Genomic DNA, 265,244 nt, shown 5'->3' on the forward strand with positions numbered 1-265,244 from the left:
GGTGTGAGCCCTCTGAAACTGTGAGCCAAATTAAACCCTTCCACTTTTAAGTCATTTTCATCAGGTAGTTTGGTTACAGCTACACAATGGTGCACAAACAATAATGGTTAAAGCTTCATGCTAGCAAAGAGACACACACTGGAAATAGTCAAGGGTAGAGGCATAAAGTGCCATGTCTAAGGTGGCCAAAGTTTGTAGTCTCCTTTGCCTTTATCAATGTATGCTGGACCCCAGGCCCAAGCTAATCCCCTGCTTCAATTTGGGATGACGGAGAACACTCACCTTCAATGTTCAGAGTTGACCCTGGGGTTTCACCATGTAGGTGTCATGGGCTGGATTCTTGACCACGTGACTAAGTATCCAATCCCAATCTCTTCTTCCCCAGAGCTCAGGCTTGTGTCATGTAATTCAAAACTCCAAAGCCTAGTGACATGCTTTGCTTTTTTGTCTAGGAAAGTTCTCATCTTTGTCATTTCATTAGCATAAACTACCCCGCCATGAGTCACCTTGTGAACAACACTATAAGGTATGGTCTGAAGCATCCACTGAGATTAACAAAAATGTCCCTGCCTCTAAACCCAAGAGTTTACTGGTATTAGAGTACTAGAGATATAAAGGCCAGCCTATTTAATCATCACTCAATGACACATAGTGTGTTCAATTAGTGGTTGTTAAGTAAATAACCCACTGGAGAGTTTAATTGGATTAAATCAGAAAGTTCTATGACAATGTCAAACAAAATGGCACAAGAAAGCATGTGATTGGGTCTGGGTGACTATTTAGAGTGGTTTCAGATATTGGCTTATTGAAGAATATAGTAGAATATAGACTTGAAGCTTAGGGGCTACTCTCTTAAGATGCTTGTTGTTGACTAGGAGGTAGACGATGTAAGATTCAGAGGTACAAATAGTGGGAAAGAAAGAACCAGAGACTGAAGAGGCTAAGGAGAAGAAGAACTGATGGATGAAGGTCAGGGTGATCAAATACAAATCTCAGAGAAAAGGTTAGAATCGACTTCTGAAAAACATTCATGATTCAACTCTGTGGAAATACTATTTTTCAAAAACGTTTGTTGCTTTGGGTAACTTCTTTTTGAAATTTCTTTTTTTTTGGGGGGGGGGCGGAGGAGCAGGTTATGTGTATGAGGGTTTTGCCAGCTTGTGTGTAGTAGTAACTAATAACACATGCTTTTCTGGTGCCCTTGGAGGTAAGAAGATAGTGTCTGATCCTCTGGAACAATATCTGAAACTACTCTAAATAATCACCCAGACTCACTCTGGGACTGCAGTTACAGATGGTTGTGAGCCGCCATCAAGGTGCTGGGAATGGAACCCAGATGCTCTGCTAGAGCAATGAGTGCTTTTTAAGGTGTGAGTCAATTCTCTAGTGCTAGGAAACTGGCTCTTAAATAAGAAGACATTTAGCTGTATCTGGGCACATGGCTGTTTATGAAAATGCTGATTACATTCTTCAAAAAAGTAAATAGATAATGACCTAGCAATTTCACTTCTGTGTATATACACCCAAAAGAATGTAAAACAGAAACTCCAATGCCTACCTATGTTCACAGCAATGTTATCCACACCAGCCGATGAAATCAGCTCAAATGTCTAATGACATATCAATAGATATATATTAAATAGTATGCATACATTCAATGAACTATCATCAGCCGAAAAAAATCAAGTTAATCTTAACATAGTCTGCAACACAAAGGGAGCTTGAAAGACATCATGATAAGTGAAATAAGCCAAGTACGGAAAGATGAATATCACATGATTTCCTACGTATCTGCTTATATAAGATAGCTAGAGGACTCAAATTCATAGAGATGACAAATGGTAGTTACCAGGGGGTGGCTGTAGAAGGAAATGAGAAGCTACAGTTTCATGAGTATAGAGAATGGATTCTCAACCTATGAGTCATGACCCCTTTGGGGCCAAATGACCCTTTTACAGACATCCCGCACATCAGATATTTACATTATGATTCACAACAGTAGCAGAATTACAGTTAGGAAGTAGCAATGAAAATAATTTTGTGATTGGGGATCACCACACCATAGGCAACTGGATTAACAGATCCCACAGCACTGGGCAGGTTGAGAACCACCGGAACAGAGTTTCATGACATCGTTGAGAGCCTGACAACAGCAAAGGTTGTAATGTGGATGCCCCCACTGAGACTGAATCGTGCTCTTAAAATTACTGAGCAAAATTTAACACTATATATTTTGGTTTTTTTCCTTTAAGAATTTTATATGTGCATGGCTGTGCTGTGATCATATATACTTCCCACTTATCCCTCCAACTGTTCCTGGATCCCTCCTAAATCTCCCTTCCAATTTCATGATTTTGGTCCTCCTCCCACTCCCCAGAGTCCAATTAGAGGCGTCCTTAAAGGAGCCTATGTGTGAGGGAAGCCACTAGAACACCAGTTTGCTTCCCCATTGCTGTGATAAAACATGGACAACAAATGCAACTGTGAAGGAAAGGTCTTACAGGTTACAGTTCATCACTGAAGGAAGCCAGAACTCAAGATGGAAGCTTGACGCAGAAGCCATGGAGGACTGCTGCTTGCTAGTTTGCTCTCTTTGTGACTCATAGTGTCTTACACAACCCAGGCCCCCTACTTAGGGATGGTACTGGGAACAGTAAGCTAGACTCACTTACGTGGAGAAGCAATCAAGAAAAGGGCCCACAGATATGCCCACTAGCCAGTCTGATGAAAGAAATTCCTCAACTGAAGCAATCGTCTTCTCAGGTGTATTAAATTGACAACCAAGATTAGCTGTAACAATGGTCAATCAAGTAAGTCATCAGCCACCACACACCAAGGAAAACAGACTCCCCTCCCCCAGCAGCCCTCAAGTGCTGATAACTCCTCAGTTAGGGGTGGGGGCTCTTGTGCTCCTCCTGCTCCAGGTTGGAATGTGGACTGACTTGATTTTGTGTAGATCAGATCTTGTGCAGGCAACTGTAAGGGTTGTGAGTTCATGAGTACAAAGGTCCAGTCATAAACACACACATGGTTTTACTTCAGTCCTTCTCAATCTCTGGCTCTTATTATCATTCTGCCCCCCCCCCCTTTTGTGATGTGCCATGAGCCTTGTGGGGAATGATGTGTGGTATAGATGTCCCTTAATGGCTGAGCACCGTGCAGACACTTATTCTCCACAGTCTGACCAGTTGTCTCTGTAATAAACACTATCCCCTGCACAAAAACACTTCTCTGATGAGGTCTGAGGCATCTCATGTACTTACTTATTACAACGTAATAAAAAGACTGAGACTGCTGTGCACACGCACCAAGGTTGGTTTTGGCTTGATTTTCCTTTCGTCATCAGCAAAGCCTAGAGCTATGTTAGAAACAGTCTTGTCTCTAACATGAATTTTTCATGTTTCTTATGTTTTTTAATTCTATCGCATACATATTTGAGGAACGGATAATGAACTTTCTAAGCAACAATATAATGTTTCAGTATGTTCTCAGTTTAAATATATAATACGATTTAATATGGTTCAAATTTCTTGAAAATTATGAACTTTTTTTTTAACAGTTATCTTCTCCATGGAAAAGAGAGTGTCCTGAATATGCAAGCTTCTATACTTATGTCCCACCATGCTAAAAGCTGAGTGAGACACTATGGTGTTTCTGAAAGATGTAAAGAAAGAACTGGTAAAAAAAAAAAAAAAAAAAAAAAAAAAAAAAAAAAAAAAAAAGACATTCTGCTGACACTCTAGCTGTCCCCAGCAGCAGCAGCAGCAGCAGCAGCAGCAGCAGCAGCAGCATGGGCTCTTTTCCTAAGGCCTTTATCTCTCTTGTTTAATAGTGCAGAGAAGTCTCAATGATAAAGAACCACTTCCTTACAGCGTGCAGGATTGTCAAATATAGGACAATATTTACTGTTAAATGACCACAGCAAATAAAAACTTGAATGAGCACTGGCAATAAGGACAAACAATGCTTGGCGCTTGCTGTCCATAGGGCCAGTGGATCAATGGCCATTTGACTCAGTCAGATAAACTTCTGATCCATATCAGAAGCCTGTGACTAATACTATTTTCAAGAACTAGAGCATATTCTTTGATAAAACAATTCAAGAAGTTGTATATATAGTGCCACAGAATTTGATGTAGGGTAAGCAAAAGTAATAAAGACTCTTTTTGAGAAACAATGGCTCAAAGGAAGAGGGTAGGGCATAGGAGCCTAATAGTTCTTAAGATTCAATACATTTTGAAGGCTATTTGAATAACTTACTAACATCAGCAGCAGGCAAGGCATATGTTTTACTTGCATTCTGTTTTCAAAAAATATGATAAATATGGAAATCATAAACACAAATGTCACCTGAATAGACTCTTAATACCTCCCTGCCACAGCTATAATTTTTGTCCTTATTGTACAGGCTTGATAGAGCTGGGAAACCCAGGAATTAGAAATACCTTCTGACTGGAGATTCTCCAGAGCTACTGTTGTTGTTGTTGCTGCTGCTGCTGCTGCTGCTGCGTCAGTGATGGTGGCCGTGACATGTCTTTCTATGCATATCTCAGAATGCCATAGAGGTTCAGCAGGGATTATGAACTTCTCCTCTACTCGCTTTTTTAGCACGGTGGGCTTGCATGTCCAGCACCTAGTCAAGAAAGACTTGGATAAGTAGGAAGCAGAAGAGTGTGGCCCCTGCAATCATTACATAGTTTCTCTATCACAGTGATTAATAAGTGACCAGATTCTTAAATAGCAGTTCAAGAATAAAATGATCCTTGCTCTAAGAGTGGTAAGCATAGAAATCCTTTCTCCTTCCTTGAGCTGAAGACTTGGGAATGCTAAGCCTGTGCAGTTTCACTGAGCTACTTATCTAGCTTATCTAGCTACTTATCCTGAACTATTAACTGATCTACCATAAAAGTGATCGTTGGTCAAGAAGAAAGAACACAGATCAGGCCCCATCAGTGGAATGTACTCAGGATCACACTGGAAAAAAGAACATGGGAGGTAAGCTATATATGGGTAAAATCATTTTGGAGAAATGTAATACTTTACTTTAATCCTTCTCGATTGATACCGTACTGTTACTTTCTGTAAACTCCTTGCTGCTGACCTTAGTCAGGGTCAGATTCTATTATTTGAAAACTAAAGGATCCCAATGTAATAAAAAAAAAAGCCTACTTTATTAATCCCTTAACAATTAAATGCCACTTCAGTGGTGGATATTTAATTAATAACACCATCAAGAGGTTGGTACTTATTCATTCATTAATTTCTAAGCACACCTGCCTGGCTCAGAAAGCTAACCTTCTGCAGCAAACAACTATAGCCACTTTATCAGGTTTCACTCCATTGCTGCAAAATAGGCATGATCACAAGAAAGCAGCTGAGGCGGAGAAAGGCAACTTGGTTGGTCACAGATGACCATGGGAGTGCAAAGCTTCTAGAAACATACCCAGAAGTTTTTATTCCCTGGACCAGCCTGGAACTATTAAATCTCATAGAAATACCAGGAAAGATAAGCTACATGAACCAGTGATTGCTAAGCTAAGCAAGCGCTCGGGTGAGTTCAAAAAGCCCTTAGGGCCTGCTGTTTATTTGAAAAACCCAGGGTTGGGACTGGGGTTGGTGGTGAGTGAATGTCAGAAATAGAAGCCTAGCTACACATTAGTTGATGATAGTATCTTAACCAGTCATGCTTGAAGAATTTACATATTAAGGGTGCATAAGTGCATGTGTGTGTGTGTGTGTGTGTGTGTGTGTGCAAGCACATGTATGTTTTTTCTCACTCTTTAGTCCTTTAAAGAAAACCTTCAGGATAAATGTGTGCATGTATACTTGTACACGTCTTAAGTAAAACTTACTTCCTAAACTGTATTGTCAGTAAACCATTGTAATATCCCACATAAAAAGAATTTTGAGATAAAAAGCACATGAAAGCAACTATACAAGTTGAAAAAAAAACCAAATAGTACAGTGCATTGAGCATATTGTTGCTTTATCAAAAATGAAAATATTGAATAATGGAATGAGAATGTGGATTTGTCATTTCTAGTAGTCATCATTCCCTTTTCTGGAACTTATTAGTCAATTTCTCTAAAAGGCTAGAAGGTTCCGAGAAGATATTTTTAATGTAATTGACTGATTATCTTCCACAATCTTCTATTAATGAAGCCCTTAGAAATTTAAAAAAAGAAAAAAAGAAGAAGCGAAGAAAGAAAATATACGTCAGTGATTCTAGCCACTGATATTTTTCAGGATATAATTTTGACCTTGTAGTGTTTTATTACAAAAATTCACATTTTTTTTTAATCTCTCTGTAGGTCTGGTTTCTTAGCCCCTTCTCAGTTTGGTTCTCTCACAGAAGCCAGCATCCTTGATGACAGACATGCCCCTGACTGTTTTTCACAACCACTGGCTGTGTTGTGAGAACTCTTTGGCCTTGCTTTCCTTCATATCTGTCAAAGTGCACGGAGTGTCAAAGGCTGAGAACACAGCCTGTGTCAGGGTGCCCCCAGAGACCCTTCCTAGCATCTCAATAAAACTTCCAGGGAGATCTAGTTTGCACAAAGGATTTCAATAAAAGGATATGCACTTCTTCACCCGTAAGCTGTTCTATTAAATAGCACCTTTAAAAGACCCAGCTAAATACAGAAAACACAGATAATTAGACCTCCGCATTAGTTTTTATCATCCATCGTAACTAAAACTACAAAAACCCAAGCACAAAAAACCATGCTAACTCTTTTCAAAAAATCTCAAACATCATAAAACCTTAGACTTGAAACCCTCTGGTGGCCAAACTCCTTGAGGCCTTTAAGTACTTTAAGCTTTTGCACAGAAAATTTTGTGTGAAGATTCTTCCAGGAATGAGTCTCCCCACTCTCCCCAGCCAAGAAACTATGAGGAACACTATCAAATCTCTTCTCCATGGACTAATTTAGGAGTTGTCTGCTCCTCGCTGTTTGCTGTTTGCTTTTATTTACAATGTTCTGCTGGATTCTAATGTATTCATTCTTTGCCACAGTCAAGTTTTTTTTTGTTTTGTTTTTGTTTTGTTTGTTTGTTTTTAATGTTCTGTTCTGCTATGAGAGCCCTCTGAAGATGCTACATTGTCACCTCTCAGTCCGGTGCTGCTGTTGAACGGAGCAACGCACGTAACTGAGCAAGACACATAGCTCCGTCTTTCCTCGTGTTCCCTGTGCTTTAGGTCTCTCACTGGCATGAAAATCAGGGACCCAGCTCCAATTTTTCCAGCTGTCTCTGCTGCCCTGTGATCTTTCGGTACACATTTTCTAGCCTGTTTAAAAAGGCAAGCTCCTATCCCCCTTCTCTGATTGTGTTTAGGCAGTTTGCCAGTCCAAGACGTGGATTACTATGAACAGAACCACAGACTTTTCTGAAGGAGACTCATTTATGTGCAGTTAGTAGCATAAACCAGGCAAGAAAAAAGGCAGCCGGTCCCTGACTTTGTCCAGCGTCTGGGTAGGTTTTGATTTTACTTAGAGTAAGAACAAAGCAACCACTGACTTTCCCCAAACTCAGACCTTACAGAGTGACTTTTAATGACTTCATGAACCACTAGTCTTCAGACAACTGGAGTTTTTTTTTTTTTTTTTAAATTTTATTTTAGTTCCTCTCCTTCCGTGACATTTTATGATTATACATTATGGTACAGTTCTATTTTTGTTCTTCATGTTTTTCTGAGTTCTTGAAGTCGAGAGGGCATTTTTTTTTCAATAATTTGCCCACCATCAAATGTGTTTTACGGTTTGGGGATAATGTGGAGAGAAGCTTTAAGCTCTGTGCCAATCCCAAACATGGCATTCCCTATGGAGTGAGCCAATTCCATCTCCTGAGTCTGAATAACTTAGAGGAGACGTGATGTCATTGTCTACTTAGAGATAAATGGAAAGGAGTCTGAGTGTAGAATTTTGGAGTGGTCTTTGTAATAATAGTAATTAAAAGGAACATTACCTCATGTATTTAAACTTTTTTTCTGCAAGCCATGTGCTTTTCTCATTTTTGTTCAGTTTTACTCGGAGAGGGTTAGTATTTCTGTTTCATTATTTTTGAAGCGCTGTTTAATGACACTGGTTTAACACTTTCTCACAGTTCACTGCTTCAGTTTTCATCGAATTATAGTTCTTGTTACACTAGACATTTTCATCACCAATTTCCATATGCCTCAAAGCCATGCAAGGACCAGTTTGCCAACAGTGGATTCAGATACCAGATCATAAGAGCACAATTTTTCTCCTTAGATTTTCCTTTCCTTTCTTTCCTTTCTTTTTTCTTTTCTTTCCTTTCAGTTTCTTTAAAAATATGTATTAATTGTCCACTTTCTTTGTGATATTTCCATACATTCATATCGTACTCAGAACGCATTCATTCCCTTAGTCGTCTTTTCTTATCTTTAATCCCTTAACCTTTTCCAGAACAAAACGTTTAGAAATCACAGACTTCCCAAAGCCTTGGTGCCACAGCATCAGATATTTGTTCAAGTAGATTGATTAGTCTGTGTCTTTGGTGAAGGTTTAGCTTACTGCAGACTGGAATTCTGATCCACAAAGATTATGATAAGTTAAGCCTTGGCCATCTATGCTTTCATATTCTTCATATCCCAGCTGTGAAAAAGCAACAGCCATACAATTTACCAAACAAAGTTGCCAGCATCTAAAAAATGTTTCCTAAATTCTGTAGCTTTCCGTGCCGTTGCCTTTGCCAATGAAGTTCTTGCTTTCACGGGAACGACACAGACTAGGGGTGATTGCAGCTCTGAGTTTGCAGATCAGGGTTATAACACCAATTAGTGATACAAATTTATAATAAGTTTGTTGACACCTTCCAACAAATGAACTTCTCTTTTCTTTGAATTGGGATATAACAACAATGGTGATCCAATGGTAAGTAGCAAAATATTAATTCTTTAATTTGTCTTTTCAAATATCACCTATATATCAAGAACAAAGAAACAATAAAAAAAAAAAAAAACAGGGAATCAGTATAATTTGTGCTAACCTGACAACTAAATGCAAATGTTTAGTCTTTCAAATATCAATTCCAGAAACTTAATTATCAGAAGACTACTGAATTCTGGAGAAAGAATATCATAAGAAAATCTCTTTGGCTATCATGTATGTAGTGTCCCAGAATGGAATACAATTCTTGAGTATCTGAACTTAGACCATGCATTGTACTGTCTTTATTTTATTTTTTATTTTATCTTTTGTCTATTAAGATGCTTAATGACATGGGGAAATGCATACAGTATTAACCCAGTGGGAAGAGAAGCTATATAGGGGATGAGATTAATTCATTGTTTTACTTGATATACTTCCATATCAAGTCATATATAATACCTTCATATTAATTTTGTGTGAAAGATTTTCAAGTGGGCTATACAACTATAATTGTCGGGTGTTTCAGGCATTATATAAGCCTTTTTTTTTTAACAGTATTACTTCATTTAACCCTCATAATAACTTTATGGAGCAGGGTCTTTCCACAAAGAAGAAAACAAGGCACAAAGGACTTTGTGGGACTTACCTGAGTTATAGAGGCAGCGCTGGGGTAGACGAGCTAAAATCCTGCTCTGCCCTCAAAATTCCCAACTGTCTTCTGAGTTTGGAAAATACACTTGGCTGGAAATCTATTTAACTAAATGTTCACAGAAGATATATCTGAGTGATGGGATTAATTTTAATCCAGTCCTCTATTGTGTAATCTGTATGTTCTAGTCTTTCTCAGGGTAATTAAGTACTTTAAAAAGGAAAACTAAAGTTGTGTTGTTGTTTTAAGTTCCTTCTGTACTAAGTGCAGAATGTGGATTTTAACGTTGTACTGTGTTGTTACCTAAAACCAAACCAACACAAAACAAAAGCTACTTTCTAGTAAATGTTCCCTTAATTTGATGCAGCTGGTAAAGCCACATGCCTGAGATCTTGGCTTTTCAAGCATTGTCTTAAGGAGAAATCTCACTTTGTTTATCCAGCACTGTGGGGAATCTGGAGGACAAAAGAAATACAAATGGATGTTTCAAAACACACAAATACCAAGAAAGAAGTAAAGTTGGAAAATATAGTTGTCATTGCCTTGGTCCTAAATGTCTCTATTAATTTCCATTTATTTCCTCTTCGAAGTCTGAGCTGCTGAGGAGGAGTGCAGCGACTTAGCTTGAAGCAAGGAGCCCAGCCACTGGATGATTGTTCTTACAATAGATTTTTTAAGACTAACAAGGTTCACATGGAACCACCCCATTATCAAGAGACTGATGTTATTTGTTGCCACTCTGTCTATATTTCAGCCTCTCTGAAAATATATCTGTTTCTTTGAAGACTTCTTTGTGAGTGTGTGTGTGTGTGTGTGTGTGTGTGTGTGTGTAAGCATGTGTGCATGCACACCCACCATACATGTGCAGGTATCTACAGTTTCTAGTCCAGAAGAGGGCACAGGATCCTCTGGAGTTGGAACTATATATAGGTGGTTGGAATCCACCTGACATGGTTAATGAGAACTGAACCTCAGATCCTCTGGAAGAGCAGTATGTACTCTTAGCTGATGAGCCATCTGTGCAGCTCTTTGAAGATTTCAATTAAAAAAAAACCAAGAATCATTTGTTAATAACCCCTTTAGAATTTTTTGTGTAATACTAAACATAAGTGAATTAGTTCTGATAAAATCAGATGTGGGACTCTTATCTATAAAAGTTTTGAAAGGAAAACAGAACTATATTTGCCTCCTGCATTTGTACTTCATAGGTAAAGAGAATAAGTCCAGAAAATCAGTCAAAAATGAATGTACGCCACTGAATGCTTTCAGCTGTGTAAGCTTCAACCAAGGTAGACTTCCAGCATTTTATGCAACTGTTGCATTTAGTGCTGGGGTTCTTCTTAAAATATGGGATTCCGAAAGACATGTATATAATGTAGGGAGGATGGTTAGAATACTCAGGAAGGCTGGGATGAGACTGAATTAGGGAATTAAGGGTAGTAGAAATCTGCCTCTGTGGATGGGGGCCACATGTCTGCAACCTGATTGTCAAGATTCTGGTAAAAGTTTTAAAAATATATTTTTTAAAATGTATTCAAATTTATTGAATGCGTTCCTGCCATCCCATGTCTCATCTTCATAATAATCCTTATGAAAATTGGCATCCCCCTCAAAACAATGGTTGCAGAATCTCTCTGTTGGCCTCAGTGTGCTCACTCTAGCCTCCTGAAATCCACTCTCCACAATGGGAAAAAATGACCTTTACAGAACACTAATGTCATCATGTTCCATTTTTTTTTTCTATTTAAGATCTTTAAACAGTTTCTGGTTGCCCTCAGGATAAAGTCAAACATCTTGAACAAGGGCTCAGCTATGACCTTCAATCGTCTTTAGCTTAGCCCTGCAGTTCTGGCCACCAGCTCTATCAGTTCCAAATCCCTCTCCCAGTGGAAAAAAAAAAAAAAAAAAAAAAAAAAAAAAAAAAAAAAAAAAAAATCACTCTCAGTACCTGGCCACCCCGGCTTCTCTTCTCTGTGATATCTTTATGCTCCACATATGCTTTGAGCTTTGTAAGCTTCAACCAAGGCAAAGCTCAGAAGCATTCCACAGGAAGCCTTCATTTAACCCCCATGAGACCACAGAGAGTTGGTCCCAGGTACACATGGGTTCTGCCCTCGATCAACTGTAGATATAAATATTCAAAAAGCAATTGCATCTACATTGTAGTGCTTTGCTTTTGTCATTGTTCCCCAACAGTATTAACAACAATTTGCATAGTATTTGCATTGTATTAGTTATTTTAAGTAATCTAGAGATAAATATGCTGGAGGATGAGCATGTAATACAGATAATACTTTATATAAAATATACATTTTTTATGAAGGTCTTTGGCATGTTCAGATTATGGGATTCAAGAGGCAAAGAGGTCTGGGAGCCATTATTTGTAGATATTGAGGGACTAGTGTATTTCATAATGTGAGGAAAAGATCCCTACTTTGGGCACAAGTGGATCATCAGCATAGTGTAAGGACTATGTCTAGGACTGGAGAGATGGCTCAGTGGTTAAGAGCACTCGTTGTTCTTGCAAAGAACCTGAGTTTGATTCCCAGTACCCACATGGCAGTTCACAACTGTCTGACTCTAGTTCCGAGGGATCTGATCACTATCCCATCCTCCTTGTGTATTCCATGCATGAGACTTACAGACAGACATGCAGACAAAACACCCGTATGCATTCATATGGTGAATAAGTAAATCATTAAAATGTTTAGAAAAAGAACTGTGTTGGACCCAGAACAAAGCCTCCAAACTATTAGTTGATGGTCCAGCACAATGGTTTGCTGGAGAAAGATGCTGTCACCAAACCTAACCACCTGAATTCAATCCTCTGGCCTCAGCAAGTTATCCCCTGATCACACATGTGTCATGGCATTACACACTCACCTACATACTCATATACCTACTAAGTAAATAAATGTAATAAAAACTTGAAAAATGTAGCAGTTGTGTAACTGAATTATTATGGTAGTGGGGGAAAATTTTAGTTTCTGCTGCTCTCTGAACTTCTTTAGAAGTTGTATCTTCCCTTTTTGTTTTTTTTTTTTGTTTTTTTTTTTTTTGCTGAGAAGGAAAATTATGCTACCTTGTTAAATTGAATTATCCCTTTTGAAAAAACACAAATTGTTATTGTTTGCAGATTACATGGCTTTTCCACATTATTCATCTTTTAAGATTATTTTAGCTCTACTTCTGTGAGAATGTACTCTTCTCCCTGACAAGCCTTTCCCAAGTAGCTCCAAATTCTATAGTCTTTCCAAAATTGGGAACATGGCATGTCATATTGTATATAAAAACTGATAGCAAAAATCATGCAAATCTCTTAGAATGGATATTAAAATTGAAAACATATTAACCCATGTTCAGCATCTTTTAAATTTTCCCGATTGTAGCATTTAGATACAGCTGGGTTGTAGCCTCATATGCACAAGGCTATAGGTTCAATCCTTAGCAACACAAAATAATTATTGCACAGATATTTGTCTAGCTCATTATATGCTCATATAAGCTCATTATAATATTATCAAATTATATTAATAATAAATATATTCACCATTTGTAATAGTAAATGCAGTATGTCTGGTCCATGCTAGACATCACTTACTAAAATGGTAAAAATTAACATTTTGTAAATTGCTAAGATTTTCACATCTTCCTTGCTTGTCATTGTTTCTGCTACCAGCAAAGCTAAGTCAACTTTACCTCTTCTGGTGTACTAATTATAAAACTTTCCAAGAGCTAAAATTTCATCTATTATAATTTGCCTCAAATCTTTCGAAGTCACGTATATTTTTGTTAACCAAAGAGAAGTTTTAAATATAATGAACGCCCAAATTATTCTTACATTTATTTGGAATGTGTCACAAAAAGACATATTCAAGGATAAGATTAATCACATGAGTCCCTTTTGAGACCGAGTCTTGACAAACTGTCTTTGTAAATATTTAGGTATCAACTTTACTCAGGTTTCTTGTCTTTTGGAGTCCTACTGTATTCAAAGAGAAAAGCCTTCAAATGGGACAGACACAGTATAGTCAGTGTTCAGTTTCTCCCTGAGAAAATAATTTTGTAAAACAGTCTAGAGACACTAACAAAAATCCCTTTAAACTGAACTATTTTACCTACATGGAAAGTTCTGATTTGCTCAACGCCAGCTGTATGACGTCACTTCCTTTCTTGCAGCCCTGGCGTGAATTTTTCTTCATTGTTCATTTGACTTTCTCACTGATGTGCTTCTTCATCTATTGATTCATGTGGACATTTAGCAACCATTTCCAAGTGTCTGCGTGTGTACTGTACATATGTGTGGAGGGTAGAGAGAAATATAAGGCATAGTTTGACAACTCTGAGCAGGAGCTACAATAAACACACCCGAAAGTATTTTAAAAAGTGAGACACATGGGAATTCAGGAGTTTAAAAAGGACTTTGTTGGTGAGTATTTATTTTTATTATATCTTAATGGTAGTGCTACAAGCCACTCTCATTTCTAGTAGTGATTCCTCAGATATTGATGGAAAATAATTATAAAAAACTTGAACAGGTTAAAGACAAAAAGAACACAGCTATATTTTTTTTAGTGAGATGTATATAATTTCATTGAAATTATCCAAAGAAATTTAATGATTTTATTTTTTAAGGGGCCATAGGACTAACCTCAGTTTCAGTGTGTTCTGTCCAAGCACCCTTTCTCACAAGAGGCTGAGCACGAGTTCCAGCAAAGCACTGAACTATTAGGGGAAGCATCATTTGTTTCTAAGCTTCTACTCAAAGTTCTGCCAGGGCCCCTCATTTTCTTTCCTAAATGCATTCTGAAGAGATATTTTGCAGGGATTTACAATGGGTATCAGGAAATGGATGTGGTCTGCATCCAATCATTTTAAAAGTAAGCTTTTAGTGTACGTACCTATATTTGTGGATAATATCTCAAAGTGCAAAGTCAAATCCACATACTGAGAATTATTTGAAAAGTGACTTCCTCTTCTTCCTGACTTACTGTTTAAATTCATTTACATTTCTCCGGCTTTTTTGTTTGTTTGTTTGTTTGTTTGGCTTTAACAGACCAATGGAGATAAAAATTACCAACCCACATACAAGTTGGTCATTGCTGGATTATTCATTCAGAAATAATTAACCCAGTATGGTTGATTTCTTCTTGTATTAAAATTTTGTTTTAAATATTATTTTCCTCAGTTTCCCCTACTAAATAAAATGATACAAATTCCCACCAACTTTGTAAAGAACCACACACTTGATTTTTAATCACATATAAATTATCCTTTAAAATGTGCCAGTAAAATAGAACATATTATTATTTACAGTATGTGTGCCTTATTTAGACATATTTAGATCTCAAACCATGTTCAAACTAGTTTAACTGTTTCAACTGACAATTCAATGTAAGGAGGGTAGTGCATAGTGATATTACTTGGATTGATCAAATCGGTCTAATCAGTCTTAAAATTCAAACTATTTACAAAAGAGGAATGTAATGTTAACACTTCTGGGAGACAAAAACAAGTATCTTAAAAGAACATGTTTCTAGTCAGTGTTCATGGTTGGTCTGAAAACCAAAAGATAGCAAAATATGGAATTGCCCCTTCAACTCATCTTTGGCATCCTTTAATGTCAGTGTCACTTGCTGTGATTTGTGCTGGGCAAGGGAAGGCACTGTCCTTTTCCCTCAGCACATCAGGCAAACTCTGACACTCTGGGCATGCTGTACAATGAAAGTACATCAGCAAGCCCATTTCCCCTTCATTTCTGCCTGAGCAGAAGAGATGGGCTACTTAAAATTCAAGTGTCAGGAAAGTCCATTGTAAAAGGGAAATATTTTCAAGCGAATTCCGTTTGATCTTTTTTTTTTTTTTTTCTTTTAAATAAGGGGCTCCTTCAGCCTTTCTCTTCCTTCCTTTCCAGACCTTGGAAACCAATTAGTCTCAGCACAGAGGCCACAGACCAGGTTGAAATGGCTCCTTTTTAATTTTAGGGGATATAATTTCAGCCAGGATGTCTAGTCAGTTGTCACATAGTATACAAAGCGCACGTTTCTCTCTCATGCACATACACTGGTGTTCCCTTCGGAGAATGCAGATTTTTTTTTTTTTTTTTTTTTTTTGAGTCTGACTCCTAGAAAGGAATTAGATCTGGTCGCCATCCAAATCCTCCAGCTCTGACAGTGGCATAACATCACAGGGCCACCTCATCTTTCAGACAGCCGTGCCAACCAAGTTTTCTAAAAAGCCTTCTGTCCCACCATTTCAGTGGCTTTCCGATCCTTACCCCGCCCCCTTTTGCATACAATTCCTAGTGTTCCGCCCCCCTTCCCCGCCAGGTTTCCAAAGTAGTAGAGAAAATTGGAGTAACTTCGATTAAAAAAAAATTTTTTTTTTTTTGAAGAGCACGTCTTTGGGAAAGGGACAATGTGATTCAAAGGGCCGCGGGGTGGAGGTGTGTGTGCGGAAACAATTAAAGCTTTTGCCTGACTTCACCTTCTTATCCTGAACCTGTCTTAATTCTTGAAGGTGAAAAAACACCAGCTGGGTTGGCCTTTTCTTTCTCAGGAACAACATTGCAGAGCCAAAGAAGGGTGTGTGCGCGTCTGGCGCTTTGAGGGGGTTGAGGAGAGGGGAGCCTTGATACCCCATAGGAAAGCCTCAGTTCAGCAGAGTGGAGGGACCCTGGGGTCGCCCCTCTTGGTGAGCTCTTAGTGCCCCAGCCGCTCCTCCTGCCCCTGCAGCGAGTTCTGCGCTTTGGAGCTGTGCCAGGACCTCTGACAGAGCCTGGCAGGTTCATGAGTGGGGGGCGGGGGCTTGGTGTTCTCTTTGCAGAAGACGCCCATCTGGGGGGCTCCCCTATTTTCCTGGCGCTCAGTGGCCCGCCCCCATCTCCCCGACCCCTATCATTTTAACGCTGATCACACACGATGGTGAACTTGCAGCTCAGCTTCCTGCCGCCTGCTTGACCCAGGGAGCACCAGCAGCCTGCGGGCCTCGCCCTCCGCTCTCCCTCCTCTCCTGGAAACCCCGCGGCCTCGGGGCGCGGGTGGGGGGTTCGAGTGGGCCGGAACTACGGCAGGGGCGTGCAGGGCGCGGGGTCCCGGCGGGGAGCTCACAGCGAGCGGCGCCTGGGCGGCCCAGCTTCCTGGAGCTGTGCTCCTTTGACCCCAGTGGCAGTCCCTGTCACTGCACCGCTCGCGCTCCCTTCGCTCGCCGCGCCCTCGCTGCCTCTCCTCGCCCCCTCGCTCGTTCTCTCCCCAGATCGAGGCTGCTCCGGTCCTCTCCACCTCCCCCCGCAGCGACCCCGCGTCCCGCTCGCACCGCGCCCCTGTGCCGCCCTCCCAGGCCCTGGATCGGCGGCGGGGACCTCCGGGGTCGAAGGTTCTGGCCCGCCCGCGCCCCTCGCCCCTGCCGCCCCCAGCGCTGTTCCGAGCCGGCTCTGGTGGCTTGGCGATGGCTCGCCCGCACACCGGGCGCTGAAGGCATCCCGGGGATCCGGAGCGCAGCCCGGGAAAGGTAATCCGCCCGGGGAAGGGAGGCGGAGGGCGGGGGAGGGGGGAGGAGGCGGCCGGTGCCGGGCGCGAGAGGAAGGGAAAAAAAAATGCACACACAAAGCGGAGCCCGGGTGAGAGGTGCCTTGTCAGAGGCGCGTGCGAGGGCGCGGGGGCTGCGGAGCGCGGCGGCCCCGCCGACCCTGAGGTTGGCCGACTGAACACTCGAGGACCCGGGGAGAGCAGATTTGTTTCCCCCCCGAACCCCTCGCAAGCGAGAGCGAATTTCTTTGCGTAGCTGCCCTTCTTCCCACTCCCCATCTCGCCCCCTGTTCTCCCTTCCCCCCCAGCCCTCGGCCACCGACCTCTCGGGGTCCCCACCTCCCTGCCCCCTCCTCCGCCGGGTTTCCCGGGAAGGTGGCGGCGGGGGGTGGGGAGGTTGTCCGCGAAAGCCCGCGGCCAAAGCCCCGGGGCAAAGGATGGGGGTGGGGCCCGGGAGTCTGAGACGTGTTTACTAGAAAGTCCCAGGGTCGTGCGCCGCAGCTGCCCCGGCCTAGGCCCGGGTGCATTGTGTTGGCCCGAGCTCCGTGCGCCCGCGGCGGCCCCGGGCCAGGTGCAGTGGCCGGACGGCTCGCTGCAGCTTTGTGCTCCGGCCGCCCGCGCGCGCAGCGCTCCAGCGCGGAGCTCTCCGCCGGCCCCCGCGCCCGGACCTTACTCTCGGGTCTCGGCGATCACTGCCTGCCGAGCGAGAGGGCTGGGAGGCGGGGTACGGCGGCGTGGAAAAGTAACCGTGGCCGCCCAGTTTCTTTTCTACCTAAGCAGTAGTTGTGTGGGTTCCCTTCTCCCCCCCCCCACCTCCCCTATTTACATTTACATGTGGTAGGATTGTCTTTTAAAATCTTTTGAATTTCGGGCTTTTGCGGCCTAGGATGTGAAGGGAGCATTTTTTTACCTAGAGGTTCGAGAGGGCATTGAAATCCCCCAGCAAGCAAAGAGCACGGAAAGATGAGCAGTGGGGTTTGATTTATAGCGCACCCCCCAACACACCCGGAATTAAGAGTGAATGCGGGTCATGAAAATTGTGTAATTGATTTGTGATGGTAAAGACACTAACAGGTCAGGGTGGGGGAAACAAACACAACTTTAACTGGAAGGGAAAGACTTCCAAAGAGAGGGCAAGGCGGTGGCCTCCACATCCCCCTCCAGCCCGATCGCTGGCTGAATCCCTTCCTTTCCCAGCCGTTCCCGGGGAGGCGCCTGGCAGCTCTGGGACTCAGAGCGAGGAGGAGGCTGCTCAGGGTGCGGACTTGGGCTCCTGTCTGTATGCTCGGAGATGCCAGTGCGCTTCGGAGGCTTTCGTCCCAGACCAGGGGTTAAGATGCCCCACCGAGGATGGCAGCGACGTCAGAGCCCGTTTTCTACGGCGGTCTTCAGTCGGTGCCCCGCTGGGAGAGAGGAAGGTGGGGGGCAATGCTTAGCTGACCCTGGGGGAGCAAGTCTAGTGTCCTTAGTGCTGCTTTTATTGCCGGCGGTGGCGGTGCCCACCGGGTACTCAGCGCCTACGGAATGAAGAGGGGAGTTGTGGCCAGGACCAGGCAATGAGAGCTGTTGACAGAGCAGGGCATGTGTGCGTGTGCGTGCGTATTTGTGTGTGTGTGTGTGTGTGTGTGTAGTAGCTGCAGCCCCCCACCCCATCTGCCCACCCAACATTTAAAACAAACAAACCAATCCAAAGTAGAGAATTCTGCGCCCCCCCTCGCCCCACCATATATAGACCCCACGCTTTGTCAGAGGCTCAGGAGAAAAGTCGTGCCCTCCCTCTCCGAAAGAATGTGCCAGCTGGGTGTCAGCAGTACTGGAGACAAGTTCAGGTGTAAGTGTGAAGGGAAGGGAGGGAGCTTAGTGGATAGAGGCACGTGGAACTTTGTTAGCATCTCCAGAAAAATAAAGAAGCGGTGCAACCACGGGGAAAGCATGTGGGCATCGCATCCCGTACGGGGATGAGTAACTGGAAATGGGCATAAAAGAGTAGGGGCGTGAGTTAAGAAGGTTCTCCATTCGCGAGGCAGAGGGAAGAGAGAATGAAATTTGGCGGGGTTGGACCGGGAGCCAGCTCCAAAGTCCTTCCACCCAATAAGTGAGGCGGCTATCTCCCTGACTCAAGGAAAGCGAAATCCGGGGCTCATTTCTCCCGGGTTTGACTTAGGCAGCCGCGAATACAGAGGTCAGAAACTGTTGCTTTGAAAGTTTAGGTAAATCGGACTCCTGGTGTCTTGGAGGTGGAGACAGTTATTTAAGCCTTCAGTTTTTAATCCTCTCCTTGCCAGCAGACTTTAAGAGGTTTTCCAAGTGGGTTCCTGGAAAAGAATATTTCCAGTCCTGCAGCTTAAGGGACAGAAGTGACTGCTGTCTAGGAAATGCTCAATGTGCTCACGTGGGTTTTTTTTTTTTTTTTTTTTTTTTTTAAACAGAAACTCTAACACCAGCGTGAATGCTTGCTTGGCAGTGATAGTCCTGTTTAGATTTTTCTTTAGGCATTTTGGCATCTTGTACTGGGTGCCTTTGTTTGTGGATAAAATGCATTGAAGTATAAAATTAAAAGAAGAAAGCTGCTCCCTTTAACTGTTGTGAGAGAGGATGTGTTTTTTTTGGGGGGGGGGAGGTGTTACAGCTTGACTATTTGAAACAGGGTGATGCAGCTTCTTCGAAGGTTAAAGTGGGGTCCTTGCATCTTTCAAGCTTTCCCCCAGATCTCATGTAAAGTGATGTGGCTTAGCTTATGGTTTTGTCACAGAACGCCTTCCTCCATCCCCCAGTCCTCCCAATCACACACACACACACACACACACACACACACACACACACACCAATTATGTTCATTTTGAGGCATGGATGGAATTGAACATAGAATTTTTAAAAATAAGCCTTTTCTTGACTTGTCTGTAAAGGTGCTGTGAAAGTTTTGAAGCTCTCTGCCTCAGTCTGACATTTCCTTCAAAGGACTCCAGATTAAAGAAGATAGCCCCGGCAGGTGCACTGTTTCGATAAAACGTTTGAAAGGGAACAAGGCAAAGATGAATTCAAATGAGGTGCCAGCCACCCATTTAGCCCTTCAGAATCACAGGGCTCTGGGTTTGCTGATGGAGGGAGATTGTTTGCCTTGCTTGGGGCAGAGGGGCAAAGAGGCATAGGTGTTTCCTGACAGAAAATGAAAATCTGTAGGGTGACTTTAGGATAGTCTGGACTATTTAGAAGTGGGAATCCAGCATCTAAGTCTACCTCTTTTTGGCTTCTGTCAGGACAGCTTGAGAGGGTCTCCCTCCAGCCACTTCAAATCACTTTAAATACTCTACGCCTATTTTATTTCTGGCCCACACTCTTAGTTTAATTAGTAAGTTTTCTCCCCAAACATTAAATTCTTTCTGGCAAGGGGTATGGATACTTACTCTGAGGTCACTGGGGTCTAGACCTGAATTTGATTTTCTGTTGCTTCTGAAATATTCTGTATCTCACACAATAGACATTGATGGAAGGAAAATAAGAATCGCCAAGTAATTTTTTATACCACTCTCTAATTTATGCAAACACTAAGTCCTCGTATTCTGAAAATGCGTATTTCCCTTCTCTGTGCTTTGATGGCTAACATTCTTTTTAATGACAGTCATTTCTGTAACAGGAAGATGTCTTCATTTGTGTTTACTTTTCAGTACCACGCAATTACGAAGCTCCGTGCTCCAGTTGTGTCTCGGTACTTTGTGTCTCAAAAGAGAATTACAGCACTCAGAACAGGACTGCAATTTGAAGCAGGTGTTGTGTTTTACTGTTATGCAAAATAACAGTAAAATATAATTGTGTAGGAAATTAAAGAAACAGCTGCAAACTTAGTATGAAAACTGCTACATTATGATTCGTAAGCAGTTCTTTACAGATAGCTTATATCAGAGGAGCAGGGCAAGATTTGACTTAACTAAGCCTACTAGCCTGATTGCCTATCAGCTAGTGCTTGAGGGAGCCATACCTCCCATGAGGGCAGGGAGAAGCACAAGGGAACCCAAGGCAATGTTGTGTTAAAAGTGTCAGGACACCAGGGGCTCCTCTCTTGGCTATAGGGATGTTCTAGGAACCAAGACCAGGTGAGTGTAACCTAGTTTGCTTGACTGATGTGAAGAAAGCAATCCTTGGAGTAAAACATTGTTGAATTTCTTAGCCCAGCTAGCATGTGGAGGGCTACAGGAGCCCTGGGTCACAAAATAATAAAGCCAATAGCCGATTATGGCAGGCCATCTATCTGTCTTTTGTTCTGATATTTTAAAGTGTTTCATGCCAAATTTCAATCTAATCTTATTATTCTAAATATTTCTTTTTCTTTTTTTTCTTTTTTTTTTTGAGATAACAGCTAAGATATCTGGAGCTTAATGGTATACATGGCAAATGAATTCTGATTCAGGGTTTTGAGAAAAATGCAGGTTAGCCAAGGGTTAGCCAAGGAGTGTGTGATGCCTCCTGCTTCTTTCAGTTGATCACCATTTGCAGCAGCTTCCATGCAAGGGCTTGCATCCCTCTGAATATCTGCCATAAAAAAAAATAAAAGACATTTTCATTTCTGTACTCCGCATGACGACCAATACATTGACACTTATAAAAAGAACGAGAATTGCTGAAATTTCTTAAGAAAAGGTGACTATCTAGTAAGAATGACAGCACCAAGAATGGGGGCCAAGATGTGATGCCTGCCCTCCCTAAATGCATCCTTAAGTGGGGAAGAGGAGCGCCAGGGTTAGAAAGTAACTAACCGATCCTATGTTCATCTGGCTTTCTGTTGAGTCTCTAGAGTATTGAGAGAAAGTGCACCATAGTTAGCAAGAAGTTTTTGCTTTCCCGTCAAGTTCTTGGCCAGAGGGAAGTTTGTGTGTATGTATACAAGGCATAGTGTATTAGGAAAGTGTCTGCAAGACAAACAAACTCACATGTAACATGTGAGTCCTGTGCATTTTATATTATACTTGGTTATCTGTTAATAAGCACAGACCCTTGAGCTTGCATTTGTCATGGTGCCCTGGTGTTCTGTGGGTCATCCAAGCATCAAGATTGCAAGAGATTGTATAATGTGATACCAATTTTGTACAAACCAAATATTTCAATTAGCAGGGAGGGCTTGGAAGAGTCTTCAAGCACAAACCATTTATAGCTAGACACCATGGCAACTGTGGATTCGGTCCTTCTGCAATTCACGTTAAGTGCCATAATTACAATTAGAGAGGAATTCTTAGTTTGAACTCCACTGAGACATTTCACTAGCATCTAGTGATACCATAGAGAGTGTAACGTCCACTCTGGAGGACATGCAAGAAAGAGTAGGCAACAGTTATGTTCACGAGGAAATAATAGCCATTCAGATTTTTTTTCTGAGCCAATTTTATATATAGGTTCCAAATTCAATGTGTTTTAGAACCGTCTTCATTGTTCTTATTTTTTAAAATTTATATACACACATACACATATGTATGTTTTTTTTTTCTTCTAGAACGCACAGTGGTATTGATGAGTAGATCCTTGGATTCAGAGGTTGGCTGAAACACATCATGCCTGCTTCCAGCTTTTGCTCCGGAGAGTTGTGAATTGCTAATGCCTATAGGGAGGAAGGATGGCACATGGGATTCCTTCTCAAGGCAAAGTTACCATAACGGTGGATGAGTATAGCTCAAACCCCACCCAGGCATTCACACACTACAACATCAACCAGAGCAGATTCCAGCCGCCACATGTACATATGTAAGTATTTCTCATGAATGTACAAAAGAAAAAAAATTAGCAATCAAGAAAAGCAAACTGAAAGAAAACTTATTCCTTCAACATTCTGCTAGGGAGAGTGGAAGTCAATGATTTCCAAAACAGATGGGTATTTGCGGTTTCACATACAGGCCAGGAGAAACCCCTTGCTTGCATCTGCATAACTAGTCACAGTTTTTACAGCACAGCCAATCTCAAAAGGACATTAGGTCTTCAGAGCCTCTGATGGGTTATGATAAGTTGCCCACATTTTGTAGCTAAGAATAGAGAGTTAAGGTATTTTCCTGATGGCATACAGTGAATTTTGGCAGTGAAATTTCACCCTTAGTTCAGTTTGCTTTACCATGTATTGTTTACTTCCGTGATAAAATATCTCTTTAAATTTTCTCTAATGGTTTCTTTCACTTCATTCCACTAAGGCTTATATTCAGCTGGGTAAATAGGTCTCATTGGAACTAATTGTCCAGCTACTGCTAAATCCATTGCTTTGCCTGTTGCTAGTGAAACTCGGACTGCATTATGCAAGACTTGAACAATACGGTGAACAAAGGGTTAAGGGTTAAGGGAGAGAGTGGAACAGTGGGTCTCCAGAACTTTACTTCTCTTTCACTCTTTGATACTGAGTGGTACAAGTCAGGCCTTAAGCTATTTAAGGCGATAAACATATAGGAGAAACTCAGAAGCAAGCAGCACCTGGTTACACACAGCAACTTTTGATTGGTCCTCTGCAGCAGAAGTGCCAGGCTGTCAATGGGAGGGGACAGAAGGTCGGCATGTCTCTTGTTTATTCAAGGCCTGGTGCCCGTTCTTTATGAGCCCCCTTCTGATGTCTAACACATCTTTCATGGCAGGACTGAATTTCTGTGAACACCATTGTGTAGTCAAGAGGGAAACGGTGGTTAAGATTGTGTTGGCTGCTTTTACTCCTGGTGGAATTGAACTCAGGGCACGCACAAGTCGCAAGTCTTTCTTCCAGTAATTGTTTTATGTGGTCATTAAAAAAATAGTAGCCCCCACCACCTAAACACACACACACACACACACACACAGAGAGAGAGATAGACACACAGACACACAAATACACAGACACACAGAAACACACACAGAGTCAGACAGACACATACACACAGACACACAGGCACACAGATACACAGACACACACAGAAACACACACAGAGAGTCAGACAGACAGACAGACACCCCCCCCCCACACACACACACACTTACACACTCTTATTCAGAAACCTTAACCAAACATAATTTCCTCGATTGTTTGGCTATTAGTGTGAATAGCAGGGTAGTGTTTTGTAGGTTATGGGAAGCCTCTTAAAGGCACTGTGATGAGATTTATGCAGAGTGGGAAAACCAAAACAGTAGGCTTGAGGGAAAGAAAAAACAAACAAACAAAACAAACACCACCACCACCATCACCAAAATACCACCACCACCAACAACAAAAAACCAAAAAGAAAAAGAACAAAAACATCTTTGCAAATGGTTGGTTTCTAAGAACTTCGTGCTGGCTGTGTAGGAGAATGTGCTGGTGATTATGAGGGACTTCTGACAGAGTAAGACAGAGGTTTGTAGGTGATGTGTTCGCTCTTTGTTAAGATGGTAGTTTTTCTGAACAATAAACACATACTTGTTTTAAATAGTCCTTTTATTGTTTCCAGTTATTCCCTTTTCTTCAGGTATGTTATAAATTTGTTATGGCACAGTTTAGGATCCCTTTGGCTTGCTTTGGAAGGCTGATATTTGTATTAAAGAATCTCAGAGAACTCTGTGGATCCTGTTTTGTGTGAGGCGGAGTGAATGATGCTCTCTCCAGATTCCTTGGGACATGACTGGAGGGCTCAGCCATTGCTCAGCTCTGAAGACATCCTCTTATTTGGTCTTGACCACAGGAGTCCACTGGTGAACTTTGACTGCTTAGATACAGCTTTTAAATCAGCTTAGAGCTGATCTTAGATCTACCCATGAAAACTTTGAAGGGTAAATCTCAGTATCTCTCTGTCTCTGTCTCTGTCTCTGTCTCTGTCTCTCTCTCTCTCTCTCTCTCTCTCTCTCTCTCTCTCTCTCTGAGGAGGGGGACAAAAACCAAACCTCCCAACAACAACCAAAAAGAGGTTTGTCATGGCAAGCTGGACAGCTGTGGATCCTGTCACTGGATTCCAGCCTGGGAACGCAGGCTCCTCCCCAGTGGCTCTGGTGTGGCCTTTTCTTTTATTACCCTTGGCTTCCTCTCACCTGAGAGCACCTTGGGCCCTCCTGTCTCTTCCTTTGAGTTAGCTGGTTTCTGCAACAGTGACACCTTGCTACTCTGATTAGCATTTGCTCTGAGCTAGTTTAGTTTTCTGCACTCACAGGAAGCCTCTTGTCCTCTGCCTTGTGACTCCTTTCCCAGTATGGGACAGTTGCATCCATTCCACATGACACCCTAGGTACTTGTCTTTTATTTCTAACCTCTATTATTATTTGTCTGTCTGTCTGTCTGTCTGTCTGTCTTCCATTTATTATCTTTTGCTCTCTGTGTCTGGCATCAGTGATTCATCTTTACTTCCCTATCATCTTCCTACCCAACTATCATCTATTATATTTTATCTATTTATTTTTATTATTTAATTAATTTTGTTATTCATTATTAAGAAATATCTACTTATATATCTATATATTTATATAAAATTGTAATAAGTTTATTCATCAGTATCTATCACTTACCTATCATGTTAGTATTTTCTATCTATATTATTTTTCTTTCTATATTAACTATTACTACTTTTTCTGTCAATCATCTTATCACCATCTGTCTATCTTCTGTCTACCTACCTACCTGTCTTCCTGTCTGTCTGATGTAGTGATTGATTCAAAATATTTAATTATGTCTTGGTAGGAGAAACCAGGGTCATTCTGGGAGTGTGAAGGTATGCTTGCTTTGATGGGGATGTGACTCCCCGTGGCCTCATCCTTACCTGCTTATCTAAGGGCCTGCTGTTGCTTTGTGACTTGATGGCCTACCTCATGACAGACCTGGTAGGCTGTAGGCACTTGGGCATCTTCCTTGACTACAATCATGTTCTATTTTGGGTGCATTAAAAACATGACCCTTTGTCTAGACACTGAAAGTGACTGGAAAGTATTGGTGAGATATTGAACCTAAAAGTTCTCCTGATTTTGGAAAAATTCCAACATGTTGTGGCAGAGTTTTGGTTTATTTCTAGAGCTAGCTTGCCTTTCCCACTTGAAGCATTTACATATTTATTTGGCTCTGGATCCTTCAAGCATTCACTTTCCTTTCTCACTCCCATCCAAGGTCTGTGAAGACCCCTGGTAGATAAGAGTGCCCTTGGGTTTCCTTTGTAGGACCCAGTGGTAGCAGTGGCCACTGTCTCACCTTAATTAAGGATTTTTCATTTCCCACATAATGTGGTTAGTCTCAGCTCAACTTTGTGCCCCTGTCCAGGTCCCCCTTCTGATTAACTTCCCTTCCCCGGGTATCAGTTTATTCACAGGCAAATAATTGCACCAAACGACTGGTATTGTTTTTAACTGTGACTTATGAAGACTGCAATTAAAATAGAGCTTTTTTGCAAGGTGCCACCACGAGGGACAAAAAAATCAGCAACAGTGAGCCGCCATCATTACGAAGCATCCCTCCTTTAGAACTGGGTCCTCACCCAGTTTAAAGAGGTTTGAGTTTAGTCCGTATCTATAAACTTTAACAAGATTGCTACCAGACTTTGTAAGAACCATCGCTTTGAATTTCCTTCTGACGTAGGATTTTCTTTTTTATTTTTTTAAAAGTAATCCTATCTGACTTTAGAAAAGAAAATCAAAGCACAGCTGGAGTTAGGAGACCAAACTGTAGCCTAGAATATGAGTCCTTTCTTTCTCTCTCACTCTTGATTATTCTGATAGACAGGATGGCTGGAACCTCACAATGAACAGGTCTTCATCTGCCCATAAGCCCTTCATCTCTCTTGAACAGAACGTTCACAAAGTTATTTAGTATTTTTAATGATGATTAAAGAAGGCATTCAAAGAACCATTTTAGGTCTGAAAATGCCATAAAGGCATTGTGTGTTTTTAATGATGGGAGGCCTAATCGCTCACTCTAAAACTGTGTTGATAAGGCCTCCAGCTCTGATGGTTTTAGCACTGGAAGTTTTACTTTATGGGAAGCCCTTCTACTTCTTGCAAGTCAGTTTGGCTGGTCACACTACTGAAGTTAATTTACCTTATATTTTGTTTTGTTTTGTTTTGAGGGTTGCCTATAGGAATTTCGATTTCAGCTCTTGTCTCTGGTTCTGATACTTTTTCTTGCCCATACCTTCAGTTACTATGGCTCCAGGATTTTTTTTTCCCCCTTGGCTTTTTACCAGGCTTTAAGAAAATGTCGTCACCAATAGAATCTCATTTCTCCTTTTCATCTGTAAGATAAGGTTGGTAAAATGTTGTTGTGAAATTAAAAAGGTTCAGGAGAGTTCTGAGCAGCAGCCATTGTATATCCAGTGCCAACAGTTACCGTGAGTGTGTGTCTCATTGATTCCAAGTTTCTTATTCCCAAACCTCCATTATCCGTCACTGACCAGTTTGTCTTGTCTTCTTTAAGGAGTTACTGGAGGCCTCCATGGAAGTTTTTCTGCGTGGAATTTGGGGTAGAATTTTCCTACCCCAAAGTCAGCAGGTGGTTTAGTGCCTGTCATCATCACGAACAGCCAGGAAGGTCCCTATACCTCCAGTTACACCATGGAAGTAGCAGTCCCAAATGGGTAGAAACCCTATGCCACATGGCTGTTCAGTGATGACCACCAAGCTCTTGGGTTGGGCCTGACTTCTGTGCCTCTGTCACTGCCTCTGATTCCCCTACTTTAAAACAGACGTGTTTAGCAGGATTGTCACAGGCTTCTTCAGCAAAAGGAGGATACGACATCTGAGAATGTGCCTGTCCCTGGCTTGTTGGAAAAAATTTGGGGTCTCAGTATTATTATCTATGAAGTGGGCTTAACATCATAATGCTTGTTAACCCTCAATAAACCCCTTTCATTGTCCATGCCTATGATTACCACCAGCACCCTTGGGATCATACAAGACCAAAAGGCAGTGCTTGATACACAGGTATGACAGCAACTGTGGCTTTGTGTACTGATGGTGACCACAGGGCTAAAATGCTTCTAAACTTCTTGACCATATAAAATGGGACAGGTCCAACATTGTTCTTGTGGCACTGTTGCCTTGGGTAGCATTTATCTGTGTTGCTTAGGCACTGAAAAATCCAAGAGTGGTTTTCTGAGGTGCCTGAATAAGCATCACATGACAGATCTGTACAGTTTCTATAGGTGTTCCATTTGATCTGAGGTTTTATTTCTTCCCTGGAGAGTGTGGTAGGAAACACATTAATTTCAGGATTGTGTTAGGTATGCGTAGTTCAGAAAGGAAGGCAGGTGAGGTGTGAATATGTCGTGCCCCTCACGTGCACCTGTGTGAAGACTTGGCTGCAGCACATGGCTCTCCTTCGGTGTTGTGGAGCTCATGGGATGTGGGGCCTCATGGGATGTGGGGCCTCATGGCCGCAAGTTCATCACTGGAGGATGGACCTTGAGGTTCGTCGCTCAGCCCAGTTTGTACTTTCTTTGCTTCTGGATCCCTGAAGGGTGGAAATGTGATCAGGCTCCCACTGCCAAGCCTTCCCTGTCCGAATCTCATCAAGCCATCACCCAGAACAAGTCTTGACTCTTTTAAGTTGCTTCTTGTCTAGTATTTGGTTGTGAGAACAAAACCAAGTAGCTAATACACTTATATAAAAATGATATCTGCTTATGTATCTGTAAAAGTGTAGGAAGGACAAACACCGGTTTTACTGATGATCACTTAGTTAACCACTTGGTGTCATTTATTAGGTGATGATCTTTATGTTTTATATGCTTCTATATAGTTGGAATTAATTTTGTAAAAGCATTGTGGTACTTTCATGCTAATTTTTCAAAAGAATGGTAAGTCATCTCTAAGTCTTGTGTTTTCTCCAAGGTTTGTGTTAAAGGCTTGCTTCTATCTATACCATCTCCTTTCTTTGGGTCTCAGCTTCCTGGGGTGACACTCTCTTCTAGTTTATGGCGCAGTCAAGGAGAAAGCCAAAGGCTGTTCAGCTTGCTCCTGTATGGGAGGATGAAAATGAGGTCAGTCATACTGTCTTCTTGCTGCTCCTATCCACGAAGGGACTTTTAAAATGTTATTTTATTGGTGTGTGTATGTGTGTGTGTGTGTGTGTGTGGTGTGTGTATAGTGCATGAGTGCACACACGTTCTTGTGCACCATGGTGCATGTGAATGTGAGGTCAGAGGTTAACCTTGGAGAGTTCGTGTGCTTTTTCTACCTTATTGCAACAAGGTCTCTCTTGTTCCACTCAGTACTCCAGGCTTCATGGGCCGTGAGCTTCCGAGAAATGTTCCAGTCTTCTGGGCTTACACATCCTCCTTTTTGTAGGTTTTGGAGATTGGGCTGCTGTTGTTGGGGTTGTGTGATGAGGCAGACATTACCTTCCTTCAGTGAGCCATCTCACTCATTCAGTGAGGAAAATTTTTAAGTAGTGTCTTAAACCCATTTTGAGAAGGTAGCAAGGACTACCGTATCAATCAACAGCTGGCTGTCAGATACACAGGCAGTGTTTCGAGGAACTTGGATTCAGGTCCTACTGGGGTCACTAACTCTAGGATCTTCAGGGAGCAAGGGATCTTTGACCTTTTGGCCACTCATCAGCTACCAGGCTACATGGCCTGGAACGTCTTCCTTTTTTTCTAGATTTTTTGTTTCTTACTTCATATCCCCTCACCCCTCCCCCCTTTTTCTTTGGTCTATTTGAAATTAAGAACATAAATCCTACCTTGTTAGTGAATTTCTGTGAGGAAAGAATATTAGTGGGACATTGTGGAGATGCTGTGTGGGAAAAGAGAAATGATTCTGAACTCTCACATAAGGGAAATGTAGTATCAGTGAATAAATTCATGTCTGGGGTTCAGCAAAATCTCTAACAAGGATAGGTATTTATTTTTTACTGCAAAGCTGGACTGTGTTAACTGTGCAAAATCTCAACATACCCTTCCCTCAGAAAAGCACATTCTCTCTCTCTCTCTCTCTCTCTCTCTCTCTCTCTCTCTCTCTCTCTCTCTCTCTCTCTCTCTCTGTGTTTTTTTTTTTTTTTTTTTTTTTTTTTTTTTTGGTTTTTCAAGACAGGGTTTCTCTGTGTAGTCCTGGCTGTCCTGGAACTCACTTTGTAGACCAGGCTGGCCTCGAACTCAGAAATCCGCCTGCCTCTGCCTCCCAAGTGCTGGGATTAAAGGCGTGTGCCACCACCGCCCGGCACATTCTCTAATTCTTAATACAGGTTTATTACTGGCCTGCATGTTAGCATGACCATCACTTACAAAAGTGACTTCAGTCTGAAGTTTGCCTTGCAGATACTGAATGGTCCTTTTTAGTTTACACACACACACACACACACACACACACACAGTGGCTTTTTTTCCCTTTCCCTCTCTCTTTTTAAAACATAAGTTGTTTTTCTACACATACCCCCAGGGTACCATCTTGTGATCGGTGACAGTTGGACTGCTTTTTTTGAGCTAACTTTCTCTGTTTTGCAGATCTCTTTATTTGCATTCAAGTGATAAAGACACAATCTAAGATTGGGTGTTTTGTCCACAAGGGTTTATTCTTCAGAACCTCCTGTGCGCGATTGTATAACTGGGTAGAAATGTTTTTGCTTTTCTATAGCTACTGGGTTATCAAGGATGGAAAATAATTTAAAAAATAAAAACAGATCATATCTGAGGTTAGATCTGGAGGGTTTTTTTTTATTTGTGTTTGTGTGTATATATCTGAGAGAGACAGAGAGAGAGAGAGAGAGAGAGAGAGAGAGAGAGAGAGAGAGAGAGAGAGAGAGGCAGGTAGACAGAATGCATAGGCCAGAAAGAACTGTGGTTCCTTCTCAGAAACAGTGTCTGTCTCCTTTGACAGAGGCCTCCCTCTTATTGACCTGCTGTTCAGCAATTAGCTCACCTGGTTGGCCATAGCCCTAAGAATCCTGCAGTCTCTGCCTCCCCAGTGCTGGGATTACAAGCATGAATTCCCATGTCTGTCATTTTTACATGGACTCTAGGGACCATGCTAGTGAGGCAAGTCTCAGTCTCTGAGCCATCTCCTAAGCCCTGAATTTGTTAGTCTGTCTTTATTTTGTGAGAGGCTTGCCATGTATCTTAGACTGGCTGACAGACGGGTTCTGATACCTGGATGCTCAAGACTAGCCCCTTCACAGATTATCTCTCTCCCCTGCTTTACATAAAGGCTTTCTTTCATGTTCTTTGCCTGAGATCTTGTGATAGAATGGCAGGATGAAGTAAATACGTAGGAGATGAATTCAGCTTTAATTCTGAGATTTTTACAGCTTATGAAGGTGAGATTTTAAGATGTAAAAGCAGAGCTAATACTGCCCAACCTACCATATCTTAATACACTATGGTCAGGCCACTGTGAATGGAAAGGATCGAAGTTTGCTGCGCTCTGGAAGGTCTGTGTGTGAGCGTGTTTCCTCCCGTCTCAGGGTTTCCTTAGCTCCTCTTCCCATGCTGTTCTACCTTTGTGACTTTCCTAGCATCCTGCTATGGCTAGGCTATATCATAGACACTTGGCAGATCACTCTGTCAGTCTGTCTGCCTCTCTTGTTGAATGTACAAAGAACACTTTCAGTCTGTTCGACAGCACTGCTTAGAGACAATGGCTAGATTTTTGAGTCCTTGCAGTATTTGGGTTCACATGTTTTTATTGTTTGGCTTTGGAGTTTTAACCCCTTCAGTTTCTGTCTTTGACAATGAAGAGGTGAGATCCATGTGCATATAAGAACACACGGTTTTGCCATGTTTTTGTTTTTTTTTTTCTTTCTTACTGTGAATCAGAAATATGAGCTAGTCTATTTTATGTTTAATGTTTTGACCCATTTAGTGTTACATGCTTTAAAAAAGGAAAATGACGACTGAGGCGGCTAAGATGGCTTGGAGGATAAGGGTGCTTGTGGCCAAATCTGACCACTTGAGCTTGATCCACAACACACATGTGTTGAGAGGAGAGAGCTGACTCCTCAAGCTGTCCTCTGACTTCCATAAACCCTCTGTGGCATGGGTGCACCACACCCCCATTAAAGAAATTAATGAACTATAAAAGATGTATTAAAATGGAGAAGCAAGTTAGTGTGTGCATTCAAGAAAGTAAGCAGAGTTTTGCTTAGAAACCTCAGCAAGAGCAAGTGTTATCAATGTTCGTGGTATAGCTTCCTTAAAAGAAAGCAGGACTCTAGTTCATAACATGGACTCTGCTCAAATCCATTTATTTTTTATACAGACAGTATACAAAACTCTCCAGCTCAAAGATTTGGTAATTCTTGAATGACGGGGATGCCTTTTCCCATCTTGCTGTGGGCTATTTTGGCAGTGACACTGATTGACTTAGAGAGTGCTTTACTCTTACTTGGTTTTAGGGATCTGTGTCATAGTCCCAGGATTCAAACCTTTTAGATGCTGTGCGCATAGTTTCAAAATGTATTTTGAACACAGACATAAAACTGAAATCAAGAAAACTTAGCTTCACTAGCTAGCATGTGCAGCCTTAGCGTGCTTTGGTAATTCCCTGAAAGATAGTGCCTTTGGCTGGGAACAAGGGCATTTTACAGCTCTGTATAAGTCTTGAGTTGTGAAAAAAAAAAAAACAAAAAACAAAAAACATTTTGTTTCAGTTGGGTTTGCTCTAACATTTAGAGAAAATATGAACCCATCAAACCATATTGTATTTGTGTGTGTGTTTATTTGTGTATAATTAGGAGTATAAGTAAACATCTTCATTTATGTAAAGACTCCAGCTCATCTCTACCATATTTATTTATTTATTTATTTATTTATTTATTTATTTATGCAAAATTCCTTCCTTTACCTGGAGTGTGCTGAGTGGCTACTATCTGGCCATTTGCACTTCCAAGGATCTGCCTTCATGCCTCAGTGCTCGGGTTACAAACATGTGCTCAGCTTTTACTGTGGCTCAGAACTCAGATCCACATCCTTGAAAGGCCGCAGGCACTTTATCTCCTGGACTATCTTCCCACCCTGTATTTTATTTTATAATTACAAACATCCCCGCTGCACTCCCCGCCTTGTGTTTGACACATTCTACTTTCAAAACTGACTCAAGTGTTTGTATATTGGTCCTGCTTGGATCGGTGTTGTGTATGATGTTTAAATATTTGTGTTTCTTCAAGATCTGCATAGTGAAATTCTAACTTCCAAAGCATAACATTAAGGAGTGGGACCCTTGGAAGATGATTTGTTCCTGAGGAAAGAATTCCTGAAATTGGGATTTAAGAGAGAACCTTGCTCTTCTATCACATGAGGTTGTAGCAGAAAGATGGCTGTCTCTGAGGAAGTGTCCCTTCATCAGACACGAAGTCTGCCTTGACCTCGGCCTTCCTCTAACATAAAAAAATGTAGTCAAAGATCAGAGCTCTTCTTGGCTACTGTGATGTCCTGGCCTTGGCTTTCACACTAGGAGAGGGTCAGCATCCATGAACTTTTTGGTCAGCAAGGGTATGAGACAAAACGATGCCTGGGCTTTCCTGAGTTCACAGCATGACTCAACATACCAGTGAGTCTATAAATGGCGGGACAGCAATTTTCAGTGTGTTGACCTATTTTGATCTATAAGATGGAATGACTTTTTAAAGGCCATTTTAGATAATTCAAAACTTAACGTTTGGATTTCATTTTCTTTTCTAAGTTCATTTGACATGTGGTGAGCTAGGACTGGCTTTAGAGAAACATAAGAAGATGTGATGCCGTGGTGTCCCACGTTCACCATCTGTTAGGACCCAGGAGATGTAGCATCTGCTGGGCCCCAGCTGTGACTCCTGCAGGTTAACTTGTTCTCATGTTGTACTTAACTTCACATTCTGAGCTTGGCTGGTGGCACTGAAACCCATCCTGAGCTAACAAACCCAGAAAAGGGAAGGATGGGGAAAGTGAGATTGCACAAGGGAGAGCTAGCTCCTTATCAGTCTTAATTTCCAATTCTTCTGAACCACAAATCGTAGTCTGTCTTCCCATCCTGAGATATCCTATCCTGTGCTAAGATAGGAAGGCATGGATGTTTTGCTCCGTGTCACATAGAGACCCCATTTTTTCCTGAACTCCAACAGCACCCCTGAATATCCAGAAAGAGAAATAATAACCCCTGGGGGATATCTACTCCCCACCCTCACCCCACCCCCCTCAACCCCCCATCTCACTTCACCCCATCCCCCTCAACCCCCACCCCATCCTTTCTTCACTCCCCCCACCCCACCCTAGATGATTGGTCATGGATGGCTCCTCTCCCCGTCTCCACCCCACCAGGATGTTAATGGCCATGGCACGCTTCACTGTTTATCTTGGAATTTGATACCATCATCTTGGCAACCAAACTAGGACCTTTATTGCTTGGATTGTTTGTCATTTGCTGTTAATTATCTGTTTCCATAAATTCTTCACTTTGAGAAAAAAGAGAATGTTTTGAAATATTTCCTCCAACATGTAAGCAGGGTTTCATTTTCTGTGGACAAAAGAGAAAGAAAGAACAGAGTTCTCTGGTAACTCAGAGCAATCAAATGCCGTTTCTTTCTTTCTTTCTTTTTTTTCCCTACAGGTTCAGCTAGACTCTGTTAATTCAACCAGGATTTGCGCTGAAAGAGCTTTTGGTGGCGGGGTGGGGGTCGGGGGGAACAAAACTAAAAAGAACAGTTTAACTTTACACAAGAGCTTTGCTTTGGTTCCAAGCTTTTTATGCCAGAACTCTGCTTTTGTGTGTGCTGGGGTCACTTCCCTTCAGCTGTTCCCCGTTTCTGAAGGTTAAAACTGAACAGCTCAGGGTGAGAGGGGCTTCTTCTGCCTACCTGCCTTTATGAGGTGTTTATTTTGTCAAGTGTGGAATGAGAATGAGTTTTCTGGCCATTAGTACACATTAGTTGTGAGCTCATGCTGTACAGGAAGGGCTTGCCACGTTATAAACACGCAGCCTGCTTTCTGAGGTGCTGGACCCCAGGCTGCTGGAGCCATGCTGGACTCCTTATCTTAATATAAAGGGTGAAGCAGTGGGGATGAGGAAAGGTGAGCTTGAGCGCTTGTGCTTTAAACTGGGGAGTTTGGGGATGATGTGATTGTTGCAAAGGAGAAATATGGTCACAGTTAAATGTATTTGTTGGAGAAGTTATTAGGACAAAGTATAGACAGACTTTAGCTTACCCCTTCTTGTCCCCTCTCCATGTATTCATTATGCTTACTCTGCTATTAAAGACACATCTTTATGGACAAGGTCTTTTACAAATTCTTAAGAGACTGAGAGATGGAAAGAGCGTGTGTATTTATGGGCACATCCCACTGTGTGTGTGTGTGTGGTGTGTGTGTGTGTTTGGTGTGGTGTGTGTGTATGTGTGTGTGTGTATGGTGTGGTGTCTGTATGTGTGTGTGTATGGTGTGGTGTGTATGTGTGTGTGTGTGTGTGTGGTGTGGTGTATATGTGTTTGTGTGGTGTGTGTGTGTGTGAATGGTGGTGTGTGTGTGTTTGGTGTGTGTGGTATGTGTGTGTATGGTGTGGTGTGTGTATGTGTGTATGGTGTGGTGTCTGTATGTGTGTGTGTATGGTGTGGTATGTATGTGTGTGTGTGTGGTGTGGTGTATATGTGTTTGTGTATGGTGTGTGGTATGTGTGCGTGTGTGTTTATGTATGGTGTGTGTGGTGTATGTGTAGGTCTGAGAACAACTTGTGGGAGTCATTTCTCTCCTATTTTGTGGATCCTGGGGGCTTGAAATCAGGTTATCAGGCTTGGCAGTAAGTGGCTAGGGAGTCATGGAGTCATCAAAGCTGCTGGTGACAATCTTAGCATCTCCCCCCCAAATAACTAGTAACAGGGAGAACAGAATGAGTAAGAACATTTTTGACCAAGCCTGAGGACCTGAGTTTGATCTCAGAATACTTATGTGTGTGCATGCATGTATGCATATGTGTGTATTTATGCATACGCTCATATCCACAAATAAATGTAAGGCTGGGCAGGTGTGGTGACATGTACCTTTAACCCCAGCTCTCAGGAGGCAAAGGCAGCTGGATCTCTGAGTTCAAGGCCAGCCAGGGCTACACAGTAAGACCCTGTATTTAAAAGAAATCTAGCATTGGGAGGTAGAGACAAATAGATCCTCAGAGGGAGCTCACTGGCCAGATGGCCTGGCTGAATTCAAGTTCAGTTCAGTGAAAGATCCTATTTCAATGCAGTGAGGTGGCCTGCACATGTGTGCTCATGGCCACTAATTCCCTTTGTATTCATGTTTATGTAACACACACACATACATACACACACTATACACACACACACATATATGTATATATATAAAGCAATACATATAAAAGTATAGTATACATACCTTTTTTACTCTTAGAATTTAGTAAAACTTTATTAAAAGTTTTATTTTTATTTATTATTCATTAAATACTTATTAAAATGATGAGGTCCTATTGTAGTATATGTGTAACGTGTATGCAGTTACCATCATTAATAATGTTATTATGATCGCTTCTGTAGCACCAGCACTTCAGCCTCAGCAGCCTCGGTGGCGATAGTTCACGTCTGCCATCGCTGTGGCTTTCTTCCTGCTCTTATATTTGATGTGTTGGGACATTTTTAGGGTTGTGCTGTCTGAACTGGGATAGAGGAAGTGAGTCTTGGTGAACTTACTAACAGGACCCGGACACAGTCAATACCATCTCTGCTGGTGCAGTACCTTGTTGGGGGCGGGAGTGGGGCAGGGGATGGGAGGATGTAACTTTCACTGTGTGCCTGTCACTGGGTCTGTGCAAAGATGTGCTAGGGCAAAGATGCTCTCCCCAAACTCCTAAGCAAAGACCAAGTCTTGCCCCTGATGTCAAGCGGTGTCTCTAAGCATTTTACTTTCATTATCCTTATACATGCTCTAAGTGAGTTTTTAAAGGTGTCACATACGAAAAACTTTAGGATTGCCTACACATTCAATATAATAGTAAACTTAACAACTGTTTATTAGAATAGCAGATTGGGGGAATAGTGGGAATTGGGGAACAAACACCTTCTGATTGCTCTGGGGGAGGCTGGGAAAAGGATTTAACACTTCAGTTTTTGAGAAGCCATTAAAACTCTGACGGGATCAGATTACTTGACTGCACATCTGAAACATGAGACTCTTGCCCTAAACCATGCAATTGAGTTAAGCTCAGAATCCAAGGCCTCCCTGTAAGCTTGGCCTCTGGGTGAGCCACATTCTTGATCACAAAATTATTTCCTTTGAGAAGAGCAAGAGTACAGAGAGGTTTTCATGGCCAATTTAGTCTGTATGTTGGTGCCAGCCAGACATTTGGCAACAGTTACTGCCAGCTTTGGTGAGATGTCCACCGACATTTCCCAAGGTCTTCAAAGCTGTCTGGAGTCAGTGCTGACATTGAAGGAAAGCTGCATTTGAATTCCTAGATAATCTTCCTGCATTTCTAGTTTTTTAAACGAAGATGTACCATGGGTGCCCGAGACCAGTAGGCTGGTCCTCTGTCCTCAATTCTAAGGCTTTAAGGGAGTCTGGGGTGCTGCTACCACTTTTTATCACCTTGGTTTTTTTCCCCTGGAGGTTGGAGGGTGCTAATGATGGTGGGGGTTCTCATGTAGCCCAGGCTGGTCTTGCAGTAGCTGTGTAGCCAAAGATGAGATTGGAATTCTGATCCTCCTTCCCTCTACTTCCCAAATACTTGGAATAAATCTTGACCCTGCCCCCACCCCCCATACCTTGCTTTTGTGGTACTGAGGATCAAACCCAGGGCTTCATCTGTGCTAAACAAGAGGTCTGCCAACTGAACTACAGAGCCAGCCTCTGTCATCACTTTAAGGCAAACCCTTTACTCCTCCTTGCTTGAACTCAGGAGTGTTGACAAGTGAGGCTCCCCACAGTAGTTTTTTCTTCTTAAAGATTTATTTTTGTTTTTATTGTGTGCAAATGTCTGAGTGATACACAAGAGTATATCAGATTTCTTGGAGCTGGAGTACAGGAAGTTGTGAGCTCCCTGATGTGGGTACTTACATCCAAGCTTGAATCCTCCAGAAGAGTAGGGAACTTATGTTCTCTTAATCACTGAACCAAATTTCTAGTCCTCAAAGTGTATCTTTCCAACCATGAAATGCCTATCTCCCACTAGGTTGTCATCTCTGAAGACATCAACTCTGTTGCTGTTCATTTTCCCTTTTTTGACATTTGTATACCATGGTGGTCTTAGCTGAATCTAGGCAGTCTTTGGATACCTGTCAAATGGAGTTGGGTTTTTAGGGATTCAAAGGATACTGGTATGTGCTTCTCCAAGAAGTCAGTGTTACCTTATAATATCCCTTCACTTTGAGACTTGACAGTGTACTTTGGCTATAAAAGATAATATAGGACATTCTTTTATGTGCCTTTCAGGGATGCAGCTGAAAGATACCCAGTATTTGTGGAGATCCTACACTAAGGGTACAATCTATTCTGCCTCCGGTTGACTCTGATTGTCATCAATGTATTTCTAACAGGAAAAGAATAGTGAAGATTCACTTTCAACTAGACCAGTGGTTCTCAGCTAAAGCTATGGCTCTTTAATACAGTTCCACATGTTTTGGTGGCCCCTAACCATAAAATTGCCTTGCTGCTGCTTCCAAGATAATTTTGCTACTGTTGTGAGTCAATGTAAGAATCAGGTTGAGAACCACTGAATTAGATCCTAATGATTTGAGGTTCCTATGTTGTTTTGTAACTTTAAAGGTGAGGCTTTAGAAAGCACATTGTTTGAACTCAGTTATTGCTCATGTATTGATCCTTTTAGAAGTCAGTGACTGTCGGCTGAGGGTTTGAAGTGTAAGGTTGATTTTGATCTATTTCAGCCTACTTACTAGGAGTCTGAGTAGCAACTCCCCACTATGTGGAGTATGTTTGCAATAAAGACTGGACAAGCAAATGAGTTAACTAGCATAACAGGAGTCATGAGTTTTGTGTAAGGCAAACCACTTTTATTCAGTGATTTTACAGATTTTCTGTAGTTTTTGAAATAGTACACTCATTCTTTTGTCTCAAAACTTTCTCTTAGTAAGTTAGTAAACAAGGTAGTGTTTACTATTACCTTGTAATAGGGATTTATAATATATGCAATTATATTTTGTTCTTCTACAAGACCCCTACCTTCCTGCCTTGTTGGTTCCTGTCTACATTCTTAAGGATCTCATAGGTGGGTGTGGTGGTGCACACCTTCAATCCTAGCATTGAGGAGACACGTGGGTTTCTGCGAGTTCAAGGCTAGCCTGGTCCTCATAGAAAGAAAATCAAACCAAACCAAACAACAAAAGCTCTTACAGAGCCTTTTTTGACAGTCTAGGTTAAATATGGATAAAACTCTAATTACAACTTTGATGTTACAGAAACTTGAAAGCATTTTTAAAATGGACTTAAAGGGAAACCAAATAAAAGTCAGACTACAACTGTGGTAGAATTCTAAGTGTGAACAGCTAAACTATAGACTCTTCTAGTACCAGATGATTAGAAGAAGAAAATCCCCTGGGGGGGTGGGGGGCTGGGGAGGAAACCCTTCTATAAATTTCCAGGCTTAAGAAAGAATTTTACATAGGATAAAGACACCCGAGGAGGAGACAGAAGAGAGTGCTGTTGATGTTGCATTGTAAGCCCTTTGTGGGTAGAAAGTTTTTAATTTAGGTGACTGACTCTAGGTTTTCTCCCCAGCTTTTTCTGTGGCTGTGGCTGCCCCAGATGGGTTATGTAATTAGCCTTTCTGGGGTTGCCCTTTGGCTGAAGACCTAATTGAGTCTCTGGACTTACAATCAGGGTTAGAGTTGGGGCAGCTTTCTGCCCTGCAGGTAGAAGCCCTTTGATAGACCTGCCTCTTTGAAAAGTATCTATACCAACTGGCAGTGACATTATTTGGGCAAAGCAGGTTTTAGTAATTGAGGAGTCAATCCATTTTAGTATATGACAATCTCTAAAATAGAGAAGACACCAAAAGCCACACGTACCGTTTAAATGAGCCTGTATTGTGCATTATAAATATGCACCGGATGCCTAGTAGAAAACACCGGAACACTCTCTCAGGATGCTGTTAGGGCCAAGCGGAATCTCATTAGGGACAGCTTCAAAGATCAGTTCCTCGTGTCCATAAAAACAAGTGTAAATTATCTGGTGCGCGCCTGCTGTTAGTGGCTGTGGTGTTGCATTATGCATGATTCGAGATTGCACAGAGGAGGTGGGGCTGCGTGGAGTTCCACAATAGATGCGGGATTTCTCCACACTTTTTTTTTTTATTGCTGAGTCTACATTTTGGAAATTTATTGGTGCATTTCAGCTAATGGATGATGCCATATATAACTGGTACCACATTTTTGATGAATTGGCGTCAGTTCAGAGAGGCATGATAAGGTCGGAATTGTTTGTATGAACCACCAATTTACTCAGATTTATGTATCTTGTTTACTCACATGTGGAACTGAGAGAGGGCACAGGAAGGTGGTCCTTGTATGTAGAATTCAGTGACTTTGTTTCAATCATGTGCCCTTTCTCTGTCTCTCCTTCTCTGTCTCTGTCTACCTTTTTAAAAGTGTGAGTGTTTGGGATTTAAGAGAGTCTAGTTAAGCTTGACATAAAAGGTATAATAAATTGTTTTGAAATAGATTGTGAGGTCTAGAAATATATTCTTAACCTTTATTGCTGGTGGTCAAGAATCAGTAGAATGTAGTGTTTGGGAACATGGACTGTAGGAAGTTTGGATCTGGACTGTCAGAATAAGAATGTGGCAGAGCTCTAAGTATGGACAGCTAAACTGTAATACTGGAGCATCAGAAAAAGAAGAAGGAGAAGGAGAGGGAGAAGAAGAGGAAGAGGGCGGAAGAAGAAGAAAAAGAAAAAGGAGAGAGGAAGAGGGAGGAAGAGGAAGAAGAGGAGGAAAAATCCCCAGGAAATAAAAGGAAAATATTAAGTGTCTAAATGCTCCCTAGAAAATGGAGTGACAGGATTATTTTTTTTAACTCAGTTATTATTTATGTTTTGATTTGTTGTGTGTGATTTGGTAAAGTTAACTTTTCAGTTTTTTACTTGTACGTGGGGGACAATTGTTACATATCTCCAAAGGCAAGGGACAAGTCAAAGGAGCTGGTTTATGTATTATACCTACATTTCCGGGGCTGTAATAAGGCTCAGAGAAGTATTTATTCATTTGGATGATACTACTGTTAGCTTGTTAGGAGGTACCAGGCTTTCCAGTGTGGCCAGGGATGATGCATAGGTATGCAGCAGCACCCCGAGCCTGCCTTTACAAGTCTGTGTGGTTGGAGTGTTTATGTACTCCTTCACACAGAGGGTGAACAACCTTGGGGACAAACAGGGGAAACCACAGACATATAAAACATTTTTTTGTGGCCCATGTGATACAGAGAGAGAACTATGAGATTCTGGGGAATGGTAAAGAAATATGGCAAGAGGCTGCTTTCCTTTCTCTTGGTCAGAGACAATGTCTGTACTCACAGCAGAAACAAAACAAAGGGAAAACGATCCCCCTAAAGCCCTATGTGATAGAAAGAGCAAGAGAGCCCTGAGCACTCTGCTCAGTGTCACATGACTTAGTCCAACAATCATTTTAGCACCAGTTACTTTGGGTTTTGAATTCAAGGCTTGGCAAAATTCTGCATTGATAGTCCTAGGTATCAACAATTCCCTTCCTAGGGTAGAAGATCTTGAAGGACAGGATAAAGGTTGGTTCTTTTTGAATCCTGCTGTGCCTCTGAACCCATCATTACTAAGTGCATCCCCCATTCCTCACTGAAGTCTTCAGTTGCTCGTTCCTCCTCTGAATCGCCTATGCTGAGAGATGCCACCCACATGGACATGCTCACTTATGCACTTCGTTCTTACCTTGCTTGCCTCAGATTTCCTCCTAATAGTTTTCCCTCCCACTTCCCATCACTTGCTCCTCAAAGTGTTAAGGACGGCTTATTGGCATCTCTCATATGGCGCATGAAGTAATGATTGGGTACTCTGGGATTCTACAGTCCTTTGCTATAACTTTTTTTTTTTTGAACATGAGAAAGAGAAATAGTTTGGCTCCATATAGGAGTGATAATGAAAGTGTCACAGTTGGTCAATTGATAAGTACTTATTGAAGGTAGCGTTCAGAGCAAAGACTGTGGCTATTTTGTTTATCTATCCCCTGCACATAAGACAGCACCTAGTACATTAATAAACTGTTATTGATACATGAGTGGGTATAGCAGGCAAAATAATGTAGACTACCTAGTTCTTGTCATGTATGTCATAATTAAATAATGTGCTAGAGTCATCATACATTATTAATAATATAATATTAAGGTTAGGATGAACATATATACACTACACACATACACATATATGCTCACTGTGAGGGAAGCATGAGCAGAGAACCTCACCTGTAGCTTATTAACAGCTCAGAGAAGTGGAGGAAACCACAGAGGTTTGCTGGTTTTGAGTATAGTATGCTCCTTTATGACTCTTAATGGGCTTCTGATCCCTGGGGAACCCACACTTAGAGGCAGACAATATCTGCTGACTGAGTCAGAGAATCAAGGGAGAGTTTCTTTAAGAACATATCTAAAATAAGCCGTTTTAAGGGGATTGGACTTGACTCTCCTAAATGGCTTTTCAATGTTATTTCCAAAGTTTTCCCTGCAGACATGTACCAGGACAATTAAGAGGGTCTCAAGTCTGATTCTTCTCCTAAACCTGAAGGAAGGTAGGCTCCCTGCAAGAGGCACCATACATTGGAAATCTACTTTTTTAAAAAAAGTAGCCATTTTGTACACTGGCAGAGCATGCTTTGCTTTCTTTTCTGAACATTTTCCCCTCTTCCTGCCACTTTGTGCCCCATTCTTCCTCTCAAATCTGGCAGAATCTTCTGGCTCAGTGGGTTCTATAAACCACTGCCATTACTTACACGGAGCTTGTCCACACTTGGACGGCAGTTGCATTTTTGCTAGGATGTGGGAGTTTTGACGTTTACAGCCATATGCCATGGGCTTGGATGATGGCTTCCATTCCAAACAAGTCAGATGCTTTCTGGCCCACTGCTTGTACTTTGTGGAAATGAGCAAACCTTTGCATGTCTAGGTCTTTCTATTTGGAGATATGAAGATAGAAGGTTCACTATGTCAACCCAGTATATTTTATAAAGTTTATAGTTTTGAGACCTGTGTAGGGTGGTATGGTCAAGATCCAGAGAAACTTGAAAAAAACTCCTCTGTTGAGACATTCCCAGAGGTTATTGTTTGAAGTAATGTCTCTAGCCAGAAAGAACTGGTATTGTTAGGAAAATGACTTCTGTCCATAGCTGGTGTTGGCATCCCTTTTAGGCCAAAGTGTGTCATCCTTATTAGGGTTTGAAAAACCCTGTGGCTACAAGTCATTCCCTTCTCTGGGGAGCAGTGTTTTGTTTTGGGTTTTTTTTTGGGGGGGAAGCATTTTTTAGACCCATGTAATTTTCTTCTTGGAAAATGCACTGTGGCAGGTGGGAAGCATCACACGAAACTTTTTCTTCTTACAACTGCAGCTGGTCCCAAGTTGGCTTGGCAACAGTCCTCTTTGCCTAGGATGTTGCAAGTCTAGCTGTCAGTCAGGCCTGAGCCAGATACCTAGGATGTAGGTGTTGTAGCTAGTAGCTGGACATCCGTTTGCTGGCTGGGGGTAGAGTGAATGTGTGTGTGTGTGTGTGTGTGTGTGTGTGTGTGTAAGTGTAATCCAATAGTATCTGTTCTGTCTTTAAGAGTTGAGCATCACAGGAAATGGGAGATTTCTGCCAGCTCTCAGGCTCTTCTGGGAAGGTCAGAGATGGTGTGTGGTGGTGACATCCACATGTAGTTGAAATAGTTAAACATCACATTCAGTTTGCTGAATTTTTTTATTGGATATTTTATTTATTTACAATACAGATGCTATCCCCTTTCCCCATTTTCCCCTCCCTAGAACCCCCACCCCATCCCCCCTCCTCCTTTATGCTTTTATATCATTTTGATTACATGCATGTATTAAGGTCAGTTCTAGGTTGAGGGTCTAGCAATACAATAGATGCAAGTTTGTTGACTTTTATGATAGAAAAATTATCAAAGCTCTCAGTTTGGGGTGATGGTTGAAATAATATCCCTGGTGTGCTCAAGACCCAACTTAGTAGACAGAATTCTTAAAATATTCCCTGTGAGGTGGGAGTGAATATATATACACACACACACACACACACATATATGTATATATACATATATATATGTGTGTGTGTGTATGTATATTATATATTATATATTATATATTATATATTATATATTATATATTATATAAATATATATTAATATATATCAGTGACTATATATTTGTCACAGCTGTCTTTACTTCAGTGTAGAAATTAAACATTATATTGTCTCTATACAAATATTTGGGTGTGTACACATACACACCCACCCAGTGAAATGAAGGTTTCATGTTGAATACACGTGTAAGTGCTTACTGAACAATGTGTTTGACCACCTAAAGAACAAAATAAGCATAGGCCAGCGTCTGCATTTGGCCTGAGCATCTCAGCCAGCGATCACTCACATAGTTGACCTTGGTTTTTATTGAGGGCACTGGGGAGCCACATTATGAAGCACATTGAGCCAACCCCGATTCACCTTACCATCATTTTTCTTTCTGCACAGATGAAAAGGTCCTCAGCCAGATTGTTTTCTTTTTGTTCTGCACTGGGTGGTAGTGGTGGGGGAAAACATGATTTTTGCATGACTATGGGTCTGCTCTATAAATACGCAAATTCGGGCCTTTGTTTTAAATGTAATCAGCAAGATTGCATTTGCATTGCTTGTAAGTGAATCACATAAGTGAAATTACTTTGCCTGCATCTCATTTGGTATCATAAAATGTTATGGGATACAGGCTGTTTTTCTCCAGCTAAAGTGTCTCGAGCTAGTATTAGGGTGCTGGCTCTCATTTTCCTTTGTGACCACGTTTGTTGTGTTCTTCAGAGCCACGGTTGTATTTTCATTTATGTTGGTTAGGAGGGAAATTCTCATTGGAGTCCTCTAGAATGAGCTAAGATATTGGTTCAGTAGGGGGTAAATGGGAGTTTTAAGACTATCTCATGTCGCGTAGCCTGTGATTGCTAATCACTTTCTGTCGCTAGTGACAACTGCTTACTAAGAGTAAATGCCAGTCACTGTTGGTTGGGACTATAAAGCAATTTGAAGCTCTTCAGGCAGTTGGCTACAGAAAGTAGTTTACATGATTAAAAAAAAAAAATCCAGCTTAAGTCAATTACCATGTTTTTAGTGAACACTTTGAAATCCGTGTCTTCATGGTAGTTTAAAAGATATCCTTAAGGCATGTGACTCAGATGGCATTGTGAGATTTCCTAACATTTCTCCTTAAAAAAAAATTGACACAACAATGAATAGTTATTAACCTTAAAAGTTGCAGTAAGAAATGAGCTGTCTTCTTCGCTTTCTCTTTCCCAACCCGTCACTTTTAAGATGCAGTTTATTATATAAACACTCCAGGTTGGCTTTGAACTTATGATTCTCTTGTCTCAGTTCCCCAAGTGCTGACATCACTGGCTTGTTCCCCCACATTCTTTGAAGGTCTTGTAATTCATCTAGTTTTAAGGTGGGAGTCAATTGAAAGCAAGGTGTGAGGTTATTTAGGTAATCTGTTTGGGTGTGGTTACCCACAGAACGTCTTTATTAGCAACATCACTGATAAAACCAGCGATGCTCCCCAGATGAGCCTGGGGACAGTTCAAAGCTAAGGCAGTTACAGAGAAAGCCCAACAGAGTACAGACCCTCAGGCAAGGACCAGAATTACCTTTGGGAGAAGTGTTGAAAACATACTTCATGTGGGCCAAACAGTAGAAAGAACTAGAAAGAGGTGGATGTGGTGAATGAAAACTACATCTTTAGGGTAAGGTGTTTTTTATTTAGTTGGCTATTTTTCCTGTCAGAAGGGAAGACTTGATATGATGTGAAGAGAAAAGTGAGCTTTCACCTTCAGTTATGCTCAACAAGACTTAGAAGGGGATTCAGTTTCACACTATTAAGTCATTAAAAAAAAAATCTATCCATAAGAAATACAAGGAAGACTGAGAGTATGGCGTTTTTTTTTTTTTAATTAGTAAACTCTTAATTGAAACATGCAAATAGGGAAGTGTTCAAGCTAAATGTGTTCTAGGCAATAAATTCCTACAAAGCAAAAATACTTGTGTGACCAGTATTGGGTGTAGTTTTGAGGACTGTTTTGTTTGTTCTTGTTAGTAAAATAATATTATAAAGTCACAAGATTTTAAATGTTGTTGCTCTCTACTTTTTAAAAGTTTGTATTCACAAAAATTGTAAAGACTTTTGTTCTGATTGCCGTGTCTTTCATACAGAAGAGAGCTACATGTATGAATTGAGGTCTCAGTGTTTCCCCATAGCGTCCCCGTCCCCGCAGATGGATCTTCTGGGGTGTAGAGTTACCTGTCTGACTACTGTGACTTTTGTTTCAACCTGTCTCCAAGGTGTACTGTTTCATGTGTAGTTACTTCCTGAGTCTTGCTCCCTCTGATTTGAAAAAAATTTTTTTTCTCTGGATAGTGTTTCCAAATTGATGGCCTTCTTGAGTTAAGACATTACTTTTTAGTCTAACTTTACAGATATCTTTATTTTATATTACATTCATCACTATTTTCTCATTGAAAAAAATTAACCATGCTTATTCTGATTCAAACGAGCAGCTGTGCTTTGAAACCAAACCCGTCTCCGGACTATAATTGGCCCAGTGAAGAAGACCAGGTTTGCTCACTCTGCAAAGAATTGCGTCTGACTGTGAAACATTCTTATGCTTTCTTCTTTTTTTCTTCTTATTCCTCTTTTTTTCCCCAAAAAATTTGGAGTCTTTCCAAGCCATGAAATTAAAAAAAAAAAAGAAAAAAAAAAAAAAGAAAGGAAGGAGGGAAGGAAAGAAAGCGAGAGGTTATTAAAGAAAAGAAAAGACAAAGAGAGGGGCCCACAGCAGTTTTTGAATACCTGGAGCAAAGCACCCACTTCTTGTGACTTCAGAGTTGATGGTTTGAGACTGAGGCAGGGTGGAGAATCAGGGAGAAGAAAGTGGTGCCCCTCATCCCAGGGATCTAGGTGAAGCCTCAAAGAAACCAACAAAACTGCAAGAACTTCAGTGCAGTCAACAATTGTTTCAGGTCCTGGTTTCTTTCCAGCCTTAAACCTGCAATTTTCTAGGATCTCACCAGAAACCCTGCTTACAGGAAGAAGGCATGTACTAACCCCCTTGTGTAGCCCTACTGACTGCTGGTCTCACCATATCAGATGATAATTCTATCCAAAGCCTCCCCAGAGCCACTTCACTGGTCAAATGAGAGGGATAAGAAGGAGAGGAAAGAGCTCTGACCTGTAACTTGAGAGCCACCAGTATGTTGTATGTGACTGATGCTCAACAGTTATTTTCCACTGGCCCTCGGGGAGCCAGTACCCACTCTTGAGTATGTCTTAGTTTTCCCCTACGTTTTCCTTTAAGAAGCCTTCATTCAACTCTGCTGTCTCATTACTTGGCTGGCACTGAAATTATGGCTTGAATTGAGCTCCCTAAATGCATAGGGGTAGTGCTCCAGCTGTGCAGTTGTGTCTCTGTCACATCACAGCTGACAAGGTGACTCCGATAAGCCTGGATAGTCAGGCTCTTTGTCACAGAGCCGGGTTCTTCTCCTTTTAAAAGTAAATTTACCAGAATAAGTAAAGGAGTTAGCAAAGTACGTCCGCACATGCCCATGCTTGTGTGTGAGTCTGTGCGTTTGTGTCTGTTCTGTTGGCTGTGTGCTTCCTGCAGTACTCTGGCAGCCGAGAGAGCAGAAACCAATGCTGTGAGAGAACTGGGTATTAAGAACAGGTTTGTGGGCACGTAGATAGTCTGTCTCCACGTATCTCAGCCCCAGAGAGCATCTTCCTACATATCCATCAAAGCGCTCTGGTCCTGACAAAGTCCACAGAGCTCCAGCTCAAGGTGCCTGACAAATAAGTCTCATGAGTGAGTTTTCACACATTCCTTCCCCCCCCCCCCCCCCCCCCCCCCGGGCACAAGGGTCTTTAGACTCACCAGGCTAAATGTCTTGGATTGGCTCCATCCAGGAAAGTTTTCATGTGCATACTGCCATAGTAACTTTCCAGTTGCTCACAAAGATATTGGACTGACAAAGGTATTGGACTGACGACTGGAAAGCTGATCTAAAAGTTGACCTCAATGATCCTTTATAAATGCTAAGTAGGGTCTATTAACAAAGAGATAGAGATAATTGCATATTTTGCTGTTAAGAGCACCAAGCAAATGATTTGAAATGCTCACTGATAGGTTATTTAATGAGTACTAATTTCTTTAAACAAAACCAAACCAAAAAACCAACAACAACAATAGCAACAACAAAAGCAGCCAGGAAACTAACCACCAAAGTATACCATCTGACTATGTACATTTTACCCCATAATAACTAGAAAACAGCATTTCCAAATGAACATGAATTATTACACTGTTTCTAATATAGCACTGATAATAATTTATCTTGACTTAGTAGCTGCTTTGGGGCTATCAGCAGGCATGAATAAAAATGCCCATGCTCTTCTAAATGAATATTTGATTTTTATATTATACAAATTTCGTGTTGTCTCTAAGAAAAACATTGGAATTGATACCACTAGATAAGATAGACAAGTTCAGAAAACTTACCTTAGCCTTGTAAGCAGAATGTTCAGTGTAACAATGTAACTAATCCAGTTTTGATAGGCATTTGCGGGTTTGCTATGGTGCTTCTTTTGTTCATTCACTCACTGAAATATATACTGAATTCCTGATATGTTTGTAGGCAAACAGAATTGCAAGTCTGGAACTTTTTAACACAGCGGAATGAGAATCTCCTAAATTCACGTGGGCAGAGTCCTTCAGTTCACTGCCCATAGATGGTTTGTGTGAGTCTTCTTACAGTTCAGTGTGGCCGAGAGTCTAGAACTAAAGCCTACTATTCTAGTTGTGTTTTGTTCTCGTATTGTTATTTTATGCTAGTTAAACATGGCCTCTTCTCCCGATCACTCGGGATATACTAAACTTTTTGAACTACAGGGGATACACACAGTCTAAGTTAGACCAAGGAAACAGCTAAAAAAGAGGGTGACCAATTGAGAGAAAGTAAACCTCGCAGAGGTTGTGTTGGGGTGATCCTGATGACGCTGAAATGTCCACCCCTTTTTGTGCTTAACCATGTGCTAGTTATCCTAATAAAATCATACATTATCTTAATTTTCCCAACTTAGCTGGTAGTTCCTTTTTGCAGACAAGAAAACAAAGCAAAAGGGGCCTGTCAAGACTGACCTGGATTGCATAGTTTTTCAGTTTGTTGGAAGTTTGTTGACTCTGTGGATTATGGGTCCTACTAGTCTCTCAAGGAGTCCCTTCCATAGATTAATGATGTGCATTTTGACAATTTTCTTTTCCAAAGCCAGGCTCATGGTAAACCATGTGGAACTGAGGTCACAAAGAATTACGAAAGAAATGTAATCCAGACTCAAAAGCAGAATTTTGGAATGACTCCACTTATTGAGGCTCTAGAGTCTTAGAGCATGACCTAGGATGACTTCTCTATGAAGCACAAATATGGAGGGACTCCGTGTAAGGAGGCGTGGAGAAAAGCATATTGAATGTAGATTCAAGTAGCTTAGGCCTCAATTCCCTTACCTGTAAATGAGGCCAGCCTTGGCTAAAGCTAATGGTCTCCAAGTCTCCTTGCAATTTCTAGCATTCTAAGCTAGCAGGACTAAGTTACTTAGATTTCCATCCATGAGTTGCTGGACTCCAGGGAGCTGCAGGTTTGGAAGAGAATGTAGTACATACAGAAGCTCCCATGCACACACCACACTCCTAGGTCATGGGTTATAGAGGGGCCACTTAAACTGTCTGTCTAGTCACCTAAACTCCCAAACAGTAGGGGAAAAAAATCAAAAGAATAAGTTCTTTTCCAACCTTAAAATATTATAGGGGACCCATAAAAGGAATTTCTCAAGGGTCACACTGATTCAGAGGCATTAAGACATGAAGACCAGCCTGGCCGTCAGCAGGATGGAATAAGGAAGTTGAGATTCTGCAATAGCACGTCGGATATTTTTGCTTTGATTCATAGATATGTATCTGTCACAAAACTATGAATACTGGCCCAAGCAACTGTCTGGGAGCTTTGAGTATCAGTATTTCTTTTGACTCACTTCTAATTCCAACGTCTGTCTCCTCTCCTATTTTGTTCACTGTAAAAGGTGGAGTGGGTCCCTCAAACCTGCTTCCTGGTTCTAGAACTCTGAATTGGTTTGTTTGACTTTTATACCTTGCATTGGGTTTGGAATAGTTGGTTTCTCACAGGGTATAGGTCATGGGTGTAACTGGTTTGAGAAATAATTTCTATGGGGAAAATGAAGAAAAGCCCACCACGTACGAAACAGCTCACATGTGAGTTGGAACTTCGTGTGGATTGTGGACTGGGTGATGATGACTCTGCTATCATAGAATTGGCATCCTGGAAATGGCAGGAGAGGCAGGTCAGTGCAGAATGGTCTTGTAGAATCCTGGAGACTTTTTGCCTTGGGAGCTGACATCTTGAAAGGAGAAGAGGTCACATGGATCTGTGGAGCTCGGTGCTAGTAACTGAGGTCAGAGAGGCTAGCAAATGCAGAGACTCTTCAAGCCTCAGGAAGCTGAGTATATGTATCCAGGTTCCCTAAAGAAACAGAAGTGATAGAATGAATATTTACTGCAAAGAAGTATTAGATTGGCTTACGTGATGTGGGGTGGGGAGCCCAAAAATGGCTGTCTGTACATTGGAAAATGCAAAAACCCTGGAGCTTCTCAGTCAATGAGAATGGATGGCTCAGCAGTCCCAGAATGCACTGGGAGGCCTGCAGGGCCTGTTCTGCAGTCCACATTGGAAGTCTGAAGAAGCTGGGGTCTGATGTCAGCAGAGGCTGTTAGAACAGCAGTAGGGTAAATGTGCTGTTCACCAGCAAAAGATGAAATTGGACAAGGATGCACCTCTGCTTGTTCCTTGCTCATCTTCTAGTTGCCTCTTTAGTTGCTTGCTTCTCTAGTTGCTGTCAGAAGATGGAAAGAGACTTCTTCAGTTAATCCTTCCTGGACATACCTTCATAGACCATGCCAGAGGTCTGTGTCTCAGCTGATTACAGATACAGCCAAGTGACAGTGTTAACCAGAATGCTGTACAGTAGGTAGCAGGACTCATGAGGACATTCTGGGGCTATAGGGCAGAAGCTTTAAAATCTGAGCCTTTTCTTAAAGGAACAAGACAAGAAGAACCTGACTGTGGTCTCTGGATTTGAGACTGCCGTCTTACAGCTTAGTAACCAACACTGAAACCCCTTTTCTAAACTGAAATGAGGCAAACCGGGAGAGAGGTTGGAGTGGTTTATCATGTCTCTGTTTGAGGCTCAGAGTAGGTCTTTTTGAATGAACTACTGTCCAGTTCAATTCAGGAGCCTGGCCTTGACCTGAGCTTGCCACAGTTTTCGATAGAGGATCGGCACAGGGTTGGAAATGAAGGCTCTGCAGTTGGGATGCTCACAGGCTGCAGAGAAGGTTCTAAATTGGGTGTTCTAAATTGAGGCCATCTCAGGATAATTTGGGAAGGGTGTGCCTTCTCCGTCCTTCTTCATTACCTTTATAAAATAGAAAAGAAGCTCTAGTCTTAATTATTTAATTTCTAGGCCCTCGATGCTCTGTTTAGGGTCATCTGCTTTCCTAGATTTCTTGCAGTTTGATGTGCTGACAGCTTCCTTGTTGTATAAGGTTTTTCTTATTGTCTCCACTGATACTGAAAAAGCCTTGTTCTTTGTGATGTACCTGTCTGACGTTCCACATGGGGCTTGGCATTCTAGATGTCATATTTAAGACCTGAGGAACTTTTCAAAGTGGCCGTTTAAGCCTCTGGTCATGTTGCTTGAATCAGAATTGTCTCTGGTCTTCTTGTGACCCGGCCTAATCTTTTCCATTAGATCGTTCTTTGAACTTGACCCATTTAGTTCGGGATTCTCACTCTGCTGTCCTCAAGAACAATAAAGATCTTTTGCAATTTCAGGTGCTGTTCCTGGAAATTTAAAACTGCTGTCTTGTCTTTGCTTAACCTGTAATTACTCAAAGCAGGAATCCATGAGCATTTGCTTGTTTTAACTGTGGGAAATACCAATGGAGCTTACTATTCATTCTGTTCTCAATAATGGTGAGTGGAAAGCTTTGGCCTTGGTGCTCGTGCCTGACAACACCAGTACTGAGTGAGCCCTGATGTTGGTGTTTGCTGTCATCAGCCTTGTATACTATAAGATAAACAATTTCACTATCCTTTCTCTACCAAACTCTTACCCTTCTGCTGTCTTTTAACCCATGAAAGAAAATAAAAGGGATGTGATACATTACATAAAACATAGAATTTTAATGGTGCACTTGGTGGCCAGTGGTGTTGAGTGGTGACGGAACAATGACTTCAGAAATAAACTGAGCAAAGAAAGAGGAGAAAGGAAGCCATTCACATCTGGACTCCAGTTTGCACTGAATTTGGGCTGCAAAGATGGGAGGTGTTTATGCTTCTCCCTGTTCCCACTGTGGGTGGCCAGAGCTGCCAAGAGCATGGGTTTTTATTTATCTTGGAGGAGTTGCTATGGTTGTTGACCAGAACTACTGGCATTTGGAGCTCACGTATCAATGAATGCAAGGTCTGTTGGCATTTCAATAATATGGCTATGGTAGTTCTCACCCCAGGACAGAAGTTACATATCTGGTTCCCCCAGTGGCCTGGCTCAGGTCCATGGGCATCTCCTATCATTAGGGCTCTTCATAGAGAATTGTATCTGGGCTTGACAGCTTAAATGCCTTAGGGGGAATTTAGAAGAGAGGAATGGTTAAGAATTTTTTGACAAAACCAATATATATAATATTCTGCAGTCAGTGCCAATGCTTACAAGGAGCTTTTGGATCATTCAGCATGCTGATGTTATAATGATTGGAGTGGGATGGGAAAAGACATACACACAAAAAGAAGAAAACCTAGAATATAACATTTTGAGTACATAATGATCCCAATTATGTTTTTAAAAAAATCACAGAAGAAAGAGGAAATGGAAAGATACCAAAATGTTCCTAGTAGCTATTTCTAGGAGAAAGAATTATAAGTCCTTCATATATATATATATATATATATATATATATATATATATATATATCCATCCTTAATTTTACAAAGTTTCTCCCTAACTTTAGTAAGACTGCATTTTTATTTTATTTAGAGAAGCAAAGCTTAAAAAAATAGTAAAACATAATTTCTCATATTTTTAGGAAAACTCTTCTTTGGGGAAACACTAACTCATCCCTGGCCTTTCTGCTTTCTCAGGTGACTCCTGATTGACTGGATTAACACCTCTCTCTCTCTCTCTCTCTCTCTCTCTCTCTCTCTCTCTCTCTCTCTCTCTGTGTGTGTGTGTGTGTGTGTGTGTATGTGCGTTTGCATATGTGTATGTAATAATACCTATTTGACAGGAGCATGAGGAAGCTCTGGAAGACATGACAGTTGTAGTAGTACTGGCTGAATAAGGAGTGTCAGGGTCACAGGGTGAATAAGGATGGGTCTGACTGAAGGAATTTGATGTCCCCCAGTGAGGGCATGGGTGCATTGTTCTCTGTTTATATCCAGACTGTATGTGGAGCAATTCATCAAGGAGAGTGTTCAGGTTCCATCACCCTGCTTAATTTAGGTCAATCGGAGGCAGAAATAGCAGAGAAACAACAATAGTATAATTAGTGGTCCTCTGCCTTGTGCCTGGTGGCTTTCCACCACTTCTGGTCAGTAGCGTGAGGAAGCCAGTATTTTTACTTAAATGCAAATTCAACACTGGAGTAGGCTTAGTTCTTGCCTGCATCTCAGAGGTTGTCAGTTTGTGCCTTTGGAATTTAAATCTTGCCTGTTTGTCTCCAGAACCTACTGTGCTCATGAAGTTTTCTCAGGAGTCTAGTAAAATTCACACAGGAATTTATATTAAGCCATTTGCTTTTCTTTCAAATGAAATAAGAGATGAAGGCCAAGAACGTTTCGACCAGTGAAAACACCTGACAGAGGACAGAAATTTTTAGTTTTTAAAGTATTTTCTGTTTGGCATTATCAAAGTTGTTAAAATGAGAATTTCAGAAGTTTATTAGGCACTTACAAGTAATTTATTTGAAATCTGAAGAAAACTTGTTTTTCTCCCACCAAGCATTGGATTGCTTAGTGAATGGGATCTGCCAGAGAGTCAGTCAGTGTAACAGTGAATAATCCCAGGAGGCAGACAGACTCCTTGTAGTTGAGGCTTTGTGCTTTATGGTGGTTCTGACCTTGGGGAAATTATTTAACTTCATAGCCTGGTATCTCTCATCTGTAAAATGGGATTAATAATACCTACCCCACAGGATTCTTGCAATGAATAGATGAGGTAATGCTTATAAGGCATTTGACACAGAGCCCAACCCCTGCTTCCAGGGCTCATTGATGGCAGCTTTTATTTTTATTACTGGGGGTTGAGAAGCTTGGAGCCTGTACTCAATTCTGCTGTTGACTTTGGCTTTAAGAAAGCCACTCAGCCCTCTGGGCCTTACCCTCCCTGTGGAATAGTAACAATGTTCTAGAAGGTAAAGATGGGACTGAATTATGCCTGAGGAAGTGTTTTCAAAGGGTGTGGGGCTCTACTGATACTTGTGGTAAACACTGAGCGGCAGACAGCACTGGGGTGAATCATTAGCTCTTCTTGGGTTGAAGTCATTATTCTGGCTCTTCTCTGGGAGTGCAGTCTGCATAGAACAAGTCAAGTGAGTTAGACCAAGTCCCTCGGGGTAGAAAAGCTTTCATCCAGAAGCACTAGGATGCTATTCACCCATCTGCCTGATTTGTTGCTTTCTCAACAAGGAAGAGCCCAGCTAGGCTGAGCTTGGTAGGAAATCTTAATGCATCTTTCACCAGGCTGTGCCTTCTGGCTAATAAGGAGTCTCCTGACAGGGCTGCTGCTGTTTGTACTTTCTCTCTGGAGTGAGGGGAGGGTGGAAAGAGATTGTTGCTTTCCGCCCTGCAAGCATGAGGCAGGGTGGTGAGGCACCAGACAGAGACAGTGACTGACTGTGTGTCAGTGTATAAGCTTGTCTGTACCCCTCAGACCAAGTGACTACCCATCTTGGCTGCATCCTGAGTTGCCACTGATGCCCAGCAAAGCTTTACCCTGGAAAGTTCTCATTGAAATTCCTGCCTCTTTCTGCAATTCCAGTAGTGTGAGTATTGACTGGCCCCAGTCCTGAGGTAAGCATTTAAGAGTCAGAGCAAACAGAGAGAAATTATATTTTATCCCCACTGCACTTGTGGCCAAGGTGTGCTTCTGGTGTAGTAATGCAAGGACGAGAAAAAGGCAGTAAGTTCTTTAGGACCTAAGGCCGATGCTTGTTGGGGCAGAGCAATATTTTCAGAGACTGGTCCTTGGTTCTCTCCAAATCTTAGACTCCTATGAGATTCCACTGTTTCCACAAAGGTGCCCCAGATCCAACACTAACGGAATTCAGGAATTTACTCTCAGCAGAGCCTGTTTCCCTACCGTGGACATTTGGCAGGACGTCACCTGCTACAGGGACTTCCTTTTCATCTTGGGAAGTCTTCTGAGTCTTGGTAGGGGAGCCACCATATTTTATATGACTGTGACTATACTAGCAGAAAGGATGCAGACTCAAACAACATGTCCCCATAACCACCCCTCCCCAAAAGACGATCCACAGCAAGCAGTGAGCCACAGAATTTGCAAGGCTAACTTTCTCATGTGGAAGAGAAAAATTATTGCAGTGCCCTTTAGCTAAGTACACTCACTTCAGCCTTTATGGATGGTGGCGGTCACGTGCTCATCCCTTCACAAGGAAGAGAGCTTGAAACTATTACAAGGCAGAGCCCAGAGATGCGGCTCTGATAATATCTGATACTGAAGCACAGGCAGTACCTGGTAAAAGCAGGCTTTTTTTTTTTTCTTTTCAAAAAAAAAAAAAAAAAAAAAAAAAAAAAAAAGGAAAGGAAAGTACATTCCTGCAAAAAGGGCAGAATGAACTGAGCCCTCTTTCATGTTACACACGGTGCTTTAGCCGGCATTCCTGAGTCTTAGCAGGGCCATAGAGACAACAATAAACTGTTTGTCAGAATGCACATGTGAGGAGTGTGCAGCTTAGCATGCACACAAGAGCAGAAAGAATCGAGGATGGAAGCACAGCCGGAGTTAGGCAAACAGGGTGGATGAAGGTTTTCTAGTAAGTCTTCAGCAAATGTTGACACAGAACGGAGGATTAGCTGCAGTTTGTTTCGCTAGCCAAAGTATCCCAAGAAATGACTGATTTGGAGTAGAACAGGAAAGGTTTGGATGCGAGCTATGAGGCCCATAAAGTGTAGAAATGACAATATGTCCAGGCACAGGAAGAAAGCAGATCTCCCCGAGAGTAAAACCGACGGTCTTTTAGGACTTGTGTACTGTTTTAACGTGTATACATATATGTATGTGTGCACATGTAAGCTAGATGTTGAATTCTATTGTTTGTATAAAATTTGATCTCTATGCTTGGTTCTATAAGTCTTCACTTGTGTGTTTCTGTTGTTTATAAAGTTTTGAAATAAAAAGAAAAACCACTTTATTCCTTAAAGACACTGTACTGAGTGATCAAACTTAACTGAAGTAATGATTAGTGCTGACATTTTGTACAAATTGATACTTAGATAATAGTTCTTACTGAGCTCATGTCATCTCAATACAATTGTGAAGGAGAGATACAAGCTTTAACAAATTTAGGAAAAGTCACCTTGCAAATGTGACCACTGGAAAACTCTTCCTTCTGAACTTGAATTTCAGACTTCCCTGTCCCTGCCCTTCCAATTCTCCCCTTCTGAATTTAAATTCTGTTTGTTTTATGTCAAAAAAAAAAATCACTGTGGTTCTCCAATGCTAAACTATGATTTTTCAGGGAGTAGGTCAAAAAGAAAAAGAAAAAAAAAAAAAAAAAAAAAAAGAAAAAGCCTTTTGTAGTATAGACCTCTTCATCTCCAAGTCACCTGCTTCATTCATAGTTCTCATGGAGGAAAAGAACTTTAGCAATGATAGACCAAACAAAGGCCTGTGACAGTGTATGACACAAGTCATTTCCTGTTCTCAGTCCTGTTCATTGGCAAATCTGGGATCAAGGTGTTAGCATCTGGTGAGGGCCTTTTTGCTTGCATTGTCCCAGAAAGCAAGAGGGTGGGAGACAGAGTGAACAAGAGATAGCCGAACTTGCTTTTGGAGTAAATTCATTCTTCAGATTAAGAATCACTATAAGGTCAACAGTGTTGTTGATCCATCAGTAGGCAGGGCGCCGTCTCTAACACTGTTGTGTTGGGGTTTCATTTTCAATGTAGGTAGGTTGAGTGGAGCACATGGGCACTATACCAGTGCAGTAGTGTCTTGGTTCAGCCTTAGAGGCAAGCCTTATCATCACCCCAGTTTACAGATGAAAGATCTGAGGCTTTCACAAGATTAGTCACTTGTTCAAGGTCTCATAGTAGGGAAGGGTAGAGCCATGCTGCATTGATGGTCTTGATCCCTCTATGGGACCTGAGTGTCACCTGTAGAGAACTCTTAATTGTTTTGCTCTTTCTCTGCTCCTTATACATGTATGCATGTATGTAAGTGTGTGTGTGTGTGTGTGTGTGTGTGTGTGTGTGTGTGTGTGTGATTTCTAGCATGCTGATTATATTTTGTTATGCATATAATCCTAAATGAAAAGTTAAGATTCAAGATGATAGATTACTTTCTCTATATAGTACTCTCTTTATATAGACGTGGTGAAATGGGGAGAGAACAGAAAGTTATACAGTCTCCTGTGGAATAAAGATTAAACTAGTTTACAAGAACACAGAAAATTAGAGCAGGAGTCAATTGACCTTCTCCTGATTGCAGCTTATTTGCATTTACAGATAAAAATTGTTTTCATTGCTTTCAGTGGTCTGTCAATTGCACAGGTTTAGCGTAGCTCGAAGAATAAGGCAGGTCAGATAACTACTAGGTCAGATAACTCCCAGAAGCTTGAGCATTGACTTCAATGGATGTCCTCTTCAAGACTTTACATCTTCTTCCACCCCACCAAAGGACACTACTGTAGCAGAAACACAGAGATTTAGACAGGCCAGGATCTCAATGCAAACCTCCAAGATTAGTGACTGACCACCACTGAAGTTTGGAGGACACAAAAAAATGCACAAGTACATGGTGTTCCTGAAGTTTTCAGAAGGTTCAAGGTTATAATGCACAAGTGCCCTGGACACAGAAGAGAGGCTACACTGATAATTAGGCCTCATTATCACCAAACAGGGAAGCTATCTCTCTCACTTTAATTTGTTATTTAGTAGATGTCTGCTTGGCTGGAGATAACGACTCAGTGGTTAAAAGCGCTTGCTGTTCTTCTAGAGAACCTGGATCAGTTCCCAGCATCCATATGGTGGTTTACAACCATCTATAACTCCATATGCAGGGAACTTGAACTCACATAGACATATCCTACACCAAACACATATGAAAGTAAAACTAAAATATTAAAATAATATAGGCAAAGGTCTGTTGAGTGATGGAATCCAGAGACAACAAACCTTGCCCTGGAAGCTTTGTCTGTGCCACTCTAAAATATAATATCCTGGTTATTTTCTGCTGAGTCGCTTGGGAAATAACAAATGCTTGAGACGTTTTCTCCAAACCTGCTTATCTGCCTAAAGACAGTTCCTTCAAGAGATTCAGTTGTCATCCCTGTCCTTCCTAGAGGTTTCATCAACCAAAGACATTTGAATGCTGTCACAGGAGAGAAGATTTCAGGTGAACTTTGCCACAAGGATTCTACCTCCCTTTTCTCTTCAAGAGCGTGGCCTCTTTCTTCAAAATCACCCTTGCCTAAGCTCTCTGACCCTGCTTCTTTTCCCTTCCTTTCCCATCCTTTCCCGTAGGAAGGCAGCACATTCATGACCAGCTCTCTCTGCTTTTTTGAGTGTTTGCTTTTCTGTGGGTGCATGTGTGCATGTTTGTAACCTATCTTCTAAAGGTCCAGATAGTAAATATTTTAGGCTTTACAAGCCATGTGGTAATTGTTGCAACTATAAAACTCCACCGTGGTATATTGAAAGCAGCCATAGACAATATTTAAACAAATGAATGTGGTTGTTTGCCAGTTAAATGTTACAAAACCAGGCACTAGGCTGGGTTTTTGCCTTTGGGCTAAGGTTTATCACCACTAGACCAAGAGAGGCTAATCGGAAAGGGTAGGGAAGACTGATTGCCCAGCGTTCTTACTGGTAGGCCTTGTCAGTGTCCTGCAACAGGAAAACCCAGGCAAAGCTGGGGTAATGTGATAGATGGCGTTGCCTGTGGAATTGCTAGAAGTAAATTGTGTGGCTTGTTTTTTGCTACTTTGTGTGTTCTTCTTTCTCCCTTCCTTGTCTACCTTTCTCCCCTACCCTTTCAGCCCCCTAACACTACATAAGAGAGAAAAAAGGATAGAGAAGAAAGGAAAGAGATCCTTAGGGGGTGACATTATCATTAGACTACTTTCTGCTGAGTAGAGGTGTATAGTTTCTTGGAGCAATTGTGATATTTGCCATCAAGGTATCTAATTTCTTCTTGTTGTTTTTTCTTTGTACACAACTACTAAACAAACCATAACTAACAATGACCAACAATAGCCAACAACCCACCAACAACTCACCATGCCTCTCAGGACCCTAGTAGTTTTATATCCTCTGAAAAGACCCCAGACATCACACACCTGCAGAAACTATATGAAGCCAGCAAAAAAAAAAAAAAAAAATCACACCCTTGCTAGAGCATGAGGTAAATCATGAAGCAGCCGCATAGTGCCACACCTGGGATTAAAACAAAAACAGATTTGTATAATATATCTGTGTTTCTTAAAGAAACCAAAATTCCAAAAACCTGGTTATGAAATTGATCACTGGGGTTCCAGGCAGGCCTACAATGGATTCTCTTCTCAGCAGAATAGCTAGTCACTGGCCACAGCCCTCCTCCTTTATAACTTGGATACAGCAACTCATAACACTCATGAGAAAGTATACACTTGCTAGAACTCTAGCTTGGCAGCCTCCCCTCCCCCTAAGTGGGGAGAAGGTAATCTTCCATGGGTTATGTGGATAGATGTAAGCATTGCCACTAATCAGTGAGTTAGCCATTTCAGCAAAGGGGTAAAAATAGAGGATTAAAGTCTTTATCATCTCAAAACAGCTTCCAGAGACAGAACTATTAAGTGTAAAAATCATTATGTTGGATTAATTTTGAAAAGTAATTAAATGTTAGAACCTTGCTAAAGGTCTTCAAACTGCTCACTTATCTTGAAACATACTTATATGATTTCCTATATTTGGGTAAAAATTGTGGGTTGTTTTTTTTTTTGTGTGTGTGTGTGTGCCTTATGCATGACTAGTTTTGTGACTCTATTAAGTAATCAGAGTTAGAAACCAACAATGAGTATTACAACCTATTTGAGATGGCCCTGCTGTTTGGTGTGGGTTTTTGTTGTTGTTTGTTTGTTTGTTTTTTCCATAAGTGCATTGCACACCAGTGCCTGGCATGTAAATAAATACTGCTGCTACCATTCCTTAACATTGTTGTGGTGATATTGTATCAGTGTTTTGTATTCAGATGATGCTAAAAGGTTTGTGAGACAGAGCTTCAGGAGATTGCCTGGCTGGCTGGCTGAATATACAGACTCCTTGACGGTGTGTGTGAGCATGATGCTGCTGGTGTATGATGTTCTCAGCCCTGTGTTCCCTTTGACCCAGCTTGGCTGTACCACCATATGTCTGTGGCTTTTGTAGTCACTTCTGCGCTGACCTTTCCTTTCCTCTTCTCTTCCCCTGTGTGGAGCCATGTCAGCTTTCCGAAAATTAAGAGCTCTTTGAAGCTATGAGGCTACTCCAGCTTCATAGTCGGGCTCTCTCTGGCTCCTGCAATCTTACATGGGCTTCAAAACTTCTGCTTCTCAGTGTCATGGGTTCACTCTTCCAGCTACATCTTCCTATTCACAAGTCCCCAACAGGCTAGGGAGTTCCACACTACTCTTGCTCTTTGGATAAACCCTTATTTCTTCCAGACTTTTAGAGTTCTATGTTTGTTTTCATCTGAAGTCAAATTCTAACTATGGGGCATTTAGGGGTTCTGTCTTTCTGATGGAAGGAGGGAACTTCTCCCCCACACCATCCCTACCCCACCCACCCCCAACTGCTGTGCACCTGACATTGGCACACTCACTGCCCCACGTTCTGAGTCCACTAAAATGCCCTCTCTCCACACACAGGCAATGCCCCGTGTTCTACCTTACCCCACACAATACAAAAGCCCTCCACTTTAATGTTTGCATGTGTTTTCCCAAATCCTATACTCACAAGCCACAGGGGCTATCTCACTGCTTCTTGTAACTACCTCCACAACACCTAGTATAATCCATGGGCTACAGGGGGTGCTCAGTAAGTTCTTGTGAGGTAACCAAATGACCAGGATACTTGCCAATACTATACTTTTTTTAAATTGAGAATTTGTAAACTATGGCAGAATCCTTAAAGATTCTTTGCTCTCCTAAGCACCCTGCATGATTCTGCCCTCTTAAGCACCTTGCATGGTTCCTGGCACACATAAATAAGTGGTTATGAAAGATTGTTGACTGACTTATCTGACCAGCTGACTGACTGGAAGAATGACCTCTCAGGAAAATGTCATGTGTCACTCTTTCACAAATGTAGGACTATTGTCTAGAATTTTAAGTATGGCTGTCACATAAGAGGCTGACATTTAGCCCCAAACAATGTGCTTCCAGCAGGTTACTGATACCTAATGCTGTTGCCAACCGAGAGACTGTATCTGAGGCCGATACAGTAGCCAGGCTGATGGGCCACTAGCACCTTGAATGTCACCACACTTGTAGGACCGTGAATTCGCATTGTGAGCAGCGCTCTCTGATTTAAATTGTTGCCACTTAATATTCACTGAATGTCGGCACTGCACTTTTGTCCTCAGGGGAAAAAAAAACAGAGGGGGCATGTGCCCTCGCAGTGGGCTTTGTTCGATGTAATTAGTTGGTGATAGAACAGTGTTGATACAGTGGTTCAGCAGTTCCAGGGAAGCAGCGCCCTCCATGCAGGCGGGGATGTATTTATACACTTGGAGTGTTCTGGTCTGCACACTCCTTCAACTCTTTCACAGTTCTGGGGTGTGGTGGCCTAATCAGGAAAGCTTCATCTGCTCATAGTTTCAGGAAAAAGAGAACAGATTCATTCTGGAGGCACCTTAGTTAGCTTAGACATCCTCTCCTTTGGTTTTCTGTGATATCTAGTACCCTGGTTCCTTTGTTCCTCTTTGGAACAGATCCTCCTGCAGGCTCTGCCTGGAGATTGGTAGTTACCAGTTTACTGCTCTTCTCCAGAGTCTTACTAATTCTGGCTGTATTTCGGTGGTTAACATTTCAGGGAAGCAGAAATGTGAAGCTGAAACAAGAAAGATGCTCTAAGAGACCTTAGTACCCAAGCATGATGGCACTTGCCCACAGTCCTAGCACTAGGGCAGAAGAGGAAGGAGATTCAAGATTCTACACTAACCTTGCTTACATAACAAATTCAAGGTCGGCCTAGGTTACATTAGACCCTGTTTGACAGACAGAGACAGAGAGACAGAGACAGAGAAGGGCAGAGGGAGGGAGGGGGGAGAAAGGGAGAAAGAGGGGAAGAAGAGGCTAAATTGCTTTTCTGGAACTCTGTGACTGTTGGAGCTGGCCCACTTGCTTTTTATACACAAAAAAAGGAGGACGAGCCTTGCCCAAGTTCTCGAAGAAGACATGTAGTAAGAACACACTTCCCTGGACTCCGTGGTCAGGGCTTACTTTAAGGCGTAAGATAACAGTGGAATTAACTCCTCTTCCGAGACCTGCATTTAAAATCACAAGTTTGTGCTTGTGACTTAAAATCTTTTAGGAGTGAAGGCCACTGTTTCCAGTGGCATTTAAAAAAAAATCAGACTTTTATTTTGTTTCTTTCCTTGGTGCACTGTAATATGCATGTTAAGATTTTGAGAGATTTAATTTGCTGGTAACTTGTATAAGAATTGAGGGACTCTTTAAATATTATTGGCTGACAGTTTAGGGGACTAGCATTTTATCAAGATTTTATTACATTTTATTTATCTATTGTGTGCACCACCACATTTTATTTATTTATTTGTGTGTGTGTGTGTGTGTGTGTCTGTGTGTGTGTGTCTGTGTATGTGGTGTGTGGTATGTGTGTATAGGTCAGAGGACAGCTTTTAGGAGTTAGTTCTCTCCTCTGTCATGTAGGTCCCATGGATTGAGTTCAAGCCATCAGGCCTGCCAGCAAGCACCTTTAACTGAGCTATCTTGCAGGCTTATATTTTATCATTTTGAAATCACTATATTTTCTTCAGGTTTAGAAAACTTCCAAAACTAAGTGGCTGGACAGAGAAGGGGATTGCAAGCCCGGAACGCAGGATATTAGCTGCGGTTCTGGGTCCTCAGGGGAGCTCGAGTCACTTTACACCAATCAGTGTTTTCCACAGTGTGAGATGCATTGTTATTGGTGTTGGACGAGATGTGTTAGAGTGAATAAACCTTTGATTAAAAATTTAATTTATTTTAATGTATAATTGGAAAGTATGGCAAACATGATATCATAGTTAATACTTTTTAGGTACAAACTAAAAAGTAAGTTTCTGTGAGGAGGGAAAGACCTTTAAAAAATTAACAGTAAAGTGAAGAAGGCAAGTGAAGGCAACGCTCACAGAAGATACAGGCTTAGTCGAATGGAGCTTTTCTCCAGTATAAAAGCTCTGTAATTCTTAGCCTAGCCCTTATTTATTATTTCATTTTATTTTAAATTGTTTTTATGTTTATGGGTGCTTTGCTGTATGCATATCTGGGCACCGTGTACATGCCTGGTGTCTAAGGAGGCCAGAAGAGGATATCTGGTTCCCCTGGAAACTACAGTTACAGGCAGCTGTGAGCTGCTATGCCGGTCCTGGTAATTGAAGCCCAGGTTCTCTAGAAGAGCAGTCAGTGCTCTTAACTGCTGAGCACTGTCTAATTCTGGTGCTATAAGAGCACACATACAATTTTAGCTTTTATGCTATGTGAAATATTTTATGTTAAAAACAAAAACTTTAAGGTCACATTAGAAGGCTTTTGCAGATAAAATCAGAGCATTTCATACGCATGGCATGATGGGTTTAGAGTAAAACAGGCGATGATAAATGCATTGATAGCCTGTTAAAGGTACTTGATAAGGGCCACTCTCCAGGATCACACTGATGAGAGGCTAATTGTGTACACAACACAAAGGTCTCATTGTGCTCATGGTGTAAAGAATAAATCCAAACCACATGGTAAGCTCTTTAATTCTATATAATTACTTATTAGGAGAAAAAAAAAAAACCACATGGCTAGATGACTCTATAGCAGAAGCAGTGTATGGTATTTGGGGGAAGGCTACTAAAAACACCAAGTGTCAGTAGTAAGTAATGGAACACTTCATTTGTTTGAATGTACAGCATTGGGTTAAGCTTCAGAAATAATATTTGAGATTGGCCAAAAAAAAAAAAAAAATGGTTTAGAGACTGGGGAGATTCTTAGTGGTAACCACTAAGAGCATTTGCTGCTCTTGCAGAAGACTGAGGTTCTGTTCCCAGCACCCACATAGTGGTTCACAACCTCTTGTAACTCCCAGCTCCTGGGGATTTGACTCCTTTTTCTGGCTTCAGTGGTCACCAGGCGGACATGCAGTTTAAAAACATATACAAGCACAAAACGTACATATATAGCAATGCAAAAAACAAAATGGATAATTAATTGAAAGTGAGTTTGAGATGATCAGTTGGTCTAGATAAGTACTTGTCTTTCATGAATGGCTCATTGCTCCATCAACTCACATAGGCCATGAATTCTGACACTATAAACGGAGAGGTTCCAACTACCAATGTCTTCATACCTAGGCTAGGCTCCAGGGGTTCTCAGGTCACTAGGTTCCCTTGCACACACAGGAAAACTGGATAAACTGGCCATTCGACCAGAGTAAAGATGACAGAAGATCACAGAAGACTTTTTCAAATATTTGGATAGCTGCTGTGTGGAAAAGGGACTGGATTCTCACTCTCTTACGGTTTCAGAATGCAGAATGAGGACCATGAAAGTGATGGCGGGCGATAAGCTTTCAGAGTGTAGATTCTCTGTTCATTATTGTGCTATCTATTGTGTGTGAGCGCTCTCCTTTTCATTTTCATGTGTATGTATGTACTGTGTGCATATGTATATATGTGTGGTAAGAGGCACTATCATATCCCCCTCTTTTGTCTAGATGAAGGAGCCAGGCAAAGGGTTAAGCCACATAATGTGATTTTACACCATGCATGGTTTGAATCTGAAATGTGCCAGAAGCCTTACCATTTCGGTTGCTGGTCTATGGTCTATGCTGTTGGGAAGTGGTACAATCTGTAGGAGATGCAGCTCAGTGGAAGGAAGGAAGGAAGGCCACGGGAGGCATAGCCTTGAAGTAGTGGTGCCTTGGCCTCTTCTCTCTGTCATTATTAGCCACAATGATGAGAACAGTTTTGAACCAACACATACTCCCTGCCATGATATTTGACCTTAACACAAGCCAAAGCAACAGAACCTAGTGACTATGAATGGAAACCCCCGCGGTTGTGAGTCAAAGGAAACCTTTCCTTCTTTTAAGTTATTCACCTCAGGTACCTTGACACTAAGACGGTCGCTTGACACACACTTTCGTACCTGTGAAGTGGGATTCTGAGCTGTGATTGTGGCCTGCCTCTGTGACCACATTCACTTTCCATTGTTAGAGCATGTGCTTTGTGCAGACCCTGTACTTGACAGTTTATATTTTCACAGCAGCATAGCAAATTAGACATTGGTTATTCTCATATTTATAGATGGAAAGAAACACAGGAATTAAGAAACTTAAGCCCAAAGCAAATGACTCAAAATTGCAAATTCAGTAGGATTTCTGGACCCTGTTTACTTTCCTTAGAGATACAGAATCTGGGGCTAAAATCTTTTGTGGGGGGAAATTAAATATTGTTTTATTCTTTGAACATTCCAAACATTTATACCATGCATATTGTTCATATCTGTACAACACTACTTTCCTCGTGCCTTCTCCCCCTCCCATCTCGGCTTGCTAGCTTCCTTTTCTTTTTCTTTCGTGAATAACCTTCCCCACCCAATTGGTGCTACCTGTATGCACATAGGCATATGGTCATTCGCTGAGGCACAGGAAACCTACCAGTGGCTACATCTTCAAAGGAGGGTGCCCTTTCCTCCTTTAGCTGCCATTAATTGCCAGAAGCTCCTTCAGTAGGTGTGGCCTCTACCATCCATGCTAGAATTTTACCTGGTTTGATCTTAGGCACGTCTTTTGGGGGTTAACTGAAGCTGCTATGAGGTGCTGTGGGACAGCCATATTATGTCCAGAATCCAGCTTTCCACAGCTCTCCTCACCATCTTAAAGTCTAAATTCTTCAAGCTCTCTCTACCACGAAGTTCCCTGAGCCTTGGATGGTAAGGGCTTGACAGAAATGGCCCATCTGTCATTGGGTTTTCTGTATTCAGCACATTGACCAGTTATGAGTCTCTGCATTAACCACTGCAAAAGAAGCTTCTACGGCCAATGCTGAGAGCTACCCACAAATCTATGGGTAGACCTAGTGCTACTTGGTTGGATGGAAACAAGACTATCTAGTTAGCAGAACTTCGGCACCTGCAATGGCCGGGAGAAGTGAAAGAGCGTGAAATCTCCCTTTCTTTGCAAACTCTTCGAGGGAAATTTATATTAGCTAGGTTGGGAAAGGGTAGAGAGGATTTAAGCATCCTGTAAAGTACTGAACCTGAGACGTTGCCCTGCTTTGGGACTTTATGATGCTGTGTTTTCTTCTCATCTCTCCATGTCATCTTGTTTCCCTCCTGGGAGTACTTAGAAGTATGTGCAGATCATAGTCTCATGTTTAAATCTGGCCCCAGGGCTTCAGTGGCCATGGTAAAATACTCACATCCTAGGATACTTGACATGATGCTCTAGGGAGAATGTTGGGTCATCCTAGAAGTCAGTAGCATGAGCCGTAAGTGGCACTGTTACTGAGTTCAGAGGAAAATGCAATGTTAGTCTTCCCGCAGGTGAACAGGTAGATCTGCCTCCAGCAGCGTTCCCCTTGGATGTTCTTTGTAGCAAAAGCGTCCGGCTGTCTTGACTTGCCTTCAGAAGGTATTTATCAGACGCCCTGTTTGGAACGACTGGGTTCCCTCAGGGTTACTTCAACTTTAATTATTTCCACTGAAACTTACCTACTGACCCAGACATCTTACTGTCGATTTTGGAGTCTGTGTGTCGAGATACCTTCCTTCTGTGGATTCCCAAGTGATAGTTATCAAGATGTCCTAGGGTGTGGCTCTGGGGTGCCCTGTCTTATCTTCTGCAGCCATCTCCTGCTTTGAACTTTATGTTGTAAGAAAAGGTCCTCACTGTCTCAAGATCAGAGTGTGTGTATTCAGTTTGCATTTTTTTATCCTCCCCATTGCCCCCAACTCCTGTCTTCAATCATTCTTTTATGTATCTCCCAAATGTGCCATTTCTCTTTGATAATATCATGCTGGTAGAGTCCATGGGTGACGCATGTCTCTGCATGTCTTGCTGTCTGATTTGGCCTCTTCAACTCACTCTGGCTCAAAGCAAAGGTAAGGCAGTTTCTCTTTTTTTTTCTTGCCTCCACTCCCACTTCTATTACATTGGACTTCACGCAGTGATTCTGAGCGTGAACATGTTTCTCTGGAGCATAGGGGAAGCTGCATGCAGAAGGAAGCTGAAGTGACTCAAAAACTGAGCGGCATTTCCCACTCAGTTTCACAAAGTTCACTGTCCAGTTTGTAGTCAAGAGACGGAAATGTTCTGTATAGTGTAATGACTGGCTCCTATCGTGCTTGTGGAATTATAGACCAAAGGGGTCTGTTTCAATGGCCTGTGCTACTTTCTGTCTACCTAATTCAAAATGATGGCTTTGACAACCCTATGATATATTGCAGTAGACTTCCAAGTATTTTGCTGCAGTAGCCTCTCGAGTGTATCTTGGCAGAATTACAGAGTAGGACCTTGTCTATGTGCTGTATCAGTTTGATAAACACTGGAAAATGCACACACACACACACACACACACACACACACACCTGTACACACTCACAGCATTTAACTTGCTCTCATTTTTAATGATCCAATAATAAAAGTCTCCTTCAAATGTCTGTCAGTTGGGTCTGAATGCCGTAGTCCCATTGGAGTGAGCAGCTGAACTTTCTAAGAGCCATACCTGTGGCTTTTAGAGGGTGACAGTCAGCTGCAGAGGGGAACATTCACCCATTCTCTGGGGAAATTGCTTTCAGAAGAGAGGAGATGTTGGAAGGTGGGAGCCACTGAGGCTGAGCGTAAGAGTTTCTTTCCAGGAATCAAAAGAAAGACCGAATAATTTCCTATGTTAAAGAAAAAGCATTGTTGAATATAATAAAAGGGGCTCATCGGCTACTGATGAGATCAGGGGGTTAGGAAACTTTCTCCATGGTAACAGCATATTCATTCATAGTCTTTACTGGAAAAATCCATGGATGTGTTTTGAACAAGTCAAACGTTATTTGGGGTTTTCTAATGAGATTGACTTCAATAACTTCATCCCAGCTCCAGGCTCTACCACTCCTCTCTCTCTTCATTCCCCTCTCTTCCTCTTTACTTTGCTTCTTGGGCAAAGATGAAGAGATTAAGCTCACCTGGAAGAAATTCAAGGACTAGCTAGGCTGCATAAGAATGTCTTTATTTTGTTCCTGCAATTACCTTGTTAAAGAGATTGTTTCTCTAAAAAGACACAGAGAGAAAGAAATTAAATAAACCCTGCAGAGACATTCTGCACCAGAAGTTTGCATGTGTTTCCCTGTGTTCTCGGATGCTTGCCAACTATCAAGGGTGAAGCTGCAACAGAAAATACCATTCCTTATTTAATGTTTTACACTCCAACCTCCACACTGCCTAGTTGCTTCTCTGGTGACCTCGCTGTGTTTATGGCTGCTGCTTCTCCTCTGTCATCCAACAAGAAGTGCACATGCCTACAGAGACATTAAAGGAAACTGTTGGTGGAGAGTTGATACAGTTAAACTGCCCTTAACTCGGGGACAAACCTCTTAAATAATTAAAACTGTATGCTCCAAGAGTCAGATTTGCATTTCTTTACCAAGTTTATTTAGCACACTTTGTTACACTCAATTAAACAAAAATGTTCCCTTTCATTTTCTTGGCTTTGGGTTGATCACTTTGCCTTTTGGTTCTTATGGCCCTCATGTAATTTCACAGTGCTTAGGTCTCTGAAACTATACATGTATTAATGCACATACAGGTATAAACAGATCCATTTGAAAACATCCTACTTAGATAAGAGAGAATCTTTGTCCAAGGTATCTGATCATCCTCTCCAACCTAAGGTGTAACCTAGACTACAAGTAATTCCTGGGGGTAAAGATGAACTTGACAAAGTTCTTCTTGTATGCATCTTTTTTTTTTTTTAAATGTTATGTGTTATTCCTTTGCCTCCCCAAAACTTGATCAGTAAACTTCATAGCAAAAATCTGAAGACATAGGTGTTGACTGAGTGTGAAAAGAAAACTGAATGTAAATGCTGTCTCTGCATCTCAGCTGGCTGAGCATGCGCAGGTTGCTCTCTGTAAATTAGCTCTTTGCTTAAGCTATGCATGTTTAAGAAGGAATTAATGAGATATCCGCTTCCTAATGAGTGGCGGGATCCGTGGAAACATGATGAGAGAGAAAGGGCATAATTTTGCTTCCTTAGTTGGGGCTCAATATCCCAGCACTTCAGTATTAATCATTATCAGTTCCTTGGGCTTTTTCTGACTCTTGCCTTTTAATTTTTCTACCAGGTAAGTAACACATTTTGAATTTTCCTAGTGAGACTGTAGATGAAGGATGCTCTCTTCTTCATACCCCCCCAGGTGTTCCTTTCTACCTTGGGCTCTTCTGTCCTTGCGTTAGATTGTTTGGGTGTGTGCATGATGACAGTCGATGTGTCTGTGTGATGACTATTACGAGGGTTCTAACATGTTTAACTGTTACGGGATCTGTTATGTCTACTTTAGGGTCGACCCCATCCCATATGACACTCCAAAACCAGCGGGCCACACGCGGTTTGTCTGCATCTCAGACACACACTCCAGAACAGATGGTATCCAGATGCCTTATGGGGACATCCTTCTCCACACAGGCGATTTCACCGAGCTGGGACTGCCCTCAGAGGTTAAGAAGTTTAATGACTGGTTAGGTAAGGAATGATTGCGTTCTGGCGGCCCCAATTAACCTTCCCCGGTCTGAGTGTCACTCACTGCGTCCTAATTGAATTAGAGCACTTGGAAGCCAGCTCAGCCATTTCTTGTATGATATGCTGTGGTGTCTAGCTTTAATCCAATTTTGTTAATTAAAGATGAATTTTTAGATATTTAATTTTACTGTGCATCCTTTCAGTGCCTGGCCTCAGCGGCTCTGGGGCAAAGAGCTCGGAAGCTTTGAAACTAATCTCATCTCCCTCCTCCTTTTTTAATGAGGACATTCATTGGCGCACACAAGGCCTAGAATCATATTTTTAATTCATTGGCTCTAGTCTTTCCAAGGTACCATTAGCAAAGGTGTACAAAACACCTAGAGGTAAGAGAATGCTTCTAAGTAGCAGAGAGGGTGTGAAAGTCCCTCTGGGAAGCACAACTCCTCTTTAGCTCTGTACTACCTAGAAGCAACTTTCCCCAGGGTCCTGCATCACGCCCAGGACTCCTCAGACTTCAGCTGTCTGACATAAAACTCATCAGGTTTACCTGAACATGGGGTCAAGGGAGTAGGGCGGAACAAGGGGGCATGGCAGGACAGACACAACTACCCAATCAATGGTCTTGTAATTCAGCAAAGCACTGGGTCCTGGGAGGACAGCTGCCAGATGCCAGCATTGCAAGGCCATCCTGGCATTATTCACACCTGTTTGAGCTGAGAGCATTAGGGCAGAGGTGCAGCTCAGTGCCAGAGTACGTGCCTACCACACATTCATCTGCAAGCTGCTGAGGTCTGTCCTGACAGCATTAAGGAAATAAAAACTATAAAGAAAAAACAACAACAAAAAAAAGGGTAAAGCATTTCTGAAGACACTAAAGAATTTTATAGTACAAGCAAAACATCATTCTGGAAGAATGAAGTCATAAATATTATGTGAGCCAATGAAAATTACTCAGGAGATTTAGGCAGAAATTTTGTTTTGTTTTATTTTGTTGTTATTGGTTTTTTTTTTTAAATCAAACTAAAGCAAGGTACTGGAAAGTTTTAAGTTATTGATTAGAGATGATAGAAGATGTGTGTCAATTGACAATAGTGTTCATTAAAATGTTTAAGATATGTTAAGAATAAACAGTAAGTTTTACTATGAACAATTTTGCTTTTTCATGTGTTATGTTCATGCATGCGTATCAACTTGTACATAATTGTCATCAGAATACCAATCTCCGTCATTCTTGGCTATTTTTATTTGATTATTATCAGTAAGACTAAACATTTTTCTGTAATTTCCATATTTATCCCTTCTAATGATAACATAACATATTGGCTGTACTTTTATTTGGTAAGACATTTATTTAAAAACCAAACATTTAAATAGGTAACAGTATGCCATTTGGCAGCAAGAATCAAAATGTGTATTTTCTGATGTTTATGTCTTTTGTTTCTGCTGACTTATGTCTCAGGGTAAAAGACTACTTATGAGTTAGTCTCAAGCCAGAGCTATACCATTCTGATGCTTACTGGCAGGCATCATGCTTTCTAGTGGTAGCTGGGCTTCATTAGTGGTGAATGATGCACCAATCTATCGTGATCTTGGCACTGATGTGGGAGCTTTTAAGTCTTCTGCCCTTTCAGTAGATGCTCAGTCTTATTTAAAGCAGACATATATTTTAGAAGTAATTTAGCAGAGTTATCTCATTTTTATAGATGACAGAGACGCAAAGAACTTAAGAGACGATTTTAGTCTCCTTGTGGCAGAATTGGGTGTAATCAAATTTTTTTTTCACTTTTTTTTCTACCTTGCCAAACTTCACTTTGAAGTATTATCTCTTCGTTTTAATCAGTCTGTAATGTCAAAGGCAATTGTGTGTGTGTGTGTGTGAGAGAGAGAAAGAGAGAGAGAGAGAGAGAGAGAGAGAGAGAGAGAGAGAGAGAGAGAGAGAAGTGGCCAAGAAGGCCAGAGGTGTTAAATTCACTGAAGGGGATTTACAGGCTTTTAGCCCTCATTTTAGTCACTTTTTCTCAATGACCTCTTTGCAGCTAAAGTTATTTGGGGATAAGAACTGAGTCTGCATAGGCATTAAGGAGCTGTATAGAACATATTTTGTTTTGTTTTGTTTTGTTTTGTTTTCTCCAGGAAGGGCAGAGCTTTGGGGAGGTGTTCTGAGGAACACAGACAGGTTAGATCCTGGTTCTAATCTTGTGGAGCGACTGACCTTGGGTGCCTGAGTTCACTTCTTTTCCCCTTGGTTTCCCTCTGCAGAACTAAGGATTAATACTACCTGTCTTTCTGGATTGCTGTGCAGATTAATCAGTAAATGATTGCTGGTCGTGAGTTTTGTGGGCCATTAATAATGGAATGGGGAATGTGGTGAGTGAACCATCAACAGATATTTAAAGGGTGAAAACAAGAAGAGGTCAGAGGAATTATTTAGTAGATTAGAAATAAACACTTGGAGATTTTATAAGGGAAAGCATGCCATAAATGGAAATGTACCATAACTAAGGAAATAAAATGATAAGGAAATAAAAAGCTAAAGCCCAGCTGCACATTGGGTCTTTTTCCCTCTCGTCCCCCCAGCCCCCACCTCATCTAGTGAGGCAGAAGGGAGAGGTCTCAGTAAGGGGTGTAGAACAAGAGACCAATGGGAGCCCTTGGGAAATGGGTAGAGAAGCTGGGTTCCCATAGAGAAGGCTGAGAATAGCTCATGGTTACCAGGGCAACTCAGGGTGCTCAGAGGGTGAGAGATGGTGTGTAATTACTGTACCACTTGGCTCCAGCAGGAACCTCTTCCCTGGAAAAGTTGCTTCCAGCCCTTTCTGCCAGGTAGGAGTCAGGATCAGACTAGGGCCTCTGCCACAATAGTTTGTTCTAGCGGCTTGGGTCATACAAGTCCAGTCACCTCTGACTGATCTTTGTCTTTCCACTCAGCTGTCCTCTTCTTTGAAAGCACCATTGCCTCCTCTCGTGTTCTATTTCTCTAAATTGGGTTAATCTGGTTCAAATATATTTTATAGATAGCTTTCTCCAAGGCCATTTAGTACGTAAGAAAATTCAAAGGAGCTAGTGAGATGATTTAGCAGGTGAGGCCACCTTACCACCAAGTGTGGTGACCTCAGTTCTATTTCTAGGTCCCATGTGGTAAAGGGAGAGAGCTGACATCCACAAGTTGTCACCTGGTTGCCACACATGTGCCCTGACACATGGATGTACATACATATTAAATAAATAAATAAATAAATAAATAAATAATAAATAAATAAAGGCTCCAGAGGAGCTAACTGGTCTACCCAAGTCTACTCATTGGGTAAATGTGGAGCTATGTGACTATAAAGTATGACCTAAGATTTGCTCCTGAGCTATGAGCATGGGAGAACTTCAACAGTGGCTTCACTTGGAAGTTGAGTAGCTGTTTGGCCAGGTGCTAATACTGCACATATTTGAAAGATGGTTTTCAGTCCTGCTCATCTTCACTCTCACCCTGACCCATCAGCTACAAGGCCTGAGGATCCCTAATGAGCTCACTGTTGAATTGGAGGTGGCAGGCCCTCATTAGTGTGTCCATATGCCACAGGGCAGGTGTAATGCAGAATGTTATTAATATGGGATAATTGATGAGATGGGCTACTGTAGTCCACAAGATTGAGCTGAAGCTAGTAATAGTCCTGGGATAGCATGTTGATGTTATAATGCAGTGGAAGACATCTGCTTTTATATTTTCTGACACACACACACACACACACACACACACACACACATATATATTAACCTTTTGACTGACTCTTGGAATCTCTATTTGGTAAAATGGGCAATAATAAAAATATAACTTCATGGTTGTTGTGAGGTGTCCTAGTTTGGGTTTCTACTGCTCTGATGAAACACCAGGACTAAAAGCAAGCTGGGGAGGGAAAGTTTTATTTGGCTTTCACCTCCATATCTTTGTTCATCACCGAAGGAAGTCAGGACAGGAACTCAAACAGGACACTCTGGTAGCAGGAGGTGATCCAGAGGCCATGAAGTGGTGCTGCTTACTGAGTTATTCAGCCTGCTTTCTTATAGAACTGAGGATCACCAGTCCAGTATAGCACTGCCCACAATGGGGTAGGGTAGGCTCTCCACCATCAATCATTAAGAAAATACTCTCCAGAAAGATCTTACGAAGGCATTTTCTCAAGAGTGTTTCTCTAGTTTGTATATCCCGTTGACATAAGTAGCCAGCACAGGAGAGTATTCTCTGTGATCCAGAGTAACTGTCCTGCTATGTAACAGTGTGATAGTGTTCTCAATCATCTACAATCCAGAGTCACCTGGGAGCCATATCTCTGGGCATGCCTCTATGGGTTATCTTGATTGCCTTAATTGATGAGGGACATAAAAAAGAAAAAGAAAACAGTGGGCATCCATTGCTTGTTGTATTCTGCTTCCTGATTGTGGGTGCAATGGGACTAACAGCTCCAAGCTCCTGCTGCCCTCACTTTGCCTCTGTGATGGACTGTATCTCTCTTTTGTAAGACAGAAGAAACCCTTCTCCCTTAGGTTGCCTTTGCCAGAGTTATTTTAGTACAACAGAAAAAGACTAAGACAGCTGTCCATAATCACTGCAGAGAAAGGCAGCGGAAGCTACAGGAGTCTTGAGTCTAGCTAGGTAGGCTTCAAGATGCAGCAAGTCAAAGTGACTGAATCAAGGGAGTAAGACAGAGTTTTAAATGAGGCCTCCCTCTCTCCAGAGAAGTCACAGGAAGAGCCCGTAAATGCTCCCTATTTAATATAACTAGAACATGGAGAAACCAAATGAATTGCTGTGGGTCTTTCTCAGTAAATGGCCAAGTGGCAGGGCAGAGTGTGTGCTCTCAACACATCTTCTCCATGAGGGGAAAGCCCCAATTTCACACACCATTCCATGCAATCCTCTAGATAACTTGTTAGTAATAACTAAGGTATCATTAACCAGTTAAGTGCATACAGCTAGGAAGTGACTTCAGTTCTGATTGGAGATCCATCAGACTCCAATGTCTAGTCTGCTGATCAACCCTTCATCCCAATCTGCTGTCTTTACAGAAAAATAATCTGCCTCTACTCTACCTAACTGCTGTCTTCTAGGGAACTAGTCCAGGCTTAGAAAGACAAGTGGTTTCTAGAGCCAGGAACTGAATGTAGGATTGTGGGAAAGAGACACACATATATCTTTATCCCCAAGTTTAAAACAGAGTGATAGTGAAATAATATAGTCCCATCTATATTTTATCCCACAGGTACTGAGGGGATGTCAGGAGCAGGCAGATACTGCTTAGCTGAGCCAGGGCCCTGCCCCCCAAAATGCGACATTTCCTTTTCCACTGTGGCAAAAAATGGGTCTCAGTCACAGCTTTAGATTAAACTTGTTAAGGACAAAGTAGCTGTCAGTTAAAATGTGATTATTTTTATTGCTTTTTCTTAAATTCTGAACATCAGTGGCTTCTAATACCAGCTTCCCTGGAGGCACATTTTATGAGGTGCCTTTTCATGTTGCCATCGGCCATGTCTCCCCCCCACCCCAGTGCCTGTTTACTGACACTCATCTCATCGCTGTTTACTGGGTTTCATCTGTGCTGGTTTCTTGTTTTCAGAATATATCTAGCAGGCCTCTTCTTGGTTATTGTATACACATGGTGACAGATGCTATACTTGTGGTCTTTAGGGGTTCTTACTCAATTGTTAATGCTTATCCTCACAGCCAGCTTTCTTCTTTTTTTTAATCTTTAAATGCATTATTTTATTTTATTTTATTTTATTTTATTTTATTTTATTTATATGATGAGCACAGTGTAGCTGTCTTCAGACAAACCAGAAGAGGGCATCAGATCCCATTACAGATGGTTGTGAGCCACCATGTGGTTGCTGGGAGTTGAACTCAGGACCTCTGGAAGAGCAGTCAGTGCTCTTAACCACTGAGCCATCTCTCCAGCCCCACAGCCAGCTTTCAATGACCCGAACCATGAGCTTCTTCCCACTTCTCACATGTATCAGGCCCCTTCTTATCTCTTTCCATTTGTAAACCCTGTCCTGGCTTATTCATAGAATGACCATTTTTAAAACGCTCATTAGGTGTGATGATCACCTGGTTGCTTTCCTTAACACAGTGGCCAGACCTCTGCACAGCCCATCCTGGGCTGGAAACAAAATCGTTAGCCCATATTTCACTCTACTGGACAATGGTGTGCGCCTAATGAGGGCTCTTCAAACACCTGATGTACACAGACATTGGTTGAATTAATGAACATAAAGTATGAGACATTTTTCATTTTGTATTTTAGCCCAGGCATTAAAATTGTGCAATAAACAGTGCTTTTAGCCTTTCTCTTCCCTTCTTCCTCTGTTCCTTTTCTCCTAAAACCTTTTCTAGCAACCAGATCCCTATTGCTAGCACCTGGCATGCTGCGCAGAAGTCCTTAGGAAGCATTTGCTTCTGCTGTTGTCTGCCTTCCGACACAATGCATTGGGAATACAAAGGGTGTGCGGTCTATGCCTACAGCTGAAGGTTCATGCATAATAATTGAGTCAGTCAGAATGTTTCTTTATTATAGCTAATACCGTGAACTCCTAAACATGGCTTTTCTTTGGTTTGGATTTTCACTGAGGACCTCTGAGCTTCAGTTTCTTTGGGGCCAAGAGGCAGAATGCACATGCTTCCAGGACAATCTTGGGAATGATCTCTTTTTTAGGAGCATCATGTGAGGGCTGATTTTAATTGTGTGGCTGTAACCAGCATCTCATATGTACACATTAATTCATTTTGCTCCATTCTGAAAACAATGTTCCCTTTGCCATGATCTTGCTGTTGGTACAACAGGAAAGTCCTTCACAGCCTCAACAGTTAACCTTATATATACATCTCGTGTCTGTTCATACTTGTAGTTTAGAAAACAGATTGTGGTAGGAAGGAAGCAAAATACCTGTGGAGAGATAGAAGTAACCACATGAATTTTAATATGCATCCTTCTGGAATGTTTCCTGTTTTCTTCCTAACACACACACACACACACACACACACACACACACACCTACCTTTCACAGAAAGCAGCAATACTGTTTCATAGCTGTTTCTTAACAACATATCATGAACAACTTAAACATCAATCAAGAGCCCCTAAATATTTCCCCCAAAGAATACTTCAATTGTAAGATGCATGCATGACAATTATAGAAGTCCAAATATGTGAACATGCACAAAGTTGAAAATACACGTCTCTGCAATCCCATCTCCAGAGGAATAAATATTTGGCAGACACCATCTTGAAAATGTCTCTACTTTCATTTTTGTGTTGAAAATACAAAATGACAAGTAACAAGACATCTACACTCTCAGGACTTTAATGACGATTAAGAAAAATAACACTTAATAGAGCTGTACATGTTAATTTGTAACTTTAAAAATGTAGCCTGCCATGCTTTGTTTGTGTCAGTGTGGCCCTCTGCCATACGAGTGTCTCATTTATTAGTCCCATCTCTACCACTGGACACCTCAAGTGCTCCCATCTTTCATTATCAGGGCACTGTCCTGGTCCTTCTTGCTCTGTCTTTGTAAACATCGTTAATTACATTTGTAGAGTTTATTCCTAAAGGAAGCGTTTCTTTAAATGACATATACTGCTAAGAAGAATGTATTATATGTTACCAAATGTCTCCTGTAAGACTACTATGTCTTTTTAATACTCTTAGTATTAAATACTTAGTATTAAATAGTATTTAGTATTAAATAGTATTTTAATATCTTAGTATTTTTGAATGTTCTTATTGGAAAAATATTTCACTCTTTAAGTGCTTTTAGAAAGTGACTACACACTTTGTTTGGTTTGAATTCTGAAAGCTTAGGTGGTCCTTGTTGTTAAAAGGAAAAAAAATGATAAAGAAAATATTGAGATTGGTAGTGCACCCCATAACCTGCAAGTAATTGCTCTGAACGGTGGCTGTACATACTGAGCTGTGTCATGTGTGCATATATGTCTCCTCATATAAAGTGTATTCTGCCCTATTTAAAGTCTGCTTTAACCTTGTTAATCATGTGATCTTCAATCCATTCATCTGTTAAAGGAGAAATATTAGTAGTTAGCAAAGTTGAGCCCAAGGGTTGTTATGAGATTAAATATGATAAAGCATACCCAACACATTGAGGTAAGTGTCTTAGTTCACTTTCTGTGTCTATGATAAAACACTGACCAAGTGCAACTTGAGGACAGGGTTTATTTGGGTTATACTTCCGTGTCACAGTCCATTGCTTAGAGAGGTCAGGGCAAGAACGTAGAGGCAGGAACTGATACAGAGGCCACGGAGGAACACTACTTAATGTCTGTGCTCTACCAACTCTTTTGTACAACCTACAACCACCTTTATACAGGATGGTAGCACCCACAGTGGGCTGGGCCCTCCAACATCCTAGACTCACCTATAGGCCAATCCAATGGAGGCGTTTTCTCAGTTGAAGTTCCCTCTTCCCAGATGTCTCAGCTCTGTCAAGCTGACATCCAAACTAACCAGCACAAATAGACTACGGTGAAGAAGGTAATCTGCCACTGTGATGTGTGCAAAATGTGCCACATAGCCGTCCTACCCAATTGCTACATCTTTCTTGTCCCTTGGGAAGGTGTAGGAGGAAGGGAATTGAGGCCAACAGGACGTCTGGGGAAGGGACGTTCTATTTCTTTGTGCCACAGTGGCCACTGGCCCATTCCCCCTCTGCAGAACAGAGAGACCGTGAGTACTCTGGCTCTGTCTTTCCATCACACAGCTGACACTGCCACTTTGTAAGCATGTCAGACCTAACACCCATGCCAGCTCAGGTTCTGGTTGGCCTCAGACCTCCCTCTCCATCTCCCATCAGCTCTCTGCCGTTCCCCCTCCTTACGATTAGCACATGCTCTCCTCTCCAGTGTCCCCGTTCCTCCTTCTGGAATGATCTTTGCAACTCCAGCACACCAGACTTCAGCCAGGCTGTCAGGAACAGGGAGTCGTCATACAATACATTTGAGGCATGACTTGATTGTTTAAGGCTTTGGGTTATTTTTAAATAGCTAAAAAAAAATTTGGAAGTGGAATTGGTGAGCTGAGCAGGTTGGAATCTGCCATTTTGAACAAAAAGCTGTGCAGTAAAGTCTGTTTACAAGGGGAAAACTTGGCACATCCCAAAGAGGAGAGCCTTGAATGAATGGATGGCCAAATTCAGTCACGTTATGACCAAGAACTAGTTAGTCTTAGTAGAGAAGTAAAGGGACACAGTTGTAAGATGGGACACAGGTGATTTTCCCTGTGATTTCCAGAGGAACCTGTGCCAGAGTTCCAAAGTCTAGATTCCCTAGTCCTTACATGGGAAGTCTAAAACCCACATTTCTTACTGTTTGCTCACAAATGCAGTATCTGCCATGCTAGCCTTTTCAGTGTTTGAGTCATATTTGGTTTTACTAGTTACCCTCTTAGAATTATAATTTGTTTAATAGACTATTTCAAGCAATTTCGGGTTTCAATCCCTCCTCACCCTTGTGTGTCTTTGTGTGTGTGTTGGAGTATGTGGCTGCATGTTTGTTTGTATGTGTGTGTGCACATGCTTGTAGAGGTCTGACACGGAGTGCCTTATCACTGTTCACTGAGGCAGTGTGTCGCTGAACCTTTGTTTCATTATTCCAGGGTATAGCCTATCACTGTGGAAGAGTCAGAGTGTCAGGAACTTGAAGCAGCTAGATATATCTCATCCACAGTTAACAGTAGAGAGCAATGAATTACTGAGTGCATGCTTTCAATTGGCTTTTCACACTCTTATCCAGTCCAGAATCATCTGCTCAAGGAATGGTACCACCAGTTGTAGGCTAGGTCTTTCCACTAATCAAGACAACCCTCCACAGCCTTACACACAGGCACTAATCTACACAACTCCTCACTGGGACTCCCTTCTCAAGTGATTCTAAATTATATCAAACTGACTATGAATACTAACATATGTTGCAAGTAATTTATCGACTGAGTTATCTTTCAGTCTGGGTTTTTTTTTTTTCAAAATCTGTAAATCTAGTATTTCATCAGGTTCTCATGAGTTGCCTACATAGTCTATCCAGTGGCAATCATGCGTCTTGTATTCCTGTCTGTAATAATGTCAGATATGACTGCTTAATCCAAACAACAGTTGGTTCGTGCTTATTATCTACTTGTCTTTAAGCTACAGAGTCTTTGTTCTAGAAATTAATTATTTATGATTGGTCTAATTCATATCTAGGTACATTTTCTCAGTAAAGACAGAAATTAAAGCGTGGTTCAGATTGGGTATAGAATTAAGTTAGATTCCTTGGAAAGAAACAGAAGCCAAACATGTTATCAAATGAAGAGGCAGCATTGAGTTTCATCCCATTAGACAGGTCCTTGACCCAAGAGTATGCTAACAGGTCTTCTGTGATCTGTGCGAACCTGTCCCTCTGTGTTATGGGTAGCCATTTTCTTACATTACATTAATTATAATTCCTGTAATTTATATGACAGCTTTTATACAAAAGACTCAAAGTACCTTTGAATGTATTAGCTCATTAATGCACTATAATGGTCCAGGGAGGTTGATGTGAGCAGACAATATTAGCTCTTTCTTATTGATAGATGGATAGAGATCCAGAGAAGTGAGAGGACTGCCTGGGGTCACATGGCAGCCAGTGCAAGGGCTGGGCAACAGCCAAAGTTAATGTCCTTCTCTATGCTTCCAACTCTGGATTCTAAAGCTAAAATTCTAAATGTGTTTTCCCTTTCTGAGAGTGCTGTACTCTGCAGGGCAAGAGACATACTCCTCACTGTATCAACCTAAGAGTAAAAGTTAGATCAAGATTTTCCTTGAAGATCTCTATTTATTAAAGGATTTTACTGCTTTTTAAAAATCGTGTTATTAAAATAAAAATAAAAAGCCCTCTTTACAACCAGAAACTTTTCCAAAATCCAGTCAAACTTTTAAAAGCAACTTTTTCAAATCATGTAATCCAAAAGAGAAAATTGAATGAAGAACCCAAGTCTCAAACTTAGAGTGAGGGCCGTAGGATCTGGATTGTGTAGGGATAGGCCAGGCATGGTGGCATATGAATGTAATTCCAGTGCTGAGGAGATGGAGCTAGGGAGATTGTGAACTTGAGGCCACCCTGGGCTGCAACGTAAGCCCTGTTGAGAAAAGGATGGAGGAGAGAAGGAAAGAAGGAATACAGAAAGAGATTGTTGGGTGTGGTGGCCCAAGGCCTTTAGACATTCAGACAGGAGGATCATCATGAGTTCTGGGTGCTGTTCAAAGCAGGCAAACACACACACACACAGAGAGAGAGAGAGAGAGAGAGAGAGAGAGAGAGAGAGAGAGAGAGAGAGAGAGAGAGAGAGAGAGAGAGAGAGAGAAGAGGGAAGAGGGAAGAGAGAAGGAGAAAACGAGACAAAAGAACCCACAAAGATATTTAATTGTCTGAAAATTATTTGCAGTCAGACTACAGGAAGGGGTGGGTCTGGGAGGAGTTGAGGGAGGGATAAATGAATATTGTACAAAATTCTCGAAGAACTAAGAAAAAGATTTGAAAGAGGATGGTTTTCCATCTGTCTTTTCCTGTGGCTTCTGTCCTTAGGCTGAATGAGTACTGAGTAAACTGAATAATAAATACTTGTTCGGTTGCTCCCGCTCCCTGGATGTCTTCACAACCCACCTTTCTGAGAGCTTTTGCTCATTCTTTAAAGCCCAGTTCAAAAGTTCCCTGTGCTACAAAACTCCCTGTGGCCCGTCCAGTTGTCCTTCCTCCTGCATCCTGTGTTCAGGATGCAGAACTTTGGGGGCTTCTGGGCTCCTCACTACTGGCTCACTGGTGAAGCCTTTAGGAATTAATACCTTTCCACAAATGTCTACTTTCTTTCACATCCTTCATATGCTTCTCTGTGTGTGGCTTGCCTCCGCCACCTCTCTCTGGATGAAGAAGGAATCACAGAATTGGATGAACTTTAAAGAGCATCCTTGAGAGCTGCCCAGTGCCATGCGCATGCAAATGTTAGAGATGACTGTCATTTACTTGTGAGCATCCCGTCCTCTCAATGTCCTACACCAGAGACAGACATCCAGATGCATTTCCAGAATGCGATGAAGTTCTTGCATGAGGACTGCAATCTTATATCCTGTGGTTTGGCTTGGAACTTGCTGATGCTGCATAGATTACTTCCATTTTATCCCCCGCTGCCTTCCCCAGTCTGTCTGCCTATTGTTTCCAGGAATCTTGATTCCAGCTGTCCCCTGGGTTTTTGAATGACATTTCCCTGGCCTTTCTAGCTCTGTAGAGACTCGGTTCTGCTTCTAGTATATCACTCAACTCACTGATTCTTGTCATTTCCCCTCCCCACCTTTGACTGATAAATTTTCATTATTGGTTTTACGCGAACCTCTTCAGGGTTCCACGATGCCTGACCCCTGTGGTCACTTAGTGATTACATGCGCCAGCTGAGGTAATTCATTCACTTTGTTTTGGTGTGAACATGTCCCATGGGGCTTGTAACTGTTGTAATCACTTGACCCCGGTGACTGTTAAATGCTTTAAACACAGTTATTTTAAATTTATAATTGTTTTCATTAAAAATCCCTTCTAGTAACGTAACTGACCTTGCTGTCAGTGTGGCATTGTGCTCAGGAAGAAGAAATGAAAATATTATGATGCACATAATGCAGTGGTCATCAGAGATGCGTGGCAAATCATCAGCTTATCCTACACACTCTCATCTGGAGTCCTGCAAGGCAAATGAAAGGGGAGGACATAATTACACCACCCTCCCTGGAATTCAATATGGCCATTCCCACATGCAGGCCCAGCTAGCAGCCTGGGGACTGGAAAGTGGTGTGGAGTCTGAGGTGAACTGCCAGGAGGGGCTTGTGGGGTCAGGCTCATTGCCTGTGTAAACAGTACCAGCATGCAGGCCTGATGAGTGATTTTTTTTATCCACATTGTTTTTTTTTTTTTAGTATTATTATTTTTCAATTTGTAAATATCTTCAAGTCTCATCAAAGTTGCAAGAATACTACAGTGAACCCCCATGCATGCTCTATATGGGGCCCCCAATGTTTTGCTTCATTTGCTTTGCTCCTTTCTTACCCTCTCTTGCTCTCAGTTTCTCGATCTTTCTGCTACATGCAGACATGAGCACACATAATTCAATGAGTCATAGAACTGTTAATTTGCATAAACCCACTGCATTGATCAAAGTCAAGAAATATGAATGGATGGATATGGCAATTCCAATATCTTGTTTGCATACCTCTCTCAAATATTTACAACTGTGTGTGTGTGTGTGTGTGTGTGTGTGTGTGAGAGAGAGAGAGAGAGAGAGAGAGAGAGAGAGAGAGAGAGAACATCTCTGCCATAGCACATGTGTGGAAGTCAGAAGACAATGGTCTTCATCTTTCATATGGAAACAGGATCTCTTGTTCAGTGCCATGTCCTCCAGGTGAGCTGACCACGAGTTTTAGGAACTTCTGCGTCCATCTCATCTCAGAATACTGAGGTTAAAGATGAGTTCTGCCATGCCTTACTTTTCTTTGGTTCTAAGGATTTGAACTTGGGTCCCCAGTCTGTTTTACCTACTGTGCCATCTCCCCAGCTCCAATACTGTTCTTTGTAGTAACTTCGGTTTTGTTTTGTCAGGATCCAATTGTGAACCATGGTGTTGCAGTTGGCTCTCAAGGTCCAACTCAATCAAACCACAGTATATCACCTTCATTTTTGTTGTTGTTTTTGTAAGGAAAAGGCTGCTATAATGGAAACCTAATCCTATTAAATTGGTATTTTTACTTAGTGTATACATAGTAGATTTCCATATTTCTGGATAGTAATTTCGGGTGCTAGGTGGTTATTTTAAATATACTTGCTTCATTTGATCCTCCTAAAAACTAAGAAGTCATTCTTGTCTGCAGTTACAGAGGGCAACAGCTAGAGTTGACTGTGTTCTGGGTCACATAATTCTAATGGCGGTGTCTCAACTCCCAGCTCTGCTCTGTGGCACACAGGAAGGGTGAAAGTGGGACTCAAGGCTCTCAAGACCAGAGGCCAGTAGAGTGGAAACATGCTATGTTTGTCTTATTTCTAGTGTTTGCCTTACAAGGCAAAGATTAGAAAGTACAGAGATATTTTGGTTACCTGCATTTCTTGCCTCCTAAGAATTCTACCTGTTATCTCACTTATAAAACTTGTGAATATTAGTTTAAAAAAAATGTGAAGGAAGGCTGCCAGACTTTTTGGCCAGCACCCACTAGACTTTGAAAATTATAGGTCCTTGATAATGGGTCTGGTGGTCCTGAAAATCTGAACACTCGGGTTCAGTGTATATTCCTGGCCTAGCTAAGTCAGTCCTTGTGGAAAACTGAAGATATTTTCTAGAGTTCTGAATTAAATTGCAAAGAAAGTCTATTTTTTAAAATTTTACGTTTTATTGTAAAGAACTTGAACACAAAATATCATAGCAGTATTCGCCAGAGCCCAAGTCTAGTGAACTTCTGTCTAATTAGAATCGTGGGGGACACTGGGAAGCTTCACTGGCTCTTACAGGTTCACTGAGAATCACTGACAGACTTTCAGAGTTACACTCAAATAGGGGAAGTTTTGGTTCAGAGCACACATTACATCCTTATGTTTGCTTTGACTTGTTTTTATTTGTCTTTCCTTTTTTTGTTCTATGACTAAGTGAAGGGAGTGGGGTGATTTTTCAGTTTGGTTTGGAATGCTCTACTCTTTTTCTAATATGTTATTTCTGGTCAGGGATGCTGTTTGTCCAGAAATTGCTTTTGTACAGCAGTGTGAAGGGTCATCCCCAGGGCCCCGTGGAGTCAAGCTTAGTGCACGGCAGATGGTACCATTACTGCCACAAAGCAGCAGGAACCCTAGTCTCTGCTAATAGACGTGTCCTCCAATGAACTTGCATTTTGTTTGTTGGTCACGCCACCACATTTTTGTTGCCTGTGTTTGCTAAATGTTCTTATGCTGGCATTTGCTTTTCTGAGCTCACCACCTTCTGTGTGTCATTTTCATATAGAGTATTTTGAAACAAGGGATATTTAAAGCTCTTGGGTTTTAGTGTCTTAGTAGCCTGTAAAACATGCGTACTTATAAATATATAAATTTCTTCAACCAAAATATTTCTAACTTTAGATATTTGAAAGAAATACTTTTTAATGATTCTCCGGGGAAGGGGAGAGCATCATTTTGGGGGGAAATAACTGTTGATCTTGGCCATACGCCATGCATGTCTCAACTTTGTTTACATTTGCAGTTTGTATTAGAACCACATTTGCTACATCCGGAGTAAATAATTAAGAAGCTATCACATGCATTATTGATCTACCAGATTTAGGTGTTATTGTGACAAATTTCATATGCATTATGAAATTGAAGCAAACTTTTTCCCCCCGCAGGGTTTTTAAAACTCAGCCCAAATTTCAGAAATAGGGAATTAAACCAACCAACCACACAGCAAACAAACTTGTGTTCCCCGCCATTAATTTCCAAATGCTCTTGTATAAGTAGACTGTGCTGTTTTTCTCCTCCTGCTTGGATGCATGAGTCTCATTTTGTTTTTGTGCTTCTCTGAGTAGCATGGAAATAGGATAGGCAAGTACTCTTTCTAGTTTTGAGGTGACTGTAAAGCAGAGAGCCTCTGAGCTTGGATTCCTCTGTAAGATGTCCAGAATGAGGAAGCCTTTGTTCTGTTTTCTAACTCTGTTGGCCATATTGTTCAGTCGTTTGGGATTCGAGGCTCACTGAGCTCTACCTACGCATCTCCTCCTGTCACTTGAATGTGGAGCTCACAGCCAGCCAACAGCTCAAAGTAGTCATCATGGTGGTCATAATGGCAGTTCACTTTCAGGAACCAAAGAGTTTAACCCATCAACACTTTAGACAAAACAAAAAGCCTTGCAAATAATAACCACATAAATAACAGAATCTCTACCTGAAACCGAAAGGTGTGTGCTTGGTCATACGAGCCACTCCTATGAATTTGGATAATAAGATTAAAGTTCAGCCCTGTCTTGTCAGGGCACATCATGTATGCCATTTTTGCTATTTGGGTTTGTTTGTTGGTTAGTGGGACTGCTAAGATGCCTGTGAAATGATCTGGCCATAGAATTCTCTATTTTTAGGACTTTTAAGTCATTACAACCAACCATTACATTATTATAAAAATGAGTACAGCTAGTATGAACCAGTTTGGAAAGAATTGTAAGTGGTCTGGGGCAACTGATCAAGGAATGGTCATGCACAGGTGGCTACTAGGGATGGGGCTGATTCTCAATAGTTTGGAGGTTATTATTAAACACCAGGAAGCAGGCAGAGTGTGTCTCAGAGCATCTTCTGATTCTCATCTAATAGTATATAGTAGAAGGAGAAAGGTCTATTGTATGGGTCTTTGTAGTTTTTCTTTAGGCAGCTCCTCACTGTTGGCCATTATTGCCTTAGTTTACAGATGTTAGCTTTAGCTCCTCCTTACCTGGGGTAACATGGCTCGGAGTGTAGATCTATACTTATTTCCAAGCCTGATGACCTGAGTTCCATCCCTGGAAAGCACACGCCAGAAGAAAAGAATTGACTCTTAAAACGTTGTTCAGTTGTCCTCTGACATGCACGTGGGCTCACACACATACATACACAACACACACACACACACACACACACACACACACACACACTTTTCTATTCCCACAAATAAATAAGAAGAGAGAGAAGGAGAAGGAGAGGAGGATGCTGTTAAGGGTCCTGCCTTTCAGTAAGCTCAGACATAGTTGTCCTTGGGAACACATCCTCTCCTGTGACAGGAAGAGGAAGAAATAAGAAACTTGTCTGACATGTCCTTGCCTTCCTTTCTTATTTCTTAGTTTTATCAAAGATGGAGATTCAAGACAGAGATTGTCCCTGCTCTTAGACAAAGGTCTTTCTGTTCTCATTAATAATCTTTCCATCTCCCATAGAGTATGAAAACCCTGCCCACTGGGCAAGGGCACACCCCAGATGCTCAGGCTCATCCTGCAGCGGGGTTCCTGTCACTCTTAGTCTTGGAAAATCTGTGATTTCTGCTACAGCTGCTTCACTGAACATCGAACATGCAGTGTATGGTATCCATCTTTAAAACTGAGCGTCACTCAGTTTTGAGCTGCCGGCTTTGAAATCTCTTTAGCAGTGTGTATATTTGATTCTATCCTTTTAGAAAAATTGTGCTTATGGTGTTAGAAAAATATGCCTGGTATTTGTAATACTGTTTTCTTATGCCCTGGTGTGAAATATAGATACACACAACTTAACAATAGCTATAAAAATGAAATCTGGCACAGAATCATACCCTCCCTGTCCAGTCAGCAGGAATAATGTTTTTGGGGTTGAAGATGAGCTATCTTAATGAAGAGGTAGGAGGGTGGGCGGTAAAGAGTGGGGTCATAGCAGCTCGGGAAGCGAGGAGGGCGCATTGCAAATTTTAGTATAATGCATAATGTTGGAAGACATTTTATCCCATCATAAAGATTAGCAGGCTGTGTAATTTAATTTAAACTTGGTTGGCGTGTCCTGACTATTATAAAGCTCTTCTTTTTGGTCTTATCACCATTGCATTGTTTTATGTTTCACCCCAGTGTAGAGAGGAGCATACAGGGAAATCACACAGGATCTCTTTCCGTGGTCCCCACCTCTTGGAGAAATTGTTGATGAATGGAAGAGATTACCTTAAAATGAATTAAGAGAAGGCTCACTCAATTGAATGCTCTCTCTCTCTGTCTCTGTCTCTGTCTCTGTCTCTCTCTTTCTCTCTCTCTCATCTCTTAAATGTAAAATGAATTTCTTCTGAGCAAGCAACCATTGAGAATGAAATTCTTTTAAAAGCATTTGCTGGACACGGGGCTTGGTTCTCAGAATTCCAGCATTAGCTCTTATCTCCAGGATCGTCGGCATTACTGGGCTATTGAAAACCCAAGACGAAGTAGCTTATGTTAATGCAAGACTGACAGATCCATGTCTGATGACAATTACCCATACTGGGGGGGGGATTAGTAAATGTGCTTAGGATTGCTGTCTGGATTTTCTTTATTACAAAGAAAACGGTTGCTTCGGAAGCCATGCCTATTGGTTCTTGCTAGCAGCCTCGATGAAGCCAACCACTTCGCTCTATTGCTTCCTGAGCTCTCCTCAGTGAAGCATTCTTGTCAGAAAGATGCCAAACCTGTGTGTGCCCTCTCTCGTGCTCCTCGTGCTCGTACTCGATCCCATGCACCTCCCCACATTCCGATTAAATGAAATTCGGCAAACATTTATCCAGGTTCTCTGTTATGTAGAGCACCTGACACAGTAGTAATGGGACTGACTGTAGCAGAAAAGGACTTGGAAAATGAGTAGACACTACTTTCTCTTCGCATCCTCCTGATTTTCTAGTAGGAAAAGATCTGAACTCCCTTTTTCATGTTCAGAGATGGCTTCGGATAAATACCGCAGGGAGTTCATCTCATCGGCTAGCTCTGACTCACTTGGTTGAGAAATATCCTCATGTCCGTCCAGACTCACTGGAAGATATGCTGTAATTGATTAGCAATATGTGCAGTGCGGTAGAGCAGGGCCACAGTTGCTTACATACCGTGTCTTTACCAAAAGGTAAACTGTTTTAGTGGCACTCCTCCTAGGTCATGTAATGTCCATTATCTCTGACTGTGTCAGAGAGTTAACGAGTTGAGCAAGTATGTCTGATTGATTGATTATTTATTTATTCATTTATTTATTCATTTATTTATGGGGAATCTACATTTTCAAAGTTTCTATCAGAAGGTTCATAAAATAGCTGCAGATTTGTCTTGGTGAGATTGTTAAGTCTCCTTGACGTCATAGGTTGTTCTGTGCATGTTGTACCCCATGTCTGTTGTTGGTGGTCCTGGGAATCGCTGTGAGGTAAATCAAGGCTAGTACATAAGTAAGGCTGTCAAGAAGGTGAGAAAAATGCACAGCTTCTCTGATAGAATGTAGAAAGCAAATAACTTTTGGTTTATGATTCTAAATATTTAAGTAATTAAGGCTGTCATCAGTCCGATGGGAATTGACTTGGAAGTGCTTTGAATCCCTGTTTAGTTAGGCAGGCGGAGGGCTGAGGAAGCTCATCAGTTTAATTTACCCTGTTAGATTTTTAAAATCCTGGGCAGCTCCGTTTCCTGTACTCCTAGCTCCAGTGCTTGAAACTATTGCTCACAGTCCTGGACAGGTGGTTCAACCTGTCTTCTCGATTCTAGGTTAAATGTGCTGAATCACACTGTATCCTAAACACTGGAGCTTTATGGGATTTCCTCAGCCAGTTCACTCCCTTGATCATGACCTTATTACCCCCTCAAGTTAGGGATGCATTCAGCATACTGTCATTGCCATTACTCAGACTCGCTCTGCCCTACTCTTCATCCTAACCTCTGTGGACTTCACTTGTCTGTAAAGACAGTTACTTTAAAGGGTTATATATAATTTACATTTCAGATGCCATCCCCTTTCCCCATTTCCCCTCCCTAGAAAACCCCTATCCCATGCCCCCTTTTCCTTTTTGCTTTTATACATTTTTTAAATGTTAATCAAAGGCTTTATAAGTTTGGTAATGCTCAATCAGAAGTGTAACCCAATACCCAACCTAGATATATCAACTATCTTTGACTTGGTGGAGACATGTGAACATCTGCCTCTATGCCCCCCTCTTTCTCTCTCTTCCTCTCTCTCATCACCTAGCTTCACCCTTCCTGTTAGAATAAAAATTTTCTCTCAAAATGCAATTAGAGCATAATTATTCCTAATTGTACCAGTGAGGTACAAGGTAGTCCTAATACCCAGTCCATCATTTTGTTGACTAACCAGAACCTCTGTCATCTCTCCTAACTAAAACACTTAGTTTTGAACCTGGCTTTTTTCTTGGCTTTAGAATGAATGTGAGCTGAAAACCATCCACTCAGATCTTTTCTCTCAGAGTAAATAGCCAGGATTGGCAAAAAAAAAAAAAAAAAAAAAAAAAAAAAAAGAGGGGGGGTTATTATTAAGATTAATCAGGTTGGTGGGTAAAGGGTGGTGTCTGGCGGAGGCTAGGTGGTGTGTGTTTTGGCTCTTAACCTCATAATGGCCATATCATTCGACCCTTGATGTTTTCTTGCCAGAGGCAGAAAATCCAATTAGAATACTAACTTTTTTTGCAGCAAAGATATGCAAGGAACTGTTTGATTGAAATACTCTTAATTTAGCATATGGAGGTATAAACATGAGTTAGGTGGGAGGCTTCTGACTTAAGCAGAAAGATTGGTCTCACATAACAAATCTGCAAAGAAGCATTTTTGGGGAGCTGGCAAATCAGGATTTCAGTACAAAAGGGAAACGGGTTATTTCTCTCAGTTATTCTCTCACCTGTCCTCATGTGTTGACCTTGTCCCAAAGGATGAAGAGTGACTGACAAACCTCTACATGTAGCATGACAACAGGACAAGTGGTTGGTAGAAGAGCTGTTCCCATTTATAGGCTTTGTTGTGTAGGTGATGAGTGTCCCCAGCCCTTCCATAGACTTCCCCTATGTCTCCTTGGATGACTCCTTAAACAGCCACTGGTGAAGGAAGTAGACTAATGGCTGTCCACCAACCAGGATCTGAACTCTACCTTTCCTGAGTATTTGGCTTCCCAGAGAAGGATGCAAACATGGTCCAAACTGGGAGGGTTGTGTTGTGAAGGAAGGCTATGATCAATATGTTGCATTTGTCTAGAAATGCCTTTGCATAGCATCTCCAAGCCTACTATTTTTCTAAAATGGAGTAGATTTGGTATGACTTCCTGTAGTTTATTATTGTGGCATGGCATAACTTGGCCATTGCAGCCTTCGGTGACGTTTTAAAATACCATCCCTGATCACCTTGTTTTCTGTACTAATTTTTTTTAACATTTATTTATTTGGTGTATGCATGCTTGTGTGTGTGTGTGTGTGTGTGTGTGTGTGTGTGTACACTCACGTACACACACACATTCCATGGTATATACAAGAAAATTAGATGAATTTTTTTTTCTTTTGCTTTTTTGAGACAGAGTTTCTCTGTGTAGCCCTGGCTATTCTGGAACTCACATTGTGGACCAGGCTGGTCTCAGACTCACAGAGATCCACCTACCTCTGCCTTGCGAGTACTGGGCTTAAAGGCATGTACTACCGCTGCCCTGCCAAGGGGACATCTTTTGAGAGCTGATTTTCTCCTTTCACCAAATGGATTACCAAGATAGAACTTAGGTTGTCAGACTTAGCAGGAAGAGTCTTTAACCAGCTGAGTCATATTGCCAGCCCTTCGTATCTTATTCCTGATTTTTTTAACTTCCCCTTTCCTTTCTATCTTTTCTACCTTTCTTCTGTTTCATCTCTTGTTGTACCATACACAATCTATAGGCTCTTCCTAATGGACAGTGGGTAAGGTGTTTCAAGTATAAATGAGTCAGGATTAAAAGAGTATGTTGAGATTTCAAACTCCAAAGATCTGAGAGGCAGAGCCCATCTTTGAGTATGATCAGATGGCTTTCTTGTTGTACATGCTTGACTTTCATCTTTTTTGCCAATCTGTAATTGGCATGTTGAGATTCCCAAATAAGTTAATCTATTTGTTGGCATCAGTGGTCATCAAATGACAGAAAGACAGGTTTGTTTGGAACTGGAACCCACTGGTACAGAGTGGTAAGCATCCACTGCTACGTCTACTAAGAGAGAGAGACCTGCCCTGCTCACTGCTCCCGTCTGGCTGTTTGAGCCCATTCCCTCTGGAGATGCACTGTGCAGCACTGTGACTGGACTGACTCTGCTCATGGGTTAGAATAAAAATCGAGCAAGAGGCTCTCTTCCAGCTCTTTGCCAGTGTGCTTTTAGTCACAGAGATCTTATCTAATTGCTAGAAGAAAGGGAAAGTGCAGATAGAAAATGTTTTCCCTTAAGGTCGTGGCCTACACAGGCCTGGAAAGTCAGAATCTCCTCAGCTGGAGACTGGAATCTGACCTCAAAGGGAAAGAAAATTGAAAAAAATAAAGAAAGAAAGAAAAATAATGAAGATTCCTCACATAATTCTCAGATCAGCAGATTTCAGAGAAACTGGCTGAAGAGTCTGTGGGTCTCAGGCCCTATGATAACTAGAAGGTATATACAGTTCAACTCCTAGGATGGTACGTTTCCAACCATGTCCAAAGGACTCAGATGGTAAGCACCTCAGGCCAGAATCCCCCACATTTTCCCATCTACAATCTGTCTTCAACCACAGCAGACTATTTTTTTTATATTTTTTTCTTTAGGTTTCCTAGTGAATTTCACTTCCAATAAAAATTTCCCAGAATCCTTTCTATGCTCCATCATGCTAACAGAAGTGATCTGTCTATGGGAAAGATGGAAGCTTGAGTAACTTCTGAGTTCTATTGTCATGATGTCTTTGGAGAACTAAGGGAAGACCTCCATCAAGGTCCCTAAGATCTGAGTTTGGGAACTGGCTGTGGAAAGTCTGTGATGGACATGTGGAATGACTGTAGATGTGAATCCTGAACTAAAGGGTAGCCCCATGAGCTTCTGGGGACCCAATGTCAGTGAGCGCTCACCTCACAAGGCCCGGCAGGGTTGTAGGCCAGACATCCTCTTTCTTCAGCCATTGTATTATGACAACCTCAAAGATAGAACCTGAGAAACTGTCATTAATGTGCTTCAGGCCATCCCTGAACAACTGACTTTCAGGCATGCATCTGCTTCCTCATAGTTGTCTCCGTAGTAGAGCCTCACTGTGCTAGCCTCACTAAGGCAGGAAGCTGAATAAACACATTTTTAAGAAAGATGTTTGAATACAAGGGCAGGCTTTTAAAGTCCCAGCCAGTGAACCGTAGAAGAGTGCTGTGTCTGGGTGTTTCTATGAAAACAGATTTTAAAGAAACTAAATGCTTGAGACACCATTTTAACATCTCTTCTGTGTGTGGCTGGGTGTGCTTCCTGCCCCCTTACGCTACATGGGACTATGGATGTCAGTCCTTTGTGAATCTTTACTGATCATTGCTCAAAAGGTGAGCAGACAAGAGAGAAAATATGTTGGTTGATTTTCTTCAAAGGAATCTTCCTTGATTGCCAATTTCAGTAATTTCCCATTACTCTAGTTCATACAACCTAATATTTTTTTTTCTGAGCATGGACATAAACCTCTCAGATGTAATAGGATCTATTTACTTCTCTTTGTGTCCGTTGGTCCCACCTGAGCTTAAGTCCAATGTGGGCAGATAGACTTTAGTGTGTTTTGACAATGAGGTAGACTGAAGGAAGACAGACACTTTTTGTAGGTTGTAACTTGGGATTTAGATACTTCTCTCCAAAGCCATCCAAAACTCCTACTATGGCTGGAGTATAGTACTTTGAGTTAAACTTTTTACTTTTTAATTCTGTTGTGTAAATTTTCATTATTAGCTCTAATCCTCAAATTCATGCACTGTGATTTAAGTCTCTTTTTTTCTACTTTTTTGTTGATCTGTCTGTGTCCCTGGGTGCGGACATGCTCACCTGGGTGTCATGTGTATGTGGAGGACACATGATAATATTGCTTTGTTCTATGACACTCCACATCTTGTTTGAAGCAGAGTCTCTCACTCTGGGAAGACTGCTGTGAAATTCAATTTTTAAAAAAAGTTTGTGATCAAAACACATTGTATAAAGCTTGAAACTTCCAAAGAACTAATGAAAATGAATAAATAAATATAGCTTATTTTCAAAGAAACTTCTGACCTTTATCTTCAACATTAAAGAGCCAAGTAATCTTGACTATTGTTCAAAGAGGAAATGCAGTTTTCTATGAGGAGAATAATCCCCATTTTAAACAATAAAGGCTGGCACTTCTGAACCATGTAGAGATAAAGCTGTCGGTTTAGTAAGCCTGCATATTATAACAACTTAGGAAAATTTACCCTGAGAATCTTTGATAAACCACTGAAGTGGGGATGCCTTATTTGTTGAGGATAATGAATATTGGCCCTTTATCTATTGACACATGAAAGAAAATTTGAGATATTGGTATCCAAATGTTGGTATTCTGGGTATTATTAAAAATATTTCATGAATTATTTTGGGGAACAAAGTAAGGTTTGGAAAACCTGTGGCTGGATCTGGGAGGTTGCTTCCATGGCTTTACCTGCTCTCTGATCTAAAGTCACAATTTAAATAGCCAAACAGATGAATGCAATGAAGGAGCCAGGCTGTGAACTATCACAGAAAGGGCTGATGGAGAACAGAGGAGTGTGTTAGTCAAACTCTCATCATGGTGACAAACCCGAGAGCAAACTTAAGAGAAACAGATTGGAGGAGGGAAGATTTATTTAGTTTCCTCATCTCAGGGGTTTCAGTCCATCGTCTTAGGGCTCCTTTACTTTGGGTGTGAGCCAGGTGAAATGTCACAGCAGTAATGGAGTGTGTAGGAGGAAGACTGTCAATTCATGCTGGCCTGGGAGCAGAAGGAAACAGTGGAAGAGGTAGGGACAAGATGTATCTTTCCAGGACAAATCCCAGGGAGCCAATTCTCCCAACTATGTGCTGCCTCCCAATAACAGCAGCTTATTGTGAATTCATTAAGAGATTAATCCAGCGATCAGGCCAGTGCCTACAGGAGCCAGTCACTTACCAAAGGCCCATCAGATGACAAGCAAGTCTCTAATGTATGAGTCTTTAAGAGATATATTAGTTTCAAATAAAAATGGATAGAGTATCCTGAGAATGAAATGTGGGCTGCCATCAGTATCTGAGATAAGAAATTTGTTCTGTATGCCTTGTATGTTATTCTTGTTACCTGCAGATAGCCATGGGTTTTAATTTTAGGTATTCACCCTCGTGATTATTGAATGATCAATGTTCTTCAAAAAAAAAAAAAAAGCCTCTCAGTCCCCTATACTGAAATCTTCTAATCTGTAAAGTAAGCTTTAAGAATGATCTAGTATTCAAAAACTGACCCCACCCCTGTGTGACAGAGTGGAGGAGGAGAGGATTGGTCTGCAGAAGCAGGCATCCCATGCTGTCGCTAAGTCAGCGGGTGAACTTAGTGTACTCATGTAGTATTGTAAGGTTTCAGTTTTCCATTCCATTGGAGGAAGGGCTCTGATCGCCTAGGTCTCTGTCTGTTTGGAATTCAGTTAGCTTGGCCTCAGAGGAGAGGAGGTCAGCAGCACCCTGCTGCCCCTTGATTTTCCTGTAGGAAGCAAAGGAGGGAGCTAGGCCTGCACATACATTATTAGCACAGATTCTTTCATCTGACCCAGTGGCTTGGGGGCCTGAGAAGATGCATACGCACGTCCTGGATGGGCCCAGGCCATGGCTCGTTTATAAAGAGTGGCCTCTACAAAGCCAGCTGTCAAAATAGCAGTGAGTTGCCTGAGAGGCCTAGGGGTGAAAACGTTCAGATGAAGAGATGCAATGAAGAAAAAATACAGAAACCTCTCTCAGATAATAAATGGCCACACTATTAGCTCTATCTATTGATTCCAAATCTCAGGCTCAAAGGATGGAAACTTTTCTGAACGGGTAATATTGAATAGCAGAAACAATTGCCTTCTCTTTCAAACTGACAGTGAGTGCGTTGTTTGGGGGATGTGTTCTCCCCTTCATTGAACCACCTGCTCACCTCTTCACTCATTCAATAGACTTGAGTTCTTACTACATTGACCATCTTTGCTTCACTTTTACCACCAAAAAGATCCACCTTATAACACATTTTCAAAATCAGATTTAGCTGGGAGGCTGACAAGGTACACGTTGGTAAAGAGCTTCCTGCTGTTCAAGCACGGGGACCTGGGTTCAGATCCACAGCACCCACGTAAAAGCTGTGGCAGCTTGTGGTACCCTTGTAATCCTTTCATTGAGTGGGATCGCAGAAATGGAGGAAGGATACTAGGGGCTTTCTGGTCAGCCATCCCATCACCCCATCCAACTACTGATCTTTGAATTGAATGAGAGACAACTATCCAAAAAAACAAAAAAAGGTGGTGAGAGATGGAGGCAGACAGTAGTTGTTGACTTCTGACGCCCCCACTTGTGCATACACGTACTATGGGTATGCATACATACAAACATATATACTTAGTCTCCCCGCTACACACACAGATTTAACTGGGTATGGTAGTGTATGTATAATCCCAGCACCTGCCAGGCTGAAGCAGGAGGGTGTGTTAAAGGCCAGCCTGGGTTGCATGTTGAGACCCTGATCCAAGAAAAAGAAAAAAATTGGATTTAGTTTCTTAATCAGAAATTAATCATACATCTCAGGAGGAATATATACATATGTATGTAATTGGTGGCATTCTAGAGTAAAATATGTTAAGATTTTTAAACCCTTAAGGCCACGTTGAATACAAAATTAAGATATAAACCTGTTATATCCAGATGATTCCGAGTCAAGGTAGAATTATTCTTTACTTACTCATTCATTTGATGGATAATTATTGAGACCTTCTGGAAATGCAAATACCTCAAGGTGCAGAGTAAGATGGAGAAAGTGAGCTTTGGTAGAGAAATTGTATTCTGTGAACTGAAAGCCCTCGAGTTCAAAGTTCAAGAGATGAGTGGAGAAGCAGCTGGTCTGGGCCAGATCCCAGAGAGCCTGCCCACTACTTCAGGGAGTTTAGCTTTTGTCTGGAACTTACCCTCAAGAACCTTAAAGTAAAGGGGGTGAGTGTAATGTGTGTGGGGGAGTATACATGTTCAGATTTGCATGCCGATAGTTCACCAGAGTAGAACACACTAAGCAATGCAGAGCCCTCATACGAAGCTGGCTTCAGTTTTGCTAAGGATATCATCACAAGATACTAGACTGGCGGACTAAGCAACAGATTTCTCAGAGTTCTGGAGGCTACAAACCCAATTTCATGCAGTTTGGCTTCTCCTGAAGGTTCTCTCCTTGCCTTGCAGATGGCTGTTACTTGTTGTGTCCCCAGCCTCCCATGTCTGTGATTTTACCCCTAGCTTCTACATCCAGTCCTTTTAAGGATGAAGGCTCACTGTGATGTCCTCTTTAAAGTCCTTGTAATCTGTTGAGGTACTCATGGCGAAAGCCTCTTCATGTGAGTTTAGGAGGGACAGTTTAGCCCATCACAAAAATGAGCTGAAATCTGAGACTTTCCTACTGTCTAAAGAGGGTGTGGAGCAAGAGGGTAATAGGGATGCAGAGGATGAAGGACAGAAAGTGAAATGTGAGAAACAATTCAAGGCAATGTATTCACCTCATTTTAAATGTCCAGGAGCAGGGGCCCTGGCAGAACTAGGAACGTGTTTTCATTGCACTAAGTCACCAAGAGACTCAGAAAACAATGAGAACAAAAGAAGATAGGGAGGGACCTGACAGAGACTTACAAACTTTACTTACAGAAATGCTGGGCCTAAGAAGACATGGCAGACTTTTCTAGAAGTACTCTAGTGCTGAAGAACACGCCTTGTGTAATTTCAGAAGGGAACTGTAGCATCAGAACACAGATTTGTGTCTAAGGAGGCCCTAGGAATAGTATGCCTACAGAACCAACGTTCATCTGTGGAAATCTCCTTAGTAACTCAGATTGTGTGCAGTTCCTGCTTATAAGAAATTGGTGCCGGTTGACAGCTGAGGCAGAGAAACACTGGAAATGGAAATAAACGCCGTCTCTGTCTTCCATATCTTGTCACTGTAGGTATTGATTAAAATAACCTCTCCCGGGGGTTTTCTTGTGAGTTTATCCTTGCATTGCTTCATTACAATTTTGAGTTATAAAAGAGGAAAAGTCAATTTTATCGCATCCTAAATTTGACTCAAAGCCACTTCCTGTCCAGGGTGCAAAATTATTAAAATTGACGTAGGATGTGTGTGCGAGGTAATATTCCCCTTCGTAGGCCTCTCTCTAAATTCCAAGATACTCTGCAGAGTGGATTCGATTTACAGGGCGTGGAGCCTCTGAAAAGAAAATAGAATTGTGTATTGATGCCTTCAGAAATATTATTTGATGGCAATAAAATATTCCCCGAAATTCCCTCCAGAGGGGAGAAAATGGAGTTTGTTTTCCGTAATTGCATTTGCTAGCATTTGCTCTCACACTTTCCAATATAAGCCAATTGCAACCTGTGATTTGGTTTTGCTTATTGGCAAAAGTACCATGTAAATTGATCTGCGATGCATTTAGAGAAGATGCTTTGAAAGTTTGGAAATTGAGATGGCTTTTTCTTATTAGATTTCGAGAGTATTAGGGTTCATTTCTATATTTTAGTCTAACGTAATATTAGCCAAATATGTTCTTTTTCAATTTAGTTTTAATCAAGTTCTAGAAGAGCATTTTCATCTAGCCCCAGCGGTGCTGTTAGGCAGAGACTGCATTTCTACTGTCAGCCCTCTGCTCTGGCGTCTGCAGCCCCACCCTTCTGAAGCCTTGTGTGATGAAGCCCCACATTCACAGGGCCAGTTCTATTTAAGCAACAAGAACAGCAGTGATTTTAAAAGGTTCTTTTTTTTTTTTCCCTATTTGCAAGGTTAAGGAGGAGGGAATTTTAAAAGCTTCTAAAATAGTTATTTCTCTTAAAAGATATGGCCTTTATGCCTTGTGTTATTTTGTGTTATTTTTATTTAATTTGGTCTTCGCCATGCTTAATGATATAAAATGCAAACACACGGGATTTGCATTTATTCCCCTAATTATTCAGGAGAATAATTGCCACTTATTTTATAATCATCACTGGAAGGAACACCTTCCTCTCAGTTGCTTCTGAAAGCCTTTGCAGGGGGAAAAGATCCAATACATTCATCAGCTCATCAGAAAGCCTTGTCATAGGCACTTCTGGGTTAATAAAGACATTTACAGAGCATCGTCTTACGGGGCAGGGAAGGAAGTAGGAGGTTGGCTGCTTATCCCAAATGAAGTTACAGTGCACGCGGAAACAAAGCACAGAATCACAAGTGTAGTCATTATCTTTCGTGTATTGTATTGTCTTCAGGTATTGTCTGCAGTCTTTGATGGTTTGGTTCACATCTTTCTCTTCATGATGGGTGATAACTCACATGCTTTCTGTCTGAGTTTTAAAGGAGACATGTAATGGCACTGGGCACTTGATCTGGGGTGTGTGTGATTCCAAAGCCAGCTCTCTTTCCTCCATGCCTAGCCTTCATGTTCTCCCACCCTCTGCAGGGATAGAAACCTACACACTGATAAGACACTTAACAATGTCTTTACCAATATGTCTTGGTGCTGTCTCACAAAACCCTGATTTGGATCCATCTTTCTGTCATGGAAGGAGATAGTTTGAAGTGTTTTTAGAAGATAGTCCATTCAGATCCACTTTGGCGCATGTTGTTCCAAATTGTTCTAAACAAGCCAAAGCCCCTGTCTGTAAGGAAAAGGCTGGAGAAAATTAACAATGGGATACACTGCCATTGACTGCTGTTGTTCAGACAGACGGTGCCCATATGACTGAGTGATCTTCAATCAGACAAATAGCACCACAGACAGATACTACAATAGCCTCACGTGGAACACACAGCATGTTGGTCTGGGTGGCAACTTAGAGATATTACTCACTTGAGAACAAGGAGGCATCAGTCATTATGTATATTATCTAATGGTGTCTGTATATACATATGAGTGTGGATAGTGTGTTTGTGTGTATGCACACACATGTGCGCATAAACAGGCTTATGTACGTGTGCATGCTCGCTGTAAGTTATATTGTAGCACCGTTATGGTTGATATGGGAATGTATATAAACAAGAAATTGCTGGGGGATGACAACATCTCTGAGATGTCTTCATGGTGTCTAAAGATAGAGAGCACTAATGGCTGCACTCTCATAGTTTTACACTTCTGTTACGTCACTCATTGTTGGTGAATTGGTGACTGTTCAGGTCAAGAGGGCATCTTGGGACAGTAGGGTGATGGAGTAGACTTTTGTCTCCTTTTTGTGAAACAGTGCTTGTGCCATCTCTGGAACCTTAGCAGTCTCATTATGAAGGAGGCTGGAGAAGGTGAAGGGCTTTCTCTGCTGCCTTTGTACTCTCCCCATCAATCCTGCAGTGGACTGTCAGGCCTGCACTCTGCATTCCTCCATTCTCCTGGGATTCTGGCTCGGCCCTGACATTATTGTAATCTAGTTTTCTGTGTTTAATATTTCTTAGACTTGGTTTCCCATTGCAAGCATGGAAGAAACCCTAATGCATGAGTTTCAGAGGAGAAGGTAGCAGTCTGAACCCGCTGTGTGGCTCCATCAGCAAGTGAGTATTAATGTGAGAGCTGTCAGGACTTGTGGAAATTAATGGAGCCTGACGGGGGACAGACTGAGGTCAGAGACAGAGCTTGCCCTGACTGAATGTTTCTGGTGGTTTTGCAGCTGAGGCTACTGAGTGCAAATGTGGAGCCAAGAGGGATTCCTGGAGGTCTGTGCATTCACTTAATGTGTAGGCAGTGGGTACCATGTGCCCCAATCTTTCCTAGGCACAAGAGGTGTCACAGCAAATGGTGGCCTCGGCCTTTTTATAGCTAAGAGTGCTGTCTTCTCTCTCCAGGCTGGACCAAGCCTTCTTTGAAATCTTCACCCAGTGATCACCAAGTGAGAAACTGAGAAGAAAGGTCTCCTCAGGCAGTCCCTGATCCTCATTTCTTCTATTCTCCTAGCCTCTCAGGTTATTTTTTTCCCACCTTTCATCTTCCTGCAGAATGTTCTGCTTGGTCAGTTTTCTGGCTTCAGTTTTTCTTACTCATTCCTCAGCAGAATTGTCTTCAGGACTTTGAATATTTTCTGCGGTTCCCCCTGGAATCACCGTATTAAAAATATAATAATACTTTTAAGCAGGGAAAAGGTCCTTTTATCTGTCTTCTGGGTATCACAGGGTTCCCTTACACTGCTGGTGTGTTGGACTGGTGTTCTAAAACATCTGCCTCTGCTCCAGGAGGACCAAAGGTTTCAGGAGTGCGAATTCCTGAATTGCAGTCAATCTATGTCTCTTCTTTTGTTTAGAAATGAATCAGTGATCATCGTAGTGTACTTAATATTAACTCATTGTGGTCCTACAAAGTGAGGTTGCTATCCAGCACATTAGAGCAGAAGGTGAGTCGGAAGGCTGTGCTTGTGACTCGGATTTTCCTGAGCACCTGGGAGCCAGAGCATAGTCTCCTGTTCTGATTCTGCCTCTGTTTCTTCTCTTCTTGCTACTGAGTGAGTGTTGTGTACTACCAGTCTTATGAGGACAATAGCCTTGGTTCCTTTACACATTTTCAGAATCTCTAACTCAGGAGAATGGAGGGGAGCGAACATAGGAACTGGAGGCCTTAAAATCTGCTTCTGAACTAGACTTTCTTTTACCGATGAAAGCGAGAGACGTGGCTACGTTGGCTTTGGATGCGTTCTTCCTGTGCTGTGTGCTAGGGTTTTCCTGTAGCTTTAGCTGATGAAAATAAGATATCACAATCGATTAGCCTTATTTACCAGTTCCTCGATTTAAAATATAGGCCATGGGGAAGGTAGTTTTGTCATTAGCCACAAACTAATGAGCCATTTTGGTTGCCCCCATTTCCCATAATTTTTACTCAGGAGGAATGAAAAGTGTCAGGCAATCCCATGTGGAAGGCAGATGCCCTGGAAAAGTGAATTGTTGGAATACCTTCCATAATGATTTATAGCAGAAAAATGGGCTGCAGCTATATGATACTTAATTTTGAGGCACATTAATTTTTATTGAAGGAGTGGAGCAAGCTATCCCAGGAATCTTATTTATCCAGAACAGCTCCTGTATGTGATCATTTAACAAGGACGCACCAGTGCCCCACGTCTGACTACTCTCTGTTAATTTTCTAGCTACCTCAGATCACAGGATTGTCCCATCCCTCTCTGGCCCCTAGAGGTGTTTGAGTTTATTACCTTAGACTTCCTGTCTCTTGTCCAAGCTTTGATCTACTTCTTATACAGCCAATGAATTTCTAAATTCTGGGGCCTTACATTAAGTTGAGCTTCCTTTCCTAAAGGAGGCTCCCATACTCTCCTGCAAAGTAGTGGGCAAAAAATAATGACACCAGCAGCTGCAGTTGAATTTAGGGAATGTCTTAAGTGAGCCAAGATATGTGTTGTCATAGCATAAGGCTGATGTTGCCCCTCATGTCTCATTCAGGAGAAGCCCATGATGTAGCTGGAGAAGCATCTAGAATGGAGAATTCTGTCTCGTGGTACAAATGAAAAGGGACATAAGGATTGGAACTAGCAAATAGATCACCATATGTAGACAAGTGGCACAGGAATTCTCTTGACAGAGGAACCTTAGCCAGGCATTGTCAGGGTCTAAGAAAGTGGGCTTTGTCTGATAAAATTTTAGAATCTAGATTCTAATCCCACTTGGGTTACCAATGGGGGTGGGACCCGCATGGCAAAGAGCGACATCTCTCTAGTACTGGGTTTCTATATCCATAGGATGGACTTGGGTGAATTTTGTTCTTGGTTTTTACATTTTAAATCATTTTTAATTAGCCTTTTTTCCCAAATGTTATTTTAATTCATATAGCAAATTCAAAGAGCACAGAGCTGTTCTGGTGAACCTGGGAGCAAGTTCCTCCCCTCAGCCCTGTGCTCTTCTCCAGCATCTTGCTGCAGCTCTCGGGAGACCTTAGACCAGTATGCCAGCCTACCCTGGAACACTCTCCTGCCTCTGTGCTGTAAATAGTTGGAGCCACTTGCGTCTGGGATGCTGTGAGCAGGGGCAGGTTCCTTTGTTTACTTTACAGTGAGGACTTAGACCTGTGGTACACATAGTTGAAGATATTCACCTGTACTGATGCTGCTGTTACTTTGTTCTTTGCTATGTACCCACAGAAAGAGCACCCACTCAGCAGGCTCTAGAAGGAAATCAGAGACATTTCAAGGGAGTAAAAGCTGATAAGAGGAGTGGAATCTGGATATCCTCTATTTTACTTCTTTGTGAATGAAAGCCTAAGAGATGGGCTTCTAGACAAGAGAAGCAGAGAAGTGGCGTGTTAGCGCAGGGTTAGGATGACCTCAGGGATGGGACGGTCTGCCTTACCACTGGGCACTAGCTAAAGGCTTCCTGAGCTTCCTCTCTTTATCCTGAGACGCAATGGCCTTATTGGTTCTAATAACACTCATACTACTTACAGGTATATTGGATCATTTCCAGATTCTGCAATAGTTTTCAGAGGTTTCGTTTCCATTTTCTGTTGAGATTCTTCGAGAGTAACGGTTATGTGTGGCATCAGGGAGGGATCTGATCTATGGATGAGTAATGGCTTTTTGGATGGCAGTTGGGAGGGGTAGCTTCCAGTAGTGGCGGCAGCAGCAGCAGCACAGCACAGCACAGCACAGCACAGCACAGCACAGCACAGCACAGCACAGCATAGCTAACAGGCATTAGAATGAATGGAGCATCCAAAATTGTTCAGGATCCTGTTTAGTCTCACTGAAACTTACGAGTCATATTATTTATATTACTTATAGGTTATATTACTTTTTCCTACTTATGTTTAATGAAAGTATAGTTTGAAAGGCATGGGCTGGAACTTAGCTGGCCAGGACAGATGCCACACAATAGGGCACTTTATAAAAACTTAAACCTGGATGAAAATATGACAGAGAGTTACATTTTTTTTCATAGCCTAGTATGCCAAACCCAGTTTCTGGAGTCTCAGAAACTTCTGGAAACCCTTGGAGAAGCTCATCAATTGTATCATTAAGCAAATATAAATTGTGTATTTATCATTGGGAAGTATTGGACTGAGTTCTTTGAGTCAAACGAGGACCCGTGGGCACGATACATGTCTTTAGTCAATAGGGAGATGAGTCACAGAGAGAAAGCAACACTAAACACTGGAACAGCAGGCGTAACCATGTTTTCACTGACATGCATATGCTTCTAAAGCTGTCCTTCATGTGGCTGTTGCCATCATCAGCCTGAGAGCAGAGGACCTCTGTTCAAAGTCATACAGCTAGTGCACAGTGGGGCCTGCGGGAGTCCCCACTCTTACCCCCATGCTCCTCTGCAGTTCATGTAGTACTGGCTTAAAACTGAGCCTTAAGAATAGAAATTTGAAAAGCATGGCAAGACAGCACTACATAATATCTGAAGATGGGAGGAGGGCAAAGAGGGTGTCATAAGTTAGGGTACAAAGACATCTGAGGAAGAGAGGGGGTGATGCTTAACATGAGAGAAGGGAGTCTAGAGAGCACAGCATCAACAACCAAAAGGGTGGGTATTTGCAGAGACAGCATAGTCGCTGTAGTCAGACCAGCTCAGGAGAGAATTGAGAAGAAGCTTTGCTTTGTCCCTCAGTCAGCTATTAGTGATATCCCGGAAAAGCTTTTGGAGGATAATAAAAACAGAAACCAGAATTCCTTGGGTTGTGTGTTACTCAGTATAAAACTATAGTGGCCCGTCAGGCAGAGCCAATGTGGGGCAAGCAGACGCAGCAGTGAGAGCAAGAAGCTTGGCAGAATTTCTGAGCATTGCTGGATTTTCTGATTTTCCAGGAGAGGGTAGGAAGCCCTGAAATCGTGTGTGTGTGCGTATACATGTGCGTGTGTGTGATATCTTCTGCTTTCTACATGTTAGTTCATCTTTTAAAAGTAAAATTCAGTTAAGAACTAAACTTAACATATCTGTAGGTTGAATTTATCATATCTGGACTCCTTCCAGAAGTTTCAAAGCAAAATGCTGAAGCATCTTGATCCACTTAGGATCATGTTTGCAGCAGGCATACCTGCTTATGTGCCAATGGTCTCCTATTCTTACTTAATTGGGATGGGTAAATATAAACTCACAACAAAAGAAGATTCCATAAATAAAGAACGGATGCCCAAGAGAGAGGACCAAAGCAACATGTTCGTAGATACAGGAGGAGTTTAATTAAGAGTCCAGTTGTTGCCGGGCGGTGGTGGTACGTGACTTTAATCCCAACACTTGGGAGGCAGAGGCACTTGGATGTCTGAGTTCGAGGCCAGCGTGGTCTACAGACTGAGTTCCAGAATAGCAATGTCTACACAGAGAAGACCTGTCTGCAAAAACAACAAAAACAAAGCAAACAAATGAGAAAAAGTCCAGTTGTTAGAAATATAAGTTGTAACCAAGATAGAATAATGGGAAAGTGAAGACTGGGGAGCAAAGAGGCCCTTTCTTTCTCCTCCTTTGTCCATGTAGTTGACCATCCTGAGAACTGAAGAGAAACAGACAAATTTCACAGTGTCTGCTTTGGAGGATAGCAGTGTAGCAGCCAGGCGGGGCAGTCAGCCTTCCTGTCATCACTCTCTGGGTTTTTTTTGGAGGACAGAGTTACACTCTGTAGCTTAGGTTGGCCCAGTACTGTGTCCTGGATGCTGACATTGCAGGCCTGAGCTAACACACTCAGCCTTGGATCTCAATAATGGGACACAACATGCTGTCTCTGCTTGCTTATCAATCCACTATTGATTATCTGAAGCTATACTCCCAACTGATGGCTGAGATCCCATATTTCACTCATACATTCATTCATTCATTCACTACTTATGTAGCAGTGTTGCTATACGTCTAATTGACCTCTGCTGTTGTTTATTCAAATGTGTTCTGACCATAACATATATATTTTATTACATGTGTATGTACAGTTACACATATATGAACATATTGCGTGCTTGTGTATATTACATATATTTTATTAATATATACATGAAAATGCTACAGACCATATTAACATTAACTTTTCAACTGTGCATTTAAGACAATATACACACTACTTAACATTTTATCAAAAATCCCTCTTCATTGCACCTAGAATAATCCTGTCTGTCGTTCCCAGGACACGCTGTCTAATTTCACTAGTTAGCTCTTCGGGTCCCACAGAACAAGGATTTCTTCCGCGTTAGGAAAGCAGAATATGGCCTCGCTTTTTATTCAAGTGGGTCGGCCTAGATGGCCTGATCTGAATAAAATGGATAAAGGCAGGCACCTCTTTGTCTGACAATTTGAAAGTGATGCTATTTGAATACCAAGAAGCTTGAAGCTTGACTGTGGAGCCTTCCAAATTAATCTAGTCTTGTGGAAAAAAAAAAGAAAGAAAGAAAGAAAATGCCATCAAGTAACAGGAGATTTGTCAGCCGACCTGCTTACACTTTTCATATAAAACAGAAAGGTTGGCAGATTATAGATGAAAGGTCAGCTCAGCAAAAAAGAAAATCTGTCAGACAATCTCATAACATAGGTAACCCAGGGCGGAACTTGGAAACTGCTATTGGATTCTCAGAGAGAGATGAGTCTGTTGGCGGCGTGTAAATATCATCACCGCTCCTGTGGCTGTTCATTTTGGTGGCTCCGTCTCTAGCGGAGTCCCTGAAATCTGATTTAAAAGACACAGAGGATGCTTGTTTTCCTGAGGAGGCTTTACTTCGCAGAAGTTTTCACCTTTTATTTCTTGTTTGTTTGTTTTGAAGAGCTAAAGGGGGTAGGGGGGAGTACTTCGATTGCCCAGTGTCTCAGACTCAACCCTTCTGAACCAAAAATCTAAAAGGAGGAAATAGTGAGAAATAGTGCAACAGCAGCAGCGTCTACTGAATGAGTTTCCAATGCATTCAGCATCACCAACAGAGGAGATCGATGGCCACAGTGTGATGTGAACCAGTAGCCAAAGCCCACTCTGGCAGGACCTGCCTCAGGACACATTGCTGCTCAGGAAAGCCTTTTTAGCCTGTTCTTACTTGAGGAACCCAGACGAGTCTGTGGATGCATAATCTAACCACAGTCTGCAACAGCCTCACTATATCAGCAGGAACAGTGCAGGGAATTTGAGGCCTTGTTAATTCATCTTTCATCTGTGCTTCAAGTGCAGGAGTCCTGCAAAATAGCAGCACCATTCTAAGGCATTTGCAACACACATCACGCTCCTAATTGCCCAACTTGCATAAGCGTGCCTTTGAGAATGGCTTTCTGCTTCTACTGCACTCTTCCTCACAGCCCTGCAAATAACTGAGGCCAGAGGCATGTCACACACAGGTGTGTGCAGGCCATCAGGTATCTCTTGACTTTTGGCCTCAGTGTTTCTGATTCCCTTACTCCACAGAACCATTTTTTACCGTTGCTTTCGCCTTCTCTAGAGCCTTCCCGTTACAGCACACGCTATATATGTGATTTTATTACCCTTAGAAACTGAAAATCAAGAGCTGAGGAAATATTACAATGTTATAAAACCCCACCACTGTCTCAGAAAAACACTTGTGCTAGCAGCTGCATGTGCTTCAGGCTGCTGGCATGGTGGAAACTCTCCAGTGCAGTCTTTATAGATTGCTCTGCTGAAATCCAAGTGCCAATGGCAGAAGTTACTACCATTCTCAATAAAAAGTCTCTTCCCACTAAAGCTTCCTTAATTAAATCATCAGCTCTGGCTTGCTAGTAAGGATCAATTCTTACAAGAGTATTCTCTTTCCTGCTCAGGATAACCTTAATTCTTCCCAGATTGGCAGGCAACATTAATTTTGCACTGGACCCAGGAGTCTCAACAAGGTGGAATTATACGTGCCTCCATCCCACCCTTATTTTTGCCCCAAAATAAAATAAAATGAGCAATAGCCCATCGGCGAGGTTTGAGGGATGGGTTGCAACGACAGAGCAGGGAAGGGATTAATCTTGAGGATGGGGATGGCTGCCCGGCTTCGGCTTCGTCTCCCCTTGGAAATTTGGTTGTTATAGCATCACAGTGAGTTATTAATATGTATGACCTGTACTTTATTCAAAGAATATAAATCTATGCAGAAGTCTGGTGTTTGGGTTTTCCTTTCTAGCTTTCATTCTTCTTCCCAGAATTATCTCATTTCGATCGGGAAACTTTTGCATACCAAGCACACCGAGAAGTCACATTTCCATAGCATCAATATTAAAGGGGGGTTAAGCTTTACAGTTTCTTCTCCCATCTTAATGGGAGGAAAGTTGGCCTTCCAATCACCGGCCCTTAATAATGTTCTGTTTACTCAGAAGCCAGAGTTAAATGTAAAGCTAGAGGTGCAGCCTGGCATTGTAGCTTCCTTATCTGGATTTAGGATGCACTGCTGAATGCTTTGTTGAAGGGTGTACTAAAAATCTAGCATGTATGCATGCTGTTAAAAATAGTTGGTTGTCTTAATTTATTGAGAACCAGACTGAATCCAAGCTTTCTCTTTAGGATCATGGTCAATCTTTACACAAAACAAAAACTGGATAATTGTGTATAGAGTCATCACGGTGGATCTGTAAAGTCTAGAAAGAAATGTAGCTGGAAAGCTTAAGGCCTTCTCAGCAGCTGTTTAGTTTCGTATAGCTTCCTACTTCCGGGTTATTTCCCTTTTTGGTGGTAGCATAAAAGAGTAGCCATGAATTTTGGTTTACGTGGAAATAGAAGAAAATGTGTGAGTATTTCATTCGAGTGAGCTGTCTGCTAATCACAGTCTTGGCGGTTGTATCTTGTGATGGGAAATGAATGTGCTAATTGGTACTTTTTTTTTTCTCTCCTTCTTGTTATTACAGGAAACCTGCCATATGAATATAAAATTGTGATTGCCGGGAATCATGAACTGACATTTGATAAGGAATTCATGGCAGACCTCGTTAAACAGGACTACTACCGTTTCCCTTCTGTGTCCAAATTGAAACCAGAGGACTTTGACAATGTTCAGTCCCTCCTGACAAACAGTATTTACTTGCAAGATTCAGAGGTAACCGTGAAGGGATTCAGGATATACGGTGCACCCTGGTAAGTGCTCATTCAACAGGTTTTCTCTGTTTTCAAGTTGGGACTTAGCTGCTTTCCATGAGAATGACTGGGGTGGAAGGAAAGGCTGTTGGTTCATAGCCAACCAAGCACATCATCTGGTCCACTGTAAATCACAATGTTGGTGATTTTCATCATCAAACAGACTCCTTTAGGTGACAAGAATGAAACTCAAGCTTTAGTAGACATGTAGGTAGTTATATGACTGGGGCTCTCCATGGGTCTGTGCAAACATAGGAAGACTAGTGAAAGATTGATCTGTTACTCTTGCCAGATTTAGCTACTCTGAACATTCCAAGAGAGTATTTCCCCTTTCGGTGGTATGGAAGCAGTCGTGAAATGCCTCACATAGAGCTCAAGCTTTCTCAAGTCTCTAACACATCAGACTGACTGGTTCTCAAAGACATCCCTGATTTGACTGTCTCAGAGAAACCCCAGAAATCTGTGTTTTTATAAAGGCTTTCCAGGTGAGACAGATGGTCAAGCAAGTGGAGGGTGTTGATTGACAGCCCAGTAGTAGAAGTCTAGAACTGTGCTCTGGAATACATCCTAGGGGCTTCACAGTGGGACTCTGGATCTTGGTTCTCATGGCCAGGTTTTAAAGAAGTTACTCCGTGTTCCCGAACCTTAGATTTTGTACCTTTCAAATGGTGAAAATAAATAGTACCTTTTATCTGGTCGTTGAAGGATTATGTAGGTGGCACATGGAATGGATTTAGAAGAGGGCCTGGTAGTTGGCTTACAATAACATTTATCATTTTCGTACTCTTGGCTTTACCACCTGCCATTGTGCCCAACTCGAGGGAAAATAGTGTGGCCAAGGGGTTGAGTAGAGATGGAAGTGCTGCTGGTGGTAGTGTGATAATTAGTGGGTGGACTTGAGCAAGTCACTTAGCCCAGACCAATGTTTTCATCTCTGAAATGAGAATGTTTGACTGGAGATTATCTGTATCAGACAATTCCAAGACTATCTGTGAGCCTTGAGTAGACCAACTAAATCCTCCCCATCCCTCCTGGAAAAAAAAAACCCAAGACCTTTGCTACAAGCTAGGCCAGAGCTGCAAGAGTGGCAGAGCAGACTCCCATTGTCTATCAAATCTTTTTCCCCTGACTCATTGGAATTCATAACTTACAGGGGGTGTGAGAAGTACATTTTGTTGCACTTCAGCCTGACAATGACTGTGAGCTCCTTATTAACTACCATAAATAGGCACTGTTCTAAGTCCGATTTTGGATCAGTTGTCTAATTTAGTCTTTAATCTGCCTGAAGGATTTAGGTACTAGTGTAATTTTCATTTAGCAAGTAAGCAAACTGAGGCATGGAAGTTTAAAGACTGCTTAGGAAACCATAGGCAAGGAGTGGTAGTCTTACTACCTGTCATTGTGCCCAACTCCAGGGAAAATAGTGTGGCCAAGGGGCTGAGCAGAGATGGAAGTGCTGGTGGTAATGTGATAATTAGTGGTTGTAATTTGCAGGTCCAGTTTAAATTTGACTCTATTAAAATTCATACATTTATTTTTATGCATGGGAAGGTAATAAGATAAATAGCTGACATGACTCCTGCTTAGCTGTGATCAGAAAAAAAAATGATCTCAGTGTGAAACAGGGTGTTCTTATCAGTAGTTCTGGATATGGAGCAGAATGTGAGCTTTTCCCACTTCCTGGTCCAATTCTTAATAAAATTTAATATTGAAGAATGACCTCTGATTGTCAGAGAAACTTGATGTGCTGGTTAAAATCATTTCTTCAACCATGTCTAGTATTTTTGAACAATCTACAAAAGGCACAGGACATTGGGTTGTTTACAAATAATCAGTGCTTTCAAAGATCCCAGATTGCTAATCTCTGAAACAATGACAGAGAAATAGAAAAAGTATCCCCCATGAATCTGCTTAGGGTAGAACAAGCTAAATAAAATTATAGCTGTGATGTGTGAGGTAATGGTTAGGATCTCAAGCCAGACCTTAAAGTACCTCAAGATATGAAAACAAATTGGTAAATGAAGTATGGGATATGGTGGGATATGACCCGGTCAAGGTGGTTGGTTCATGTTGCATACAAAGTTTATATGAGAACTAGATTACTATCATTTACAATTTTTAAAAATCATTTAAAAATTTTTAATAATTCAGTATTAGAGAAGGTAATTGTAAGTCAGAAACGAAGCAAAATTATTGTGCCTTGAAATGTTGTCCTGAGATAGTTCCTTGTAGTGTGTATTGAGATTTAAAAAAAAAAAAAAATTGACCCCTTGTTCCTGCTGAAAACTTCTTTACAAAGAAGAGAATCTGTAGGTAGAATTTGGGACATGTGAAAGAGGGATTTGTCCCACTCTCTGAGGTTATTGGTACTTTGGTTTTTGATCAAGAATCGGATACTGGCGAAAGGGAGATTTTCATTTCACCCTATTCTCCTGAGAAATCAATTGTTTGAATGTCACTAATGAAAATGTTCTGTTTAAATGGGTATTTCCAGGGCTATTGAACAATCTCGGAGATTTCTGCCTGAGCTTTTCTGTGTGGTGAGGACCATGTGTCCATTTCTACCACACCGTCCCTGGGACTTCAGATGAGTTCATTTGTCTTTGTTTTGTTTGGTTTTAACCTCCTCATTCCTCTGGGGTTTTTTTTGTTTTTTGTTTTTTGTTTTTTTTCATCTTTACAGTATCACGTTCCTCATAACATGAACTTTATATACTCAGAGCATAGCAAAGACCCCCCAACCCAAGACTTAGTATTTGAGAAGTGTAGCTGTCACCATGAGCAATGGAGTATTGGTCCTTTCTGTCAACTCTACTGGAGACTACACCAGGAGTCAGAGGGGTGTGTTCTGACCTTGGTTCAGCCTCTGCTGATTGGATGATACTAGATGAGGCCTGTGTCTTCTCAGTTTAGTATATGAAACAGAAGAAAAGATGTCTGATCTAGCGCTTTCATACTTTAACCATATAAATGTGCACCAAAGCTAGAATCTTGAAAGATAATACATATTAGTAGACATGGTTATTTTAATGCTTTACACATTTTTTAACCTCTTTTACTATTAAAATTTTGCATAAGAACAAAATTTGAGGGAAATTACATCATAGCTAGTTCTTTTCTCATTTCAGGAGTTAAGGTTTTATCATTGTTACTGTATCTCTGAGATTTTCCCACAGGTAAAAGCCTCCTCAGTAGCTCAATAGATATTCCAAAATAGTAGAAACTACTTAATTTGGACTTCCAAAATTTCCAGCAAATTTTCTAGAGGAAACGTTCAGCTATGAATTGATAATACTGTTAGTGGTTTTCGTTTGAAAGTAAAAATCAAAACAAGAACTTTTATCCTAGCTGTTTCTGTCCTGCCATCTATGGGTTTCAGAAAAGCGGATGCCATCAGACCAAGGAAATTGCTCTAACTCTTGAATTTTAAAAGTATAAAGATGGAGTGTAGATGATTTTTTTGAAGATGTACTTAGTGTGCACAAGGCCCTCGCATCTTGTTCTGCGGCATCACCTTCCCCATAAGATAAAATAAAGTGATTGTTAGATAATTCAACTTCAGAAAAAGAGTATTCATCTGCCTTCATTGTGTGCTTATAACTGTGACACAGCTGAAAGCTCCCCAGAGACTAGAGAGAATATTGTTTCTTCCTGGTTTACAGCCTACCAGGAATTTATATACAGAAAATAGCTTGCAACACATCTCAGCATTCCTGTATATTTCCAACTGCAATGTGCCATGCCACTTACTACATCTCCAACGAAGAATCTTAGGATGGGATTGGATGGGTCTGAGAAAATTTAGTGTTCCAAACAGCAGAGGTTGTAAAGCCGATGATAGTCTGGAAGGAGCAGGACTCCTTGAAAGGATGGCAAGTGTAGATGAGTTTTTCAGGGCTCTTTTGGCCTCAGGGGGAACTTGACAAGAACAGTTTTCTGCATTCTATCTAAATTTCTTCACCAACTCCTTCCATCAACCTAAAGGAAAGCAATCAGACATGTGCTTTAGATAATTCTCTCGTAGGATTTTCTTAACTTCTGCCATCATTTCCTTTTGTCCCATTTGGGAGACAGAAGAGAAGGATTGTGTCATCAGGCAGCTGGACCAGCTTTGAAAGATCACAGGCTCCCCATGCCTAGTGTTCACGCTTGGCCTCCAAGATGAACCTCTATTTCCTCTTTCTGGTTGCCCTCTGCAGCATCTTTCCCAAAGACAAAGAAGAAAGAGAGAAGAAAAAAATTCTAATCTGTCAAATATGAGCCCCTGGAGTAACTAATTGCTTGTCAGTTTGATACTAAAGGGGAGGCGGACTTTGAGGTCGTCTTCACTGACATTCTTGGTTACTGAACGTGCTCCCAGTCTTTTAATGCAAGCGGGCTTCAGCTGAACTTTCCCACAGAACATTCTGTGAAAATCAGCTGGATCTTCTTTTAGCAATCTCATGATAGCAAGATGCTGTGGCAAAAGAAAGAAGGAGAGAGAGAGAGAGCGAGAGAGAGAGAGAGAGAGAGAGAGAGAGAGAGAGAGAGAGAGAGAGAGAACGAACCCACACTTACAGGAATAAGCAAGCCTTGTTGCAAAAAGTAGACAGACCCTGGCCATAGCCTGGAATGCTCAGACTAGAGCTGTTGTCTTGTTCCTTGCTAGCCTGCACCTTACTTCTCCTGCACAAAACCAGCCTCCCCTGGTGTTTAATGAACATGAGTGGGGCTTTCCTATGTCTGGGAATTTGATCTCTCAAATCAAAGGGGTCAGGAACAAAGAGCTCCTTTTTCACGTTAGAATGGACACAGGTGTAATTTGTCAGATTTAGTAACTGTGGAGGAAGTGCCTTAACTTCTACAGCAGGAAAATTAGATCAGGCTCAGGCCTGGTAGTTCTAAAATGGCCAAAAGAGGAAAAGAGTGCCCACTGCCCTTCATTTTCAAAGGAAGCATGAGCCTGGATCCCCTCCCTCCTCTGTTCCTTTTATTTGGCATCGTAAACACATTGAGTTCACTCATTCATTTAGATGTAATTTCCTCTGCTATTCTCAAAGCCAGAGTTAAGTATCGACTCCACTCCTCGGCAACGATAATTGTGTCTGCACACAAATCGCTACAAGGTTGCGTGTGTTGTCTTGTTCTGATCAGGGCGACAGGGCTTTATGGTTAGGCTGTCAGAAAAGCTTCAGATGTTTTTATTTCCAATTATAAGTTCCGTAATGCATCATGTATTTTGCTGACAGTCTCCAAGTTCTTGAAATAGCGAACAAATTAACAGCAGATATTGCTGAGAGGATTAGAAAGCCAATTGGCAACTCATGATAGAACTCAGATACAGGAACTGGATGCAATGGGCTCGTTTATTTTCAAAGTCATACTTTGTAATTAACTTAGGCAAAGAAAGAAGGAAGGAAGGAAGGAAGGAAGGAAGGAAGGAAGGAAGGAAGGAAGGAAGGAAAAGAGAAATCTCACGTCTTCATGTTCAGCAGGAAAGTCTGTTTGCAGATTGTAATCACGGTTGGTTCCGAGAAGTGTTTGCAGGGATCCCCCAGCTTTTAGTTAAGAGAATTCCAAAAGATATTGGCACAGAAAAACGGTGTGTGTGTGTGTGCGTGTGCGTGTGTGTGTGTGCATGTGCGCGTGTGTATGTGTGTGTATGTGTGTGTGTGTGTGTGTGCGTGTGCGTGTGCGTGTGTGTGTGTGTGTGTATGTATGTATGTTAAACAAATATGCACTCTGCTTTTACATGATTCTCTTTAAAGGCCCAGGCTAACATTTCATTTTGCTTGGCTCCAGGCCCACAGGCGCAAACCTATGGCCCTTCTGCCCTGGTGTAGAGTTACAGGGCTCTGTTTACTTTATTGCTTGCTTCAGAATGCAGCTGACTGCTCTTTAAAGCCACACAGGATCAGGTTCACTTCTGGTTTTAACAACTGCCTTGTTTATTTGAAAAAAAAAAAAAAAAAAAAAGGACAAAGCAAAACGGATTGGCTTTGCTTTGCTTCCTACCTCCCGTAGATAGCCAGATCAGCACAGTAACCACCACCTCCAAGGCCAGTTTGTGCAGTTGTTATGTTGGATCCCACTCAGACCTTTCTGCCAGCAGCCCTAACCATCTTGTCTCTGTATCCTCTCCTGGTTGGAACCTTTATGGGAAGGGGGCTAAAGAATGATCTGTAGCACTCTGATAGGCTTCAACTCTGTTGCAGTCACCTTTTAAATCTTTGCTTGGACATGGCTGCACCAGTAACTCAGCAAACAGCACGGAGACTCACATTTAGAAGGTAGTATTTCACTCAGAGTTCATACAAATGATGTCTCATTTGGGCCACCTAGACGTTCTCAAAATCACATCGTCACTCACAAGAGTTACTAACACCCAAGATTTCCGTGCACTGATGTGCTGGGTGTTGTTCAGCACTGTTGCTTTTGGTCAGAGTCCAAGTTAGGGCAGAAGGTGACTTGCCCAGAGTCCCAGAGCCAGTATGAGAAATAGAACCTGTACCCAGAATTCCTTTGCCAAACCCTTTCCATTGGGACAGTCCAGCAAGGACATCCATCCACCCCTCAGGCTGAATGAACAGGCAGTGACCATTCCTGCTTATCTTTGAGGACACGGCTGCTTCCATTTAGTCATAAAAAGGCTGGACATTAAGCAGGGCCACATTACTCTTCAGGGACTCTCAAGGGACTAAGTGTGTTCATGGAGAAGGGCAATAGAAGAGTCGAGAACAGAGGCATGATCTGGTATCTTCTGCATGCTGTGCTTCAGAGAATGAGGGGTTTTGAAAAAGAAAAATCTTCATCCCAGCATGTTGCATGACATTCTGGTCTTTCAGCTTTGTGGATGCTCTGCATATACTAGAGATCAGGAGCCAAAAGCCCATCTCGTGTAGCTTCCCTTCTCTCTCTAACTTGAGCCTCTGTAGCAAGAAGGGTAGGGGTGGCTGGGGATATGTCTTAAGTGCTGGCCTGGTGGCATGCATTACAGTGGAGACCAGGTTGACATGGACTACTGGAAAGACCTGAACCATATCATTGAGGTCTGGCTGAGCTGGTGGGCAGCTGGGTGTCCTTCCAGTCTTCATGTTACAGTCATAGGCTCCTCCTCCTAATCCAGAGTTGCAACTGGCAGACAGAAGGGAATTCTAATGTGGCTTCAAGCTCCACAAATATAACAGTGACCAATCAGCTTTGTTCTCTGTGCTTACTCCAGGCTAGCTCAGTGCAGACCTATTGAATACTCAGTCCATATTGAATGAATAAATGAATGAGTGAGCAAACAATTCAGTGGAAGCAGAGAGATGAGACAAAGGGTTACACCAATGAGAGAGCAGTTGTAAGCAAAAGTGCTTCCAATGAAAGGTGGAATTGTGAATGTATAGAACAGAAGACCAGAGATGGAATAGAAAAGTGGAACCAAACAGAGCTCTAAGCTGTGCCCCAAGCCTTCAAGAACAGGTCTGGACCTTCCGGGACCATGGGGAGTGTGGAGAGCTCAGTATGTCCCTAGGTGAGCATGGTGTCACAAAAGCAAGGGAAGGGAACAGACAGACTTGACTTTAAGGCCCTACGGATTTCACAGAACAACATCTTCATGGGCCGTATTATTCTTCCTTGCCTTAGATACCCCATTCCATGCTATGAGTAGTAAGAGAACGTGCTAGTAGTACCCTTGGAGAAAGTTTCTTCAGGGTTGCATTCCAGAAGGGCAGTGAAAGTTGATATTGTTGGAAAGCTAGACCAAGTGGACTCAGAACATCCTCTGGATATTGCAAAGGAGTCACAGATGCCTGCTTGGTGGCTGGATTCTTTATGGTAGAGCATGGAGATCTTTAACATTTATTTTTGAGGTATTTGATAGGTGGAGAGTTCTTAGTCTGTGCTCTGAACTATAAATGTAGGGTGGCTTTTTCCAGATTGTACCCCTTCATAAGCTATTCAGGTCCCATAACAAACTCAGTCCACGCCAGACTTCCTATCACTCTATGCTCTCCTCTGTAGTTCAGATGCGTTCAAAGATCAGTCCAGGCAACTGTGCTGGTTGCTTTAATGTTTCCAATGGTAATGAAGGTGAGGTGGACCCTCCTTTCAGGCATCAAAGTTGTCAGCCCTTTCAGCCCTGTCAGCTTCACACCACTGCACTGCCTCTGCATAAGATCACCACAGGACTCCTTTTCTCCCTCTTCTGGCACTTATAGTCTCAAGGGTTTGTGTGTAAGCCCTTGAGAAGTTTGGTAGAACACAAGTTCAACTGTGTCATATTCAAGGACATATCCCTGCCATTTGAAGACCTTGTTGAAACTGAGCTAAGCCCTACTTGTTGGTTCTCTCTTCACTTAAACCATTTGTTCCCCAGGCTAACATTTCTGGAAAGAACTTAACAGGAGGACACCATACCCTGAAAACTTAGCTACCTATGTCAGTCATAAGCAGGTAATGCCCAGTCTACTTGCCAAACAAGGGAGGGAGACAGTTCTGTAACTTGTGCATGCTCTGGCTTTCAAAGGAGCCTGTCCTAGGAAGCATGCTTCTGGGTTTTATCAGTTAGACCTTGATAAACATATCATCTAATCTCTGAGCCGTAAACTGAATTTGTCAAATTGGCATGCAAACAATAACTGTCAGGTGTGGAGCATCACTTACATGAACGTACTTTGAATAGCACGTGTTCAAACTTGGCCATGTCTCTATAGATGTGCCATTATCACTCCACCTTGACAAACTAGAAGACTGAGCATTAGAGACGTTAAATAACTCACCTAGTGATCCCCACTTCACAAAGGACAGGAAATTCTGAAAGTCAGACTCCAGTCTTTGTGGTCCCATAGCCTTTTCTTCTTTGTCAGTCCTGGAGTCTTCATGGGATGAATAAGAAATTGTGTTTGTCAACCTCCTGGTACTCATTAAATGATAAAGTATAGTTTTGTTCCCTCAGCAGTGAGTTCTTAGTTCTCTAGTGGCTGGTGTTATTTTGAGTGTGTGTGTGTGTGTGTGTGTGTGTGTGTGTATGGTCAAAGGAGATAAATAAGAAATTTAATTCAACAAAATGTTTACCCCTGTGTAAGTATAACAGACAGACAGACAGTTTACCCCTGTGTAAGTATAACAGACAGACAGACAGACAGACACACACACACACACACACACACACACACACACGGGAGGGGGAAGAGGGTTTTAAATAAATATTGTCTACTTCCTCTGGCATGACAAGTTGCTTATGGTCTGGGTAAGTGGTAAGTGGAAGCCATTTAGGAAAGGAACCCTGTATATTGGCTGCATTTGGTTCAAAAGCATGGAAGAGTGACTAGATGGCTGTTAGATGAAGACAAATGGGACAGTTTTAAGGTCACGGAAATGGAGTATCATTTTCAATGTATGAGTAACACTTAGCAGTGTGTCCTCACCCAGGAAAGATAAAAGTAATGTTGGATAGTGACTGTAAATTCAGTGCGGACTATACCGTGAGGGCTGTTCCCGCCCAAGGCTAGTAGCAGATTTGCAAGCCTCTGGGATAGCAGAATGTGCGTGGATTCTGCACTGATGAGGCAAGATGAGCCGAAAAACCTGCGTTAACTTGAGACAGGATGGAAGACTGCTCAAATGTTAGAAAAGATTATCTGTTCAAATACAAATACAGTTACTGTGACTAACAATAGCCATGAATGCCAGCTGCAACAAAAAGAGGAACAGGCCATTAGAAGAGAAGCATCTGGTACATATAAGAGCAGATTACAGGAAATGAATCTAAGTTAGGATCTAAGTTAGATTATCCCCAGGTGGAAAAAAATCTGAGACAATGTCTGAGGAATAGGTGATATTAACTGGTTAATTTAGATACTGTAGGCATGATGGGTTTACCAGGCGGATCACAGATGGAAAAGGTAGAGCTAACATTTCATAGGAACGTACAGTAAATCAACATTGAAGACCAAGCAAGACTAGTGTGCTTGTAAAGGATAAGTCAGGCAGAGACCCACCCACTGATTCTTCATGCCTTCCTAATTCTGGTTACCCATATCCTGAATATTTATGTGCAAAGTGTGCACATAAAACTGAGGCAGCCAGCTGCTGCCTGGCTAAAGAACTGCTAACTACTGTTTCCTCCCTGACTTTGAAATATTATTTGTATTCAAATTCTGGGATTTACCTATCTTAAAGGCAACTTCCTACAGTATTCTGATTTTCCCTCCTTGGCTCTCAATGCTTCAGGGGTGATGGTAGTTAGCCGGGAGCACCATGGTTCTAGAAGGAGAATCACAGCAGACTAAGCAGTAGGGGGAAAAGGATATTATTTTTTAATTAAAAATTCTACTCCTAACTTATTGGCTATAGGTAGGGTTTCTGAGTTCTTGCACTTGTGTGTGTGTACGTGTGTATATGTGTGCATGTGTGTGCACGTAGGCATGTGTATTGGTGCATGTCTGTACATGTTTTGCATGTGTAAGAGTTCACACATCTTCCTTGGTGGGCATACTAATGGGTCCCACAGCAGAGACTGGGCATCTTCCTCGATCTCTATTTATTGCTGAACCTCGAGCTCACTAAATCACTAGTCTCAGCTTCCTGAGTACAGAAGCCACCAAACCTCCTCGCTTTTATGTGGGATCTGGAGATGCAAAATCAGACTTCATACTTGCACAGCAACTGCTTTGTCCGCTGAGCCTATGCCAGCCCCTGGCCCCTGTCTTTATTGGGAATCAGGAATCAGTAGAAAAACTCTTCTTGCTTCTATCTTTTCCGTACAAAAAAAAAAATAGTTAACTAAAAGGTGACCAGAAAGTGTTGATGGCAAAACCATCTGGGCCTGAGTCTTATGGTTTGTAAGTCACCTCTTGTTCTTGCTTTCTCCTTGATTAGAATTCTCTTTTGTTACCATTTAAGAAGAAACAAGTTTGTTTTGCAACACTTAAGTACATTTGTAGTTTTGTTTGTAAAATCATTTAAACAGCTGGTACATAGATAGCTTCAGAGAATGAGGGTGGCAGGCTCAGCAGGTGCTGCCTGTAATGAAACAAACTTGTGGCGTCTTCTCCCCTCAAGCTGGAACTGCAGACTCTGTTCTTCTTGCTCGAGTACAGCCTTTCCTAAAATGAGATGAAAGAGGAGGTACTTACTGTTGGGTTAACAATGAAAGTGAAAAGAGAAAGCCCACGAGTGTCTGCTTCATGTCCAATCTGAACTCTACTCATTGACACAGGGTTACCAGAGGAGAATTCTGTGTGGCAGCCTGCTTGTCGGGCAGCCTCAGAGGAGCCTGGGAATGGTGAAGGGATATGCCTCACCCCGTTCATCCCATAGTCTTATTGCCTGTGCTGCCCATGACTCAAGGGACAATCTGGGCCAGTGCTTTTTAAGGTTACTTGTTGTAGGAATTGCCTTCTGCAGAGATGGGACTTCTATTGTGAAAAGTCTGAGACACCGGTGGCCTCTTGTGGGTGTGTAGAGGTGTGGCTAGTTTGTAAACCACACAGACTTACCAGTTCTGAAGGCAGTTCTGTGACTATTGATACTTACTAGTTTCTCTTTGAATTGGTTTTCCCTGTTGTCAGGATAATTGAGTCATAGATAAGGCAGAATAAAGATCACCAGAGAATTTTCATTCCCTGTCTCTCATTCAAAACATTGCACCAAATACTCTTGAAAATGGCATCAGAAAAAATCTTTGTTTTACACAGTAGAAAAAACAGTGGGGTGAAGAAAAAAGTAATCATCCAGAATGCTGTGTGGTGACTGTGCTTCTACGGAGCTGTTTCCAGCGCTTCTACGTTCCTGTATTCCTTTATTTTGTGTGTAGGGGAGGACTTGCGTGAAGGTCAGAGAACTTGTGGGAGTCCATTCTTTTTTCCTACCCTGTGAGTCCAGGAATGGCGCTCACATCCTCAGGCCCTTGACCTGCTGAGCCATCTCACAAGCCCCAGGCTGCTTTCAATGATGCTCCTCTAGACCATTTTCTTTCCAGATGGTGAATGAGTACTATTACTTATTATTAATAATTATGATGATGACAATAAAAATAAATAAATAAACAGTAAATGGTGCCAAGTGTCACCATAGGAACAAACCTTTGTGGTTTCCCAGAATTTTGCTCTTTGCTTTTTCTTTAACTGGAATGTGCTGGATGTCTGTACAAATGTGTTCAGATAATTGTAGAACCTGAGAAAGCTATTGCTGTTACTGAGGCTTTTATATAAATATATACATATGTAATTTGATTTTCTGGAAAATATCCCAGTTTACTGTGTTAACATGACATCATTCTATAGAAATTAATGGCCATATTTGGTGTAGAAATAAATGTTATGCTCATTTCTTTTTTTTTTCCATTTTCCCAGAGATTTTGCCAGGTGTTAAACATGTAAAAGCTTATCAAGGGTTTGATTGCAGAAACTAAAAGTCTCTGAATAATGAAGAAAAATTTAGAAAGTCATTGAGAATAGAAATTGTGAAGTCTGTAGGCATCTTGGTGTTCAGTGACACTTTTTTTTCTCAATGTTACTGTTCACAATTCCAATAAAACAAACCACAGAGCCATCTTGAATGCTGTTTGGATATTAAGGAACCGATATCACTTATCAAGAAACCAAATTAAGTCTGTCTTCTTTTAATTAGCAATGAGTGTTTTTGAAGCCACACACCTACCCAAATGTACAGAAGGATTCTAACTATATAAAAATGGCATATATCAACAGAGAAGTCAAAAGCACAGAGGCACCATCCCTCAAGAACAGCAGGGAGTTTGTCATGAACAGTTTTCCTTTTTCCTCTACTTTGCCCAACATTTTGTGTGTTCTTACAGAGTGGGGGCAGGGTGGGAAGCCATATTCTGTATGTGTAAAGTGTGTGTCGCTGGGTAATTCGGAGATGAACTGTTATTTGGACTTTTGCTCTGCTTGCTCATAGAGTGTGGGGCATTTGCTGGCCTGTGCTCAGGCACACACCTCACAAATCACCTGTGGGACAGCTCATTACAAAGGCTGGGGGAGTTGGAAGTGTTTGTGCTAATCAACAAGTGCTGGGCTTTGCCCTGCTGAAATGGAAGCCTTCCCTTTAAAGCACCTAGAGCTATGCATCATTCTGCTGCAAAATTGTGCTTCCCTTTTAAATCAGAGTCTCGGGAAGGAGGAACCTAGGTGCTTCACAGGCTGACTAATAAAAGCCAGACGTCTTTGGGGGCTTGCCTTTCAATTCATTCCTAAATGTGATACCCTGGGAAGGGGGACCCTGAGTCTGGCTTTGCAGGATGTGACTTCACTGGAGGAGAGCCTGGTGTGCCTACCTTTGCTTATTTGTATTCTGGTGCCATAATGTCCCCTCCTCTCATATGTCTTTGTTCTATTAATCTGTGAAACAGGGCTCAACTTGTGATTAGTCCTTGGAGCTTGTTTCTATTAATCAGTCTGCAAAACAGGTCGACTGGGAGACTCAGATGCTTTTGTTCAGAGCTTAATGTGTTCTCCTTGTCAAGCCCTGGTTCAGGCTGCAAGCTCTGCCGTAAACAGAACCAGGCAGTGAGATTTTGGTTTTTGTATGTTGATTGCATTGTAAAGGAAGAAAACAGTTTGAAAACGCAACAGAAAAATCCTCCTGTAGAACTGCAGGATTCTTTTTAGGAAGGGGACATGTTTGTGGGAGATATAACTGATGTGACCTAACTCTGATCCACAATAAACTGCATTGTAGAGTTGACCAGAACAGAAAATAAGACATTGTGCTTATACCCCCAGAAATACTTTGTCAGGCAGGAATTACCTATTAATGATACTTTTTTGTGTATTTGAAGTGTAATTCTCTTTGGATACTTCAACCAAACATATCGTCCTTTGACCACAGCATTAGGTAATTTATAAGAGGACTCAATGCTGTTTGTAAATTTTTTTTTTTTTTTTTTTTTTTACTTTCCTCTCTCCACCCTCCCTTGTGCCAAAGGACACTGCCATGGCATAAAATTATTTTACCTGTTACACAGGGGAAATTCTGTCTCTCAATTTTCTTCATTATCAAGGGACAAGGACTGACCTACCTGTGGAGACCGGGTAGGTTAACCGGAATGATGGTTATAAATTGCTTCGTAAAATGCTCATTATCCCGGTTGTAAAAATTCTCCTAATGTGGATGAGGCTGGCACTGCTGCGAAAGAATTCTGCTGTGCAGCTTTTCCCAGTGTCCCAAGCTCTAGGAAAGAGACTTTTCCAGTAAAAATCGCAAGTATATTTAGCATTCATTACTTGGGAAATAACTGCACCCCCTCATCAAGTGTATGCAAGGAGCAGATTCTGATTCTCAAATTAAATTTGTCACCAGTGATAAATTTAGTCCCGTAAGATACTTTAATAAGTGCTTCAGTGTGATTTATTGGTTGTGTTAGTTAACATGCTACATTATGTCTTGTACAGAATTTTAGCAGAAGCAATTTCTGACTAGACCTTTTCCTTGATTAAAATTTAAAAATGAAAGCCTCATTTTTGTCACGCCGGTAATTATTTTAGGGCTAAATTGGAAGGTAAGCACACTGTAGTCCTGTCATCATTTTAAAAATAAAGACAGAAAGGGGGAAGAGAGATGTCAAAATGTGCCTGGGAACACATTGAAAAGATTCTACTTCTTTATGTTTGGACATCCTGTATTCCTTTGTGTGTACGCAGAATGTCTAGGCTGTTTTATTGGCTGGGGCTTAAGATGCAACCCTTGCATATATAATCGCTAATGAGTGTCAGGATTCAGCTGCTAATTTGAAAGGCTTTGTGGCTCTTTCACCCCAGACACTAGCAGCTTCATTAGGTACTGCTTTGTCCAGCCTGACCTTTCCTGGCCTGTGGATCTCAGCTAAATACCAACATTGCACCAGCACACCCCCCCCCACACACACACACACACACTCGCTCAAAACAGTCCAGACTAGCTCCTTCAATGCGGCACTTATCAGAACCTGCTACTGACATCAACTTGGATGCCCTGTGGCTTGCCATATAATTAGGATTACCTTCCCCCAGAGAGCTCCTATTTACTTAAACCCATGGGGGTGTTCGGCTGGTTGGAGATTTGAATTTTAGAGCAGTTAACAAATTTCTCGATCCTCTTTTTTTTAATGCATTATTATAAAGCATAGCTTTCAAAATGTGTGTTCGTGTCTGATTCTGTGGAAGCAACAGCCAGCCACCTATTTCCTGGACAGAAAATTTATTAACATCATAGATAAGAAAACTAAGAGGAAAGGCTAATTGTATCTTTTTTCTTTGGAGTTTTGTCTTCTGGAAATCATTCTCAGAATCAAAGCGTGTGGGATGCAGGTGGAAAGAAGTCAGTGTTTGTTTTTGCTTGTATAAATAGCCTGAGAAATAGAATAAGGGCCATGACTTGTCACACTTTGGTTTGCTCTTATTGTCTTTTTCAGTAATAGTCTTCTCTATTCTTCCCTTATTGTTTCCATTTTGGGGGGGGGAGTCTTCCTTTTGCTTAAACCTTTACCCATAGTTAGTTAGAGGGGGTCTTTTGACATTTTGTATAAATAATCCAAACACACAAACAAAAAAGTGTCAATAAGCTTTCTGCTCATCAGCTTCAGTCTTCTGAGCCAGATCTTGTTTTGAAAGGGTTTGAATTCTCTTTCCTTTTTAGAGAGTCATAAAATTAGGGATGGGAAAGAACTCTCTGATGACCTCACTTTTTCCAGCCCCCCGGGCCAGTACATCTCCTTCTGGCATAGTCTCTAGTGTTCCATGCAGCTTCCTATGAGATAATAACGTTTCGGAGGACACTTGTCTAGTCCCCTCAGGGAACAGGTCCCACAGTCCTTGACATGGGACATGCATGTCAGCAGGCACAGTAGGCACAGTAGCCATTTCTTCTGTTCTACAAGAGCCTGTGCATTCTTAGGTTTACTCTCTTTTCTTGACCTTTTTTGTTGTTGTTGCTTGTTTGTTTGTTATTTTGTGAAATGGGGTTTTTCTCTCTATCCCTGGCTGTCCTGGAACTCACTCAGTCTGATGGTAGACAGGTTGGCCTTGAACTCAAAGTGCTGGGATTAAAGGCATGTGGTACTATTATCACCCTTCCTTACTTCTCAGACCTCCAGGATATTTCTTTTCTTTTTTTTGAACAGCTGGTCTGTGTTGTAAACAAAAAAGACACAAAGCACACATGCATGGTTTTATCTCTGTTTTTGCATTCAAAATGACAACACTGTTGAAGAGTTTCCTCATTATTAGATATGTGTCTATGACCTGCACAAATGCTGATGGTGCATGAATTTCACCTATATATGGGTTTCATAAATCCTTAGCCATTTCTTAGAGCCTATATTTGGTTTTAGATAAATAGAATTAAAATGATCCAAGTTCCTAGTTGGACAAACTATCATGGTTTGTATCAGCCTAGCCATTATCAGTTCCATGATATTTGTCCATTTATGAATAAATATCATGAATATTCATTAACCCATGCACTGCCAAAGAGCCAGAACAGTGACATAATAATTTTATTTATTGACATTTTCCTGGAGATGCTCTTGTCCCTCTGCCTTTGATCCCCAAGTGTACATTAATCTGTTTTTGTGGTTTTTTTCCTTAGCTGTTTCTTACAAGAAGGCACACATGTGTTTGTGTGTATGTGTGTGTGTGCACGCACGCACGCACGTGCATGCCTATATAAACAACTTATCGTTATGGGTTTTGAAATCTTCAAAAATTATATTGTTGTGGTTTCTTTCAGTTGCGGAAATCTAAGCTTGTAACAGATTGAGCCTTCCACAAATAACTATGGAAAATTCTGGGAAAACAGAAGCTAAATACTTGGGGGACTGTGGCTCTAATTCAGTAGTGGAACACTTGCCCAGCATGTGCAAAGCCCTGGACTCATTCATAGTAGTTTGATAATAATAACCATAAATAACTGTCTCAGACCTTTGCAGAGATTGAAAGTGGGTGGACCTTACAGGAAGCTGCTGTTGCCATGGCGCCCTCCATTTCTGTACTCTGGGCCCTGGCAGTAGCCACAGTTACTGGAGTTGTGGTATGGCTAAAATTCCAAGAGTTTATTCATTTTGGCAAGAAGAGCTATTTGGAAGAGTTTAGAGTAACCAGAACCACCAGAAAGTAAGGAAGAATTCCAAGGGAAGAAGATAAAAGAAAGACACAAATAAGAGGATCACCAATTCTGAGAGTAACTGTGACGTTGACAACTATGGGCTTTCCTGTATGGACAGACTGACAGCATCCAAATGCAGATTATGAGCTAATACCACTTCAGATGTAACAGAGTTGGGAGTTTGGTTCTAACCAAGTTAGTTTTCTGCCAAAATAAATTATCAGTCTGGCTCCTCGGGTGATACTTAAAATATCCACTAGTGTTTGACATATGAAGAGTCAGGTAATTTGACTCCCTTTTAGGGGAAGAAACACCAACCTTAAGATGAAACAGATTATAAGACAACATTTTAAAGCATATATTATACTAAGTAAGAGCAGGGGAAATATGTATGTAGTGTACAAAAATCCAGCAATAATAGAAGTAAAATAGGAAATTTAAAACCAACCAGAAACTTTGGAATGGAAAAAATGTAATATTTGAAAATATTCACTGTTGGAGTCAATAGCCTGTCAGCTAACAGAGAAAAAGACAAAGAGAACCTGAAGCTAGGTTAACACAACTATCTAATTTGACAAGAGAATTATTGAAATGATAACCAGCTTCAAAGATATGGGATGATAACTAGAAGTCTACTGGAATGATTTGAGGCCTCTAGTAAAGGAAAGAATCTGAAAACTAATGCTCCATTGAGTCCTCTGACTTAATGAAACATATAACTTTACATATAAAAAGGTACAGCTAACTACAAACCTGAAAATTATAAAGAAACTATGTTTAGGCATAATGTAGTTGAATTATGTAGCACCTAAGGGGGAAAAATACGAAATATGTAAGATTAAAACAAATGACATATGGAAGAAATTATTAAAATGGCAGAGTTTTTAAATAAGAGTTTTAGGTATTGCATGAATTAGTGTGGACTAGCTTTAGATACATTATAAAATGCTGCTAAGGATGTACTGTGTGACCTTTAGAACAAACACTAAAGAAGTAATTCAAAGAGTTATAGTAAAAAAGACAATTGATTATCTAAGATTATTAGAAAACAATTGTTAGCTTAAACACACATTTAAAAAAACACTTTAAATATAAAGATGCTCTTCAAATAGAATACACAAGTGCATTGATGTAAATGGATGGGACTGCACAGGTAAGAACAAGTGCTGAGCATAAGAAGGCTGGAGTTGCTTTGTTATTATCACACAGAGTAGATTAAAAAGTAAGAACGTTACCAAAGGTAAAGAGGGGCGTTCATAATGGAAGAACAGGAGTCAGCTTTTCAGAAAGACATGGCAGTCATAAACTCATATGTGCTTAACTTAACTTGGACCTTAAAAATATATAAAATAAACAGTTACAGCATTGAAAGAAAAATAGTCTTACAATCATAATAAATTGTAACATTCTTCTCTCCTTAATTAATTTTAAAATTAGACATATTTCCCCCAAATAAATAAATAAAGAAAGAAAATAAAAATAAGGCAGATAGATAGAGGCTCTGAACAACAGGACCAAATACCTTGAACCAATCAGTATTTGGAGAACACTTAACAACTACAGAAGGTACGTTCTTTTGAAATGTCTATGATGCTTTCCCCAGTTTGTACCGTGCTGGTCCATGAAATAAATCCCAGTAAGCCTTAAGACTGAAATCATGCCAAGACCTTTCATCGGGTATAGGGAATCTTAGTTAGAAATCAATAGCAGTAAGATCTAATTACTACCCAACCACAGCTCTAGGAAATTAAATGGCATTTTCCTAAATCAAAGAAAAATCTTTAGACCCTTTCTGAAATTGGATGATACAAAAGTACAGCACATTACAATCTATGGGATACACATAGAGCGTGACTTGCAAGGGGACTTTTTAATGTTCCCTGTTTTAAAGAATTGTCATGTGTTAGTTGCATATAGTGCTGAGGTTGAAAGAGCTTTCCATTCAAGTGTATAATGTACTTGAAGCACTGTTTAGTTATTCTTCTACTGCTATGACAAAACACCATGACCAAGGCAATGGATAAAAAAAGCATTTAATTGGGCTCACAGTTTCAATGGGCCCCATTCCATGATGGCAGAGCAACAGCATGGCAGAAGGAACAGCTGAGAGCTCACATCTTAATCCATAAGCAGGAGGCAGAGAGCACACTGGGAATGGCTTGGACTTTTGAAACCTCAAAGTCCACCCACAGTGACACCTCCTTCAACAAGGCCACATCTCTTGATACTTTCCAAACAGTTCTGTCAACTGCGGACTAAGTATTCAAACATAGGGGCCTTTGGGGTCCATTCTCATTCAAACTACCGAAAGCATATTTCCCCATATACCTCTCAGTCTCTCTTCTTCTTCCCCCTTTCATTTGCCCTCTTTCTTCCTCTGAGTAGGTTCGTATTTACTTTCTCTTTAAATTTGAATGTGTTTGTATTGTAATTATTCATATTGGAGTGTGGGTACATAATGGCATAATGTATGTAGGGGGTACATGTGGCATAGACAATATGTGGAGATCAGAGACACTCTGTGGGGTGTGTTCTCTCCTTCAGTCTTACATGGGTTCTAGGGATTAAACTCATGTCACCAATACAAAAGTACCACCTTTACCTGCTGAACCATCCTGCTAGCCCTTGTTTCTATGTTCATGATTATATATTTGATTTTTATGCATCTATATAAAATCTAAAAGCCACAAATGAGAGGAAAAGGCAATGTTTATCTTCCTGAGACCAACTTAATTCACTAAATATGATAATCTTTATTTGCATCCACTTTTCACTCAAACAATATAATTCTATTATTTTTAATGACTGAATTATATCTTATGCATATATTTTTCATGTTTCACTGTTGATGGGCACCTAAGTTGGTTTCATATGTTAGCTGTTATGAATAATACTTCACGAAGCATTGATGTGTAATTATCTCTGTGATACATTGACTAGGAATTCTTAAACTAAATACCTAGGAGTGATGTAACCCAGTCATATGGAAGAGCTACTTTTAATTTGTTGAGCAACCACCAGCTTGATCTCAGTACTGGTTTGGCTGGTTTACACTTCTACTAGCAATCTGTAAGGGTTTCCTTTTCCCTTTTCTCCATGTTGAAGTGTTTAATCTCTGAAGTTTTAAACACAGGCTCAAACCAATTACTTAAGGTTGCTCTCCCCCCCAACAGCAAAAGCAAGCAAGATCCAGAATGAAGATATGGAAGAAACTGAGATGAATAAAATAAAGAGAAGACAATGAAACAGAATATAACAGAATTAAAACTTGTTATTTGAGAAAATCAGTCAAACTGATGAGCCCTTAGTGATCAAGAATACGAGCCATTAGTATCAGGAGTGAAAGGAGTTCTCACTGCAGAGCTTCGGAACTCTAAGACGATAAGAGGTTCATGAGCAACTTTATGTTGACAAAATTTGAAATTTACATTAAATGCACAACTTTCTTTTTAAAAAATACTAAAAAGGGAAGGGGGCACACAAAATGAAATATAAAATTTGAGTGTCTCAATATAATAATTAAACTGATTTCACTTCAAAAACCTTTAACATGGAAACGTAAGTCACAGTGTCTTTAATGATGAATTTCATCAAATATTTAGAGAAGAGAGACCATTTTTCATCTTATTTTATGGTTAGTATACCATCTAAGAAAGAGAACAAAACTTATAGGAAACTGTGTTATACCATCAGCAGACACTAAGATACTATATAAAAAGCTCACAGATCAAATCTAAGAACTTGCAAAACAAAACAAACAAACACCCTAAGATACTAGTCTAGTTTTAATTTATCCCAGGAATAGAGTCTGGGTGTACCATTAGAAGAGAGGAGGGAAGAAAGAAGAGAAGAGTTTGGGAGAGAGGTAGCAATGAAAGACAGAGAAGGAAGAATACATCAGTAAATCTGTTAGCTTCCATTAGCAGTAAAGAACTAGAGAGATGGCTCAGAGATTAAGAACATGAGCTGCTCTTCCAGAGGACCCAGGTTCAATTCCCAGCATCCACATGGCAGCTCACAGCTATCTCCAACTCTAGTTCCTGGTGATCTAACACCCTCACACAAACACACATGCAGGCAAAACACCAGTACACATAAAATAAAAGTAAACAATAAAGGAGGAAACTCATCTGTTAAGAAAAACTTTTAAATTCAACCTTATTCGTAATTAAAAACTCTTAGAAACAAGAGTGGAAAGAACAGTTACTACCATAGCTAATTCTAATTATTAATTGCATTCACATTAAGATTAGGTGCACATTCAGGGATGGGACTGTTCACAGTTCTGTTTGCTACTGTTACGAACATTTTCAAGTGTCAGGGAGCTCAAATAAATAGATGAACATTGTAATTGAAGAAAACTAAAAAGAATTGAGATTGGGATTAGAAGAAGGATAGAAGACTAGCAGGAATATATAACTATATACTGCTATTTTAGTTTTGCTGAGGACCAAACCCAGGGCCTTTGAGAACAGCACCAAGTGTATAAAAGGCTTAGGAACAAGTATCACAAAACCTATGAAAATTTTCTTTACTGAAAACTGAACAACTTGGCTGAAAAAAAAAAGTTTAAAACTTAATCAGATGAAGATATGTTATGCAGTGGGTTGCTTGGTTTCCAGTCTTACCTGTGGATTCAAATTCAAATTTGATATCTATTCTAGATTCTAGACTCAGGTTCTAGGTCCCATACCTATTGGTTTTTCAAGAATTGCAGACCTGCCTCTCAAGAACCATTTCTTGAGACTCTAGAGATGACTCTGCCATTAAGAGCAGTTGCTGTTCTGGCAGAGAAGCCAGATCTAGTTATTTCCCATCATCTATGTGGTGGCTTACAACTGCCTGTAACTCAAGTTCCAGAGGATCCAACACTCGCTCCTGGCCTTTGTGGGCACTGGGTGTACATGTATAATGTATGTAAGCACTCACAGAAGAGAAACAAGCTAAACGTATTATGCAGACATGTATGCCAACTGCAGTTTAAAGGATGGTTGAGAAGATTCATACTGTGGCCCTATGAACCTTGAAAGGAAAAAGAAAAAATTTGTTGGTTGCATGTACTTTTAAACAGATTATTTGGACTAGGTCTTATAAATGGGTTTGTTATCCTTGGGAATGCTTTGGCTGGTGAGTTTAGGAGAAAAAGAGAGCCAGTGAGAAAAGTAAACAGCCTAAAGACAGCCTTCTGAAGCTGTCTCAGTGCTAGGCATGTATCCTTACACTGTTTGCAGTTTTATTCAGGGGTTAATTTAGCTGTTAGCTATTGAGAGCCTGCTCCATGCAGTGTCATTTACACACAAAGCTAGATGCTGGAGACATGAGCATGAACTAAGCAAGTCACTAATCCTAGGGGCACTTGGGGGGGAGAGGGAGAGGGAGAGGGAGAGGGAGAGGGAGAGGGAGAGGGAGAGGGAGAGGGAGAGGGAGGAGAGGGAGAGGGAGGAGAGGGAGAGGGAGAGGGAGGAGAGGGAGAGGGAGGAGAGGGAGAGGGACAGGGAGAGGGAGAGGGAGAGGGAGAGAGAGAAGCAAACGAGTTAACAGCTAATTTCTCAAGATCACTCAGAGACAGACATACTGTGAGCAGCTGGTCTGGTTTGTGTGGGGAAGGAGATGCTTCAGAAAAATTGAGAATCTGGAAGAGAATATTCCAGGCATAAGGAGATGGGACCCACATACAGGAATAGTGCTAAAAGGAGCTAAGAGTTTAGAATGTGCAGGCAATTGCCTTGCCCTGGAATTCAGTGTGTGGTGGGCTAGAAGAGCAGGCTGTCAGGGTCAGAGTACTTTGTGAAATTGTCTGGATTGCATCCTGTGGTTCTGGGGAAACTTGGTTTTGTTTTTCTTTTGGAGAATGCACGGTGTGGTGCACACTAACATGAAGGTGCATACTAACTGAAGATAGCGAGGAAGCAAAGGAGGCCAGGAGATCAAGTGGGAGTATCGCAGTGATCTGCAGTAGGATGACTGAGGTTCGTACTTGAGATATGCTGAGGCATTAACAGTGAGAGATTTAGGACTTGTGGGCTAAAAGCAGGTGAGAACGTGAGATTAGACTTCTGTCCTGCTGACTTGCATGAAGTGACTCTTGTAGTTTGATAATGCACCAGTAATTGTTTTCTAAAGACGCCTGTTGCGAAAGGTGTTTATTTACTCAGGCTGCAACTGGACAGGAGATGAGCAGCGCATCTTCAAGTTCCTCTCCATCATTATCTTAGAGCCTTATGGAGAATCTTAGAGACTGGAAACATAGATATGGACGATGAAAGAAGAGAAGGCAGAAGAGGTGGAGAAGCCAGAGAGAGGCGCCCATTGTCCTAGGCAGCAGGGCACATGAGTAACTAATGAGGAGCAAGGGAGCCTGCAGTATAAAAAAGACATTAGGCTCTCGGGTGGGAGGAAAGGGGGTGGTGGTTGGTGTGGCTCCAAAGAGCACAGGGATCAGGGAGTTAAGTCTGTGGGTGACAGGAAGACATTGAATATCTACTTTCCAGATAATATTTAGTGCTTATTATAGAGGTTTGCTTGCTTGACAGACCATTCTGGACTGGTGGACTTTCAGATAATGTGAAGGAAGAAGTTTCTCAGGGTTACAGTGATAGAATGTTCACTTGCACACAAGCCCTGGGTTTGGTCCAGAGCCCTGCAGATTAATAATAGGGAAAAATAAAAGACAAAGAGAAAAGCATTCCATGGCCTCTAGTTTATAATCATGAAATGTTTACATGGCTGTCCGCTGTCACGGTGGACCATCCTTTCATATTTTAAGTGTGAAACGATAACTTAAAAAAGCATAAGAGAATATGCTAAACTAAAAGTGGATGGGATGGTGACAAGAGATGGATAAAAGAATTCAGGTGCCAAGCCCAAGTCCATCCTCACACGAGCAGGCAAACCTCTGAGCTGACGTAGCTGCAAACCATGCATTTGATGTTACTTTATGGACGTGGTTCAAGGTAGGCTGAAAGTGTTGTCCATAGGCTTCTCTGGGCACTTTCCCAGACACTTAAGGAAATCCTGGGGTTAGACCATACTCTTTTCTTAGACATTTGTCTGTTTAATACTGTCAGGTTCATGGGTTCAGAGAGGAAAGTGGAATGGTCTACCGATCAACGGGGAGTGTGGAAGGAGGAGCCATTGTGGTGATAATGGCATCTGTGCTGGGAAAACCTTGTACTTGGAAGCTTACAGTGCTGCAAGCCCAAGCCCTGGGAAGGAGTAGACCTGCCTTTCCATCCTGGTAGCCGCCCCTTCTTAGGCACCTCTAGAGCTGCAGTTGGAGGCTATGTTCAAAGAAATTAATTAACCCCCATGATATTAACCCTATTTGGAGAGGCAGAATTAACTTGTACCTATCTATTGTATGGAAGTTACATCTCTAATTCTGACTTGCTTCTTTATTTAAAAACAAAAGGAGGAGGAGAAGGAGGCTAGTATCCATGTACCCCCCCCCCCCCATTCGATTATTGGCTCTGGACATCAGATGAGTTAGTACATACAAACTTCCAAGTTCCTTACCTGTCAGTCAGTGTTCAGTGAATATTTATCATCATTTTATATCATTATCATTAGTTTATATTTTTTACATATCTATTTCATGTGTATGAATGGTTTGCTCACATGTACATGCACATTACAGGGTGTGTTTAGTGACCACAGAGGTCAGAAGAAGGCATCAGATCCCCTGGAACCAGAGTTAGAGATGATCGTGTGACCCACCACATGGGTGCTTGGAATCAAACTTAGGTCATTTGCAAAAACAAGTTATCTTAACCACTGAACCATCTCTCCAGCTCATTACTGTATTTTTAATTAAAAAAATAGTTGGGGGGGTCTTCTCTTAGGAAAAAGGCACACAGGACATAGGAAACCAATGCACGCATGTGTGGTCACTAAAACCTACTCTTCTTTTGTCCTACCAAAGGCTGTTCATGTGTAGGAGCTGCTATTGTATATTTATTCAGACATCAATCCTAATCAGTTCCTTTGCTGCTTTGGCGCTAAGGGCATTGTAATTCTATTTTTATCGGCTCCTTCCTGTGACCCAGACATTCAAAATAGCATGAGTAAGGATCAAAAATATCTTAATGGGTTTGGTTCCCAGAGATATCACTGACCAAAGGAAGAGTTTTGAAGGAATTTCTTCCTGAGATGACAAGGAGGGTAGTAAGTAGGGAAAAAGAGGGGGGGTCCCCCATGAGAGGGAGGGTCCATGAGTGTCTAGGGCTGCATGTCTACAGGGGCCAAAGGCAACACTCGAGTATCAGTGAGATGCAAAGAGCCCATGCTTCCTATTTTCAGATGAGTGCTACCATTGTGTAATAGCTGAAGGTGATGCCGCTGTTCTGGAGGTAACCATCCTTTTGATAAGCAGACTTTCTGACGTAATTACACTGTTCAACACATGCCCAAGCACAGTGTTCTCTCTGCCATTAGCATTTCTGTTTGGATATTTTGCCCGGGCATCTTTTCCTTTTCATTATTTTCTCCTCTGTTCTTTTTGTGGCGTTATTTCTTCACTCTTTTTTTTGCTCTTGCTTAGCTTTCCCCTTCTTTGAATACTGTTTATATGGTAAGTAGTCACAGTTTGGAAGCCAGGAGAAAAGGAAAAAGAAAATGGAATCAGAAGAACATCTAGTGCCACGGGGTGTATACGGGGTTTCCCAAACTGTTGGAAGGGTGTCAGTAGTAAGCATGACATAATCTTAGGCAGTGCCTATCTGCACACTTCTTTCAGTAATTTGACATTTTTACAAGCCTACTGAAAAGTGAATGGGTGTGCACAACATACCACACTTGTAATTCCATGGTTATTGCTGTTAAGGGTGAGGATACGTTTATTTAAGTAATAAAACCAAGTCTGGATGTAGAGAAATATTTAGTAAACATAGTCCAGGTGTTATGCAGATGTGGCAATCGAGTCATGGCTCTAGCACTTCAGTGCACAAGAGACACTGTGGGAGCTCGGGCATCTTTCTTACTTCAATCAGGGTTCGATAGGGAACTCTGGAGAATGCAGGTTGTTGGTCAGTTCCAATTCACCTCTAAAGAGCATCTGCACCATCTCGCCTCAGTTCTGTCATAGCTCCATTGAGTCTATCTCAGAGGTAAGGGATGGGAATGTATCTAACCTCCTTTCATGTACCCTGTCCAAAAATTTGCCACAGCTGCATGGCTTGACGGAAGCCCAAGGCGTGAGCAATAATTCTGCAGCAGCAACTTGCATTTTTAAACATTTAAACATGGATAGCAGGTGTGGGTATTATTCTAGTGTGACTCACAGATGCAAGTAATTGCACACTAGGGTGTTTGCTTGTTTTTAGAGTTGAACCATATCTCAGTCTGAACCCTTGACCCTCCACTTGAGAAGTAATAGATCTCTGCTCCTGATTCAAGATCTCTGTGCAGGTTCCGGGTCAGGGACTTATACGAAGTCTGTTTGGAACATACTGCGGTGGGAATCAGTCCAAAACTGGCCACTGATGGTGGGACCTTGGTTTGCAATTCAGGCCCTTGATAGCAGGACATGCCTGTTTTCTCTGACCTTGCCTTAGGGTCCCTGAGAGCATGATTTGGCTTCCCTGTCAGATGTTCCACAGCTGCTTCTGCTAAGAGCTTGTTACTGCTCACTAAGCTGCCCCTTGCTGGGATTCTGTGTGGACCCTTGCTTCTCCACAGCCCTGTTAGTTTCTGCAGAGAGACCTCTCATCTCTTGTCTTGAGGTTGTAGACATCCTTCACTTCCATCCAGTCCACTGAGGTGCTCTCCAGGCTCCCTGGCCCAACATCCACCAAGCTTTTTGCTTCGAGCGAAAGCAAAGCCTAGGAATGGTAAAGGTGACAGTGTTTCTAGAAACTTCTGTTTAAACATTGTGGATAAACACTCCTGAGGCAGACGAACACAAAGACTTTCCTAGAATAAAGGAGAAGAAAACACAGACTGGTGTTCCTAGTAACTGTTTTGCGAAGTATAAAGTAAAACTGTTGAAGCTTATACATATACCTAAAGTATATGCTATACTGTTATGCACATTCTCAGTGTCTCTGTGCTCAAATGAGCATAGTGTTAAACATGGCCGTCTAATCTTAGCCAACCCAGTTTGTTCAGAATTACAGACTCTAAATGTCTTGCTTGTCCGGGTTTTAATGCTTTTTTTTTTTTTTCAAATACTTTTTAATCCAGCAACACATTAGGTATTGGGGACTGAAAGGCACTGTTTCAGTTGAATTTGAAAAGGCATTTCAAAGCAAGAAGCATGTCTTAAGATATTTGCCCTCATACACTTCTCCCTGAAACTGAACCTGGGGCTTGGACAGTCAGTCTAGCCAAACAAACCTAGTAGAGAGAGAAGGGGATGGAGAGGGAGATCTCGAGCCCATGCAGGAGGGTGCACACGCCCACACTTTAGTACTAGTAAGTACCATGGCAAAGTGAAAAAATCAAAATAAAAGGCTACCTACGGTTTAGAGGAGCAGCTCCAGGCTCAGATGAGAGGTCAGCTCACAGAAGCTAAGCGATGACTGCATATATAGTCTATATATATGTCAATGTAATTGATCCAATTTTGTTGAATTTTGCTATATTCCAATCTGCAGTGTCATAGATTAAACAATTCTCTTTGCTTTGTTTGTTTAGATACTGGATGAGCAAATTTCAACTCAGTCATTTCTGAGCTACATTTTCTAAAACTTTACTGCTGCGGGATCCAGATAATGTTTTCTCCTCCTCTTCCTCCTCTTCCTCCTCTTCCTCCTCTTCCTCCTCTTCCTCCTCTTCCTCCTCTTCCTCCTCTTCCTCCTCTTCCTTCTCCTCCTCTTCCTCCTCCTCTTCCTCCTCCTCTTCCTCCTCCTCCTCTTCTTCCTCCTCCTCCTCTTCCTCTTCCTCTTCCTCCTCTTTCTCCTCTTCCTCCTCCTCTTCCTCCTCCTCTTCCTCCTCCTCTTCCTCTTCCTCCTCCTCCTCTTCTTCCTCCTCCTCCTCTTCCTCTTCCTCTTCCTCCTCTTTCTCCTCTTCCTCATCCTCTTCCTCCTCCTCCTCTTCTTCCTCTTCCTCTTCCTCCTCCTCCTCCTCTTCCTCCTCCTCTTCCTCCTCCTCTTCTTCCTCTTCATCCTCCTCCTCTTTCTCCTCTTCCTCCTCCTCCTCTTCCTCCTCCTCCTCTTCTTCCTCTTCCTCCTCTTCCTCCTCTCCTCCTTTTCCTCCTCTCCTCCTTTTCCTGTGCCTCCTCCTCCATCTGTACCTCCTCCATCCCCTACTCCTCTATCACCTCTTCCTTCACCTCCCTGCTCCCTCTTCTGTCTCTTCCTTTCTTCCTCTGCCAGTTTAGGGGTAATTGTATAATGGTCAGGATTTCTGTGCTCCAAGTAGTAGACACCTTTTCATAAACTGTCTTGAAGAGATGGACTAGAATGTGTTGCGGATTTGAAACAATTCCAAGGTGCATATGGCTTTAGAGGAGGCCTGGGCATGGACGGAAATGACCATTACACTGTCTTCCTTTCTGTTTCAGAGCTTTGTTTCTTAGGCTTACTACAGTCTGCTAAGACTTTCAGAGTGCTGCTAGTGGTGGGAGGAAAGGTTGAGGAAAACTTAACAGAATCTGGAGGTGGCTCTTTTAGCTGATGTGAGTCCTTGAGCTCCCCCTGCTCAGACTGCGCAAAGCTAGGGAGATAAAATACACTAATGAGTGTAGCTTTAGCTTAAACGGAGACATTGCTATGCTGGGCCTAAAGTATAAGTCATCCAAGTCCCAGGGAAACAGGCTGTTGGAGAGAGGAGATGGAGGCACGAGTCTGGCAAACAGCAAACACGTGACCACCATGAGCTGTTTACTGAGCATCCATGAAAAATGGATGCTTCTTTTTGAAGGTTCTTTTTCTTTGTTTGATTTTTGAGATAGGTCTCTCCCTCTGTGATCAAAGCCAGCCTAGAACTTGTTGTGTAACCCAGACTGATTGCAAACCTCCACCAATCTTGTCATGTCTTCTCAAGTATTGGGATGACAGTGAAGCTCATGTTTGAGAACATAGTCAAAATGGTCTGTGGCTTGTTTCATGATGACTGATAATACCGAGTTACCCCAGTAGATGATACAGAGGCCTTTCTCAGCAACTTCAGTCTACACACACACACACACAAAAAAAAAACTGGTTGAGATTTCTAACCTCCTTCCCCTGTTTTACAAATTTACCATTTGAATAAAAAAGATCAGATTCAATCCAGAGTCCCCCAACTATTTCTGACTGTCCTTATTTCCTCCCCCACCCCATCTCAGTTTCTTTAGAAAAGCCAATTGTTCCTTTCTCCCCTGAGCAGGCTTTCCCCCTGCCCAGCCTCTTTCTGTAGGATTCTTTTCTTTCCAGGTTTAAAAGCTCTTGTATGAGCCCCCTTAGACCTTTTATTAAACTTTTCATTTATCACATGAATTCTAAATGAGAGAATGGTCTTTCCATTCTCTCTGCCATGTGGTTGTAAGCGCATCTGTTTACTTCAGTTTCCATCCATTACAAATTCTACAGTGGCTTTTTATTACATCGCCATGGATGTTGGGGGTTGGGGAGTGAGACTTCTTTTCAAGTATTTGGACTTAAGTAAACTTTTCTTGGGGATCTAGTCTAGAAAAATAGATTGCTGGCTAGAAATAGAAGCAGATTTTTTTTCCTAAATGAAGGAAGTCATTGTTTAAAATAATACTTAAATGTCTTTAAAGAGACTAATTGTTCCCTTCCTTTTTAGAAGTATTTGAGTTGGTACCCTCCTGCTATTTTTAACTCATCATGCAGTGATTTTATGTAGCATTACTAATAGTGAAGTCTTAACTAATCCTTCATGTCTGGGTTGAGTTTACAGACTGGTGGTGGTGTTTGGTGTCATAAAATGAGATGGATGAGTTTATACTTGTGATGGGGCTTATAGTGTTTGGGGATTCCCCCCCCCCCCTTTTCTTCTTTTTAGTTAATTGTTATTCTAAAAGAATGCTCTGTCTTTGGTTGCTTTTTGGTGACAGGAACTATCTAGAAGGCAGTAATTCGGAAGAAGCATTCAGTAATTCTGCTTTATTTTCCTGATATACACAAGGACCTAAGTAACATCCACAAGCACCTTAATACAGATCTTCCCTGCTCTCCCTCCAGCACAGGCTTCTCAGAGCTTTTACTCTGACAGCACTCAAAGGGGAGAGGGGGGGGGGGCATAACTAGTTGCTGGCTCACAAGTGATGGTTTGATCAAATGAATTTACACAGGATACTGCGTTCTCAGTATCAACACCTGGATGTCCACACAGGATAATCTCCCAGAACATAGCAGAGTTTCCAGTTGTGATAGAAAATACATGCTGTTTACCTTCAGAATCTGAAATAAGGGCAGGGGTAGGAATTATAGAGATTAAATTGTCCTGACGAATTTTGCTTAAATGTATGGGGTCAGGGGAATATTCACTTTGAATGAAGAATATTTAGCCACTACAATCAGCTTCCAGGGTATCTGGAAAATATCTTTATTTCTTCAGGCTCTTTTTCATTAGATGCCAGCCTTGGAGCGCTGGCCTCTGAACTTCGAAGTGTCTTTCTTTACCCACTAATGGCTCGACAGTCATGGTACCCATGGTGCAGTGTGAGTTCTAGAAACAAGAGCCTCTTTTCCATACCAACAGGGATAGCCATCTGATCTCAGTTTCACTATGGCACAAAGAAGTACTCACTGAGACCTGTTCTCTGCTACCCATGTTATAGCGCCGTTGCTTACCAGGTTTCTCTTGTAATTCATTCTGTCTTTCTGTCTCTGTCTCTGTCTCTGTCTCTGTCTCTCTGTCTCTGTCTCTGTCTCTGTCTCTCTCTCTCTCTCTCTCTCTCTCTCTTTATCAAAATATACATAACATTCAGTTTACTATCTTGCCTATTTATAAGTGGACATCAGTTTTACTGACTACAGTCATATTACGGTATGACACTGGACAGTTTCCATCTCCAGAGCTCAAACTGAAATTCCATGTCCACCAAGCAATAACTGCTATTTCCTCTTCAAGTCAACCCCTGGCACGCTTATCCTACTGACTGCTCTGTGAGTTTGGTGGAACTAGACAACTCTTACAAACTTAGATTGTTAAAGAAAACCCTATCGGATTCAAATATAAGAAGTTTACATAGGCAAGGAAAAGGCTGCAGAACCAGGCAATACTCTTCCCCCACCTACCCATCCCCCTCACAACTGTGGCCATCCATTTTTCTAGCTTGACAAGCAGGAAAGGGCAAACGTAGAGCACGTGATCGGTGCGGCTGGGCATTTGCCTCACTTGGATTGGTTGGGCAGCCCAGAGCCTGGGATTGGCTAAGGGGTCATCTGCTGTGATTGGCTGAGGCTTAGCCTCTGAGTTGCAGGAGTTTACTCTATGATTGCCTTACAAATTTGCTCGACCCACATGTTAGCTAGCCACTCCACTATTGGGCTTTTGGACTACTTTAGATGAGCTGGCAGAAATTAATAGCAGTTATTCTTTAGAATTTTTTTTTCTGTTGAGAGATGAGCTAGCTGGAGATCACTAAAGAGTAAACACAACTCTTCAAGAATTTTTTTAAAAACAGAATTTCTGATTTTAGTCAGAAAGTCCATAGAAAATGAACACAGCTCTTTTAGATTTTTTTCTAACAAGATTTCTCAAATCCTAGTAATTACTTAGAGACCTGACATAGCTCTTTTAGAATGTTTTTTAGCAGCTATCCAGAGAAGGCTATCTTAAGAGTGAACACAGCTTTTAGAATTTTTTTTCCTGGCTTTCTGATTTTGATTGGAAAACCCAAGAATCACTTAGAATTTTTCTAATGGGATTTTTGACTTTGTCAGAAGATCCAAGAATTTTTTTTAATAGCAGCTTTTCTGATTTTGGTCAGAAAACCCATAAGCTAGTCAGAGAGCGTTTAGGATTTTTACTAGCAGAGAGAGTTGCTTCAACCAGAGACAGCTGTCTTGAGCAGGGTGTTTTTAGAATAGCAAGAAAAGGCTGTCTTAAGCAGAACATACACACATACACACAGAGAGGTGGGGAGAGAGAAATAGAGAGAGAAAACACTCAATCTGGAAAGCTGTCTTGAACAGAATATAGACTGCCAGCTTGTAATCCAAGATTTGTCTTCGGATCATGTTTTTTTTTTTTTCTGCTCCCTGATCCCTGATACCCCTTCTCTCAGGAACCCAGACCTGAGGCTGGTCCTTGGCAGGTTTTGGCATATTTCACTTAACAAGATTCCTTCAAGGATTCTGATGCAGTATGTCTCAGAATTTCCTTTCTTTTGAGTACTGAATACTATTCCACTGTGAGTCTCTCTCTCTCTCTCTCTCTCTCTCTCTCTCTCTCTCTCTCTCTCCTCTGTGTGTGTGTGTGTATAAATACATACATGCATGCTTACATACACACACACACACACACACTGTTAGGGTCCAAGAATTGCTGTACACACCCCACAACCACCATTCTCAGTCAGACAGTGATAGTTTATTGAACCTATAACCCAGGACTGATAGACCAGGGCCATGACCAGATTTGGAAACTGAATAATGATCCAGAGTTAAGACCTAAGGGTTCTGAAGCCCAAAATCCACAAACATCTGTGCCACATTATTTCATCAATCAGGATTTAGGGATAGAGGATTTCCTTAAGAGCATGTTTTTGTTGTACATTTGTCCTGTTTCCATTGGTTGGGGTATTCAACTGTGGCAAGGAACGTGCCTTGTCTAACAGTCATGTCTTAACTTTTCTACCAGGATGCCAGGTACACGTCTCTTTCTGTCAAGTAGAATGTCAGTTCTCAGGAGGGTCTTAGGAACTTAAAGTTTACTTGACCCCTACTCAAAATGGAAGTCTTATTCTAAATAGTCTCTTAGATTGGTGCAGGCATGTCTTATGTTTGGGTCCATCCCAGGGACAGCTTACACCATTAAAGCTTTAAAAGGTGCAGGAAGTGTTGTTTTGTGGTTGCTTATTGTGAGTAACTATGCAAAACCATTCTACTGACTTCTATTGTGATTGATTTCCAAGGCCATAAGACAACAGATAATCAACTTGGTATTAGAACGTTTCCTAGTAACTGAAGGACAGGCAACCACTATAGAAAATGATAAGGTCATTCAGAAACATATGAGAAAGTTTCCTTATAATGGCAAGCTGGCCAGGTAACTGTTACCTAGGCCTTAACATTCCATCAAGGCCTTAATAATTTATGCAGGTCCTAACATATACTGCATATGTTTACCTACTCCATTGTATTTATATACCATGTTTTGTTTATTTATTCATCTGCTGATGGGTGCCGGGTTATTACCATATAATATGGATTCTAAATACTGCTGCAATGAGTAGCTGCATACAAGACCCTGCTCTTAGTTCTTGCTGTAGTATATGCTAATTCTACAGTTAACTTGCTAGAAAGTGACACTATCATTTTCTATAATGGCTGCCTGTCCTACAGTCCTACAAGCACGCTCTCAGGTTGTTTTCTGCAGAAATCATTGCCACCTCACACTGCTCCCAAGAACACAACTCTGGCACTCTTGATTCTTGTCACCAGAGGTCTTTTTTTCATTAAGGATTAAGGAGAGGACCAGACCCTACACTTTACACTGTAGTAGTCAGGGGATATAGAAATGCGCAAGAAGAGAATAGTCTGACTGAACAGAGGAAGGCGATAGTCAAAGAAGGTACTGCACCATCTGAAGTTAAACAAAATGCACTCCAAGAGGAGTGTAGACCTCCCATCTGCCCAGCACTACTTCAGGGTGCACCTGGTTGGATGTGTGTCATTGTAACTGTTATATTCATGGTATCTGTAGACTGCAACAGATGCCAGACAGACTCTCAGACAAAGCCTCCTTGTTGCTGTTTGCCTCCAGATAGTTCAATCCAGCTCTTTTTTGTTTCTGGGAAAATGAATTAATGTTTGGATTTCCTTCAACACTTCCTACCTCTGAGCAAAACTAATTATGATACTTCATATATACTGTGCAGAACTTCCAAAAAGAAAGAAGCATGTCCCTGTCACCCAACCCCGACTTACACATGGAGAGTCTGGGGAAGCAGAAGAGGAGTCAGGAGGTATGGTGGTTTGATTATGGGTTGAAAGAGCAAGGGGTGTGGCCTTGTTGGAGGAAGTGTGCTGGGGCTGGACTTTGGGATTTCAAAAATGCAAGCCAGGCCCAGGGTCTCTCCATTCCTGCTTCCTGTGGATTCTACATCTTCAGCTACATCTTCAGCACCATGCCTGCCTGTGTGCTACCATGTGCCCTCCCCATGACAATAATGGACTAAGAGTTTTGGTTATGGTATCTATTCACAGCAATAGAACACCAACTAAGACAGGAAGACATACTTTCTGATTTCTGGTTAACTTGGCTAACTTGAGCCAGCCTTAGAATGCTTCAGTGTGAAACACTGTGGATTTGAAAACTGCTTTACTGAGTACTTTATGATCTTCCTGGCAAAGCCCCTTTGTATACTGGGACCTAGAAATCCTGCCGTGGCTACTTCTTTAGGAAGACCAGAACATCCACAGTTGCTACAAAACCTCAGGACATCCCACATTCCAGAAGCCCCACTTTAGGCTTTATTTTCTCTGCTAGATGTTTGTGGGTTTTTCTTATTGTAAAATTAGGGTTGTCATAGAGACATCTGTTTCAAACTTGATATGTTATGGTCCCGGAAAGGTCTTACTTTGTTAGCTTACATGTTAGCACTACTCACAGAAAGTAACACTGCTCAGACGGAGGATGCATCTATAATAGATGGCTTGTGGGTAAGTTTAAATCTCTGAGGATTAAACCAAAATTATTTTACTTTCCTAGTTGTTTAAAATCATCCCTAAGAATTTCAAGCCTGGGTTTTCCAGTGTCTCCCAGTAACCAGAGTCAGCCGTGTTTTATTTGCGCTCTTTGCTTAGCTTTTGGGCGTGTGGTTCCAAGCACAAGTGTCTCAGTCTTGACTCAAGTGCTTGTTATCCTTTCCTGGACCCTTCTGTAAACCCTGATTTCTGGCCGTGTAGCAGGAAAGCCTTCCTTTATCACCCAGGTGACTTTTATGCTCAATCATGGCTTTGAAGCTACAGGTATGTGGTTTGGCTGTGAACTTATTCCTAGAATGGCCAGTGTAAGTTGGTACCTGGTTGGGGGGAGGGGGGACGGGGAGGAGAACATCTTCCTGCCTCTTTCCTGTAAAACTAAATTTATATCCAATTAGTTTAGAAGCTAGGCTGGGTAGGACATGGCTAATTGTAATTTTTTAAATTTTATTTTTAAGATACTTTTTAATTACTTGTTTCCTTTCAAGCTCATTCTGCTGTGTTGTAAGAGGGTGGGCGTGAAACTTAGGAATGACAATTATACTTTCTGTTTGCACTAGTAATGTGATTTTGGATGGCATCCTTTCTCTTGGTCCTCACTTTCTTCATTTATAAAATGAGACTGTTGCATTAAAATTTTATAATCTAATTTTTTTTCCTCTCTTACACTCAAACCGTTTTTAAATGCCTGGAACCAGAAAAAAAATAAAACCCTTAAATTATCTAACCTTTCAAAAAAAATCACTTAAGACAATAAAAACATGGAGTGGAAGCAGACTGGGTGTGCTACCTTGGAACAGCCTTTAGGGGAATCTGCAGGAGCCCAAGGTTCTGGGCTTTTCCCTATGTGCTATGAAGTACATTACACAGGGACTTTGCTTCTTCTGTTCCAGTGATACCCCATAAGCATTAACCTGTGCTGCAGAGGTCGCACTGAGCCTTGGGAAATTAAGAGTTTGATGTACATAGGTGTAGACTGGCTCAGCTGTGACATCAAAGTGTTTCTTCACTCAGAGATGGGAGGGCACGGGATACCTGACATGGCTGTGGCTCTCTGCAAGTGCACACTGTGTGACTGTTGGAAATGCCGAAGGAAGCCAAGGCAGCGTGTGTTGTAGGTCTCGTTGTGACCTCTGCCGTGTTAAAAAGAAAACATTCCTTTTTCCTCCTGTGTGTTTGTTCTTAGAACTACATATTTTCAGAATGGTGGTCTCCCTCTATGTTTATCTCAACATGTGACATATGCAGTTCTTTTACCCAAACACACACGTACAAGAGGGTACATGCATGTACACATATGCACATACTGTAGGGGAGAGGTAAGTGCTGATATATATATGAATTCGTCTACTCTGTTAAACTGCCCAGATTCCATGTGCAGTGTGACCAGGACACCTGTTACCCTGAGATGATCAGACAGCTTTTGCTGTCTGAGTTCCAGTGCCCTTCCTCTGACACTGTCACGTGTTTGTTCTTCTTAACTGAGAGTCTTTTAGCAGGAAGGACACAAGCTCTGTTCACAGCTTCTCCAGCTGAACCCACCTGTCCGTGTCTTCAGCCACATGTCAGATAGCTCCTCCATCCGTGGAAGGAGCTTGGGGGTTTCCATAACCATGACTTTCTCCGGTAACTTTTCTCTAGATCTTTTCTCCATTCTTTCCTTGTGACTGTAGACAAGTGAAGGAATTCCTCTGTTTCTTCCATTCATACTAAGACAGGTTTTCTGCAAAGAAACAAAATAAAGAACAGCTAAAGTTTAGAATTCTTGAAAGCCAAGACACAGAGGCTTCAGGATGTAATGCGGCGATCTGAGTCCAATGTCCTGCTTAGCTTAGGCCGCACTGAGTCACAGGCCCTCCTGTCTGGGACATCAGCAGGCCAGTCTTGCAAAGCCAAATGCCCAGTGAGTGAAGGAGGGTGCTGGATATCCCCAGGGGCAGTTCCAAGCTTGGCAGACCTGTCCAGGTGAAGAACCTGCCTCTGTGTGGAGGTGCTCCCGTATCTCATCATGTTAAGCCAGGCTTAGCAGCAGAGGGATGGCTTCCTTGGGGAATAGCTGTGCTTAATTGATTTATGTTGTTGACGAAGTGCACAGGCCTAACTTGTGACTGCTTCCCATCTAACAACCCGTGCGGAGGAAGGCGTGGGTTGTTGAAACAGCACCCCCCTGGCATTCAAAATACCAACAATAAGACAAGCTGCCGGAGTCACTTAAGGACTTCTATGTAGCATTTAAAGCATGAATGGAAAACAAGTTTGATATTTAAAATATATACTTTAATAGTGAAAACAAAATTCTGACCAGAACTTACTCCAGGAAGCAGCCCTAACCAACCTCTTGAAAGGATGTCTGCTGAGTTCCTGGACCCCTTTTGGCTCTTGGCAGACTGACCATGGATCAGCATCACACTCACCTTTGGTAATTGGAGGTGGGCATAAGGCTGGACCCCTGACCTGTTTGCTGTGACACCACCAATCACAGCAGATTTGGCTTTGGCTTACCTGCCACTGCCACACTAAGTAATGACATGTCAAACAACTAGCATGGAAACAAGGCACAAACTGCTTGGGACTACTGGGAAATGTCATTTATACAGAATGTCAGGCCATAGCCTCTAGTGTAAATAGGAGAGGCTTTGTCCTGTCCTGTTATGCAATAGCACTTGGTGTGAAATTAAATCAGAGCCTGGTGGAAATCTAGATAGGATTTAGATGTGTGAGTAATAGTCACGCTCTCCCCCCGCCCCCCCCCATTTAGGAAAGTGTGGACTTCTACTTTTGACACCGCTAGTAACCAGAAGAGGTTCCAGTTTGTTGAATTGAAGTGTGCCATTCTGTTCCCTCTCTCTCATAAAAGCTTTTGTTTTGTTTGCTTATTGGTTTGAGACAGGGTTTTGTAAGTAGTGCAGGCTGGCCTTGGTCTTGTGATTCCTCATATCTCAGCCTCCCAAGTGATTGCCAACCTTTTTGTTGTTGTTTTTCAGAGATCAAATTAAGAAATTTTAACACCGCTCCCATTTTCTGATTGTGGTCCTGAGCTTCCAAGACTTTTGTTATTCTCAGCAAAACATGGAGCTTGTAAAACAAAACAAAACTGTATAATCTTCCCTTCCTCCAGTCAGAGCTCTGCCCCCATACAAACTGCTGGGGAAAAGCATTTGCCTTCAGTTCCTGCTCTCCAGCCCTGTGCATTGTTAAACAGATGCAGTGTTTATACACATCCGTGGTTATGGCTGTAGCCCTGCTATTGTTGAAGAATGTTAGACAGCCATTTATCACCCTGAGCCAGTAAAGCCATTGTAAAAATGTCCGGCTAGTTAAATGAAGCTTCGATTTAATGAAGCTGTAAGAATGAAGCAGGGTTTGTCGTATTGTAAATAAGGTTCCTGTAGCAGTGTCTTGGGGAAGAACATGCAGATTCCTTTTGTTTTCAAGCAACAATGGTCTGCTTGCCAAGGTAAAAAGAAGCCCCCCTGCTTTAAATACATCTTTTGAAGTTGTTGCTAACTCAGTGAAACACTTGAAACATAAAGGTATGTGACACAGAGGTGATAAGATTGGGGTGAACTCTTTGTTAATCCATTTGTATAGCCCTGGAGTATGAGAGTGCCAGAAGCCCCTCTTGTGGATGGAGTCCAGGGGAGGACCACACCAGCCTCAGCTTGCAGTGAAGTTCAGCTGGCAGGTGGAAAGTGAGACAAACATCTCCTCAGCTTGTACTTAGCAGTGTCCATTGAATCTGTGGTGTTGAGACCACAGAGAAAACTGCAGGAAATGACCTAAAATTTGGTGCATTCAACTTCCCAATCAGGAAGAAAAACTCAGTCATTTATTTTCCTAATGCCTAAGGAAACAAATTCCGTGAAAATTCCACCTCTACATGGCCAGCAGTGGGGAGCTGGGGTTTGGTGGTTCAGTTACAGCACACAATTTTCAAAAATAGGCACTCTTCAAATTGCCCTATTGGAAAAAAATTTGATTGTCTCAGAAATAAGATAAAGTGGTCCCCATCCTTATTTTGCTAGAACCCCCACAAAGCCTCAATTCAACAAGATCTTTCAGGGTCAGGGGTGAGACTAAATTAAAGGATTTCTTGAGAGCCAATGGTAGCAGAGAGGCTGCTGGCTGGCTCAGTTGCCTCTGCAGTTTCTCTAGTGTCTAGACCTGGTGTGGTAGTCTCTCCACCTCAGCTTAGACCCTAAGCTCTCTTCCTGATGAAAAGCCCCCAGTGAAGTTGGTAGAGTTCTTACCTAGTCCTCAAAGCCTGTTGGGAGGTGAATTCAGAGGCAAGAGGATCAGGAGTTCAAGGTCAGTCTCAGCTACAGAACCAGTCTGAGGCCATCCTGAGCTTCTATTTCAATTGTATACTTACAAGAGACTTCATTTTAGCTTTTGACAGATTAACCATTTGCATTTATCTGATGATATGAATAGAAAAAAAATGGCTCTCTGTATTTTCCACCAATGCTAACAGCACATTACTCTGTCATACTTTTTTTTGCAGGGAATGCTTTCTGACTTCTTTACATTTAGACAAAGGTGTCATGCGTACCAGGCATCCTCAGGCATCGTGTTCGTTTTCAGTCTCTGAGTTCAGTCGTCTACATCCCTGCCACCCATGCCCACCCCCAGCACACACACACCAGGTTCCTCTCTCCCACACTCATAGAGTGTACTTGTCTTCTCCTTTTTTGCAGTCACATGGAACGATTCTGGCACCACAACTTAGCAGTATTCCCTTAGCTCTTCAATCCTGACAGCAGTTTAAACAGCCCCACCTTGCTAGACAGATGTGTTTCCAGAGACATCCTAAAGTGCTTCATTAGGCAGAGGGTTTGGTCCTGAGGACATAGCAGTCAATCAGACATAATTTCTGCCCCTTGATAAACTATGATCCTCAAGCTTTAGTATGCACAAGGTGCACCACTAGGCACGTGACTACAGAGTTTGAATGTGGGCTATATATCTTCTTTTCTTATGCAAGAACCCTAAGAGAAATACTGATCTACAGCACATGGGAGTTCCGGCAACATTGCAACTGCTCTTTCTACTGGAACTGCCAGGATTAGTCACAGAGTGTTGTAGGAAATAACAAAAATGTTTGCATAAGAAAAATGGGCTAGTAAGGGGGCCACACATAGAGCCAAGCATAAGGCAGACCTTGAAGGATGACTCGACCACAGTTAAAGCTAAGCAGTTATAGAGGCAAGACCTTAATGAGCTGGAAAGCGGTCAAGGGCAGAGTCAGTAAAGGTGTAGTGTGGCTTCAGATCCCGTGTTCACCCTCCGGAAAATGTAGCTTATTTATTGGTAGTGAAAAGTCTTTGACTATTTTAAAGGAGAGAAATTTAACAATCATACTTCTGTTTTCTCCCCTTGCTGATGAGTAAATCTGGGTTCCATGGTATTTTGTGAGCGATACAACAAAAAAAATGAGAAGAGGCGGGCAATGGAATTGTCTTCTGGCTTCTTTTGACTCCTAATGTTGCTGTGAGACAGGCTCTAATAGGTGTGTTTCCATTCTCATTTAAGAAATCAAGGTTAAAGGTTTGCTAACAGTTGCATGGAGGGACTGGAACCAGGTCTGCCTCTTCCAGATCTACAATTGGATTTCCCACTGCAGGATATCAAATCAGGCACTTAAAAATACCCCCTACCTTTAAATTATGAGAGTCCCTGTACATCCCACAAATAAATCACTTGTGGAGAAGCATTTCTTATTTATTGAAACATATATGAAATAGTGATGGTATATAAACATGTATAGTCCAAATTTCTAACATAAAAATAGAATTTTTTTTTAAATAGAATCTTAAGAGTGTTGGTAGTCATGATAAAATTCTAAGTAAAATAAATTTCTGATGCTAACGCTTAATATTCCCTAGCAGCAAAATCCCTCAATCAACCAGTCTGGGACAATAAACGAACACTGATCATATAGTCTTGGTCCTCTCTAGAAAAGCCCACTTCCTCGTTCTAAGCTTCTACCTCAAACCACACATGGGACTGGTTATCGGTGAGAATCCTGGGGCCTGATAGCCAAGGTCCCTAGATATGAAAGGTCTAAGTTTTGTCACAGCCAATCCACTTATCATCAGACATCATAAAAGTAGCTAAAAGGTAAAGAAATTCTCAAATGGAGAAAGGAAGAATGAGATGTGCCTTCCCATTGAATTTCAGAGCCGGAAAATAACTGATAATGTTGTCAGAGTTGCCCTCTCTTCATCTCCTTCCTGCCGCTTTTGTGTATGTGTGTAGTGGGGGCAGAGTGCAGGGGTGTATGTGTTTATTAGTGTGCATGAACCTGAAATTCATCAGTTTAGTTAAGCTGGCTAGCAGATGAACTTCCTGTCTATCTGTCTCTGTCCCATAGCAGGGGAGTTACAGGCTCCTAATCATGAGTTCAACCTTTTTTTGTGGATTCTGAGGACTCAACCCTAGGTCCTTACGTGGCAGGCACTTTACTAGCTAACCTATCTTCCCAGCACCTTCTTCACAAAGGAAGAGTAGGAGGCCCAGAGAAGGGATGCTATTTGACCAGGTCCCATGGCAATCCGTTTAACAAACATACTGGGATGGAAAACCTACCCGAGTGGCTCTTCTCACCACACCAAATGGCTGCTGCTCTCCTGTCTTGTAGTACTGCCCATTCACTGAGATAACTCAAATTGACTCTGAGAAGCCAAAGAGTATAGGGGACCAGGTTCAGTTCTTCCTTGTTAGGTTTACCAGCTGCATGGTCCTGAACTCAGCCTTCTTTTGCTTATTGTATCTTCAGAAAAAAATGTGGCAAGTGTTCAAGGTCTTCCCTTCTGTGGAGTTTCTCTGAGGATGAAATATAGCGTTTTATGTGAAACTTTGGCAAGTCACAAAGCTGATTAAAACTTTTGCTGCTGAAGCTGGGTATAAAAGCTGGGTATAAAAGCTGGGTGAAGAGCAGATTCCAAAGTAGTTCATACCTTTAGCTGGCGTTTTCTGTGTGTCTGTTTATTGGGTGTCTTAGAAATGCCTTATCCATCATTCTGTGGATGTAGGATTGGGACCCAGAGTTATCCATTGCCAAATCTCAGCTTCTCTCTTCATGCAGAATTCCCATTTTTATCTGTCTAATAATATACTTAGAGAATATGTATGTCTTATTTCACACCCTTCCTGAACCACAAAAATGACTTGCACATAATAGCTCTTGTAATACTGCTTCACTCCTCACAGTTGTTTACCTGGTTTAGTAGGGTCCCTGAGGACGAGGCCAGTGCTGCTCTGTTACCCTCTGCAACAACTTCAGATGTGTTGTCCAAACAGAAAGAGATGTTCCCTTTGTACTTTAGAATCAGGTAACTACTATATCATAAGTGAAGAAAAAAATGTTTCCTTTGCTTCTAAAGCTTCTAGATTGGAACTCATGAATAAAACTGGCAGTAGGCAGCAAGGGGGAAAGCATAGAAGTATAGTTTTTAGTATTTTTGACTCAATGTACATAACGACTCCATAGGAAGAAGTGACAACCCTAAGAAGTAGTTAGTCTCTGCGATGTTGCATACCATCTTCTTTTTTTAAATATATATTTTTCTAAAGTTTTTATTTTTATGTATGTGAATACACTGTTGCTCTCTTAAGACACACTAGAAGAGTGAACTGGATCCCATTACAGATAGTTGTGAGCCACCATGTAGTTGCTAGGAATTGAATTCAGGACCTCTGGAAGAGCAGTCAGTGCTCTTAACTACTGAGCCATCTCTCTAGCCCCCTACATAGCATCTTAATGATGTGCAGTTGAATAACTAGAAAAGAACCTAGAGGGTCAGAGAGGATGTGCACACCCTGGACCCATACGTCATGGGACTACATCTAGGAAAGCCATAGAGAATCTAAAGGCAGAAAGAGTTATTTTAGTAAGGATGGGGTGTGAGACTTATCTCCAAGCTGTCTCCATATCTCTGGGGGCAAGAGTTGTTCTCTTCATCATGGTGTGAGAGGGGTAGATTTATACCACCTGTATTAGGTGCCGAGAGAGTAGAGGAGAGCACTTTCCTTGTGCATGTTACATCTCAGTTGCCCTCAGCAGTAAATCTCACACCACAGCCATACATTTGGGAATAGAATGTTCTAGGCTTTTTCACTACACACATACAGCAGACCCATGAGAGTCTTGAGGCTCTGATTCATGCAACTTAGGGCTTCTCTGATACATGTTCAGCATTGACTCATTCCAATCACATTCACCGAGCCCCTACTATGTGCCCCACACTCTACTTCTTAATTAAGAAATAAAATAAACAAGTGTATGTGGTTACCTTCAGACCTAGTCGAAGAGGCTGACACAGGTGGTTAAAAACAAAATAGAAGTGTGGTTTGCAGCATGTAATCGGAATAACAGGTTATGCTCTTCTGAGTTATTGAGAAAAGTTAGCCATTTTATCTTTAAGAATGTTGCCTAAAACATCTATTTGATTATAGGTCAAAGTGTACCTTACCCTCGTTAAGGCTGTTCTAATAATAGATGTGATAACAGTGTGAAGCTAGTATACAACATGATATTCTGGGGATGCCATGCAGCATTGAGAAACTTAGGCTCAACCCAGAGATGAAGCATGAATACCCTGGCATCTGTGTTTGCTTGACCCTTAGCTATTCCTACTTTTAGCTCAAGTTTGAGATCCTGGATCACTCTGGGAGTTGTTATTCCCCTACTAGACAACTTTTTTGGGCATCATGGCTCCATAGCAATAGGGTCATTCCCTTAGAAAGGGTGAGATGACTCAAAAAGTTCTACAGTCTTTCATGGAAATCTCCACCCCCTTGGAAAAAAGATGCCCTTGTGATTTGACTCATTCTGTTTCCACAAATTGATGCTCACTCACTTCTGAAACCAGCCCTGCTAAGTAAGTGTTAACAACCGACAGGCTCACCTCATCCTAGCTCAGGGCCTCCCTTGAAAAAAATGTCTGTGCTGGGCTTCAGTTCTGTGAACACATCAACGTTGTATATAAAGTTTGTAACTTTGATGTGAACGTGTGATTCTCGCTTTCCATTTTCTTATGGCAGTGTACTCCAAACAGTCAGAAGCATTTAGGTAGGGGTAGTCTCAGGATTCCTTCTTCCCCATACCCAACACAGGGACTAGTAGCAAATACCAGCTTGTGAGGAAGCACTTCACAAGTCAAGACGCATTTTGGAGCAACCCCCCATCAGCTGTCAGCACTGGACAGAGCCAAGCTCTCCCTTGTTGCCTTGCTCCTTTCTGCCTCACTGCCCAACCCCTCCTGGCTGTGGCACCCTCCTTTACGTGCCCTCCACGCTTGCCTACCTTATCAGCTATCAATATCCCTCAGGGGCTGCCTCTTGTCAGTCTAATTTCTGCTTGCTGCTGCCTCTTGACACTCCACACTTTGTCAACCACACACTGCTTGGCTCCTATTACCAGTGATCTCAGCATCACTAATAAACAGCAGCATCAAGGCCATATTTCCCAGTCCCTGTCAGCCTGCCGCTTTCCTGGGTGAAATAAAAGTCCTATTAACATGCTCCTCTTCATTGCCTCCGACAGATTGATTAATTAGGCTTCCTCTTTAGATGACCTCCTCACTGACACAACAAGGAGGTGAATATAAAATGAACAGTTTGCCCACATAATGGGCTCCTCTGAGTTCGGGATTTTTTATCATATAGAACTGTCAGAACTCTCAGAGCTCTATCATATGTACAGCAGCAGCAGTAGCTTCATAGGAGGACAACTTTTGGTCCAGTGCACAGTCCCATCCAGACAAGCACACCCAGGCAAAGGGTGCCCGCCTGGCAGTGACTCCTGCCTTGCCCAGGATGACCCTTAGTTTATATATACTACCCAGTTCATACAGCACAAATCTAATGCTCTTTGATCATTATCAAATCAAATGACCTTTTGTTTTCAACAGCTTTTGTCTCCTCCTCCCCTCCCTGCCTACTAGAAAACGGCGGTATGTTGACTTTGTGGCGCTGCCTCCCCGAAGGCTAACACAAACCATTACAGAAGAGATGCATGTTAAATTTCCACGTTTTCATTATGAGTCGTGTTTTCAGGAAATCAGTACATTGAACACAAGCAGTTGTTTCAGACTGGGGCTCAGCATCTGGGGGCGGGGGTGGGGCAGGGTGGGGATGCTGGTGGTCTTGGTAGCAAATGGGTTTCTTGCTTTCCATTATGGGAGCGTGGAGCTTGTGAGGGGGAGGGTGCTCACTGGCTGCCTTTCCTGGTCGGCTCTTCTCTAGCAAAGGAAAGGCTTGGAAAGCCATTAGCCAGATTGAAATATCTAAGGGGCTCTCTAATTGCTCTGTGGAGCAGGCTTCATAGATGTTTAAAATCCTGTCTGTGAGGAAGAAGGCAACAGCCAGACAGAGCATGCGGACAGCAGTAATCAGGCAAAAGTGCCAGAAGGTCTGGGAGGCTGGTCTGCCAGCTTGTGTTGCTTTCCTTCTTGTTTTGCAGAGCTAACTTCTTAAGCATGCCATTCCATCAGTGTTAGCCCAAAAGGAGGGTTCTAGTGATCAGAGATGAGCTAGTCAGTACCTAGCCCAGCGCTTGGTGCTCACTGCACAGGATGAGTTCCCAGTGGGTCAGCTGCTGAGAGAAAAGTTGTAGAAACAGAATTCATCAATGTCGTTTAACACATGCCATTATTATTATTATTATTATTATTATTATTATTATTATTATTATTATAGGGGTATGCATATGTATGTGTGTATGTATGTGTGTTATGTATGGATGTGCATGTGTGTATATGTGTGTATGAGTGTGTGTGTGTGTTACGTGTCTGTGTGTGTGCTCATGCTCGTGCGTATGTATGTGCTCATGAATGTGAAGGCCACAGGTTGATGTTACTATTTTCTGTGTCTCCTTTCATTTACTTTTTGAGACAGTGTCTCTTACTGCAAGTAGAGGATTAGAAAAACCTGGGTGGCCTGCAAGCCCCAGGGGTCCTGTCTTCACCACCCCAGAGCTGTGATTATAGGCTTACACCACCATGGCTGGCTTTTTACATGGGTGCTGTGGATCAAATTCAGGTCCTTCTGTTCACACAGCCAGTAGTTTACCGACGGACCCATCTCTCTGAGGCCCATCTCCCAATTGAACATAACTAAAATCCCCGTAGCCAGGATGAAACCCATAGGCTTTGACTCAACTTCAAAGCTACTCATCTTGGATTAGTCTAAACTTAAGCTTGGTTTGCAACTGACTGCAACCATTGAAAGGAAATATTAGGTAGCCCACAGAGAACAAACAAAACAGTTTAAAAACAGGCATCTTCAAAAGGTATATATTCACATGCTATCGTTTTAAAGGTGATGTTAGAAATGCTGGGAAGTGAGCAGTTGGTTAGCTAAAGGTCATACAAAGGACCTTGAACAGGTCTTTGTTCATTCTTACAGCTTCTAATAATAGAAGGTGGAGCAATCTATGTGCCATCAACAGATGAGTGACTGAACCAAATGTATGTACCCACAATGGAATAGCGAGCTGCTGGGGAAAAAAAAACAAAAAAAAAGGAAGTGCTCGCGTGCAAGGCAGAGGTGAACTTTGAAGACATATTAAGTGGAATCAAAATAAGTCAGAACAAATACCAGCATCTATGCTCTGTGACACGCTGGAGAGATGTAATTCGTAAGGAGAGCAAGCAGCATGATGGCTGCTATTGGCTGGAAGACAGGCAAAATGGTTGACAGGTGTGACACGTTAGTTTGAGAAGATGAAAACTTTGTGGGCTTTAGTGATGACAGTCTGCACAACAATATGAGTGAGATCCACCTACTTTTATTACATCTCTTTCTTGGTGGGGACACGTGAGCACCATAGCGTGCGTGACACAGTTTTCCTGTGAAGGTAAAAGGGGGGCTGGAGGGAATTGGTTCCTGTCTCCATGTGGGTCCCTGTGATGGAACTCAGGTGATCAGATCTAGTGGCAGGTGTCCCTTACCCACTGAGCCATCTTGCAGACCCTATGAAAGTGTGTTAATGCCAGTGAACTGTCCACTTGACAGTGACCTGGTGGTGATTTAGTGTTTTAAATCATATCTTATATGATTAAAAAGCAATCACTAATCAGTGATACCAGAACTGAAACTCAGGTTTCCTGAGTTCAGAGTGCGAGTGGAAGCCCTTGAGTGTGAGTCAGCATGGGATCCAGTGAAGATCTCAGGCCTTTAAAAAATCTTGCCAACCCTTTTTGCCTTCCCTCCTCTCTTTACTGAGAGGTCTGAACAGCGGCACACTGGTCCAGCCTTGGGCACACACTGGTCTAGCCTTTTGCACAGTCCTCAGAGAGAGCTTGCCCTGGGCACTGCAATGATGCCTGCCTGACTTTTGCTTTCAGTTTTGTCCTTATCAGGGGTCATTCAGGCAGGGACTGAGTAGCTAGACCAGGTGCTGTCAGCGGGAAAGAGTTAAAGAAAAGGAAGAAGCTGAAAGGGATTGTTTAGCTCCTCCAAATTTAATTTCACAATTCCCAAAGAGGAAAATAAATTAATGGAGTTGCTATTAAGAAATTGTCCTGTGTCTTGTTCTGTCGTCCCAGAGTGGCTGATCACTGACTCACAGAAACCTCTGACAAGGAAGCCAGAGGACAGGCAGGAACCCATCGGCAACCATTGCTGGAGCCATCTCTCACACACAATTGTAGTAATTTAAGAATACGGTGCTCTGTATGGGAGTGAAGGCCAGAGTCAGCCTAGGTGGCCTTCTACAGGAGCCAGGCACCAGACCCACCCTCCCTCCCTCCCTTCTTCCCTCCCTCCTCCCCTCCCTCCCTCCCTCTCTCCCTCCCTCTTCTTCCTTCCTTCCCTTTCATTCTTTTCTTTCCTTTCCCTTCCTTTCCCTTGTCTTCCCTCTCTCCCTCCTCCCTCCCCTCCCTCCCTCCCTCTCTCCCTCCCTCTTCTTCCTTCCTTCCCTTTCATTCTTTTCTTTCCTTTCCCTTCCTTTCCCTTGTCTTCCCTCTCTCCCTCCTCCCTCCCCTTCCTCCCTTCCCTTTTCTAAGCAGGCTAGACTGGCAGGTCAGCGGGAGATCTCCCTAATACTGACATTACACAAGCTCACGTCAGCAAGGCTTTCCCCATTTGTTCTTCAGATGAACCCAGCCCTCTTGCGCACTGGAAACATTTTACTAGTTGAACTGTCTCTCTAGCCCTAGCAGAAATAAGCTTAAATCAGAATAAATTAAGCAAGGGAAAAACTTTACCTCCAAACAGCACAGCCCCCAAATACACATCAAACAACTGAAATAAAAGCAGGGTGAGGCGAAAGCATCAAAAATGTCCTCTGTTCAATGAGTATTTGTTCCTGTTCAAACATAAACTGTTATTTAGGAAGCCTATGAGTGCACGTTTTCTCTCTTGTTGAAGCCGTGGATAACTTCACTTGGAATGCCCATTTAAAATGGATTTAGTTGTGACAGAGTTCCTTAAAAACAAACAAAAAAAGTGTCCTTTCCAAAAAAAGAAAGAGAGAGAGAGAGAGAGAGAGAGAGAGAGAGAGAGAGAGAGAGAGAGAATAAAGGGAGAGAGAGAGAAAAAAAAAACAAAACAACAAAAACTAAACAAGGTTGGTATTATGCTGGAAGTAACTAGAAAGCATTGCTAAGTTGGAGTTTTAGACGCATTCAGAAAGGCAAATGTGTTTGATATGTCGTGTTGGAAGCACTTTGTGAGACCGGGTATCAAGTGGAGAATCAAAAGTGACAGCCCTGCCAGGTCCATGGCTCAGGGCTGTTTCATCACTCTGGATGTAGGTGGAATACAGGGAGCTTTTGTTCTGTCTCTTGTTTGCTCTCTCTCTCTCTCTCTCTCTCTCTCTCTCTCTCTCTCTCTCTCTCTCTCTCTCCCTCTCTCTCTCTCTCCTTAAAGAGCTAATGTTTACCAACTCAGCAGTTTAGTCCTGTGTGCTTGCTGTTTCACTTTTCTCATGGAGAACCATTTACTTTCTTTACCTGGTTTGGAACTTAAAATTTTTGGTCATATTTCTTTGAAAATAATTTTCTCTCCTTTAACACACACACACACACAGACACACACACACAGACACACACACACACACACACACAGAGAAGTTTCTTCTGTTTCAAAGATAGTGCATTTCGCAGAAGCCCTCATGCACTCCTGAGTTTGAGTCATCCATTCAATAAGTGTACACTGAGAGCAGTGCACTTGGGAGCATCCAATCCCATGGCACACCCACCCCTGTTACAGATACTTGGTTGTGTAGTTAAGCCATTCAAACTTCAGAGAGACAGAGAATTGGTCGAAATAGATACTAATCATTCTCTGAGATAAATGGGGACACTGCCCCCAACTGTATTCAGAGTGTCCTGTGTTCCTTAACTTCATTTTGTAGCATTGGGACCTTAACTGAGGTCTATCTGGCCACAGGGGCCATTTGCATCGCCCCCACTTCTCTCTCTCTTGTCTTTCCCATGTTTTGCCCTTTCTTTTCTTTCTTATAATGGGAATTAGTTTCTAAGGAGCACAGGACATTGATCTAGGGTCAGACAAGCCCTGTGCTGGATGGCGTCAGTTCCTCAGTGGTGACAGTGACCTCCAGCATGGAACACCATGCCTGGTGCCTGAGAGGAAGGCGGCGGCAGCAAGCAGTCACAAGATGCCCTATGGGCTTAGTTTACTGTTTTCTCGTAAATACTCTTCACCTTAATGATTTTCTAGTTCAACACTTTCCACAAAGCATGGCAGATGAAGAGATGAAAGAGAGGCGCTGAGATGGACCAGTACCTATGTGTTTGTGAACAGGGACCAGATGTATTAATATTGCATCTGAGAAACCGTTCCAATGATTTAGTCCATACTGTCAAAGTCAAAGCTAACAGCAATACTTATGTTAAGAATAATAATAACCAAATGTCCCACCCAATATGGTATTTACTGAGATGTTCCCAGCTGAAGCTGGTCGTTTGCCTTGGTCTAACAGAGTGATGTGTGTGTGTGGTGTGGCTGAGTGGATGTGAGGGAACCGGAGAACACACTCAAGGTGCACATGCTTTCATGAGTGTGATCTTCTGGAACACAGGAGCTCTGGGATCCTCCCTTGGCTACCCTGGCACATGGCTTCCTACAGAGTGAGCTCTAGCTGCGTGTTTCTCTGTTGTCTTTGTGGCCTCTATCAGGAGCAGTCTTTCTGTGTGGGTTCTATTTGGTGCCTCACACTGTGGCTCTTAATCACTAGGACCTCAGTTCAGTTTTCTGTGAAGCAGCCAGTAAGAATTTGTGGTCTGAAGTTTTTCATTCCATAGTTTTTCATTCCTAAGGGTCTCAGAATTTTTATTTCCTTTAATTTATGGGGTGGGTATGTATATATGTATGTATGTATTTTGAGACACTGCCTCATGTAGTCGAAACTGGCTTCAAACTCATTATGTATCCATAGATAACGTTGAACATACGACACAGGCATGCACCACCACACCTGGCTTCAGAATGTCTCCTTAAATTACCACCATTGAGGAATCTTCTCTGTTCTTGTAAAGATTCTTTCCACTTCCTTTCACAACTTCCAAATAATTCTTACATCTCTACTCAAGCCGTGTGATTTGCTGTACTGAAATGCTCTCCTGTGCTCTGAGCCAGTTTTCCAGGGATCTAGGGCTTGTCAAACACAACTGTTTATTTCACATCTCCTCCGTGCCAGACACTAAGTTAGCCTGCAAGGATAAGCGGGATGCAAGATGGGGATTCTGCTATGTGCAACTTTAGTGCTGATCTGAGAGGAGCAACTCTGGGTTGATTGACAGTTTCATGGGGTTTGTAGGGATCGAGGGAGATCCAGGGGCTGAGCTTGGAGGACTGACTTGGCCTTGGGAATGGAGAAGCATACATACGAAAGAAAAAGAAGAAAGAGAATGTATGTTCTGCTGGGAAAGTATCTGAGGACCCCAGCTTGAAAAACAGACCCTGCTTTTATAATTGGTATTGAATTCAAGGGCACAGTGGGAGGGAAATCCAGGACTGAACTACAGAATCACAGATCTGCTGCCAGGCTCCAGGGGTAGGGGGCATCGTTGGGAGGCACAATTAAGGCATGACCACACGATTGTAGCCAATTGTAAGTATTTTATGTGTTACAGATGCTTCTGAGAGTGGTTAGCTTGGTGGAAGGGGATTGTGGCGAGCACAGTATAAAGACATGCTCCCCCCTGCCCCCCACTTGCCCTTTCTGTGTCTCCACGTGGAACAGATGATCTTCATTGTCCCACGTTAGTCCAGAATAATGGAAGTCGAGGGAGATTAGAAGAATAAATTGCTACTTCAGAGTCTCCGCAGCACTGGCAAGCATGTGTTGCCAGTAATAACTCCTGGGAACTCTTTGGTCAGTAAATGCTTCAGCTATAATTAAAAGGGCATTTTCTTGGTTTTAATTTCTTTTAATTAATTAAAAATAAACATGTCATCTGGGTATGGGGAGGTATAGTCCCTTTCTAGAAATAAGAAAATAACGATTCCTGAGATCAAAACTCAGTATTTTCCAAGGCACTCTGAACCCTCTCCGCCCCCCCCCCCCCCAGAATCCCTGGGGTAGATTGATGAGACAATGCCCCTCACTATGTCCCCATGGAGATCCTCAAATGTGGTAATGCACTCAAGGCTCTGAAAAGTCCTGCAGCAAAGAGACATGTTGAACTAAGTTGTTCACCCACATATTTGACTATGGCACCCTGTTAATACAGGAAGTAGTACTATTCCACTGAATGCCTGAATGCCGCTTTGGGCAACATGGGAGATTTTTATTGTTGTTATTGTTGTTGTTGTTGAGACAGGTTCTCACTCTGTAGCCCATGATGACCTGGAAGCCACTATGTATCCCATGCTGACCTCAAGCTTGAGGTTGTCTTCCTGCCTCAGCCTCCTGAGTGCTGGGATCATTGGCTGGTACGTGCATTGCTGTGGTGACTCTGAGCTGAAAGGTCTACACACTGGTACACCTCACCCTGAGGATAAGGAAACAAGAGCTCCATCAGTGATTGGTAGGCAGTCTCTACTCAGTGGACTCATTTGAGGTAAATCATTTACCAGCAGACCCAGGGATGGTACATTGTAGCTATATATAGTCTTGTAGACCTAGCAGCACTGGCCTTGCAGTCAGAGGGTCAGGACTTGAGTTGACTCCATCAACCTTGTCACCTTGAATAGGGGTTAATTCTATGCATCACTTTCATTTGAAAAGTAGTGACTGCAATACCTGTCCTAGTACGGCCCCAGTAATGATCAGCCATGCAGTGCTTACAGCCTAGGAACCCAGCTCTGTTGGGTATTGCGTCCTGTCCCATCTTTTGTCTGTCCATCCCCCGCCCCACCCCCTGACGCAGCAGAGAGCCAGGCCCTTTATAGCTTTGTCTTTGCAGATCTAGTGGGCTCTGCTATCTATGTCCCCCTCTGCTACTGTAGCATGGAAGCAGCAACTACAGACAGAGTATAAAGGGACAATTCTGTTGTATCCCAATAAAGCATACAAAAGCACTCAGCAAAGCTGATCTGACCAGTGGGACGCACAGTGTGCTGACTTCCTCTCTAGGTATTGTCTAACTCTATAATTCCATTTGTATCCAAGGAAACTGAGGCACAGAGCTGTTATGTCACCTGCTTAAGTTGCTTAAGGAGTAAGAACTGTGTGCTTTTACCTACTGACCTGAGCTCCCTGCTCCTGTGACATCAAAAGGCATAGGCCAGCAAAGTGCACTACTGTGTAAAGAAATACCCTCTCTGGCTACCAGAGGCAAGTGAAGAAGCATGGCTTGTGGAAGTTGAGCATCCCCTCGCTGTCACCACCCCCACCTCTGTCCTGCTTTACTGTCGCTACACTCAATAGTAAGTGGGATTTCTGGGGCACTGTAATACAAAGGAGTCACCTTTGTTTTTCTGGGAATCACCAAAATATACCCATACTCTATTATAGTGACACTGAAAATGTGTAAGCCTTAAGCTTCAAGCAGTGGAGTGTAGAGTTGGCTACAGATGGGCTTAATCAGAAACATGTCTGCCTAGTTCTAACGCATGCAGCCTATTTCTTAATAAAAAATAACCCCATGCACACTTACCTATGCCTTTTTTCTTCCTAAGTGGAGTAAAAGTAGCCCTGGAGTCAAGTTTGAAATTATTTTCATAATTTTGGGTAATTAAGACACTTCCCAGATCTCATTAGTGAAAGCCCAAAATAGAATAATTGCCATATAATTAGTGATTGGCAAACCTTTAGAGGTTTAAAGGGCTGTTCTTTCCAGAGTGGAAGTTCAGGGGCCTTACCCCGGTTTAACTGAACCCAGGACCTTTATGATCCAGATAGTAGCTCCTTCCCACTCTGTGTGCCTTAGTGCCACTTGTCTTGGGCCCTCATTGTCATGGTTTTGTACTGTCTCACCCTTGTATTCCTCCCTGGTGGGAATCTTATTCTCTGACAATGTTTATGCTTGTACTTGGCGTCTCCAGTCTGCTGCAGGAATACACAACAGGGAGAAGGCGCCTCTGTGCCCTCTAAGTATGTCCAGTCTATGTAGGGAGACTGTGCTGCACGGAAGTACCTCATGGGAGAGGGAAGACAGATCACTCTGTCAGCGTTAGGATATCCTGCTTTCCGGGGGATTTGAAGTGCTTTGGGAGGAGGAGAAGTTTTCTTTGCTGTTCTCAGAATAATTCTAAGAGACCATATAAGGAGCACAGCAATGGGCGCTGTCTGTCAGCTAAAGTGACTGTAGGGAACTGAGGGTAGAGAAGTCAGTAAACTGCTGCAATTCACTGGCTGAGTGAAGCATCATCCCCAGCTGATGCAGAAAGCTAGGCATGGTGGTCCATGCTTATAATCCGAGTGCTGCGGGTCGGGGTTGGTGAAAACAGATTCCCACACTAAGAATACCTTCTGACCACTGACCTCCACACACATGCACATACATACACAGAAACATTTTACACACACACACACTCAGCATTATCACCATCGTAGCATCCTCCTCCTCCTCATCATCAATAGCATCACCAGAAAAAACATGAAGCTTGTGCAGCTGCCAACTTCTCTAAGGTTACACTGTTATATTTGGGTTCGAAGCAACAAAACCATGTCTCCTGCCCTCTGTCTTCACTTGTCCCTTGGGATCCCAGGAGACCATGGAACACTGTTTCCTAAATGTCTCATTTTATTTCAAGAGAAAAAGAGGAGGAATCACGATGTGGTGGTGCACACCTTTATTCCCAGCACTTGGGAGGTAGGGATAGGCAAATCTGTGACTTCAAGGCCAGCCAGGGCTGCATAGAGATCCTGTCTCAAAATGGGGCGTGGGGTTGGGGGGGTACTTTGAATCCGGGTGTCTCAGAAGTGAAAGCTTGGCCAACTGGTTTTTAAGGCCAATAACAACATTTTTAGCTGCCTCTTCACAGGTTGCGGGAGACTATTGTCCTATCTTGCGAGATTTGTATAGGCATTAAAGCAAAGAGGTGTGGAAGTAAGCAGCAGGGTAAGGGAAGGGCAACAGAAGCCATTATAGCCTCTAGAATGTGCTGGGATTGTGTCAGGAAGCCGGGGATGGGGGATGTGAGTTGGGGTTCCCAGTTAATGGGATGATGCTCCCCACATTCAGATGACTCTTCTCTCCTCAGTTAAGTAGCTCTCTAGAAACACCTGCTCAGACACTGCTAGAGGTGTGTCTCCTATGTGACAAAATCTCAGCTGACAGCCCAGATGAACCATCACAGTTGCTCTTCACTTACCCATTAAATCCTGAAACAAATCCCTGGCAACCTGCTGTAGAGTTTGTGTTCTTGTCCACTGCCATGGGCTACCACCATTTGGAATGAGTTGGGTGGACCAGGCTCCCCTCAGAGCAGGTTCTTATTTCTCACAGGACTCTACTCCTAGGCTCCAGGAGGACCCTTCCCCCAGTCAGAGTTCTTCCATCTGCCATGTCCTTTGTCCCCCACCCCCACACCCCTTGCACCTTGTACTAGTCTCAACTGTTCTGAGGTAGCAAGTCAAGAAGGCAACTGAACCCTGTCCTAAGTTTCAGAACAGAGTCTGGAAGTGTATTAAATGAAGGGACCAGGCTACATTCCAGTCAGTCTGCATAGAAAGCTCCGTGTAAGTGTTGGATGAAAGCAACTCCAGCTGTTATCAGGACAATGCAGGTCCTTACTCTCCTGCAAGGAAGGCTGGCTTGGAAGCAGACTGTCACCTTCCTGGTTGCTCTCTAGGGTTGGAAGTTGACTGGGAAAAGAGAAGCTTTAAGACCTCACTTGAAAGTCAGGAACAAACCAAGGCACTGCGTATCCCAGTGAGGTAGTTTGAAACACTTGCAAAAATGTGTCTTGAATTTAATGGAATCATAGGAAAGCTTGAACAAACGCGGAAAGGAACATCTTAAAGCAGACAGAAGGCAGTAAAAAGAAAATGCATTCTGAGTTGTGGGTGGGTAACTAAGGCCTAGGTTTTTACTGCATACCGACACTTGTGAGCCCAGCCAGTCTGAGGTAGGCCTAGGGATGACAATATCCATTAAAGTTAATTTCCTGGTAAAGGACACTTGAATCTGATTTTTTTAAAATTTGCTTCACTGTGTAAGTAGAAGATGCTCTCTGCTCCTCCTGCAGCCAACCCAGGCAATTTCAGAGAGGTAGATGGTGCCTGTTAGAGTGCTGACAAAGCCAGGGTGACCATCAAGCCACACCCCCAGTGCAGTTGATGATGTTTCTCTGGGGTACCTAGATGGTGCCTGCTTCAGATATGTAGGTGGCCATCTTTAAAGTCTAGAGCTACCATGACTTACTTAAGCAATTCATCTGCTATCACCTAAGGCCCACACGCGTAAGCCTTCCTGGAAAAACAAAACAAACATGAGATCCCCTACACAGTGTCCATAGTAACTATTAGTGTGAAGTAAGTCTGGGCTTCCCAAAATACATGTGCTCATTTTCTTGTTTGGAGAATTGAGGCATACAGGCCAAAACATCACAGCAGGAGACAGCATCCCCACAACTCATCTGAATACTTAGACGTTTCTGTAAACTTGCCATATGTTTTCCATGACAAACTTTGTAAGGTAGGTGTTGTTGTTATCCACATTTTTATAAACAGGAAGCTAATCCTCAGAAGTGTGAAGAAGGCTAACAGCCAGTCTTTGAATAAAGGAAGGAGGCTCACATGCCGCTTCTCACCCTTCAGAGCAGTGGTTCTCAGGTTGGTTCCCAGGACCTGCAGCCTTCTGCCAGCTGAGCTATATCCCTAGCCCCTAAATGCACCTAATACTTAGTTAACATGGTGGGGGGGTGGAATCCCAGGGTTCAACTGTCATCTTGTCTTGATACTTCAGAGCACCACAAGGAGGTACCTAGCATCACCTTAGACTGGGTTAAAGTGCAGCATCTCAGACCTCTGAACCCGAGAGTGGGCCTTTCAAGTGACTATTGCAGCATATAGGTTTTACCCAGAATTTCTTCTGACCTTATATAACAACTACCAAGTGTTCAGCATGCATCAGGCACTACTGGAGACAGAGCAGACAGAGTTAGAGCTGCAAGTTTAAAGAGTAAAACATGCCGGGGAAAAGGCAACGATTTAGATGCTGGGTTCTGTTACTGGAGGTCAGCAAATTATGCTATCATTAATAGAAACAACTTTCTAACCCGAAGCACTTAGTCCATGATGAAGTAGATGAAGGAACAGCCACACGGAGGAGTTTAGTGGGAACAGCTGAGGTGGAAACTCCTGCCTGGTGCTGCATTGTGAACGTGTTCCTGGTTTCCTCTTGGAAGTGGAATCAGAAGACTCCATCGGCATTTCTTGTGGCTTGCACACTCCAGAATGCACTCTTGGGATGCGATGGGAATGAAGGATGCTCAGATTCTGTTAGCCTGATCTCTGTCACCCTCATGCTCATGGGCTCACAGCTTCCTGTTCTTCACTTTTGTGGTGTTTCACAAAACATGTTCTCCCTCTCCCTCTCCCTCTCCCTCTCCCTCTCCCTCTCCCTCTCCCTCTCCCTCTCCCTCTCCCTCTCCCTCTCCCTCTCCCTCTCCCTCTCCCTCTCCCTCTCCCTCTCCCTCTCCCTCTCCCTCTCCCTCTCCCTCTCCCTCTCCCTCTCCCTCTCCCTCTCCCTCTCCCTCCCCCTCCCCCTCCCCCTCCCCCTCCCCCTCCCCCTCCCCCTCCCCTTCCCTCCCCCTCCCCCTCCCCCTCCCCCTCCCCCTTCCTCCAGGGCACTGAGACAGAGTAACCCAGAAATCAGAGAACAAACTTCTGTTCCCCTCACCAAAACCACTGTACCAACCACAGAACCAGTAGAAATTTATTCTCTGTAAAATCAGTAATTTCAGAAGCCCACAGATAAGCCCTCCTGAGGAGTTTGCTCAAAAATCATCCTAACTCTGACTCACCTCCTGATTCTGACCTACCCTGGTGGCCTGCAAGGTTCCATGGTAGCACAGTTAGCAGAGAAGTAGCAAGCTGATTCTGGGCTCTAAACACAAATGCAAGTGTGGACCCAGCTTTGCCAGTCAAATAAATGTTTCCCAACAAGACCCATAAACATTCCATATCTCAGAACAACAGCTCAGATGTTCAAAGCACCCTGGAGGTGACTGGAATGGCCATGAGTGACAATAGGATAGAGGAGTGATGGCACTGAGATTGGTCTGTATTCTAGATGCTGGTCTGAGTAGGTAGTCTGTAGTTACTTGATAGGTATGTGACATATTACTGTTAGAGCTAGGTTGTATTATCTCTGTACACTCTGAGAACCAAAGTGATTTAAGGAATTTTGTTTTCAAACAAAACTTGCTCACATTAATATAGGTGTGATATATCTTAAATTCCCCACTGTCTTCAAGGAAAAAAATCATTAGTTCCAGTGATAAATCATAGTGGTAATGAGCTTGGGTGTTGTTCCCAGCATGGAATTATAGCCCCAGTGGTAAGCACAGCACAGCTGGAGAAGGATAACCTGCCCCCTTTTCTACCTCACACCTGCCATTCACTGCCATGGCAGCTGATCTGTGACAAAATAGGGACAGGGAAGATAGGGACAACCCCAGCTCTGGAAGCTGGAGACAGGCAGGCCATCTTGGATTATTTGGACGAGCCTGTGTGATCACAAGATCCTGGTAGGAGGGAGGCAAGAGGGTCAAAGTGAACACAAGGTTAGAGGGAGGTTGGACTGGGAGTCCCCAGTTCTTTCTCTGGAAGTAGGGGAGAAGGTGATTTCCCCCCTCAAGCCCCCAGAAACAGGTTGCTCTGGGAGTATCTCTGTGTGACTGAGTTGAGCTTCTGCCTTCAAGAACTGTCAGATAAACAAGCTGTATTATTTCAAGTCCCTCCACTCATGCTATGTGGTTATAACCACAACAGAAAACATATTCCCCAGGACAAATGGACTTGCATCTCCTGCAAAGCCCTTTCAATTTGTCACTCTCTGGTGCAAAAGGAGAAAACTTGGAAATCCTCCAGGTTTAGCTTGGGACAGGAGAAGGAGGGAGCACCTGAAGCAGGTGGAGCTACTCTGGACTATACCTCCTAAACTAGGGCTGAAAATTATTCCTGACTAGGGTTTGATTTGGCAAGGAAGGTAAGAGTTGACCTGGGTTTGACCTTGGGAACCTTTCATCTCTTGTTGTCCCAGTTTTCTCCTCTGTAAAATGAGACTTCGTTTCTTCTGTAGATATTCTGTATCAAATGGGTTCCTGTGCATAACCGTGCTTGAAACAGGACTTGGCACACTGGCAGCTTTACATAAATGCCATGGAATAAGAACAGACATTATTTTAAGTGCAGAGCGGGGCTTATGGAGTCCTAATTGCTTGGACCATGTTCAGATAGATCAGGTTGAGCAGGTTTCATCCTGCGGAAGCTTCCCTGTGATAGTTTTCCCTTTCTGCATACAGCCTGGCGCTGAAAGCCATTGACCTAGCCTCTCAGACTTACTTAACCATAGAGTCCTTTAAGATCCAGAACAGTCTCAGGAGATCAGACATAACGTGTCACGTACTGCCATGTGACAGTGCACCAAGAAACCTCTTACCTCTCACCCTACCATGTGTTCATACCACTGATTTACATACACTCTGGGAACATGTGTGTCACCGGAGCAAGGAGGCACCCAGCCTAGTTTCTAGACCTAAAAAATCCAAGGCCATTTTCCACCTTTGCTTTGCTGTAGCAAAATCTTTGTCATGGCATGTGGGTTCATGTAAGCCAAGCTACTCCTTGGAGCTGGACTGAGAGCCTGGAGTTGTTGCTGAATAATGACATTTACCCTGCAACCCCACCACCTAACAATAACTTCATATAGTTCCCAACATGGGGCAGGAACAGTGGGTTCCTCTTCAATATAATGCTGTCAGTTCATGAGCAAATAGCTGAGGGTTTATATATCAGAATTATTAATGTATTTTTCGTAGTAATTTTCAGGGGGAAAAATGTATCTTTCAGTAAAGGGACAGCTGAGCTCAGTTGCATTCATTCTGAGGGCCCCAAGAAACAAAGCCAACACCATGGTGTTCTTACTTCACATAAGAAAGTCTATGTGAAGTCTAATTTCTGCAGAAGTGCATTTCAAGAACTTAAACCTTGCTCACATAAAGATACCTTCCAAAACTTAAATACAGCATATTCAGTTAGGCACTGGTGTTTTAGTTTGTTTTGGTTTTGAAAGCTATAAAGAAATAAACTGGAGCCCTGTTTATTTTTAGCAGACACCTCTAGAAAGCCCTGAAAAATATTCTATTTATAAAGCAGAGAACCGTTTTCATGCCAACTGGCTTAGAAATCAGAATGAATAGGCCTGAGTATCAGAAAAAGCAAACGTTTGTGTTTGCAAGATTCCATCAATCCATCAGCAGTTCTGAACACCTCAAAGCAATTGACCTGGTTTTGCTTTTGACTAATGAAAGGCTACCTAGAAATTGATAAGTTGTGCTTAATTTTCTGAATAGATTGGAACTGAATGAGTGACACAATGGGATTTAAAAAAAAAAGTGAATTTTAAAATGAGAGTGTCTTTCATGAGTTATGCTTCACAGTGAAAAGATAGTGAATTTAAATAATTTTCTGGTTAAATTATTTCACTATGACATTATATAGAACATTTATAATTTCATCATCCTTTAAGGCATTAAAAATGAAAATGAAACCTTGGTTGAGTAAATTCAATGGCTATAAAACACTCTAGAAACTGAATGTAAGTGACCCCATGCCAGTCGGGGGCAGAGTGGGGGGCAGGCAGGCCGCACCCTGCCACTTAATCTTTCTGATCAGCGATGTGCCACTGCTTTTATAAACATTGTAGTAACAGCAATAACAATGAAACACCTCTTACTGTGTGTCAAACATTCTATCAAAAAAATTAAGTGGGTTATTTGTTTTAATTTTGCAATAATATATCGACGAGGTAGACACTGCACCCATCTTGCAGATGGGGAAACTGGGGTTTTTTAGAGGCATAGCAACTTGTCAAAGCTCACACATCTGAAAGTATTGAAGGTGGTTCAGACTCCAGTTCATAGCTCCAGCCTAGAGTTCCCTGATTGCCTCTGAACGAGCACTGAGCCAACAATGAAGAGCTCAGTGCGAGAGGCTCAAGGAGACTGAAGGTTGTGACAGTCTGTGTTCTGATGATAACCTAAGAGAGTTTGGGAGTCTAAGGCAAACCTTCTATCCTTATCCTCAAAAGAATGGCTTCTTACTTCTTTATGTAATCTCCATCCATTGATTAGCCCAGGAGAGCCTAGGCCTGATCTCTCTCGGGTGTCCGTCATACATAAGTGATTTCAGTTTTACTCACAGCTGTCTGTTTTTCTGGATGGCTCTCCATTCTCTTTTCAGCTCTAATTCAGATCTCTCTTAATACATGACCTGGGATGCAGCAGTCATTCAGGAGATGTATGAGAAGCCAGGGAAAACAAGTGCCTGCATCCATGTAGACTGTATGTAGATTTGGACACTCTGTTCAGTGTATGGAGGGGCTGGTAGTTCAATCCACATTTCATCCTAAGAATTTCTTGTGTTATTACTTCACTATACTTTATCTTTGTGTAAAACATCTTATTGCATATTTCAATAATGGTAACTTTCTCCACCATTTTTAATGCAGTCCTAAGAATTTCTTGTGTTATTACTTCACTATAATTTATCTTTGTGTAAACTATCTTATTGCATATTTCAATAATGGTAATTTTCTCCACCATTTTTAATGCAATCTAAAGGACATAATTGTTTCCATTTATTTTGCTCTTATAAATAATATTCATATTGAACAGCCTTATGCATAGCATTTTTATTTGATCTTATATTATTTCATTAGCATATAATTTCTGAGTAGTGATTAGTGGGTCGTAGTATAAGCCATGTGTAAGACCTGTGATGCACTGTCCAGTCTTTTTCCCTTTTCCTATGATTTATCTTATTTTGATGTGTTGCAAGTGTACTACATTTCTGTGGGTGCCTGTGGTTTCCAGAAGAGGCCTTTGGATCTGGAACCCCTGGAGCTAGACTTACAGAAAAGCTTCATGACGTGGGTGCTAGGAACCAAACTCAGGTCCCTCCGAGGAGCAGCGAGCCCTCAACCACTGAGTCATGTCTCCAGCTCCCATTGTCCAATTTAAATAAAACAGGAACCACATAATATAAAAGTATTTGAGATATCTATCTTAAAAAGAAAAACATAAAATTCATTTTAATAGTTTCATTTAACCAAGTTATCCCCAATATTATTATTTTTGTATGTGTTTACTACAAAGGTTTAGAAAGAAAGAAAAGAATAAAATTCATTTTAATAGGTTTCAGTTAACCAAGTCACCCCCAGTATTATTATTTTTATATGTATTTACTACAAAGGATTTTAGAGATTTTCAACACTTTTTTTCTATGAAGATCCAAAAATGTGGTGTATGTTTCCTCAGTTGAGGCTAACTAACCTCATGCCTAAGTAGTGGCTAGCATATTAGGCAGCATTGGCCTGTGATTGAGATATGTATGTATATATATGCACATGTGCATTACGTACATATATATTATAGTATAGTTTAAATTTATCTATGAGGTTATTTACATTTATTTATTTATTTATTTATTTATAAATTTATTATCTAGTCTATTAAAACAGCTCATTTTTGAACAGCCAGCCTTTCTGCATCTTGCCCTGTCCTGCTGCCAACCAAGAGTATTACCTGGATCACTCCCTTTAGCATTTATTCTAAATATCCTGGTAATTTTTTTTTTCATTATTGGAAATATTTTCTTGATATCTGTTTCACATGACTCATTTTACCAGATCTTAGGGTACACCAAGATGAATCAAAAAAAAAAAGGCTTATAATCTTTCGGAGAAGGGACACTTAGGCAAACTTTGACTAAAATGCCTTTAAGAGTAAAGGCTAGCACACGTACACACCTCAGAGAGAAGGTGAAGTGTGATAAAGTTCACGAATGAGGATTAGACAAAATGCTGAGGGGATTAGAGAAAGCTTCTTGAGGAAAATATAATTATGACCCGAGCCTTGAGGGCACAGTAAAAATTTAATGGGCAGAGAGAGAGAGGGGACGGTTTGGCCTGTAACTATCTTGTTATCCCAACCAGATGGCAGGGTGGTGACGGCTGGGACGTTGCCTCTCTTTGTGCTTAGCTCTCCCCAGAGCGCCTTGCCAGAGTTTCACAGTGGAAGGTGCTTGTAATGTTTGTTGAGCCCAATTAATAATACATGGTTGGATGGCACTGGCTGAGGGACACCCGGCCTGTGTGCCTGCCTTCGCCTCTGCACTGAAGGGGCCCCGTCAGCTTTTCAGTCATTCCTCGGACTGCACAGGCACGACCTCCCCACTTCACTAAATCACTCTGGACTGAAACTAGTTCTTTAGAGCCAAAATGGTAGATAAATGGGCACCGGCGCTTTAACTTCCAGCTGACCTATTTGTCACTTACTCCAATTCCTCTGAGCCTCGAAGCTGCAGAAATAGGGCTCAAGGACAAACGGCGACCTGGGAGCGGGAAGGCACGTCGTCTTTTGTTTTATTTGTGACTCCCTTATACTGACTGGCATTTGCTTGGCAACCTGGCAAGTTTCACAGGAATTGCGACCCTTGTTTCGTGATTCAGAAAAAGGGAATTCAGAGAGGTTACTTGCTCAAGTGGCTTTGAAGAGTCAAAACTAGAAATCTCATCTTCTAATGCCCATGCCTTTGTCTTTGTGTGTATTCTAAAGTTGGCCTGCCTGTGTAAAAGGCTGACTCCAGTGCTTTTGGGGTATGTCTGCTCAACATTTCCCAAGTCTGGGAAGGAGGGAAGAGATAAGCTTCCTGGTGACATGAAGAATGTATAGTACCAAACAAAGCTAAGGAAGCGGTGACACTAACAGTTAAATGATGCTAACAGACATTATAGCAGATGCTACCCTCAAGTTCTTAATTATAGGGAAGATTGTTCTAAGTGAGTTCCACATACCTGTGGGCTGTGTGTTATCATACCCATTTTACAGACTGAAAAATAGATCCACTAGGTGAATTTACCCAGAGTCATTAGAAAGCAATACAATCACCTATTATGTTCTTACCCTAAGACAACTATTTGGCATGGTGGATTTTTTTTTTTTTTACAAGATATTTTGAGTTTATACTGATATATTAAAAGGTGATACTTTGGGTTTCCACTGACCATCAAGTAATACACATTTTTCTCATGAAGTCAGAAACTCTTCAGAAGACTCATTCTTCATTCAAGTGAATCACTGTGGGCTAGGGGCTGGGATCACAGTGGTGAGCTGACTGAAGCTTCAGGTCTCCCTCCTCAGCTCCAGGCTGCACTGGACTTTCACCACCACCAGCCAGTCACTCCTCTGTGGTTTCCTTTCCAGGTGATGGGCTCTCTGCTAGTGAATCCCTCCCCAGCTCTAGCCCCTTTGTGCCCCAGGACATTAGATAGAATGTTAAAGAAAGCATCGTTAGCAACATAAATGTCGGACACATACACACTCTGAACTAAAGCAAGCAAAGTAGTTATTCTGTCCTCCAACGTGCCATCCTCTGCCATACCAGCCTCTACTCACACCCTGTGTCACAGAATTCTCTGCCATACCAGCCCCTCCTGTATTGCCCTCCGTCACATTCTCCCCGTGATGCCAGCCTCTAACGTACTACACATTGTCACAGCATCCTGTGTCATACAGCCCGTAATTGGTCCATTCTCTATCGCAGTACCCATTACATTCTCCTCTCTGGTACCACCCTCCCTCTACTACCCTGATGGTACTATGCTCTATTGCTTCTCTCCTCTACTGTACAATGATGTCTTCTGTTTGGGGCAGAGACTTCATCCATCTCTTCCTGTATCCATTACAATCGATCCCTGAGGGTTTGCTCTGTAACAAGACAAAATCCAGCTGACCCTGAGCTCACCTCTCCTTCCTTCTCACTCTTTAAAACTTGAGTAAAGCAGGCTCTGCTTGCTTGGTTCTCGAATGTCTGCAGGTAAGCATGGGGGGAGGTGAAATGCAGGTGTTCTCTGCCCTGTGCCCAAGTACTGGCAGTCTTCCCAACTCTTTTCTCTGTCCTGTTCGTTCTGTGCCTCAGCACCAGCCATGCATGTAACACACAGTGCCCCCTGGCTTGATCTCTTTGGGGAGATGGCTTTTGTGTTTCCTGGTGCTATATCCACCAGCATGTTAGGAGTATTTGAAGGGAAAGGTAACTTCCCTGCAGTCCCAACAAGCATTCCCTGGGTCACTTCTCATTTGGGAACTCATCCATTTTGAGAACTGCTAGCTTATTTTTCTGGTCATTTGGGGTTTTCTGGAGACTCTCTGAAATTACGTTGCCTAGAAAAGACAGCCAGAGTTTAGAGAATTCTTCCCCTTGCACCTTTACATCTGAAATAACTGTTTGTCGTTTGCTTTAGGAACACTATAGTGGATTCTCTTTGTCTAGCACCTGTCCTGCTAGAACATGGCTCACAACAGGCATCCAAACCAAAATGTACCCAATGGATGAGTGAATGCCCTGGGGGCTCACCAAGCCATCCTCACTGGGCTTCCAAGCCACTAGGTGTGCACTACACAAAGAGAATAACTGGAATTTACTTTCCAAGCCTCTGTGTGGCCAGGCTGAGTACTGGGCATTCTGAAACCTTAGGCAAACAATGAATACTGCTTTCTGAAGCAATGGGATCTCAGTCAACCACAAAAGGAGTGGATTTCTGACACCTGGTACATTATAAAAAACATTATACTAAGAGAAATAAGTCAGACACAAACAGATAGTCGTCTGTTTTCACTTACATGAGGCTTCCAGATTATACCTGACTGTGTAGACAAGAAGTGTAAGAGTGTTTACCAAGGGCTGGAGGAATAAACCAGTAGGGAACTGTCATTTGATGATGAGTTCAGAGTCTGAGGATGAATAACAATGACAGTGGCATTGTGAATATACTTAATAGAAAGGATCCAATTATACCTGACACAATTAAGGTAAATTTTGTATTGTATACATTTTATCCTAATAATATATTGTCCATTTTCCTCCTTATAAGATAAAATGCTACCTTTCTTTCATTCTTTGTACCAATTTAGCTGCCCTTTTTATGATGAGTTTGTATTAGATGCCCTTGCTGAAGAGTCCTTCCTGCTTGAGGGGGTGGGGAGTAAAGGCTTGGGGCTTGGGGGTTATAAATGCAGTTCTCATCGTGGCTGCTCAGTGTAAGACACTGTTTGTGATAGTGAGGTCTGAGCAGGGGACAGACATTCTATTCTAACTAAAGACACCATTGATTTTCTTGGCTGCAAAGCAACACTTCTGTAAGCAACAGGTTATGCCCAACTTCTTTCCTGCCCACAAAAAATACTGTCTGTCATGCTATGATCTGTCCCATGCCTTGCCGGACTCTCGTGGTATGATGGGTGGATTCATCTTCTCAGTCATATATAGGGGGTGCAGAAAACATGAAGACACTGAAATTACTTTTTTTCTCTGCTATGCTGACGATTTTGTGTGTGTGTGTGTGTTTTATGTGGACGTGTGAATTAGGAGTAGGAGTCATTGTATGTGCATGTTACAGGGTGGAGATGTTTATGGCAGGGTCACATAACTGGGTGTGGAAGCTGGAAATGGATATTAGGTGTCCTCCTCCATCACTCTTTGACCAGCGAGCCCCAGGGATCTTCCTATCTCTATCCCCAGCCCACTCAGCTTTGTGGTTACAGGAACACACAACCACACCTGGCTTTAATGTGGGTGCAAGGGCACTGCACTCAGGTCCTTTTTAACCCACTGAACCATCTCCTCAGTTTACTCTTCCTGCTCAGAACTTGTTTATAAGATTAAAGGCCAGGATGCTTGGGGTAGGCTGTGCAGATACTGTAACATTATTTTTAATAATTCATAGGGAGCCATGTTTGAAAACGGGTCATAATGTCTTTTCTGGATTCCTAAAGCAAGCTCTGTGCACGCTGCCTCCTTCCCAATAGGGGAAGGGAATGGTAGCAGAGACTTGCTTCTGACCTGACGCTTGCTCCTTGTTCGTTACAAGACAGGAGCATAGTTAGCATGTTGGAAAGGATGGCAGTGTCTGATCCTTTGGCTCAAGGAGCCCCACCTGTAGGTCATGGGGCTCATGGGACAACCTGGTACCATTTCATCCTTCTGCATACATGGGAAACAGACCACATTAGTCACCAGGACTGCCCTTTATCAAAAGAGTATCTTTTCATCCCAAGCACCTTATGACTGAAGGCGATACTACAAAGCCCCAGTGAAGAGCTGGGACAAGACAGCTGTCAGAAGAAAAGCCTGCAGTGCCCTTTGGAGGCAGCTGAGCCAGTGTTCTGGTGAGGCAGGCTGTCCAAGCAGGGTACAAAGATTGAAGTTTTCCCTCTCTTTGCTAACAGTGGTGGTGGTGGTGGTGGTGGGGTGTGTGTGTGTGTGTGTGTGTGTGTGTGTGTGTGTGTCCTTGATTCAAGTCAGTCTGTGGGCCAAAGCAAGACATCTTTTTAATTGCACATGAAAGTAACTTGCAGGCTAGCCAACAGAAGGATCTAGGTAGGAGATGGGAAAGTTTCTCAAAACCCAGAGCTTAGAGGGAAAAGCAAGGCAGGGAAGGAGGGAGCATGGGTGGAGGAGAAGGGGACAGGTGGCTGCCTTTCATCTGGATACTCAGGATGACACATCTGGTGTCAGGGAAACTGCTCTTTCTAACTGACAGGGAAGCTTTGCAAGCAGGGGAGGGCTCAGCCATCGGGTGAGCTGGAGATCACGAATTACCATGACAGCTTCATGGCATGTGGAGTACGGGGTGATTTTCACCAGCAGTGCTTAAATTAGCTTCTCTTGGACCTGGTATGATGTGCAGTCGGAGAGGGAGTGCGAGGCCTGAGGAAGGAGGATGGTGATTCCGAAGGGCCACAGTCTAGGAAAGAAAGTACATGTGAAAAGTGGCCCCTACTTTCTGAGTTTGATTTAATGGAGGTGCCAGGCAGCACTGGTACCATTAATTAGTGGCTTGTCAGTTCCTCCAGTAAAACGTCTCTGAGTCCTCTATTATAAATATTCCAAGGACCCTGAATACCCAGACTCTGAACTTCCTCAATTGAAGATCTTGCCAAAAATCTAATCACCTGTGCCACCCAGCTAAGCAGCCTTGACGAGCTGTTTTGCCCTGTGCACTTGCGTTTCAGGGATTTGACTGAGCAAGACTGCGTGAACAAGTGAGTGAGCAAGTGCTTTCCTGAAAAATCTTCCACTCAAACAACGTGAGCTGAGGAAGTGCCTTTTAATAAGTAATCAGCTGGAAGAGATCAGGCTGTCTGGCCATCTAATAATGCTTGCTGGATCACTGGGGACCTTTAAAACATTCTGGAGCAGGGCGCTCTGTGATTTGTTGAGTACTTGGCTGAAAATTCTAGAAAGAAGAAGAGCTTGAGTAATTCTCTGCATGTACACATATTTACACATGCAGATATATAGAAACAGATATATTGTTAATATATCATATATAAATATAAATTACAAATTAGCACTCCTGGGCCATGTCCTGCCAAAGGTTTTACATATAGTTATTTTATCTACATTGGAAGATAAATTTTTATTACAAAGATGAGAAATCTGAAACTCAGAGAAGGCGAGGAAGTGATTGGCAGGTGTGGGACTTGAACGTGGATCTGTTTGACTCCATAATCCACGCTCTTAACCTCTGCCTCTCAAATAAGTATGGCTGGCTTTTATAGAGCTTGTGGGTGCTCACAACTGTAAGAAGGCCAGCCTGCCAGGTCCTGCAGCAGGGTGTTACAGGAACTGTTGACCTCTCCTTCAGAGCGACCGAGCGACCGAGGAAATGAAAGAGAGACACCGCAGGGCTTCTAAGCCTTGCAGAAGTACTCAGCAGACTTGGACACACAAGAACCCCAGTTCTTTTTTTGTGGTATAGCCAGCCCAGTTTTTGTCTGCCCATGGAAGGTGAACAGTGACCCAAACCAGGACTGGGAACCAGAGCAGCGCACCTGACCTCTAGTTCTGCTGTCTGTAAATCCTGTTTTGCCAGGACAGGCCCTGCCCCCTCTGAAGTTTGTAGAGGGAGTAAACACCATTCTCTGTCCAAGCCTCCTAGGATTTATGGGCAGCAGCTCCTTCTGCCTGCACTGATGCACTGTGTACAGCAAACACAGATGACCTTTGCAGCGATTTCATCTCAGCCTGCTTCCGTCTAGAAGACCTGTTTTTTTTTTTTTCTTATTGACGTTGTTTCCAACTAGTTCTAGCTATTAACTCTCTTGACTCCTGCCGCTCTAGGAAGCCCATCCACAGAGGCTAACAGCTGGTAATTCAAGAGCCAAGGTCTGATTGGTGCCTTGAAAGCATCCCCAGTTCCTGTCCATCTGAGTCTTAGGTCCAGTGCTTTCAGGCAAATGGAATTGCTCCCCTTCCTTCCAGACCTTTCTAATCCCTCCTCAGGAGGGGCCGGGTTGCAGGCACAGATTGGCCTACTAGTATGAAGGTGCTTTGTGAGTCCTTTTCTTACAAGTTGGTTCCCATGTGGTATTTGTTAGTCACAGCTAATTATGAAGTCCTTGGCCAAGGCACTAGACATTGTTCCTTGGGTTCCTCCCCCCTCATTCCCCCCTTACCCCCTGTTGCTGCAGAACAAAACCTATTGTGACTCTCAGGAGGTTGGCTATGCACATATTTTCCAGTGAAACTCTGATGGGCTCACTGCTGGGGTCTCATGTTTCAAATTCAAACTGAACTGGATAGAGCATTATTCACTGACATTGACAGAGCCCGCCCGCCTTTGGTCTGTGCAGACATTTCTCCCACACTGCACTGGGTCCCTCACCGGCAATTTAGACAATTCACTGAAAATAATTCCCAGCATTACTCAGAACCTGGGTAATCTGTACAGAATAGTATAATGTTAAGAGCGTTAGATCATAGGAAGCTCAAGTGCCAGGTGTCGCCAGCTGCCCTGGATGGCAAGGTTGCAGAGTCTCTTTCCTGTTCCCTGGGCAGACTGCCTCAGTGCTCACCTGTGCTGTGTACTGGGCTTCTGCAGAAAACTTCCACATCCTAAAAGCAAGCTTGAAATGTGTAACTGAGCCCCCTCATTTGTTCATTCCTTGGATGAAGAGACTGGCCACTGCGGGTCCTTCCCTTACCTCAGGTCTATATGAGCAAGTGTATTTGAGGACAGAATGAGAGTTGGAACCCAGATCTCCCAACATCCAGGGGCCCCATTTCTTTTCCTGTGCTGAGCTCGTTCTGGAAAACATCATCAGGCTGCCTTTCTCCCTCGATTATTGCCCCTACCTTATGTGAAGACCTTCCTTATGTGCAGGAGACAGGAACTGTAGACGAATGGAAAATAGCAGCGACATCATACTGTTTTCCCTAAACCACCTGGCAACCCCGTGCCATCTTCTGGACTCATCCAGGATTCAGAGTGCAAGGCTGATGCAACTGCCATTAATTTTCCATTACATTCATGAGACCCCCACATTGAAATCACGTGAGAAGGTTTTTATCACTGTTGTTTAACAGAAGACCCTAGACTGGAGTTGCCCATTTGGGGTTACATGGCAGCTACAAATACTAGGGCTGGGGATGTTGATGAATTGCTATCACGGATGGCATGCTTCTACCTAAATATAGACTGAGACTACATGGTTAAGGAGCGCTGTGAGGAATTAAAGCCAATAATCTAGATAAAGGCTCTGTGTAAAATATATCAGGCCCTGATAAATGTTCCTGTCACTGTAATGTAACCGCTCACTGTCATACACACGGGGGCTTGAGTTCATATAAAAGCCAGACACATTAAAACTTTGTCCTTAACTTCGACCCTTCTGCATTCTGTCACAAGCTTAACATTAACCAAACAGAGCTTGGGTTATCTATAGACCATGAGTTCAGCCTAGTCTTTCCCTGGAAGCTTATAAAACTGAGCACTTCCTGAAAAGGGGAGGGTATGACTACGGGCTTTTAAGAGAAGAAGCTACAAGAGAAACATCGGAGAGACTGAAAAAATGAACTCCTCTTCCTTTGACTACGAAAAGTCCCTAGGGTGTCCTGGGGCTCAAAGCTGCCTGTCTCCAGCAAATGAAGCCCCCTGCTGCCCCTACAACTTGGGTGTGCTTGGGACTCTTTCAAACTCTTCTTTATTTTCCAGCCAAACAAGAACCAAAAGTCCAGAAGCTTGTTTTCAAAATTTAGGAAAACAGATGTTTTTGCTTATTTTTTTTCTTTAGTCTGTCTTCTGCCAAAATGCAGACTTTTCACTGGGTTCTATAGTTGTTTTTCTGTTTTGTTTTGTTTTTACTTTTAAGACAAATCTTGGACAAGGGTCACTGTAAAAGGAAGAAGGGTGGGCATTTTCAAACCGGGGAGCTCTCTTTTTTAAGACCTGAATGAAAATATGCAAGAACCCAATGATAGGTCTGCTAGAGGCCATGAGAGAACAAGACTGATGGATTCCTTTCTAGAAGAGTCTCAGGCTTTCTTCCCAGACCTGATGCCTGGGGCTGCCTAGTTAATCAGGAATAGGACAGTGAACATTGCTTTCTTACAGAATTCTGGTGGAACACATGCTGCATACCAAGTAAGGCCCAGTACTATTCATGGGCCCTATAGCTCCCAGCCTGCTAAACATGGCAGATACTGATTAGCTTCTATGGCTTCTTTAACCAATCAACAGGAATTAGCATCAACACGCAACACAAATACGTCATCATATTTGTCACTGTTAGTCAGAAGTCTGACTCTAGTCCTGCTGAACTAAAATGTAGGAGTGACAGGGTTACATCGTTTCTTTAGACAGTCTCAGGGAGTTGTTTTGTTTTGTTTTTTACAGAAAGGATCTTATAGGATAGCCCTGGCTATCCTGGAACTGGCTATGTAGATCAGAGTGGCCACTAAGTCAGAGATCTGCCTGCCAAGTACTGGGATTACAGGGATATGCCACCATGCTCCATCAACAATTCACTTTTTGAGTTTACATTATCTAGATTTCCAAGGCAACCATCATCCCTAGCCTCCTAGACTTCATCCTCCATCTTCAAAGGTAGCAACATCAGGTTGAGTTGTCTCTCATTGTTCCACTCAGGTCAACCGTACTGCCCTTCAGAGGCCACTATCAGAGGCCTTGGTAGGTCACACTAAACCCACCTGTATAATCCAATACTATGTCCCTGTTTTAAGGTTAGTGACATTTGCTACTGGAAATATATTCACAGGTTCTAGGTAAGAACAATATGGACCTTTTAGCAGGGAGCACTATTGCCCAGAACAGATAACACAGCTCATTTTTTATACAAGTACAATGGTTGTATTTAGTAGAGCTTTCAGTTATAAGAAGTGGAACCTAACAGAAGCTAATAAAAAGAAAGGATCTTGTTGGTTCATATACTAGGAAGGAGGACTTCAGGTCAAGTGAGACACAGCTGAATCCACTGTCTAAAGCCATTACTGAAGCCCTCACTTTCCTATGCTGGGTTTCCTTGGTGGATGGTTCATTCTCAAGAAACGAAGGATAGCTAAAGCATCTCACAGTCAATTCTCGAGACCAGGAGGAACCTGAGCTCATTGTCAGTGCTAACAAACTCTCAGGGATGACACTCAACTGCCCAGCTTGTACACTTGTAAGTGAATCACAGGCAGATTATGTACAGACAAATATGACATTGTCACCAGAGGAAGGAGAGAGCTGGCTGTGCCAAAGCAGCAGGTGTCTACTCCATCATATTACAGCTTGATTTCAGAACCATGAAATGGAGATAGCATTTGTCTTCAAGCCACAGACAAACTTGAAAGAGTCCAGAAGTGGTTCATCTAAGGCAGGTAAGTTATTGAGTTAGTACACAGGAAGAGGGGCTGGCATGGTAGTTAAATCTGGTTGGAACCAGATTGCCTTATTTTATGTCCAAGTTATGTTTACTTAGTTTCATTATTTGTAAAATGAATGGTAATGCTCTCCATCTCAGGGGCACTAAACATTGTGAAGTTGAAGTATGCAATGAGATGCTTAAACTAGAACCTTGTCAATGTAAATACCTAATGAACAACAGCTGTCTTTGAGATTGTTACCATTTTATTATCACATTGTTTGGCACAGATGGCGTGGGGACTTGGAAAGAGGGTACAAATTAAATTGGGTACTTTATTGGGTTCTGCTTTCTAGCTGGAGCCAGTCTCTTCTTTCATGAACTTTTTTTAATTTATTTTTTATTGGCTATTTTATTACATTTCAGATGCCATCCTCTTTTTCCATTTCCCCTCCCTAGAAAACCCCTATTCCATCCCCCCTTCTCCTTTTTGCTCTTATACAATTTTTTAAAATGTTAATCAAAGGCTTTATAAGTTTGGTAATGCTCAATAACAAGATGCCCATACAATGAGAAGTGTAACCCAATACGCAACATAGATATATCAACTATCTTTGACTGGCAGAGACACAAGAGAATATCCGCCTCCCTGTTCCCCCCGACTCTCGTCTCCTAGCTCCTTCTCTTCTCCTCCTCTCCTTACTCCTCCTCTTCCTCTTCTTACTTCTCCCACCTTAGCTCCCACTACATATCACCCTTTCTGTTAAAATAAAACTTTTCTCTCAAAATACAATTAGAGCATAACTATACCAATTTGTGTCAGTAAGGTACAAGATAGACCTAATACCCAGTCCATCATTTTGTTACTAACCAGAACCTCTGTCATCTCTCCTAACTAAAAACTTAGTTCTGGACCTGGCTTTTTTCTTGGCTTTAGAATGAATGTCAGCTGAAAACCATCCTCTCAAATCTTTTCTCTCAATGTAAATAGCCGGGATTGGCTATGAGACTATAAATCTTCAACCCCATCAGAAATCCAGAATGACTGAATTAACTGAAACTATGAAAAACACAAAGCATAGCTTCTAAAACTTAGCCAATTTATAGAGACTGCTAAATACCTGGACAGTCCCTATACTACAAAACGTTGGAGCATCCAATCTTTAGCCTTCTGGCCCAGGATCATCTATCTGACAGACCAAGTGATGCAGAATTATTAAGGGCTAATTACTCTGTCTTGGCAGATATAATCAGTTGACTATTCTGCAAGCGTGTCCTTTTCTGGACAATAATTTGTCTGTAGATGACAAGAGGCAATTCTTGCCTAGTGGCTGTCGCACCACAACTGGAGTAACTCCAAAGATGTTCAATTTCTTAGAATCCAAGACAGGGAAGCTGTCAGGAGCAGACAGGTCTCTAATCAAAATGAACATTAATACAGAAATGTTTGTAACGTCAATTCTGTGGACTTCTGAAGTTTTGAAAACCAACTATCCATATAAGGCAATCTGGACTGTTGTCTGTTAACTCCTCTCAGCTATTTCTAAATAAAATATAGAAAACACCTTAATAATAAACTCAGAGCCATGAATTTGCTATAGGCCCTTAACTCACAGGGCCTTAACCATCTCAAATCAGTTAAAAAAATTAAAGAAGGACTTGGTCTAAGCCTTGTATTCCTAAATGTGTCATATATGCACAATGACTATGAGAGTAACAATATTAATCTCACTTTTATATCAATAAGAAACTTAAACCAATGAAAACCTTAAATTTGAAATCAAAGTAAATTTTGTACCATTTAAGAAATTATAACTTCAGCTTAAAAGCAATTATACAGACTTCTACCAATAGGTTATGGCTACGCAATAAATTCTAGCTATCCTCCCCCCACCCCCCGTTTCAACAAAATCACTACTTTTCCCTAGAAAGACAGCCCAATATTAACCACCTCAGTCCCCAAGGCCAGGGAATAGGGGCACCGACTCTTCATTAACTTCTTCAAGCTGATTATGGGCGTCGTCAAGATATTAGAAGAGGGGTGGGGGAAAGAGTAAATTGATAAGCCTTTGATGTCTGTATCTTCACTGCATCCAGCTGAAATTCCAGGACGTCAGAGGTTTCGAGCAGGTCTGCTCAGCTTGCCTGATGAGTAGATACACCAAGGCTCTGTATTCTGCAATATACAATTCTCAAAACAAATTTTAGTATCAAGATAATTTTTTTTGTTTAAATTCTGGAAACTAGTCTTGTGGCGGCCTGCCTTTGTTATGTCTAATCCATATAGTTCTGGGAGTTTCTATGAGGGTGTGTTCCCACCATCCTCCCATTCCCGCCTCCCTGCTCTCAATTTCCCCAACATTAGGGAATCCAAACTTTCAGGCACTGAGGCCCTCCACTTCCACTGATGCCTGGCAAGGCCACCCTCAACTACCTATACAGGTGGAGCCATTTCATGAACTTTTTATCTTCACCATGGAGAAAAGGTTGCTACTGTCACCTCATATGTGGGTTTTGATATGATTACAATGACCATCTTTCTGCCCGTGACATTGACTGTGCGTGTCCACCACCAAATGAATGTTCTGTCAGTGTCTCTGAGTTTGGGTTCTTGAGGGAATCCTGTTAGTTTGCTCAGTGATTGTCTTCAAATAAGAATGCAGAGTCCATTTGATCAGCTGTGACTGGCAGTGGGGGCAGGTTAAGCTGGAAAGTAAAGTGGAGTACTAACAGGAAATTGACCATCTTGTTTTTTGCAAGAGTGCAGAGCAAAACACAATTTCCCTAAGGAACAAAGCAGCCATTTTCAGAGAATACTGGTCAACTTGAATGTTTTAGATGAGGACGATTGAAAATGCCTCGTAGAAGCATGCAAGATTTCTAAAGAAAAACTGTTCTCTCTCTCTCTCTCTCTCTCTCTCTCTCTCTCTCTCTCTCTCTCTCTCTCTCTCTCTCTCTCGACATTTGTAAATGAGGAACTGTCAGGGCCAGTTAGACAGACAGACACCCCCCACTCTTTTGCTCATATAGTCTCCATTTCAGAAACTCACTCCTGAAGCAGCTCTGGGAAGATGCTCAAAGATGCTGTTGGAAGCAAATTCCAGAAAGATCAGGGATATCCCCCAGAATCCTCCCTTTGGTGGTGGGAAGGGTTTTCTGTGACCCCCTTCACTTTTCAGAACCCTGAGGCTGTTCTCAGCAGCCTCCAACCAGACTGTTCAGGACACTTCAGTGGACAGTGGAAAGCCAAGTGTCCTTGTCTTTTAACAAGGACCTATGCACCAAACCTCTGTCGTAATGGGGGGAGTGGGATCAGAAAGTACTGCTGGTGTTTCTTATCTCTGCAGCACTAAGGGAGATTGGAAATACTTTGGATCAGGGCTGGATATCTTGGGATATCCACTGAGCACTGAGATTTAGGAGGAGACAAAGCTTTGTCACAGTTTTGATAGAAGCCTGCTGGGAAAGTCTCCACTGTAGTGGCCCCCATGCCCCTTTCTAGTTGAACAATTCATAGGCCCCATGCCTGCTTTCAAATGGATTGGTTTTGAAGCAGTCAACAGAAAAGCAGCCCGCTGCCAGGGCCAACCATCAAAAGAGAAAAGAGAGCATCGCAAACTGTGGGTGAATACTCGTGAGAAATATGACAGTCCAGAGGCTCATTCTGCTGGCCTGACCCGAGTGTGTTATCTTCCCAAAGGACCCCGTGGTTTAATGGATGGGGCTTTAACCTACCCAGAGGCCAGTCTCTGCTGGACAAATGGAACCTCATCCCTGAAGGCATCGACATACTCATGACACACGGACCTCCTCTAGGTAAGTAGTGCAAAGGTTGGGCTTTCGTCATACAAAATGCTCCCCTCCCGCAGCATCATAAATAATATTTTGGGAGCATAATAATGTTTCTCCAGAAAAAAAAAAGAATGAGTACAAAAAAGGAAAGTCAATGTCTTTAAAGAAACTCAATGTGGAAATTAAACTCAGCAGTTCTGCTAGGTGTTCATGAAAATAATTTTCTTTTCATTTATTCAAGTCAAGGGGGAAAAGTTAAATGAACATGGAAAACCAGAGTCTTTTAAGCTTGGTAATTTATTTTAAGAACTGTATTCTCTTCACGGTAAAGGGATAGGGTGGGACACGGAAGAAGACAGAGACTACCAATCATAGGCGTTTGAATGGCAGGGAAATGAAAGAAACTTTTGTTCAAAGGGGTTCATCTTCCTTTCACACATAGCACTGGGCCTGAGGTATCTTTAAAGGTTAACATTTGAGATGATTATATGAGAAAAAAAAAGTTTTCTAAAGATGAAATATTTTCAGTAAGGACTTGTCCTGAAAATGACTTACAGATAGGTATTTTTCAGGCATGTTATAGCAGCATTCTGATTTATATAGTCTCTGGGTGTCAAAGCTACCGCCCTAGTGACCCAGATTATTGGTCAGAAGATGGTTATTTGATTTAAATAATTCTATCCTAATTATCGACGAGCCCGTTAACTGGTCTGGCTTGCTACAGGACATTTTGAGCCAGGACTCACCAGCCCGATCTCACCATCTACTTTGTACAGACACTTTCTGCTAAGCATGTTCCGAAGAAAAATGCAAACATTTCTATTTGAATGCACATGCTGATCTTTCTTTGTTTCTTTTGTGTGGGGGAACACATTTTTTTCTATATTATTTCAGTGCATGGTATTAATAGAGTTTTCTTAGTCATACTGGGTTGAAGGTGACTTTCATGATTTCTGTTGCTGTTCCCTGTTAAGTTTGAACCTCCACTCTGCCAGCCTGCAGAAGAAAACATTTTATAACTCACTCCCAATGCATATTTAATCTTTGTAGATACCCCTGTTAAGAGCCACTTGGAGCTACTTCCCTTCTCTTACAAAGGGAGGGCTCCTGAACAAATGAAAAGAAGAGTGTAGGCTGAGGCCATGGAGCCACATGGTAGTGATGGTGAAGTGGGAAGAAAGGCTAATTCTGTTGTAGTCAGTGTGGTACACTTGGGCCTCCACGGCCACGCCTCTCTCTGAAGCGCTTCACCTCATCCTGCATCCCCTAAGACTGTATTTGCCAAAGAGCCTACTCAAATCATTATCAATTTACTTCCTTATTTAGACTAATTTTATCAGTAAATTGCCAACCAAATATTTTGGCTAGCATGTCTTACTCGGCAAGACTACACTGCAGGTACATTCCAGCCAGCTTGATTCCTCTACCCGTGCAGCCTGACTGGGTGCAGCTCATAGTGGGGGTCCTGGATAGTCACAGCCTGGCTGGGTACAGATCATGGTGAGGGCCTGGATAGCTGCAGCCTGGCTGGGTGCAGTTCATGGTGGGGGTCCTGGATAGTCACAGCCTGGCTAGGTGCAGTTCATGGTGGTGTTCCTGGACAGTCACAGCCTGACTAGGTGCAGTTCATGGTGGGGGTCCTGGATAGCTGCAGCCTGGCTGGGTGCAGTTCATGGTGGGGGTCCTGGATAGTCACAGCCTGGCTGGGTGCAGTTCATGGTTGGGGTCCTGGACAGTTATAGCACTGAAGCATTCCTGTCACTAGAGCATTCCTTCAAACATGACTTCAAACAGCACAAGCAATTCGCAATGAAGTCATTGACTTTGGCATGAGGCAAGTGTTAGTAATAGCTGAGTCTCAACACTATAGTCTACACAATCTCCATATCCTGGCAACGCTGACAACAGAGGCTGCTGCCCCTCTTTTCATAGTAAAAGTGAGATAAACTGGGGTGTACCTATATCAGAGGGAGGTCCACACCCAGAAGCTTCATAAGAAGTCAGACAAAGCTTTCACAGTATAAAGAGCTTTAAGTGTGGGATTGTTTGGAAAATGTGGTGTTCTGGGCGTGAGGCTGGAGAGTTTGAATTCTTGAATTCTCAGTGTGAAGGGAGCTATATGTGCTATTTACTCTACTATTAATAGTCTCAGCAAGATGTTATCTGAGGTGCTCATAGACACAGTGAAGTGTTTTTCCTTCTTCAAGAAAACACACCTACAAGGTAATAACGCCAATCACTGTGGATTCAGAATGCTCCCTTTTCTCGATACTTTTCTATACCCTAGTTTGGTTGTTGCTAGGCACTCAGTCTCCACCTGATAGTCTTCCCATTCTCTCCAGCCACTCCCCTACACCCCAGCTACCCTGTCTTTACAGAGACTAAATATTCATGCCTCCTGCCTGGCCAAGTAGAACAGAAATCTGTCTTCCTGCCCAGCCATTTCTAACAGTAAAAAGTACCTAATGGAGCTCTGAGATGGATTCCCACAGATTGTGATGCAGCCTCTCATCCCACCTGGCTTCTTTATGCCCTGTCCTGCTGAGGTGTATGGATTTCATTTTACACCATAATCATCTAAATAGCTGACTTTTGCTATAATTGATGTCAGTGTTTTATAGATTTTCTGCATTAAGCAGAGGACTAAGTGGCTTTTACTTTAAAACTAGTCAATTAGCCCATGCTTGCTGGATGCCACCAAGGGGTCACGTTGTCTGTTGCTAAAGGGGAATGGAGAAGCAACTGGGTATTCCAAATCTTTGGTTGTCAGGAACCAGCAAGGGTTAAGAGTGATGTCCCTAAGCAGAGCAAGGCATCCTGTGGCCAGTTCCCAGGGAGCTCTTCCGGATCCCCTTTCTATGAACTGCCAAGAGAGTAAACTGGTATGTCTACGCACAAGAAAGAATTCTGAAGAGGAGAAAGCAGCAGAATTGAGTTGGGAAAGAGCTGTTATGGGGCTGCCGGGAACGAGTGCCATTGATCTCACGGAGAAGATTCGAAACCTGTGGTTGAATAAATCAAACTTCTTGCAGAAAAAGAATGTTAATTAACTGGAAAGGGGGGAAAATGGAAACCAAAAAAAAAAAAATTAATCAAAATCCAAAGAAGACAAAACGATGAGTGAATGCTCCTTAAAAGCCATTCTGAGCTTTAATGGGGAGGCTGGGATTACAGATAACATAATAAACCTCTGTGAGTTACGGCTTCCGGAAAGTGGGCGTGAAACCTTACCTGAGGAAGGAAAATTAAGAGTATTGATTGCATTCTGCCCTTAGGTTTTCGAGACTGGGTTCCAAAGGAGCTTCAAAGGGTGGGCTGCGTGGAGCTCTTAAACACAGTCCAGAGGCGCGTCCGGCCCAAGCTCCATGTGTTCGGTGGGATTCACGAAGGTAAGAACACAGGATGGACAATGTGTCGTTCTCCATGACCTCGCACTCTCTAGCAGGCAGCCTCTGCCAGACATGGCATGCTGAGAACGCAGTGATCCCCAAGCTCTATCAAAAAGGAACTGTTTTTATGAGATGAAACCTTATGAGAAAAGCTCACGTCTATGAAGCTGATAAGTATTTTTATATTGTTGTCTTTTAAGTAGAAAAGCAAGTAGGAGCCCTTTACCACAGGCCCCACCCCACGCTCCCCCAAGCAGCCCTGGAGTCTAGGCTCCGTTGCTGCAGCACCAGTAAGGCCAGAGTTTTTTCTTTAATGGCGTTAGACAAGTTGCCCTGGAGGTAGACACAGCCCAAAACATCGATAGTCCCTGCCTGTATCCAGAGTGTCTTACATACCAAACACAGAAAGCCAGGAACGCAAGCTGATCTCTGCAGGGTTACTCTGTAAGTGCGACGAAAGCTTCCTAACATATATGGAAAGAAACACTCTCTGCAAATCAAAAACGTTTCCTTACTGTGCCAAGAATTGTCAGAAATTGTTAGCACTGTTGGCTGAGGTTAATTGGAACAATGAAATCTCTAACTGAAAATGTCCACCTGTTGGTTTCTGTCTTTCAAGGTAAGTTGAGTCAAAGTCCCAGAATCCAAAAGCTTCCAGGAACCTTCAAGGTTCTGGGTTTTGTCTGCTGTGCCTTTTCAAACTGGGATGTCACTGGGCTTTTGTAGACAAGTGAAGTCTTTCCGTCAGCTGATCGGAGGGGGCGGGGGGGGGCGGGGAGGCTCAGAAACTACAAGACTGTCTGGGGCATGTGCATTTGTGTGAGGCAGAGCTGCAGCTGCCATGATTCCCAAACCCTGCTCGCTGGGGTTCTCTGGACCTTATAAATGTCAGAGTCAAGTTGAGGTGTGTGGGGCTGTGTGCTTGGTGAAACAGAATGCCGAGTTTACTCCATGGAGTTCGAAAGCACAGTGGCTTCCTAGTTAGTCGGGTAATAAAGAGCATATTGAAAAGTCGTCCTACAGAGGCCAGAGAAAAATCAGCTTGTTCCAAATACAGGCACAAGCTGACTCTGGAAAGCAGGGGTACAGCTCTGTCAGGAGGCAGAGAAGAGACAGTGGAGCAAGTGGGTGGAGCTGAGACTCCTCTGCTTCCTAAGCAGGAGTATTCTTTAGCAGACAGAGAACAGAGAAATGGGACCACCTATCTAAACTGTATTTCCTGGACGACAGGGTGGCGGTGGGGCTGTTTTCTTGAAAACTAGTTTGAATTCCTGTAGGATTCCTTTGGGTTTGAATTTCACCCTTAAAAAAAAAAAAAGGAGTTTAAGTCATTAATTTACCTTAAACTGGCCAGACAATTGGAGAATTCCACTGAAGTCCCACAATAATAAACTTGCTTTAAAGGGAAGTGATCATATTCAAATAAACGTGACTTGCTTTTATTCACTTAAGACAGCTAAAGAGGGCAGAGAGAGGGCAAATACCAGCCTCTTGATGGAGAGAGATAACAAGACTTTATGACCCCGGAACCAAACAGTGCACATTTTAAATGCTGCTTTTCTTTTCTTAAGAGATTTTTCCATTGACCCTCATTAAGCTCTCCACAGGCTTACTTGGAAAAATTTTAGCAAATGGAGCAGGAGGAGGGTGGAGGGATAAGAACCTTATCAGTTAATTTCTGTTAAGTCCTGGTCATTTTATTTCTCCTTTGCTATTTTTTATATACCGTGGAGTCCAGTGTGAACATAGAATTATGGACTCATTGAAGAAGCTGTAAGGTGTCCCTGGAAATGTGCAAACTCCCTAGGAGCCTAAAAATGTCACCATGTTAAAAATTATAAAGGAAGTTTACATGCCAGGGATGGCATGACATTTTCTCAGCTTTCATGTAGTGGTGCTTTCCCTCCATGCTCTGACTGGGTATAGTCAGGAGACAGGGTCCTGTGGCGATGTCTCTCTACCTACCACAATCGAAGAGGCAATGTTTCTGAGTGAAGTGGAACTTAGCATTAAAGTCACATAACTCAAGGTGGAATCAGTGACTTGTGGTTAGTTGTCACGAAGACAGATCACTGTAGGGGTGAAGAAGAACCTCAGCTCTCTTGCCTCCCTTCCTCTGGAGCCAGGATGTGCTCTTAAGCTGCCCACTTCCTTCCTGCAACTAAATAGTTAATGCAGGATTTTGAAATGAAGATGATACTTTAAAAGTAGGGGGAATACATTTCTTTATTCTCAGCGATACAGGTATCATGTCTTTTGCCTGACCAGTTCAGTGTTTAAGCAAAGGGGACACAGGGAAGAATAGCTCTGTGTTGCAAAGGAGAATTCTCCCCTTTTAAAGAAAACAGCAAAATTGGCCAGAAGCTCCTGAAATCTGTGGTATCTGGAAATGTCCACTGAGTTTCATCTCCCTGCCCTCTGACAAAGATGTTGTTGTTCTCCCTGCCTATGTCCCTGTGCTCAACCACTGTCATTTGTATATACTGCAGTAACTGTGACTCTGTCTTCCTGCAGGGTATGGCATCATGACCGACGGTTACACCACCTACATCAATGCCTCAACCTGTACAGTCAGCTTTCAACCGACCAACCCTCCAATCATATTCGACCTTCCAAACCCACAGGGCTCCTAAAGTGCTCAACATCCCATTGGAATGTGAGGGACAGTCTACAAACTGCCATTGGAATGTGAGGGACTGTCTACAAACTGCCACTTTTCTAATTATAAACTCACATTCTCTGACTTGTTTATTTCCAAATCCTGTGAGTTCTTTTTGTAAATTGTCGGAACAGGAGGGAAAAAAAAAAGATGCTTGAGTTGTGCCGCCTCTTTTTGCTTTTTTGAGTGGGGCATCCATTTGAAATCAAAGGAGCATTGTGAATTTGTAAAATGACTTCTGTTTGCTCAAAGGCCACGCCATTGTAAATTGTTAGTGTTTGCCAAAGGACAGCCAAGCTTTCTTTTAAAAAAAAAATGATGATTTAAAAAAGTCTTATTTGAATATGCTTTAAGCTGAAAGGAAAAGATTTTTAAAGAGAGAGAGAGAAGAGAGAAAGAAACACAAAGGCAGTGTTTTGAAAATCACCCAGATTTGCACAACCCCGAGTATTGTTTGATAAATTTTAATTTTCAGTGTTTTGTTGTTGTTTTCTTGGTATTGCCTCATTTTTATTTTACAGATGTGGCCCCAATTTAGAGCAATCCCTACAGAAGTAGGTTTGGAAAAACCCTAGCTTCACTCTGGCTATAAAGAAGACTGTGTCCGAGGTGGTGGAAGAACAGCCCTCATGCAGAGGCTTAGCCAGAGAGAGCCGTATCATGATGCTACCAACTCTCACACTGTTTGTTTCTTTTAAATTATTTGAGCTTTAAAAATAAGGAAACAAGAATCTGTCAAGAGGTAGTCATGCAAGGAAAAAAGGAAGTGTGCAGACTCCTTTTCAATATGAATTTATATATATATAACTATTTTTTGTGCGTTACGACTCAGTTGGGAGTTTAATCTTGCCAAGGACAGTACAACTGCAAAGCAACATTGGCAGCAGCACATCAGACGTCCGAAGGAACTGACCCATACTTTCTGCGAACTCAAGGTCTTAAAGAGCTTGAGTTCAGTCTAGGTACAGTAACCAGTGTGTATAGACTTCATCGGATGCATCGGAAGCGAACTCAATAAGGCTTAGTTGTCCTTTCTATTTAAATGCCCTGCATCGTCTTCTCACTCCCCCTCCCCCTCCCATTTTGCACTGTGTGTTGATGCAATCTTCGCTAGCACAAAATATTGTTGCTAATAATCTTTTCTGGTCTCCCATTGTCGACGCCGTTGAGCGCTATTCTATTTTATGTTACCTTCAAATTTAGGAAAAGCAGTTGTTTTCTTTAAATTTATTGTGATATTCTATATCTAGCGGCCTTTATATGCAAATAAAATTGCAAGATTTTTAAATCGGTGCTGCGTGGTTGGGCTGCCTGGGGGGTGGAGGGGTAGACTTGTCCTGGGGCCAGGATGATTTATTTATGCGAGATTTGAGTAATCCCCTTCTGAATAATTAGAATAGTGGGCTTGTTTTTTCTTATTTTTTTAATAAATGTTTATGGCCTACCAATCACAGGCCAGCAGGTACATAAGGCACTGACAGCAGTAGGCTCTTCCTGCAGCACACTGCCGTTTGTCTTGTCTTAGGCTGTAGAAGGTGCAGCTTCCATCTTTGGCCACTGTAATGTCTAGAGGCCAGAGAAACTGTCAAGGCCGTGACTGCTGTTCGGGGGTGTGTCAGTGGTAGGGAATAGAGGGCGCCACAGAAGACAGGCACCCACTTACTAAACACCCCTCAAGACATGGGGTGGTCACCCCTACCCCACTGTTTTGTTTTTTTGTTTCAATGATTCCATTAACATGTTCTTTCAGTGAGAAGACAGGGCCATTTGGTGGGCTGGGGAAATTGTATATACCTCTTTTATTTTGTCTAGAACAGTGGTTCTCAACCTTCCTAATGCTGCAACCCTTTAATATAGTTCCTCATGTTGTAATAACTCTAACTATACGATTATTTTGTTGTTACTTCATAACTATTATTTTACCACTGTCATGAATCATAATGTAAATATATGATATTCAATATGTCTAATATTCAACCCTTTATAGTGGCCGTGCTCCTCAGGTTGAAAATGACTGGTCTAAAAGAGCCATTGAGGAAAAGCAATAGGATCTTGCTAGTGTTGTTTGTAGGGGTTTTGCTTGTCTGTAGAAGGTTATTTTATTTTTTCTTTTATTCTTGTTTCAATTTTCTGAAATAGTGTCTCATATAACCCAGGCTGACCTAGAACTCTATGTAACAGAGGATGACCTTGAACTCTCGATCCTCCTGTCTCTACTCTTTAACTTCTAGGTTTACAAGTGCATACTCCCACACCCCAAATTGCAATAAGATGTCTATGGACTACTTTGCAGTCACTTCATTGTGCTTCCATCCGGTCTACACACTGTGGTTCCTTTGATGCTATTCCAGGAAGGAATTCTTGATTTCAGCACCAGCTGGAACAGTCTTCTTCGAATGACAGCACGAATTCTCATAATCATCTCCATCCATTTTAGTTGTATCTCTTAGGCTTGTCGGTTTCTGATCTGACACTGTATGACAGGTGTGTGGGCTTCCCAACAAGAAGAGTCTATGACTGGGGTAGCTGAGATGGTTGAGGTCCTGAGAGAAGCTGACAATCCTCCCTTAATCTGCTGACCTGGTGTGAAGATTGTTGCCTTGCTGCCCTTTCCTAGGGGATGGACAGAGATGCAGAGTACTGAACAGACATTTCACGGGGCAGTTAACCAAAACATGGCTCAGACATCTCTAAAAGGCAAAGGAAGATCTCCAGGGATGGATGGATGACCCTGAGGACATGTATAGGTGGCACAGCCCCTGAAACCTCATTTGAACACAAGCTAATTAAGTGAAACCCTTGCTAAACTTGCCTTGCAGTGTGTACTCTCAGGAAATGGCCCACTCTCCTATATCTAGAGCATTGGACTGACCATCCACAGAAATTTCTGCAACCAGGCCACACTATACATGCATGATCTGTTTCCAGGGTTTCCATAAGGACTGTCTGAAAAAGCCTTTCCTGGTAGCATAATATAACAAGACATCATTCAAAAATGGTGGCTATAAATCTAGCACTTTCTATTTCATTACCAGGCAATCTGATGAACAGGTTTCATATTTTATCTTGGTCTCAGATTCTAAGCTCTCATAAGCCCCAGTTTATAGAAAAGTAATGCCAGTGGCAACAGAGTAGGTTTTCTTAGGAAAATGGAAGGTTCTAAGCCAGCTCTATCTGAGTCCATCACGATGTCCTTACTATTAACTCTATGAGCCAGAAAAATTAATGCCTACAAGCTAACAGAAAATTGGGGGTCCTGAGACATCGGAGGGCCTCGTGTAAGAGCCTACGGAAGCACCTTTCAATGTGGCTTAGTGGCAACATCAAGATGGAGGCCCAGGACACCACAATGGCCATAGAAGCTCCCGAGCCAGCCCAAATCCTGGCTTCCTCTTGGACAAGAATGTCTTCAGGAAGAAGCATGTTATGTGAACTCCGACATGGCGATATCTGCCTGGTATCTGGTAAATAGTGTGTGTGTGTTCTCAGTTTGGTCACCCTGCCCTGTCTTCAGATTCTCAGGCAGGATTCTGTCTGTTGACCCTTTTCCCCTTGTGCCTGAGGAGCCGTGTTTGTGTTCATGCTTTGTGAACTGAAACCAACTCCCTTTTTTACGAAATAAGGGCATTTATGAGAAGCAGACCAGAGAGCCTTAGTTTCTAGCTTGCAAAAGCTCTTTTAATTCCTGATTAGAGAGAGGTTTTGAGTACCAGATTGCTAACATGGTACATACTGGTTTCACCACCGTCTCTTGCAGTGTCTCTCTCCCTGAATCTCACCGTTTCCTTCTAGCTCTGTTTGTGCACGATTCGCCCTTGCACTAGTACATTATTTTGTCTTACAAAGATGATAGGAGATTGCTGAAATCCCTTTCAGGGACAGGTCAGTATTACTCTGACAGATGGCTAGCATTAGATCTGCCTTCATCTACATTGCATAAGTAAATAAGACTGTGACCCAGGTCAGCTGAGAGGATTGGGGGTTTGTCAATTGCAGATCAAGCTCTTGTGTGCCCAAGAATGATGTCACCCCTGCCAAGTCCCCTGAAAATGCCTGTCTCTGGTAAACCTGGAATATCCCTCTGTTTACTTCCCTGTTTCTTCTCCTGTCCTGTCCCCATTTATTTAATTGCTAAGCTACAGTGAACTGAGGTATCCGTTGTCTTTGGATTGAGGCATCTTTGAACACTGCCGTCTGCACCTGGGTAGGGAGGTCTCGGTTCAGAAGTCTTTGTCTATGCTTTCATAGAAAGTTCCCAGTTTCTTGCTAGAAATCGGCCTAAAGACAGAATGTTTTTCTCCTACTTTGTAACCATTAACAGAATTGCTGAGCGTGTGCCTCACTTCTCCATAGAGGATGGGACGCACCATTACCTAAGGTCCACGAGAATCCCCCGCTCTTACTTGGTTCCTATATATAGTTCACCTCTACAGATCGTATAAGGTTCACAGAGGACCACTGGCCCTCACCATGGTCACAAAGCTAACCAAAGATAGAACCTCACACTGATATTGGACTCTGACTGTTGAACTTGAACAGTTTTCAACTTGGCTTTCAGGAATAATCAGGATTGTTAGTTCAGCTCTGGCCAGAAAGAGCAAGATTGTATTGTGGACTATCACTAGCCCGTGAGGGTCAAACTGGGTAGTTCCAACGAAACCTCAGAGTGTAGGGCCTCTGGATGTTCCTCAAAGGGTGAGCTTTCCCTCTGTCAAACAGCCTGCTTGTGGCAACTCTGCAAATACCCAATTCCTCCTGGTCAAGAGAGAGAAGACTGCATGGGTACCATCCTGTCTGCATCAGAACACAGTTAGCTCTCTCATTTGTTTGACATACACATGCATGTGTGTGCAAGTTCTGGAAACTGCCAGGTTCTGGGAAGATATCCACCTCTGATACACACCTATGGCCTTGGCTACAAGCTTTTCTTCCTCCAGCCCCAGATCCACCTTGTAGAATGGGTAAAATTCATCCCTCACCACGCATATCTCAGAAGGTAATAAATACCATTGAGGTCCTGCAAGGAGGATTTAATTATTCTGCTCATCATAATTTTTTAAAGCAAAATTGTTTCCTTTTAAGGAAATTAAAAACCCACCATCTATCTTAACTTCCTGTTAGTCACAACCCTTCAGACGAGAAAGGTAATTCTTGAGACTGCATGGCATGTCAGGGAAATAAAACCCACACTGGCGACCCAAAATGAGCTTTTAAAATTCCTGTCTGTCTTTGAACTCTCTGACAAAACATTGTGGTGGGTTCCCTTAACTCCTCCTGTTTCCTTCTGGTAAAAAAAAAAAAAAAAAAAAAAAGCCTTACAAGAGAAAAATCTTGAGGTAAAGGCTCATTCCTATCCAAGCACATCTGTGTCTGCGTGATGGTGAGCGAGGAATGCATTTCCATTAGGAGGCACAGCCACAGCGGCACTGAAAGAGGGAACAGACTAAGCAGACAAACACAGAGCATCTCCCCCTCATCCATCAGCCCTGGTTTTTGTGAAGCCACAGTTAACCATGAGGTGCATCTAAGCACTCAGCACCTTCTCACCAGGAGAAAGGGTGTGTGATTTCATGGCCCATCTCTACATTGATGTTAGTGAATGACCCTGGAGATAGGCTGAGCTTTTCAGTAGAAGCTCCTGAAATAGCAAGTGACTTGGAACACAAAGACTCCTCCCATGCTTGAGCTCACAGACATGCACCTGCTGCAGCCCTGCCATGCTCACATGACGGCCATGCTGTTTTTTCAGGAACTCATGTTTTCTGGTTTCCCTCAGCTTCCTCAGTCCCTGTGATGCTGCAGTAGCTACCCACACATTCATCCATCTGTGTCACTTTCTGAGTGTTGCTTGTGTACTTGTGAGCTGAGTCCGGTGTCCATTACTTTTACGTGTGTGTTTCCAGCTCCTCCAGTCAAGGAGATGATTTCTTAGTGAATCCATCAGTTTGGCAAACAATAGCTTGGCCTGGGAGGAAAATGAGCAAAGTTAATGGCAGATGAAATCAACAAATAATGTTCTGAGTGCTATAAACCAGTTGTAGGCTAATAAAATTTATTTGTACAACCCAGTACTTCCTTCAGAAGAATCTTACAATTGGATGGAGAGAATAAGCTACTGACATATGAAGGAACAGCAAGAACAGGGTTAAGTCACAGTTTAAGACATTGAAGGAAAATCAGGGTTGGTCAGAGGCTTCCCAGTTGCACAAATGCCCATAGTTATAGAGAAGTACCAGGTGAAGGTCCAAGTCTCAGACAGAGACAGAGCTACATAGGTAGCTAACCCAAAGAAGGGATTCAGTGACAGTGCTGACATCAATTCTATGCAGCTTCATTCTAAGAGGAGGAAAAGCACAGTGGCCAGTGGCAACTCCAAGTGTGTCACGTAGCCGGTTTGTTTTCTTAATTTACTCTATGAAATGGCTTTCTCTAATGGCATGCCATTGACGAAATGCACCCTAATGTCCCCATCCATCACCTCCAAATGCTTTTGCATGCATCAGTTGTTGACTTGTTTTCTCTCGTTCAGCACATAAATGAGAGGAATGATTTATCCAAGGCCACCAGTTACTTTTATATGGAATCTGAAATAGCTCTCTGGAGAAATACTGCCCTGAGCACTCCTGTCTTTGTGCTGCTCTGAGCTCGTGCTGCAGGGTGTCTTTAGTCAGGGATTGCATTGGTACCTTCCTTATGACTGTTTCCAGGGGAAACTTGTCCAGATGTCTGTCCACTTTGGCTGTGACTCTTGGACACAAGAGCTGACATTTGGTGTGACCATGAACAGTGTATTAAGGAGTGTGAAAATCATCGCATCAGCCTTTGTTGTTGTGAGGGAATATTGACTGACCTGTCAGATGCCTCCTCACCCCCACCTTCACCCCACCTCCACTCCCAAAATGCTTTCCTGAAATCACACTCATCACATACACAAGGGCGTGTATTTATTTTCTTCACTTTACCAACCTGCTTCCTTGACCTCTGTCTCCCCGTGGTGAGGATATCTAACTCCTGTCCCTGAGGATTTTGCATAGATCAATAAAGGGTCTTTGAGGGAGCAGAGTATGGTACCTCTATGTAGGACCTAGCACTGTTTCAAGGAGGAAGCAGTCTATATAGTTTTTATCTAGTCAGATGAAGATGAGAGTGGACATAAAAGGGTCAAAGCATCAAATGACAGGTCTGCACCATTAAACACACCATTTCTGGCTGTAGCATTAATTTAGTGGAACAATCTTTAAAGTGCCATATTTTTACCTTCTCAGTTCTTGTCTCAAAAATGTGTAAACTGTAACTTGGACAGTTTCAATTGGGAATATTTGTTGAAATTGGCTGGGCAGGGACACCAGAAATGAGTATACATCACACATGACTTTGCATTATTCTTGGTAGGCATACATGCCTCGATAATATGATGGCTAATAGATAACACATTTACCCCTTAATAAAAGTGAAATAAAGTGCTCTGAGGATAAGAACTGTCTTAGTTTTCTAAAGGCCTAAATGACCAATATTAAAAACACCAGGACGCTAGTCCAAGTGGGAGCCATACACTGGTGTCATCTTTTCTGAGATATAAAAACTATATTAGATTGGCAGAGTGTTCTTCTCTCGACATTGGTTGTTGTTGTTTAATAAATCATCTTCATAAAGGAAGGTGAGCGGTCTGATTCTCTCATTAGTATGGAATCTATTGGCTCTATGGGAGACTAGAAGGACTGAACCCCCTCCCCACAATATCTGTGATAAGCTTTTCTACACAAGGGCACAGGCTGTTCTGTGAGGATATTCCTCTAACAGGAAGCTTTTCCTCAACAAATTATATCTCCAGTGAAGTGACATTGTGCAGGTTGATTCTAGCTGTCTGTGGACTCAGTGGTATCCTATTTATTGACATGAATATTTATACCCATGCCAGTTGGTTGTATAGCTTGGCTGGGATGCTCAGAACATCATCACTGTTTTTTAAAGCTCAGCATTCTCGGGGCTATTTAAAGAACCCCTCCATCACCACCACTTTGGACGACCACTTTGAATGCTAAAAGCAATTGAACAGAAACACTCTCTCACATCTCCCTAAATAATTATTGCTAACATAGAGGCAATTCTGCAGGGAAATGTGTATTAATATTATATGATTTCCTTTCAACAAAATTTTGTAAAAATTATAATCATTCTTCAGTTGAACTCATATGCTAGCCCTTTAGCTTAGTAGAAACTGTTTCTACTATTCACACTCATTCAAAGAGACGCTGTTTGATCCTCATCCTAAGGATGAGGTTTAGAGTGGAGGTGACAAAACTACCCCTAGAGTCTTGCTACAGATAAATAATATTTATCATGTGGCCATTGTATGCTAGGTACTTACTTAGCAGAAGATTCAGTCCAGAGTTAGGCTGAAGAGAAAGTCCATGCAGACGTTTACCCAATAACCTTAACTAACCATGGGGGTCCAACCTGCACCAAGACAAATGAGTTGCTTTTATACCAAGACACAAGTATAAAACTCAACAGTGCTATTGAGTTCTTTCCCAACCTGCCCTCCTGTAGTGCACAGTCCAAATATTCTCCAATGATTTTTGCAGACTATGCCTTATATGACAGGGAAAACTCATAAATTATATAAAGATTTGATGGTAGGTGTAGATAAAATCTGGCTAAAGCTAAATATCAGAAGTGGAAGTTTCATCTCTATAAATTCCACTGGGTGCTATGTTAGAGCAAGTTAATAAGAGCACTCTCTGTTTCAAAGTCTTTGACTAATGCTGATATTAATATCAGTAAACCCGTGTTGGAGCACGGCCAAGTAAGGAATGTCAAAGGACTTAGAACTCTGGACGTGTGTGCCCCTCTCTTTCCCACAAGTCAGAGCAGCTCCTCCCACATATGCCTCTCATTAATTTTAAAAGACATAGCTGTAAGGTCAAGACTTTAAATATTTCTCTAATACAGTTAAGAGTTTCAGGTCAACCTTAGTTGTCAGGATAGGTGTGCATGGGACCTGTGCTTTATTAAATTACACACACAAAATCTATATCTAACATGTATATTTTTCAGAAGTGTTCTGTCCAAAAGCAAAATCTTAATTGTTAAAGATTATGGCTTTAGTTGTTACTCAGAAAGTGTGCTATTTCGCTGGTGATCCGACCAATTTATGTGTTTATTTAGATTCTAGATAGTGTCTTCAATGAAAATGGAACATCCCTACTCTTTCTTCATTCTCCATTTACACATGAAAAATGATAACGTAATTCTAAAGATAAACACAGGAATACCTTTACAAAACAGGCAACACGCTGCTCATTTCATTCTGCTCTGGGCAATGCCTGCCAACATTGCAAAGGTAGAGATTTGACAACATAGCCACTTAAAAGATGGTGAGAAATGATTCCTAGTTCCTCTGGAAGGATACTAATTCTGGGAGAAAGGAGAATCATGGAATTTTTTTTCTTTACCGGTGTAATTAGACAGTTCTTAAACTAATAAAATAGGTGGTCTGTGTGAGACACAGGAAAAATAAAGACACTGCATGAAAAACAAGAATGTTACTAAGTGTCATCCTATATGTTCTAGACTTGAATTTAATTTACAAGATGATTAGGTCCTCATAAAATTGTCTATTTAATTTTTAAAATGTTTCCAAACCTTGCCAAAGGCAAAGAGAACACTATCTACCTTGTCACATTACATTGTAATATAAGGGTTAATGTTTAATGAAACTTATAGAAGGTATGGTCACAAAGGCACATCAGACTGCATCTTTAACAAACAATTAATGCTTTATAAGACATGCAATAACACGCAAACATTGTATTTGTTCTATGGCTCCTGGAAAACAAAACAAGCAAACAAAAACCCTAACAACAACAGAGAGCACACCATGTGACTGATCAAATCAATTACCACCATATTAAAGAGAGGTCAGCCCCTTAGCCCACTGTGAGGAAGTTAACTATTTCTAGATGGTTCACACCATCACATAATATTCAGCAAAGGGGCTGTACTTGTATACTTCCACATGTGAGCTATATACCACTATATACACATGTATACAGGTGGACTTCCAAAGACTTCTTCCTTCTTTTGAAAGAAACTTTAAAACATTTCTCTCAGCTGGATGCTGATTTATTCCAAGGAACCAAAATTCCCACTAACACAATCAATAACATGAATCAAGCAAGATCAGGAGGGGAAAGAATCGTGGATCTCTAGGTTCTCTGGGATTGCTATCCTAAGTAATGATTCACAGATTTCAATTAGAGACATCCAAGCCTTTGAATCCATCAGTAATTTATCTGATTCGTGTCTTCCTACTCAATCAACAAGTACCCCCAAGTCTCTGTATGTTAATGATTTAATCACAATTGCCAAGGTCATGGGAAGCCTAGAACTTCCTTCCTGGGACAGAATGGAGCAAGTTAAATTTAAGTCAGAGCAATGTACAGTTGAAGAAACGTTTGCAGTATAACCCTCACGATGATCATCCATTACTATTCCTGTCTGTGGTCTCACAATTTCAGTCCTGCCACTTAACCAACATCAGCATGGGTTTGGAAATGGAAAGACTGAATAGATGGAGGTAAATCTATTCTTTTACATAATGAGGACAAACCGTCATTCATAACCCCTGATGTACTGACAGCCATCATTAGTCCCATGCTGATTTGTAATGCGTTAAACTAAAGGAAAGAATTGGTCCAGTTAAGCTGTGGAGTGCCTCTTGCACAGTTTGACTTTGCTCACATTAAAGACCACAGTAGGCTGGTTTTAATTACATAGTTGAGCAGGTCACAGCATACATAGTTCAAAGAGTGAGTCTGAGATGATGATTGCAGTGGTATACAGTTCACAGTTTAAATATTATATCTGAAACACATTCGGAACCAAGCAGGCAGACTCGTTCAAGGCAAACTCCATTGCTCACTCACAGCCTGTAAGGTTTTGATCAAATCGTGTATTTTGTTGTTGTCTGAGCCTTAGTTCTTTCACTGTTAAAATGGAGAGATCAGTTGAGAAAATGGATGGAGAATTTAGCACAGTGTAAGGAGCAGATGAAGTCCTGAGTGACAGTGTACTGTTGACAAGGGACTATATCAAGGACCTCAACACCTCAGCCCCCTGGGAGTAACAGCTTTTGCTGGTAAGGCTCAGAGGGATGAGAAAGCCCTCCCCTGGTCCGAGTGCAAATTCTGAAAGTGTGTGCAGAAAATGTTCACCTAGCATCCTCTCTCAGGTAATTATGTTCTGAAGGTTGCTCCAGTACAAAAATCTACCAAGATCTGACAAACCTACCTCCTTGTTCAGCTGAATATAATCACCCTGCCTTCTTTTTAAGCTTTGTGTATTAACCCTACCTCCTTGCTCAGCTACATACAATAACCCCACTTTCCTGTTTGACTGTACTTAATAAACACATTGGGCTTCTCTGTCTGAAAGCACACACTCCCGGATCAAAACTTCTGTGTCCGTAATTTTTTTTATTCCCTCTTTCCTCCAGTTAGGTCCATCCCTGGATCTATGGAAGGACACAGCAGCACAGTGTTTGCACAGATGGACTACCACTATGAAAAGATGTCTCCATACTTTTTATAAATACCAGTTGCTGCTCCGTGAATTAATCTTCCTTGACTCAGACAACAGTTTAATGAACATACAGCAATTAGTGTAATAGTTAAAGCAATATTATGGTTTCTTCACCCAAATGAGTTAATTGATAGCTAATATTATAAATTCAACCCATAATTATCAATCAAGTATAAGAGAAAAATAAATAGGTGCCATACATTATTTTTATGGCTTGATAACTTTATACACACATATAATGTGTCTTGATTAAATCCACTCCCATTTCTTCTGCCATAATTCCTTCTCTATTGCATCCACCACTTTTCCCTCCCAACTTCATGTATTTGTTTTACTAAGCCTACTGAGTTTATGTAGTTCTACCTGTATGTATATGGTATAGGACAGTCTACTGGAATATGAGTAACTTCTCGGGAGCCACACCCCTGAAGAAAGCTGACTATCCTTGCACCAACACCCATCAATTTCAATACTCCTTAGTTAGGCCTATGACTTTCTGAGGCCCTTCACACTCCATTCTGGGAGTGGGTTGGCTTGACCTTGTGCAGGTCTTGTGCATTCATTCACATGTGTTATTTGTGCAATGGTACTCTCACATTGAGCAAATACTGTTTTGATGCAGACTTTCATTATCTCTGACTCTTATAACCTTGTAGCCCCCTCTTCTGGGATAGTTCCTGAGCCAATTGGGAAGGGTTGTGGCATAGTTGTCCTGTTTAGAACACAGTCTCTTAATTCTTTGCACATTGACTGGTTGTGAGTCTCTATATTAATCACCATCTACTGCAAAAAAGAGACTTCTCTCATGATGCTTGAGAGATGCCCTAACCTAGGGATGTGAAGATAAGATATTAGAGGGTAATTTATCATTACATACGCTTAGCCGAATGAAACTATTAGGCTCTCCTGTAGGAGAGCCAGTTAGAGGGTTTAGGCCCAATTAACAGTACTAGGCATGAGATCCATCTGTGGAGCAGGCCTTAAGTCCAATCATAAAGTAATAAGTTACTTCCATCATGACATTTATGCCAATATTACAACAGTGGATATATCTTGTCATGTCAGTCATTATTATATATATTTCACATGATTCACAGCTCACTAAGACTTTTCTCTTCCAGTAGTATGCATTGAACTTTCCACCACTATGAAACACGGACAGTTAAGAAGCTTCCATGTCACTACAGCATATGTCCTGTGACTTAGGAATGTGGTATCTTGAGCAATAGGGCCTTACCATCATATTCTGAAAGATAACCAAGAGCCATGGTGTCTTGATTTGCTTCTCTGTTGCTGTGATAAATACCATGACTAAAAGCAAGTTGGAGAGAAATAAATTTATTTTTCCTCACAGGTAATAATTTATCATCCATAGAAGCCAGGGCAGTAGTAGTTCAAGGCAAGAACCTAGAGGTAGGAACTGAAGCAGAGTCTACAGAGAAATACTGCTTACTGGCTTGGTCTCTCTGCTCACTCACTTACATTTCTTATGTAACCTTGGACCACCTGCCAAGAGGCTACACTGCCCAAAGTTGTGTTGGCCCTTCTACGTAAGTCACCAATCAAGAAAGTGGCCGACAGGTATGCTCATGTGACAATCTGATGGAAGCACTTTCTCCATTGAGATTCCCTCCTCTTCCCATTTGGTGTGGTCTGTGGAACATTTGCCAACAACTTGAAAAGAGTTAAGCCATACCAAGCATTATGCTTTTTTATTTAATAGCTTAAGTAATCTGGAAAAGGCATTACCTCCCACTCGATTTTACTCAAATTGTAAAAGACCCTATGGACTCAACCCGAAAACTCATAAAGCTCATCAATATATTCATCAAAGTAGCAGGATGCAAAATTAACACAAAAAAAGTTAAGTAAATTTGCCATATACCCAGGACAAACACTCTGAGGACAAAATCAGCATTCACTGATGCTTCAAAAAATCAAAGGCCTTAGAAGAAATCTAGCTGAGGAAGTAAAAAACTTGCACAATTAAACTTTAAGAGGCTGAAGGAAGAAATTGAAGATAATACCAAAAGATGGAAAGACCTCCCATCCTCATGGATCGGCAGGATTAATATTGTGAAAATGGTCATGCTACCAAAAGCAGCCTACAAGTCAATGTGCAATCCCCATCAAAATTCCATTGCAGTTCTTCACAGAAATTGAAAATATCATCTCAAAATTTATATGGAAACATAAAAGACCCAGGATGATAGCCAAAACAATTGTGAACAATAAAACCACAGCTGAAGGTATCAACATGCCTGTTTTCAGTTCTATTAAAAAGCAATGGTAGAAAAAAAAAAAAAAAAAAACCCAGCATGGTTGCTAGTCTAGAAACAAACACATTAGTCAATGGAATCAAAGCAATGAGCCACATATAAGCCCACATGACAACCACCTGATATTTGAAAGGTGCCATACATGGCATAAATGCCATACATGTACACTGGAAGAAAGACAACATCTTTAACTAATAGTGTTGGTCAACCTACTTAGCTACATGTAGAATAAAACTTGATCCTCATCTCTCACCCTGTACAACTCCAAATCTATCAAGAACTTTGACTTTAGGTCTGATATCTCATAGACAGGAAAGTAAAGAGTATGCTTGAACTCACTGATACAAGAAAGGCCTTTCTGAATTGGACCTTGAGAGTATAGGCAGTAAGACCAACTATTGACAAATGGGATTTCATGCTCGTCCATGTTCATTGCTGCTCCATTCACAATAACCAGCAAATAGGAAAAGTCTAGGTGTCAACTGGTCAGCACATACTGTGAATGTAATACATATATACTATGTAATAGTATTCAGCTGTAAAGAAAAGTCAAATTCACAGGTAAATAGGTGGAGGATGAAATAGTCACTTTTGAGTAAGTAAACCTAGGCACAGAAAGACAAAGACTGCATGTCGGGAGCTGACTTTTAGCAGAAAGCGGCTAGAAAGCAGCTATCATCTTTGCAGCCATCTTGAGCCATATACCCTGACATGAGAATTGGTTTTCAACAGCCTACGACAGATGAAGCACTGTGATAAACATCTAGTTTATCCCACATATCTTGTTTTGCTGTTTAGTGCGCCCAGCTGCAAGGCACACGTGCTATCCACACCTGCAAGGCGCACAGTGTACGTGGTATCCACGCCATACACGCCTATAAGGCATACGTCATGTCCACATATCCACACCTGCAAGGCACGTGTTATCCACATGCCTACAAGGCACATGACAAAGTATATAAATACCCCGGACTTCCCTTCAAAAAGGGAGACAATAAGGAGAGAGACAATAAGAGAGACATGAAGAGAGACAACAAACGAGAAACTGGACTTGATCACATACCCTGTCTTGTCTCCATTCTTTGCGACTCTTGCTAGGTCCTGACCCATGGACCGGAGCAGCAGAGAGTGGGCCGCAACATTTTGGCCCCAAAGCGAAGGGCAGAACGGTTGAACGGTCTGCAACACAGTAGCTCCAAGCGTGGGTCAGAGAGCAGGTCTCAACAACTGCATGTTGTTTCTTATAGATGGATGTTAGCTTATGCGTGCATGTGTGTGTGTGTGTGTGTGTGTGTGTGTTTATAAATTGGGATACACATAGAAATCAAGAAACCTGTCAGCGGACATGGTGGAACTTCAAGGAAGTTGGGATAGAATACAGGTAGTCTGGAGAAGCAGAGCGGTAGAACATGACAAGTTAATTGGGATGGAGGTGGGAGGGCAGGGTAAGTGGGGGAGTATCAGAAAGATAACGAACACTAAAGACTTTTAGAAGGCCATATGGAAACCTGGCTCTGTAGACGCTGTCTAAAATATACGCATACATAAATAGATTTTTTTTAATTAAGAACTTTCAAGTGTATGCCACCTACGTGCTCTAAATGAAAAAGTTACTTCAGGAGATGCTCCAAAAACTACTGAAAAGATCCAAAGTGGAGGATGATCCAGGGAACAGAAAGCAAGGGTTTGAAATCGGAAAGAAGATAGAGGGGGAAGAGGGGTCTCATTTGTGACATTTTTAAATATCTTGAGATTGGAGGAAGGGCTTAGCAGTTAAGAACACAGCCTGCTCCTCTAGAGGACCTGATTTGTTCTCTGGCAGCCATATGGCAGCTCACAATCATTTGTAGTCAGGGTCCAGGGAAATCTTACACCTTCCTCTGATCTCCACAGGCACCAAGCATGTATGTAGTAAACAGACATACATTCAGATAAAACACCCGTACACCTAGATTTAAAAAAGAAATCTATTTTGAAAGCCCAAAATGGTGGGACACACCCCTAGTTCCAGTACTTAAGAGGTAAAGAAAAATTAGGAATTCAAAGAACCCTCAACTACATAGTGAGGTTGACGCTAGCCTGTGTTACATGAGACCAACAGAAAATATTATTCTCTTCTGAGAGCTTCGTGTCTATGTTTCTTAAATAATTGCATTACTTGATACTATAGTGAGCACCTTTTCTTAATTATAGCACAGAAATCTTTTCTCAGTATTACCAACTGCACATAAAAACAGCATTACAGTTACAGGACAATCTGAATAGAACGACAGAGTTAATACAAAATTAAGGGTGGGAAAAAGGGAAGAAATGCACATTGGGTACATGAATGTCTCATCTTCCTCTGTGGAGAGTAAGGAGCTAGCACCAACACATGATCTTACCTTTTAAACTTTAACCACTGCTGAAACAATCACCCTGAGCTTGGTAAGGGCCTCAAAGAATTATTCTTTTCTCTTCTATGTTTATATAATCTTTGAATTTTACTTTGGATAAATATGCAAAGCAAAAGACCTACCTGTTTTCTTTTTAAAATAAACAACCAGAAAAGAACATTCCAGCAGTGGCTAGGATGGGGGTAACTTTGTCATGTGACTCTGAACTTAGAAGAAAACCTAACACTTCAGTAAATTTGGTTTCCTCCTGTCTCTGTTTTTAGCTAAAGTGCCAAGTTAGCACTTACTCCAGAAAAACTCTATGAAGCCATTTGCAAGACTTATGTTTATAGCAACTATAGAATACATAATTAAGTCTGAGTAGAAGGACTTTGCAGTGTAGAGGATTAGAAATTCAAGGGAAGTCGTAGATACCTGTTGCCAGCAGGTAAGGGCCTGGATGGGGATACTTCTGTCAGCTAGTGTTTGCTGCTACAAAATGCCTGAATTAGAGCAGTCAGAGTGTTCAAAGGGCTTCTGCAGGGTCAAGCCACTCCAGATAGTTCACAAGGTTATATTGTCTTCAAATCAATGATTTTGCTTTACGTCCTTACATAGTGAACACAGAGGACAAAGTTAGCTTTTTAGTCCCCAAGGACTCCCATCTGTCGTGAATAGCCAGTGCCCAAGATAGAAGGCTGGGTCAGAGATCTGAAATACAGGGGCCTGCTGGAGCACGCAGATCCCTAAGAAGTGTCTCAGTATGATAAATAAGAACTCCCCAAGCCGGTCAAGGAATGGAAATTTAAGAACCGGTGAGGTGAAAGATCAGGAAATTTATGGCGATTATCTGCGGTTACAGTGTAGAGTGTTTGAGGACAGCTTAAGTCAAAGAGGCCCGGTGCCTGTAAATCTTGAGGATGATATTAATACCTCTGCAAGCATGTGTATACAATATTTCTGAAAAGATTGATCGCAAGGGCCAGTTCCCAGGAAAGACAAGCAGGTAATTGGCATTTAATTAATGAGAATAAGTTCTATTAAGTTAAGGACTTATAATCCTTGATTATTTATCTTCTTGTAGCCAGTGTGACAACCTACTTCTAGATTATTAAATTGCCACTGTTTTTCTAAGAAGCCAAACTAAACCGTCTGTTCAGACTGTATAAATAGGAATATGTTTGCATCTCAACCATGGGAACAAAACGGTCATTGAAAAACCACAAGTGGGTATTTTAATTAGAAATGATTTTTTAAAATTAAGTCCAGCAAAGCATCTATGTACAGTTAGGATTTCACCAAAAGTCAGAAGTCAAAGAAGCTGACCTAAGAGGCAGAGGACTGACCTGGCCTGGGGTTGAGACCTAGCTCTGGCTTCTATTAACTGGGTAACAATAGACATGTTGTTAAAGTTGTCTCTCTCTCTCTTAGTGTGTGTGTGTGTGTGTGTGTGTGCGCGCGCGCGCGCACACACACACACACACAAATCTTCAGAAATGAGAAAACAATATCAAGTGGAGTACTTTTTTTAAAAAAAAAAAAATCAGATAATAATGTAAATGCCCATTGTCTGTCCGTTGTCAATCACAGACTCTGTGGGTAGGGTGGCTGGAAATGCAGAAAGTTCCTCCAGGGGGGAAGTTAGGCGCAGCAGCTGCTGCTACAGCAGCTCATTAAAGGCCTTCTCCACGGTTCCTCATGGCACGGCCCAAATAACACGAGAAAGCCCATGAATTTTACAGGCTTTATTTTCATGGTGGATGGTAGCTGGATCTGGATGTGCACCCCCATGAAACTCGGGGCAGACCTGAGTTAAATAGGGAGGGAAAAAGGGGGGGCTGAGGAAGAATGTTTAATTGGCTATGCTCTCTGGCCTTCAGGTATCTCATTAATATGTAAATCTCTTGAGGCTGAGGCCTGTAGTCCCGCCCTCTACCTGTGCCCTTTGGGAGGGGCTGCATCCTACAAGACTGAACAGCACAGGTTAATGGAGTTCCATGCCTCATGTTAGGAGCATGGATTCTTGGAGTGCAGTGGAATAAATGCCCGTTTCTTGCAGGATCTCCGGGCTACTTCCAGCCAGTGCTTCTACCAAAAACCAAGACCCCTTTCTCGGCCCTACAGACCCTGCTCAGAAATGTTCAGTCTCAGCTAGCTAGATGGCTCAGTAGGGTAAACTCACCTTCTGCCAAGCCTGATAACCTTAGTTGATCTCCAGGACCCACATGGAAGAAAGGGAGAATTGCTTCTCAAGCTGTTCTCTGACATCCACTCTCAAGTCACCTCAACACAAAATAAACAAATGAAACTTTAAAACAAGCCTTTTCTTATCGCTTTCTGTTTTATAGCCTGGGATGATAATAGAAAATAATTCCAGTCCTAAGGCAGAAGACTCATGTGCTTTTAATATTCACCGTAAAGAGTCATTCATGAGTATGTGGAGGCGCTGGTGAATGGTTGGGCATGTAAACTGTGCATGGAAGAGAAAAGCCCAAAATGGAGCAACACAAGCACAGCCTTGATTTATGGAAACATAGCAAATAGCCACTGAAGAGAGGCTCGTCATTTCAACAGTTGTGTTAGGAAAATTCCTGCTCTTCCTCATCTCTCTCCTCCCCACCCTTCACGCCTCTGTGCCCCTCTTAACTCTTTCTCTCTCCTCCTCTCCCTACTCCATCTCCTCAGCTTCCTTCTCATTCACCTCCTTTCCTTTCCTTTCCTTTCCTTTCCTTTCCTTTCCTTTCCTTTCCTTTCCTTTCCTTTCCTTTCCTTTCCTTTGCTTTTTTATCTTTTTGAGACAGGCTCTTATTAGTATAGCCAGACAGTCCAGAAACTCAAAATCATTCTTCTGCTCCAGTCTCCAGAGGGCTGGGATTACAGGTGTCTGCCAATGTATAACTGCATTTTTTTGAACCAACCATACAGCTTATATAGTATGTAACTCCAAAGGAATCACCTTAAATCGCGATCATAAATCTAGAAAGCATTTATAAAGAACATAGCAGAAGATTCTCATACCCTAGGATGAGGCAGAGTTCTGATCTATGACACTTAATCCATGAAAGAGAGAGTTAAGTTGAATTTAATTAAAATAAAAAACCTGCTGCATCAAAGATATTCTTTGAGAAATGAAAAGACAAGCTATGAACAGGAAAAAACTATTATCAGATGATGTATTCAAAAAGGATATTATGGCTGTAATCTATAGGAGTTTTAAAATTCAATCAAATCAAAATAAGATACTAACAAGCACTTTACTGAAGAAGATGAGTGGGTGGTACGTCAATGACAGCTTCGTTCAACATTGTCAGTCTGAGAGAAATACAAATGTAAATTCAAACCACAGTGCAATGTCACCATATGCCTATTCAGTCAGCTAAAAAAGATTAGTTAACTAGTTAATCAATTGGCAAAAAAAAAAAAAAAAAAAAAAAAAAAAAAAAAATGAAAATCTGACAACACCAAAGCATATGACCATGAGATTTCTCACGTTTTACTGTTTGTAAAAGAAAGAAGAGAAGCCCCTGAAAATATTTTGCAGTTTTCTATTCATTCATTTAAACATATACTTACCGTATGCACCAACAATCCCACTCTTGGGTATTCACCCTAAAGAAATGAGGACATTACGTTCACACAGAAAGAGACATATAAATATGTATAGCATGATCATTCATAGCACCAGAACACAGCCCAAGTCTATTTTATGAGGCGAATGGATAAATAAACTGTGGTATATCCATATGGTAGAATATTACTTGGAAATTAAAAGGAGCCAACTATTAACATATATAATACCATATGTTAATAAAGTTAATAAAGTCAAAGGAACCAAGGAATTTAGCAACAGATTCTCTCAGATAAATCATTCTAATTGTGAAAAATAAGATACAATAACCTAAAGCTACATTTATTTTTATTGGACACACATTTATTGAGCACTGCCTATGTGCTGTGCTCACGTTATTTCAAGATGAAGAAGATTGTCTCATTATAATAAGCCCTGGTGAGATCTGACATCATATGTAGGGGCAGCATCATGTGTCAGATAGCTAAAGGCTACGGTGAGCATGATGAAGCATGGATGGTTGTGCTGCTATTATATACAGGGTGGTCATAAAGAACAGCTGAACCACGAACACAAAAAAGACGAAGTTTATAAATGTCTCAAGGATAAACATTGTTAGATGGGGCTGGGAGGGAGGCTGCAGAAATGGCTCAGTTGGTAAAGTCTTTGCTATGTAAACAGCTGGAATTCAGGTCAACAGCACCCACATAGAAAAGCCAGGTACAACAGTGTGCATCTATTGCAGCCCTGGGAAGGAAGGGATGCCTGGAAGTGTGCTGGGCATCCCTGCTAGCTGAATTGCTGAGCTCCAGATTCAATAAGAGACTCTGGCTCAAAAAACAAAGTGGAAAGTTGTTGTGGATTTGGTCTAATGCTGCGTATAGTCTGTTAACTGGGTCTCCAGAATTGCACAAAAATCCCCATGTCTGCATGTAAGGTTCCCAGTTGGTTTTGATTAGTAAATCAAGTGGCCGGAGACCAATGGCTGGGCAGAGAGACAGAGGTGGGATTTTTAGTATTTTGGGCCAAGGAACAGAGGAAGGAGAGGAAGCGAGTTAGCCGCCATCCTGGGAAAGGAGTAGCTTCCTTGTCTGAGAAAGCAGGACAGAGAGACAGACAACATGTAAGACCCAGGGAAGAGCAGCCTCAGGGGGTTCCCTGACTGAGTCTAGGGCAAGTAAGACGGAATATAGATTTTAGTAAATAATACCTCAGGAATATCAGAGGGGAGGTGTTAGCCATGTGTAGGTTTGGGAATGGTGCAGCCATGGAGCTGTTTAAGGCATATTAAAATACAAGGCTGTGTGTGTGTGTGTGTGTGTGTGTGTGTGTTTGTCTTTCCTTTGAGGTAGGTAGCAAGGAACGTGCCACTGTTGGCAGAACAATTTGAGTAGAATTAATCAGCAACTACAACAGAAAGTGATGGAGCAAACCAGCCTGATGTGGCCCTTTGGCCTTCACAACACTTGCACAGGCAAATGCATTCACCACACCTGCAGACACATAAAGAACTAAAGCAACGCTAGCTGGAACTCAAAACTCCACACAAGCCCTATAAGCCTTGTTGAAACCTAACAGCAGATCCCTAGAGAACCCTTTTGATAAGAAATATAACGTGAGTCCACTGTGTTGGCCAAGCTTCTTCAGAAACATAGACTCATTAAGATACATGAGAGAAGTTATTAGATGGATGCACATGGTGGTTGGAGAGCTCCCACAATGGCTCTCTGTAGGCTGGAATGTCAAGAACAATCAGTAGCTGCTTGTTCCAGAAAGCAGGAGGCCTTACAATACAAGAAAGGCCAGTGATGCTGCACAGTCCAAGGTGAAATCCCTGAAAGGCTCCTGGGGAACCTCTGCTGAGAGTCCCCACTCAAAGGCTGAGATACCTAGAATCTGGTTTCTACATGAAACAGCAATACATAAACACCCACCGAAGAAGCAAGTATCCAGGAAAGTAAAAGTCCTGTGCATTGACCATGCTTGTTCATAAGGGCTCTTCTCCTGGCTGGTACTGCCCACATTCAGACTGGGTCCTCCACATCAGTTAGCAGACTCACATACCATCTTCTCTGGAAAGTCATAGATACATCCAACCAGATGCTTGACTAATTTCAAGACATCATCCAAAGCAGTCAGGCTGACAGCCACAATTAATCTTTACCGTCACCAAATTAAGCAGTCACTTGGTTTTGTTTGAGATCAAGAAAAAAAGATAATTCTCTGTACCAGATCACGTATTCAGTGCCTACATTAATTGTAATCCAAGAGTCTTGTGTATTGGAAATTCAGGTTAGCCTAGAAAGTAAAGCCGAATTCAGATAAAAGAACCACAGAGTCTATGGCCAACATGTGGTGTGACCCAAAAGAATCCGCTTGCCCCTTAGCAAGGAAGTAAAGGGAGGAGCCAGCCAGTGGCTCTTCAGGGAAAGGGTAGGTGCGGTTGGGAAGGAAGATAGTTCAGGTTACCTGGAGAGAGAAACAACTGTTGATTGGAGGTTGCAAACTCTAGGAGTAAATATTTAGAGCACTGGTAACTGGGAAGGGTTTAGAGGAGACAAGGCCTAATCCAAAAGGATGCTGGTACCCAGGTGCAGATGCCAAGATGGAGGACTGGAAAGAAGCTAGTGATGGATTGCCGCCTGTTCATCTGTCTTCAGTCCTGAGCAGAGCTGGCCATCTACACCCCTCTCAGGACACCTTTTTTCTCTCCTCTGGGGTAAACCGGAGGGATATTCCTCTGGGAAACAGCTGCTCCTGGAGGTGATCTTGAAAGGAGGCGTGCTTGAAGTGAAGTGAGTAAACTCTTCGCCCATCTCTTTAGCCTCTCCGGTACGATGCACTTTCCTAGACTTCAGTGGAGAAAATCCAAGGGAACATGTTCCTTTAAGAACCAGTGGCCGGCAGGGACTGGCTTCCTGCCAGTATGGGAAAGTAGAGAGCAAGACATTTAAAACCCTATTTGAAGGCTGTCATTTTTTTTTCCAATGACCTCAGATGAAGTGATTAATCAAGAAGCAATTCCAGAGAAAAGCCATCTTCTTTACCTACTTAAATCTCCCAGGTTAAGTTGTATTTTAAGCCCTGGATTATTTTTAGACAAGTTTGTCGCTGTTGCCTAACCCTATGTTAAAGCAATTATTGTCTGCAAGGGTCACACAGAGTTCAGTAGAACTGGAAAATTCACAGTCTTTAGTATTGATGGGGTGAGTAGCCTGGTCAGGGTCTTTTCCTTAAAGAGACAGACCAATGAGAACAATCAATATGGAGAAAACCACACATGGCTTCAAGAGAGAAAGGAAGTCTATTCTTTGTGACCTCTGGCAAATACCCAGGAATCAAACCAGCAAGAAAACAAAGAGAAGGCAGCCAACCCTCGCCTTCGCCAGGCTCAGAGAAGGTCATTGACTCTGTTATTTGAATCTATGTGGGAAATTAGACATCTGAAAAAGTAGAAGGGACAGACCTACTATGTGTTTGTTTGCTGTTTATCTGTGGCTCCAAGCAAGTTACTGTAATCCTCACATCTGCTCCTTTGGAGCTGTTGCAGCTCAGTGTGATTGCATGTGCCTTGCAGGAGAGGAAACTGAGGCTTAAGTAAGTAATTTGCTCAAGATTGCACATACCTAGTAACTGCCAAAGTCAGATGAGAAGCCAGGTCACCCTGACTACAGGATGAAGGAAGACTTTTTCACACCATACCTAGTACCACATAACTGGTGGGCAAAGGCTGGAGAGATGGCTCAGCAGAGGACTAGGGTTCAGTTCCCAGCACCCACATGGTGCATGACAAGTTTCTGAAAATACAATGGCAGGGGATTTAACGCCTTTTTTATGCCTCTATACACACACACACACACACACACACACACACACACACACACACACACAAAATGTATTTTTCACAATAACAAAATGGTAGTACCCTAAAGGATAACCAAGAAGGTTGAGCTTTTCTTGAGAGTTTATAAAGATATATTATGAAATTCATCTCAGACAACTTCTTTTTCAATTTAGCTTCTGGATTGACTGGAAAGCTAATAAAAGCTTACATGTAAGAAGCAAGATGGCATATAGCAATGAGCCCACATGGAACGCACATAATTAAAATGTTTTACATATGCAGGAATTGTCCCATGTTACAGAGGCAGAAGCTGAGGTATGTGGCGTTATGTTCATTTTCCTTTCAGAGGCAGTGTGTGATACAGCCGGAATTTTATTCCAGGCATTGCGATACAGAACTTGCAGGGACTGGCCTAAGTAATAAACCACAACACCCACTCCATATTCATCTTGTGGATGTGATCAGTGTGGAAGAAAGGGTGACTGGCTCTCACTGAAGACCAATTCCCCTCTAGCCTGTGGCTCTCAGATCCCTTAGACAAAGAACTACCAGTCACCTTCCCAGGTAAGCCCTTTATGAAGGTAATCAGAGCCAAGGGTCCTGAGTTTTAGACCCCACCCCTCCCAACTCCCAGGCTTCTTTGAAGGCTTAGCTAGTTCCTTTTGCCTTTACTTCTGGGGCCTGGAGCCTGGGGCCTGTAGTGTGACTTGTATTTTGCTTTAATTCCTTAACATCCCAGTTGTCCAACCCCTTTTGCATCCAAAGTTCACCATTTCTCCCAACCTGGTAACAGTCTGTCTCCATAACACTTGAATTCAGATCACTGGTGAGTAGTAATTACTTTTCTCATCATTAGAGAATACATGACCAACACAGTTTAGGGAAGGAAGATTTATTTGGGCTTACGGTTTCATCCTATTATAGTGGGATGGCACAGTAGAGTGGCTTACTCTCTAGCAGGAGGAGCTTATGGCTGGTGTGTCTCACATTTTGAAGCAGAGAAGAGGGCCAGGATAAAACCCTTAAAGGCCCACCATTGTCCGTGACTTGCCTCTTCCACCCATGCCAAAACAGCATCAATAAATGGTGACCAAGAATTCAAACATAAGGGCCAGTAGAGGCATGTCACATGCAAAGTACCATATGCATTATGTGAATGTTGCACTGAGACCACCTTTATAAAGAAACTGGTATCTGTAGAATATGAAGACCCTATAGAAGAGAGGTGAGGCACCCAATGAGTAGCCAGCGCCCACTACCACACAGGTGATGATGGGAACGTCTCCATCTTTGAATCTAGTTGACTCTGTAGCTGAAGGCTTCAATGTGAGTGAGTAGAGGCAAAATCAAGATAGCAACCTCCAGGCAAACAATAACTGCAAGAAAAATTATTGCTGTTTTAAGCTAATATTCTTTGGGGTGATTTGTTACACAGCAGAGGCTGACTGAAATTGTTCCTATGAGGTTAAAGCAGGGTACCCTTAGTTGAGCCACTTCACAGGCTGCCACAAGGCAATCATTAGCCGTGATGTCCTCTTAAACCCTGTTTAAGTTTAGACTTACAGTACTTAGGAGTTGAATATTTCCACCTATGTCTCTAAAGAAAAGAATTACAGGGTTTGGAGTGATGCCTCAGTGGGTAAAGTGCTTGATCCACAAACAGGAGAACCTGAGTTTGGATCCTCAGCACTGTATAAAAGAGCAAAGCATGACAGTACATATCTGTAATCCCAGCACTAGAGAAATAGAGACAGGAGGATCCTTGAGGCTCACTGGACATGTAGTCTAGCAGAATCATGAGCTCCTGGTTCAAAAAAGTAAGGTGGAGAGTGATTGAGGAAGACTCCTGACATCATTCGTTGTCCTCCATGCCCTCTTCCATACATGTGCACTGTAATGCATATTATTATTGTAAATTGTCATGTGCTGTTTGAACTCACTGAGAAACAGGCTCTGGAAGCAGAGTTTCTTCTGCATCTCCATTTCAAGCCCAAGCATGTTTGTCTCCATATCCTCCAAGGCCTCTTGTCTGGGGACAGGCAATGCCCCTAACTCTGGAAAGGAGAACAACGTAGCCCAAGAAGAAAACTATTGTGCCCCTGAGAAAAGCTAAAAAAAACAAAACAACAACAACAACAAAAACTATTTCCAAAAGATCTTTCTATACTTGTTGCATGATAGAAAAATTCCTGCAGAAGGAAAGAGAAGCTGGAAGTTCAGCCATGGAACGTTCAGCCATGGGAAGTTCAGCCATGGAAAGGAAGTCCATCGGGTACTCCGGCTGACTACCCCACCTTGCTCTGTTGATTTGTACTTGCTGTTGGGCCTTATGTGATCATATTATTTCTGTCCATTGCTGGCTGTTCTTTTACTTGGAAGGCTCACCTAAGGGGACGCTGAGGACTCTTGCCTAGCACATTTTCTATTGGGATCTCCAATTACCTTAAAGGAGCTTCCCCACTGGATTTCTGCTGGATGTTGAACGTGTGGTTTGATGATGTTTTGCCATCTATCTACTTTCTACTTAAGTTTTTATTTTGACTGGCTAGATACGTAATCAATTCACTCACTCAAAACGCCAAATATGGCTGTTGTAGATCATTCTCTAAACTATACAACAAATGAACACACATGGACACACACGCATACCCACACAGGTAAGAACAGAAAATATAAAAGAAAGCTGAAGATCTAAATAAAAAAAATATTTGTTTGAACTTTTGTGAAATGTAATGTTCTAATTAGTTGCCTGCATTTCAACACTTTTATACAAAATACATTTGACAAGAACTATATCACATACAGTCAATGATACAGGTAGGTGACTTAAGGTCTGTGAAGACATTAGGTGGCTCTAGGGCACATTGGATATTGGAGGACCTAAGAACTCATATATATATATATATATATATATATATATATTAGTGTTTGGCTATTAAGTTTTACTCTGTATACCCCACCACTCATCTCAACCTGCCAGAAGCTCCATACACCAGAGTAAAAGCAACTAATTTCAGTATAGAAACCATGAACAACAGAGTATGTTCTAGGAAGCAGTGAACTATGGGAACACCAGTGAATGATGGGATATATAAAGGAGATCTTTCAGGATTATTAAAGTCTTGACTGGCTGATTGAGAATTACTATTATTTATTTTTTTAGATTTATTTTTAACCCAAATGTCATCAGAAGAAAGGAAGTAAAGAATTCATGAATTTCTGCACACTAGACTAACAAACACAACCAGCCCATTTGATAACACTGGAGAAGGAAAACCAGCACAGAAGCTTAGCAGCAGACCTCATGAACTCTCATTCCACATTAACCTCAGCACAGGCAATCGTTAGTTCACCATTTTCAAATTCGAGCATTGGTTGTGTGTCTGCCTGAATGGATGGATCTCTTTGTTTAGTTCTCTGGATGTCTGTCAAGTATGTTTGTTGATTTGGGAGTATACCTAATCTTAATTAACTTTCCCCTGAATCCAGTGTAAGTTGTTCAGGGGTTATGGTGAAGGGTCAGCTTTCCTGACAGGAGGTCATGAGGTTCATAAACTAAATCCGTGAATCACTTCTTTGATGCAACCACTTGGTGGAAGAGCTCTGTTAAGAGCCAAGATTGCTCTTAATTTAATCTAGTGTAGTTGGTTCTCTGGAAAGGTGCCAAGGGGTTGTTTATGGGGATGGGGAAGTAATCAATATACCATCAGAGAGACGATTTAAGTCATGTTCATCTTAAGGAGGGCAGGTCTTCCAGAAGGAGCCCTGTATAACAGTAGAGAGGGAGAGAGAAGAGAGGCAGGGAAGAGGAAAAAGAAGGAAGCAGAATTTGGAATGTTTTTGTCTTAATAGTAACGAACACATTGATCCCTTTAAGTAGATGCTTCCTGTCAGACTCATTGCCCCATAACACAGAGGTTTATTAAATGTCATTTTAGCTTCTCACACTTCCAGTCAATTCATATGAAATCAGGCAGCGAGTCCCTGTCATGCCACCCTCCAAGTTTCTCATCCATTGCTAGCAAGTCTCAAATCCCTGCTCCAGCCTAAAATGTTTATCCGCCTCTGGAAACTCCTGCTGAGCTTTCATTCTCTCTGTTACAAAGGCCTTTGAGCAGATACAGCCAGATGTTTTAGACAGTGTTTGGGCAAAGATAAAAAGAACAGTGGAGAACTGTTAATTTGTCCATGCTCTAAATATATTTGTTTCTAACCTTTAAAATTACAATATTCAGAAGCAGAGGGATGGTTCAGTGGTTAAGAGTGCTTATTGCTCTCGTAGAAGACCCCAACTGAGTTCTCAACATCCTAGTTTGGGAGGCTCACAGTCGCCTGTAACTCCAGCTCTCTCTCGGGATCTGAAGGACTCTTCTTGACTACACAGGCACCTGCACCTGCACGCACAAACCCACGCTTGTACAGAAATATAAACACACAATTTAAAAATAAAGAGAAACATTTTTTAAAATGTAAAAAAAAAAAAAAAACCTTTAAAAATGTAATGTTGACAAATGTTTTAAAAAAATAGTTTTAAAATGTAAAATAAGTCTCCTGCTTCCTACCATACGCAACACTTTCCAGAGACCCTTCCAGAAGCCAGAAGTCAGAAGCCAGAAGCCAGAGCTGTCTTCTAAGGAAGCATTCCAGACAGTGCTACTTTATGTTATTTTCAAGTCCTGTCTCCTTAGCTCTCAGCTCCGAATCTCTGTAGATCTGCCTCCTGTTTTGAGTGACACCTAAAGTCCCTCCTATGTGAATTTATGTTGCTTCCAGGCTTTTGGCTTTGTTTGTTTTGCCTTTTGCTGATAAAACTTTTGAGCTTTTCCAAGAGGCTGAGGACAGGAGGGCAAAAGATGAATCTGTTGATTGATTCTTGCCCTGAGATGCTTCATAGTCATCAGAAGAGTAGAAACAACTACAACTCTTGGTTTGCTCATTAGAACAGGAGCTGCAAGAATCTAGCTGCGATGGCCTGCTGTGACAAAGGAAGTGGGGGCAGGAAGGACAGAGAGCGCCTCTTGGTGGGATGCAGCAGCAGAGGATAGGTAAAGGCACATGTGTACTTTCCCTAAGAAAGCAGAGAATGCTGGGAGAGAGAACAGCCCGTGACATTAGCCTTTCCCTAAGCTTCATCCTGCTTTACTGACAAAAGTTCTCTCTCTCTCTCTCTCTCTCTCTCTCTCTCTCTCTCTCTCTCTCTCTCTCTCTCTCTCTCTCTCTTTTCACCCTCCAGCAATAACTGCAGAACCTTCTCAGAGCTAAGGCACACCCTTTTCTCTCAGGCTGTTTGGACCCTTCCGTGGGAGAATGGCTGGTCCCCCCTGTCTGTCCCGCTTCTTTCCAAAGTCTAGGCGGGATCCATGCACCTGCCCCTGATTTGTGTGTCGCAGTTGCAGTCTGGGAACTGAGTGACACAGCAGGTGCCGCCTGCCTGCAGACAATTCCATATTGCAATGGAGCGTCGCCACCAAAGCTTATTATCTAGGGCAATAAAGTTTGGGATTAGAGGGATTCGGGATGATTGTGTGATTCTCCACAAAGCTTATCTTCTAATAGACCAGCTGCTTTATTAGGCCGCCCCCGCCCGCAGCAGGCCCTTCCCAAGGCATCCAGAGTCCCAGGCAGCAGAGGGGGGCCTTGAAAGCAGCCCTGAGAGACAGCTGGGGGTATCATATCACCCTCAGTCTCCATCTGCGAGTGTTAAATTACAGGCGGCTTCCAGCTGGGCACACCCCAGATCCTACCTTCTTCCCACAAAGCTAGACCAGGTCGTTGTCATCCTGGGGCATCTGTCAAGGGCAGGACTGCTTCTGCCTCTCTCCTGCTGGTCCTTACCTCTGAACCCTGAAAGGGCCAGGCCTGGGAACGCACTTGCCTGGAAGGGTGTCATTGTTACTGTTTCGGAGTGTGGAGGACTGGAGGGCTTTAGAGAAGGGGACACGGGGAAATTCGCTTTGCAAGTGGCATTCTGCAGGAACTGTTCACTGTAAACAAGAGATTGTACAGACTGTAGGGTTGTGCATAGCAGAACTCCAAAGAAGCTGTAAACTTAGAAAGTTCTGGCAGGCACATCCTTTCACTGGAGGCTCATTAACCCTGAAGTGTTTGAGGTGGGATTCACTCCCCCCACCTCCCTGATCTTGCAGTTCAGTCACTTTTCTGAGCACTGTCTCATGGTGTGTAGTCCTGAAGCCACACTCAGTCCACTCTTCTCTAAGAGGCTGTTTGGTCCCCCACGCTCTGTCAGAAAAACTTTGCAGAAGAGTTTATTAGCAAGCATTGATGAACATACCCCAGGGGGAGGGGGGAATTTACAAATATGCATCAGGCTTAATACATGTTTTAAATGATATGTTCTGCATATTGAAATTTGGTGGATTCTGACATAACATAGCACTTGTGTGTGGTGTTGAGTTTAAGAAAACGTGCCGTAGAATTACTACAGAGTTCCTACTTCAGGCACCATGATGTTTTGCAGGAAAGCCGTCAGAAATAGAGCTGGTCTTCGTGCCTCTATATTATTTAATAAAAAGTTGCTGTAGGGCCAGTGAGAGGTTTCTGTGGATAAAAATGCCAAGCCTAATGACCACAAGCAGAAGAACACTGACTCCCACAAGTTGTCTTCTGGTTACCACACGTATGCTTTGCCATGGGCATACCTACACGTACAAACACATACAAATACATAAGTGTGTAACTTTTAGAATAATAGCATGTTTTAGATGCTATTTAAAAATGCTATCTCAAAGCATAATATGGGTTGAGCATTAATAGTTTAAACCTGTCGGGCAGTGGTGGCGCACGCCTTTAATCCCTGCACTCGGGAGGCAGAAGCACGCAGAGCTCTGAGTTTGAAGTCAGCCTGGTCTACAGAGTGGGTCCCAGGACAACCAGGACTACACAGAGAAAGTTCTGTCTCAAAAAAACTAAATAAATAAATAAATAAGTATAAAAATATGAAACTTGAAATGCTTTAAATTTTTTGAAACGTAGAAGAATTGTGTTTCATTTGAGTATCATCCCCAACATATCTTATTATGTGCACAAAATGTGTATGCATGTGCAAATATACCAAAGCCCAAATCTGAATTTTTTTTCTGTCCTCAAGCATTTTGAATAAGGCATCATCAACCTGTAATGAGATAAAGATGACTTAGAAATTCTGGTGTGTGTGTGTGTGCTATGAAGTTAAAAATACTAGGGCCCAAGTCTGTTTCCTTCACTGTAGATTGTATGGTTATTCTTTCCCACATAGCATCTAAAACATGCTTTTCAGGACCATAGTGAGTATTAGAATAGAATGGGGGACAGGTGAATGGTCAACACTTGGCCGGTGCACAAAAAATATTGGCTTCTATTTTATCATTATTATTGGACCTTACTGTTGTTATTATTATCATTATTATTTGTGATATGTAAACACATTTATTAGCATGGCTCACATAACAATTCTAGTGTAATCAGCAGGATTATGGACTATAAATCTACCACACTTAATCAGAATGTTTTATTATGTGAATGAACATGAGGGAAGAATTAAGAACGGAAACAATAGCATAAATTACCAAGGTTTATTTTATTATAATTCTGTCCATTCACTTAATAACCCAAAATTTGAGCACAGATAAGGCACTGTTCTAGGGGCTGAGAAAAAAGAATGTAAGAGTTTTAAAGACCTTGATTTTTCTGGAACTCAGATTCCATTGGACAAAAAAAGGAAAGAAAATGAAATGGAAACCAGGTTATTAAAAATATGATTTTAAATTTTAAAGCATCTGTTGAAGAAAATAATTCAATTAACAGGATATAAATTGATTGGGACAGTGAAGGGGCACAGAGAATAAAAGAATGAGACAGATTAAAGACAAATTCAGACAGGAAACTGTGAGAGAACACCTTCATGATGAAGACTGGGCCCCACTCAGGAAAATCCAGGGAGAGGCCCAGAATGTGCACAGCTTGCAATCAGAAACGCAGCAAAAGGCAGGCAGTCTGGTGGGAGCAAAGGAGCTGAGGGGAGGGGAGTCTGGGCAGACTCTTCATCACATCCAGACAGAGAGAGGTTTGTAGTCACTGAATTATAATAGGACAGTCCACAGGGCTACTGCCTTCATAACAATGTGCTTGCATGAAGAATCATTACCAAACCAACCAATAGAAATTCCATTAGTCATCAAAACAGTTTAGGAAGCCAGGAGAGTAGGAAAGTTAAGCCACAAAGAACCAGACCCCAAACACTGATAGACTATAAACAAGAAACCAAGGAGGACCATTGTTTGGGGACACACTCAGATTGAACTGAGGCTATATCCACATTGCATTCTCTGCCAGCTTGAAACCGGCAGGCTTCTGAACTAACGCCAAAGACAACTGTAAAAATCTTTAAAACAGTACGAGGTTATATCTGATAATCACTTGAATTTGCTGCTATGTCTGCTGCTCTTTTTCCTGTCTCTGCCTCTTATACACACATTACAAACTTCACCTCAGTACCTTGTTGTGGAGAATTTGATTTTAATAGATTCACATAGGAAACCTGCTTAATAGGGAAGAAGTTAAGTAACATGTCTTTTCTACTTTGCAAAGCTATTAGGAGTCATATGCAGACAGATGCACCAGGTTGACATATATGTTTGGGTATTTTGTGACAAACTTTTGTCAGCCTATGCTTGCCAATCAAACTGAAAGCAGAATGGATATGTTCCAGTTCACATAAAAAGCTGCCCATGGTACAGAATGAACTCTTCTTTTGAAACAGGTATGGTGATGCCTGCCTATTGTATTAGTTCATTTTGGCTGGAGCAAAATATCTGACAAGAACAACCTAAGGGAGAAAGGGCTTATTTGGGCTTATTGTTCAAGGTGATAAGGTCCTTCATACTGGGAAGAGAAGCAACAGGAAACAGTAAGGCTTGTCTCCTTTGTGATTCTGCATTCCGTCACACCTATAACGTCAGTATTGGAAAGACTGAGGCAGGATAGATAATCACGAGTTCAAGGAAAGCCAGGTCTATACAAGGATATCTTATTTCAAAAATAAATACATTTCCAAGATCATTTCATTATGAAACGTAAAAAAAAAAATTGAAATTGGAAGGGTTCCTGTGCAATAACACCAAAGAAATGAAACTTCATTGTCCTTGACAAATGAGAGTGTATGTTTGGTTAATCATTGTGACATCTACCAAATTATAAGCACTCAAAGTTGATGTTTGCTGAAATAAAATTGATTCTATAAATTGTCACTGTTTCCCTTAAAGGCAGAAAACTCAAAGATTCAAGCAGAATTCAGTGAACATCTAAATCAGTTAGGACAGAAACAAAGAATCTGATCTCCTGGAAATCTCAAAGTTGTAGTGATCCATAATATACAGTAAACTAATAGTCCATGACACACTGATGACTCGCACTCTGAAGAGATAGCTAGGTCATGGAGAACATGCTTTATTTAAGAAGGCAAGGAGGTCTTTTTATATAGTGCAACAATAATTTCTGTCAATTGACCAGCAAAGAAACCGATTTAGAATAAATTACTATGTGTTTGTTCACAAAGACTTACTAAGTATAAACTATATATCAGGTGGAAACGGGCAGGGAATATATAGAATACATTTCTTTTTGTTTGTTTTATTTTTGTTTTTATTTTTTGTGACAGGGTTTTTTCTGTATAGCCCTAGCTATCCTAGAATCCACTTTGTAGAGCAGGCTGGCCTCAAACTCACAGAGTTCTGCTTGCCTCTGCCGCCTGAGTGCTGGAACTAAAGATGTCCACCATGCCTGCTCCAGAGTGTCTTTTTTTTAAAAAAAAAAAATACAATTTACATTCAATTGGGATATCCTGAAATATGTACATATCACAGAACCACACTAGAAAATGACTTCAGGAACTGGAATAACAGAATTTCAGTAAAGCCATATAGGTCCATCTGAGGAAACAATGAACTGCAAATGTGCTTTTAAATTAGGCATAGAGAGGCACAATACTTATAAGTGCTTCATTTGGGAGGTGGAGACAGGAAGAAAAGAAGTTTGAGATTATGCCAGGATACATAGTGAGTTTGAGGCTAGCCTGGGTTACATGAGACTATCTCCTAAATGAGAAGCAATGTTTATTGTAGTCAAAAATATAAGGGCTATAGTAAGCAATAAAAGTTATGAAGAAAACTGGTCATTATTAATGTCCATCTTCTTACTATGAAGACAGATTAGAAAAAAATAAGAATGATCACATTACAATGGCACTATACATACATACATATGCATATATATATATATAGTACCCTTTCTCTCTGTATATATATATACACATATGTATACATATACACATATATGTATACATATACATATATATACATATGTATATATATACAGAGAGAGAGGGTATACATATATACATATGTGTATATATACATATATATATATATATACACACAGAGAGATAGAAATAAATTCTACTCTTGAATTATGTACTGACAATCTATTCAACTGCTTCCATTTCACAAAAGCCACATATATATTGTCTAATTTTATTTTACAAGGGACTTTCAGACTATTGTAATTTAAGTGTTTTTAAATGTAAAAATACTCAGTGGGACATTATGGAGCCTCTATAAAAAGAACTGGAATATGTGTAAGATGGTTACCATTAAACATGAAAAGTCTCTGCTATCTAGCTTGGGTAATGAGTTTAGAGAAGAATCCATCAAGATACACTTGGACATAACTCCTTTAGCCCAGAAGGCAGAAGCGTTAATTGATGGATGTGATGCCCATGCAGGACAACGCAGTTAGCTCCTGAGCACAGCAGCTTTCACTGGGCAATGCAAAAATAAAATCAAGTGAAGTAAAACAAAGCCTTTTGGACTGAGTCACTCTAGGAAAAGGAAGAAGTGACTTTACCTGGTACTGACTCCCCATCCAAACTGATGTTAGGCCCTCTCTCTAGTTAAAGCACCCTCGAAGCAAACACTGGGACAGGATGTCCTTATTTTACATTGTCTTTTTCTTTAAAGAAAAAAGTTATCTTTAGGAAATGTCTCACAATGAAAGGTAGAAAAGAAGAAAAAGTGTTCTGCTTTTAGAAAAATAATTATCTTGGGAGACACTGTATAAAGCTCTGCTTGTGTTCACATAGGTGGTGGCATGTGAATGACGCCTTCAATGTAAAGATCATAACCAAGGTGAAAAGATCTTACCCGATGCCCACCCCAAGCTCCGATTACTACAGAAGAAAGCAATTGTCACTGATCCTGACATCCAAATGGAAGACTGCCTGCCTAGACAAATCTCAGTTCCATGCTGCTGAGATCAGGAACCATATGCCCCGGTCTGGCCTCCCTAGCTTTTGCTCAGTATTCTCTCCTCTAAGTACATAGATAATTCACTGATATTACCCTTTTTCCAGGTCAGACAAGCCAGACATTCAAAACAAAAACAGGCAGAGGCCAGAAGGATGCCTGTGGCATTTCTAAGCAATGCTTTCCATGTACCTGGAGTGTGGTCATGGTGATGGCCCAATAGAAAATAAAATGGATAGAGGATACTCAGTGTTAAGCAGAAGTAGGTCAAGACTCAGATCTAGCCGTCCATGCAAAGTAGCAATATACATATACATATATATACATGCTTAAGCTTAAGCGTCCCTGGTTTTACTTCCAGAACTGAAGATTACAACACCTTCCTGAGATTACACAAAGATGAAACGAGAATTCACAAGGCAATGGTTTGGCTAGAGTAAGTGCCCAGTGTTTGAAATTATTACTACCAAGAGAAAGCAGAATGTCTGAGCTGAGATTCAGAGGGAATCTCTGAATCTCATTGGTATAGCTAAGAAAAGAGCCATGGAAAATGAGACTGTCTCAGAATGTCTTGTAAACATAAGGAGCTTCCTTCCTTTAGGCTAACTCGCAATTTTGGGAATGTGCTGTAAGCTTGGAATAAATGATATAATTTCTGAGTTCCAATATCTCTGTCTTTTGGTAGATGCCAATGATCCCAGAACTCACGTGGCTCCATTTCAGAGCAGTGTCACACGTAACAAGCCTTGGTTCCAACAGCCCAAATGTAATTGAAAATACATTCCAGTTTCTGTTGGCTTTCCTAAACGACATCCTAAGGCTTGAAGTATTAGCTCACAGCAATATTTAACCTGTTTTTGCCCTTTCCCCACCCACTAATTTACTCCCTGCTCTGTTCCCAGCCTCCCTCCACATACTCCGGAAATTCACGGCTGATCCCACCCCTCCCGGCACCATGGCAGCGTTCATCTTCAGACTCCCTGTTCTCTCCATTAGTAGCTCATTTATCAGATCAGTGTGCTGAGCACCTCTCCCAGCAAGAAAGGATCCTTCCACTTGAGGTTAAGGAATATGAGGGAAACAGTTATTATAGGTGTCAGTCTGTTGAGGTAGACAATTCTGTGAGCATTAAACAAAATTATTCTCGCATCAACTCCGTAAGGCTATTCTGAGTAATGTGATAATGTCTAAAATTTATTAAAACCTTGCATGTAGTAAATTCACAGTAAATTCTGTATATTACCATTGGCTTAATGATGCATGCTCAGTGTGTCTTAGAAGCCAGTAGAAAACTCAAGCAGACAAGGGTTATTCCTGTTTATTAGGGCAGATTTTATGACCCTTACAGGCACAGCTTATCCACCTAGGCTTTTGCATCTACTTGGGCCTTATGCTTTTAGCTGACTTCCATGGAAATTACCCTTGCTTTCCTAGGGACCCTCATAGGCTCTTTACTACCCTGGTACTCACAGCTAATACTGTCTTATTGTAATTTTCACCTTAGAATCCACCATGTTTACATAGAACTCTCATTTGCCAACAGCTCTAGCCATGGGGAAATTCCCAGTGCCTGGCATTCTTTGGAGAATCCTGTCATAGTAATGAAAAATATTCCCAGTAATCTTTTGGCTCCATTTCGGTTAACCCATCCCTCTCTTTCCCACTCCTGTATAGTAAATACATAGAGCAGAAAGGTCTGGGCTATCGCCATCTTAAATGGCATTTCCACATTGGTGGTGGTTTGTGTCTATATGCAGACAAGCTTCCAGTAAACCTTTGAATATTTACTTCCCTGACGTTTTCCTCTGAGCATTTGTTCACAACACTCTGGGGAAGGAGTCATGATAACAGACACTAATGATTAGGGTTGCTCCCTCCCCCAGCTATGCACACACACACACACACACACACACACACACACACACACACACAAAACCCTTTAAAAATCAAGTGTTAGTTTTGGCAGAGGTTATTGACATTGTCCAGCTCTGACAGCCTCAGCTCCACATTCAGAGAGATACATGCTAGGAGGTGAAGGGGACTTAGTAACGCCTTCAACTTTCATTACTCAGCCAGATTGCAGAGTCTATCAATTATCCCAACATTGACAGTCGGGTGAATTAATTGGTGCATTTGACAAGGACAGCTATTACCCTATGTTGTTCTGACAGCTGGTTTTGATATCAGGAATTTGTCAACCTCCCTTTCAGTTCACTCGAGCAGTGGGAGAGATCGTTGAGTGACTCAGTTGAGAACATTGCAGACTCTCTTTCCTGACAATCTCCTCTGGAGTAGACTTAATGGCATCCTAAACCAGAGTACCCTAACATACCCCCAACTCTCACAGCCCACTGATATATATATATATATGTATATGTATATGTATATGTATATGTATATGTATATATATATATTTGGCTAATACAATGAGAAAACCAAATGGGGAATGTTGATAGACTTGTTAACCCTTTCAGGGTGGAATGTGTGCCCTTCAGTGTCTGGCTATCATTGCCGGGTTTACTTTCCTTGGTTTGTTATGTGACACTGATACAGTATGCAGGATCATGAGAAAGGTGTCATGTGGGTGGTAGGATGTGACCAACTTTCTTCTGAGAAGCTGTTCAAGATGCAATTATGCAAACAAATGGAAAACAAGGAGCTTTTAATAAAGTTCCTTTGCAGCTTTAAGATGCTTCAGGATCTAAAGCTTTTTATACCTCCTACTGCATTTTTTGTTTTAGAAGTATTCTTAGTTAAAAAAAAAAAAAAATGAAAACACAAAATGGGTTAGCCTGCTGACTTGGTGTGACTTTGAGGAAGCAACCTGCCTGTAAACTGAAGAGTATAGCCACAGACATCCACAGCTTCCAAATACAATTTCTCAAGATAAGGATGGCTTGGGGAAGAAAGGGTTTGTTTGGCTTAAGCTTCCACATCGCTGATCATCATTGAAGAAAGTGAGGAACTCAATCAGTGTAGGCACCGGGAGGCAGGCACCGGGAGGCAGGTACCCAGCGGCAGAAGCTGATGCTGGGGCACTGCAAACTGGTTTGTCCTTCATGGCTTCCTTTGTCTTGCATTTTCTTTTAAAATAGAAACCAGGACTACCAGCCCAGAGGTGGCCCCACCCACAAGCTTTGCCCCCTCAGATCAATCGCTAATTATGAAAATACCCTATAAGCTTGCCTGAAGACATATCTTAAGGAGACATTTTCTCAAGTGAGGATTCCTGCTCTCTGGTGATTTCTGTTTGTGTCAAGTTGACCAAACAAAACAAAACAAAACAAAACCTAGCCAGCTCGAGGAGAGTAGTCAGAGGGGGTAGTCAGATTGGGATAGAGATTTGAACTGTTCCAAAGACAAGCACAGTTAGCACAAGTCATTATCCCGCCATTCCTCCTGGGGTTTGGCTGGGTGAAAAGCAAGAGCAGAGTGCTGATTTCGCTGGGAAGCTCAGAGGGCAGGTGTTAATCACAGAGTGCTACAGTCATTGGGTGTAACTAGTCTCAGACATTAATGCTGACCATGTGAGTTAACAACTCAGTAGGTTTGCAATTGTCTGGGGTTGAGCAAGAAGTGCTGAGCAGTAAGTGTAATCCACAATCCATAAAATTACGCCTGGTGGAGAAAACGCAGCTCAAGGACATTTAAAACAGTTAGGCAAGAGTAAAACTGATGCTCGGTTACATTTTCCGGGTGGCATGTTGGGCTTACATTGTGGAAGTGACCCCTGGAAAGGTTAATATCAAAGCGTTAGTGGAGGCTGAGCCTCAGGACGTGATTAGGTCTTTGCAAAGCGTGTGGAGGTCTTTCCACTCAGTGTCTGCTGGGGATTCTTGCTGCACTGCAGAGGATGTCATGAAACCAATCTCTCTTCTGAGCCCTCAGTTGACTGTCCTTGTTTTCTGTCCTTATTATTCCCATTCCTTTCAAGCCCCTCCCTTAGACTCTATTGCAGGAGTGAGGTTGTACCTCTGAGAAAAGCTCAAGTCTGAACACACAGGGAGAAGCAGAGACTACATCATAGCACATCTGCAGTTCATTACACCTCATTGGCCCTGCAAGTGAGGGCCTTGTGACTGGTGATGTGACCCTAGAGTTTTTGCTGTAGCAGGTCTAACAGGTCTACTATCCTGGACCTCACTGTTCATCTCGGCTTCTCTCTTCTTGTTTGGAAGGCTCAGAATATGATTTTTTTTTTCCTTAAATTGATCTGAAATGTGTTATTCTGCAATTTCTATTGTTAGTTATAGATGTAGTCTTCTAGTATCATGAAAAAACAACTCTAACCACCTCTCTATAAAACCACTCTGAAAATAGCTAACCCATGCCTCCCCCAATGAAATAAGTCCAAGTTCCCAAGTTCTATACAGAATAAATTCGTTAAACTTGAGAGGCTCTCTATAATAAAATGACACAAAATTCTAAAACAAACTCAACCTCAAAAGTAAAATCTGACAAAATAAATTACAACAAATCAAACACTTTTAAAAAGCTGACAATCCAAGATCACAGAATCTAAAACATTTCTATTTCTACCACAGAAAATAACAATCATTTTCTAAATGAATGGTCCAGAATTTGTCTTTATTACTTTTTCATTTGTTACATTCTTTGGTTCAAAACCTTCATTTAAAAATGATTTGTTACGAGCTTGGAGAAATGGCTCAGCAGTTAAGAGCACTGACTGTTCTTCCGGAGGTCCTGAGTTCAATTCCCAGCAACCACATGGTGGCTCACAACCATCTGTACTAGGATCTGATGTCCTCTTCTGGTGTGTCTGAAGAAAGCAATGATGTACTCATATACATAAAATAAATAAATAAATGTGGCATGTCTGTGCCACAGCACACGTGTGGAGTTCAGAGGACAAATTTTGAGTGTTGGTTCTCTACTTTCAACACAAAAGCCATTAGGCTTGGTGACAAGTGTGTTTTTATCCTTTGAGCTACGCTACTATCTTTCCATCTTCTCTTTATCATCCAAATTTGTCTTTTACTTGCCCTGTGGTGACTGTGGCTTTTGGGTGTGGTACAATAAGCATTAACTGGAAATCTGGAACTAATAGCTTTTTTCCCTCTTACAGTCTTCTCATCTATTTTCTTTCCTTATCCTTCTTGCTTGATTTAACCTTCAATCTTTTGTTGTCTTGCTTCTATCAAGTTCAGTTATTTGTGAGCATAACTTAGAATCTTGGCTTTCCCACTTACCAGCTGTATGAGTTTTGGCAACGATATATTCACAAGGGGCTGCAGTTCCTGAATTTATCCAATCAGGTTTATAAGCATTCCCATTAAAGTCATTATGAGGAGCTGATGAAATAAAACAGCAGAGCTCAAACCTTCAGAAACAAATTGTTGTTGTTGTTGTTGTTATTTTGCAAAAACTTAAACTTTTTATGGTTCAGAAATAAAATTTGCAAATAATATAACCTATAAATATTTACGTATATTACTTATATTTATAATAAAAATTCATCACAATGCCTCTCTGTATGATTTAAGGAAGATTTAAAAGGAAAAGCATTGTAATAAAGTAGTTTATAAATGCTCAGGGGCAACTACACAAGATGTTGTAAGGAAGTGGTCTGGGGTTTGCACCCACTTTTTTTTTGTATTCAAGACAGGATCAAGTACAGACAAAAATGGTGTTGTATTAGCAACCAAAGTGACAGAGAGAAAAATATGAAGTACAGATTTCGCTCACTTTATATAATATTTGCTTTCTGGCTAACCTGTGTGTACATAAATGCAAAACATAATTCATAAATTAAATAAAATCCATTTCTAGCCTCAAATAATTATAAATATTTACTTCTGGTACCAAGTCTGTAGCTCAGTTGCTAAAATGCTTGCCTAGTGTGCGCACAGCCCTAGGTCTTAACACAGCACAGAATGGGTAATGTGGTGAATGCCTGTAATCCCAACAGTCAGGAAGCAAAAAGCAGGGATCAAAGTTCAAGGTCATCTCCAGGCCATATTGAGTTAGAAGCCAGCCTGAGCTCTCTAAAACCTTGTCTCAGAAGAAGGAAACATGAGCCTGTTCAGAGATGCACCGTAGATGCCAATCTTAGAGCTCTCAACATGTTTGTTGTATAAAAAGTGTGCGTTTGTGTTGGGATGATGATATTCCTGGGCTGACAGATACTGCAATCCCTCACTCAGTTGCTGGAATCCAAAAGAGCTAACAATCTGAAAGCTTCCCAGTCTCTCTAAAGATGATGATGTTGTCAAAAATCCCTAAAACAAAGAAAGTAGGAGTCCCAGGACCAAAGCACCCAAGATTCAGTGGCATGTTACTCCGTGCATTCTGCAACACAATATCTGATGTAGTTCTTAGAAACACTAGGAAAACAAGGAGGAGGCTGCAGAATGTGCTAAAACTTTGGCCAAGAGAATGAAGGAATCCAAAGACAAATGCCAGGAACAGATTGCCAGGAGACGTAGGCTGTCCTCGCTGAGAGCTGGTACTTCTAAGTCTAGTCAAAAATAAGACTGTAAGAGTAACAATTAAGTGATCAGACCTTGAGAAAACAGTAAGAAAAGAAAGAGGACCTGGGAAAACTAGAAGGCTAAAGAGAAGAAAAGAGAAAGAGAAGAAAGATAACATTGAAGCCAGTAGCCCCTTAAAGAGCTAGGATCTCAAGTAAGGGTTTAGGAAGCTCAATAAAGAGAAGCTTAAGCATTGAATAGCTCCCATGTCCTCTCTGAGTAAGCTTGTCATCCTGTAGCCCACAGATGTGATCACCAGCAAGAAAACTGTCCATACCTAATAGCTAAGGAGTTTCCATAGATACCTGAGGCACAGTCATTGAGACAAATTTTGATTTTCCTGAGCACCTAATCTGAGTTTATCTAGCCCCCCTTACCACGGAAATCATCTCACTAGCTTACAAATCTTGGTTTGCATACATGAGATTCCAAGAGTGTCAGAAGTTCCGTCAGGATATTGGGGACAAATGCTATTTTTTTATTGTGTAACACCACCCCATCAATGTAATATTCTATTTTCATTTTATTTATATTTTAAGATTTATTTTATCTTTTATGTATGTGTATGTCTGTTTGGATCTAGGAGCACATGAGTGCATGCAGCCGATGGAGACCAGACAGGGTATTAGATCTCCTAGAGCTAGAACTATAGGTGATAAATTGTGGGCTGTTCATCATAAAGCAAATTTGGGTCTTCAACAAGAAGAGCAAGTGTTCTTTTGTTGTTGTTTGTTTGTTTGTTGATTTTTTTAAACTAGTAAAATTTTAGAATTTATTATCGGATCACTAGCGAAAGAACAGACACATGAAAGATAAAATAGACTACTGTCAAGTATTATATAAAACCTATTGTACATATTTTCTCACTGTGCATACCCATTCAGTTGATTTTTTTTCTTATAAAAATACCTGTAAATACACTAGTATATGACTTTGGTTTACAATGTGTCTATACAAGTTTATATAAATACTTCAGTGTTGGAACTTTTTTTCTTTTTTTTTATTAGTAACTTTTTTAAAAATGTTAATCAAAGGCTTTATAAGTTTGGTAATGCTCAATAACAAGATGCCCATACAATCAGAAGTGTAACCAAATACCCAACCTAGATATACCAACTATCTTTGACTGGTGGAGACACGAGAGAACATCTGCCTCCATGTCCCCCCCCCACTCTTGTCTCCTAGCTCCTTCTCTTCTCCTCCTCCTCCTCTCCTTACTCCCCCTCTTCCTCTTCTTACTCCTCCCACCTTGGCTCCCACTACATATCACCCTTCCCGTTAAAATAAAATTTTTCTCTTAAAATACAATTAAAGCATAACTATACCAATTTGTATCAGTAAGGTACAAGATAGACCTAATACCCAGTTCATCATTTTGTTGCTAACCAGAACCTCTATCATCTCTCCTAACTAAAAACTTAGTTCTGAACCTGGCTTTTTTCTTGGCTTTAGAATGAATATCAGCTGAAAACCATCCTCTCAAATCTTTTCTCTCAATGTAAATAGCCGGGATTGGCTATGAGACTATAAATCTTCAACACCATCAGAAATCCAGAATGACTGAGTTAACTGAAATTATGGGAAGCACAAAGCATAGCTTCTAAAACTTAGCCAATTTATAGAGACCGCTGAATACCTGGACAGTCCCTATACTACAAAATGTTGGAGCATCTGATCTTCAGCCTTCTGGCCTAGGATCATCTTACAGACCGAGTGATGCAGAATTACTAAGGGCTGATTACTCTGTCTTGGCAGATATAATCAGTTGACTATTCTGCAAGTGTGTCCTTTTCTGGACATTGATTTGTCTGTAGATGAAAAGAGGCAATTCTTGCCTAGTGGTTGTCTCACCACAACTGGAGTAACTCCAAAGATGCTCAATTTCTTCTTAGAATCCAAGACAGGGAAGCTGTCAGGAGTAGACAGGTCTCTAATCAAAATGAACATTAATACAGAAATGTTTGTAATGTCAATTCTGTGGACTTCTGAAGTTTTGAAAACCAACTATCCATGTAAGGCAATCTGGACTGTTGTCTGTTAACTCCTCTCAGCTATTTCTAAATAAAATATAGAAAACACCCTTACAATAAACTCAGAGCCATGAATTTGCTATAGTCCCTTAACTCACAGGCTAACCATCTCAAATCTGTTAAAAAAAATAGTTAAAGAAGGACTGGGTCTAAGCCTTGTATTTCTAAATGTGTTATTTAGGCACAATGCCTATGAGAGTAACAATATTAATCTCACTTTTATATCAATAAGAAACTTAAACCAATGAAAACCTTAAATTTGAAATTAAAGTAAAATTTGTACCATTTAAGAAATTATAACAATAATAACAATTATGCAGAGCTGGGCAGTGGTGGCGCACGCCTTTAATCCCAGCACTTGGGAGGCAGAGGCAGGCAGATTTCTGAGTTTGAGGCCAGCCTGGTCTACAGAGTGAGTTCCAGGACAGCCATGTCTATACAGAGAAACCCTGTCTCAACCCCCCCCTCAAAAAAAAACAAAAACAAAAAAAAAACAAACAAAAAAACCAACCAATTATACAGATTTCTACCAATAGGTTATGGCTATGCAATAAATCCTAGCTAATCCTCCCTGTTCCAACAAAACCACTACTTTTCCCTAGAAAGACAGCGGTACCGACTCTTCATTAACTTCTTCAAGCTGATTATGGGTGTTGAGATATTAGAAGAGGAATGGGGGGAAGAGTAAATTGATAAGCCTCTGATGCTGTATCTTCACTGCATCCAGCTGAAATCCCAGGACATCAGAGGTTTGAGCAGGTCTGCTTAGCTTGCTTGATGAGTAGATACACCAAGGCTGTGTATTCTGCAATACACAATTCTCAAAACAAATTTTAGTATCAAGATAGTTTTTTGTTTGAATTCTGGAATCTAGTCTTGCAGTGGCCTGCCTCTGTCATGTCTAATCCATATAATTCTGGAAGTTTTTATGAGGTTGTGCTCCCACCATTCTCCCATTCCCGCCTCCCTGCTCTCGAATTCTCCAACAGTAGGGAATCCAAACTTTTAGGCACCAAGGCTGTCCACTTCCACTGATGCCTGACAAGGCCACCCTCAACTACCTATAAAGGTGGAGCCATGAGTCCCTCACTTTGTTTTCTCAGGCTGGAGGTTTTAGAATGGCTACTCCAGCTTGTTTCTTAGAACCATTTGCTTGAAAATTTGTTTTCCAGCCTTTTATTCTAAGGTAGTGTCTGTCTTTGTCACCGAGGAGGGCTTCCTGTATGCAGCAAAATGCTGGATCCTGTTTACATATCCAGTCCATTAGCCTATGTCTTTTTATTGGGGAATTGACTCCATTGATGTTAAGAGATATTAAGGAACAGTGATTATTGCTTCATGTTATTTTTGTTATTAGAGGTGAAATTATCTTTGTGTGGCTATCTTCTTTTGGATTTGTTAGAAGAGGATTACTTTCTTACCCTTTCTAGGGTATAATTTTCCTCTTTGTATTGGAGCTTTCCCACTATTATCCTTTGTAATGCTGGGTTTGTGGAAAGATATTGTGTAAATTTGGTTTTGTCATGGAATATCTTGGTTTCTCCGTTTATGGTAATTGAGAGTTTTGCTGGGTATAGTAGCCTGGGCTGGCACTTGTGTTTTCTTAGGGTCTGTATGACATCTGTCCAGGATCTTCTGGCTTTTATAGTATCTGGTGAGAAGTCTGTAATTTTGATAGGTCTGCCTTTATATGTTACTTGGCTTTTTTTTCCCTTACTGCATTTAATATTCTTTCTTTGTTTTGTGCATTTAGTGTTTTCATTATTATGTGATGGGAGGTATTTCTTTTCTTGTCTAGTCTATTTGGCATTCTATAGGCTTCTTGTATGTTTATGGGCATCTCGTTCTTTAGATTAGGGAAGTTTTCTTCTATAATTTTGTTGAAGATATTTATTGGCCCTTTAAGTTGGGAATCTTCACTCTCATCTATACATATTATCCTTAGGTTTGGTCTTCTCATTGTGTCCTGGATTTCCTGGATGTTTTGTGTTAAGAACGTTTTGCATTTTGTGTTTTCTTTGACAGTTGTGTCAATATTTTCTATGGTATCTTCTGCACCTGAGATTCTCTCTTCTATTTCTTGCATTCTGTTGGTGATGCTTGCATCTATGACTCCTGATTTTTTTCCTATATTTTCTATCTTCAGGGTAGTCTCCCTTTGTGATTTCTTTATTGTTTCTACTTCCATTTTTATGTCCTGGATAATTTTATCCAATTCCTTCACCTGTTTGGTTGTGTTCTCTTTCAATTTTTAAGGGATTTTTGTGTTTCCTCTTTAAGGGCTTCTACCTCTTTTTCTGTGTTCTCCTCAAATTCTTTGAGAGTGTTATTTATGTCCTTCTTAAAGTCCTCTATCATCATCATTAGAAGTGATTTTAAATCTGAATCTTGCTTTCCTGGTGTTATGGGGAATTCAGGACTTTCTAGTGTGGGAGAACTAGGTTCTAATGATGCCAAGTACCTTGGGTTGCTGATGCTTATGTTCTTGTACTTGCCTTTCACCATCTGGATCTCCTTAGTCCTGCCTGCCCTGTCTCTGACTGGAGCCTGTCTTTCCTATTATCTTGGTTGTTTCAGAACACAGCAAGTGTTCTTAACTGCTGAGCCATCTCCTTGGTTCCTCAATGTGTTGGTTAGGGTTTTGTTTTGTTTGTTTGTTTGTTTTTGACAGCTTGATAAAAGCTAGAGTCACTTAGAAAGAAGTAACCTCAAATGAGAAAATGTCCACATCAAGTTGGACTGTAGGCAAGTGTGTGGGACATTTTGTTGATTAATGATGGATGTGGACGGGATTAGTCCACTGTGAATGGTACCATCCCTGGGTAAGTGATCCTAGAAGGCAAGCTGAGCAAGCCACAAAGAGCAAGCCAGTAAGCAGCATCCCTCCCTTGCCTATGTGCCAGCTCCTAGAACCCTAGGTTTCTCCTTGAATTTCAGCCTTGACTTTGCTAAATGCTTGGCTGTGGCATGAGCATGTAAGTCAAACAAATCCTTTGCTCCTCAAGCTTCTTTTGGTCATAATGTTTTGTTGCAGCTATAGAAACCAAGCCAGGACCCTTAACCCATATCTATCTATCTATCTATCTATCTATCTATGTTCACATATTTTCAGAAAGGATGATCATTTGATTAGGTATACCAAATGCATTTTTAATTTATACATATCAATAGTTTTATTGAAGGTCAACCTGTCACAAGACAAAGGGCATCTATTTCGAAATCACTGAAGGATAAGTCAATGAGAAAACAAATATTGATGAGAGATTAAATTAACTTATTGATGGGTAGCAGTTTCATCATGTCCAAATAAATTCAAAGCAGCTATGAAAAGGGAATAGTCTTGGTTGTATTTACAATGTCATTGAAAATAAAAGTAACACCATACTTTATAGGATTTGCTTCATGTTATTGGGAAACCAGAAAGGGGTTGGCCATGGCAAGAACACACTGGGCCACAGAAATTCCTGCAAGTACTCACGTACCTCTCAGAAGAGCCAGTGCCAATGGAAGATTCCAGATTCTAAGAAACTATTTCCCTTAAAAAATCACTACAAGATTTTGAGCTTGGGACTAGGGGAAGAAAAGAACCGGAGAAAGAAGATAATCGCCAAGGCCGTTCTGAAATGCACTTCGATGCATCTTCCAGGTCCTTTGACGCTCCTATCAGCTAGCTCACTATAGCGATGGATGTTAACTCCTTTATCCTCATCGTTCTTCTCTGATTCATTTTGGAACAGAGACCTGAGGATATTTCAAAAGATAAAGTTTCAGTGGACAAAGGGTTTTGAAGAACACCCAGATGAGTAGGTGAAATGCTCTCAGATTCTTTGCACTTAGCGAAGTGGCGGCATCTTGATGCTGTAATAGGAAGGGAATGGAACTGGTCTCTGGATTTCCACTCCGTTAACGCTTAGCATTAGGCTCGTTATGAATACAGCAACAAATAGTGCAAGATTGAAAGACGCATGTAAGATCATCATAGGAGTGCAAAGCTAGCTTTAAACTCCTGTTTCATAGATGAGAGGCGCTCAGCTGCTGGAGGCTCAATGCTTTGGTAATGTGGCTCGCAGTCAAAAGAAGTGGCTGAATCGAGGTGGGAACAGAAAGCATCTAACGGAGCCCTTTCTAAAGTCTCTCTTCTCTCTCTCTCTCTCTCTCTCTCTCTCTCTCTCTCTCTCTCTCTCTCTTCCTCCCTCCTCTCTTTCTCTCCTTGTCTCCGCCCGCTCCTCCCGCTCTCCTTCCCAGGTTAAAATTACCATAAAATAAGTTAAATCTTTTATTTTACTAAAGTAGTATCTAAGTCTTTGGTGAATAGTGATTAAACCTATGTTCAAAGGTATAAATAAAATTCAGAAGCAAAAGAAAGTTTGATTAATTTAACTATGAAAAATGAATATAGATTTGCAGGTTAAGAAACAGCATTCACAATATTGAAAGGTAATCAGAACTAAGGGGAGGTATTTGCAGTATATGACACAGGCAGAGGAACAGTCTGCTTATTACAAAAGGAACTCAGAAATTTTGACTGGAATTTTAATAAAAATTTAATGACATAAACAGTACACACAACACACACAATAAAAAAAAAAAATCCCAACACAGAAAAGCTCTGATGCTAATCATTAGTAGGTAAATGTAAAGTGACCCATTATTTCAGCTACACTGCTCCCTCAGCAACATCCTTCTATACACTCCCTAAAGATGCTTAACCCAGTATCTAGGCAGCTATGGTTTAGTCAAGTTGACATGAAAAAACATCCATTACTCTACTCATCCTTCTATTTCTCACTCTGCCCACCAGTCTATCTCTCTGTATGTCTATCCATCCATCCATCCATCCATCCATCCATCCATCCATCTAACCATGACAATGACCTCATGCTGATGCCTCTGCACTGTTCCCCTCGCCTTCTGCCTTTTCTTACCAGCAACATTTTCTTCCATAGTGGGAGACCTGGAATATATATATATATATATATATATATATATATATATATATATGTATATATATATATATGTGTGTGTGTGTGTGTGTGTGTGTGTGTGTGTGTGTGTATTTGCAAATATATATATTCAATTTCAGAACACACACAGAGTTTCAGATTTGCTGGTTCACACCTTGTGAAGAACACATTTAATTTGCTGACTTAAATACAGTATCTGTGTAGAATTGTCTCACATTAATTTAGTAACATACAATAAAAATAAGATCTCCTCCTATTTTCATATATATATTCATATATATATATGGTATGTATGTATTGTCATAGAGTATTTGTCACTCTTATTGTTTATATTCAGTTAAGAATCTTTATATACTGGTCAATGCTAACTTTTGAAGTTAACTTCAGGGTTACACTAAATACAGTAAAAACTGGGGCTGTATGCTTAAATTGATAACTCAGAAAAGCATCGGCCATCCTCATCCTGACTCACCCTACTCCCATTCCTCATTCTCTACAACGCTCTCCCTCCCATTCAGTGACGGTCCCCAGTAGTTCTAGTTTATCTTTCACTTTATTTCTTTTGTGTAAATGAGGGGGTATTGCTATATTGCTATATATTCTCTTGTCTTCTTTTTTCATGTATAACATACTACTGGCCATCTTGAACTTTATTTTTTTCATGGAACAGCATATACTAGACACCTATGCATCTTTTTTAACAGTGACCTAGTATGCTACTAAATGACTATGCCATGGCTTATTCATGAGGGCCCCAGGTATAAGCATTAAAGTTCTTTTTATTTGATATTTGCAACAGGTGCTGAATACTAAAATAATCCTTTACATATGTATTCATATATAATTGGATGTTTATCTCCAGTGTGGATTTTTTAGAAAAAAAGTGGAATTCCTGGACCAATAGCAAGCACATGTGTGTGTGAGCATGTGCACACACACACACATGACTCTGTGTGTATATATATATTTCCATATCTACACATACACATACAATGTGATCAGTGGGCCCTGAACAAGAGTTGGAAGAACAGGCCTGGAGCAAGAGTGGGCTCAACGCATTTCCAAACCCTGGAAATATCATCCTGAGATCAGCAGGAGTAGGATCACTCTCCACCCTTTGCCTCACCAGAGGAGGGCACATATCTAGTAGTCAGATTAAATTTCCTTTTCCCTTATAAGGTCATGTCCAGCAGCACCTGGAATTCCTCCTCATTTAAAAATTAAGCAATCCCAGCACCCTGGCCCAGGCCGATGATGTATACTCACCCCAATAGTCTATACTCATCCCCTTTGTTCCCCACCCTTCCAATAAAGTGAACCAGTTCTCTGGAGCTATTCCTTTGGTGTGTGTTCTTTGTATGTGCACTTGCTGCTGTCTGAGATCCTGCACAGTACCCACTCATGTCTGGTTAAGCTTTTCTCCCTCCAGTCCACCTTGGTGTGGAATGGGCCTGCCTACCTTGAGGGAGAAGTAGACATGGGCCAGCACAGATTCTTACACACACACACACACACACACACACACACACACACACACACACCATGTCCAAATTATACTTAGTTAACCATGTTCAAATTACACTTCCAAATAGTGTACCAGGTTAAGGTCTTAAGGTCTTAAGGTCTCATCGGCATCACAGGAAAATGTTTCTCCACAGCCTTGCCCATAGAACTTGCTATTTGGACACCACATTTTGTATGTTCCTTTTATTAAGGGATTGTGGTTCTAGGCTTCCTCAGTGTACAGGAGTAGGAAATGTATAAAAGCTTCTCTCTCTCTCTCTCTCTCTCTCTCTCTCTCTCTCTCTCTCTTCCTCTCTCTCTCTCTTCCTCTCTCTCTCTCTCTCTCTCTCTCTCACACACACACACACACACACACTCACATACATACAGATATACATGTATGCACCTATCTGTTCATCTATGCTCTACCATCTACCATGCTGCCATATGCATGGAAAGGCAGTCATGTCATTTCAGTCTAGGTTTGTGTAGCCCAAACTTATTTGATGATACAATCAAGTCATCAAGCTGGTACGTAAGTGTGTGTGTGTATATGATTGGAGAATATTAGGAGACCAGCATTAAAAAGTACATTTTGAGGGATTTCATCTCTTTTAGATCATTTTCAATATTTGAAATCATGTTGACTGGTTTTACTGTTGCAAACATTTGATTTCCTTATGACCAAATCTAGAAGAACAATTGTTCAAAGACCACTGATGTTTTAGAGTTTCTGCATACTCAATAGTGAATATGTGGCTGTAATAGGTGGTTTTGTGTTTCAACTTGACACAAGCTGGAGTTATCACAGAGAAAGGAGTGTCCATGAGATCCAGCTGTAAGGCATTTTCTCAATTAGTGATCAAGGGTGGGAGGGCCCATTGTGGGTGGTGCCATCCCTGGGCTGGTAGTCTTGCGTTCTGTAAGAAAGCAAACTGAGCAAGCCAGAGGAAGCAACCCAGTAAGTAGCATCCCTCCATGGCCTCTGCATCAGCTCATACTTCCTGACCTGCTTGAGTTCCAGTCCTGACTTTCTTTGGTGATAAACAGCTATGTGGAAGTGTAAGCTGAAAAAAACCCTTTCCCCCATAACTTGCTTCTTGGACATGATATTTTGTGCAGGAATAGAAACTCTGACTAAGACGGTGGTCATGAAGAAACTATTCATTATCACTGTCACTAGCGAGGCATGAATGGAAAGAGAGATTGCCTTCGGATGCTGAGAGAGGACCACCTGTTGTATGTTTTGTCAGGTGGTACAGAACAGGGTGTGCTCATTTTCCTGAACATGTTTATTAAAAGAACATTTCAATATGAGGTTAGGCCAGAACCTTTTCTTTCTTATACTTTTCAGTGAGAGAGTTCAATACCGGTATATTGATGAGAGAGAGTTAAGTGATAGTTGCATAGAAATGGTAGAATTCACTGTCTTACTAAAAGTATCGTATTCACCCAACTTTAACTTTTCCCTTAAGTTTAGAACACTAGATTCCTTTAGCTCAAAGAATTCCCATGATTAGTCAAAGTTGTTTGCTATCCTTTCAGTTTGGGGACCAGAAGACTGTAAGAACTGGATCAACATGGAGTGGCAAGGTCCTCTTTCTTGCCACAGACATCCATGTTTCCCAACTGCTGGCATCATCAAAGGTAATGAAGTAGGAGCTATAATAGTCTCCCAGACCTCCATTATCTGGATTTCCATGGAGAACAAAGGGATTCTTAGTTGACCTGTGGCTATGTCAGTCTCTGAAGAAACCTGGAGGCCTCAGCTAGTATTTCATCAAAAATTCCTAAAAGTTGGAAACCACATAATGATGTTAAGTCTCTGGGCTATAATTCTGTATGAAACCTGACACCAGCCTGGTTTTCAAATCAAAGTGACATTTGTTGGCTGTTGGGAGAGAATAGGGAGGTAGCATAGTGCAAGCACATCACCCAACAAAGACAAGCTTTCCTCTGATGTTTCCACTATGCTAACTTATTAACCAGCGGTGGATCCTTGGGCAAACCGCTCTACCTCTCTGGGTCTTCTGCAAATCCCAGGTCTTGAATTATTTTATGTGCATGCCTAGATTTTGACAAAAAAAAATCAAAATTATTTCAGGGAAATAAAACATTTAATTTGTAATCTCCCCTGTTGCTCAAAGCGTATCAGTAAGCTGGACAGCTGCATGGATAATTTAAGTTTCTGAGAGAGTGCATCAGATGCAAAGTAGCTTACATTCTGACCTTCCAACCTGACAGGTTCCCATTGGCCTCTGGGCATTTGTGCTCACTGCTGTTTGCCAGACGATGCTTCCTTCTTTTTGACCTGCAGCTATTTCTTTTGTCAAATATTATTTTTCTTATACATATGTATGAAGTAATTGTGATAATTTGATACAATCATGTAATGTGTAGTGATCAAACCAAGGTAATTAAGATTTTCATCTTACACATTTAACAATTTTAAAATAACACAATCAAACATGTTTATGTGGCATTTTAATATATGCATATATAAGTGTTTCTCATTTCTCCCATCCCAGCTGAAGTCTCTCTAAAGAGGATGGCATTCACTCTCAAGCTAAGCATTGTTCTATCATAATTTTTTATAAAATTTGAAATGATTAAACTTATATATATGCTTGTTGACTTGTCTCCATCAAACACAAGCTCCACAAAACACAGGTCTGTGATCCAGTTTGAGCTGTGCCTAGAACATCACCCTGGACTGTAAATAGCTTGAGGCAGGAAATGCCAGTGAAGTTACCATGTATGGGTAACTTTCAAGTGGGAAGAAAATTAATTTTTAAAAAGAGTGATAGGCGTCAAGGCAGTGAGCAGAGGCCAGACCACAGAGAGTCTGAAGGTGAGACTGTAATTGGAAACCTTTGAAGCATTTCAGATATGCATACATCTGAACAGTAAAGCACTCATGAACATCCACAGATGACCTATTATTAGTAATCATTCCTTGGACATTATAGTAATCATTCCATTATGTCTGATTTCCACATCCTAGTCTGATGTAACTTTATAAGGTTATAAAAAGGAACCTTAAAAACAAGAGACCTTCCCGTGGATTCCATGATAGTGCTTCAGAGAATCCTTGAAGTGAAAGAGAAACTCTTTCTGATAAAGGCTGGTGTGTACATGCCTGCTCCTGGGGCAGGGAGCCTAGAACTTCCAGATTTAAGAGTCTTTCATCTTTCTTTTATCTTTCCCAGTACAACCTGCTTTTCCCAGCACCTCATCTTGGGCTATCCAAATCACAGTGTAATTTTGTGAGTTGTACTCTCTTCGTTAAACAGACAAGAATGAAAAACAGTAGCTTTAAAAAAAAAAAAGATTAATTAGCAAGTGACAACTAGGATAAATCTCATGTCCAAGAGTTAAGTCACATGACCCTCAAGTGGCAAGACCCATGCTCCTCTAATTGCAAAGGCTGAAATATCCACATAAGATGGTCTTTAAATATTTGACTGTTGTCTTCAAAGGGCTAGCTTGATTTTTTTCACATAGAACATAATTTTAAAACTCTTGGCTTATTTTTAATTTATAGTCATTGGAAAAAAATAAGTGGCTAGCCCAATCATTTATATGCCTGGGCAAAAGCAATACATCTATATAAAAGCACAGTGATATATTTCTGGTGCTGTTTTAATGTGCTGTTCCTTGCCCTGTATGTTCTGATTCATTGGAGAGTGGCAATCACGTCGACAGGCACTGTTCTTCAGTTCCCATCAGCGACAACTAAAGGCCAACTCAAGGTTGTGGTGGGGTCATGAATCTAACACAGTCACTGATAGAACAATTTCCCTTCCACATAGCATTGTCAGTGGGACACACGGGGACTAGACAAGGAGGGGTGGCTGTATGGATCTGTATTTCTTGCTTTTTCTTTTGTTTCCCATCCAGTGTCTGTGGTGTGTACTGATACAGTGTCATTAGGGAATAGAGTCAGCCCGTGGAAAATTGATAAGGGGCAGAATTTCTAACACCTCCAGAATTGGAGGGAGGGTGTCCCTCTGTGTAAACAAGTCATCTACCAATGTATTACAGGGGTTTCAAGAGCACAGAAACAGAAGGAGAGGCAGAAATAGAGACCTGCTGGTTTGGAAACAAGAGAGGCCTCAGAGCTTCACAGAGAAAATGTTTATTTCAGAGACTCTGAGGGTTAATTAAATCACCAGTTCACCGTCCTTCCATTTCCCAGATAGTATCAGCCTGAGTGAAGATGCTACAGGAGCTGCTTTCTGTGCTAGGCTGCACTCAGGGTTGAGTCTCCCCGCTCTCTCAATCAGCCCAGAGGAAGTGATGAATTTAATTTAAAACAAAGTCAGAAGACAGGACATGTCAGGCAACGCTTCCAGAGAGACCATCACAGCTTTTGTGACCAAACTTCAAGTTTGTCTGAAATAGAGAAACGTGGAAAGTGAAGTGAAGTTTGATTTGGGTATGTTGAGGTTTCCTTAGCCTGTTTTCACAACAAGAAACCATATGTCTTGGTGTCCCTTAGGCACTGACAGCATTTCATGGTGATTTTAAGCCTGGAATTCAGAGAAGGCACCAAGGGGCTAAAAAGTCCCTCAGGGACATTTATGGATGTGTAGGTGTGGTGTAAACCAAGGACCATGTGAGTCCATAGCCCTCAGTCTCAGTCACTAGATACAAAGGATCCAGCATAGGATTGCCATGGCAGATTAGTTATTATACATTCTCCAACCCCAGTGGCAAGTCTTGTTCCCAGTAGGAGAATGCTTTGCTCTTGTGGAACCAAAGGCTTGTAAAGCATTATAAAAAATATTTGAGTATGTAAAACATTGTTCATAATTATTGTAAGCTGCCAAATATGGGGCTAGCTTCAGCTAATGTGGTATAGCTAAGAGGTTTATGTTTCCTGTAACAAAGACAGTGGGTCTTTGTTATGATCAAGGGATTATAATAAACACTAATTAAACCCAGTTAATAAGCCCACATATGTATCACCACAAATACTCCACTATGTTTCTGAGGAGCACTTTAAGAACTCTTACTCCTTGGAAGTTTCCCTCCCTCCCTCCCTCTCTCTTTTCTCCTATTGTTGTTGTTGTTGTTGTTGTTATTATTATTATTATTATTATTATTATTATTATTATTATTATTTTACTTTCATCCTTGTTTCTACAGTACTGGGGATGAAAATCAGGGTCTCTCCTGTATTTGCCTTCTTTCTCTTTATAAGAGAAAAAAGAGAAATGAGCACATCACTGTTACAGAGCAATTTGGAACTTCTGAAAAATTAAAGAAAGGAATAGATTACCCTTGGTTCATTCATGCTGCCCAAGATGAAAGGAAAGAAGGAAGGGAGGGAGGGAGGAAGAGAGGAAGAGAGGGAGGAAGGGAGGGACAAAGACAGGAAGGGAGGGAGGGAGGGAGGAAGAGAGGAAGAGAGGAAGGGAGGGAGGGACAAAGACAGGGAGGGAGGGACAAAGACAGGGAGGGAGGGAGGGAGGGAGGGACAAAGACAGGGAGGGAGGGAGGGAGGAAGGGAGGGAGGGAAGGAGGGAGGGAGGGACAAAGACAGGGAGGGAGGGAGAAAGGGAGGGAGGGAGGAAGGGACAAAGACAGGGAGGGATGGAGGGAAGGGAGGGAGGGAAGAAGAGAAAAAAATTCAAAGGAGTAAGAGTCCTTAACATGATCCTCAGACACATAGTGGAATATCTGGAGTGATACATTGTAAGATACATACAATTATGTTTCATGGCTTTTGAGTATGTAACTTTTGTTAGTTGTTTAACAGTGATCTAACTTGCATAATTTTGAAACCTCATTTTTAAAACATAACATTTTATGCTAGCCTTTTCCCATTTTGTTATACTCTCAATAAATTTAATTTTAATGGCTGTTTAATGTACCAACAAGTAAGCACTCCAGTGTTTATCTAACAGTTCCTCTGTTATTAGACATTAGCTGGGTTTTAGGGTTTTATTATTACAAATAATGAATGACCAGTGTTTCTTAGAAGTAGGATGATAGTGTCAAAGGCATAAAAACATTGAACTTTCTTAAGAAACATGGTCATGCTGCTCTCCAAGAGAGTGGAGGATGTCTGCACTGCCACTGTTGGCTAATGGACCAAGGCTCATTGATTGGGAACATCTGTGGAGTGTAGACCTATTTCCCAGCCTCAGCACAATCTGCCTGATGGGGTGCTTGATCCTTTACAAGGATGGTTAGTAGCATTCCTAGTTTGACCTCCAGAATCCCATCCCCGTCACAACTGGGACAATGGCATTTGTTTCCAGATGTTGTAAGGGCAAAATTACAACTAACAGAGATTCACTATGTCAGAGGAACTTTGATATGTTTCTTAGTTCTACCACATACCAGTACACCATGGTATACCATGGTGGACAGCCTGCTTCATCTCCCTGGCTGTGCCAACTACTTCCCTCACCCTCTTCAATTCAACACAAGCTAGAGTCATCAGAGAAGAGGGAACTGCGGTGGAGAAAATGCCTCCATATGATTGGTCTGTAAGAAATGCTATGGAATATTTTTTTATTATGATTCTTGGGAGAGGGACCAGCCTACTGTGAGAGGTGCTATCCCTGGGCAGTCCAGAGCTGTATAAGAGAGCAGCCTAAGCAGATTGTGAAGAGCAAGCCAGCAAGCAGAATTCCTCCATGGCATTTGTTTCAGTTCCTGCCTCTAGGTTCCTGCCTTGAGTTCCTGTCCTGACTTCTCTCAGTGATGGACAGTGATGTAGAAGTGACAGATAAAAGAAATCATTCTTCTCCTCCTAGTTTTTAGTCAAGGTTTTTTTTAATCACAGCAGTAGAAATCCTAACTGCTTCATGATTTAATAATACACTGCCCACATGCCACTCAGAGGCTTAGTTGTGACAATCAAGGAAGGTGTAGAGTAGAAGGTGGCATGTAGGAAGAGATGACTTCCTTTGCAGAGGAGACATTGGATAAATATTAGAGAATATGAAAGATATTGGAGCAGAACTTGACAGCTTTGGTCACATTTTTCTTCTGGATTTAGAGTCAAGGATAGAAGAAAAAGGTTGTAGAATCTCCCTCTGTGACTTAGAAGCTGCTGGTGCCAGGCATGTGTTAGGGGTGTCCCTGCATGTGTTAGGAGTATCCCTGCATGTGTTAGGGGTGTTCCTGAATATGTAGGAGTGTCCCTGCATGTGTTAGGGGTGTCCCTGCATGTGTTAGGGTTGGCCTTGCATGTGTTAGGGGTGTCCCTGCATGTGTTAGGGGTGTCTCTGCATGTGTTTAGGGGTGTCCCTGCATGGAAGACTAAAAAGACCTTTCTATGAATCTGTGAAGGTGAAGCTTGGATTACCTTGAGACCCTAAGATGCTGGAGATGCCAGACCATAGGATACCTGCTGTGGAGAGCTACTTGCTGGGGTTAGAACATGGCTTTCTTGTTCAATTTCATCTTCACCAGCTTTCTGTTATTGATAATCTTCTTTACTGTCTAAGCTTGGCTGTCCTGAAACTCAATCTGGATCTCAAACTCAGAGATGTAGCTGTCTCTAACTCCAGTACTGATGAGATGCCAAATCTTTTAAGTTCAGAATTCATTTTAGAGAACCTGACCTATGTTTGAACTCAGGCAAACTAACAGGCTAGTACCTAGTATTAGTTCAAAGTTGTCCCTCTCCCACCCGGCAACAAAAACCAAGCCTAGCTCCAGTCTCTAGGCTAATCCCCAACAAGACAAGTGTTTCCAGGTTAAAACCTCAACAAGACCAGCATCTCCAGGTTATTCCCCCAACAAACCTGCAGCACCCAGGTTACAAGCCTACCCCTGCCTAATGACCACCAATGCAGAGGGGAGCAGAAGTTAAGTTTATGATATGACTCCCAGCACCAGCCAATTATGTTAAAGGCCACAGTAGCTTTCCAATTAGATGCTTGCACACTTACCTCCAGGTTGCTGTTTACTATAAAGTGCTGCCCCATAGACCTTCAGGGCTCCCTGACCACCAAAACCATCAGGGGGCCTGAGCTAGCTCAAAAAGAATAAAGACCCTGCTGTGAGCTGCATTAGATTGGCTTCTGTGTCTTTGGGGATCACTAACATTTCCCTGGCACTACACTAAAATCAAAGGTGTGCACCACTACACTGATACCACTTTTATCTCAGTTTACATCAGGGTTTTTTTTTTTTTTTTAATTATTGATCTCCTTGAACACAAGCCTTAGCTCTATTCCACTTCCTCTTGCTTCTCTTTTCCTCAAATTGTACATTTTGTATTTTCCCTTGCTCAGCATTTTTATTATAGCTCTGCCTAAGAATCATCACTAATAACCACAGGACAGAGTCAATACTAAGCTGCTTCGAGATCTCCTCTGTCAAAGCAATTAATCCAAAATTCTTCACTTTAGCCTCAGGCAGATTTTTCAAACAAGGATTAAAAAAACAGCCATATTCTTAGCCAAAATATCACAAGAATGGTCTCTAGACCACATACAAATATTCTTCTTCTCTGAAATCTCTTGAGCCAGGCCCCCACAGTTTAAGTCACCCTCATCATCAGTGTCTTCCATGTTTCTATTATTACGGTCTGTTAAGTCCCACTTGGGTATTTAACTGTTTTTCTAATTAAAAGTACCAAAGTCCACATTCCTTTAAACAAAAGCATGGTCAGGCCTATCACAGCAATGCCCCACTCCTGGTACCAACTTCTGCTTAGTGTTTTATTGCTGTGAAGAGACACTATACCAATGTTTTCTTATAAGAGAAAAAATTTACTTAGATCTAGCTTATAGTTCAGACATTTAGTTCATTATCAGCATGGCGGGAAGCATGGTAGCATGTAAATAAATATGGTGCTGGAGCAAAATCTGGGAGTTCTATATCGTGATCTGTGGGCAACAGAAAAAGACTGAGCTGTTAGGCCTGGCTTGGGTTTCTGAGACCTCAACCCCATACCCTAGTGACTTACTTCTTCCAACAAGGCCACATCTCTGTGTTGCCATACCCTTTGGACTTATTGGAGCCATGTTTACTCAAACCACCACAGTGGCAATGCTTCTAGCAAACAGAAGGTCCCCTGACCTTTGTATATAAACGAGGAAGGCACAGATCTGATAAACCATAGTTACCATCCATTTATACAGTTATATGGTTAGTATTTAGGGAATCCTAACTGCATCTTCCTTGGCAATAAGGGGATGTCACTGGGTAGAAAGCCATCCTTGTAGAGCTTACATTTGAATGAAGGGATACAGAATTGAGGGTGGCTCCAAATCATTTTCATTGGAGAATATTACCATGCTTCCAATGAGAGATCTGAGGCAGGTGAGGGTAAAAGTTCAGGCTTAATAAAGAGAGACAGAGAGCTGAGGACAGGGGTGTACATCACCACAGCTGAAGGAGATGGGCTGGCTTCTTACCTTTTGTACATGTGTGCCATCCATTGTCCTCATTAAACCACTTTTTTCTTCTCTGTTTGTGGTGTTTGCTTCTTCCTGAGATTGTATTAATTCCATTTTCCCTGTTCCCTTTTTTCCCTCCAAACCCTCACATATACCCCTCCCCAGTACCCTTTAAATTCATGGCCTCTTATATTGTTATTACATGTATATATATTTGTATAGACATATATATTTCTAAATATAACTTATTGTATTCAATGTTCTATTGCTAAGAAGAGACACCATGACCACAGCAACTCTTATAAAGGAAAGCATTTAACTGGGTCTTTCTTACAGTTCAGTATGATTTATTACCAGCATGGAGGGAAGTTAGGTGGCACACAGGCAGACATGGCATTAGAGTATGAGTTCCCAAGCCAGACGACAGATGGTAGAGCACTGCCCATATCCCAGACAGCTCTCAGAGAGCAGTCAGTAGTGGGGCCATTCTCTAAATACTAACTCTATAAATGGATGGTGACAGAGTTTATCAGATCTGTGCCTTCCTTATTTATATACTAAGGTGAGGGCACCTTCTGGTTGCTAGAAGCAATGCTTCTAGCAACCAGATTTGAGTAAAAAATGGCTCCAATAAATTCATAGTATGGCATTATTAGGAGATGTGGTCTTGTGGGTTGTTTATTCCGTACTCACTGGTGCCCCAGAGACCGTATTCCCCAGCTCCTCCAACCCACAGGAAGCAGGAATAGAGAGACATTGGGCCTGGCTTGAGCAATTGAAACCCCAAAGCCCACCCCCAGTGACATACTTCCTCCAGCAAGGCCACACTTCCTAATCCTTGTCAAGTGGCACCACTCCCTAACAACAAGGCATTCAGATAAATGAGCCTGTGGGAGCCATTCCGGTTCAAACTGCCATACTTTACACTCTGGCACCCATAGGCTTGCAGCCATATCATAATGCAAAAATACATTCATCTAAATTCAGAAGTCTCCGTACTCTACCAGTCTCAGCACTGCTTAAACGGCCAAAGTTGAGTCTCTTCAGAGACTCACGGCAATCTCTTAACTGTAATCCCCTGTAAAATCAAAATAAAAAAGCAGATCACAATTTCAACATATAATGCCACAGAATGTACATCCATTCTGAAATGCAGGAAAGGGAACATCATGAAGAAATACTGGACCGAAACAAGACTGAAAACTGGCAGGGAAAACTCAAAATTCCGTATCTCCATGTTTAATGTCAAATGCTCTTCAGGTCTCCAGTTCCTTTCAGCTTTGTTGACTGAAACACACTTTTTCCTCTTGGCCTGGTTCCATGCCAGTCTGTTGCTTTCCTTAGAAGTTACCACAAGGCTTTGGCATCTCTATCGTTTTTGAGGCAGTCCAGGCTTCACCTTCACAGCTTCATGCAATGGTCTCTCTTAGCCTCCCTGCTGGGACACCCCTGACATATACCTGGCTTTAGAAGCTTTCCTTAGTTGAGGGAGATTCCATAAACCTTTCCTTGTATCCTTGACTCTAAAGCCAGAACCATGTGGCTGGAACTGCCAAGTTTTGCTGCTTGCTGGGACTGGCACTTGACCCCCTCATTCAATTACATCTGCATCAGCTTTTTGTTGTCCATGGTTTCCTTCACTGGTTAAGCTTTTCTTTAATTCCTTTTCACAAGTTGGAAGCTTATCTGGATGGTTCTTGCCCTGAGATCACCTCTCCTTTTATGTCATTTAGCATCGTGCTTTTCTTTAATCTGTTTATCTCTTTGACCAAAGGACTTAGCTCCACTACACTACCTGGTGCCCCTTTTCTCCTTAAACTGTATGCCTTGAACTTTTCCTTGCTCGGCTTGCTCTTTTTCATCATAGATCTGCATGAGACTGGCCACTAATAACCATGTGACACAGTCAATACCCAACTGGCTTAAAATTTCCTCTGCCAGAGCTGTTAATCTAAAACTCTTCCATTTAGTCTCAGGCAGGCTTTTGGACAGGGGCAAAAAACAGCCATATTTTTGACCAAACATCACAAAAGATCTCTAGGCTACTTACTAAGTATTCTTCTCTTCTGAAATCTCATAAGCCAGGTTGTTAGAATCCACATTGCTCTCAGCACCAATGCCTTCCCTGCTCTTACAAGTATGGCCCATTAAGCCACACTTAAAGCGTTCAACTGCTTCCCTAATCCAAAGTCCACACCCTGGCAGCAAGAAGCATGATCAGTAATACTCCCCTGTCCCAGTTCTTGTCTCAGTTAATGTTCTATTGCTATGAAGAGACACCATGACCAGAGCAATTCTTATTTTTAAAAAAATCATTTAATTGGGGCTTTCTTAGAGTTTCAGAGGTTTGCTTCATTGTCTGCATGGCAGGAAGCATGACAGCACACAGGCAGACACGGGACTGGAGTGAAGCTGCAAGTTCTACATCTTGATTCACGGGCAGCAGGAATCGAGAGACACTGGGATTGGTTTGAGCATTTGAAACCCCCAAGCCCATCCCCATTGATACACTTCCTTCAACCCTGACCCCAACCTTCCTAATCCTTGTCACGGAGCACCACTCCCTAATGACCAAGTTTTCAAATATGTGAGCCTATAGGGACCATTCCTATCCAAACCACCACATCTGTTGAACCCATGTAACGTTACCACCCTTTACAGACATGGAATTCAAGCCCCTCTCCTTCCTCCGGGCCAGCAATGAGCTTATAAGGCACCTATGCAAGATGGGACCTTTACTCTTTCCCCTTCGAATGACTGGAAAAAATGAAATATTAGAGGGAGAGTAGCTAAGAGAGTTACTAAAAAGAACAGAAGTGCCAGCAGGCTTGAGGGCTTTCTGTTATAGCTTGTTCCAATGGATAGAGATTAGAGGATTCACTGAACCAAGTTTCTCTTTCTTCTGGGCAATCACAATGTTGACTGTCTTTGATGAGGCTCTAACAGCAGCAGCTGTTTCTAAATAGTCTTTCATAACAGTTGACAACTCAGCTTTCAGGTGTATCTAGTAAACTTGTCAACAAGTATAAACAGACATTGGAGGGTTCTCCTCCCTCAGGTCAACTTGATGATGAGACTAAATATGACATAAAAATCTTAACACACACTTAAATTCAAAGATGAGGGTGCAGGGCATTCTGTTCTACCAGCTCCTGCTAGCAACTTGGCTCTCCTGCAAAGCTTAGTTTCTCTGGAGCCCCTGCGGTGGGAAATTTCTCACTGCAATTTTGAAAGGTGAGTTGGAGTGTCTGCATAGTGTTTAAGATTTGCAACTTTTGAAATGATTTTTTTTTTTTTTTAGTTTCAAGGTTTCAAAGCACCTCTTTATGTTTTGAAAAGATGATTCATCCATTTCTGCCTCCTGCTATTCATTTCAGAGATACACAGCAGGATTTGTTAAAAGACCACAGGCAACCACCAACCCCCTCAAAGGCAGTTTCTCTATGTAAACATCCCACAGGCAGATTGCTTGAGGCCGTGTTTATTTATTTCCTGGGAGTCTTCATTGCACTTCATCTTGGGCTCACTTCTTGAGTGTGGGAGCACTTTGCTTGAAAGCCCCATTTCTAAACAGGGATTTAGTCACTGCTATTGGCCAAAAGGGGACCTTCATAAACTGAAGCTGACAGACCACCCCATCACCACCACGCCTCACCCTGGCCACCCAATTCTCTGGACACAGATGAATCTTGATGGTTCTGGGAAATATTTACAACAGAATGGGGAATCGTGTGTTGGCTTCACAGTACAGAATCTGTGTTGTGATCACATTCAGTTACAAACTAGACACAGTCATGGAAAGTGGCATGGAAGGATCTAGACACAGCCATAAGTAGAAATGGGTTTAGCATTGTTTGCTTAGATATATCTACTTGCTTGGGAGGAAAAATATTAGACTTGAAATACTTGGAAAAAAAAACCTACAAAAATCTATATCAGTTTACTAAATTCAAACAGGAATACAATTCCACATACCCCACCACCACCACTCCACAGATACCATGATCTAGCCCACTAGGTATGCTCTCAGGGCAGAGAGGTAGTCCGGAATATGACCAACAGATAGGTCAGAAAAGTACAGAAGAGCAGGAGCTGATTCTGAACTGTAAACTTCAAGTAAAATTACATTAATGTTATTTTTTTTTCCTCTGTGAAAGATGGGACATCCTTAAAAATACAGTGATTTGAGAAAAGAAACTTACTTTAGAAGAAGTACTATTTTCCAATTCCAGAGTAATACACATTCCATGTGAGACAGTAGATTCCAAATATCCTTTTACTCTTTAGTCAGCCAAGCAGTGTAATAAGGGTACTGTGGACAGCATGCTTCCCTTCTTGCGGAAGACAGCTGCAAAGACAGCTTAGCTGCAGTGACCCTGCTTCCAGAGCAAGGAGGGCATGGTGTTCTCATGTTGGGCCCTGGAGGCTTGAAGACTTCACTGCTCCAGTGTCTTGTGGGTTTTGGAGAGTCTGGAATATTCAAGGTACTTCTAAAACCAGTATCAAGTAGAGTGGCCAGCTACAAAAGTGCAGAGTATTTCAGGGACATTTTTCAAACTGTAGCAAGTTTTTCCTTCTAAGCAGCAATTTCATCCCTGACATTTTCTATCTGTGAGGAAGGCCTGATACCTGGCATACCCTAGAGTCCAGAAGTATGGCTGTAGTAGCTTTTGGTGTTTGTTTTTTGAACAAAGCAGAGGCAAATTGGGATTTAAGCTAAAATGAAGGAATTTTAGGCACAGTGTAAAACCTAACCTTCTGGATGTGAGAACTGAGAGCTTGGGCACTAATGCAAGATTGCAGGCAAACAAGTCAGGGCAGGCGGCCAGCTCAGGCTGAGCTTGGCAGACACACAGTGCAGCTCTGACAGGGAGCCCTCTGCACATTTTAGCAGAAGGTAGAATAGATCTAAATGCAGCCAACCTATTGATTTATCCTCTTTGTACTGGACATGGCTTTTTATTAAAGAAAGCAGATATTCAATAGTGTTAACTAGTAATGGGAATTGACTTTTCACTAATTGCACAGACCTTGGCATTAATACACTTTAATGGAACCTGGGCTCTGTGGCCCTCAGATCAATCCTCAAGTTTTTCTCTAACTCTTCCTGGTCAAAGGACATGGACAGCATTGTAAGTGATAAGACCTTTTAATATATATATATATATATATATATATATATATATATATATATATAATTTTAATTCATGGAATGAATAGGCAGAGGAATTTTTTTACCCCAGAAGACTAGAGAGGGGAATAGTTTTATAATGGGTAAAATATGCAGAAACTTCACGGACTGGAAGAACTTGGAGTTTGGTGTTGGCTGTTTAGAATTCATTTCTGAATGCTGAGGAGAGTTGAGCTTCCCTTATACCTGGCTGGGTCCTGCCCTTGCTGGATTCTGTGAGACGGAAGAGTCATCTTTTATTTATTGTTCATTTGTTAGATTTATAAAAAGTAAATAGGATCCCTGACAGCTGCTAGGCTCACAGGTGGACTTGGAACTGTGGATGTGAGAATCTATGCTGTTCTAGCAAAACTCAGCTGAAGGCCCAGAGCAAGGATACCCAGTCTACTCTTTCACCCCACTGCCTGCCAGGAGGGAGAACATTCCTGCGCTTCCCACCAGGGGAAATGTCCCATGTCCATTTGTCCAGGCTCCGGTGCTAGATTCTTCCACTAGGCTTTGAAGATGGGGGGGGCGGGGGCTCTGGAGCAATGCTGGATCGTACCTAAACCACGGCCCTTGAGGGCTGGTGGGAGGGCTAGAGGCTCGTGTGTCTCATTCATCTATGACCATGACTTTGCATAAAGTTGTAGTCAAGCACACTGAATATTTAACCTTAAGTGCAAAAGAAAAGGACGGAAGGAAGGAAAGATAAAGAAATAAAACAAAATAAAAATGTTTCTCCACCTGGGGGTTGAGAGATTTAAATAAAAATGATTTTATTTTTTAAAAAAGGCTTACTATATGCAGGCCTTTTAGCTTATGAACGTCCCCTCAATAAATGGTAGTTGTGATCAGCTTTACTTTTGAACTCACTGTACTTGGTAAGGCAAGTCTGTGAATGGACTGAGTCTTTGCTTTTACTGCTTTGTGCCTATTGCATGCCAGAAACTGTCCCCCCATGCAGAACAGAGCCCTAACTTGGCAGAGTTTATAACCGAGGGTATCAGAGAGCAACTAGGTTGAGAGATGAGTAAACTTTCTAAAATGTGATTCTTATAGATCAAGAAATGCTGGTGAATGAGGCAGAGAAAGATGGGTGAGGGGAGAGGTGGGTGAGGGGAGAGAAGGATGAGGGGAGAAGAAGTCAAAGAGACAAACGGGTAAATAAATATGAATGGAGATGGTGCTTAGTGCTGATTTCCACCTCGATGGCATTTAGCGTCAGCGTGGGGACAAATCTGTGGGCATGTCTGTGACGGATTATCTTGCTTAGGTTCGTGGAGGTGGGAGACCCACTATAAATGTGGGCAGCAGCAATCTACAGGTTCAGATCTCAGAGGAAGTAAAATGGAGAAAGAAAGCATTCTTATCTCTTCATGTTACTACAGTGTGAACCACCACCAGCATGACTTCCCGCTAGAGGGAACCAGCTTACCCTCCAACTGTGAACTGTCATGGATTACCCAACCCCTATACAAATACCCTCATGCCTTCCGTTTTGTTTTAATTCTTCTGGCCATGTAATTATTCAAGCCCCCCTCCCCCTTCCAATTTACTGAGAGTTTTTCTGTGTTCATTTATTTTTCTAGAAAACACATGATTTATTTCGAGTGATTTTTTTCCACCCTCCCACCCCCACAGCTATGCATAGTAGGAGAATCACAGATAGGCATGTTTATACAAGCATAATGTGGGTGAAGCATACCTAGTACCCATGCAAGAGGGCTTCTTACTACACTACCAAGTAGGACAGTTTTCAATAGGCACGTCTTCAGTGCCTTCCCTGTTTGACTTCCTGGTTCTTTTTCCCAAGGGGAAAAAGTTCCATCTGAAACTAACACTTTATCTCAGAAGTAATGCAACCTTCTGGAAATCACATAATGCTTTGGCTCGACGGAGTCAAATGCCCCTCTTCTCACACTTGCTCTGCTCTCCCAGCCTCACCTCCCTAGAGTGGATAGCTAGGAGGGACGCCTCAGAGTCTGACAGGGGCTTTGCCTTTTCTTTAGCCCTGCAAAATGTTATGCCACTGGACTGCCATGTTGAATTATTTTCAACAGTAGAAATTCGTTAATGCCACATCTCAGACCAAGCTCTAATTTGAAAGTAATAACATTTGGGCAAAGCTCGCCTGTGCTTAGTTGCTGCCGAGGGCTTGGTGGGTTTTGAGGTAATTGGTTTTACTCAGTTGCTGATGTTTCACTTGGACAAATGAGAAATCAAACTACAGCTCAGTTTGCAGAAAAGCACGAGTCAGCAGGTTAGTCCGGCTACTATTTCAGGGCTTGTTAGGTTATTGGCAATAAAATGCAACTAATATTCTGTTAATTAATATTGCATCCTACAGCTAGTTTATCACATAATTAATCAGAGTGATAAAGCTACGGAAAACGCAGCTCACCTTTAGTGTCCCTTCATCTCATTTAAGTACTTGTATTTATGCACAGTACTTGTGATGGTCAACACTGCCAAGTGTTTGGTTGTTCCTGGATGAGTGTATTCTATTTTCAAACACTAACTTGCCCCTCAGGAATATTTTATTTAGCAAGACAGGACTTAAAGCGAAAGGGTAACCATTTCTGATCGTAACCTTGGCTTTGTGCTTCTAGTAATTATCCTTTAATTGCATTACTCTATTTGAAATAGAGTTGTAATTGGAAAAAAACAATTTGACATTCCCTGATGCTTAGTCTGACATGCACTATTTGCTTTTTATTCAAATGTAAATTTTCTCCATAATACTATCAAAGAAAGAAAAAAAATTAAGCAAAATTGAAATGTCAGTAGCAATTTCTGACATGAAGGCAGTGTCATTCACTGGCGTTGTCTGGAAGCCAAGACCTTCAGTTCAGATAGAAAGAGACAAATCAAACTATGAAATTAGCATGCTCTGAGAGCGGGGAGAGATGGATGGCGGAATTGTGGGTCTATCCCTTTGGGATACATGTCCACTTTGCACAATGGCTTCAAGTATGAAGTCAGCTGCCAGGTCTCATTTTTGGATGAACATCTCTTTGTGCTTACAATAAAAATGTTTTTCCTTCAAAAAGGAAAGATCACAAACTTAACTCAATTTCATCTTCGGCATCTGGAAGGTGTGGTTTTAATCTAGAGCATGTATTAGGTGGCCCTGAAAGTGGTCCCTCTGACTCCTGTCTCCTGCTACTGCCTTCTGCAATCCCTTCCCTTTGATTGTGGACTGGACCTTTTGACTCACTTCTAATGAATAGAACATGGCAAAAGTAATGATGTGTCACTTGGAAGATTAGGTTACACTAAACACCATGGCTTTTGCTGCTCACTTTCCTGTCTATCTCCCCCATAGGCTCGCTGTTCAGGATATCAGTTGCCAGGTTGGAAGATGCTCTGTGGTGAGACCGCACGGTAACTGAGGGAGGTTTCTCTCCAACAGCCAAGGAAGAATGAAGGGTCTCAATACATTAACTCACGGTCTTGCCAACATTGTGGAAGTAACATTCCCTTAGCTGGACCTTCATGTGAGGTCACAGGCTCCGTGGATCTCTGCCTGGAACTGCATGAGAGCTCTTAGGCACTCAGCCAAGCAGCACCCAGATTCCCAAAACACAGAGACCAAGGAAACTGTGGATGTCGCTTAGAGCTACTAAGTCTTGAGGTAACTTGTTAATAGCAATAGATAAACAATATGGAGAGAGCTAAGTCTAGTTGTATTTGTCTTGTCATGCTATTTGATAGGTGTGGTGATTTGAATAGCAATGGCTCTGTTCAGTGTGGCACACAGTCTCTCTTTCTGTTGCCTGCAGATCAAGATGTAGAACTCTTGACTTTTCCAGCACCATGTCTTGTCTGTTATGGATCTGGTTTATTGCTTATACTATGTCAATTGAGTTCCCAAATTACACAGAAATTCACACATCTACATGTAAGATGCTGTGGGTCTCTGCCCCAAGTTGGCTCTAATTAGTAAATAAAGTTTCTGGCAGCCAATGGCTGGGCAGGTAGACAGAGGCAGGACTTTAGGTTTTCTTGGGCAAGGGACTACAGGAAGAAGGTTTCAGAATCACCATGCTGGAGGAGTAGAGCTGCAGAAGACAGAGTATAAGAGCCTGGAAAGAGTGACCCCAAGGGACCCCTTCCCATTGGGTCGGGGGTAGCAGAGATATAATATCGATAATAATTCAGAAGTAAATAATACTTCAGGAGTATCAGAAGAGAGGCATTAACAACATGAGAGTTTGGGAGCGACCCAGCCAATGAGCTGCTTAGGGCATATTAAAAATAAAGGTGTGTGTGTGTGTGTGTGTGTGTGTGTGTGTCTTTCATTTGAGAATCCAGAGTATTGGGGTGGTAGTGACAAGCACACAAGGAGTAGAGGGGATTCCTAAATTACCATAGCACATGTCTGTCTGCACACTACCATGCTTCCTACTGTGATGATAAACCTCTAAATCTGTAAGCCAACCCCAATTAAATATTTTCCTTTATAAGAGTTGTTATGGCCATGTTGTCTCTTTACAGCAATGAAACCCTAACTAAGAAGTAGGAAAAACAGAAACAATAAAAGCAAAATCTTATTTTTATTTATTCTTCCAAATACTTAGTGGCAGGATAATATAAATTTGGATTTATCATTTGACCCCAGTGGTTGGCACTAAATTTACCAATCTTCAATGGTATGATTTAGTTAAACTTTCATTTATTGCTTATTTTTTTAAATCAATGCTGTATCCCACACAGTGTGGTTCAGCAAGAAGCTTTGAGCTGTTATTCTTAGCTTTATGGGTGCTCCTTTTAATCTGACTATTACGGTCTAGAGGGCAATCTCATGAGAGTGGAAATGGAGAACAATGTACTATGCACACTCTGAGTGTGTTTTTTCATGTAAGACACAACCTTTCTAGGCCTTATTTATTATCTTGACTGTAGATATAATTTACTCAGTTTTCTATGCCTCTTTGTTTTATCTCAATGATATATGCGGTTTACTCAGGACATTTGTTGAGTGAATATTAAAGTAATAGGTTCAAAAGTACTCACAAATGGCCAATGTTTCATACATCCATGAAACACTTAGTGTTAAAACTTCTTCATAGCTGGGACGGAAACGTTTTGTTTTGGTGTAGGTCACTGTGTGAGGTGGAATGGGCAGTGCAGGTCTGGAAAACCTGTATTCTAGCCATACGTGAGCCATATGACCTTGGAAGAGCTACTCCAGTTCCACCAGTTTCTATTTTCTGATTCAATAAACCTTTAGACACCAAAAGGAATAGAAACAGGATGGATGTGTCTTGATGGATGAGAGTAGCCTAGGAGCGAGGCTACAGTAATTGGGACCTTTGGTCAAAAGTGACAGAAAACCAACGGGAAATGGATCATCTCTCCGATCTGCTTTTGGTTTCAAAACATTGGTTTTCATGTACTTATTTGTGTGTCTGTCTTTCTATCTATCTGTTATTATTTTTGTATATGATTAGCTCTTACTAGGTTTCCAGTAAAAATTTTCTTGCACCTGAGTCTACTTTTAAGGAGATTTTCATGTCTGAGTGAAGGAAAAAAACCAGGTTTTTTGAAAGCATGGTTAGTCAATGAAACCAATTAGACATGAAGGCACTGAACAGAGGTGTGAGAACAGTGATGTCTAGATGCCAGGCCTGACAAACTGGACCACATGGACCTGTTAATCCTCAGAGCTCTTATCTAATGTAGTCTAGAGGAAGTGTGTTGACTTCATGAAGTATGTCATACACCCCTGTTGTGTGAATGTTTCAGCTCTGACTGCATTCTGAGGCCAAGATAAGCCCTATACTATCTTGAGTGGAAGTGTTACCTTGATTTGTTCAATGCCTAACACTTCACCGCTCACTCTAGTTCTGGCCCCCATATTATAGCCCCTAATCTCAGCAAACACAAGAATGGTGCCCTTCATCATAGGAGGCAGACAGCTGCTTAACCGGAGTTCTGAGGACCCTGTGAGGGACCCTTGGCCACATCATCTTCTGTACTATCTTCTTCAATATTCCATATTATAAGCATTGGGTTTCTTCCCAATGCAAGGAGGTGTCAGAAAAAGAACGTAGAATTTAGAAGCAAATGGTGTCAGTTGAAGCAAATTCTGTCAGTCCAGGCTTTGACAGAAAATAACTAAAGGTATTTGGTCAAGTTAGTTAGGTTATCTGGACCCAAGTTTTCTATTCTTTATGCCTGACTATCTTGCCTTTTGATATGAATCATTCAAAATGAAAAAAAAAAAAAAAAAACCCACACATTTTGAAAATGGACCAGCAGACTGTATGTGCTGACTGCAGCAGTGAGCAGGAATGAGGTTATCTGCTCAAACCCAAGACACTGAGAAGTGGGCAGGGTGAGGGAGTTTGGTTGGTGAGTCCAAAGGAGCACATGGGCATGTGGACTGAAATTTAACATGAAATAGCTTAGGAACAATCAAAGGGGGTATGAGAGCATCTCACATATCTTCCACAGAGCAAGGGCAGCACCAGTATTCAGAGAAAAGAGCAGGGGGTTCAACCATGACTTCTGTTATAATTGAGATACAAAATGTCTCTCAAAGGCTCACATGTCTAAACATTTAGCCCCAGCCAGTGGCCATACTTTGGGAGATTCTGTAAACTTTGGAGCTGTGGACTACCAGCATCAGGGGAACATAGAGGCCGGGTGTCTTCTTCTTCAGGCTCCAATAGTCTGCTTCCCAATGCACCATGATGGGAATAGCTCTGCCACACGAGTCTGCCAAGTTCTTGCCTCATACCTCTGGTGCCATATCTTCCTACCACAGTGGACTCTTCCCTCTGAACCTATAATCCCAAGGAAGTCAGCTGGGCCGTGGTGGCAAATGCCTTTAATCCCAGCACTTGGGAGGCAGAGGCAGGCAGATTTCTGAGTTCGAGCCAGCCTGGTCTACAGAGTGAGTTCCAGGACAGCCAGGGCTACACAGAGAAACCCTGTCTCGAAAAAAACCAAAAAAAAAAAAAAAAAAAACAACAACAAAAACAACAAAAACAAAAAACAAAAAAAACCAAAAAAACAAGGAAGTCCTCAGTCTTCTACTAAGTTGTTGGCGGCAACTATTTTGTCTTTGTTGCAGTGAGGAAAGTTACTAATGCACCTCCTTCATCTGGAGATCACCTTCCCTTCCACGCAGGGAACCCAGCTTCTACCTGGTCCCAGCGTTGGAATCTGTTACTCCTGCCAATGAGTGGAGCTTGGTCTTCTGCTCAGTTTCAGATCTGAATATTCCAAAGATCAATACTAAGTGGTCAGGCTTAGCTTAGATACCAGTTCACGGAATGGCTGAAGCCACAAACCCTCTGAGGATGTTCTTTCCTAGAGGAGTCCTCAAATTTGCCCTCTGTAGTCATGCTCTAAGTAAGTTGTGCAGTTGTTTTTTTTTTTTTTTTTTTTTTTGGGGGGGGGGTGCCAAGGTGGTTTTTCTCCAGGGCTGGGGATCAAACTATTGTGCCAGATGAGGCATGAAAACATAGTGTGCCTTGAAGGAAGCACACCCCAGAAGGTGGGCAAAGGGGCAGTCTCACAGCCCATCAGTTCCCGTGCAAGGATAATATAGGACAAAGGATGCACTAGCAAAGCCCTTCTCCTCCCTTATACTAGGAAAGCAGAGGAGTGGCCAGGGAGGGGAGCTAGTGTCACATGATAAGCTGTGTGGAAATGCCATTAGCTACTGATATGAACAGGAGGAAAAAGAGGATGTTACAAACTGACAGTTCCTTCTTCAGACTTGGGAAAATAATGCCTATACTAATGTTGCTGTCAGTAGCACCCAGACCATCTGTGCCAGCAGGAGCAGGAGATCCAGGAGGAGTGAGTGGGATCAAAACCACCCACCTCCTTAGTGCTTTTGGCTATGTTTCCTCCAGCCCCGTGCTCTCCTTCTGCCTCTGTAGTTCCTAAAATCCATCTGTGTCTTCTGCTCATGGTCTGCCACGTCCTTATCTGGGCACTCCAGGTCCATCACATCATGACCCTAACCTGCCTCTCTGGATTCATCCCCATTCTCCCTTCAGTCTCTAAGTGCAGACTTTTGCTGCATAATTCCAACCAAGCCTTACTTTCAAACTTATTCATGTTTGTTTGTTTGTTTGTTTGTTTGTTTTTCTACCTAGTATGTTTGGTCTTTGGAAAACTGCTATCCGCCATTTTGAAAGCTTCCCTGATCCTCCAAGTAAGCATGACTTCCATACCCTTTGGTCCCAGAACCCTCTTCATTTCCTATTACACTCACTACATCATGTTCATCAATGCTGCATTTCATTCTTCTAGAACAAAAGGTCTTTGAGAGTCAGGGGAAGATGGTGATGGCAAATGTGTGTCCTTGACTCTGCCAGATGTGCATAGCAACACTTTTCACAAATGAAATCCCGAAGCACAGATATAGTCCCTTCCCCAAAGTCACAGCTGAACTAGAATATATCTGCAGGTGGTCCGTGTCCTTTGATTTGACTATTTGTCACGAAGGCAGAGGAACATTTATTGTGTATTGCTCATTTTGAAACAGCGGTTTATCAACATGTACACTTATTCTTCAAGTGGCTTTGAAAAATCACAGTAAGTTCAGGTAGCCCTCGCTCATCCATGAGTCTAACACTTGTTCAGCACTGGTGGTCACTGGGCCATTATTATTACTTATTCTAACGCTTGTATGGAAGTCTTACCAGGCAATCTTCACTGCCTCCCTAGGTCCCTCCAACAACCTTCTGAAAGGCAGGTATGTCTCTTGTCATCTTTTATATGACAAACTGACCTAGACAGACTGAGTGCTTTTTGCTGTGGGTCACTTGCCCATCATGTTACAGAATCAGGACTCCATTCAGAGTATACTACATTTGCTCCAAGAGCCTCCCACTCCTTCAGCCCCATCCTGTGTGGACGGGAAGCGATACAGACTCTTCATCACACCCTCCAGCTACCCAGGATGAAGTTGTCCATCATGATTTCTATGTGAGCCTTTTCACCCAACACAGCTCCTTGGAGAACCATCAGCAACTGGTTCCCTTCAAAGAGACAAAGCTGAAACAGTACAGAAATCGAATTGAAAGTCTCAAGAGCTAATCCTGATAATTTCTTAGAGGAAACCTCATCAGGTAAGATGACAGTAAGAGACTATCAATGTCCTTGAACAATTGTGAAGTGATGCTAGAGATACATCTGCCTGTAATCTAGGGATTTGGGGTGAGTAAATTCTAATTCATCCTTCCTATGACAGAAACCCAGGGAATTACAGAGACATGTTCAGCTTTTGACAGCTAAGTAACCAGATTGCTAAACCAGTGGTTCTTTGGAGTGTTGGTGCTATCTTAACTTTGACCCTGGGACATCATCTCATGTCATTATTTCCAAGGACATGCCATCCAGGTGATACACAGAGCAGCCTGTCTGCCAGCAGGGTCAATTTCCTCTCCTGGTTGGTGGCAAATGGGTGACTGGAGGTGGAGAACTCAGGCTCAGGAAACAGGCTGGCCTGCACATTACCTGTGCATTCCACCTAAATCTGGAAATATGTGTATGCAAAAGCCTGGGTGTGTGTGGTCTCTGCATACTACCCAAATTCGTTCACCCAGTCAACAGATAT

General features: G+C 41.9%; 1 protein-coding gene and 1 long non-coding RNA gene across 9 annotated transcripts; one reads left to right on the plus strand and one right to left on the minus strand.

Annotated features, from left to right (window-relative positions):
* The first annotated feature begins 8,775 nt into the window (after nucleotides 1-8,775).
* Nucleotides 8,776-192,474, plus strand: Mpped2 (metallophosphoesterase domain containing 2). 8 transcript variants are annotated; one of them, XM_076929399.1, is made up of 7 exons: nucleotides 8,776-8,894; nucleotides 22,549-22,796; nucleotides 70,272-70,453; nucleotides 108,936-109,161; nucleotides 185,047-185,162; nucleotides 188,414-188,527; nucleotides 191,042-192,474. In XM_076929399.1, exons 2-7 carry the CDS (start codon nucleotides 22,669-22,671, stop codon nucleotides 191,158-191,160), a joined length of 885 nt encoding a protein of 294 aa, XP_076785514.1. In that variant the 5' UTR covers nucleotides 8,776-8,894; nucleotides 22,549-22,668; the 3' UTR covers nucleotides 191,161-192,474. The 8 variants fall into 8 exon arrangements, with proteins under 8 accessions (XP_076785514.1, XP_076785512.1, XP_034352708.1 ...); XM_034496817.2 differs by lacking the exon at nucleotides 8,776-8,894 and adding an exon at nucleotides 16,911-17,049; XM_076929398.1 differs by lacking the exon at nucleotides 8,776-8,894 and adding an exon at nucleotides 17,890-18,484.
* Nucleotides 192,475-196,673: 4,199 nt separating this feature from the next.
* On the minus strand, nucleotides 196,674-210,012 carry LOC143441387 (uncharacterized). The gene is made up of 3 exons (XR_013108730.1): nucleotides 209,606-210,012; nucleotides 199,555-199,643; nucleotides 196,674-197,151 (listed from the first exon to the last, which is right to left on the minus strand). It is a non-coding gene; the product is annotated as an uncharacterized LOC143441387 (long non-coding RNA).
* Between the last annotated feature and the right edge of the window lie 55,232 nt (nucleotides 210,013-265,244).

Source organism: Arvicanthis niloticus, chromosome 2 (genome assembly GCF_011762505.2).
Source record: "Arvicanthis niloticus isolate mArvNil1 chromosome 2, mArvNil1.pat.X, whole genome shotgun sequence".
Taxonomy (NCBI): Eukaryota; Metazoa; Chordata; class Mammalia; order Rodentia; family Muridae; genus Arvicanthis; species Arvicanthis niloticus.

Excerpts from the sequence above, each read along its gene's own strand:
- Mpped2 (XM_076929399.1), top strand. The coding sequence starts at position 22,669 with ATGGCACATGGGATTCCTTCTCAAGGCAAAGTTACCATAACGGTGGAT. Across the intron at positions 22,797-70,271 it reads CAGCCGCCACATGTACATAT|GGTCGACCCCATCCCATATG; the intron begins GTAAGTATTTCT and ends TGTCTACTTTAG. Across the intron at positions 188,528-191,041 it reads GTTCGGTGGGATTCACGAAG|GGTATGGCATCATGACCGAC; the intron begins GTAAGAACACAG and ends GTCTTCCTGCAG.